Source organism: Lonchura striata, chromosome 2, assembly GCF_050655825.1.
Source record: "Lonchura striata isolate lonStrDom1 chromosome 2, ASM5065582v1, whole genome shotgun sequence".
Classification (NCBI taxonomy): domain Eukaryota; kingdom Metazoa; phylum Chordata; class Aves; order Passeriformes; family Estrildidae; genus Lonchura; species Lonchura striata.
Window position 1 is genome coordinate 98,014,021 of NC_140704.1, and position 288,358 is coordinate 98,302,378.

General features: G+C 38.0%; 2 protein-coding genes across 12 annotated transcripts; one reads left to right on the forward strand and one right to left on the reverse strand.

Annotated features, from left to right (window-relative positions):
• Positions 1–7,734: 7,734 nt before the first annotated feature.
• On the forward strand, positions 7,735–118,652 carry MBP (myelin basic protein). 7 transcript variants are annotated; one of them, XM_021530848.3, is made up of 11 exons: positions 7,735–7,875; positions 32,867–32,940; positions 63,197–63,287; positions 97,165–97,595; positions 100,859–100,882; positions 109,695–109,721; positions 112,062–112,169; positions 112,641–112,676; positions 113,256–113,288; positions 114,241–114,363; positions 116,852–118,652. In XM_021530848.3, the coding sequence occupies exons 2-11, from the start codon at positions 32,890–32,892 to the stop codon at positions 116,906–116,908; spliced, it is 981 nt and encodes a 326-aa protein (XP_021386523.1). In that variant the 5' UTR covers positions 7,735–7,875; positions 32,867–32,889; the 3' UTR covers positions 116,909–118,652. The 7 variants fall into 7 exon arrangements, with proteins under 7 accessions (XP_021386523.1, XP_077640760.2, XP_021386524.1 ...); XM_085571847.1 differs by lacking the exon at positions 7,735–7,875 and adding an exon at positions 8,134–8,256; XM_077784634.2 differs by lacking the exon at positions 113,256–113,288.
• On the reverse strand, positions 117,407–193,720 carry ZNF236 (zinc finger protein 236). 5 transcript variants are annotated; one of them, XM_077784620.2, is made up of 33 exons: positions 193,642–193,720; positions 182,870–183,012; positions 181,249–181,413; positions 177,044–177,222; positions 175,410–175,534; positions 172,085–172,257; positions 169,283–169,429; positions 167,406–167,477; positions 162,446–162,649; positions 161,163–161,391; positions 159,257–159,529; positions 158,420–158,623; positions 156,561–156,705; positions 154,015–154,275; positions 153,531–153,781; positions 152,779–152,880; positions 147,823–147,974; positions 146,606–146,712; positions 146,341–146,492; positions 146,012–146,224; positions 145,205–145,484; positions 144,635–144,738; positions 140,630–140,995; positions 138,518–138,633; positions 137,061–137,304; positions 136,199–136,378; positions 135,530–135,682; positions 134,710–134,900; positions 132,969–133,100; positions 131,577–131,774; positions 125,528–125,657; positions 122,516–122,692; positions 117,407–122,073 (listed from the first exon to the last, which is right to left on the reverse strand). In XM_077784620.2, exons 1-33 carry the CDS (start codon positions 193,703–193,705, stop codon positions 121,946–121,948), a joined length of 5,760 nt encoding a protein of 1,919 aa, XP_077640746.1. In that variant the 5' UTR covers positions 193,706–193,720; the 3' UTR covers positions 117,407–121,945. The 5 variants fall into 5 exon arrangements, with proteins under 5 accessions (XP_077640746.1, XP_077640736.1, XP_021386520.1 ...); XM_077784610.2 differs by having other exon boundaries at positions 138,518–138,663; XM_021530845.3 differs by lacking the exon at positions 193,642–193,720 and adding an exon at positions 193,384–193,537 and having other exon boundaries at positions 138,518–138,663.
• Positions 193,721–288,358: the final 94,638 nt, after the last annotated feature.

Below are 288,358 nucleotides of genomic sequence, written 5' to 3' on the forward strand. Positions count from 1 at the left end.
TAAGCCCCGGCCATTTCCTAGAGTACTGTGGCCTCCTCTCATTAGTATTAATACTTTTTTTTTTTTCCCCTTTTATAAAGGCACTTGCTAGGAAGGGTTTAAAGTTTCATTTCTTCAATATTTTAATTTTCATTTTGCCCTACCAAATTACTTGAATCCTTTCTCAGCTGGCTCCTTCCACCCACTTTATGGCCATTCTATTTCTTTAGTTCATATCAAAGAGGAAGGAATCTGCACACCTGTAGGGTGTGTCTCTGTTGAAATGCATCAGAGGCCCAAATTTTCCTTTCCTGTACCTCTTCTTACTGCAACCTTCTTTAACACTGCCTAGCTTTTTAAAAAGATCTCATTTATTGATTTTTTTCTCTGTTAATGAAAATAAAGCTCTATACTAGTAACTAGAGCTTATCAGAAATAGAAAAAACAGGAATATGGTAGACTACTGCTATCTCTAATCTGCCTATTCTTTTACCTTTAAGAAAAATCTTTAAGATTTTAAACGAGTAAACACAAAGAAGTGGCATCATTTTCATTATGACAGAGATCAGAGAACCTTTTAAAATATATTCAGAAGTGTATTTTGGGAAGTGGATATATTTACCCATTTCATAACTGCATATAGTTTTTTACAATACATTTATATCAAATACATTATGAAATAACAAATAATTACCAAAAAAACCGCACCATAAATCCACCTGGAATTATTGATAGGTGGTTACCACCATCCATTGGAAGACTCAGCTTTGGACACTTAAAATTTTGTCAAATTTAAATGATTTGGGAAAACAGTTTATTTGGGCTATGTCCCTCCCTAAAACCTCAAAAACATTGCTTAATCTATTTCATATACTAGGGTTATACAGAAAGTTTCTTTCTTCATGTAAAAACAAGCAAGCAAACTTAGATTTTGCAATGTATGCCTAAAAATCCACGTGGCTTGTTAATATTTAGAGTTTAGATCTACCATGCAGGTTAAAATGAATATTAGGTCCTATCATACCTTACATTTGTGTTGGCGAAGAAATAGAAAGCTTGGCATAGTCAATTCCAGAGTTATTCAGGTGAAGTCTTTAGTATTGACTGTGGAGGCATAAGATAAAAATTACTTGGCTCAAGCCCATTTGAAACTTCCAGGATAGTCATGTATTTTCTGAAAGTTTGAGGGGTTGTGGATTTTCAGAGTAAAGAATTGTTGCATTACAACTGTAAAGAAGAAGGAAATTGAAAACAATACTATTCAATTGTTCAGGAACACAAGATCAGAACTTTATTGACAGTGATTACTGAATATTGTGTCTGTTTTGATAGATTTAGATTTCTCCATCATTCCAGCTTTTATAGGTCTTTGCACAGCCAGTCCAAAGAACAATCGTTTATTATGGTTAACCTTATTTGGTGCATAAATCTGAAGCACTTTTCTGATTAAAGTTTGATTCCTCCTCCTATCCACCATGTCTGAATCCAGGGTAAACTCTAGTATTAAGCAATACACCACACACAGTAAAGGAATGAAGTGCTACTGAAAGCCTCTCTCTTTCTAATTGCTTACCCCATAGCACAAGTCAGTCCATACCTGCCAGTCAGAAGAGATCACCAAGAATAGGTATTCTCTGGCCCAAATTGGGATACTACTGCTGTAATCATTAAAAATGCTACTGACATCCATTTTTCTAGACCTCTTCCATTGTAGTGACAAAACACCCTGCAAGGATACTGTATCCTCCTTTCTAAAAACAAACTTCACCGGTGCAAATAATATCCTTTTGTTGTTCGTCTTCAGTTGGCTAACTTGCCCACTTTGCAAATGTAGAATTAGGGGGAGGGAATGTTATACATTGACAACTTGAGCTAAAGTCAGTAGCAGAAAAAAGTTATGTGCAGTCCATTAACAGGCACTGCAAGCATAGTTGATAAAATTCTTTCTTATGTATACTGCAGTAGATATTTAATCTGCTAAACTGAAAGAAAAGATAAGAGAATGGCTAGCACAGTGCCATGTATGAAAAAGTATTTCCCAGTGGGGAAAGCAGAAAGCACTACAAGCAACTACATGCCCTGTAACTGTACACTTTGAATAGATTTGAAATGAAAAATTGTTTTCAGATCCCTCTAGATTATGCAACAGCAAACCTAAAAAATAGCATGATTTCCTATCCTACAAAGCTAACCCCCAGCTGGAAAATGTGATTGTTTTTTGTAGTAGGTGATTTCATTTTGTAGTGTGAAGGGGAAGGCCCAGTTAAGTTATCAAAAATGTTTTCTGCTCTTTCTCTGCTGATACTGCTGCAGCTGTGCTGAGGCATTCTGGAGTAAGTTTTATGTGTGAGGCTGGTTGACTTCCTCTTGTTGGAAAGGCATTGAATAGCAATAAAGCAGAGCTTTGTAGATGTCTGCCCACACAGCGACTACAGCTTCTCTCTTTTGCAGCAGGAGAAACTATAATGATGGCTGTCATGTTTGAGTTTTAAGGAGTATGTTTTACTTAGAGTAAAACTTATCTGAGCACACATTAGATTCTCCTGTAGAGACATTCTGTGATTTACTCTCAAATTGCACTGAACTCGAGAGCTAGGTGGTCACAACTTTTATGTAATACAAATCTTAGCCTTTTACAGATTTTCTCTTCAAGCATTACACTATAGTAGACAAAATCATATTAGGTTTTATCAGATATTTTAATACCCCTTTTATTACAAAAATTAACTTGAAAGATCAAACCTTATGATTTTTTAAAGAATAATAAAAAAGTTATTTCATTTTAGGTGCCAGGCGATCATTCTTATTAGTAAGTAAACTAAATCTGTCTTTATGCTATAAGCCTGGTTTCTTTTCCAATTACCCAGTTTTGAAATTTTCACTTGGGGACTTGTAAATCTTTGTTTTCAAATCTGAACAAAAGCATTATTCCTCTTTTTTTTTCTTTCATGACAAAACGTAAAAGCCCTGCTGGTTACATTTGTTTCCAAGTTCAGTATGACAGGAAGTTAGATATTTCACATCTCTGGAATAAAGATGATTTCTCTAACTGGCATCAGAAACAAACCATTACTTCAACACATTGTAGATAATGGATTGAGAAAACGGATGGAAACACAGACGGGCAGAACTTCCTCTGGCACTGAGCTGAGTGAGGACTGTTATTTTAAAACCATCTATACTGAAATAGAGGAAGCGTGCTGGTCATCCCAGAGAGAAGTCCCAGTTCTGAAGCACATGCAGAGTAAGAGCCAAGGTGTAAGAAGCAAAAAAGGGAAGGTGGGAAGGACAGAGGTTCATAGTAATCCTGTACATACTAATTTCTGTCTTGAAGTTAACTTTCCATCTACCCACAGAAACCTCTAAAACACTCTTATCATGTGTTGTAAAAACAGGATAGAAATGGATCAAATTTATGTATATCTGTGCGTGTGCATGCATCTGTAAGTAATTACTGAGAATACATACACTTTCATTTGTATAAGTGAAGAGGTATTTATACCCAGACTTGTTTTCTACTCATTCATTTGTAAATTAACTGTACACAGCAGGCATGTTTTCTCTACTGATTAAGTGAAAAGCAGAAACATGGTAATGTTCTTAACAGCATTTGAACACATCAAAAATTTTTGATTAACTTTTTCCATTAGCTGGAATGTTCAAGTTAGAAGAAAAAGAAGGGTAAAAACTTCTTTTATCATAGGACTTCCTTGACCTCTATTGCAGCAGTACATTACATAGATGTGTTTGAAATAACTTGCAAGATGATCAGTTTCACAGAAAACTGGGTTGTCAGAGGCAAAGATTACACAGAGACAAAAAATAGACAATGGAGAAAATTAGTTTAATAGCCTGCTGCAGTCAACTTCATGATCCTATGCTACTACAACTGCTTTTCAGTGTTTTCCTGCAAACATTGATGGTATTGATGGTGTCATAAAAATAATGCTCACCTCTTGAACAATGCTTTAGAATCTGAAGACAAATATTAGGTCAACAATTTGGAACAAAAATTCTTGTTTGATCATAGATAGGCTATTTTTGCTCTAAAATGCAATCACTCCGCTCTTTAAATGCCAATGTTTTTGTAAACAATTGCTTTTCTTTCTAATTCAGGCAAGGGTATATCGTATATGCATGGGCTTTCAATATCTATTATATTGTCATTCATCCGCTACTGACTCATCCAGTAGGTAACTATAATTTACCAGTAGAAAGATTTTCATTAGAATGCCTTAATAGCCACAACTAGTAGGAAACTGTGAGTTCTAACAAGATTTCTGAAGAGGGTCTGTCCCCTTGTGGCTGCAGAACACCACCCCAATTCTCAATGTTCATTGAGAAAGCAAAACTGCAATTTTTTTAAGACTCAGAAATGGTGGCTTTTTAACTGCCCCTTTCACAGATATTTGCTGAAAGACACATTGAGCCATTTTTCTAAATATTTGGCAGAGATCTTCTAAAGTTCATCCACTTCAACCACACAGAAAATTCCTTACTAGGAATTCTAGTCTAACTTTGAAATACATTGACTGCTAACACATAGCTCCCAGTCTGTGAAAATTCTCAGCATCTGCAGGTAATGGTGCTCTGTTTGCCTATATAAACAGTCTGACATTACTCAAATACTTGCTGAAACAATGCTGTTGAATCAGAGTCTCCTTAGGGAAAAAAGTATCAAGAACTCATGTGATTCTGCTCATAAAAATAGGGTAAGCATTGTGTTGTTATTTTTAAGGACTTACACATAATAAAAGGTTTTGTGAAAATACTCCAACCTCCTAAGTCTTTATTATCAAGACTTGGTTCTCAGACTTAAATGAAACTATTATCATCTGGAATCCACTGATGGTCCATTCATGAAAAATTTCAAATGAGTTCTTAATTAGGTCTAGATTATGTTTCCTCTGCATGTAGGGCTTGATATCGTTATCTTGCACCGGCAATCTCCACTGTCTCCGTGATGGCTCCTCATTACAACATTTGCCATTTTCAATTCTTGAAAGCACATAGCTGTTCTTTCATCTTAATTCAATAGGGTTCCATGAATTTTAATTAAATCCTTCTCTGAGTTCATATCATGTTGGTCTTTATGAGGCTATTGCACACAAACTATAGTTTTCCTACCAAGTGTAATCCATTGGCCAAAAAGGTCAATTGCTTCTCATTAAGAATAATCAATGGCAATTCTAGTATAAAAGTACATATGAAAGATTGTGCAAATTCTGTTCTCCTTCCATTGCCTTTCTATGATTTGCAAAAAGGAACATTTCATATTTGAAATGTATGAAATTTCAACCAATTTTTTTCATGGATATTAACGTTTTAAAAAAAATTCAATATTAATTTTCCTGTGGCATTTGTTTTCATACTGTCTTTTATTCAGGTAGAATTCTTTACAGTGGCCCAAAGACCAGCAGTGAAATAGCATGTGGAGTATTTAAAAAGAGGACATTTTTCTTTTCTCCCTGCAAAAGGAAGAAAACAAAAGACAAATGATACAGGCTTTGTAGATGTGGGCACATTGCTGCTGAACGTATACACTTGCTTTCATCATTGTTTCCAGGAGCTGGCATGCATTAGTAGCAGAGTTAAAAAGAACAAATGAGAATGTCTACATTTCTAGCTACCAGTGCTGTCCACTGATTCTAGTGTTTTTTCAGAAGTTTAATTTGCCTGTGTAATTGAGCATATTGACATATGCTTGCATACAAAAATCCTGGAACAATAGGGGAAACTACAAACTGAACAACAGGGAGATGTTCAGCACACTAAGAGAGAGATGTTGCAGCTATGCCAGGTAACAGAGCTGTACAAGGGCAGTAATATCTTCAAAGTTTTTTCCCATATACTGTATGACAATCCACACTATACAATTGTGAGTCTTTTTATACCTTCGTAGACATTTAGGCCTCAACAGAGTAAGCCTAACATGCATGACTGAATGTAGAAACATGCACAAATACATATAAAAAGGTATATTTTTGCATGCACATCTGTATGCAAAGATGTTCACATGTGTAAATATATGACCCACTGCCTGAAGAGTAATTATTCTAGCTCAAATCTACATATAATAATGAAAGATTGCAAGGTTTGGGCTCTAATCTGATTACCATAATTTTAGTCATGTGCCTTCTGAAGGTGTGATCAGATGAGATATTTGGATCTAGTTTTCCTCTGAGATTTTTATGCAAGAAAAGACAGAGATGAATTCTGAAATTGAGTGTTGTCTCTTAAAGTTTTTAAACAATGGTTTCTTTTTTCATGCTTTTTACAAAAGTTATCATTTAAAAGTATGCAAAAGCTAAAGTATCAAACTCATTAGTATCTTCCTCAAATTTCCAAGAAGTGATACATTTTTGCCAGTGAAGAAGTGTGAGGGAAGAGATGATTCAAAGCAATATTTTCTGTATCCCTAACATAAAATTAACAGACTTTGAACTGCTCATAATGGTAATACACCACCTCTTCATTTCCTCTGCAAACCATCCTTCCGTGACATTTTCTAACTCACTCTACAGCACTTTATCTGCAAAGTAGTCTTACCACATTCAATAGAGCCTAATGTAAACTTCTCTCTTTGCACTGTAAGGAATTAGGAAGATAGCATGTACATTTCGTAAAATGGAAATATTTATACAAATAACTGTTTATTCATGAGAACATAAAGGTTCTAATCTGGCCCAAAATATTTTTCTATGACCTCCTGCATCTTTGGACATGAATATCAAGACAAGGAGAAAAAAAATAAAAAAAGGTTTACATAATGAGAAATTAGTGTATAGTAATAAACATCTATTTATACAGGTTTAAACATGGTGCAGGTGCAATAGATAAACTAATCACTAATGAACTTTTCAAATAATAAAAATATACAAATTTACTTTGTACTTCTGTATTTTTGAACTGAATGGAAACACTGCCTAAGGTATTCAACCAAGAGAACTGCCCCCAAATGCTGGATGAAACGCATAAGGCAGAATTTCTCGTTCCTCTCAACAGCCCGACCCTCGGGGGTTGTGCTCTGGAGCTTCATCCCACGAAGGTGGCTGAAGTTTGCTTGTGCTTAGCGCTAAGGTCACACAGGGTCCCGGGCTCCAGGAAGCCTCCGGACAGCGTGGGATTGCCTTTGGAGCAGCGAGATGTGCCGGGGGCCTCGGACCAGGCAGAGCACGGCCATACCCAGTCCGTGTTGCGGGTGCGTGACTTGGAGCCTAAAACCTGCAGGTCCCTTTGCCTACCCCTCCCGCCACGCCGCGGGAATCAGATTTACCAGGATCCCAGTAAGCCCAGTAAGCTATAGGAGGAAGTTCCCGGCCCACGGCAGCCGGGCCCGAGAGGGCAGCCAGCCCCGGGCGGCCAGGTTGCCACCGCTGGCAGCTCCCAGCGGCCCAGAGCCGCTCGCGTCCGTTTCTCAGCTGGAGCCCCGCGGGGGTGACGGGCCCGTCCTCCCCCGGCCCCGGGGTCCCTGCCCGCCCCGCCGGCGGCAGCTCTCGCCGCTGCTCCTTCCCGGCTGCCGGCGGCGGCCAGGGGCGCGGCTGCGGGCGCACCTCCCGCGCAGGTGCCGGGGACAGCCGCCGGGCTTCCAGGGGGAGGGCTGGGGCCAGGAGGGAGCAAAGCAACAAGCCGCACAGCCCGACACCGAGCGGGGGCAGCTCCCGGCTCGCCCGCCGGAGGAGGCGCGGCTGTGTGGCGGCGGAGGGAACAGCGCGCTCCCGAGCGCAGCGCGGAGCGGAGGTTCCCTGCTTCCTGCTCCATCCCTGCCTCTCCCCTCACCTGGCCGCCGCTCCCGGTGGGCGGCGGGTGCGTGTGCGCGCTTCCCCCTCGCACCTTGGCTGCCCGCGCCCGCTGCATGCAGCCCCTGGAGCGCCGCAGCCCAGGAGGATACGCTGGGTGCGTTGTGATTAACTCTTTATTATTATTATTATTATATATTTGGAGGTTTGTTTTTTTTTTCTTCTCTCCGTGTGGCTTCGCGGAGGGGAGGGGAGAGGGGCAGCCGGGGCCTCCCCACCACCGGCGGCTCCAGGGCTGTGCCCGCCCCGCACGCTGCGCTCCGCTCCGCCGTTTGTTGTTGTTGTGCTCCGGGGAGGGAGGCGGCAGAGCGAGCAGCTCCCCCAGGGCGGCGGAGGGCGGGCAGCCTCTCGGCTTGTTTCTCTTCCTCTTCGCCGTGCGAGCCCGCGTCCCGTCCTGCTCGGCGGGGCAGCCGCGGGGGCTCGGCGGAGGACGCGCGGCGCTGCGGGACACCTGGGGCAGGTGGCAGCGCGGGCAGCGGTAGGTGGCCCCGGGCTCCCTCCGGGGAGGGATCCCGCCCGCGGGACAGGTGCCTGAGGAGCGGGGAGCGGTGCTGGGCAGGCGCTGCTGCCCGGCCCCGCAGTGTCTGCGAGGGGCGCGGGGCTCCCCCTCCGTCGGGGCGGCCGTGCCTTACATAACCGGGCGGGAGGCCGGGGAGTCCGTGCCGTGCCGTGCCGTGCCTTCCGGTTTCACATCGCGGCCGTGCCCGGAGCCTTACACAGAAACGGACAACTTCTCTTTTTTTCTTGTTTTGTTGATTTCCCCCCCCCGCTTCACGGGGCCACGGCGCAGGACAGGCGCTGGCGGAGAGCTGAGGAGCGGGCCAGTGCTGTCCCCGCCGCGGTCCCACCGCTGCCCCTGTGCGGCTGGGCACTCACCGGCTCTCGCAGGGATTTCCTTAAGTTTCCGTGGGGAAGGTGTGCACGGGGCTGCGGTGACTCGGAGGTGTCGCTGGGATGCTCCTGTCAAGCGCCCGGGACCCGGCACCTTCTCCGCCCTCACCGGCTGGGCTCGGCTCGAAGTTGCCGGGCTTCGGCTTCTGATGCGTGCCACCGGCTGTGCGAGGGCTGGGGAGGGTTGGAGGTGTTCGAGGTAACCGTGTCTCCGTCTGTGACGAGCTGTGGCGATAGCAAAGGCTGTACTTCTAGTGCCTTTGTACGCTTGTGGGGACTTTTTAAAAATCGCTGCACGATTTGCCTTGGGAAGAATGTAAACATGCACTTTTGTAATTTTAAGTAGGTTAATCGTGATAGTATTCCCTGTGTGTATTGCCCTTCAGTATATCAGATGCTGTGTTTGAAGTAAAGTTGATTGAAATAATATGAAGACACTGGGAAAATAATGAATTCTTGTGGAGAAACTGAAGCTTTCCCCCTCTTTAGTGAAACCAGAACTGAGTCTCAGATGATCAGAAGTGATAACATGTATGTTGCACTGGTTTGTTTCTGTTATATCCACTAATCATTTTTAAAGAGACTAATATGATTTTGTTGGTGTGGAGTCCTGCCAGTTCATAGATACAAACCAGTTAACCTGTAGATTGTGGGTGATTGTGTATAAAGGCTTGAAACACCTGGCTGGAAGGATGATGAAGTGCTCCCTGTCAGTCAAGGTAAATAATAACAGAGTAAGAGAACAGTCTTGGTTTGTGTTAATGATTTGATTGCTCTTGGCAGTCAACTAAGAAACAGCTCTCTAAAATCTTTAAATAGTCTTAGAGCAGTTAGTAATTACTGGTATGGGTCCATCAAAGCTCTTGAGCATTATGGATGGTGGGTAACATCGGCTCTGTCTGTCGCGGATTGCGTTCTGAACCATTCTAAAGAACACCAATGAGAGCATTACCAATGCCATACCTGGCTATACCCAAGTTTCTGCTGGTAAAAGCCTAGAGAGGACCAGGAAAGGAAGAGCTTGCATTGATGCTTCCCTAGAATATTTTCTACAGGCAGCTGTGGCTATAGCACTCCCATGGGTAGAAGTGTTGCCTTTGTTCTTGACCAACACAAAGTTTGTTGTTCTTTCTTTGGTCCTATACAGTAGTTTTTTCAGTCTCTGAGGAAATAGGTAACCAGATAAAGCATTCTACAAACATTATTAATCACTGATAAGATGGTCAGAGGGCAAGTTCTTATTTGCAAAGGCCCATGCTCAGGAGTTATATTGAGGGATATTAATTTTCCAAGTTGGTGTTCATGCATTAAGTTCTGAGATAATACATTTAAATAAAGTTTGATATCTGTAATGAAAAGAAAAAGGCAAAGAGTGGTGTCTTAGTGAAATGGATTCAAATTAATTTTCACTGAGTTGAGAGAAAGCCATCAATACAACATATAGTTAGCTTCACTGAATTTGTAAGTAGAGAATTAAGAACAGAAATTGAATTTATGCCATTCTGTATAGCTGGATAATGTTCACAGGCTTTCAAAGCCCCTGTTTTGTCATAATAGTTAATATAAATAAACTAGTGATTGTTACAGTCACTATTGGGGTGATAAATTTAGCTCAACACAGACCTTTAATGATAGAAATTGGAGCATGTTAATTAAAAATAATTTCATATATATATAATTCCTTAATTTTGTGCATTTTTTAAAAATTTCATTACAGACTTATTCTTACATTAGAATTTGTTTCTCATGATGCCAGCTCCCACATGACACCTAGAGCCATACATCCTTGTTAAAGACAAGCTTGTCAGAATTCTGGAAATAATCAACTCAGCATATCCTGCACATTACATCTGTTTTCAAGTCTTGAGAACAACCAAGATGACATTGGTCACTGCACGAATCAATAGCATAAGTGGGACATGCATCCAGTGCCTTTCAGTTCTGAAAGTTTGAGAGGATGAGTGTTCAGGGTATGTTAGATTACACATGAAGCTACATGGAGTGATATTGGTGGGATGAGGCAAGAGAGCAACCCGAGTGAGTGTCCCTGCTGTTGTGTATCCAAAAATTTTTTGTTTTTTCTTTTTGTGATGGTTTATCCATTACTTGATATAAATTACCCATGTGGTTGAAACAGCCACCTTGGTTATTTATTCCATCAAATAGAACATTTAGGCTCTAATTGCTCTGCTGCATGATCTTTTGTGACGGAAGAAACTCATTATACACTGTTGAGAGAAGGTCGAATAAGCTGAAATATTTGTCTCAGTCTTACTTGAAGCACAAGTTCCAGAAGTTGTTCACTGTTCAGATGCTACTCTTTTGTGTCAGGTTCTTATGTGTCAAAAGGGAGAGTTGTGAAAATACATTGGTGCTTATATGTTAGAACCTGGGCTATTTGGCTCAAACTTTTACTTACCAGAACTACATTAATTTAATTTACTTACATAACAATTTTTGACAGTCAGCATTGTTATTGGACTAATATGGATGAAATCTAGTATTTTTTTGGCTAAAACACTTAAAGCATAACCAGTGTTTAATGAGGAGAAGGTTGGAAGGTTTGCAGTCTAAGACTCTGATCTTGCATACAGGTTTAAAGTATAAACTCTGTCACAGAATAAAGGACAGCAGAGTCTTCTGGATCATTGCTAAAGTGTTCTGTCCTGTGTAATTTAATTACCTGAATAATTTTTCCTTCAGGCAAGATGTCAGGTTGGAACTCTATCTGTGTTTCTTGAGGTGAGGCTCTTAAATAAGGGACAGCAATGACAAGGAGCAGCAGGTCAGGAACTGCTGTTTTAAATATAGACAGCTGATAATATTTTATAAAACAGGAATTTTTTTCTGGATTCTTTAAAATACCCTCTTGAAGACAGGAAGGTGATCAGAATTGTTAGATGCTTCCATGAAAAAAAAAAATCAGTGGGACATTGTAATTTCTGAAGAAGCCTGGATTTATATGTATTTAAAAAAAATTTTAGGAATGGAAGAAGATTCAGAAAAAGGATATATGCTTTAGAGCTTGACTGCTCAAATCACTTGTACAACTGGAATTTCAGACAACTCTAGGTTCTGGTACTTTATTTACATATATCCTGTGATAATATACATTTTCCAGGATGTGCAGCCTTCTGCACAGAAGTGCTTGATTTGGACCTAATGAAATAATTGATATAAAATGAACAAGTTTGTCTCTGAGAGACCAGTCCAGTTGCCCAAGGCAGTGGCTGGCTGCAGTGGAGATGACCTTGGAGCTGTGTTACTGTAGCCTTCAGTCCTGGTTCTGGCTGTGTGGATCGTTCTGCAGGAAGGTTGTTCTCAGCCCAAGGACAGAACCTGTGAGTGCTGCGTTCGAGCTGGAGGAGCACAGTGTGCTGGTGCTGGCTAAGCCCTAAGTTGAGATGCCGCAGCTGAAACACAGTTCTCTAAGGATTTTGCCAACGTGAGAATTAGACCAAATATTCTTAGTTGTACTAAGCTGTGGTTGGAAAGAGTTTCACATAACATCATTGATGACTTTCCCTTATGGAGACAGTGATATTGCCTAATCCTATGTGTTCAGTGGCAGTAAATGAAGGCAATGTCACAATCACTTTCAGATTTTCTTTACTTAATAATTTCATTCAGATGACTATGGATTTTCTATGTTCATTTCTCTGGTTGTTTTCTTATATCAGTAGCACATAAAGAAATGTCTTCTCCAGTCTAATCACCACATATATCAAATGTTTTCCTATTTGAATCCTTGTGTCGCGTGAACTTTCAGATATAGAATTAAATATTTTTTGATGTTATGTTTATGATTAACAATCTTATTAACTTCTTTAAAGACGAAATTGTACTCATGTTTTCTTGCTTTGCCAGCTGTTTTCAGAGTTTGGCTTTTAGGTTTTTTAAAACACTTTTTCTGAATGAGGCAACATACTTTTTCTGGATGTGGCTTTTTAAAACTTGCTTTCTAGATGTTTGGGAAATGTATCAGTCACTTTCATAAATTTTCTACACTTCATCTTCTTACTTGAGACATTTCCAGATTCGGGATCTATTATGAACATTTATTAGTAACTAAAGGATTTCTAAATAGCAGATACTTAAACAGTTCCTGACAATAGGATTCAGATTTTAATGTTTTTGGGTTTTCATATTCTGTAAGAAGCTTTATACATCTCAAAATGCTCTGTTAAAAATAAGTAGAGAACTCTGGTTAATATAGAGTGAGATCATTCCTATAAGGCTTCTTGCATCAGTTGCAGAAACTGTGAAATCCCAGTTCTGTTGCTTGGAATAGCTGTAAATCTTGGACATAACCCAGGAAAACCCACACAAAAGGCACGTGAGAGAAAAACAAAAAATAACATGGACATTTTCAGGAAGATTTTTTTGTTTTGCTTCTGTCTTGAAGTGATGTGAAATAACTCAGTAAGAAAATTAGTTTTCTAAATATTTACTTAAATATTGCTTTTTATTTTACTTTTTTTTTTTTCCCTGGAGCTTTTGGAAGCCCTTTCAAAAGGGAGAAACAAGGAAATAAATCTGAAAAGATTGATCAAGTCAGAGGGGTATTTTAATATACAATGACTGAAAGTAAAATAGGAGGTTTTATATTATTTTTTCTAAAATTTCAGCAGTTTTTGATCAATGTATCAGCTGTACTAGATTTGTTCTGCATGCTGGAAGGAAAGATTTTTTTTTAAATCTGACCTTTTTTTGTATTTTCTTCCAACACTTGTAAAATTTATTAGTGTGTAATTGAGATTATCAGTATTTATTTTTTTAAACAATTGAGAAAGTTTAAACATTTGGAAATGTTTAAATTCAGACCTTTCCAGGTTGGTGAAGTTAACAACTGAGAGGATCTATTGTCTAGCTGTTCTGAGTGGAAAGTGAGAGGGAAAGCAAAATCAAATACAAACCAAGTTGTATTTCTAAAGTAATTCAGGCATGTAGTGTGTTTTTTTGGTCTATTTTTCACTGGTGCATTATCTTTGGCTTCTGCTAAAGAGTTGCAATTGCTGGATCACAAGTGAAAATCTGTTCTTAGCTTACTTCTTACTTGGAAGTTGCAAAATTCAGGTAAAACAATGCAGTTGGACAATTCATAGCTATTCTTGGATTTCAGAAACTTTTAAAACAGACTTTTCAGTGTGAGAGATCAGTACTACCAGACACATATAAAGCCATTCTGGTTGCATTTTTGAACCAGTTTTTCTGATTGCTCTTGGGTTAAGTTAGATCAAGGACTCTTGTAGTGCAGTAACAGCCTGTCATCTCCATGGGCATATATTTTTTCTCCAAAGATTGGAAAAGTCCTGAAATACAGCTGTTGTGTTGTCAGTGCCCTGCCAGGTTTTTTTTCGGGGTTTTGTTTCTTTTCAGTTATAAATTGGGCTGTGATACTTTCCAGATTAGAAGGCAGTTGTATTCTTGTTGTTCAAGAGCCTTCTGTCCTGGGCAAGATCTTGCTCAAGTGTGGTATGGTGGTAAAAGGCCAGTCATGAGGTTTGCTCATCTTTGGACTTAAGGTGTTACAATTGCCACAGTAATCAGAGTTTCCAATATAGCAATAGCCTTGGAGCTCTCAGGACACTTGTCCTGTAGTTTTTGTTTATCATCGACTTTCCTAGATTCCCTTGATAAATTTCAGATGGATAAACTGAAGTGAAGAGGGTAGAGGGTAGAGTGGCTTCAGGCTGGTTGGATTAAGTGGTAGAGCTGTTTTTTTCTGTCTCCTCAGATCTTCATCCTCACCAAGCTAACAGTATCACTGTGTATCAGTTGTCCACCCAGCTGGCCAAATCTCTCATTCCTCAGGCTGGGTTGGCACCTTGAAGCTAAAGCTTAGACTTTTTTTTTTCTTTTTTTTTCTTTTCCTTTTTGTGCAGCATTTCTGCAGATCCCAGTGACACTTGTTATTCAAATCTGTACCTACACCTGTGTCTCATCAACATATCCCCTAGCTTGTTGCCATTTTCTCCTGACTAATATATATAATAATATATGTATATATTTAGAATTTATATTGGCTTCCTACAGTACCCACTCCCAGGGAGAATTCCTGCAGTTTGTGACAAATTCCTGAATTACCTAGACTTTCAGTTCATCTTGGAAAAAACTCATTAGCTTCTGGGGGTGGCAGTTCCATATCATCCACAATACCAAACAGTTAATAGCAAAACATTGCTTTATGATGTTGTCTAATGTACTGTAATGCTTTTCAGTTATCCTTCTCCAACACTGTTGTTTCCTGGATGTCAGCATTGCTCTCCTCTTCTAATTCTAAAAACAGGAGTCCTTAGTTAAACTCTCTGGTTCTCTTGTTTGATCTTTTTAGTTCTCTGGACAAAAAATAATATTGGAATATTATCTGAAAACTTACAGTGATTAAAATAAAATACTATACTTGTCCTTTAGAGTGTTAAGAAGGTACAGAAGAAATTATGGCAGCTTTGTGCATATGCTGGTGGTTTTTTTTTTTTTTTTTTTTTTTTTTTTTTGTGTGGAGGATGTCTATACAAGTTTGTGTCCAGAAAGGACCTGTTTTACTGAAAATCATGACAGCAAAGTCTGAAATCAAATGCCGGAAAGTAACTGGTCTGTGTTTCTAGTCATTCTGTGGTATGGGATAAAATACTGATTAAGAATACAGAACATAACTTTGGGGATTGGTGTGTGCCTTAGAGCCTTATCTATAAAGGATGATATAATCATTGTAATAGGAAACTTTTGGACCCCTACTGGGTTGCAATTGGAATGTTTTGATAGCTCACACCATTCTAGAGAGCTAAAAGTGGAGTAAAACTCATAATCCCATGAATTACTAAAATCCACTGTCAAGTTACCCAGTGATCCCATTTTAATATTTTAATTTGTCTCTTACAGTGAAATGGTCACTGAAAAATAGTCAACAGTTTGATTCCAGGCATTTTCATCTCCACATTGCTCAGTTTAAAAGAAACAAACACAGTGCCTGGAAGGCCGTCTGAAGAACAGTGGCAAACTGTTTTGAAAGTTGTTGCCTGTTGTGCTTCATATATTAACAAAATTGGTGATAGGAGTAGAACCTTTCCACATTTCTTAACTCAACCTTGGTGTTAAGTCTCCTTTTCTTTTTCTGAAAGTAGGAAGAAGACAGTTTTTTTTCATAGCTCTTTTTAGCTTAATATACACGCTGAAATAATAGACTGACTTAAAGGAGAACAATTGCAACTATCTTGTGCTTTGGCTCTTATTGAGGCTTTTACTATTAAATTCTTTCCTCAAATGTTGTAAGTTACTGGGAGACTTCTCACTGAAGTGTGGAGCTTCTACAAATAGAAACTCCCTGACTTGTATTTCGTGTTATCTTTTATCTGTACTATTACTTTGCCCTGACTTGTTCCTGGAAAAGAGATGCACGTTAAGTTTCTGCACAGCTTTCACAGTTTCAGCATAGTCTGACTCAGTGCTGTTCACCTGGAAGATAGGCAGTCATTTGGCTTTGGTTTTGTTCTTCAGAAAGATACTCTTGTCAAATGGGAAAAAACCTATAATAGGCTCACATGGAAAAATTATTGCTCTAATGGAAATTTTAGTAGGTGCTTTTCAACTGAGTGCAGTGGTAAAATACTTTGTATGTGGTTTGGTTATTGGGTTTGGGGTGTTTTTTTGGTTGGTTGTTTTTTTTTTTTTTCCCTTCTTAATTCTATCTTCTGAATGCCACAAACCTCTTTTTTAATTAAAGCACCATAAGAAGATATTTGGTTCCAACTGAAGGCTGAAATTATAGCCATGAGTAATATTTTTTGTGCCCCTGGAAAGAGTGAGAAAGAAGTAATAAAAACTACTTTGCAACATAATTGGCCATTTATTATAAATGGCTTGCATGTTTTATCCCTGTGAGTAATATTTTGTCCATTCGGCCTTAGCAGGGCCACAAACAGCATAGAAAAACCAAAAGTATGCTCCTTGTCTTAATGGAGTTGCATGGTAAAGCACCGAGTAGCAGCATATTCAGAATTCTTAGCTGCAGTTTATATTCTCCCATTTTGGACTGTGTTTCTTTAACCCTTACCTAATACATATTAACAACTTCCCAGATCACAGTTGATGTTGTTCTGCACCTTGGTGAAAAGCCTGCCTCATAATTTTTATAATTTATTTTAGGTATTGAAAATTTGCTACTACATGCTCCAAAGCTTTCTCCAGGCTGAACAATCCCAGTGTCTTCAGCCTCTCCTCACAGGACATGTGTTCCAGCTGACAGCTGTCCCTGTGGCCTTCCACTGAACTTGCTCCTGTTGACATTTCATAATGTGGATCCAAAAGCAGACCTGGTAGTGCAGATACTAGTGAAGTGGATTGTGCATGAAGCAGAACAATTGCTTCCCTCAGCCCACTGGCTGTGCTTCCATTTCCAAAGCCTGGGAAGCTGTTAGCTCTCCTTGCTGCCAGCTGCAGGGCTGATTCATGGCTTGCCAGGACCTCCAGCTTGTTTTCAGGGGAGCTGCCTCCCAGTCAGGGTGGTCTTCAGGCTATGCTCTCATGACATTTTTGTTGGCCATATATAGGTTATTCTGAATGGCAATCCTGCCCTCCAATGTATCTTCTACACCCGTAAATGTGTGCTCTGACAGGTCACTGTAAAAAAAATTTAAACAGGATTGGGTCCCTAACCTATTCACTTTTGGTGGATTGTGAGCCTCAGTCAAGAACTGCTGTTTGAGCCCTGTGATAGAGATATTTGGGCTTTTTTATCAGCTAGTAGTTTATACATCTGTGCTGTAACTTAAATGGAGTTAGGCACAAAGATGCTGCAGGAGAGATTTCTAAAATCAGGGTGGGTGACACCAGTGATGTCTCATCCACAAATCTTGTCATTTTATGACAGAAGGCAATCATATTGGTCAGGCATGATTTAACCTCTGTAAATTCATCCTGATGATTCCCAATGACCACCTTCTCCTTAACATGCCCAGAAATGACATGCGGGCAGGCATATGTCAGAACACACTGTGGAAGTAGATTAACAAACAATTAAAGTAGGTTTGAACCATGATGTTTTCTTTCCTAGTGATCCCTCAGACTTGGTAACTGGTAACTTGTGCATAATCCCTCTCCTGCTCTTCTTTTCTGGTTGCCCAATTTCTGTCCATCTGTAGGTGATGAGTGCATGCTGGTCACAGGCTCGAGCACCTACACCTACATCTTTGGGAACGTGGTGATGAATAAGCTGGGACTTCGTGTGACCTGGGGGAACAAGTTTGTCAGGAACAGGATGCCTCTTCTAGAGTGATTCTTGCTCCCTCTGTGTGTGTGTGTGTGTGTAAGAGGAATTTACCACATAAGAAGGTGACAGCAAAAGTGACAGTAAGTTTAATAATTATTTTAGCTTGATCTAATGCATGTTAAATGATTATGTAGATTATCTGCTTAAAGTCAGTGGGCTTTGCCTTGGGTTTTCTTTTGTATTGATTTACTTCCATTGTCTTTCCATTGGCTTGACAGTAAAAGTATTGCATATGAAAAAAATCTGTATCTGCCCTCTGATATGCATTTAAAGCTTTTTTTTGGTGGTTGTCTTTTTTGGTTTTGTTGCTACTGTTAATCTGCTTTTACAACTTCTCTAATTATGTCATGGCTTTTTTTTCTGCTAATCACTTTTTTGATATTCCCTTATTACTCATAATTTGAGGTGGTCTTTAGAAAACACCAGCACCTGCAAATGCAGTAAGATCCACACTAAAACTGAGACTTCCTTGATTTTTACATAGTAAGAAGCAAAGAAATGTAACCTGTTTGTATGATGCTGAATACTGAGTTCACAATGACTTATTGGGGAATTCAGTGTTTCTCAGATCTTATCCTTAGCACCACTTGCCTTACTGGCACAGCTGCTTAATTTTCCAACTTCTGTTACTGATGAACAGTTATTACTCTGTACAGTTCATCAGATATCAAAATAATTTTGTCACATGATGATAGTTGTCTTGGTTTTGTCCTGATTAGAACTATATATTTAGATAGTCATTTTTATTAACTGCATTGTTTTTTAGGACCTGAAAAGCCCCTTCAGAGTAAGGTTACAAATATATTTAATAAAACATTTCTAAAGGAGCAGTAGCTGAACTAATTTTAAGATTTCAATTCTACAATTTAGAAATGTTCTAGAAACCATCTAATTGGCAGTGAATTAATCATAAATACAGTAGTCACAAAATGTTTTGAATGGCAGGTGTAATTAGTTCGCTATTTTAATGCTTCCAATAGTCTTTAATTGCAGTAAGACTTTAGTACTTTAGGAAAAAGATCATAACAGTTGGCAAATCATTGTCAATATCTTAACTCAATCTTACATGTATTTCAAAATCATACTGGCATTTTCTAAACAGAGATTGAAAAATTGATGTAGGGGAAAAAATCAAATGTTAAATAATAAACAGTAAATGGTACCTCAACAGTAAATTTTAGGTATCTAAGTTCTTACTTCTGTGTATAATGCCTGTCTCTCTGATATTTTAAGAACTGGTTTTATGCTTTACTTGTGAAGTGTAAAATCACATTTTCCTCATGTTCAGTTTAGTAAATATTTTATTTTTGTAAATAAAAGATTAACATGCAAATACAGTATTTGTAGAATATTACATTTGGAAATGGACAAATGATTAAATGTATTTCACAATCAGCTAGCTCTGTACTTTAACCTGAGAGGAATAACCAGAGCTTTGGAAAGAAGGCAATTAAGTAATTTCATAATCATTCATGCATTACAGCAATAATATTGGCACACACAAGCATAAAAACTGGTTTTGCAGTTTCTTCCTGATACAAAAAAATACAACAATCCTTGTATAAGAAAAGACCACCTAAATAAGTAAGATCAAATGAAGGCAAGAATTTAAGACATTAAGGTTTGTTACCACACTGATTTTAAATAGATAATAGATAAAAGTTATTCTGTATATATCCTTTCATAGTACTGATTGAGGGAAGCATTGATTTAGAGTATGTTGGCTCAATTCCAGCTTACTCTGTTTGTATAAAAACTCCTGTACTGTCAGTTAAATAAGTTGCTTGTCATATAACTTCTTAACTATTTTAAGTTTTCTCCATTTAAAAATTGCTGCAATTCAGAAATGTTTGAAGTTATTCTTATATGTATTTTATTGGGAGGCAAGAAATTATGGTTTAGACTGAAGAGAATGCTGAGTAGCATTGTAATGGGACATACATAGTGAGTTTCTGACCAAGAGAGGATCTCCTTCTGCTTGCAAATTCTGTATTTACAATATAAGAGCAGCAGGTTGTGGGGGTGGAGCATGACAAGAACTCATTTGTGAAAAAAATTGTATATTCTGGATTATGTTTGGGAATAGACAATTTTCAATGTGCAGATAGTAAACAAGTGATGGGCAAGATAATTGTATTGTCTGAGTGTTATGATGTGAAAAGAGCAAAATAGTAACAGGTACCAAAATTATCTTATGCCTTTGTTTCTGCAATGTTGTGACACCTCTTGTTCATCAACTTGTGCATGTTCCAGTCCCACTGGACCTGGCATCCCTGTGCATCTGATTCTGTTATTGTCTGCTTACACCTTTTCCCCATGTGGCATTTGAGAGAGCATTTGAGGTATAATCTGCAATCCTCCTCCATTTAGCAGACCACCAATATCTGATGACATTTTAAGTGCTTGAGGACTGGCTGTTTGTGTTATGTAATTGGCAAGATAAGGGAAACTTCTGTGCATGACTAATTGAATATAAGATTGAAAAAAGTGCACTCTGATTTATCCAAACTGATGAAATGTTTACATGCAACTATGTTAAAAAAATCCCAGAACAGTTCTGGTGCTAATTGCTTTCCACTTTGCTTAGCTCCAAACATACAGAATCTGGAATGCCTTTAGCTTGTGTTTTTAAACATTTTTGCTAGATGCTATGAAGCCTGTGGTTTTGGGGGTGGAGCTGTGTTCTTTTCTGTGTGAATATTGTGTGCTTCAAGATAGTAAATGGGGAAAACAATTGTGGTTTTTTAAATTTTTTTTTTTTTTTTTTTTTTTGTCCTTCGAATTGCTGTATTTTTGGTTTGGAAATTGACATTAATTTTGGCAGATGCTCAAGTATCAAATTGAGAATGGATTTACTAATAGATACTTACCTATAAGCAGTAATATGTTAGTGTTACTGGATGAACCAAAAGAAGGTTGTGATGAAAGCAGTAGCATTAGCTTTGTAAAGGCAGGTTTGGTCATTCAGAATTATTTTAAGGTCTTAAAATGCCACAGACTAAATATTAGGGACCACAGTGGAGCAATAAGTTGAAACAAAGAAGGAGCAAGGATGGAATAAAGAAGGGATTATTCATTTGGGAGTGAGACTCTTAGCTGTAACAACTCAAACTTATCATAGCTGTTAACTTAAATAGCTGAATTTCCACTTAGAAATATATTATAAATCAGCTAAATCCTATTAGTATAACTTAATTGCTTGCAATTCAATAAAAGCTGGTTTAAGTATGATGCTACATTTAATAAAAGACCCATTGCTTTCACTTGTAGCTAACTCATGTGAATGTTAAATGACAGGTTTTGATTCAGGTATAGTAACTTGTATTGATGACTGTATTTATGTCATGAGTAGTTCTTGTTTGAAAAGGCTTTAGATGAGTTAGGAGTTGCATGGTAGTAGGTTGAGTGGAGATACTATTTGAGGTAAAAAATATAGAATTTGGCCAAATCAGCAGCTAAGTATTTCTTTTCTGAAAGGTTTTAACTCTCTTAAGGTGTGGAATGAGAAGCACTTCTATGGATTCAGTCAATGATGACAAGATGCACAAACAAATTGCTGGAAGAGTTTGTTATATAGTTTGTTCTATGCATATGTGCTATAAAGTTTCAGTCACAGACTGTGGAAATATTACTCATTATTGCATTTCTATGGAGAAGTGTTTACTGCAGAGATTTTGAGAAGGGGATTTTAAGGACTCTTTTGGAATATAGCCTTAGAGCAATGTTATAAAAAGAGCAGTCAGTTTGTAAATGGTTTGGGAAATAGGGGTGAAAGAGACTAGGAGAGCCTTGTACAAAGCCCCTAGTCTATCTAGTGATCAGAACTGGATGTCTCAGAGTATTACTCGATGCAGTCAATGAGCAGAGGCTCCTGCAAGTCAGTATCCATACAAACAGTGTGTTTCACTGGTGTTTCAGTTCCCCAGTGCTGCTGCAGGCAGAGGTGGACTTCGTGTGTATTTCACAAATGTTTCCTGAGGGCCACTGCTCACAAACCTGCAGAAGAGCTGGTTAGCCAAGACTCTGCTGTGCTGTGGTTGGGATGGAGATCAGCTCCAGCTCTTTCCCCAAGGGTTCAGACCTGTGTTTCCTGCTGCGTGGACCAGGCTGCCAAGGTAGAGGCTGTTGAGCAGGAGTTGTGTTCCCTTTCTTCAGTAAATGCATGTCTTGGTGCAGAAGGAGTTACAGCTCTCCCATACTTACACTGATCCCTTACAGGATAAAGTGGATGAACTCAGAGTGGAATAAAGTCTGCTTGTCTAGTATCCTACATGCCAGTGAAATCCAGCTAGCTAAAAGCTATCCTATTTCACCTGTTTAATTTCTGTTTACCCTTTCCAGAATAGTGCTGGTTTTGTGAATTTGTTTTATTTGGGGCTTTGATTATTTTATCCTTGTTTACAGTCAGTTGTCACTGTATAAACAGATTCAGAAAAAAGTAGCCCCTATCTGCCCCCCCACCCCCCACCCTGCTTCCCACCCCAATTCTCCAGGTACACTGTTCAGAAATATGGACTGAAATATTCCCAGGCCAGAGGAGTGCCCTGTGTCATTTGTGGCTGTCCTGCCATGGTAAGAGCCATACCATTCATGCAGTCCCTGAAATACAGTGGTCAGACTCTTGCTTTCTATCTTCAACCCAGCTAGGTGTTATACCCTCCTCTGGTTCTCCCAGAGCCCTGCTCTCCTGATGTTTAGAAATATTCTGACTTTCAGTTTAGACCTATATGTGGGCAGTGTGTATTTTCTCCTCCTCCATTTAGCTTTGCTTTACTTAGGCTTGACATGTTCTGAGCTTTTAGCCTTATCTCTGTCTAAAAGGTTCCTATTGCTCCCCTCATCTCCACATCTGTTCTAGTAAAAAATTCATGTTGTTAGATATGGCTGACCAGAATTTTACCTTGTATTCAGCTGATATTATGCTAGTGGCTTGTTTGATGACTTTAATTCTTCCCTGTTTAAGCTGGAAATATTCTTTCATGATACAATGTAGGTCTGTTTGTCTTTTTTTAAATCTGTTTTCCCTTTGCCAGATCACACTGGTGACTCACAGTTATCCTGTGATCAAGCCAGACTGATCTTTCCCTTCAGTATCGTCTAACACGATCCCTGGTTTCCCACATCCTGTGTGAGTGTGCTAATCACAAGCTTATTATCTCATGGTATAGGTGACCTTCTGCTATAGCTGGTTAGAAAAAAAGAAAGGCAGGGAGTGGGTTGTTGGAAACCACTCTGTCTTGTGATAATCTTGAGCTTGATAGTTCACATTTTCTGTGTTTGAGACAAAGTTGGCTGAATGAAGACTGAGGATGTCAAGAAATAACCTCATTGTGTATTGATGGGGTTCTGGTGTAAAATCATGTGAAGCTGCTTGGCTGTGTCATCATAGCTGGAGTGATATTTTGTATGACTGATGGCAGAACTAGAAAGCCACGCAGCTTATTGTAAAATAAGAAAGGAGGTGTGTGTTGTGAGTACAAACCCTGGCATTGTGTAGTAGCTGAGAACGGGTTTTCAGAATTGCAACTCTGGATTTAGTTTTCTAATGTCTGCCAAAGCTTCTCAAGTGGGCTGTAAGTATTTTTTTATGTATTGTCCTTAACTTATCTCTGCCTTTGCTCTATATCTGTAATATGGGATAAAGGTTTACCTTCTGGTCATGTGTTTTGTCTGCTTATGTTGCAAGACCTTTAGGGAAGGAACTTCTTCACCACCTTTGTGTACTGTGTGGAAAACCCCTCTTGATTGAAGGCTGTGGACTCTGACACAGATGATGGAATTTGCAACATTTTCTTTTTAAAAAAAATATTTAGTTTACAATAAAATAGTTTACAAGTGCAACTTGTTCAAGAACAAGATATTCTTGTGATGGGTGCTGCAAATATATACAAGCTTACTTTTAATCATATAGTGGATTTGAGATATATTTTGGTAGTCATGATTGAAAGTGAATACACTGCTAGTCTCCTTATTGAAACATGTATTTTCTCACTCCATTATTTTGATATATTGCCAGATTTTGTTATCTTTTTCTTTTGTACACTGATGAATGGTGAACTGCATTTGAAAACCATGCTGAAAAAATGAGTGTTTGGCCTGTCACATGCTTTTGTCTTCCTTTTAATGTGGAAGAAACAATCTGATTTTTTTTTTAATGAAAGAAGGGGGTGATAATGGTCTTGTGTACATTTAGAATATTCTCATGTTCAAATGGAATTTTTCCCCTGGGTCTATCATTAGTCTCTTCAGTAGTTATTCAGTAATGACTGTTTTTATATTGGCTTTGAATGTACCTCTAATAAAGATTGGGAAAACAACATTAACACATGAGATTTATGAGTTACATAAAATGAGACAATATTCCAGTATGAGCCACGAGTTCTTGAAAGCATATTTAAAGAAGCACACAAGTACAATAATTATGTCAGGGTGATGTTCCTCGTGCAGATTTCAGTTGCTTTACTCATTAATTATTTAAAATTCCAAGTGCAACAACTCACAGCTTAGTGACTGTAACCTGCCGAGCCTCTGATCTAAACAATTAAAGCCAAAACATCTGGATTAAAATTCCATTTGAAAAGAAGATAAATTTATTATTTATTTCTCAGCTATGCAATTATCCTTTGCAAAAAAAGTAATTTTGCTTTCTCTTCTCAGAAGGGAAAGTAGATCAGTGTGTCATCACCAGAGAAAGTCTCAGACTGGGGTCAGAGTATTTGTGTTTCCACATAATAATTTATGACCCCAGAAAAATTTGCTTCTCTACAGCTTTCTGAGTTACTTTGTTCTTAAATTTATTTACTGATTTCAGAGAAGAGGAGTTTATAAATCTTTACTTAAGCTTCATAAGGTGTCACTTGCAACTTGTATGCCAAACCATTTCTGGCTGGAAAACTATCTTGTTTGTGTTAATGGACTCTAGATAATGGTAAGCTTTTAGGAGGCTGCCACATGAATTTTGAATGGTCTTTCATGTCTTCAACATGCTTACAAATTAAAACACTGAGGATTGAGTCTTCATCAAATTAGTTTAAAAACACTTTAGGATCATACACGATCATGATTTCATGTATGAACGCTCATACAATACAGCCAGGCAAAAGAAGGCAAAAAGAAGTGAGAAAAACAGTGCACAAGAAGAGAGAAATACAAGCATAGAGTTAAGGATGCATTTTCTGTGTATCAGAGAATAAACATGGGGTTTTGTGCCTCTTGGCACAGTGTGTTTATGGGAAGGAAGGGAGGGACATGACTGTAGAGAAGTAGATTGGGCCAAAGGGAGTCAACTCGGAGTATGGTGAAAGTCAGACCCTTTTGCAATATCAGTATTCATGCCAAATGTTACAGAGGAGAATCTGCAGGAAATCCATCTGTTGGTTGATATGTTTACAGTATAGATAACATTTATGAAGTCAGAAGAGAGACTTTTTTTTCTCCTTTAATTGAGAAGGATCTAGTGATTCAGTGTTATCTCACAGCACAGTTAATGCTGTCTGAAGGGGGTGAATCATCTCCTTGTCCCATCTGTCAGTCTGTTGAATATGAGAAGAGCAGGCATACAGTGCCTTTAATTCATGTGAGTTTAGAACTTCAGGTGTGCATTTTGTTGTCAGTCTCTTCAAAGTGTTAATGAAATACTGATCATCAAAGTGCCTGTGTTCTCTGGGAAGTTTAGGTAACCTACCTCACTTTGAAAGGGAGAATATACCGCTCAGCATTTGGAGAGGGCTGATTTTTCTAAGCAGAGAACAGGAACTAAAAAAAGTGAGTTATTGAATATATCTTGGTTTTAGTCTCTTGGCATTTTTATTTTTTTATCTGAAAAGAGGTGCTAGGTCTTGACTGTTTTTAGAGTACCTTAATCTCAGACACTGAAACTCTTCAAGTAACAAACAATTATAATTTTCTGTATAATTTCTTTATTGCTTTTATTTTTGCCCTCTGGTACTGTTAAGATTATTACTTTGGCTTGAAATTCTCCATTAACTGAATATGAATTTTGTTCTTTTTTTCATTCTCCTGGTTAATACTGCACTTGGGTTATATATTCTTTTGTGATGTTTCCTATTTTTCAAAACTACTTAAGAATTTAGGACAAATGTCTAACTTTTAGTTGTTGACTCACTCGGGCCTAATGTTGAAGTTCACAGGAGTCTACTGCATATCTTACAAATACATACAATGAGACTATGCTATGTCTCTGTTATTAAATGTATATCTTTATCTGTCCCTTTTTTCTTTTTTTTTTCATTAGATAATTTATTTTACTGTAGTATCAAATTATTTTGTCTCTGGAGCGCATAGGTGCTGAAAAAAAAAATTGATGTATATGTTACTGATCCTTTCCAGAGAGCTTGGAAAAATTGCTCCTAGCTCTTGCAACCTAAGCCCATATGAAAAAGAAACTAACAGCACCCAGCCTATTTTGCTGTGGTGCTGTGCATAAAAGACAGCATGTAGCAAGTGAACTTGTTCATATTAGTGGCCGAGATAAAAACCAGACAAACCAGTCTTGCTTTTGTAGGAGGGCACCATTTTCCTTTTGATACATACATTCAAGGGAGATGTATGTGTGGCCCTTTCTGTTCCCTAGACTGGGAATAGCTGAGAGGCACAAGTATCTCAGCAAAGTCACAAAGTACTTACAAGGAAATCCATGTTTAGTCAAGGCCTAGCTGTAGGTACAGTGGTAGAAGTGCAGCAGGCAGAAGGGACGGAGCTCAAAGGTGCTGGGAGCATCTCCACCTTGCCCCAGGCCTTTGGGGTCCTATCTGGCTCCCTCCTCAGGTGCACTGGAGGTGATTAAGGAAATTTCCTTATGACCCTGCAGGTGGATTGGCACAGAGTTCACAGGGCTTTGCTAATCTTAGTGTTTTAAAGACAAACAGTAAACATGTGGCTGATGCCAAATGATTGTGGTCATCGATGATTTCTGTTTGCGTAAAGGAATGTAGGCACCAGTGTGTGCTACATGACCTTAGGGGAGCATTTTTCCATTTGGGAAGTAGAAAAACCCTGCTGAGAAATTTTGTTTTTCTTAATGAACAGGGTGGGTGGTACTCTAGCAAGGCAAGTGGAGTGGGTTGAAGGAAGAAAGGAAAGAAAAGCAAGAAAAACTTGTGTTAGAGAAAATAAAGGTGACTTAGCAATTTCATTGTTATCGCACTGTTGTCTAGAATCAAATTTGGACTATGCTTGGTGTACTGAGGTGAGATTCCTGGAAATCTCATGCTTTTGGCAAAAAATAATGTGGAATATCCTTCTTGTTGGCAATAGAAGAAAATGATAATCAAAACAGTCAGGAAACATCTTAAACCTTGGGTCCTGCTTACCCTATGGCAATTTTAGGAAATAGTTTGCAACAACATTTTTTCAAAGAATATGTTCTCTCTTGCTGTTGTAGCCTTTCTTATGTGCCACAGCACCGCAGAAAATTCGAGAGAAAATCAAATAATTTTGGTGTCCTTTGCAATGAAACATGAAGTTTGTATAAATTACTGAGCAAGTGTGCTAGCACTGGGGAGTACTTTTTCAGGTAAAAGCATTTCAGAGCTTGGCTAGTCTCTCAGAGGAGTGGTTTTCTAGGCCCAGTGTCCTTGCTAAGGTACATGCAGTTATCTGTAAACACCGAAATTCCTGTAATATCTAGATAGGTCAGGACTGTGATATGCAAGACACTGTACAAGCATGATTAAATACATCTGTATGTACTCCTGTTGACTTCTCTGATTTATAGGCTATGGTCACCACTGAGATCTTGGTTTTGATAATTCATTATGGAAATGTCTGGAATAATTTTTTTTCTTTCAGAAAAATATAACTTAGAAGTCAAAGGTGAAATGAAGTTTAATTTAGGAAGTATTGTGCTCTTTCACAATAATGAAAAATTATATCTGCGTTAAATAACAATGAAACTTGTAAGGGATTTAAAACACTATAGTTTAAGAAATGATTTAACAGTTGAATTGAGAGGGTGGGATTCCTGTGGAGCAGTTTGTCCATGAGGCAGGTTACTTTAGTTACATGGTTCCTCACATCTGTCTATGCAGCATCTGACTGTGGCTGCTGATGGATTTAGCTGCAGGTCATTCATTTCTGCCTGCTGGAGGTTTTCTTTCTTGGTGAGCTGGTATATTAGGTTACCACGATGAGGGAATTCTGAAGAAACAGATGAGGCATGCCCAGTGCCTCAGTCTTGTTTTGAAAGATGATGAAGTGAAAGGCTTCCTTGCAAAGATGTGTATCACACTGAGAGCCTAAACAAACCACTCAAAGATTTCCATCTAGCTGGCAGCCACTGCTCTGCAATGTGTCAGCTTGCTTCCCAGGAAGCTATGTAGCCACGACCCAGCACTACCACAAACAAACACAAAACCAAACAGACACAAAAAAAATCCCACAAAAAACAAAACAAACCCCAACAACTAAAAAATACCACAAAACCTTGGGTAAGTTTGTAATTAAGAGTTTACATTAGGAGTCTACCAGAATGAGAGAGAACTTGCACACTTTTTAAAAGAAATTGCCCTTTTTTTGTTTTTCTGATAAGATCTGTATATAGTACTAAAGTGTCATATATACTTGTGTAAGAATAGTTATGAATTTAGCAGGAAGTTTTAAGTAAATTCCTCAAATATTTTTATATTCTTTGTCTACCCTTCCCATGTGTGAGTAAGGCTAGGAGCACTTGTAGCTCTGCACTATTACCCAACATCAGTGTATGATGAATACATATTCCTAGACAAGGTAGTAATTATGTTCTGATACCTGTAAATATGTAAGTCCTTGCATACCTTTATTATTACATGTAGTTCTGTTGAGTCATAATTAATGTGTGGGAAGAGGTAAGATCATATTTAAAAATCCATTTTCAGCATCAGGTGGTACACTTTCAGTAGTTTATGCTTTTTAATTTGAAGTAACCATTAATGTTCAATAGAAGTGCTCCATGTGGATTGGCTTACAGACTGTTTTGACTCCTCAATTACAAAATCACTTATTTAAAGTCTGATGACTACATGGGTGAACATTTTTCAGGCTCCTGTGAGTAAGAAAATGCTATTTTGCAGTTAAATCTGCATAACCTGCAGAAAGGACTGCCATTGCATTTATTTTGTATTCAGAAAGTTTGAAGGAGTGTTTTTCTGCCTTTTAGTGAAAATTCTAAATCATAAACTTCTTTATAGGACATATTGTGTATGGGAAGACTCCTATGGCTGAAAAGTAGTTTTATTGCTATGTGAAGAATTAATAGCAGTTACCTGTAACTAACTTCTGCTCAGTTCAAGCATGTGTATTCATTCATGCATGAAAAAGATAAAGTAAAATCTGGTTGTGAGTGTTTTATGGATACAGGGTGGTTGTTCCTGGAGCATTACTTGTTTAGCTGCAAATAGCCACAGGCAGACTAGAATGGACTAAAAGAACACTACAATGATATATGTTTTTAAACCCCTATCTTTAATCAACTGCTCAGTTGAAGATAAATTATGTGATGCCAACATAAGTGTATTTTTATAGATATGTGTTGTGTAGAACAGAGTTTTTTCATTTCTTTTTTTGAGTTTTGGAAATACAGGTTTTTCTCCTTGGGTAAGACACTGGCATTTCTGTAGTAGTTCCTAGTTGGAATATGGGTTCCTGCTGTGAAGAAAGTGGAAAAGCTGCTTGGTCTAGGTTTCCATTGGGTTATCTGTTAGACTAACTTTGTAAGAAGGTGAATTAATGGGAGGAGACACTTAATTTCATTTCCCCAGGCAAAATCCCTCTGCTGTTTTTGGAATTACTCAAAGCAGCTGGCATAGGTGGAGTTACTGCTGTACCAGCCATGGATTGAGAAGTGCCAGGTCATGACAGCAGAGCTGATTCAGCTCAGTACGTGGTTGTGCCATAGTGCTGAGGCAGCCGGATGGCTCTGCTGGTGGCACCCGCAGTGGTGGTTCACAACTTCCTCCCCCAGTTCACTCACTTCATCCTAAAGAGTTTTTAGGTAGCTGAAGTGTTTTCAAGCTTTTAGTCCTGCTAAATCAGTTTATTCATGTGGCCTTTAATTTTCTGAGCCGCTCAGATGGTTTTAATGTGGAACAAGTAATTCCTGATGCGGAGTTCTATAGGGGAGCTGGCAATGTAAATCTGTCCACTGCAGGCATGCAGTGTCCCCTCTCATTTGTGACTCAAGCTCATGTGCAAAATTTGTCATCTCATAGGATTTACAAAACTTGCAGGGTTTCACTAGGAAGGGTTTTGGCAAATGTTGTTGTGGTCATAGGCTTGATCTCATGTGCGGGCCTGTTTTGGCATCTTATTGTTAGTTGTGATTCATGTGAGATTCAAAGAAGGTATTTCATTTCCTCAGTACTTCTGTTTCTTCATTGCTTGGAGCACCGTGACTGTTCTTGTGGCTGTTCGTCAGTGCTGAATCATTCATAGATTCTGTGCAAAGAGTGTTGTTCAGTTGATGGACATTGTTAGGAAGTGTAAAAAGCTGTTTCTTCACTTCATACAGAGCTGCTCAGTCTGGCAACTTGTACATTATGAAGGTGACTAAAAAGAAAGTATTCATCTTTTTCCAGCTGAGATGTTTGGAATAGTTGGCTGCAAGTTCCTACAGAGATTGTAAAAGTGAGTAATCCCACTGAAGTCAGCGACTCAACTCGTTGCATAAAGATTGGCGCAGGTAGAAACTGTGCAGTGTGGTCTCCCTCCCGACAGTAAGAACTAAAGTCAGTGTTTAAGTCTTAGTGTTTCATCCTAAACTGAAATCTGTGTGCTCAGTTTTCAGTCAAGTAAGGTGGATTTCTGCTTGAGGCTGAAGTGAAAAATTAAGTCTTTGTTGGTATAAATGCTTGCAAGTATATGTATAGTTTTGCTTCCTAATCAGATAGCTACAGGGCAGTTTGCACTATACAATTTCTTTCACAGTTCATGTCAGATTCTTGGAATCCTTTCTTTGCCAAAGGATTATTTAGATTTCACTGTTTAATAGGTAGCATGAAGAAATCTGTAACACTTATGATATCCTTGCTAGTGGCTGGTTGCTTTTGTCCCTTTGGCTGAAAAGTAGTTTTATTGCTAATAAATTGAGGAATTAATAGCAGTTACCTGTAGCTAACTTCTCTTCAGTTCAAGCACCTGCATTCATTTATGCATGAAATTAAAAAATAAAGTAAAATCTGTCTGTGACTGTTTTATGGGTACAGGGTGGTTGTTTCTGGAGCATTACTCCAAAGACATGAGGGAAGCTAAGGGGAGGCAGGAGGACAGGATCACAGATCTGATCTGCAAGTGTTATGTTGGCTTCACCATCTTTGTTCTTAGACATATATGTGTTATCAACCAAATTTTATAGTAATTTTTTTTATAAATGATTGGAAGAATAACACTTAGAATATTTGCCTTTATATTGTGCTGTAGACATGTCTTACAATTTTGTATTCCACTCTGCTTTCCTTATGTTGGGAGGTAGATGATGAGGAATGAGCTGTTGCTCATAATTTGTAGAGCAAAGGACAGTTTGAGGAAGTTTAGGTCCAAAACCCAGTGTATAAGAATTTATTTTTATTTTTACTTTATTTTTACTTGATAAATTTTAGAATATCAAAAATGGGTGAATTGATTGTATTGATGTCACAGTTGGAATGTACAGGGTTTTTTTATTTTTTTTTTTAATCTTGTATGCAATAGTTAGTGCTGGTTTAAAAAAATCTATTTCCAGTTTAGCAATAAATTTTATTATGAGCGCATTTACTGAGTTTGGATGGTTTTTAATTTTGATTTTGTGAGACTTTGGAAGCGGGTTTTTGTGACAACTTATTTAATTTGATACAGTGATAACATGGAACTTAGAGAAAACTGATTTCAGTGAATTGCCAAATGAGCACTGTAGACTCTCAAAATGTGAAATTTCTCACTGGGGTTTGGGTGGGGTGGTAAAGTGTGTGCGTAAATAAATTTACCAGTCTCTCCAAAAGCTGAAGTAGAAATACAAGACTAGATTACTTATGATGGTCCATCACAGATGTGTGCTTTGTCAAAAGCAAAGTTTCTGTCTTTAGAACCCTTTTGTACACAAAGCAGTGCGTGGAGCTGGGGTTATAACAATAGATGAGTTTGTGTAGCTTATTGCTTTATTTCATGCATGTAATTTTAAGTTTCATTACTTCAAATGCTGTGATGCACTGCATTCAAATCATCTCTAGGCAGCAGCTGCAAAATCCTATACAGACATCTGCTTCTATGACAAGAAATATGTGGCGCAACCACAAGCGTGCTCTAAAAGCTGAAATTTGAGTGTTGTGGTTTAACCTACATAAGCTCTGTTATGTTGAGATAGAACAGGATGAGCCAGAAAATACGAAGAAAGAGTTGGCATTACTTTCTTATGTGTCCATCATGAAAGTGGGAGCTGTAAACAACTCACATGTTTACAGCAAATTACCTCCACAGCAAATTGTTAGCAGTTAGTGTGGTGCTTTTTTCACTAATTGCTGTTTATATAGTGGTAAATTTGAATTCAAAAGAACTTACTTGAACTTTTATGGAAGTTTATAGTTACAAATTCTTTAATATGTACTGCACTGTTTGTTATTAAAAACATAATATTGAAAGACAGGTCCTCTACCTAATTTCTAATCTAGTTTTCTTTATGTGCCCATTTCAAAAAGAATATTTTAATTTCTTCCTTCTCTTAAATGTCTTTTTTTTCTTTTTTAATATAACTAGGAAAGCTTTCTGATATTGCTTAAATGTGCAAAATAGACCAAATAAACACTTTTTTTTTTTCCATAGGACCTTTCACAGATCTTACCTTGGATTGTAAAAATTCTCATTGAATGTAAAAAATTTCTTTGTTATGTGTCAGGTTAAAAATTTATTTGTATTTCTTTACAAATGTATTGGTTTCAAAAATATTTTGTTTTTATCTTTTCAGAATTTAAAGTTTGGTGATCCATCATGGGGAACCATGTAGGAAAAAGAGATCATAGCACCGAGAAGTCAACCAAGGTGAGTGTGGAAAATGGAAAAGACAGAGCCATTTGGGAAATATGTATTCTGTGAACTACAGGGGATTTTTAGGACAGTAGCTGTTTGCCGGATAACTTACTGTTACTATTTTGTAGTTGACACTATAAAATGACCATGTTTTTGAAAGAATGTCAGGCCAAATGAAGATTTTGTTGTGCTGGATTTAGTGAGAGATGTGATGTTTGATCCGTAGCTGATAATAATCTTCTCAGTCATGGTGGAGACGAATTAAAGGGACTTGGAATCAAGATACTCTAGAGTTTTTTAAGAGTTGGTGAGCAGAGTTATGTTCTGTGTGTTTACAGTGTTTCATTTGAGCAATAAAATTGGCTTCGTCTGTAAGACACTATGAAGAAATAGGTAAAATAAGAGGATTTTAAAGGACAAGATTGTCAATCCAAATAGATACAGATTTAAAAATCTCCTTCCTAGGGAAAAAAAATACAAGATCTGTAAAAATGTTCATTAAAAATTAGTATTGGATTCCTAAGCACCTGCTGACACTGTTGTGTATTCTGCACATAATGTGGTTTTCTGTTTGCCTTGTGATAATATCTTGTTTATTTGTTTTTCTGTGTTGTACCGGAAGAGATTTCACACATCTTAAAACAGAACATCTTTCTACATATATTTAAAAGTAGAAAAAACAAAACCCACTGCTTGTTGCTAGCTATTGCTATCTTCCCTCCACACATCCTTATCCAAAAATAACAGTTTACAGTCTAAGCCCACACTCTATAAAGCTATTGCCCTTTGCATTGGACATAAAATGTAAACAGATAGTTCTGGGCTTTATCTGGAGCAGTGTGGGTATTTTGCTTTGCTGTGGCAGATTATCAGCTATCCCCAAAAGGAATACAAACCAGGACTCATACATTTATTAGTTCCTTGCCATCTCCTTTAGGAGAATGCATAGTCACACTGGAAGGGACAGGGACAAAGCATCAGGAACAATTTTGTTTTGTATTGGTGCAGTGTTTTGCAAAATGATTCTGTGGCCCAAGGTTTTGGTTTGAGTACAAACAATAGTATGAATCTCAAATTGCTGTCTTGTGGTGGCTGGTCTTGCAGACTTGCCCTTTAGAAAACTCAGTTGTGCAGAAAAGTGAAATGCACCAAACAGAAACATTTAGCCAGATATTTTGATCCTTTCTGAGTAAGCATGTGAGATCCTGCAGGTATGATACATTGAGTTTACAGAGCTTGATAGGCTGCAGTGCACCAAATACGCCTGCTTTGGTCTTTGAGGATAAAATTTGGTAAAAAAAAATTGTGTGTGTATATATATATACATATATATATATATATATACATATATATATATATATATGCATGAAAACCCACATTGTATCTTGTCTCCTGCTGTGGGATCACATGTGTTTGAGGCATCTGGATGGCAAGTGGCTGAGCTGTGCAGCACATCTGGCTTCAAAATCTAAAAATTCTTCAAATTGTAACAGCCTATGCAAGAAGTGCAAATTCTGTGGTGAGCGAGAGTCAGGTGACCATGAGTCTGCACTTGGGATGTAGGACAGAACTACAAGGAAATAGATTGTTGCAATTCTTTAAAATTCCTTCTTTCTCCCATCAGTTCATAGAGAATACTTGATTTTGCAATCAAAATAAAATTAATTTGCCAAAATTATTTTGCAAAGCAGGAACTTTCTACTGTGATAATATCTTCTGTCCTTCATTCAACCACCTAGAGGGTAAAAAACCAAAACACCAAACCCCTAAACTTTCAAGTTGTCAGTACTTGATCAAAATTTCCCTTTATGCACAGGGATGTGCATGATCTCCCTTTATCTAAAACAGTAATCTTGCCACAAGAAATTATAGGGTCATATATTTAAGGTCAGGAAATATATAGTTAAGGCACTACTATGGATTTAAATTTCATTACTTGGACTCTCCAGGCTATTTACTGTTTACCTCTCCCAAAACTGTAGGTCCAAAGGAAAAACATGATTTTAGGCAACTTCTTTGAACCTTTGAGGTCAGATTTACAGCCACTGTACTGCTCCTTGTCTGGTAGACCATTTCTCCACAGAGCTATTTTACATGAAGCGACATTAAAGAGACTGTTGCCAATTGCAGCAATCCCAGTGCTTGATTGTCCAGTAAATGTCCTTTAATCCAGCAATTACTATTAGATTGGTTTGGTGGTTTCTGGAGTTGACATCTAGCTTAACTTTACTTTTACTTAATTTGTGTATTTGTATTACAAAATTAGAAATGGACTTCTGGAAAGCAATTACTTAATGAAGTGTCTAAGCTGACACTAACATGCTTTCAAATTAGGAAATTTACAGCAGACATTAAGATGGCTTCCCATGCTCTGACACTTCCTTCAAAATATTGTTCGCCTCTTGAGATATCAATATGGCAAGCTACAGCGATTATTTAATAAATAATGAGATACTGTGAAATTAAGTGAATACTTTGAAAAATACTTGACCTAATGTGGAGGAGTATTTACAAAACCCTTTTCTTTTACTCACAGAAATAGCATACACCACCTCATTCCTTTGGAATTTCTTCCTCATATGTTTAATGGATATGCATTTTTTAGAGTTGAAATGCTGCAATGAACCCAGCATATTATCTTTTCTTTTTACTTTGAATGATACTAGACTTTGCATCTGCTTAATGTGTTAGTAAATGTTTAAGTATTTATTTTGTTTGCTTTCTTCTTAGTGTTAATATTTGAGTTTGAACTTAACATAAATATATCTAAGAACAACAATAACAAAAAGAATAGGCTGTCCTGATTTTCTTTAACTTCTCAAAGAGCTACATGTAGAAGAGTGAAAATAGACATTGGAATTTTACTGGTTCAGCGTTCTAGTTGGTGTGTGCTAATTTGTCATCATTATACTACAAAGTGGCACAATCTTTTTTTACAATGACTAAAGCTGCCTATGTTACAACAGCACAGTTCTCTGCTACTCCTCATTAAAGAATTCTGCATGGCACATTACTGCCATCCCAATATCTTTGAACTGTCTTGCTATCTGTCAAAACTGGCCCTTAATGTCATTAATTGTTCAGGAAGAGGGGTTTGGAAGGAAGGTTTCTGGCATTGTCCCACTTACTCCAGAGCAACTTCCAAATGCACTTGGTCCACATAGTCTGGTTTCCATGGTTACATAGTGCTGTGGGGAGCTGGAAATCAAGGTTGTGACCTATAGTGAAGGATCAAAACCCGCTGCCCTGCCGTGTCAAGGGATTGCTCAAGAAATTTATACAGGCCTGGGACATGTTAGATTATGGGAAATGCTGGATTATCTGCCTGGTTCATGTCCTTTATGTAGTTGGCGTGTGCTGTAAGAAAACAGCAAGGAACCAAACCAAATTGCCACTTCTGGTACCCAGCTCTGAAAAGCCGTGGAAATGTAATTGCAGGCCAAAACTGAAAACAGACATAATGATGAATAGGCATTCAGTCTGCAATTTAATGTTTTCTTTGAACTAAAAATAATCTGTTAATAATGATGAAGTCTTGCTGGGTAATCAACTTGTGAAAAATCTTGCCTTTAATTGCCCTGTGTTATGTACCTAGATTCTACAATGTGTTTTGCAGTGGTTGATTTGATGTAACTTTAATAAACTGACTGGTTCTCAGTGTTTAAGGAGAGTTCAGCATAGTTAGTTCAAGCTAAACTGCTTCAGTGAACATGTATCAGTAAATCAGATAGTTTCTATGCTGCTTTAGAGGAGATTCTATTTCCTCTCCTCTTTTTTTCCCCTGTTACCTTGTTAATGTTGTGAAATTAGGACCCTGTCTTAAGACTGTAGTGGGGTAACACTGATTGAAAATTTTCTGTCTATTCCTGGTGAAAGGGAGTTGAAATTCTTAAGATGACTGGAACACAGTGGTAGTTGAACTGTTCATCTCGTACATGCTCAGCGATTTGCAAGCATGAAGCTTTCACTACCTCTCATGGCTTAGGCTGCTTACAGGTCTGAGCTGTATGTGTGGTTTCTGCCAGGTGCTTCCTCTTGGTATGCATCATGAATTATCAAAAAAGGAAAAAAACAACAGATGAAGTACTTTTTACTTGCTTAGTTAGTTGCTCTGAAGTATTATTTTTGTAAGATAAAAGTTTATTATTTTTTAGTGCAGACAGTTTGTGACATAGAGATTGTATGGATCTATATTGTATGGATCTGCCTGTGACATAGAGATTGTATGGATTTTGAAGTCTGGGGTACACTTTTCTGTAAAAAATAAACATAAAGAAATAATCTTATTACCATACAAAATTAATCACGGAGCCTTTTCACTTTTTTCCCCCTAGCAAAGTAGTATAACACTATTTTTATTTTCCAGTGTAGCTATATGTTTTCTCAGAGTTTTACTCTTTCCTGTAAAGCAGTAAAGAGCACTGGAACTATTATGGTGCATTCTTTGCTATTTCATGGATTGATTAAAACACTCCCCCTTGAGCCAGTGTGTTTTCCGAAGGCAAGTGAAAAGGAGAAAAAAACTTTAAAATGTGTGAGAGATTTGGTGAGCATTTTCACAAGTTAGATATGCTCTGTAGAATCCCTATGACCAATCTGTGTCTGGTTATGCTGGTGCCTGGTACAGGGAACCGCTGCTTTTGGAAGAGGCAAATCTTCAGGGGTGTGAGGAGAAGCTCTGGGCAGTCAGGTTCAGCAATACCAGTTGAATTTGATAGATGTCCGTTTTCCTCGTGTTCTACCATCAACCTAGCTTTGCCCTTGAGAAAATCCTCATGTGCTCGCTCTGTCATCCTATTTCATCTCTTAACCTTTGTGCTGTCTAACTGGATGGTTTGTTGGGGTAGATGCAATATCATTCTGCATTAATAGTAATGTTTGGAGACCTTGAGTGGACCCTTCAGGCACTAATGTGCTTCTGCTGGTGAGATGATATTATAGGGATACAGAAATGACTGTACTGTTTGAAACCTCTGGGAATGAAAAGTGTGAAGTAGCTGTGACATCTGTCCTCAAAAATTAACCTTAACACCTGCATTAAGTATGGTATCAGAAATCTGTGTTAATGTTTCAATGGGCAAATAGTTCTACTATGAAGTTTAAAGGAACAACTTGTGTCTAGATCCAAGTAAGGTGTTTCAGTACTTGCCTATTCATTAAACTCTTAGGGTGCTGAATTTAGTATAGTTAGTTGTAGCTGCAGCAATTAATCTTTCTCATGTCTAAAACACAGGAAGCTCATTAAAATTTTGTGAGAACAATAAATTGTCCCTGAATTGAAGCTAATACTCCTACACTTCCAGGTTTCCCTTTGTTGCATGTGAAGGCTACTGAAAGTGCAGTGGTCTGCTGTGCAAGGAATGGATGGAAAAGATAAAAAGTGAGAAGCAAGGCAGGTACAAATGAGGAGCAAGTTGTGGCCCTGCCACAGTGCCCACTGCTAATGTTTAAGGAGTTGCCTGAATTGCATAACCATGGCAGTATATCACTAGATCTGTGTTTCAGTGAAAAAAACGAGTAAATGTGTGGACAATGGTTGCATAAAATAAGTTATAAGTGTGTTTTTCTGTTTTGCATGCAATGGCTAAGTCCTATTGCTCCTTGGCTGGGTCTTGAGCTGGTTAAGCCTGCATGGGTGTAAAAGGAAGAGGTGCAGTCTCTGTGGTTTTGGCTGGGGAGGAAGTAAGGTGTTAGGCTTTGTTCTCCCACCCTCAGCCTGCAGAACTGACTGAAAGAGGGAAGTGCACTCTGTGCTTTTTTAAGGTCTTGTGCTTCAGATGCCATGTTTTTGTGGTAGTTTTCTACAGTTTCCTCCTTGTTAGCTTTGATGCAGAACTAGATAAATGTCCTGTCAAATGAGTTTAATGCCAGTGCCACTTAAATTAGCAAGGAGCTGGAGAACAGGGGTGTAATGCAGTAGGCATTCTTTGTGAACTCTCTGTGAACTGTTCTAGCTGCTGAGATGACTTTTCTAGTAAATCACCCCATACTTCAGCCTGAGAACATGTTGTTCAGTGTTTTGGCACCTTCACACCATAAAAATGAAGGGAAAGTTGCTGGTTGTTGATATTTTTAATCTTGAGGAAGCAGTAAATGATATGGCGATCCTGAAAGGGAGCAGTGACTTCCTTCCTCGTTTAATCTTTTGTGCTTTTACTGTTGTGACAGTTGTGGATCATCATGTGGCATAATGTTGTATCACCTGCTCTGAAATAGGGTCAGATGAAAATTCTGGTTTGTTACTTTGACCCTGGTTATATTTGAAAAGATCTTAAAAAATCTTTTGGCAGTGATGTGTTACCTTAAGATGCAGTTATATCTGTAAAATAAGTTGTGGTGAGGTGACATGTAATCACACTTTTAAAGAAATGGCCAAGCTTTACCTCTGGGTGTCTGGTGTCAAACCATAGCAGAACCTCCAGTGTCTAAGACAGTGAGTGGCAAACCTGTCCTGTAGCACTTACTGAAGTGTTAAAACCTGTTAAAAGTGCATTTTAAGGTTTGTTCCCATCTTTTTCATCCTAATGGTAATTCAGTGCTGTTTGATGCTCCTGGGCAGCAGCTGTGAGGAAGATGAGTTCTGGAGCCATATTTTATTTTAATTCTCAGTTTCTCACAAGTGTATTTCTCACAACTGACTGTGCATATAGGGTAGCTGTAAAATATAGTTTTACTCTGTGCATCAGTATAAAGTCAAAGCACTCCCATATCTAAATATTACTAAATATTTTGCCATGAGAAAAGATTCCACATTAAGCTGAGTCGAATTTTGCATTAATTTGTAACTTCAGCAAGTGTGCAATGGACATGAGAAGGTTGTAGGGCTGTCCAATGCAAAGCATTGCTGACAGTAACTTTTTTTTGCACATCAGAAGTTGAATTTCTTGAGTAAGTTGAGCTATTTGTACAGTGAATAAATTTAACTTGTCTGCAGCTACAGTTCAGAAATTGATTTTTCCACTTTGAGGAGAAATGCTGTGGAATGCTTTTCTTTTTTATTTAACTTTTTCAGGCTGTTTGCTTTAAGTCAATGGAAATACTTTGGTAGCATTTTCTGGTAGAAGAAAAAAAAAGGTTTTATTAAAAGGAAATTGAATAACATTTAAGCAGAATAATATGATGTTACTCTTGATTGCTGAGATAAGATTCACTCTTAAAAATATCTGATGTTTCAGTGCAGTATCCAGTGGATGCGGCCATAAAGATATCAACATTTGCATAGAGCTAAAAGCCACAAGATACATACCAGTTACCTTGGATGATAAGGGGACTTTGGAGCATCAGTTGCAATCAATAAGAGGCAATAATGGAAACCTTGCATTTTTGTCACAGTGCCTCAGAGTGATATTCAGGCTGGTGTGGCTGGACTTGGAATTGAAAGCTGAATTTAGGGAGGCCTGAAGGCACTCAGCTTGCTTGGAACTCTAAGCAGCTCAAAAAACATTGAAAAGACCCAAGAGACAGGCACTTATCAGAATAACAGTCACCATTTTTTGGGTCCCCAGATTTTCCTGTTCAGTATAAGAGCTTCAGGAATGGATTCACTGTTTGGTGCTGCAGATGTTTTGAGAAGAATTATGGAACTAACAATATACTGGAGATGTTTTGATGAAAAAAATTGAGACTGTGATGTTGAAATCTGAGTCATTTGGGGTTTTTCTTGTTTTGGTTTTGTAGTCATAGCTAACTTATCTGTCTAGCTCCTTCCTTTATCTTCCTTCTGCTTCTTTCACCCAGTCTCTTCCTGCATGCTATTTTCTGCCAGTACCTCTGATGCAGTCAAAATGCCTTGCTTTGATTTTTCTGAGGTATTAGAAATACTATTTAGTTGCTAACATTGCTCATAAACAGTGAAGAGATGGCCAGTTAACAGGCAGTCTCATCAGGAAGGTGTGAACACCATAGAAGAAAACAGAAAATTTGCACTTTTCTGACAAGACATACCCACCAGAATAATAACTTCCAAAAGTACTTTCTTCAAGCCAGGTCTCTCCATGTTATAATATGACTTTCTCCAACCTTCCCTGCCTACCACAGTACAAGGCAATCCAGTAGTGCCAATGCTTGAAAGATGAAAATCAAAGCAGCATTCTGTTATTTTTATGACCAACTATCATTGTTACTTATATACTGTTTGGTCATGAAGTTGTTTTGGATTTTTGCATTTTTACCTTGTGCCTGTTAAAGGATTTGTTATATGCAGCAAATGCAAGAATTTCTGTGTAGTTCTTTTGGGGAATTTGTTAGTGTGAAGTGGAACTGTGCAAAGATTTTAAATCCCTTCTGTTTATTTTGTGCACATATATGTAGGTATGCACATGTTCAGACTGAAAAAAGTGCAAGTGCATATTTAAAAAATGTTGGTATATAAATGTGAGTGCATATTCAAGTATTGATACTGTGCTTCTATCCCTGTATTAATTTCAGAAGGCAAGACCAGTAGCCTTTCACCTTGGAGAGTCTATTCGCTCTAATCTTCCCTGTGAGCTACAGACTAAAGGATTTCTTAGTGTTAAGCCAGAGGTTTCTGCTGCAGGTGAAACTTGCCTTATGGTACACAGTGATAAAGCCAGAATAATCAGTACTTTTGTTCTTTTAGACTCTTGTCTGACATTCCAGACAATTCTGGGTTTTTGAGACTTGGAAGATGAAAGATGTGAGAAGAAGAAGAGAGAGTATGTGAGACTCAGAATCTCAAGTCAGTGCCTGTAACAGTTGAGAAATATTTATAGATCATAAAATATATCTCAATACTTAATATGTATTGATTTAAAATTAAATATCTTTAATATAGTCAACATATCTATAGTACTAGTATAAATATATATCTTCATGTCCTAGGAGAGGCTTTGGAGCTCACAGCAGGTGAAACCCACTGCATAAAGTAATGACTGTTTTGTCTGTGGTGCATTACTGCACAGAAAACTCAGCATGTTTGGGATGATTGGCATTATTTCTGGAGCTTGTGAGATGACATTCTAGGTCAAGACTGCGCACAATGTTATACTTTTGTGCTGAAATAAGTAACTTGGCATGTGCTGCAGGATACTTGCTAACAAACTTGCTGAGAGGTGGTCTTCTCCTGTGGTGGAGTGCTAATCTCCAGTTTCCTTCAGAGTGAAATCTGTGTTTGGAGAAAGCCTATGTTATGTATTTTATTTGAGATGGATCTGAACCACTGTAATCCATTATATTCAGATTGGCTTAAGTGAAGCATTTTTGTTTGTAGGTGCTGACAATGCGCCCTGAACATTCAGCTTTAGGATAGTTTTACTTGACAAATTAATTTTAATGTTGGTATTTTGTTTCTGCAATACAATATTTTAAAAAAATATTCAAAATAAAAGTTTTTTCTTTATATGTACTTCAGCTAATTTCTTGCCATATAATTAAGGGTATTGCAAGAAGAAAAAAAATAGATGAAATAGCCATTTAAAAATTAAGCTTTGACACTTTTCCCTCTTGTTTTGACCTCAGTATTATGTGTTCTACTTTCCTGCAGTCTTCTCAGGAAGGGAGGGAACAGAACTACATTCAGGAGTCTCTTCAACATACTTTTCCTGTCTGTTGTCTTCTTTTCCTTTCCACTGGCACTTTGTCTATAGTTTTTAAATTTTTTATGATTATTATATTATGCTGTGCTATGTAGTCCTTATAAGGATTGATAAAACCATACAAAAATGAAAGTTTTATGGAGCCTGGGGGAAAGAAGGCCACAAGATCCCTGTTATTGGATGTGTTCAGTTGGGATGGGGAGCTCTGGGGGCTAATACCCTCTCAGCAGATTGTATGGCTATCCTGGCTGGTGGCTTTAACTCCGAGTACAAGAACAACCAGGGGAGCAAGGGATATGTCTGCCTCTGGCAAGGGATGCTTCCAGGCATCAGATTCTGCTCTGGGATTTTGCAGAGTTCATAATGCCATAGCATAATGCAGTTAATACTGTAATAATGTAATACTCTATTGGAGCTGTTGAGTCACCTGATTATGGAAGAATAAAGCTTTTATAGCATTTTGGAAGCCTGTAGAGCTTGACACAGACTTTGTATCAACTAAATTACATGTCTGATAATTTCTGGTGACATCTCTTGCTGCTGTATGTAAGGAACAGGAGGGAGCCTCTGAACACGTCTTGCATGTAGCCCCCAAGGGAGATGGCTCAACTAGGAGCTGGGGCCCTTGGCTCTGATCCCAGCTTTGAGCTCTGGTCTCAGCAGATGACAAGTTGCTCAGGGTTTTGCCCCATGGGTTTGCTTTAATCAAGTAGGCTGCAAGCCGTGGAGCAGGTGCAGAGCTGCTGTCTTTGTGCTGGAGCCAGATGGCCATTTAATTGTCCCAGTCACTGACTAAGGCTTGGCCAAGTCTCTGGCTCAGTTCTCAATTCTGCTGCTGCTGCACTGCCAAGTTAGGTCTTGTGGCCTTAAGAAAATGAGGACTTCAGAGTCAACTCTGAGCATCTGGACTTCTCTTAGTCATGATATAATGTGGTTAGTTTCAAACCTCAGCATGGTTCATAACATAATGTTGTTTTCTTAAAAGATATTGCTTGATGCTTTCCTGGAGTAAAATTTCTGATCTGAGCTGGCATATCTTGCTTGTTACAGTGTTATTAATATCGAGATGACAGGAAAAAAGCTTTAAGTAGGAACCGGTATTTCAAAGGATTGATTCCCTGGGATTTAGCAAGGGGAAGAATTTTGAGGGTTAAGAATATTTTGGTTTGCTAAAGCTTTCAAAATCCTGTTTAGAATAACAATTTTTCATTGTTCAGAAGAAGTAAGAAATTATTATTTGAATGCTGCACTTAAGGGGAAGTGCTAAACTTTAGGGCTTGTAAACTTGCTAAATAGAATTGCAAATGAAGTGTGTTTGCTTATCTATATGCTTAAACTTATTTACTTGGTTTAATAACTGGAAACATATTTTGCCTGTAACCTCTTCAAATGAAAATATCTGTTGCTTATATGTAACTCAATCAGTTGGGTTTTTTGTGGGTTTTTGGTTTTTTTTTTTGGTCAAGATAATCCACTTTTATTATAGTAAATCATTTAAGAAGCTACAGCTGTGGAGTGTTAGAGGCAAAGGATGAGACTAAGCAGAATAGTAATAGTATTTGCAGTGCTAGGGAATTGAATTAAAAAGATGTCTAGGTATTTCCAGCAGGCCACCTCTTTTGTTCAGTGCTAAAAAGGCAGTCTCTGGGTCTAAAGTGATTATGAAGTACCATATTGATTCAAGCTGCTTGAGATAGACTGTCAGTCAAATAACAAGTAGCCTATATATGGAAAGGATCAAATGTATATGTTAATAAAATACAGCTATTTAAGCTTCTAATCTGCATTTATTTTAAGATTTTTTTCTTTACTTATCCTTCATACCTGTTTTGTTCAGTCCTGGATCTGATTCACACAGCTTTTTTTAGTATAGTTTCGACCGTGGCTCTGGCAGTACCAGTTCTACCCAGAAGTTGCATAGCCTCTGGATTATACTACCTCTAGGGGAGAAGGTGGAGAGCTCTGCATGGTCTGTTGTGCTTATGTCTGCAGACTCCACTGCACAGCACATGAATAATACCAGAAACTCTGTCCAAGGTCTACCTGCTCCTTTTTTATGATGAAATACCACCAAAAGAAGGGGCAGTGAAATATTGGAAATAGCTTCTTGTTTACCCACAGGTTTCTCTCCAGTTAAATTCTCTGCCTAGAGAAGCAGTTGAAAATAGTTGGTGCTCCTTAGTTTTACAGTTGCGCACATGACTCCTTTCCTCCCTGCCGGCCTATAGAATCAAGGCATGGATTTTAGCCTTCACAACACATATGCAGTGATGTAAAATTCTATTTGTGGGCAGAGGGTTACTAAGTAACAGTTGCTGAGGGAAATGCAGTCTTTAACTGTGTGACGTCTGTGCATTTAAAATTACCAGCCAAGTAGTGCATTAACATAGATTTTGCACATTAATGTAATGGGATTTGCTGTGGGCAGTGTGAGCAAAACCTTGGGAAAACAAAAACAGTGTAGTTTAAGGAATTGTACTCTCTGCAGCCTGACCCTGTGGACAGGAGATGAAACCAGTTTTTGCCCTTTTGCTCTCCAAACCACACTGTAATTAAGGACCCTGATATATTTCATAGAATCATAGAATATCCTGAGTTGAAAGGGACCCACCAAGTCCAACTCTTGGCCCTGTACAGGACATCCCCAAGAATATCACACCATGCACCTGAAAGTGTTGTCCAGACATTTCTTGAACTCTCTCAGGCTCGGCTCTGTCCAGTGTCTAGCCACCTGCCTGTGTGCAGAACCTTCTCCTAATACCCAGCCTAAACCTCCCCTGACACAGCATCAGGTAATTCCCTTCAGTCATGTCACTGATCATCGGAGAGGAGAGATCAATGTCTGCTCCATTTGGCAGCTTTCAGTCAACTGGGACCTTTCTAGAATCCCAAGACATCACTGAAAACATCCCAAGACCATTGAAAAATCGTTAAGGGAGGTCTCCTGGCAACATCGGGCAGCTCCTTGAGTATCCTGGGATGAATCCCATTAGGCACCATAAACTTGAAGGGATCCAGCTGAAGAAGCAAGGTTCAGGTTGGCTGGGAGTTTATAATTCTTGCATTTGCAGTCCTCCAGTTCATGGCTCTGGAGGTTCTGTTTTAAATATTTGTCTGTATTTTTGTGCATTTTAATATTTGTTTGATATTGGTATGTGTGTTTCTATTTTTATCTAGATCTGTTTATATCTGTATCTATAGATATCTATTTTTTTCTATAGATAAAAAGGATTACACATGTAATCAGTTTGTTTTGCATGTGTACCTTCCTTCAGGGGGAGGAAAGTTGAATGGCAAAAAACCAAAAAGAGTTGGGGGTAGATTGGGTGTTGATAGTACAAGGGGAAATTTCCCTTGAGCTCTTCTGTTAACTCTGCTTCTAATTTTTCCTGGTCTGTTAGAGGATTTGTTCTTCCTAAGGATTGTTTTTTCCAGTAAATGTTACTTGGGAATGGTCATGTGTCTAGCCTTGAAAATGAGCTTTTGTATTGGAAAAGATTCTACTTAAATGATCAACCTTTCCTTTAAATCACACCTGATATGATTTACAGTAGGGCTTTGAACTAAAGACCTTTATATGCTGAAAAAGATGATTTGTTGAACTTTCATAAATTCTTACAGGTTTTAACTAATTTCTCTATTACCTGGCTCCTATTTGTCTGAAAATACTTGGACAGGGAGAAGTGTGCATGTATGTAAATAATTATTGCAGTGGGAAGGTAACATGACCTTATCAGGCTGTGTGATTTGCTCACTGTAGCTTAAGGAGATCTTAATTTCAGTAAGGTTCTTACATTAATGATGTCATTATATCAGAGTACATAAAAGATGGGCAAAAATAAATTTTTATTATGAAGTACTATCACAGTCCTTTAATTAAGTGTCATAAATATCTATCAGGCATATCTAGTAATTATTGTATTGGATTTTAATGACATTGTTTTAACTGAATCTAAGGATGTTATTTGTTGATCACTGAGAAATGCATTATGGCCAGGAGTTGATCTTATGTTATTTACCTGGGCTCTTCATTAACCAGCATTGTCACTGTCATGGGAATAGTATCGTAATTTGTCAGCTGTACAAAATTTACTTTGTTTTACTTAAGGCAATTGGTTTTTAGTTTATTTTCTTGTTATTAATATGCAAGTAAGAAAAAACCAAAACACAGAAACATCAAACCAAGTAAAAACCAAACCTAGTGATACAATCTCTGTAAAAGTTGGTGTGTTTTCTTTTCCTGGCATTGTAAAGTCTCTTAACATTTTTGATGGAGTATAATTTTCAAGTACTGTCTGACTGCACTATTTGCCTATGTTTGAGAGAGTGTAGTATCTGAGGGTTTTTGTAGTCTTTGATGCAGTTCACTCATTTTGGTTTTGAGGCCAGAAACTCTTCTCTCTGGAGAGAAATAGATCCTGAATTCTTCATTGTTCAGTCAAGCTCCTGTTTTTCTGTAACTCTTTGTGATCAGCCGTGGCTGCTCAAGTGGCTTTTCCCTCAGGAAGCTGTCATCTCTGGTGGGAGTACCGACTCTGAGCAAAATATCTTTTGAGTCTACAGAAGAAGCAGAACAAGGGGAAAAAATACTCACACAATTGTCACATCTATTCTTCCAAAGCCTTTTCTTGTTGCTCCATAGGGAGCATATTTATTTTCTCTCAAATGCCCAAGTTCAGGAGAGCTGGAGTTAAACCTATTTGCCAATAGCACCCGCTTTTCCCATGTACTTCAGGAGCTGCTCATCAGTTCCAAACACCTGTAATGCAACCATTTGTAGTTACTTAACTAAAATGGATGCAAAAACAAAACAACAAAGGAACCTTTTCTGCAAAGCTGCTTTCAGGCCATTCACCCAGATGGGATCTTCTTTGGCTCTTGATCCTTGTGAATGGAGTTAACCCATTTCAGCTGCAGAGTTTTGCATGTGCCTTTATTGGACTTCATGAGATTCTTGTCTGTTTACTTCTGTAGCCTGTCAAGGTACCTGTCTGAAAGTACATCTGCCTTTGTGTACTGATCAGTCCCCCAGTTTATTCTTGTTACCTGGGTTTTTAATAGACATTAAATGATATTGGCCTTAGTGTTGATACCTGAGGGCTGCTGCTGCTGACTGACAGACAGATGGACTCTGTGCCATTGATTGACATCCTCTGAGCTTGGTGGTCCTACCAGTTACCCACCCCTTGTATTCCACTTACCCAGACATTATCTTCTTGCTTTGACTGGAAGGGTAGAGTGGCAGACTGTGGGAGGCTGTGTCATAGGCCATGCTAATGTCAGGGGTTATCATGTCATGCTTTTCCCCTCCTCCACAAAACCTCCTGTCATTTTATCACAGGAGGCTATTCAGGGGGTTAGTCAGACACCATTTGCCCTTGATAAATCCAAGCAGGGTGTTCCCACACACCTTCTATCCATGGGGAAAAATTACTGTTAAAACTGTTATGTCATCTAAAAAAAGAAAAACAGCTAAGCATTTGAAAAGCTGTGTATAAAGCATGTCTCTCATTTTACCAATGCATTATCACTCCTTCAATGTTAATGCAGAGGTTTCTGTTGAGTACAAAATGTACCTACCTTTGACAGTCTTTTATCCTTCAGTAAAGTATTACACTTTTGAATTATTGACAAAAAAAAAAAGACATACTGAAGCTTTCTTTCAGGACAAGTCCACAGAAAGGAGGTGTGAAGTGCACTTTCTAGTTCTATGATGATCCTTGATTTCTTGAAACCTTTCTAGAAAGATGGGCAGTTGCCACAGTTACCAAGTCTTGAGAGATTGATAGCAGCCTGTATAGTGTAAGAGTACAAAGTAAATGTTGATTGGTCACAGAACAAAAAAGGCAATGCTGTCTGGCTGAGCTGCCAGTTGGGTTTTTGTGTGGTTGTTTTTGGTTTTTTGGGTTAGGTTTTTTGGTTGTTTGGTGATCGTTGGTGTTTTTTTTGTCTGTTTTTGGGGTTTTTTGTTTGGGTTTTTTTTTTTGTTTTTTTTTTTTTGTTTTTTTGGTTTTTTTTTGTTAAATAGCTATAAAGTAGGTAATATCTAAAAATTAGGTACTGGAGGAAAAGGTGGAACTTGAAGAAAAGAACAAGTGTTCCTGCCTGGAGTTGGAGATGTTCCCAGGCAGTGAATAGGTATGCTTGCTGGTAGAGCTTCATGCTCCCCCCCAGAACCTGGGGCTTCAACAGATGATGACTATAAATAGTGCAAAGTAGCCCTTATTTAAATCACCTCTTTTTCTTTTCAACACATAGCTCTTGAATTTCAATGCAATATTTCTCCTGAAGAAGTGGAGTTCTTACTAGAACCACACTAATGAATCAAAATGTGGTAAATTGAATCATCTCTGTAGTGATTAGTGACAGGACCTAAGGTAATAGTGTGAAGTTGTGTCAGGGGAGGTTTAGGTTGGATTTCAGAAAAATTTTCCTCACCCAGAGGGTGCTTGGGCACTGGAACAGGCTCCCCAGGGAAGTGGTCATGGCACCAAGCCTGAGAGTTCAAGGAGCATTTGGACAGTGGTCTCAGGCACACGGTGTGATTCTGGGCCAGGAGTTGGATGTGATGATCGTTGTGGGTCCCTTCCAACTCAGCATATTCAATAATTCTGTGATCTTTTTAAATGATAGTTTCTATTTGGTTTTTGGCTCACGAAGTGGTAAGCTGGTTGCTCACAAATTTCTGGTCTTAACCATTTCTCCTATCTTTACATGCACATGAGGGTTTCAATGTCATCACTTCTGATACTTATTTACATTGGTATTAGAGAAAATGGACATTTATCTCACAGTCAGTATGAGATATATATTGCTTGATTTTTCTTGGGTTTAGTTTCTCTGTTTGACTATGTATTTGGAAAATGGTAACTAAAGCCATTTAAAACAATATCTCTGCAACAAAACAAAAAATGTTCCTGGAGAACAGGATTATGTATTGTGCAGATAGGGTCTTTTTTATTCAGGTATTAGATTAGCTGCTTATGCTTTGCAAAAGGTATGAGAACAGGCTTATGAACCATTTATGTAATGGAGCATGTATCTTATCATATTTGCCATCTGGAGACACTTTGGATAGATGCTTACTGACCACAGTCTTTTTTATGTGGTGTACAGAAATGGCAGCAATTAACTCCACAGGAAAACCTTCCCTAGTTCCAGGTGAGTAATAGCAGGTATTTTCTGATGAATCAGGTGTCACCTGGGACTGAAGAAGCACTGAGTGTGAGATCTGAGTGAGTCATTTCCTTGGGCTCTCAAGGTTTGTCTTACCACTACTTCAGTGTGTTAAGTAACAATAGTTAACTTGAGATCGTTATTTCTGAGAGTCGGGAACATATTAAATTATTGATATGTGGGGGGAAATGTAACATTTTAGCTGTACTCCTTGCATATGAAATAACCAATATTTGCTCACCACATCATTTCATGGAATTTTGGAAAAGCATTGATCAGATTGTATAGCTGACATATCCGCATCTGGATGTTACAGTCTGGGCTGCATTAGACTGTAAGTGTGCTCCAGAGGAGGGCTCCAAAATCTGGAGGTGTTAGTGCCACTGCTATAATAAACCAGATGGTGGCCTGGTAGCCAGAACCCAATGAGGTCAGGCTCTGAGTGACAGCCCTTAAAATGTCTGGAAGCCCCAGTGTGATCAGATGCTCTGACTGAGTTTTCAATATACCAATTGAAGCGAAAATAATGAAATTGGCTTCTGCCATTCATTAACATCCAGATCTTCAGGATTTGTTGTTGTTGTTTTCCCCCTCATGGTGGTCCATACAATTTGAATGCTAATTTAGACATTTTAAACAGGCTGAAAATAAACAATTAAAATATCATCTCTCTGGGCATGTTTGGGTAAGCACTTGGGTTTGTTGTACTTTTTTCCAAAATATTTTGCCTCTTAGACTTCATTATTCCCTTCTGAAATGGGAAAGTTCACCTCTTGAGTATGTAGGTTGGTATTTCAGCATGCAGCTTCATACATACATGTTACAATGGTCAATTTTTCTTCTAATATTGGTGCAGTTGTAACTCTGCACAGTAGTTTTTGTGAGAGCGCTTCTGTGTTGGCTTAAAACATGTAGGGAAGCATTGTTCTCTTGTTTGTTTTCAGAAAATGTGGTGGGTTGACCCTGGCTGGACTCCCGGTGCCCACCAAAGCTGCTCTATCACATGTTTAGTGCATATGAACATTGTGAAAGGGAAAAAATCATGCCAGCAAGGGTTGTGCTCCTCTGTTCCTGATAAAGGATGCAGAAGTCAAAGCAAGCAGTGAATGGGAGCAATTTCTATTTGTGTTGAGAGAATTTGAGGGTTTTGTGTTCTGTTGCTGTGAAATTTCTTCCTTCTTGTTGGAGTGGATTGGATTTGGTTGGATTTTTTGACATTTTCCTAAATGGTTTACATTCTGATTTTTTTTACATTCTCCTTGGGTTCTACTGCTTTAGTGCTAATTAGGTGCATTGTTTTGAGTTATTTACTTTATGGCACTTTTTCTGGTTCAGTTTAGACAGTTTCTTGAAAAATGGCTGACAGCGAGAATGTTTCTGAAATCAGTTAATCTCCTCTTCAGATTTTGCGTTTTGAGGTTGTTTAGGTAACTAGGAAAAAAGAGGAAGGGATCCTCATTGTGCTTTCTTCAAGTATCTTGAGCAAAGCTATAAATTAATTTTAATAGGTTTTTTGAAGTTGCTCTTTAAAAAATATTCAGGTAAGTATTGCATACATTTCAGTGTATATTCTTCATCTCTCAGGAAATATCTCTTAGATTATTTCTCTGTGTTCTCGTAAGTACTTTTATTTATGTATCATTGACAGCTATCTGTGAGTTAGAAGTTAATTTATACTTCAAAGGCTTACAGTGGGCTGCTGAAAGAAAGGTCAGCCCTATTTGGGCCTGTAGTTGGACAGCAGATGAACAAATCTCTGGGATTGTATTGTGAAGAAGAGGTAGAAGATGGTATTTCTGAAGAGGTAGCTTTCCTGAGAGATTATTTTAAAATCAAAAATTAGCATTTATAATTTTGTTGCTTCCTGCTGGTTGACTTGTGTGAGAATTGAAGTTGCTGAGAGTTTATGGGCAAGATCTATCTGTTAAAATGATCTATAAAAAATATTTCCAGAGGTGACTCATACTGCTGAGAAACTTCTTGTAATGTCTTTGGTGAGGTGTGGAAAGGGGAGGTAACTTCTGGTCCTTAAGCATGTTGAGAAACAGACTCCTTGAGGGGTTTAGAATGGTTCTAAAAACTAATGGTCCCTCTTTCCTGTCTTTTTATCAATATCATCAATATCAATATCCAGGGTCATTACAAAAGGTGCAGCTACCTTTCTGTGCACGCTGTTTTTCCATCTCATGTATTTTCTCTTCTAGGGGAGAGTTTTGGCTCCATGGTGTTGTGATGCTGGTGGGGGCTTGTGAAATCCTTGGGCTATTACCCCCTACTGCTTATCTTCCTTGATATGGGGGCAGTCTTGATACTGGTATGGGGGTCCTGAGACTGGTTACATGGCTCTGGGTCTGAGGAGGAAGGGCACAGGAGCCAAGGTTTTCTCCAGGTGCCCCCAGTGAGGGTATAGGGCTTACAGAAGTGAATGGATCCTGGAGGTCAATAACTGGTTGCACAGCTGATGCTGACAACAGGCATTTGACTTTTACAGCCATGGAGTCCCTCTCTGAGGGTCAAGGACTGCTCAGATGGAATCTACCTGACCAAATCAGGCAAAAGCCTCATTGCCAACAGGCTGGTCAAGCTGGTGAGGAGAGCTTTAAACTAGGAAATAAAAGGGAGAGAGAGATGACAACCCACAGTCAAGTGAGGAAGTGAGGGAATGTGTTGGCAAACAAAGGGCACAGGGTGATGCAGACAAGAAGAACCTTGGGAAAAATGTAACAGGGCCAAAGGTAGAGGTTGATTCCGTGACCTGTCAAGCAAATACTCAGTTTTTTCTAGTGTCTTAACTTTCCTGGTGAATCTGCATTAGACTCATACTTTTGACAAAACTTTCTAACCATTTTTTTTATAGAATATTTTTTTATGTAGCTTTATAGTGGGGAACTATTTTTGAGTTGCATATTAAAAAGTGATCCTCGATAACATGATCAATGTCTTTCCTTATCTTCACATATTGTATGCTTGATGTATTCTACAATTTACTTACATGGGGGTTAATGGGTGTCATACCACTGTTTTGCAAGTATACAAACTGTTTTGTGCCGTTAGCAGTTTCCCTTATCTTAAAAAATCCCCCCTTAAAAATCCCCCCCTTGCATCCATGACAACTGCATTTCAAAACTCTTATCTGAAAAGAAATCTTTGTTTATATTTTGAAAAAGGCAATTGTGTTGATTATTTTGTAAATATTGACTCTGTAAGTCTTGACATTTTCTTCTAAGTGGTATTTGTGTGTTTATTTACACTATACAGAGGACCTATGCGCATTCTGGGAGCACAGAGCAATAAAACTAATTTTTTTCAAGATTATACATTTAACATTGACCTATTTAAATCAAACAGAGAAATGGAAAAGTAATTTTCTGTCTTGGGTGGATAGACAAGTATGTGCCCAGCAAGGCCTTGTTTTCTATGGTGGCAGGGTCATGGCAGCTTCCTCCTTAACCAAGTGTTACACAGCAAACCTTCTTTTCCTATACAGACTGGAGGGAGGGACAGGCTCTCTGGCAGATTGGACCCAAGAGCTGGTTTGGTTCCATTTTCTTCCCTTCTCCCCTCTCATGTTACTAAGATGGATCGGTTTTCAGCCCCTCTTTCACCCCTTGTCCATTTCCTTGAGGGACCAAAAAGTTTTGGGAGCAGTCCAGCTTGTAGGTGTGGTCAGGAGGGAGATTCCTTGGAGATGGGACAAGGTTGGGATCTTGGCAGGAGTGCATGCTAATGATGAGCTGAAATGTCTGTGTCAAAATACCTTGCCATTATGGAAAGGCAAGTGTCTTCTTCTTATCAACCAACCAGCCCCCCAAAAAACTTTTTGTACTAAATTTAAGAAATGTCTGGTAATTTGGTTTTATCACAGTTCAGAAACATTGATGAGTACTGTGGTCAGAATTTTCTTTGAACCTGCAAATCTTGCAGGGAAATGTAATGTATTTTAGCATTGAGCAACTTGTATATACAATTTCTTAGCTTTTGCCTAGAAATGTACTTCATGAGGGCTACAGACTGCCAGGTGACCTAAAGCACTTTCAGTGTGCTGAAAAATCTCCCTTCTAAAATTAACTACTTGATGTTAAGTTGAATTCTTTTAATTCTTGACAAATAAAAGTAAGTTTTGCTTTTAAATGCTGAAAATGTCTTAGTAGTTTTTAGGGAGTTGAAGTGAGGTAATTTTGAATGTTTTTCAATGCATTCCACATAGTTGTTTTTGAGCTTTCTTTCCTCATGAGCTAGCAACTTGAAAGTGAAAATTAAATTCAAGAAGTTGAAAGTTCATGTTTGGTGTTCACTGGAAATTGTTTCAGAGTGTGCTTCATACTCATTAAGCTCTAAGGGGATTTGAATTAGTCTCTTGTATCTCTTGCCCACTGTGAGTAGAACAGTGAGAAAGTATTCTAAAGTTGTCTACTGTTTTCTTCTTCTTTCTGTAATCTTAGAGAAAGCATTACAAAGGTATTTTTATTGTTCAAGAAAGCCAGTCTGCATCCGTGTTGAGGAAATGACCCAGACATATATTCTGTGTAATTATTTTGTACACTGAAGGACTGGTTCATGCACGCAATAGTATTGGGAATAAAATACCAGAAGTGAAATTCTGGCTTCCCTGCAGCCTGGTTTGCTGCTGGGGAACTGGGCAGAGCTAACCTCTTGTGTGAGGTGCTGAGTTCCTGCTGTGCATGTTTATTTGGCACAGTTGTGCTTCAGCTCTTTGTGGTCCCCACAGTCAAATGTTCCACTTCGCTCTTGCAGGCTGGTGGATTCAACAATTTACACTGACAAGGGAACCTCATGTGTTTTATCTTAACAATGTTAACGCTGGCTCCAGAGTCAGGATGTCAGCTGTGTTGGGTTTTTGTCAAAAATACCTGTGCACTGTCAGTTGGAGTACTGCAAAAGCCAGAACATTTTCACACCTAGGGGCCGAGAAAAGATGTTTTGCTGGTAATGCAGCAGAAAGGTTCATCTCTAACAGTTGTTTACTGTTCTTAGGTTTTACAATTTTTCAGCAAATATTTCTGAGATGCTCTGTAATAGCTTTCATTTTATAATGCATTTCACTCAAAATACCTTCGAGTTAATGGAAGAAGGTAAATAGGTTTAACTGATTTTTTTTTTAACTTATCTAAGACTCTCTGAGTATCTTCTTGTTCTTGTGTTTGATGAACCAGGTTTTGACACTGCCTCAGGCCTAATTTCTTATTTTTATTTTTTTTTAAACAACCATAAGCATCATGCAAATGCAGCAATGCAGGTTTACACAGCCATGGTTGTTGGGACTCTGCAAAAGGAATGGAGTCTTTCCTCTGTGTATAGGACAGCAGGTAACTTCTGCACTGAATGATGGTTTGGAACCATGCAGTCTCCCAGATGTGCTCCACACAGACAGCTGCCACCCTTTCTGCATCTCTTCCTGTGAATAAAAGGTGCAAATCACTAGGCCTACTGCCATGCTCAGTCCTCTCTAGGCCCCGAGGAGGATTCAAGACTGAGGATTTCTAATTATGCAGCAGTCATTTTTATCTTTATTCATTGCAAACTGCCAAACTGAGACCTCTGATATGAGAAGTTCAATGTATGAGGTTGAAAGGCATTTTTTACCTGAAAAAAAGCCCAAATTATTTCTTATCTTTTCTCCCTGACTAGTAAATTGTTATTTTGCACCTTTTTTTAAATGGCTTTGGTTTGGTTTTTTTTCCACCTGTTAATTATTGGACATCATTCTGTACCTATCTGCTAGTTTTTGCATCTCTGTTGTGCTTTTACAGGAGATAATCAGATGCTTATTATCTTTTTCTAGTATATTGGTACCCTGATATATGAGCTCAGATTTTAATAATATGCTAGACTATACAAGTGTACTTGTTAGCTGGGAAGAAAACAGGATTGCTGTTGTACACTTTTGTTATAACCCTTCAGAAAGACCTCGTGTGGTGGCATTTGAAATTACCAGTCTGCTGGGGCTAGACACTGACGTTGTTCAATGGATTTATGAAGCTTTTAAAGAGGAACACTGAGGGTTGAGGCTGCAGCATCAACACTGCTTATGACTTAAACCACATCCTTTTCTTGAAAAAAAAAACCAGTGAAATATTTGCACTTGTTCAGCATGTGGCTAAAATACGTGCTTAAAGGAGAGTAAATTCGCACTCAGTTTAGATGAGATAAAGAGGATGAATGGGCTGTGAAGGCATTGATATTGACAGCTGCCACTTTTCAGACTACTCTAGAAATCAGCTTGGACACCTGTAAAAGAGACATGCTCTTGTGTTTGGTGTCCAAAGTACCTGTTTTTGATTTTGTCCTTTGAGTGTTGTTATGGCTCCTCTGATTCATGAGATCAGGAGCTGCTTACATCCATGTGCCTGCCAGATGCTGTATGCAGTGGAGCTGTAGAAAACCTGCCTGGGTTCAAAGCAGGTACCACATGTTCTTTAATACTGTTAGTTCCAGGTGTTCTGAAGGCTGTTGAATTCCCAAGTGTGGGTGTAGGTCCTTGTACTGGTCTTCACAGCTGATGGTTGTTCTGCTCTGTAGGACCAGGGTGGGATTGGCAGAGGAAGTAACAAGTCATAGCCCTGCCCGTACTTGCCTGACTTTAATGTGATTCACATCCGGGTTTCCTATGTATGGTTTCAGGGTTAATGTGCACAGAGTGAAAGACAGTTGCTTGAAATTGAAAATATTGACCCAGAACATATTTTTGTGTCTTGTCTTTACTTGTTTTGCAAATTCCTTGTGCTTCTAGCACGATTCCTGATCATGGCAGTATCTTAGAGTACCTACAAAGTAAAAGGTCATTCACAAAGCTTTTCCTGTCCCTCTGCCCCTATGCACCTGAGATTAATTTTTTTTTCAGTTCACAGTATTAATGCAAGCCTCTTGAATCTTGCAAGGTGCTGCCTGACTTGTTTTTTATTTAGTTTTGTTTCCCAAATGAATGCTGTTATTTTAACAGCTTATTCCCAAATGCCTTTAGCCTCTGTGCCTTGTATGGGCACAATAATGTAATCACTCCTTTTCTTCCTATTACATGCTTGAAATTCCATCCTCAGCATAGGGGAGGACTGTATGGACTAGGGAAAGCTGACTAGTAGCACACTGTAAGTCCATAAATTATCTTTATCTGTAACATTCTGAGGTGGAGATATTTCAGTTATAAACTATGAGAACCCCAGTGTGGTCAGGAGCATTTAAAGGTGAGATATTTGGTGTATTAACCCATTTGTAATAACATAGAGCAGGGTGCTGGTAACACCAAAGTCATGGGCTCAGTCCCAGTATGGCCATTGGCTTGAGTTGGACTCAGTGGTCCTTGTGGGTCCCTTTCAGCTTAGATGTTCTGTAAAATCTGTGAAGCTTCTCCATAAACAGAAATAGTTTTAAAACTCCTTTCATAAAAGAATGGATGCACATTAAAAAATAGCGTGGAACCATAATGCAGAATGTAGCAAATTTTTAAGTTGGAATTCATTGGTTTTTACTTCAGCCCCTTGGTATTTTAAAGTTTGAAAATAGACTGAATTAGTTTCTTCAAAGAACCTGATAATGTGTTTGAGGCATCTCAGACCTTTTTCTAAGTGCCTTGGTCTGCCTTGGGGGTTAGTGGTGAGAATCCTTTTGTTTGCAACTTTTGAAGTTCTCCTTTGGTGACAGCAGCAGTAGCACTGTGCTGTTGAAGTTGAGAGGAACAGAAAACTGTCCTTGGAAATTCTAGCCTTCTCTTTTTCCATCACCCTGTCTTTTTCTTTTTTTTTTTTTTTTCTTATACCTTAAATAAGATTTTGACACAAGCATGGGAATTTTGTCAAAACTATGAAGCAGAGGATATTGTGAATGTTGCATTTTAGAAACTGCATGTAAAAAATCTGTAGGAATGAAAATTAAACTGAGAAAACAAGACGTAATAGAAAGCTGGAGATAATGATTGTGACTTGCTTAATGTTTAAAGGAGTTATTTTATTTAACTGAAAATTAATTATAAAATTTTCATCCTTTTCTTGGTTGATGGGGACTGAAGAATGAACTGGTGTAGGAGTTCCTGAGATGTTTTCAAGATGTGTATAGATAGCACAAGCCCAACTTCAGTCTGGCATTACCTCATTCCGGATGATGGCTGTAGTCTTGTTTGAGGAGTACAAATATGCCAGTATGACATTGTTAAAACTGACTATTCACCCTCAGTACAAGAGGCCTGGTGCTTGCTAGTGTGTGTTTGAGTTTCTGTATCAACAGAAAGGCATTTGGGAAATTTGGGAAATTTGCACATTTCAGAAGAATTAATGATCGAGTTCAACAGTATGTTTGAACATACTTGTTAGTGCAGGTCCAGGAGATACCAGCTCACCTGGAGAGGGCCAGCTGCCATTCCATGAATTCCTGGGGTCCACAGCATCTCATCTATTTGCCTGTGTTAAGCAGTATGTGTAGAAATTCTTCTCAATGAACAGGAGCTAAAAATTCTGATACTGATTGAGGTGCTTGATGAGAAGCAGCAAGGAATTTCTCCAGAATTTAGGACAGCAACATTGCTAATCTGGAATACATAATACAAAAATTACTGGAAAAATATGACTCTTATGACTGACTTACATCCTGCCCTGCTGATTGCAGCAGTATTTGGTATTTAGAGAAAAATCCCTGCCTTTGAGAGACTTACGGTTACTTGTCTCAGTCCTATTAGTGTCACAATTTTGAAAGAGCACATAGTAATGTCTTAAAGAATTTTCTTACTTTTTCTCCATGGAACTCTGTGGAAAATCAATTATCTCTGAGAAGAGACAGTGTATAGATTGTCCTGAAGGTATACTATAGTCTGAACATCATTGATACATTTTATGAATATTAAATGAAAAGCCTTGTGTGGTAGAGTTCAAGGAAATATCATTGCAGAAGTGGAAAGTCAGGAATGTTTTGCTGAGTTCTTCATCTGAGTCTGGAGCAGTATGATCTACTGCTATGGATATAGTTTAGATATCCAGATTGTTACTGCCTTCAACAACTTACTCGTTCTGTTATTTCAAAATGAAGATTTATTGCCAGTCAAATCTAGTTTTATGCACTAGATATTCTTGTCTGTCTTTTGAGGTGGTGCCTGTTGTTTATCTTAGTTTTGTAGATGTAGCATGGGGGAAGAATCAAGAATTTAACCATGGCCCCAGTGCTGCTGGGTTTTGTGGAGGGAAAGTAATGTGCTGTGGACAGGAATGAATGGCAGAAGGAACTGGAGAAATGTCTGCGCTGCCAGAGCAGCCACTCTTGCACTCAGTGTTCTCTTCCTGCAGCTTTTGATGCCTGAGTGGCACTTTTCTGAAAAGAAAGGGAATTTTAGCTGTTTTTACTTGTGCCATTGGAAAGGAGCTAAACATAACTAGCTAAACATATATAATAAGAAAAAGGAGTAGATTGTAAAAGGCAGGAATGAAAGTACAGACAATATGAATCTGTGCTTCATTCTGCATTTCTTTAATTCTCATTGAGACATAACACTTCTTGAATAATAATTTCATCTCTGATGAAAAGTTTTAACTTTTCTTTGTGGTTTTATCACTTAGAAAATGAAGTCATTGAGTAACAGCATTGTGGTTAAAGGAAAATAAACAAGCCCTTCCTAACTAGTACGAAAAAATGGCAATGTAGTTAAAAAGCTGGCTTGAATACTTTGGAATACAACTTTCCATTTCCAAGGCCATGATTCCTCGAGGACTTAGCTGTTTCTCTAAATGTAATATGCCTCACTGCACTTTTTAACCTGGCCTGACACTGTAGTACCTGCAGAGTACAGCTCACTGTAACTCAGGATTTCTTAATATCTCCCATGTAAATAAAGATCGTCTAAGTAGGCACTGATAGCAACAAAATACGAGCAGCCTCATCTTGCACTAATGGATGTATGTATAACATTTTTGATATTGCTGTTTGTTTTCTGCAAATGTTTTGATAGCCACTGGTTATTTGTACAGTTGCCTGTGGGAACCCAGGACATCCCTCTGGCTGCCCTGGCTGTCTCGAGACCCTGGCAGGGGACTCAGAGACCTTGGCATGAAGTCAAAAACACTTGTGGCTTCAATTTTAGCCTGTGGAAAAAACTACCAACTTTGTATGAGGAATTCCAAGCCACAAGGGTTTGAGTAGTGTGGTAGTTGAATTAACACAGGGTGAATAAGTAGAATTTTGGGGCTTTTTAGAATGGGGTTCAAGGGGACAAGATGGCATGTCCTAACCCTCTTCTTGTTGTTCTCCATGTCTTGGTGTGATGGTGACACTTTTCTATTGTAAACATAGTTCACTTAGTTTTTGGTATAAAATGTAAACACCGCTCTGTGGTGTGCACATGGTGGATAATGGGAAAACAAGTGAACTGAGTCATAAGGTACCAGGGGACAGCTGCAGTGGAACATTGGGCCAAAAATATCAAGAATCAAGAGCAGCTGTATATGTACATATTCACATATACAGAGCTATAGTGTATATGCACATCTCATTTTGAAACTGCTTTATGAAATAATAAAGTGGCTCTAGTCTGTCACCAGCTGTTACGATGCAGTAGCTGCTTGTTTGCTCCTTAGGTACTCTGTGGTATTTTGGAACATGAGTGATCAAGGAGATGCTTTTTGGGGGAGACAGTTTTTTGTGATTTTAGGCCTATATAATATTTATTTCATGCTAAAATCAAGCATTATCTACTCTCCTGGGAACTGATACTGTAAAATAAATCTATTTTCCTCATCACTTCTGAAATTGCATTGAGTACTCAGCCTGAAAGAGCTAGGTAGAATTATGTTTACTCTGTTATGTACAAAGGGCCTTTATTTTATAACCAGCCTAAAGCACACTATAACTGTTGGTAAAGAATCTCTTCTGGCACAGCTCAGGCAGTGTAAGGGAATGTGTTTTTGCTTCTTCTCTTCATTGATTGCAAGGATGGAGGCACTTAAAATTTTTTAGGACCCTAGAAAAAGGAGTCAAGTAACTGACCAAGTCTTGACTTTTTTTCAATACAGCTTGGTTTGAAGCATCTGGATCATTAATTGTTCTTTTGTAGTGATATGTCTTATAGTGATTTTGGTAATACAAGTATTATATATGCCAGAAATATATATGTTGAATAGATTTTTCCAAAATATAAAGCAAAAGAAGTGTTTTGAAAGTTTGCATTTTGGTTAAGAAGGCATGCCAAGCAGAATTATATCCAACCATACACTGTCATGTTTTAGGCTGATACATCACAGAACATTGCTGTCAACACCAACATTGTGCCTTATGCAGGGAGCAGACAGCACAGCTGCTGTGTAGTTCTTTCCAGTGATTTAAATCAAACCAAAATGTCTCAGGGTTCAGTCTTCCTAACTTCCCTGAGTCTGCCAAAACCCTGTTTTCAAAGTAAGGGTTGCAAACATCACCCTGGTAAGAGCTTGGAGTGACAACGCATTTCACAGACACAGCTGAGTGTCTGCTGGATAGTGTTTTGCTGCTGCTCTTGATGCCTTGCAGCAGGTTACAGACTCTCAGGAGCAAGAGCATAAAGAGCAGCAATCCCTCCCCTCCTGTACCACCAGCTTTACCATACACAAAATATGATGCAATACAATTAAAGATGGAGCTAACAAGCACCTCCTTTACCAAGCCTAGAGCAATAGCTCTGATCAGGAGTTCAGCTGTCCCCTTCATCTGGGAAAGCCCTGAATTTTTGATAATCTAAACGTACTAATTTTGTCTCATCCATGATGACACAGTTTTCAGTGTTTTTCTTGGCCTCTGGGATTGACTTACCCTGCTGTAGCAGATGTCCTCTTCTCCTTTTTATCAGAGTTGACTGCTGTTCTCCATCTCTCTGTACAACAAAGATGTAGTTGATTTGCTGCTCACTATAGAGCAACTAAAACAGGATGGAGAACCCGAGTCCAATATGCAGCTTACAGAATCAGTGGCCTCTAAATGCTAGGTGATCCTGTCAACTAGCACAGACCTTAATGTATGTCCCTTGTCCGAGTGGACAGCACTGCACAGCTGACAGATTACATCTCTGGGGACAGGACTTAAGTGTGCTGATCATGAAGTTGTTTACCCAAAGCAAGTTGTCTCTTGGTGTAGCCGCTACTGATTTCTGACTGGGTCCCTCCATCTTGCCAAGGGACACTAGTTAAGCCAGAATGAGGTGAGCATCTGCTAAAACTGACTTTGCACCTCAGCTCTGAGAGGTACTGAGCTGATGGGTTTTCTGCATGCGACAGAGGTTGGTGCTTTGAGGGAATGCAGAATCCTTTCACTTTTGCATGTCCTTCCTGGTTCAGGAAACACCTGCACTGTTCCTCTGAGGCAGTTTCTCTGTCTCTGCTTCTCCCAATTCTTGTCCGCTGCCACGTGACACCAGTAGACTTGCTAGGTCTATCTTTCATTTCTTTCTGAAAGTTCTTGCTGTCCTGCTTCAACATCTCTTTGAGTTTATGTGCCATAAGTTTGTACTCCTCTGTTCTACAGGGAGGTTAACAGACTTAATCTACCTATTTCTTCCTTATTGTTATTAATAAGGGGAAATAAGAGAAATTTAAAAGTGTGCTATGTTTCTGAGAGCAGAGATGGTAATTTTTCATGAACAGATTGTATAGCAGCCTTTCCAAATATATGTCAGAGTTTAAAAATTCTATTTCTCAAAACATCCCACAAAGTCTTCCAAATGAGCATGTACTTGAATAGAGCAATATGTATCCTTTAAAAAGCATAGGCATAAAACATTTCTCTTTTATGCCTTCCTCAACTCTTAGTCAACTCTTTGCAGTAATATTTAATATTGTATCAGTCATTTCATATCCATCATTCAACAGCTGACTGCTTATGCAGTTTATTGGCTGCATGGCTGTAAGCTTGTTTCTCTTGAGTACTAAAGTAAAACATTTTTAAAACATGAGTTATTTTTTCTTAGTATAAATATAAATATTTAAAACTCAATGTTTCACAGCTTATATTTTCCTCAGACTTTTCTAGCTAGGGAATTAAATGTTTTAACTTCCTGGCAAGTTAAGTGCTGAAGCTGTTGATTTATCTCTAGTTACACCAGGTAGTTAACTGGCAAATTTCTTTCAGAAATAGGTAAGTCTTTGTGGTTTAAACAGTCTAATACATTAATTGGTTAATGATTTGAAGCTCTAGCTCACTTGCCTTTCCTGTATAAGGAGAAATATTTGTGTACTATCTTCTGATCTCTTGGTTTACTAAGTCAACATGGAATGTCAGTAGAAATAAAACTAAATATGAGGAGGAAAGGTGGAAACTTACAAGTCTGTTATGGTTTAAGATCTCTCTTGTTTAAATGTCTTTTCTAACTCTCCAATTTACGTAGTCAGATTACAACAGACTCAAAAAAAAATCGGGGTTTTCTGAGAGTATTTTTCCTTAATATTTTCAAAACCACCTATGTGTAGCAAAGATAACAAAACCACATGTGTTTATTAAGAATGTAATTAAGAAGTTTGAAGAGTGTTTCTATTTGAGAGCTGTAAAAGAAGGACTAATCTCAGTAAATGTTTGTTTTACAGAATGCTGAAACCAAGGTGGAGGAAGCAGCTAAAGAGAGTCCAAAAACAGCCAGACTAACACAACAGTCATCAGAGGATAATGAAGTATTTGGTGAGTTACTGCAAAAAGTTGAAAATGTTATTTGATCTGTTAGTAAAAAGGGAATTCCCACAAAGACGTAGTGATCTACTTGATGTTGTACTGCATTTGAGTGCAAGCTGTACAGTCCCACAAAGACCTGGAAAGATGGAAGAAAGTAGAAAACAAAGAGGGATCAGCAGTCTAAAACAATCTCTGAGAAGAAAGATTGAATCCAAGTGTCCAACAAAATTAAAGGTTTATGTAGTAAGGGAAAATAAACTTTTCTCCATCCATAATGGAGAGGAAAAGCAATGAATTCTTAAAACTGCAGAAAGAAAGATGTGATCAAATGTCAGGAAGGGAAATACAGAAACAAACACTAAAGCCTTGTGATACATCATCTGGAAAGTGTGCAGATTCATCACTGCGGGCCTTGAAAAACAGGTTAGACAAGTAACTGTCTAAACTGATGTAATCATCCTGTGCCAGAAGGATAGACTGGATGACCTTTGAGAATTCTTGGAAGCCTCAATTTTAAATGAGCTTCTCTTGGTGTTTTTCTATGAATCCTTTCCCTGCTCTCCATATACGTCTTGCTGATATTTTTATTATTTGATCTGAAAGCCACATTTGACCTTTTCTTCTGCATTGAGTTTTGGTAAAGAGACAGGAGATCATAGAATATGCTGAGTTGGAAGGAACCCAATCAGGGTCGTTGAGTCCACTCCTGGGCCTGCACAGAACACCCCAAAAATCACAGCATGTGCCTAAGATTGTTGTCCAGACACTTCTTGAACTCTGATGGCCTTGGTGCTGTGAGCACTTCCTTTCAGAGCCTGTTCCAGTGCCCAACCACCTGCTATGTGAAGAACCTCTTCCTGATAAGAGAAACCTTATTATTACAACTTAAGGTTGATTTTATGCTAATAGAACTCCAATGAAGAAGCAGTAGTCTAACATTAATGCAGGAGAGGTTAAGGCAAGGCTGATCATGTGGATGTTAGTAAGGCTGACTAGGTTGAAAACTTTTGGATGAGTGAAATATTTTTGAATACAGTAAGGATTTTTTTATTTCAAGGTACAAAAGGAATGGAGCATGAAGAATTAATAATTACTCTTTCTTACTAATAATGGAAACCATTTAAAATTGTCTTTTCTCAGTGAGATAATACAGTGTGATTGGCACATGAACCTGAATTCCCGGTACAAATATTTCCAATACTGATCATGTAGTGCCAGTGACTGATGAATCCACAAGTGGACTTTAGAACTAGCTTTCAACTTTATTAAGTGCGTGTTGAGGCTATTACCTCATTTCTTTGCCATTTGCTCTGCCAGGTGTTTGCAGTAGATCCAGTAATACTGGTTGTAAAGCCCCATGGCATGGTGTAATATGCATCTCAAACTGTGTCCTTTCTCAGTGCAGATCTCTCCTTTTCCTTCTGTAAGAAGGGTGGAGACAGCAAAGCAAAGCAGTCTCCATCTGCCTCTTTCTACTAGCAAAATCTTGGGCATTTAACCTTCTGTATATTTTGATCACTACTCCCATGTACCAGTGGGCTAACCCAGTAGTTAGTTACGCCTGTGGTCCACGTGGGAACTGTGAGTTTAAAGATGAGAATTAAGCATGAAGTTTGCTGTTAGGTTTAAACTCACTGTCCAGTGATCCATACCCTGGATCAACAAATTCTTTAACTAATTGAAGAAAGTCAACATGCAGTGTTCTATGTGGTCTTTAAAGCTAATGATTTACTAACGAACTGCTAAATATTTCCATGTTCCAAATCTGTGAACTGAGCTAGTTATCTAACATAAGACACTGATTAGCCTTTGATAACACAACAAGGAGGAAAATTTCTTTCCAACTCCAAAACCAGTCAGACTACAGTATCCCATATAAACTCTCCTACCACTTTGCGAATGACAGTGTGGGTTTTTTTTGACTTTAAGATTAGGTCAAAATGGGGGTAAAAAAGGAGGAAGTATGGTGCAAATGGACTCTATAATCTTTTCTTACCCATGTCAATTGAGTAAACCAAAGTGGACTGAAGATGCAAATGAAACCACTTGTAAGAAGAATCAGGGAGAATATTTTGATAGATACAAGTTTCATATTGTCTTGAGAATGACTGCTGTATATGCCTTTCCCTGCAGTTCTCAACAATTTCTTAAAATACTCTTACATCTTATAGGGATAAAGCATAAGCTTGAAGCAGTTTTCCCTAGGTGAGTTATTTGTTGTTCTGTAACTTAAATTATTACAGACCCTGCTCAGTTATTCTCCCTCTGGCTTGATCTATTTCAAGCTATCCCTCATTTCCTTCTTTTTCCCCAGTGATGCTAATTATGCCAAGCATCAAGTATTCACCAATAGTTGGTTAATTTATAGCTCCAGCTTTGACTAGAATCCCTCTTCTGAAGAATTGTTAATAGCCTCCCATCACTCTGAGCAGCTGCAGCTCAGCCTTCCCTTTTCACGGAGATCACTGTCTCGTGTGACTTATTTCACCCAGACATCATTGCCCTGGCTTTCTCTGGGCAATGCCACCCCCTACAGAAAGGCTGGCAGGGGCAGCCCTGAGCCCAGCTGAGGCGGGGCAGCCCGCGGTGCGGGGAGCGGAGCGGAGCCGCGCCCGGCACTGTCCCTCGTCCCGGAGCCGCCCGGTGGCAGCAGCCGCCAGCCCCTGCCAGCCTCCGGCTACCCGGGCTGCCAGCTCCAAGGCTCTTCCTGGCAGAAACCGCTTTGAGCTGTGCTTCTCTCCTCACTCTCCAGGGCTAGCGTTGGCGTGGGCCAGGTGACGATAATGGCTTTTCAGGATAAGGGAACTTTCTCTGCTGTGGACAGCATGGGGTAGATGAAGTTGGTAAGGATTGTTATACAGAATATTCCTGATGAACTGCACTATTTGAACAGAGGTTTCTTGTTTTTTTTTTTTTTTTTTAAATACTTCCTTTCAGAGTAAATGTGGTTTCTGCTGTCCCTATCAGCTGTGTCCAGTTTTGGAAGCAAACACATCTTATTGATTGGAAATATCAGAATGGTAATGAATCAAGTGTGGGGCTCTTTCAAGCCTGCTAGACCTCGTAGCATTCTTTGTAGATTCAAGCAAGGTTTCATCACAAGTAAAGGGATACTTGTGAACACAGATAAATGCCTTAGTTTTCCTGTCATTCTTCTCTGTATGTGTTAAATTTGGGAATTACCATTCCAGAAGGCTTTTTTGGATTTCTCTTTAATATTTATTTTTAGACTGGGGCACAGATGCAAAGACCTTGCCAATGATGAAGCCACATTGTACCAGCTGCTTTATGAAACAAACAAGTCAGGTGTGTCTTATGTTTCACAGAGCTAATTCTCGAAGGCTATGAACTTTTTATACAGGAGGTTGGAGGGGAGAAATGGAGCAGAAGGGTAAGGCTATTGGGAGAGAAAAGACATCACAGTGATGGCATTTGCAACTATGCAATTCTGAATTGACAAGAGTTAGTTTTGTTTGCCCTTTGAAAGGATTTTCTTGTGGCACCCAACAGAGTTCTGTTGTCTGATATATACTGAATATGCATCTGTGATGTGGAGCTAGAACGTCTTGCTCACTGCAAACTTCTGTTGAACTTGCACGTAGTCAACATGGTCTCTGTTGCAACTAGTGTGTAGTCAGAAAAGGATTTTGACTTACATCTCAGTCCAAGGAAGAGAAGAAATTTGCTGGCTATGGTGCTGTGCATTTAAAGAAATGGGTCAGGAGGGGACTCTTAGCCTTACTTAGAGAGAATATTTTCAGTTTATTTGCTCCAATGCTACCCTACAAGAGTCAGGCTGGAGAAGGGGGGAAAACTGGCTGTCATTCTGACCACTGGAAGGACTGGAGCTTCCTTTCTTTGGTGCAACCCCTATTACATTAACCTGGAAAATTAAAAAGTGCAGATATTTATTTATACTTTTTTTCCCCATTGTCTTAATTAGCATAAGGTTACAAGCAAGATTTTTGTTGTAGAGGGAACTTGTATATTTTGTATTCCCCTTTCTAATGACAATGAAAGTCAAAGTGTGCTAATCTTTTGTGATAGAATATTTTGAGTTGGAAGGGAGCTTTGAAGGCCATCTAGTCCTAACCCCCTGCCATGGGCAGAGACACCTTGAACTAAACTGGGTTGCTCAGAACCCTGTCCAGTGTTACCTTCACTGTTCCTAGGAATGGGCATCCACCACCTCTGTGGGTAACTTGCTCCAGTGTTTTACTACCCTCATGGTAAAAAACAACTTTCTTGGGAAGACAGAGTAAGACTTTATCTTTTCAAACCCAAAGTTTTCCTTTTTTATATGGTAGATCAGGTGTAAAATTCTATCTGGATGTGGCCATTTTCCTTCTGGTTTAGAGCTTTCCAGGGATCCATGTCTGGAGTTGTACTGTGAGGTGTTGGGTTGTGGTGGGGTTCTGTGCTTTGGTTATTTGTTGTTGGTGAGGGATTTTTGTTTGCTTGGGTTTGGTTTTTGGTTTGTTTGTTCTTTGGGTTTTTTAACTAAAGAGAGATGAAAGGAACACTTTTTCTCCCCCTCTAAAAGGAAAGATCCTATTGTAGAGCTTTTTCAGCACCATCTGCCATGCTGCTGTTTCAAATTGCAGAGTTGGGTACATCCTGAAGTATCTTTTTGTGTGCAGAGCTCGGGGACTCAGCAAGAAAAGTACATTCAGCACAATTCTATGCTGACCCTGACTCACCCCGATTCTTGCTTATGCTGATGCCTGCTGCTGTGTCCCACGCAGAATGTCCTGTGGGGAGTTGTGTAAACCCACGCAGGATAAAAAACCTCTCTCCATGAGACTTCCATCTACAGTGGTTTGACAGACACAGTCGCGCTCACTGTGGGTCTTGTCACCATGGTCCCACTGCATCCAAATATAGGAATTTTTAGATGCTGTGTATTGAATGCTAGTTTGGGTTTTCTGGTTGGGTTGGGTTTTTTTTGGTTGTTGTTGTTGTTTGGGTTTTTTTCTCAGTTTGGCGGTTTTTAAAGTTTGTCTTAGAAAATGAGAGAATTTGTATTACAGAATATACTGACAAAGCTGGGAATATAAATTATTATATGTTACATCTGTATGGATGTCACTCTTTTCCTGTACCCATTTTTGCTTTTTGAGTCTTGCTTAAAATAGGGAGGGGGTAGAATGTGAAGGGAGGAGCTGGAAGGCAGAAGGCCCTTATCAGGAGGTGATGCAGTCCTGTCAGGAGCTGGATAAAAGCTGAGGGTTACTGCAGTTCAGTGACCTTACTGGGAAACTTCTTTCACTGTAAACACAATCAATTGTGGAACACAAGCTATGACTTTAATGCAAAATAATGGCAAGCTTACAGCAAAAAAAATCAATCTGGTGTGACAGCAAATGGTTCTAAAATAGGTGTTATTACCATGGTGCAGTTATTTCCTCTTGCCTGAGAGGCAAATGGGAGAATTTAGTGTCCTGCCTGTTTTCATTATAAGCTAAGTAATGATTCTCATTTTCCAGCTACCCACATATTTCCACTTTCCTTAACCTTCTTTCCTTTTCCCAGTTTCTTGCAAGACTTGGTCTGTCTGCTTTCATCCAGAGACCACTGGTTTATCAAAATTACCACAGCAACCCTGGATTAGCTTTCTGAGGTGGAAAGAATAGAGTTACATTTTAATAAAAAACCCATTTGCTATTTTTTGTACAAGTTGTTTGGTCTCAGAAGTACAGCTCACAGCTTTCCCTTTTTTGGCATGGTATTTCATGCTTATCTGCAGTGTTCTTTTTTTTTAGGGAAAGGGCTGAATCTTGTGTATCTTGCATATCATAAAGTGGGTTTTGCAAACTGCGTGTAATTTTTATGTGTAGACAAGTGAAGCTGAATGCTGGAGAAGTGCTGTGGTGGAAAGAGACCTGTAGGAGTCCAGAGGAAGCAGCTGGGCAGCTGGTAGGATTTTTTGTTATTTTAAAGTTTTAAGGTTTTTATAAAGTATAGATATTTGCAACTTCTATGTTAGTTCTGTGGTTGGTTTGATTATGGTTAATTTTTATGGTTTTTCTTTACTTAAATGTAGCATTCAAACATTATTTATTTCCTGGCAGCAATCTGATGCTTTAAACAGTAATGGTAGGTCTTGGATATCTAATTAGTTAATATGCCATTAATTAATTGATATAGTGTTTTATGGCAGCATCATCTAAATCTTCAAGATTACTTTTAGCATGCCATTGACGTTTGCTGCAAAGTTGGTGCACAAGCACTTTAGGGCATTTTAGCAACTCTGATTTGGTATGATTTTTCTGTTTTTTCTTGTGTGCACCACATGCAAGCAACATACATAACAGGGGTTTGAGGTTTTTCTAATATCATAGGGGCTGGATTTGTTACTTGGGTCATTAACATAGGTGTGGAGCTGTGGCAGTGATGGCTGCTGTATTTTTAGCAGTGGTGGGCTGTGCTTGCTGTAATTAATCAGCACATTAACAATAAATTACTTATGCATTATTTTAGTGCCTGCTATACAGTGTACAGGAGCTGGTGATTTCTCTTCCCCTTGTTTATTCAGTGAGTCTGTATGCAAGATGGGGGGGAGCACAATAGGCATTTTCCATCCTATTGTTATCCAGAATAGCATTATATCCAAATGTAAAAGTGAGGATCGCCAAGGGTGCTCCAATATCACATGCTGCTGGGTGCTGATGCGAGGCTTTTGGCTTATCAGCTAGCCATGAAACAAATTACTCCTGTCCCAGTGTATTTTGTCATCTTTGTCATGTTACCAGGCTGCAGCCCAAGAGGGTATTCTGTGTGCACAGAAGTCCACAGTGTTCTCTGTCACTGATTCTTATGTACCATCCAGTTGGGTTAAGGCAGGATTTCATCTGTAAATGAATTAAAAGTGCTTTTGAAAGATCCTTATTTTGGGAAAAGGAGTTGAAATGTTGCTGTTGTCCTATTTCCAAATGTTTTGAGGCTGAATAACCACTCAGTTCTGGTTTGAGTGAAAGAAGAAGCAGAATAGTTCTTTGCGGGCCAACCACTCTTCTGTCGGGTTAGCTGAAACAGATGTTGTCATTAAACTTAAATTACAACATGACTCACTTTTTAATGCAGTGTCTAGAAGAGAATTAGGAGGAGTTTTTGTACCATACATTAGGAGAACATCAAAACAGCAGCTAAGATTGATAATACTACTGTGTCTTAAAAAAAAAAAAAACTAAAGCCATCAACTTGTGCTTCCTGAATAATACAAACTATGGAATTTCATTATGTAATTTCTAGACAAAATCCTTAATAGGTGATTTGAGCCAGAATAATGTCCTATTGCAAAAACTGTACTAAAATGGTGGATTCTCCTCAGACTTTAAGCAGTCAGTTACCCTGGTTAGAAGCGTTTTATTGATGGTCTGGACCCCATCATTACCTCTGATTGTGTGTCTGACCTCCATTAGGCTTCCCATAGCACACATCATCAAACACATATCCAAACCCAGATTTTTTCTTTTCTGAATGCAGAAAACAGGAACCAGGGGGGAAAAAAGGGGATGCAGAGGTAAACATCTTGCCCTCATAAATACAGTGGGTCAGTGCTAAGTTGATGCTTCCCATCCTGTGTGCTGTTAAATGGGTGAAATTCAAATTCCTTGCCAGAACCTGTTGGGCCTAAGAAATTCTGGGTTGTAATTTCTTAATTCATGCCCCCCTTTAAGTAATGTTCATTCATGATAGGGTAATTAGCTCTATTGACTTTGCCAAAATTAAAAAGAATGTGAATTGAGCTTAAAAAATCAAAAATCCATTGACTCGTCTTTCCAACATTAAAGGGTTGGTCTGGAGTGTAGAAAAACTTTCTTATTTTCTTATGTTCAGGTTGATGCCCAAAGAGTATGGAAGGGTAGGGAGAGAGCCACTGTAGCTGCATCCTCTTGTCCAGCAGCAGTTCTGCAAAAATAGCAGCTTGGATGTGTAATGGGTATAGCTCTGGAAGGAGAGCCAAGCAGCAAAAAGCCCACTGTGAAAGGATTATGAAAGTAGAGAACAACAGCAATTGTAAACACCCCATGCAAGCTGTTTTTGGTAGTGACCCTGAGAACATATTTTTATTCCTATGCTGGATTAATCTAAATTGTGCTTCAGCCTCATGTATGGCATTTGCAACTGTGTCCACAAGACTGAAAATGAATCTGATGGTGATGGAGAATGAAAGCAAGAAGAAATGCACAGCATTCGAATGAGTGAATGAAAATTTGCAGGACTTGGCATCTGTCAGTCTCCCCTTGGCACTCCCATCACTGTACCCTGGAGCTCTGTGAAACTCCAGGGCTCCGGTACCATGTCAGGCAGGAAATCCAATCCATACTTGAAGCTGTGGGTTTCTATTACGCATTTGTTTGAGGAGGCTGACTGTGGTTTGGCTTAACTCCTTCAAACACATGGCTCAGCAGCACTCGTGCAGTAGTTCAGTTTTAGGGGTGGGACAGTGGCCCTTTAAGTGCTGACAAGGAGGAACAGAGCAGAAATTCACATCTGAGATAATCCATTTTTGATGAGGAAAATAGAAGTGAAAAGGACCAGTATTTACTGGTGTGCACACACTGGTACTTGTACAGAAACATCCTGGTGGCGACAAGACTGCAGTCGCTCACAAGCCTTGCAGGGAGCAGAGAACAGCCATGATAATGCTGCTCTTTATTTCCAGTGCTGTTCAGAGCAGGCTCCCTCTCTAGAGCCTTCCCTATGCTTCCCTTCCCTGTTGCCAGTGAAAAGCTTGGCCTTCTCTAGTCCTTTTAATAGTCCCACTTCATTAGAAGGAACCATTTTTATACCGGATACAAATATTACCATCAAAACAGAAACTTTAAATTACTTTGAGTGATTTCTAGTAGCTGCCATCTATTGTGATTTTTTTTTTTTCCTTTTTGGTGGTTCTTACTGTAGCATCTTAAAATTTCTGCTGTGCATCATATTAATCTGCTGCAGGAGGACTGCAGTAAAAATCAGCATTCTAAAGACTAAGCTCAGTTGTTTAAATACATGCATGGACTGCAGAAAATAATTTTAAATATGTTTATCTCAAATTACTTAAACAGAAACAACCTACAGATAAAAGAAATTCAGGGGAGTTCTCATTTCTGTTCTAAAATACCTGTAATAGGAATTTCTTTTAACTTTGCTTATGGAAAAGTGAATGAATGGGCTCAGAAACAAAAGTGATAGGTTTTGGAACGCTTAAGCCACCATGTTATGTTACAGTGAAGAGATTTAATTTCATTGGACTCAGTGGAGACAAAATGAAAATATTGCTTCTAAAAGAAATACTTGACATTTGACAATATTTATTTCTTTGAAATAAGTCTGCTTCCCTGAATGTTTTTAAGGATGTGGTGACTCTGTTTACCTTGATGGGACCTGCTGCTTTTTCAGCACAGCAACTGTACTGATTTTAACAGAGCCATGCAATGGTTGTGCCTGAGTTCCTACCAAGGTTATGGTTATGCCCAAGTTCCTACCAGGGAAAATGCTGATCTGTGGTGCCTGAAGTCATCAGCTCAGCCAGCAGGTTTGAGGTACCTGTCTTTCACATCAGGCATTGAGAATGCCACTGGGGCAGCTTCAGGCAGGCAGGTATTTGCATTTTCTGGTCTTCTGATGTCTTGCAGCCCAAAGTCAAACAGGAGTAGTAGATAATTTTATTCCAAAATGGATACGCTGAGGTTTAATTGCAGTTTTGACATTCATTGCCATGAGTGAACTAAATTTTTTTGAAAGCTTTTTTGGGCAGGATTAGGTATAGACATGATAAATTTTTGCCACCTTTTGCTTCACCTGTTCATCAGGTCTAAAATATGCAGTATGTAATTATTTTAAGGTAAGGCTATGTCAGGAGCAGGCAGTAATGTTATTCTGTTCTCTTTTACTTACTTTCAGTCTGTCTTGGTTTTTGTACCCTGTTCAGTCTTTTGTGTAAACAAAACATCCTTAAAGTGGCCACAAGACCCTCTTGTTTGGTCTTCAGATTTTATTTCTGTAGTATCTTCATTCCTCCTGCATTTGTCAACACAGAAAATCTATTACAAAATGGGCAATAGATGTGTGGATACCAATTGTACAACAAGCCTGAGTGCCCTATTATTATTAAATTAAATAAAAATTAAATGAAATGTCTGCATTTTTATTCAGCATTAAATAAAAATTCTGAATGTTTATTCATTTTGATTTTTATATGCCAAAATTTCTTGAAATTCTTTTACTGCTCTATTTCAGAATACATCATTCCCATATTAAGATCTGAAGGCAAACTTGTTTCAAGATTCGTGCTTGAAATAAAACTCAAAACAAAAAACTGTTAAGACCCCTGAAAAATGAGAGCATCCCTCTTCATTTTCCACCAAATTTTTCCACCTTTGCTTTGAGGGATCAGTGGCTGGCCAACATCAACATGAGCTGCACAGCCTACAGAGGGACAATAATAAATGAAAATTAATAGAGGAACTTCACTACATTTCAGTAGTAGGAAGATGCATTAACACTTCAAAATACTATCCAGATTTTGACCAAGATATTTTGGTGGATCTGGGCTTAAAGTGAAAATCAGAAGATTGGGTGAAATAACTCTCTGTCACTTTTCCCTCTGTGATAAGTTCCCCTAGGCTCCAGCAGAAAGATGTGACTTCTGTTTATAAATGCCACCAACAATAAATCTGGCATCTATTTTAAAATCAGTGATCATCTGATTATAGTAATTTGTATTTAGTGGCCTGTTTTCATTATGTGGGCTGGAATGATTAGTGAGATTAAATTGAGGAATTTTCTGAACGTGAGAAGTCTGGGAGTTAAGACTTCTAAATGCATTCATGCTTGGGATTTTTCTTTGTCCTTTTCAGCTGCTCTAATTATTTCCATGATGCCCAGGTTTTGTTTTTTTTCCCTATGCTACTAAAGTACTATAATCCAAATGCAGAGTCACGTCCAGCATTATTTCAGTCTATATTCATACTGCAGGAGCATCTAGTCAAGGACTGGACCTCACTGAGCCTTTTGGTCTGTAATCATTAGACCATAACAAGGTTGCTCTTCACCTGTTACTGCTGATTCCCATTTCTGAGAGTAGGTATTTCCCTGACAGTCAGACTGCTTTTACACCAAGCAGTATTTTGCTCTTAACTGTAAGACAAGGACCAAATTGCTCTAGATTTTGCGGAAATTGCTCTAGACTAACTATAGTTTCCTGATAAAGGCTGTTCCATTTGGGTGAACTCAGTAGCAGATTCTCAACAGCGCAATTATTTTCTGTGGATGTGTACTTGATTAACAGCCTCTCTAAAGGCTGTTGCTGCTCTTGACAGGGTTGCAGCTGCAATGTCACACCTGTGGCAATACAGCTCTGCTGGTGACTGCTCCTGAAGGCAAGTGTTTAAATTATCCTCTCTTCAGCCCAATAATCTTCTTATATTGACTTGTAATTTGTTGTTCAATTTTGACTAATTATGAGGAAGGGCAAATGTCTTTCTAGTTTCCGAGTTAAACGCTTGCCACCCATGGGTTATTTTTGTTTCATGTATGTGCTGATTGAAAATGTCTCATGCAATGAAAATATTTTCTTAGTTCTCATGTAGAAAGACCCCTTTTAGCTCTGCTTAAAGGTACCTATTAGGAGATTTCTGAGACTGAAATGTTTTTGCAAATTAATGCCAAGATTCCATTTAAAAAGAAAATAAGGAAAAAGAAGCAGTGGAGCTGGCCCCTCAAGAAAAGAGGAGTTAATGTCTTGAAATCAGCATGCTATTTAAAATCACACATTGCTTTGGCTAGTGACATTCAAGCACTACTTGGCATGTCCAAATAACTGGCTTTTCTAGTCAATTCCCTGTCTATTTTCAGAGTATTATAATCATGTTCCTTATCAGGAATGAATTGTGGGAGAAGTCAGAATATAAGATTGTTTGACAAAGGGAGCTATTTAGAATTTAGAGCATTTTCTCTTCCATCTCTATTAGTTTGCTTGTGCTGACATAATTGTGATACAACTCTGCAGTGTAAAGACATGTATTTTTTAAAGGCAATATTCATAGTTCAAATATCCTGATTTAAATAAAAATATAACCCCTCTAATTTAGCAGATTCATTTTCATTGAGGGAGTATATAAATACTTGGTACTTCTGGTATTTTAGTTGTTTTATTTAGTTGTTTTATTTGCTATTTTAATTAGAGAATGAAAAGGGACCTCGATGATCTCAGGATGTCGGAAAGCTGTTTTTTATCTGTAATGGTAAATAAAAAAATCTTTGCAAATAGTGACATTTTCATCTGAGTGAAATATCCTAACATTTCTTCTTTGTAGAATTGCTAATGAGGTCATGTCTTTCTGAAAATTGCAGTTGATTTGCATTAAGTGTAGGGTTTTATAACATTTCAGATCTTCTTAAAAGGTTGTGGTTGCAATAGTGCATTTGTTTTAAGGATATTATTTATATACAAAAATAAGGAACCATGCTAGTAAGCTGTGTCTTCCACAGGGGAGAAGATAAAATTACAACTTGGAATAGGGAAGGAATTTGATAAACCATATTTATGTCCTTTCATGCTCTGTACATTCATCTGTTCAGTTCCTAGGCAGGTTTGTGTTTTAATTCAGAGAACAGTAATGTGCACACAATGGAGATGCACAGGCAATTTCCTCATCTTTCTGATATGTGTAAGTTGGAAAGTTTATAATTTTCTGTGGACTTTAGCACATAGTACAAGTTGGAGATCTTGCCCATATGCTGCTTATGCTAAAATCGTGTGAATCAGAGGTGGTTTGTTTTGTGGTTTGGGGTGTTGTTTTTTTTTAATTAACACATCTGTGGCTGAGCATCTCATTTTTGAGAATACTGGTAAACAACTTAATGTTTTGAACAAAATTCACGAATCATTAAAATCCATCACAAGGATGTGACTTGAATGAAATATTATAAAACAAAATTTAAGAGGTGAGAAATACATCTTGTATGGGAGACTGTAGAAAAGGACAGAGTGGAATAACCTTCTTCTTTCCTAATTACAGCCTCTTAGCCTAGTGTTTGGGTTTTGAGTGGAGGGATTTTCCTTGTGTTTTGGAGTGTAGTTTATTGGGAGGTTTGTTTAGCGATTTTGGGGGTTTTGGGGGGCTTTTTGTTTTGGTGGGGATTTTTTGTTTTGTTTTGTTGGGGATTTTTTTTTTGTGTGGATTTTTGTTGTTTTTGTTTGGCTTATTTGGGTTGGGTTTTTTTGTTTTGTTTCGTTTTTCCTCATGTGTTAGTATCTAGTTGTGCTAAAAATGTTGGATCAAATGAACTTTTAGGTTTCTGCCTAAGGCTTTGGGGAGAGACAGATGGATCTGGGATTAGAAACACATCTGTATCTGTTTTGTCATTCTTAAAACTACTTCACCATTCAGAACACAGGGTCTCAAGGCTGGAACTCTTAACTAAAGGATTACTTGTAGATTACTTGTATCCTAACACCTTTTAAATTATCCCGGTGGTCGCGGATTTCATCTGAGAAGGCAGAAGAGAAATTCCAGGTCTGTGAAAACACTTAACTTAAAATGTCCTGCCAACAGTTCTACCTCGGCCTTTATATGTGATAGCCAACATATCTCAGATGACCTCAGCTCTCAGGGGAACATAAGAATAGAGGCATTCTCTGCGTGCATGAGTGGCTGGAATAACACTGTGCTTGGTGATCAAATGAACAATCCCTTTGAGCTTTCGAGATAGTACCCCCTCTCACAGGGCATCGGAAAGCATTTCTTTAACAATTATGCAACAACAAAGCACAATAGGGTCACTGGTTGCCATGATTTCTTTCCGAGGAGGAAAGTCAGAGTTTGTTACCTTGTTAGTATCTCAAACTGAACCGGTTTGGCAGTTGAGAAGTGCAGCCTGATCTGTTGCCAGATCCCTGGTTTTAGTGGAATAGGGTGCTGCAGAAATAAATGTTTGAGATTTTTTGTGTTTTAGCCTGCCTGGTGCTTTTTCTTTTTTTTAATACCTCCCCCTATGCTCCCCCAGTCTCTTATCTGGGTTCCTGGTCTTTCTCAAAGCAGTTTAAAGATCTTCCTGTTGTAAACAGAACCTGTACTACGGACTGTGCTTTTCTTATGCTCCGGGTCATTTCTCCAGCCCAGTGGTTGTCCTTTTTACTGTGACTGATTCCTTCTATGTGACTACACTATTTTACTGCTGTTGTCTGCTTTTGCTTGCCACCAGGCTTTTTTTCCCTGTGTTTTTCTCACCATATTTTCTTCTCACCTGCTGATCCATTCATTTCTGCCAGACCTTCTTTAGCTGCCTTTGTATCCTTCCATCTGGCTGGTTCCTTCCTTTTCTTCCTTATCCTCTTCTCCTCTTTGTGGTCTTCCTTTACTGCCAGGGGTCACTACTTCAGATGCTTTCTAGCATCTTCTCTACCAACAAACACACAGAGTTCTCCTGGTAAGCTTCTTGATTATTGACCTGGTTATTCCCACAAATATTCTAAACGATATTAGCCCATCTGTCTCTCTTCTCTTATCCCTGATCATCAGAAAAAGAAAAAATGTCCATATGCTGAGTCAATCTGAAGTAATTTAGATGCTACCTTTTTTGATTTTCAAATGTTGAATGTGGGACACTACAAACCAGTGAATATTCCAGCCTTGCACAAATGAATGCTGATGAGATGACCTGGGATAATAGCATTGCTCAGTGCTGTTGGAGCCATTCTACTGAAATAACAAATTATAGTAAAGACTGAGACATATTCCACAACAGGATGTCTTGTCTTTTCTTTGAATTTGAAAACTAGTAACAAAACTGAGGTTTTCTTACGTTGTGCATGTGTGTGTGCAAACAAGTATTTGTATGACACACAAGTGTTGCAGAGTCAACAGCAGAATTAATACAAATACATATATTCTGTGTTCTCTGCGATGTTTGTATCACCTCACCTTTTCATTCTAGATGAAGAAGAATAAAAGTTGAAGATCATTTTAAATCAATGCAATTTATAAAGATCTGGAGTTTACATTTTTTGCTGGTGCAGTGCCCATGCCTTAATAAAATCTCAGGGGAAAAAATATATGCTCTTTAGCAAAATTGCTAGTTCTCACCTACCGAAATAAACCTCAATATAATATTTATATTCTCATTATAGAGTTCTACTGGCTTGTTGTGTTTTTCTTTTTCTCCTTTTCTCCCTGCTAATTAATTTGATGCTGCCAGCATAAGAAACATATTTTTACTTTTGTGTTTGTACTATTTATCTAGAACTTCAGGTTTGTCTGTACCTTTTAGAAAAGGGAATGAATTTCAGTCTTAGCCTTAGATCTCAGATATGACCAATTACTGTGCCTAGAATTTCACTAGCACTTCCTACTGCTTCCAGCCCATGCCAGTAGAATAGGCTGTGATGGTTGGCTTTGAGCTGCTTATAATCGGGAAGCACACACAGTTTGTTAGATTTTGCATTGTTGGAGGGCCAAAGGCTGGAAATGGGAACGTATAAATTTGGCACTTGATTTGCTATTCCTGCTGAGTAAAAGACATACACATTTCTCCCTTTGCACTCTTACTTTCTCCTGGTGGAGCAGAAAACATGATATTTAGTCCAAAAGCAAGTGGTTAGGTAGATGGCAACAAATTGCTGCATAACTGTGGTCTGTCCCAAGGAAGAACAGGAAGGTGGGGGAGTTGCACTGGTTTTATTTTATTCTGCAGAGGGTATTTAGTACAGCCAGGTTTCTCAGGTTCCCAATGAGATTTTGTTTATGGAGAGAAGGGTTTTGAATGGCCAAATCTATTGCTTAATGTTTTTCCTTTCTCTGAATTATTTTAAGTACTGTGGATTAGTATCTTGCTTCAGATTTGAAAACCAACCTCCAAAACAAAAGCCAGATGAATGTGCATGATAGATATGTTGACAGCAGGTTACTCTTTCTGTTAAGAGGGCGAAACTGGTGGAAAACAAAAGTGACCTAAAATTCTTGAGCAGGCAATTTGCATGTTGAGGGTGGATTTTCTGGAATACCTGAAGGGAATTTTAAAGACTCTGGAAAAAATATCTTAGAAAAAAATCACAACCTGATTGTGTTGTAAATAATTAAGCACAATGGTAAACTCTGCAGAATATCCTAAAGTATTTTCACATTTACAGCTCAGTCTCAGAGGAAAAACTGTAAATAGAAGGGAAGGACTAGAAAAATCTGGTCTGTGCAACTTTTAGTAATGAACACTGTCAATACTATGTTCTGAGAACTCCAAGATGTAAAACAACTGTTGGCATTTGGAAGTTGGGACAGGGTTTGGGTTTTTTTTTTTTTTGGAAGTGTTGAAGGTCAAAATATCTGGTGCCAGACTGCATATGAGATTTAACCTGGCAGGCAAAATACTGACACCACTAAACGTTTCCAGTCTGGCTGGCAGTACTGCCCCTAGCTGTATGTGTTTTGTAAGAACACACTGGGGACAGCCAAGCAAGACCGATAGATCGACACATATTTTTAAAGAGCAGCCATCTGTAGCATCCAGTTCCACTTGGCTAAGCACTGATTTGATTTTTGCTACTACTTTTTGTTTTGAGCTCATTGTAATCTGTTTGGATTGGTTTGTTAAATTTGAAGTAAATAGTCTAAAAGTGGAATTTGACAGCCGCTGCTTTATTGCCACCTCCTCTCTCCACACCATTTCAAACAAAGCCTAATCCCAAGATAGAATGGCTACAAATTTGGCTTATTTGTTTTTGATTTCCATTAGAGTTTCCTGCCAAAACAACCTGATCATACCAGTCAAAAGCCTGAAATTTGTCTTCTTAGTAACTTGTCCATGTTTGCCCAAAAAAGCAATTTGATGCAAAAACTTTTTATCAAAAATGGGGGTATTTTGGGTCAGTAACTACACAATGAAAACACTCAATTTCACTTCTGGAGATCCTTCATTTTTAAATTGCTCTGGGTGAACACATTCCATTGTATGCTGAAAGAAGAGGAATTAACGATTGGTTTCTTACATCTTCATGGGGCAGCAGGACAAGGAAAGCAAGAGAAATGTGCAGTTTGGAGAGTACATTTCTGCTGGTAGGGGAATAGGATGTTTCCTTCTTCCTTACCTGGATCTTGATCTGAAGGTCATGGCATGTGTCTCACACTGGCCATAGTCATGGGTTGAAAGCTTTTATTATTTGGCTTGTTGGTTTGTTTTGTACATACAGTACTAGAGTGTTCACATCCTAAGTGGGATTGAAAATTCGGCTGATTAAGCACATAAGTCATCCTGGAATCTAAAGATTTATTTCTTTACTTTAGAATTCTTTCTCCATGAGTGATTTATTTTCACATGTGCGTCTTTTAAAACAATTGTTTCTCCCTTCTTTTAAAGTTGAGGAATAATGAGATACAAAGAAGCCCTCTAAATTGCAGGACCCCAGCAACATTTTCAATCTCTCCTAGGGCTAGGTTCTGGTTTTTTGCTGTGTTCACATGCTTACAGTCCCTTTACTTTCCCCTTCCACATCTTTGTATCTATGTTCCCATGTAAAAAAACAAACAAACAAAAAACACACCTTCATGAGCAGACTGGATAACTGAGGATGTTGGAATTCACATCCTGACACATAGCATGGGCACAGCTATACCACAAGAATATATCTGATATGAACAGACAGAAAGAACAGACTTTTTTTCAGGTCATTTGGAGTACAACTAAGGCTGCCTCTTAGTTCTTCAGAGATTTTGTTTTATACAAATTTCCAATTTGTGTAAAATAGACGCAGGAAGGACTAATGATGCAGGAATGCTTTGACAGTATGATGGACATTTCCCAGGGATTGATCAGTTTAGTTCTGAACCATGATATTGTGTAATTCCTGTAAGGGGGATGAAGCATATAGTCCCCAATATGTATGTTTAGTCAGAGATAAAAGAGTTTCAGTCAGCCATTTTTTAAAGACTTTTTAGCTATTGTGTAGGGCAAAAAGTGTTACGGTAGAGGAGAAAAAAAACATTGCTTCTCTGGTATCACTAGCATCTCTCCAGTCAGCATTCAAGTGCCATGGTATTCATCGAATGTTGGGTTTTTCAGAAGCAGAGCCTTGTTTGATCTATTTTGTGCTGCAAAACATGAAAAGACAGTCTCTAAATAATTTTCTCTTCATAGAATCACTGACCCTTTAAAATGTGTTTCATTTTCATGTCCATTCCTTTTCTGGCTACCATTTAAAGCATATTTGATCTAGTTAGCAAGCCCTTCTGCAGGCTTAATGCTGCTGTTTCCTCTGAGTTATTAATGCTCATGTTTGAGTAAATGCTGCTGGAGAAACTGTGTATGGCCACATGAGAAATATCACCTTCAGAAGGTAGCCTGGTGCATACCCCAGGGATGTGGTGTCTCTGCACTGCAGTACATCCACCTTTGCCTTTTGCTGACATTTATTCATTTGTTAAGAGTTTATTAAGGGAATTGCCTTTGTTCTGTTACCAGGTAAGCCACCTTTTGCTTATTACATCAGCTAAACTATGCTAAAGTTCCTGTGAACTGGGCTGGGTGTCCTGCCACTCACATAAGTGCAAGTGTCTCCTACTGACTTGAATACCAGTCAAAATAATCTTTAAAAAGTAGCAAATCTCTACTGCAGTGCAAGCAGAAGAATGATAGCTGCAGATGATGCAGTTTTATCTGCTGTTAGTTGTGATGATGATGATGGTAGTTATTTAGCTAGCCCCATGCAGCTTCTAAGGAGCATACAAAGTGTGCAGTAATTAAGTAATTAACTACTCTGTAAGTTAACTGTTACTGTATTCAGAAAGCCTGACACCTTTCATTATGTGTGACAGACCTGGCAATGAGAGAAAGATGTAAGCAGCATGACTTCAGCTTGCAATCATCTAGTCAAACTGTATCAAATGATAAATTAGATTCATATGAAAAGGAATAGACGCTCAGATAATGTCATGGTATAGCTCCACATCAAGTTATCCTCTATCTCTTTTCTCTTTTTTTTTTTTAATATGGATTGCAACATGCTGCTTGTGCCATCAGAAGTGTAGGATAATTTGACAATTGTTGATTTCAACTAAGTTGTATCAGCCACCTGCAAAGAATATGGGCCTTAATTTTATTCCTTTCAGTTATGTGAGAAATATTTTCCTTCCCAGAATAGAAAATTGGGGAATCAAAAATGGGGTGAGTGAAAGACCTGTCTTATTTATTGTCACAGATAGAATTGTCAGGAGATGTGGATGGGAAGAAGGGGATTTGTTTCAGTAAATGCCTCTTTGTGATACTTTCTGAAAGGTAAGCAGTCAGAGCGGGAGACTTTTGCAAATGCAAGGTTTTGTCCTGATTATGAACTATTTATTTTGGTACTTTTATGAAATGTATCTTGGTCTGTTAATCTGCATGCATTTGAATTTTTTTCCCCACTTTTTTTCTCAGGCAATAATATCTGCAGTGGGCTTTTATTACTACTAAGAGGGAAACAGCTTTGAGGCATACCTAAGAGGGATACTTTTGAGGTTGAATCCCTCCTGCAATAAGCCAAAGATAGTAAATGAGAGCTCAAAATTAAATGAGTTTGCTTTTCCCAGCTTGCTGCTCTCACACTGTTGGGAGCTTTGGGAGGGCCTGGCCAGCGTGGGGATGAGCTGGGAGACAGCGAGGCAGGCAGGACCAGGCACCTCAGGGAGCAGGAGCAGCAAGGGCTGCCAGACCCTGGTGTGCCACCGTGGGCAGGCACAGGGCTGGGCACGGGCAGCGGGTCTGGGCTGGCCGGGAGCCACGGCCGAAGCTCCAGCCCAGCCACCCGGGAGGCTCCGCAGAGCCCTTTGTCTCATCCCAGCTGTGTCCTGGCAGCCAGAACCTGGGCTGGAGCTGACATGGAACAGGGAACTCCCAGATGAGTGAGTGGGAAGAGGCTGCAGAGCCTGCTGGTGCACTTGGGACCTGGAAGTGTATCCTTGAGCCATGTGTTTTTCCAGCTATTCTTCACAGTTACTATAAATGGAATTAGATGTTTTTTCCTGTGTATTTTTTTTATCCTTCAGGCTTTCAGTGAGGAGAAAAAAAAAAGTCTTAGTAGGCCAGGAACACAAATCTGGAAGTACATGGCAATTTTCCTGCTACTTCTGCACATTTGACTTCAACAGTCTGTGGCACCCCTTTGTCAGACTGTCCTGGTTATCCTGTTTTCTCAGGATAAGCAAAGCCTATGATTCTCTACAATGGACTGCATCCTAAATTGAGAACTGAACCAAGGTGCAAGGGGGCCTTATAAACAGATTGCATTATTTACTTATTTCAAAGGGACGCTAGATAACTTTCTGGGAAACCAGAGACTGTGAATATGAAAGAATTCCTATTTTGCCAGTCACAATCTGTGGCTGCAGAAATGCTCTTACAGCACTTACCTGGGAAATAAATTACTTCTTATTTTCAGAGATAATATTAACACAGCTATTTTTCTGTCTGTGGAGCACTTTGTACCTCCCGTGAGTTGTTTGCACAACTTCCTAGGAGGCAGAAAACTGAAAACTTCCTGCTGAGAAAACCAAGGTGGAGTTGTTTTTGTTTATTGCCGAAATGGCTTGTGGATAGTGATCCTGAAAACACAGGCCCAGAACCATCAATGCTGAGCCTTTTCCCACGGGCACAGGGCTGCAGCACCCAGGAAAGTGCCAGGGAGGAGGCTGCCAGCCCCAGGTCAGTGCAGCAGCCAGGCATTAGCCAGGTTTGCTGGCTGGGATGAGCGTGGTGCTGAGGGCTCCAGCATGACTTCTACTGCCCTTGGGCAACCTCTGCCTGCAAAAAGCAGGCATGGTATCACCTGCCTCCCCAGGGCTGCATCCCGAGTTTGGGTGACCAGGACTGTGTGCTGTGTGCATCCTCTGTATACAGTTGCTGCCCTGTGATAGTCCTTCTGGTGTAACCCATTGGGTTGCTGTCAGGCTCTTCGTGAACTTTGCTAGAAATGTGGTTTTACTCATTCTCATGCTTGCTGGGTGGATTGAGAGAAACATACCCGAAGTACACTTGGGAAAAAAACATGTTATTAGCCTTTCTTGCTTGTTAAAATATTGTGTAGCTCAATCACGCTGCCATTTTAGTCTTCAGAGTTAACAGCTCTTTTTGCTGAGCATGCTTTCTTTATCACATGAAAAGTGACTTTATATGTACTCAAATAGCAAAATAAAGTTTGTGAATTCTTTTATTTTCTTTCTTCCCTTTTTTAATAGCAGTAACTCCCACGAGCTGGTACAAGGCTTGGTACTGTGCAAGCAGTTTTTCACTTCAGAATGCTGCTACTGAAAAGCAGATATTGTGTGAAGTACCATCGATCACTGCCACGGTTTTATACAGTTTGTCACCATTGTTCTTCATATAGCATTGAGTCACATTTAGCACTATGGTACAGCTCACAAGTGTTCAGCATGGGGGAAAAAGTGTTGGGTTTTCATAATGTAAAAAAACCCTTCATTATTTATAATCTGATATCATTGATTTGTTAGTGTATAGCAAATATGTCTGATGTGGCCTAGTATAGATGAGAACAGATTTTTAAATATTTTTAGAAGTGTAAGTTGTTGTTTATAATGATGGAGAGTGGAATGGAGTTTCTAAAGACCCAGAATAGCTGAGGTTAGAGATATTAGAGCAGATATTTATAAGGCTGTTCTGACAGATGCTTAGCTCAGAGGTGAAATGGACTTTTATATCTGGCTTTACATTAATAGATTTGGGATTCCCTAATAATTTCCTTGGGCTTCTTTTTTCTGACTAAGAGCATATTGTATCTCAGGTAAAATCCCACTGAAACAATAGATGATTTTAAATTGATGTATGAGCAGACCACAATTTCTCTCAGTCTATCAAACACCATGTAAATTCATTTTTTAGAAAGGTGGGATTTCGTGTTGTACAAATCCTACCTATGGCCTAGGTAGGTAACTCACACTAGGCTACTTTGGAAATCTTGCAATTTTGCTCTCTTCTTCAGCCAATATAGAAATGTTTTGTTTTCCTTTCACGCACTACCTGTATAGATGAGCTTGTAGAACGAAACAGGGAGAACCCTGTTTGTAACTGGGGCATAGAAGAGGCAGCAGTGTATGATCTTTGTGTTAGCACAGCCATTTAAATTTCACTGGGAAGGATGAGAAATTAAATATTTATTCTTTCAGTGCAGAAAAAGCAAACTCCCCAAAGCAAATACCAATAATCTGTGGCACCAACCACGTGACACATAATGCTGGTTTAAGACAGCTGTGGGCAGATGCTGATCCAACAGTGCTCCATTAACAGAGCTGTAGAGGGTTGCTGCTGGAATGGTGTTTGTGAAGTGTGTCCTGACATGACTTTGAAAGATCGTAGCTAATGCAGACAAATGTCAGTAATCCAGAGCAGCAGAAGCAAGTGAGGAAGGGCAAAAGGCCATGCAGTATTTATTTTCCAAGTGGGGACCCTTTGGAGTTAGAGGTTTTGTGTTAACACTGTTAGAACACGTATGGGTTATAAGCATTTGACAGAGTAGGTGAGGAGAGGTAGCACTATAATCTTGTGACTCTTGTAGTTGGTTTAGAGGTGAGTATTTGTTGTCTGCTTGTACTAGCTTCTGACAGCTCTGACTGGTATTGGGTAGGCAGGCCTTACAACAAGGAGAGATTCCAGAGGTGAATTCCTGTGCAGAGGTAATTTGGAATTTGCTCCACAAGAAGCCTGCCAAAGCATGCAGCAGCATGACAATGGATTGTGATCTTTGTGGAGCTGGAGCTTGTGGGAGTCAGGCAGCACAGCAGAGTGGTTTGGACAGCAGCTTTGGTCCAGGAGCCTTGGGAAGGGAAAGTGGGAGGAAGGACTGGAAACTGCTGGGGGCCAGAGGGGCAGAAAGTGCTTGACAAGAGAATACAACAGAATGGTGTGACCAGTGCAAATATTGTCCTTTCCTTCAGGATTGGAAGTCTTTCATCTAGACACATGAGGCTGTGGATTCTGTGGCTCACCTTGGAGTGTAAAGTCTTTCCATATGATTGCTAGTAACATTGCTTTATTCACTCACTGGTAAATGCCAGCCATTTCTTGCAGGATAGAGAGACAAGAAGATTTGTATCCAGCTTTCAATGTCTTCAGTTCATCATAAAAAAACCTCACTCATCTCTTTTTTTGCCCTCCTGGTATCATTCTTCTGAACATCTTTTTCTCAGCTTTCTGCCAGTATTTCTGTGGAATAATATCTCTGCTGTTAGGCCCTGTGCCAATTCAGTCAGTGCAGACTGTTTTAGTCCTTTGGATTCATTGTTTGATTTGTTTGGTTCCAAGTGTTCTTCTTTTCTGGTTTTAGGGCTGCACTTGAGGTAATTATGAAGCAGGTAAACCTGTAAACCCTATGACAAGTTCTGGAATAAGGTTTTCTTTCTACCTGTCTGCCAGGCAGACAGATATTTTAATCAAATCTCTTATAAATTGTTCAGGCAAACATTTGAGTTCCCTTCTGAAAAATATTTATTTGGTTATAAAATTTCTTCACTGAGGAAATCACTTCACTCAGAAGTCTCTGAACAGTTTATTTTTGCTGTTTAATCCAAACTATCTGTAAAACTCTTGGGAGTTTTATTGTGTTGATTGTAAAAGTGTAAAGACCTTGAAATAATTTTTGCTTGCATTTTAAAAAACTACCTGCCTTTCATTGCATGTATTGCCATAATTTTATACATCCTGTCATTCTGCCACAGCAATTCCATGGCTCTGCTCCTAGGTGTGTGCTGACATTCTCCATTGTGCAGCTTCCAAACAAAGCTGTTCTGACAAGCAGGACAGAGCATGGTAGCAAAAATCCCATTCCCTCTGTTCAAGGCAGTGATGGGGGTGCAACATCCTCGAGTGCTGTGCTCCTGTGCCAGGGTCTGCAGAGAGGCTTTCAGCTGTGAGAGCAGCCAAACACATCCTCGAGCGGCTGTGCCCCGGCAGCATCCCTGCCATAAATGTGCTCAGCTGAGATTTCTCTGCTGACTTTGGATATGGCATGTGGAATTTGTCCTTTGAGTAACCTGGCTTTTAGGTTTCACCTCAGAGTTCAGAGTTACCAGCTTGATTGTCACCTTCTAAAATCACATATTATTACACAAAAACATTTTAAAATCTGATTAGAGTTAGCATTGCCAGGCAGACAAAAACTAACATCTGGAGTGCTGAACATCCCTGAAGTGACACATTTGTGAAGCATTTACTGTGTTTTTAAAATTAGCAATCAGCTGCTGATCTTTTAGGCAGAATAACTTTCTCACCATCCATACCAAAGGCAGAGCTGGAACTGCATGTGGCTGCTACAGTGTCCTTGAGAGAAAGGGACTTCTCTTAATGCCAGCTCTTGAACTGGAGGTGAAGCTGAAGATCTGGTCCTCTGCTTCCCCAGAGGGTTACAGAGGTCTTCCACCTCAGGGATGCAGCTGGTGGTGTGGCTCTTGTCCCCACCGCAGTGGGAGCTTCTTCCACTTCGGATGTCCTGGTCAAGCTGGAGGTGTGAGTCACTGCATTTCCCCAGGACACAGAGGGCTCAACTTCCACCTCCTGTGCGTGATACTCAGAATGTGTCATTTATACCATTGTGGTGTACTACAGAATTTTCTAGGGAAAAAAATCTTCTAAAAATTACCAGCATAATTCCCATCACTGTAAATTCTGTAACTCTTTGGGATCATTTGTGCTATTAAAATCTTCAGTTCAGAATATACTAGGGCAAAATAGAGAAATCCAGAGATATGGCAATGTACACCTGAAGAATACATGAAAATGTCAAGCTTATTGATCATCCTGCAGGTGATTGACAGCTTCTAGAAACCTGGTTTCTGTTGTGCACTCTTCTCTGTAGGACTGCCATACTCCTGTAATTTGCTTTTTACCTGGACCTGTCGTATACAAGGCTGTATTGGAAAACAAACTTTGAAGTTAAATCCTCAAACCAGCAAATCAGTGTGTTATTTTGGGGGGAGTTAAAACATTCATATTCTCTCTGTGTTTTAACATATGAAAATCTCCTCTAGAGTACTTTGTGCTCTGTTTGGGTTTAGCTGAGTTAGTTGGTCCCAGAAGTTACCACACATGAACAGTGTTATTCTGTAGAACTAAAATGCAGATTATAGAGATTGGACTTTATAGCCTTTTGCTGCAAGTAGTTTTCCTGTGGTCACAATCAAACCGTGGTTTTTAAAGGTAGCTTTTTTGGTTAACTTATTACAAGTGTATTGTATTCAGCAGTTTATACTTTCTAAACAATAAACTACCACTTGGACACTTAAATCCTGGTAAAGAAAAAACACAACTGTTATCAGGCCCTCTTTGGAGGTGCTACTTGATGGGTTTTAACAGGAAATATTCTACAGATAGGGTTTTTTTTTGTCCTGCTTATTATGCTCTGAGCAACTTCTTTAAACCAGCTGGTTCAGTCACTGTCTTTACTTCACTCATTTCACCAACATTTTTTTTTTCTGCTGCTTTTTGGGCCCTGTTCCTTTATGGTATTATGAAAAAAATTTTACTGTAATGTTGGGTACCCAGTTACGCTGATGGAAATAAGTTATTTTCCAGTAAAACATAACTGATGTGGAAAATACAAAAGACAGTAGAAGTTGTGAGGTCTGATGGAAGCACTAGTCATTTTGCCATACTTTGGTTGGGGGGATATATCCAAGTTTTACAACCTAACAATTACTCAGACTCAGTGCAACTGAAGCAGAAAAGATGAATAATCAAGCAGTCTGTCTTATACTAGTCAGTTGCACAATTTTTAAAGAATACAAATGCTGATGGGTCAGCAGGTGATTTAATTTCTCCTCCTTAAGCACAAGAAATTGTTTGTTACAAATGATGCTCCAGCTCGCTTTGCTGTGGGAGGTCCTTTTGTGAGATATTTGAGATTAAAACAAACCTATATGTTCTAGTAACACAAAGGAACGCTTTTCTTTGAAATGGGTGGGTGGATAAAATTCTTTGCTGAAGTTTTTAAAAACCTCTCTGCAGGCCGTGTGGAGAATTGCCACATGCTTCTCATATATTCCAAATTTCTGCCATAGCAAGTCCCACTGGTTTCAACCACAGGCTCTTTTGTTTTCTGTACTCGCCTTTGTAACCCTCAGCAAGTGGAGGCAATGCCAGAAGTTCTGGAAAACAAGAGCGAGAGGGTGCGAGCCAGTCCTACACTGCTGCATTCCTCTGCAATGGCAGGCCACCGTGTGGGCTTGGTTTCAGCTCTTCATTGTCAGCCAGAGGCACGGATAACCAAGTGCCCGGCTCTGAGAAAGCATGCAGGGTGCAAGACAGTTTCTGCAATCAAGTAGATTGCTGTTAATTACAATCTGAAGATCAAAAAATTGTTCTCACTCAGGGGATGCTTTTAGCTTTTTTGAAAGCCTCTTTTTACGTGTTTCTTTTTTTTACCTGTCCTCACAAGCAAATACTACCTTCACAAACCCACAAAGCTCATAACAGTCCTGAGCCACTTTCTCTTTCATACTCAGAATCATTAAAGTTGGAAAAGACCTCAAAGATTGAGTCCCACCTTTGACTGAACACCACCACATCAACTAAACCACAGCAATAAGTGCCACATTCAGCCATTCCTTGAACACTTCCAGGAGCAGTGACTCCATCGCTTCCCTGGGCAGTCCAATGCTTAATCTCTGGTAATTTCTTATGAAGGTGTTCCACTGAATTGCTGAAATACATACATAGCCCATTAAAAACAACAATGAAGAGGAAATTAAGCACCATGCAGTGACAGATGATGTGTAACTTAGGCCTCCCAGCTAGTTCCTTGCATGTTGAATCTGATATGACTTACACAGTAGGTTTAAGAAAAAAATCTGCTATTCCAATTCCAAGGTTTGAAACGCTTTGCTGACTGCTTAGCTTTCATCTCTTTCTTTGCCATGGGCAGAATGAACTGGCTGAATTTCTTCAGTAAGAGTACAGAGGAGAGAGAATTCTTAAAGGCATAAATAATACAGGGTGTACAGGTCTGGGGGAGGGTATGATGTTCTTTTTCCTCCATCAAGTCTGAAACCTGGCTCCTGGAGTTCAGCTCTTCACAGTGGGTAACGGGATGTTAACGCATTTCAGCCTACAGTAACCACACATGCTTCCCATTAATATCCAGACTTTGGGCATGGACTGTAGGTTATTACTGCACACACTTGGAAGTGTTTTCACATCCCTGACATGCAGATGCTAGGAACTGTGTGTGCCTTGGTGAAAATACAGAAAAGCTTTCCAGCAAGAAGACTCCAGATATATCAAAAATCTCTGACTTGGACAGTATTGCTACTTTTTACACACTCATACCGTAAAACATAATTGCCTTCAGCAGAATGATAATGCTCAACGTAAGCTGTAATGAATATACAGATTATTTATAATTTCTAATTTTTATTTTGTAGTCATTTCCCAGAACCAACCCTCTCAAATCATGAAGTTGTTAGCAGAACCAAAGATTGTGTGCTGTTTACTGATTCACAAAATAAGATTTAGGCATGTTTATCAGAGAGCCACCATTGTCATGTTGGCCACCTAGATGTCATATTGCTGTGTGTTTCCATTTAGTCACAGATTGGTTGCATTATGGTTTTACTGGGTAGTCAAAAAAGTCAGTATAGTTACCTACCAGAAAAGAGACCACAGCAACAATTCCCCACAGTGCCAGTACCACCTTCCAGGGATCCTTCTCCAAAAAATGTTGGCTTTATTGCAGAGCAATGCTTAAGGGTTGTATTTATGATGAAGCTGGTACTCTTCTAACAAGCAGTGATTCACAGTTACATACGAAACACTTTGGGATGATGACGTCTAGCAGAATTAAGAGGAAAGAAAAGAAAATAAGGCTATTGATTAACCTACTAAGCTTGCAAAATTAAAATTACTTATTAATACTTCTACAGCAAGTTATTAGTTTTCTGCCTTTTGGGAAGAAGGTTGCTAGTCATTTCAGGAGAGATTTTACTCTCTTAGATAGTAAAATAGGTAATATTTGTGAATGGATGCCAAAGTATGTCAAATGCTTGAGAGTATGGGTTTTTTTTAATGTTTTGGATAGTATCCGAAATAAAGTGAGAGGAATTACATTTTCATACTGTAGTAGTTAGTGTCTGAAAGAATTTACATTCTCCTATGCAATTTGCAGTTTCTCTCTTACAGCATATTTTTATGCTAAAAAGTACATATTCCTATTCTACCTGAGTGAATGCAGTACTTTTCTTTGAAATAGGAGCATAAATAATACAGGTGAAGTGTCAGATGCAAAGACAGGTGATCCCATAACAGGATGCAAACTACGTTTTTCCCCTCTCCATCAAATGTTACTGTGTTTTCATGTGAGCTCTGCTGTAAGGCCAAACTCTGCTGCCTCAGAAGCTGCTCTTCAGCAGAGGAGGACCAGGGAGGGCATGGAGAAATAAGATCTTTTATGAGTCTGAAAGAAACTGTGCCAAGACTTGGGTATTTGCAAAGGTCTAGCAATAAATAGATCCTAACTGACCTATTAAATTTTGGTCTGGCATCAGCTTGCAGGGGGCATAAGGCTTTCTACAGAGAACAGCTAAGAACTGGTATTCCATGAGGTACCAGGAATCCAGGAAAAGCAGCATTTGTCAGGCACATCTTGTAAAATGTTAAGTGGAACTTTTCATTCACCCAGCCACAACAATGTAGTCTAAATGTCTAGATCTATGTTGTGCCTTTACCAACAGCAGTGCAATAACTTTCAGCTTTCATAACTTCTTAAAAGATTTAGTGCAATATAAGTAAATACTGGACCAGGTGAGGTTTTTTCACCTTTTACTGTATTTTTAGTACTAAGTTTTATTGTAAGGAAAGTTATGCCACAGCAGACCCCTTATTCACTGCTTCAGCAGATCAGTGTAGAAATGTGCTCAACTTGTCAGTGCAATGGAAAGACCCCCCCACAACTTTCATTCTAGTCAGTTAAGAGCTTTATATGCTGTAAAATATCTAATGAAAGAAGTGAGGGAGGGAAGTTAAAGGAGTGTATGTTATGTTTAGCAGGTGGCTTCTCATTTTTGTGGTGGTTTAGTCTGCAGCTTGGTTAGCCCATAGAAAAAGCTGAAGCTCTTTTGCAGAAAAATATTCCTTCAGTTATGCTGAAGCTATAGAGAAAATTTGCCTTTGGGTGGAATTTCTTTTCCTGAAAGTGAACAGCTTTGGCAAGGCGGGAGGGAGGAGAGCAAGCTGTAATGGAAGTGATCTCTTGGCTAAGTGCAAATAAGAGTGTTAAACTCATGTGAATCTGCATCATGAGATACATGGACACTTCTCTTGAATCCACTCTGCTAGAAAATGGGGGGAGTGTTTGTGTAAAGGCTAAATGCACCAGCACATCCGTTCTGGTTGTGTTCTATGAGCTATGACCAAGTGTTTGTTTCACAATTATACTACATGACATCCATTTCAAACATAAATATTTGTCCAAAATTGATTCCCAACTATTTGACAAGCATCCGACAAACCCAGTAGTTAGGTCTGTGAATTGAAATGTCTGATGGCATATTGCCTTCTAACCATATTAGAGAAGTTCGGCTAAGAGCCATTTTTTGTCTGCAGTGTCTTAGCATAATGAGGATGAATCAAGCTTTTGAAGTTCAGATTTAACAATGCAGACATAATTCTTTCCTCTGTCTCCCCACATAGTTTTGTAGTGAAGCCTAATGGCTGTGGACATGCTATTCTGCTGTGGGCTGTGCTGCAGTAAAAGTCCAGACCAGGAGCTGGATTGTTGTGAAATTATCTCAGCACAGAGTTGGAACCCAGATATCCTCAGCTGCAGCATGTATGTAGTGATGGTGGTTGTTTTTCCTCTGGCTTTTTATTCTTTAAAGTGCCTGATATTACCACAAGTGTTATTAGAAGCTACATGTTCCAAAACAGTGGTCTCAGCCTCTTAAATAATGCAAGACAACCTTTTACTAATACATTTGTCTTATTTCTATAGCTTACCAGAGATCTGGAAATCTCAGCTGTGACAACGTTGATTAATTTCTAGGTGTTACCTTTTGCTGTTAAAATGACTAAACATAGATGAATCAATAAAAAAGTCAGATGTTTTAACAAATATTTTATTGTCAGCATTTCAATAAAATTACTGAAATAAACAACTCAGAATTAAGGACTATATTGTCACTATCCAGTTGACATTTATAGAAAAGAGAGGACCTGGAAAATAGAAAAGGACAAATACAGATTATATTTCATTTACTAAAAAACAGTGCTTTATATATAGAAATGACTTAAGTTAAAACAAAAAGTTGATTTAGCAAGTTTGGTAATTTCCATCTTCATCACCAGAGAAAAGGAAGCCAAGAAAAAGGAAGTAAGTATAATTGATCACAGCAGCCTGTTTTTATGATAAAGTGTATTAAATATTCAGTGTTAAAAATTGATTAATGTACTTTCTGGCATTTGTAATGAGTAAATAATACTTAATCCTTAAGATTTCTTACAAATATTTAAGCTGCTGTCATGTGTAATCAATATTTGCAACATGCTGTGACTGATCTAATCCTCTAAGCCTGAGAACGCAAAGTAAGGTAATGTACTTCAGCTTTTATCAGCTTCATCTTCCTCATTTGTTTTACAGCATTTGTAGAGGGAGCAGCAGTAGTAATGTGAGAGGAATTACAAGTATCTGCAAGAAAGCAAAACTGGAAAGGAGTAGGAGATTAAAAACTTGTAATCTTTTTTAAAACTTAGCTTAACAACGTCTTTCCAGACTGTCCTCTGTATGGAAGAAGACTGCAGACTGCTGTGCACTCAAGGAGGGACTGGGATAGAGCAGCCCCTTCCAAGTGACCCATGAGAAGGATATTTGTGTCTGAGGTGTCTCCATTGGAAATTGTCCTTTGCATATAACAAATTTCTGTGGTTGTTGAGAGGAGTTGGTTGAAGCATTGGGCTGAGAGGTCCCAGCTAATCAGCAGCTTCAGGAAAAGAGTTGTTTTCATTCTCAAGAAATGGGATAAACTATCAATGTCTAATCAAGCACCAAGGCCACAGCAGTTTTGAAAATACTTATATGGGACATAACTCCTATTAAGGACAATGAAGGATTGGATTTATTATTATCTCATTGAAGGCACCTTTGGACTTTCTCTTTGGTTTCATTAACAGAGTTCTAAGAATTTTTTGTCCATCTGTATTCATGTTTTTGGAAGTCACTTGGAGTCTCACTCCTTCCAGCTGTTTTTGGGCTAATGTGAGGAGGTGCTTTTCTTGTGCTCTCATTTGTGCAGCTCTCAAGGACCATATGCACTTACATATAAATAGAAGATATTTTCATAGCCTTCTAGTTAATGCCTATGGCAATACATCCTGAAATATACATCATGCTATACTTCATTTTACAAGGATTAGGAAAAAAGTGCCTAAGATCCCTTCCTCCCTAGGCAACTTCCTCTTGTACAACTGTTATGGTACAGGTCATGTGCTCTAATTTAAGAAAGCACTTCATCTTCCAAAGAAGAACAACTTAAAAAAATAGTAGCTAGACACAGCATTTATAATAGGCTTTAATAAAAGTCTAAATATTTGGTTTTAAATGAACAAATAAGCATACATTTATATAGTCCATTAATTCTGGATGTCCTTAGGACATTATTAAAGTGATCTGTCTCTCCAAATGCACTGAAGACTTTGATTAGTTAGCAACAATATTAACAGTATCTCTCCTATGTGTTTTTATATATTAGAGAAGACATAAGCATGAAGAAAATTTAGAGCCGTCTTAAATGTATGCTTTCTGTGATAAATGTGTGCTTCTGAGATAAAGCCTTCAGAAAGATTTATACTTTATAGCTCACTGTGTATGCATTGGGAGAAGCTACTTTTGTGGCACAAATACCCTTCTTTGTTGCTTACCAATACCCGTATTCAGTGGCACAAAGAACAACTGTTGTAAAAAATATTAGTATGCAGATGCTCTGGTGTTTTGTTAATGCATTTAATTAAATACAATAACTCTTTTGTTTGCTTTTCTTTTTCTGTCCTTGAATGGTTTCATATTATGGTATAGAACCTAGGTTTAGAGTCGCTGTTTAAAATGTTTTGCAGTTTCAGAATGTGTCACACATCCAAGTTAGTTACTTTTCTTTTGTTCTATTAAGAAAATCATTTGGGTATGTTAGTAGTTTTTAATAAGTTTGAGAGCATCTTTTCAGGAAAACTCAAATTCCAAAGTTGCCAGAAAATATTGTCGCTACTAATGAGGTCTTCAGTGACCAGTTAGGGACTGGTTAAATAATTGTATTCCTGAGAGACCTTCAGATGTTTTAACCTAAGAAATTTTCTTGAACACCTTCTAGCTAGTTTTCACAAAAGAAATTTTAAAAATGCACAGCAAAACTGCACTTTAGGTTTTTATATTAAAACCTGTAGCAGTAACATGATTGAGCAATTGTAATCTATACAGAGGTTTTGCAAAAGCCATCATTACTGTCTTGTGTTGTTACCCATAAAATTATTTCAAAATTATTCTCAGCCTGAGAATAATCTTTAGTGCCCTGTGGATGGGTGAGACCATATGAAGTGACTGTGTCAAGTCTAAAATTCCTCTGCTGAATCAGCAAAGTACTTGAGCCCAGAGTGCTTTGAAAACGCAGCAGTATTTGCCAGATCCTATCCCCCCCATGGCAACAAGGACCAAATCAAATGAAGATGTAAAAAGGTAATCAGGAGACCTTGAAGGTAACACATAACTAACTTGTTTCTGAATTTCTGAGCCCCCTTAACTCCAAAAGACATTTCTGACACAGAGTGTGTGGGAGGTGTGTGTGCTGAAGGTTGCTTCTCAAGCGATGACCTATTAATAATCTTTTTGGTGTTCCTTGGAGATAAGTCATATTCTTCAGTGGGTGCAGTTTCCTTTACAACAGGAGTCATGGTAGGCCATAAAAACCTCCGTAAATCTTTCTCTCACTGATAGAAGGAGCTGCTACAAGGGCTAAGTGTGTTGCAGCTGATGCTTCTCTGGTACTCTACTGGGTGCATCAGAACACAACTGTGGCAAAGGCAGCAGGCATTTCTCTTACCACAGGGGTCTGTCTTGGAACATTTCTTGGCTAAAAAAATTGTCAGTTGCTGGCAAATTTTCTTGTCAATTCTCACAAGCACTAAGTACAAATCGGACAGTTTTGCTTTAGGTCTTCAGCATCAGTGCTAGGACATTGTACCCGGAGTGCCAGGAGCATCACACATGGGCAAAAACTGTCATGAGAGGCCAAGCAGAAATGACAGCTTAGTGCTCTCTTTTTTGAAATGAGGAAAATTTCAATAGTGGGGCGAAAAACCCTTCCCCTCGCTGTGCTTGTTTGATCCACATTGTAGTTACAGCGAGGGATTCCAAATGAGGCCATAAGCCCTGACATTGTGGAGCGGGAACGTGCACTTGTGAAAGCACAGATCTGCAATGCCACTGTAATTTTTTTTTTCCCTTTTTGGAGAAAGATGACATAATTAGAGTTGCAGTCCTCAAGGGAAAGTACAGGAATTCTGATTAATCACTGAAAGTCTTCTCATCCACAAGCCTTCCATGTAAATAAAGTTAGTTTCAGCTATGCTTCAAGTAATCTATCAGTGTATTTATAAATGTGTTATTAAAAAAACCAAAAGAAAACCAAAACCTACACACACACACACAAAAAAAAAAAATCACCTAAAACTACTGCAAATTTGTGTGAGAACATCATTCTGGTTTCAGTTCCAAGATAACTTAATGTTCTTTAAGGCTGGAAGAGAACATAGTTTCATTACAACTGCACATATTAAGGGTTTTGTATGAAATGAGCATCTCAAGGCAAGGGGAAGAAAGCAGCATTGTTCCAGGGCTGTTTTTCACAGGCCTGTATTCATATCTCATCCTTGTTGTTTGCAGGAGAGGCAGATGTGAACCAGAACAATGGGACCTCCACGAAGAGCCCAGCGGTGACAGACTCCAAAGGCACAGCAGACCCGAAGAATGCCTGGCCTGAGGCCAACCCAGCTGACAGGACTGGTCGCCCCCACTTGATCCGCCTCTTTTCCCGAGATGCCCCAGGAAGAGAAGACAACACCTTCAAAGATCGGCCCTCGGAGTCAGACGAGCTACAGACCATCCAAGAGGACAGTGCAGCAGCTTCAGAGAATTCGGATTTGATGGCTTCACAAAAACGCTCCTCTTTCCGGCACGGATCAAAACTGGCATCTGCGAGCACTATAGACCATGCCAGACATGGATCTCCACGGCACAGAGACTCGGGTCTGCTTGACTCGCTGGGAAGATTCTTTGGAGGTGAAAGGCACGTTCCCCGGCGGGGCTCGGGCAAGGTGAGCTCTGAGGAATAGAGAACTGCAAGGCTGCAGCAAAACACAGTACAATTAAAGAGGAAGGGTGGGTCTGAAAGAAAGGTCTCACTGCTATAAGGCAAGAGTTGACCTAGCCAGCAGGATGGTACTTGTAATATAATGCTTGGCTTTAAACTGAAAATTGAAAAAAAACAAAGATCTGGGAAACAAGAGGAGCTACTCTGGGTAGTAACATGGAGTATTAGCAATCCAGGGGGCTCTAGAAACATTGCTGGGAGGAATTTTTGTGGGCATTTAATGTGGTGTGTTGTATGCATTTCTAAGCTGTGCCATTTAGAGAAACTTCAGTCTACTTTTGCGTCTTGTTCTTAAATATTGGGAAAAGGGAGCTGGGTAAGAGCACTAAATGCAAGATGATCTCTACAAATCTTGGCACTAACTGAGGGATAAACTTGGAAATAGACGTTAGAAAAGGAATTGTGACCAAATTCTCAGCCTGCTTGTGCAATAGTATGTTTAAGATCAGTTGACAGCATTGCCAGGGAGATGGCTTGACAGATATTATCCTGAATCCCAAGTGCACAAAATGATCCAGCTGCTTTATTCTGACAAGAAGTAGAGATTTATTCCAAATATTTCATATTAGAAATTGCATAATGAGCCATTTCTACACTATCAATTCAAAAACAAGGCATTGTTAATTACATTCTTCCCTTTTCCAGGATACCTGGAAAATTATACAGCTGGCATATTAGCTCATTCTTATTCAAGTGGCAAAGTTAAATATGTTTTCACTGTACCTTTTGTCATGTAAATGATACGTGGAGTCTTATGTTTGTGTGTCCACACACTACATAAGCATTCAAGTGGAACTGCTGTAGGGCTGTAAAACTTTTCTTTTAGCTGAATTTGTTGTAGTTACTTAAGCTGTGTGTCACAGAAAGCAGCATTCATAGTTGCTGGCTGAGCCCAAACTTTTGAAAATCTTTTGACAATCTTTGAGGTCTATTCAGTGTTCCAACCTGTGATCTGTGCTGTCTCTTAGTGCTGCACTGGGACTGGACACAAACTGTCCTGTGGTGTAAAACTGATCTGTGGTGGTCCCACAGCTGCGGCTGTCAGTGTCCTTCACAGCTCCACACCTGGAAGCACAATGTGTAATATCCCTTCCCTGAAGAGTTGTTGTAATGTAGAGACCACTGGATGAAAAATACTCAAGAAACTTAAAACCAGAAGCTTCTCACACTTAGTGGGTGGTACTAAGCAAGCTGAGTGTTTTGTTCTTTTTATTTCTCACCTTTACCAACTGGGGCCTGTATTGCTATTGGCAAAGATTTAGCAGCCAGGGAATTCTTTCTGTAGTAGCATTTCTGTGTGTAATGTTCCTATGTGTAATGTTCATAAATGCAACAAGCAGTTGCTGTGAGCATGAAGAAAACCTTTTTTCTTATTGTTACTGTAAATAACAGAGACTGTTCCCAGCTGCTATTTTCTGGAACCTGGTTGGCCAGCTCAACTCTTGCTGTTTTGTTCATGTACTGTGTTACTCAATGAAAAATAGTGTATGAAATGTTCTTTGTACAACAAGGTGACAATACCAAAAAGTTAGATTCTGCATACAGAATATACAGAGGTATGTGCATTCCTGCTTGGCAATAAATCAAACCAATCAACTCAGTTTTTAGGAGTAATGACTAAAAAATGTCTGCAAGCTGTACAAAGTCTGTATTTTATTCTTTGGTGTGAACACGATTGTAATGATTCTCTACAGATTTTCATGTAATTATATATGAGAGGACAGAAGATCATGTCTTTTATCTCTGCTGTAAAATGCTATTTTGAAGAACTTAAATGTCTGTAAAACAGAACAGAATTATGGACAATTCTGATTTTTTTTTTTTAACAAGAAGAAGTAGTTGTTTTGGATTTTTTTCCCCTTAAGAATGATTACTCGTAGTGTTACAGAGTTCTGATTTGCAGATCTGAGCTGGAAGCACAGAGATGTTGAATTATTTTGGCAAAATTCCATCACATTAGGACTTCCAGTGCCAAAGCATCTCTAGCACTCTTCCAGACAATGATAATATTGATGTACGTCCTAGGAAACATTCCTAGGAAGCTCTCTTGTGCGGGGGCTTCAGTGTGGAAAGTACTGAGCAAGTGGCACAGACAGTAATTTCAACAATTATTTATTTAGCCTCTGAAACAATGCCTTTTGGTTTCTTGTATCAAGATAGGCTTGTGGTGTCATTTATTTATACAAGAGTAGACAGAGGAAATCTAGATGGCTCATTTGTGCTTAAACTCTAAATAGATGTTCCCATTTGCCAAATTTTTTAGAGGATCACTGATAGATGATGAAGGTGTTCATGATCAGCCGTAATAGAATGAAGTCCCTTGGCAGTATTCCAGACTTCACTAAATAAACAGGTCTTTGGTAAATAAGATACCACTAAAAGCACCTTAAAGGATGACTTTCAAAGGCTTGAAAAGTTCCTAGAGCTGCACTGTTTATTTGCTTGCACTTTTTTCTTTCTTCATTTTGAAGCATTTCAAAACAATTTTGCAGCTGCCTCTCTTGCAGTCTTCCTTTTTCAGCCAGCCCATGCCTCAGTGGGAGCATCTCAACTACCCACACCAGCAAGCACTGGAATGCAAAGACAACACTTGCTCTTTGTACAGATTTAGGGCTGACATTCAAGCAAAACACATTATAAATTCTTTGTGGAGGCATTTTCTTCTTGCATCCATAGCTAAGAAGTACATAAATGAATAATATTCACTATTGTGTCCAGAAAGGTGGGGTAGGAACAATGCTGAGACTGTTTCATGGCCTCCTTTTCTCATGTGGAGCAGGTTCTCCCCTGCTCTGCAATTCCAAAGTTAAATTGCATGGGAGTTCCTTGGGAGTTGTTAAAAATATAAATACTGGAATGTACAAAAATATTCCTTTTCCTCTAAGGGGCAGTAAGTGCATTGGTCATTTTTCCCCCAATCCCATGGAGATTTTGGGTAGCTGAATCTCAATTACAACCAGGTTGAATTTTGTACTTTCAAGAAAAACTTTTAAGGTAGAATATTTGAAATAAAAGTGTTGTTGTGCACAGCTCAAATTTAATTGTATTCAAAAAATTAAAATTATGATGGAAAGAATTGTGGTGCAGACATTTTAAATAGCATGTAAGAAAGAGTAGCATAACCATAAATTATTTCCTTTCTAATCTTATAGAATATTTGTCTAAGCAAGTTTGTTAAAACAATCAAATGTTCTTTGTGCTTCCTAGATTCTGAGCCGGTATTCAACTTCAGTATGTAACTGCTGTTTTGTTTCTTTGATGCAGTTGTTTATGCTTTTGTAATCCTTTTGTTTATGATTTTATTTTTTTTTTCTACTAAAGTTTGGATTGTGAAATAAGAATTTTTCTGTCCTGGTTTAACATTTTGTATTAACGTACTAAACTTAAACTACACTTGTGACACAGATCAAACAAAATATGTGAGTGACAGTAAATAGTAGGTGAGGCAAGACTTAGTGAAAGAATAAATCCATTTCTCTTTTACATTTTGCTTCAGTTTTGTATGCAATCTTTTAACAGTCTCTGTTACTTGAATGAAGCCATGCTATTGTATTTCCTTCCCAATTTCTATGTGTTTGGGTGCAAGAAATATGGAATATAGAGATGGAGCTTCTCCATGCTACAGACAGATACAAGGCAGGAGCAGCACTGGGATGAAGTTCTTGTCAATTTGAGCAGAGGTTTGGGATCAGCATTTCTGAATCAGCAGTTCCAAAACCACTCCTGAGCTAAGCAGTTGTTAGAGTGGGGAGGCAAAGCATTTAAGAACCACAGTTTTAAATAATGCTGTGGAAAGATAAATTAATCGGAATATTTTTTTCTTTTTTTTGCACTTGAACTCTATTCACATTTCTTGTGGAAGCTTTAATGTATACTACAGCACCATGAAGAATTTGAAAAGCAGTTAAATCAGTGCTAGTCTGACTAGTATATGATGTGATTTAAATAAATACTTACTGTGATTTTAATTTCCAAGTCTTAGTTTTCAGGGAGTGATATTGCTTGTGATACACTGTTTTGTAAAACCTGCTGTGCAAGCAGTATGTTTGCAAAAAAAAAAAATTTACAGAGTTTATAGTGGTTGTAACAATAATCTTGTTTTAATCTTTTGCTTTTTATGTGCTTTATGTATTCATTAAACTGTTTACATCACAGAAACCAGTGTACTAATGATTTAATTTGTTTTAAATACTTTAATCCATTAACAGAAGTTGCAACAAACTACTACTTGTACGTGATAGGTTTTTAGTTCACTAAGAGGCTGCGTGCCCTGCAAAATTCAGTTAGAACAGTGCATTGGACAGAAGGGAATAGAGATGCTTCCTTCTGGAAGGAAAGGGTAGGCTTTGAATAACCAAAGCTCCTGAAGCTGATGTTCTCACTTAATGGGAACTGAATCTGGCCTCTCGTTTGTAACAGGTAGTAATGAATAATGAATACCTAAAAATGAATTAGTGTAACAGGACTGCCAGTCTGAAGCTCATTTAGCTTGTGCAGTGGTAGAACCTCAGACTACTTTAGATCTGCTTGGTTTAAAAAAAAAAAAATCACCTGTACAAAACAAGGAAATACCAACCGGTGAGTACACACACCATGTGAGAAGTGAACGGCCTAGGAGCCAACATCATGGGATTGACTTTGACCTGTTCATTTAACACCTGTATGACCATTCACATGTTCACATATGTGCCTAATAATTAACACATTATTTAATGCACTGGAAGTTGCATATTCAAGGAAGTTACTGCTTGATGGAATTATTACAGGTACCAGAGGATTTTGGGAATTGGACTAGGTTAAATGCTCTTTAAGTGTACTTCAAAGTGCAAGCACTAAATTTTGGTAAAGTATTACTGATGCTTTGTGCTCACCTGACATCAGCTGCATGGCAAGGTTTGTTTAGAAATGGGACAAAGTTATTTGGGGCTTGCTGATTTGTTTTACAAGTTAAAGAGGAAATCATGACTGGGGAGAATGTCTGTGTGCTTTGCTGCTTTTACTGTTTTTTTGTATGATCACAGAATCACAGAGTCACAAGGTTGGAAGAGACCTTCAAGATCATCGAGTCCAACCCATGCCCTAACACCTTAACTAAACCATGGCACTGAGTGCCACATCCAGTCTTTTTTTAAACACATCCAGGGATGTTGACTCCACTACCTCCCTGGGCAGACAATTCTCGTACTTTATCACCCTTTGCATGAAAAACTTTTTCCTAATATCCAACCTATATTTCCCTAATATCCAACCTATATTTCCCTTGACATAGCTTGAGACTGGGACCTCTGGTTCTGTCAGTTGCTGCCTGGAGAAAGAGACCAATCCCCACCTGACCACAACGACCCCTCAGGGAGTTGTAGAGAGTGATGAGGTCGCCTCTGAGTCTCCTTTCTCCAGGCTAAACACCCCCAGCTCCCTCAGCTGTTCCTCACAGGGTTTGTGCTCCAAGCCCCTCACCAGCCTCATTGCCCCCTCTGGATGTACTCAAGCGTCTCAGTGTCCTTCCCAAACTGAGGGGCCAGAACTGGACACAGCACTCAAGGTGGGGCCTCACCAGTGCTGAGTACAGGGGAAGGATGACCTCCCTGCTCCTGCTGGCCACACCATTCCTGATCCAGGCCAGGATGCCACTGGCCTTCTTGGCCACCAGGGCACACTGCTGGCTCATGTTCAGCTGCTGTCACCAGCACCCCCAGGTCATTTCTGCCTGGCCACTGTCCAGCCACACCATCCCCAGCCTAAAATGCTGCAGGGGGTTGTTGTGGCCAAAATGCAGGACTCAGCACTTGGACTTATTAAACTTCATCTTGTTAGACTCTGCCCATCCATCCAACGGTTCCAGGTCTCTCTGCAGAGCCATCCTACCTTCCAACAGATCGACACACACTCCAAGCTTAGTGTTACCTGCAAATTTACTAATGAAAGACTCAATACCTTCATCCACACCATCAGTAAAAATACTGAACAGAACTGACCCCAGCACAGACCCCTGAGGGACACCACTGGTGACTGTCCCCAGCTGGATGCAGCACCATTCATCACCCCTCTCTGGCTCGGCCATCCAGCCAGTTCCTAACCCAGCAAAGAGTGTTCGTGTCCAAGCCATGGGCTGCCAGCTTCTCCAGGAGAAGCTGGAGCTGTGGGAGACAGTGTCAAAGACCTTGCTGAAGTCCAAATAGACAACATCCACTGCCTTTCCTGCATCCACCAGATGGGTCACCTGGTCATAAAAGGAGACCAGGTTGGTCAGACATGACCTACCCCTCCTAAACCCATGCTGACTAGCCGGATACCCTGGCCATCCTGTAAGTGCTGCATGATGACACTCAGTATAAATTGCTCCATTATCTTGCCAGGTACTGAGGTCAGGCTGACCGGTCTATAATTACCAGGATCCTCCTTCCCACCCTTTTTGTGAATGGGTATCATCACACTGGCCAGCTTCCAGTCATCTGGAACCTCAGCAGTGAGCCAGGACTGTTGGTAAATGATGGAGAGTGGCTTCACAAGCTCATCTGCCAGCTCCCTCATCATCATGGGATGGATCCCATCTGGTCCCATAGATTTATGAATATCCAAGCATCTCAGCAGTTCTCTGACTGCCTCCTCTTGGATAATGGGGGGACCATTCTGTTCCCTGGCACCATCAACCAAGCCAGGAGGACAGTTGTCCTGGGGCCAATCTGTCTTCCCACTAAAGGCTGAGGCAAAGAAGGCATTAAGTACTCTGCCTTCTCCTCATCTGCAGTTACTCAGTTCCCTCCCTCATCCAGTAAAGAGCAAATGCTAGTCTTACCCTTCCTTTTACCATTAATATATTTGTAAAAGCATTTTTTATTATCCTTAACAGAAGTCACCATTTTAAGTTCAAACTGAGCTTTGGCCTCTAATTTTTTTTCCTACATGCTCTACCAGCCCTCTTGAATATTTCCTGAGAAACCTGACCCTCCTTCCAAAGACTATACATCCTCCTTTTATTCTTAAGTTCCTTCAAAACCTCCTTGCCCATCCAAGCTGGGCATTTACCTTCTCATCTTTTGGCACACAGGGACAGTCTGTTCCTGTGCCCTCAAGATCTCTGTTTTGAAGCTCGCCCACCTTTCCTGAACTCTTGTTTTTAAGGGCAGCTTCCCAAGGAACTCTCTGAATAAATCTCCTAAGTAGACCAAAGTCTGCCCTCCGGAAGTCCAGTGTAAGATTCTTCTTGGTGTTCCTCCTCATCTCACAGATATCGAGAACTCTGTAATTTCATGATCACTCTGTCCTAGGTGGCCTCCAACCACTACATCTCCCACCAGCCCATCTCTATTTGAAAACAGCATAGTCCCTCCCCTGGTGGGCTCACCCACTAGCTGCAACAAAAAGTTGTCCTCCATATGCTCTAAAAATTTCCTGGACTGCCTCTTTTTTGCTGTATTAAGTTCCCAGCAGATGTCTGGTAGGTTAAAGTAATCTACAAGAACAAGGGGTGATCTTGTGCCTCTTACATTCAGAAATGTATTAGTAACATGCTCAGACTAAAATACAAATTAATCAACTAAAGCATTTGAAAGATCTCCGTTTCTAATCACTCCACAGCAAAAGGTCTCCCCCTTTCATGAAACTTCTAACACAATCTTTCAGTTCAGTCTTTGCTTGACTATTTCTAGAGTCTTCTATCCACTAATATGATACAATAGTAACAGTAGTACCTGTAAGTTGCATGCAGAAGAGCATGAAAGTTCTGTAGAAGAGCTCCAAGGATTCTCTTGAGCACTTGGTGAAGTTCAAAGCTCATGGTGCTCTTTGCCTGGGCCTGAGCCTGATGGCAGAGCTGGTGGAGAGGCAGTGATGGCAGCTTTGGGATCTTTTGGTGGGAATTTGCCTCAGCTGCTCAGCCATTCCTCTCTTGTTCACCTGCATGGCCCCTCAGCCCAGATGAGAGTAAGGTCTGGAGTTAATTTTAAAACTATATATCAGAGGGGGGTGTCTGTTTAAAGAAGTGCAAGGCAAGGCAGCGATGTGCATACAGATGGTCAAATAGATCTGTTAAGATTTAGCACAAGGATTTTCTCTGCCTAAGAAGGTTTACTTCTCTGCAGATGAAGCAGTTTGATAAGTAAGAAATTGCTTTATATTAAAATCTGCTATATTGGTTTTTTCTATCACGTTCCTTGCAAATAAAGAACTGCATTTTCCTTAGCACATTCCATCCTAGAATGCCAAAATAAATTACTGTAATTCAGCTGTTTTCAGATTACACAATAGTAAATGCTGCCAGATAGAAAACCAGAGCAAAAGTTACTACCTTTTTTGTCCCTGACCTTGTTTTGTACCTCTGTCATTACATACCATTAGTGACAATTGCTGGCTTTCACCTTTTTTACTGATGCAAAATATCTCGCCATGTTCCTGAAATGGTCTCCATTTAAGACACGTTACACTCCAAAGTTACTTGGTTTCATTTCTGAGCTGCACAAAAAATTGTCCACTGCCATTTTCAGGTGATTTTACTGATTTTTTTACAAATCAACTTAAAAATATTGGTAAGGAACAAATATTACCCCTTTTGCTTATGATGCATCTCTTTCTTCATTTCTGGTACCTCAAACAATTAATGTACTTTGGAAACTGTATGAGCCTCAGGTTTGGAGCTGTCCATCTTCCCCACTTCATACTAACCATATTATTGGAAATTTTACCACAGTATTTGTTTCAAAGAAATATTTTATTAACCATGCCATGTCTTAAGTATTTCATAATAGTAAACCCTGCTCTCTCTACAAGTTATGCTGAGACAGGCAATAGTGCTTTTAACAACCTGTATGATGAGAGTTTAGCCTGTCACTTGCTTACCTATTAAAGGCAGAAAAGACATAGAATTGGGCCAATCTCTCAAAGATGAGAACTAATCAAATATTTTCTGGGTGGGTGGGTGAGTGTGATTTCCAGAAAACAAGGTTGTAGTAACATTTTTCTGGCCAGCAGCTGTAAAGTGATAGTGTACACCTGGTATTTATAGCTTTGTTTTCTAAATAATTCCCATCTTGCTTATTGTATTGCCTTCATGACTATATGAAAATACTAGGGAACAGGACATCTAAAAATTGTATCAATTACTGCTTTCTTACCAATGGCCATACCCATACCCCATAATGTTACATTATTTTGCTGTAGCAACACCAGCAAACAGATGCATCTCCACCAAATATGCAGGCGATCAGTAGAAACTGATCATGGTGAAACTAGTGCAGGATGCCTTCCATATCTTGCCCATGTACAGTAAAGTCCTAAAAGCTGTGAAGTTTGATGGTAGCAGAAGCTACTTAGAGAATAACTACTAGCCAAAGTATTTTTTTTCCTGGAATAATGATTCTCAAACAAAATCCAAAACAAATCCAGCCAAGAAAACCCTGGCCCAAACCATGGATCATTTCAACAAAGTTTAATCTATGTCATTGAAACCAACTTGAACTATAATAGAACAATACTGAGTATGCATCAGAGACTATATCCAAGCAGATAAAGAATTTCTATCATAAAGAATATTTGAATAAAAGCATTCATGATAGGCAAAAAAAAAAAAAAAAAGCTTTAAAAAAGCCAAGTCAAATTAAAGCACTGGGTTTTGCCTCTGAAACCATTTATCAGGTGTCACAACAATGGAATAAACTGAACACAGGATAAAAACCCAGAAGGTATGATGGCACTGGTCACCCATTTGAGACCCATCATAAACCAGAACTCTCCTGAAAAATCACCCCCATTATTCTTCTGTTATCCCCAGTAATTCTTTTACTTGCTAATTTATGAATACTAATCATCAAGGCACTAAGGGCTAACAGGATTATGGAGAAAGTGGTTCTGGATTATTGATTGGCACCTCTCTTGATCGGGGAGTGTTCTCCATTGTTTCCTTCTTCTTCCTTTTGTTTCTTATTCTTCAGTCATCTCTAGTCACTGCTATGTTTGTTATTCCTGTCATTCTGCTAAGAATTCTTCCTCTTTTTCTTCATTGCGTACTTCTAGACAAAGATTGATCTCAGCACAACCCTGAAAGGCAGAATCTCCTACATTCTACATCCCTCTTCCTGCCAATTCTCCTCTATACCTTTGAGCAAATAATTTAATTTCTGTGTTAACTTCCACATTAGTAAAAATTAAGAGTACCATTACAAGGATATGTGGCTCATCCTTCCTAAAGCGATTTTAAAAGCCTGCTAGATTAGGTAATTAACAGTAATGTCATCACCAGATCAGCCAGTGGGGAAGACGTCAACATTCCCATTGCTTTTGATAACTGATCAGCAAGTTGTTAACAGCCTGGGACAAACACTGCCACCAAGAGCTAACTGCTCTCTGGGTTGTATGTGAACAAAGGTGGAACCAACACCACCACAGCTCTGACTGAGCAGTGCATGCTCACAGAAGTTACATTCTTCCTAGAATAAGCATGGAAAAATACATCCCACATGGGCTGTGTATTCTGTTACTCCCTGGTGAGAGCTCGGGTAGCAGCACTGGAAGGTTCTCATGAAGTGTCAGTCATGCCCAGGAACACAAAGCCCCTCCAAATCCCAAGATGAAGTAATTTCTGTATTCAAGTGCCTGTGAAGATTTCTCATTAAACTATATAATAGATTTCCATATTAAAATAAGAAAGGAAAAAAGCATATATATTTACTGAAAGGATGCATCTCAATTCCAGTTTGGCATACACAGTTAGAAGCCGTACTGACTACCTCAGTTTGAACCTGGATAGGAATTTCATTAGAGTTTGGATTCAGAGCCCATTTCAAGGACTAACACAAAATCAGCTGAGTGATTGCCTGCAACAAATTGCCTGATAACTTTCATTTTTTTCTTCCCACAGAACAGCACGGTGTTCATCACATAATGCTTAAAGGATAATTTTAGTCTACCACTACAGTTCCAAATGTCTTAGTGGGGGTGGTTAAGCATAATGGACAACGTACAGGTTGTGGAACAGTTTGGTTTTCTAAGACAATCTAAATGCAATTTTCATGTCTATGTGAATTTGAAATGCGTGGATTTTGAATGATATCTTTTAAATTCATGCACAGCAACTTGTTAGGTATTTTGTGAAGAAAAGCTTTTGGAAGCCATGAAGCCCATTGAACCCCTGAAAAAGCCCTTTGTTTTCCATCTTTACCTGGTTTGACTGCATTTTAAATCAGCTATTTGCATATTTTATACACATGGATTTTGTCAGTAGAAAAACAACATGGGATGTTGTTAGATTTTCATCTCACATTCTAAAGTATGCAACAAAAGCACACAATACTGATACCAAAAGGAACTGTAAAAAGCTGTAAATTCAAGTACTCAAAAAATATCTTAATATTGTTATTGGCAAAAATGCATATCACGGACTGATGAGGCGTTAGATTCATATGGAATCTTCAGCTATAAGCAATCCTCTTGTGGAGGATAAAGAGTCCTCAGAGAGATTATAATATGCATTTAAAAGTGTCCCCTAATGCAGCTGAGTTGCAAGATCTGACATATCCCATTTATAGCAAGCAAAGTCAGGGGTGGATTTCTTGGGATTTCATGACTGAAAAAAAAAGCTTGTACCTGCTTAACTGTATCCATTTTATACCCAGAGCCAGTTGTTGCACAATACTGAATAGCATGCATATATACATATACATAAATATATACACACCCGCACACAAACACACATTTGGGTATTTTCAGGTCAACTGGAAATGTAATAACCTTGCACAAAACCCCAAATGGAGCCCATATTGTTAGTTAATTAATGTCAACTAGCTAACAATACTTTACTAATTTTAATTTATTAATTTTTAAGATTTTAATTTATTAAAAATTAATTTTAATTAATTTTTAACTTAACAGCTCTTACAAGGTACTAATAGAGGTAGTGCCAGTAAATGTAATTAGTCTGATGTGAAAATACATGGCTAACACAGGGAATGCAATTCCAATGTATAGCTAATTTTGAAACTTAAAATACCTGCATGTTTTCTTTGCACTGCATTCACAGTTAATCTTTTTTTTTTTTTTTTTTTTGTCTTAGTGGCCAACATACCACCATACTACCAAGGTAGGTAGTAAAACAATGATACTTTCCTGTGCATCACTAGAAAAAAACCACAAAATGTTAAAAAAAAAAATCACTCCCCTTACAGGATAACTGCGGGTATTTTATGTATATTTTTAAGAATTCTTATTTAGATTATTAATCCTTAAAACTATTGGTTTCACAGTGAAGTTGAAAACTATGTTTTTGTTATCAGATCTCCCAGCTACTGATTAAATTTCTAGTCCTGGTAAATCTTTTACTAAGATCATTCAGCTTTAGGGTTCCTTTTGGCTTTTTTGAAGGTGCAGCAGAGTTGACTTAGTTGAGATCTTTAACTGAGGTCAAATGTTTCATTAATGCTTACTGGGAACAGGAAAAGCTGAATGTTCTGTTCAGTTACTGTTCAGAATTATTGTATGCTTAGACTTTTTTAAGGGCACAAACAGAGGCACCTCAATTTTAAACTTCCCCACGAATACGCCAGGGCTCTGAAGGGCTCTGAATTCACACTCATACTTGGCAAGTACATTTCAAAATACATCAATATGGAAGCCAAGGATGCCTTTTATTGGCAATGCTCTCAAGAAATTCTTAAACAACATTGCAAGAGGTGTGGGGAGAACTCAGCTGCAGCCCCGGGTAAAAGAGACCAGTAGCAAAAAAGAAAAGAAGCAAATTACATCCCTTTCTAAAACACAGTTGCTCTTCTCTACTCCTATAAGGTTTTAACAAGAATATTATTTAAAGCCAGGCACTTAAAACATATTGAAAGGTTAGCAGTGATGATCTGAATGCATTAATGAAACACATGGTAACTGTTAAATTGAATTCATTCAAAAAGGTCCACTTACATCACACCATCTCAGTAGCCCATTATAGCAGTATAAATCAGATTTCTCTTTTAATTTCAAACCCATTAGAATTTATCTTTTAACACCTACAGATATCAGTTATGACATAAACATAAGCAGTCTCTGAAAAACACCACTGGATTTTGTTTCTTTTCCCTAGGAGATAAAAAATTGAAAAAAAATCTAGAGGTGAAAAAGTAATTTCAACAATGAATTGAGCGGAAACATGCAAATTACTTGTCACAAATAAATAATAATATCAAAGGTTCTGAAGATAGATGAAGTTTGCTGATGACAAAATGAATTAAAGCACTTTATTTTAAACACCAGGAAACTCACCTGGAACAGTCATTGAAAATTACTTCAGATTTGCTACTGTTCATACACATTAAAACAGGAGATAGTTGAAGCCTGTGATGACATTTGGCAGAAGAAACCTGGTATTTATAGCACAATAACCTTTCACTAAGCCAAGTTATTAGAACCTAATAATTAGTACGAATGCCAAAATCAAGAAACTCAACCCTTTCTAGATTCTAAAACCTTACTATTGCAATTTCTCTCCATTCCTGTGGCAATTCATAGCCCATCAGATCTGCAACACCATGGTATTTATCCTAAAGACAAGGCAGTCAGCAGCTTTCAAAGGGTGATTTGAATATAGATTAAGAAGACAAAACTATGGCTGATGTAACTGACTCTCTTCCTAATCCCAGCGGCAGAGGCTATTTTGGCAACAGTGGAACTAGCGATCAAGTAGAAACTGCTGCAGAATATAAGCAGCACTGACATTATGGAGATCTTACAGATCCAAAATTCATATTTTCCTGCTTTTAAAACAATTAAGTACCCACGTATCATCAGCATGCAAAAAAAACTAACCCTGATAAAAATCAGCCAAACTTCTTTGCATTGGTTAGTTTTTTCCAACAGAAATCAATTTCATAAACCACATATCTGACATCATTTGGACTACTGCTCAGGAAGCCCTACTGAAAATAGAAACCCTACTAAAATAGAAATTGTCAGCCTCACTTGGTTCCCTCATTCTGAAAATAACATTGCTCTTGCAGCTCATGAGTGTTACAAAGTCTTTGGGAACTAAAAATGATACACGATCTATTCCTGCTTTCCCATGTAGAATGATCCAACATAATTTTAAGATTTTTTCCATTTTGGTTTATTTTCTAAAATCACAGTCTATGACCCTACTTAAGAAAAATTTCATATTTAAGGAAAATTACAAAGTTTCTGTTACCTGAACTTTCCAATAAGAGGCTTAATTCTGCACTGGGCTGTAACATCAAGAACACGTGCATCCATATATATGCACAACATATGTCCCCTGTACATACTGTATATTTGCCATTCCACTGGCAACTGTAGGGGGCAATCTCTGTAGATTCCCAAATATTCCTCATCTCTTCTCTCCTGAAAATGATTCTTCATGCCATGGCTGCTAAGCTGTCCTTCCCAACTGACTGGGCGACGTGCCTGTTCTGCTTTTCAGGACATACATGCAGCCAGGGTCAGCCACCACGTCGGGTCCATCCCCCCAAGATCTCAGCATGGCCGGCCTGTTGACGACAACCCTGTAGTCCACTTCTTCAAGAACATTGTAAGTCTCCCCTCCTCTTATGCACCCAAATTAAATATTTTCTTTACAATCCATCAGTAAACAAACACTCCCCTATCATTACCCTTTATTTCAAGCCTCAAATTGTACTGTACCTTTTGAGCTCATTATGCCATTCAAATGCAGAAATAATTTTTACCTAGAAGACAATACTGAAATGCTACCAAAAAAGCATGTGAACCCCCATTAGCATAGTCAAATGGTAACCATGTCAGTTATACAGCTTCACCGTAGACAGGTTTTGTCCTTGTGTCTTTAACACTGGCAGTATTCAGGAATTATTACTGTTTCATGATGGACATAAATCCAGTGGATTCCAGGCAAGCCTAAGATAGCAGAGGAGCTTCTCAATGCAATTACCATTTTTAGCTCATGGATAATGTGCAAAAAGCTTGATGATTTCTGGCATTTATTTTTGCCTTCGTTTGACAACTCTTTTGTGTTGGTTTTTAGGTCTCACCCCGTACACCACCCCCAATGCAAGCAAAGGTAAGCAGTTTCAGGGACTCAAGGCATTTATGGGCTACTTCCCACTACTTCAACTCCAAGCCTGATTCACTGTCCCTAATGGCACTATGTGAATGTCTACAGGTATCACAGGGAACAATTGAAAGCAAGAGCATAAGGCATAGAAACCATGGTTCCCTTCCTCACACACTTCCTGACTTTGTGCATGACTAATTGAAGCCATTTGCAGGGATTTTTATATTCAATTTATGGTGTGATTACTTTATGTAATGAACTAACAATAGGTAATGCTTTCAAACAAGCCTCACCAACCAGGAGCTGTCCTTCCATTTACTGAACTCAGCTAGTTTTCGAAGTATGTAATACTTACAAACCATGGCTAGTAAAGTCAGTTCCAGTAATTACAATGAACAACTTTGCCTTTTTTTGCTTCATGAAATGATGGTACAGGACTGTTGTTCTCAACTCCTGCCTGCCTTGTTATCTGGCTATTATTTCATAATCTTGGCTATCTTTTTATCTTCTTCTGTGTATGGCAGACCCAGATGCTGTGTTCCATAGTGATCACCATGTCATTATTTCTATTTCTTGCATGTACAGGGAAGAGGATTATCCCTCACCAGATTTAGCTGGGTAGGTGATGAACGTGCTTTCGGTAACAGCCCTTTTATTTACCAGGCCAAAGCATCTTTTACTCCATTGCCTCAAGCTGCTGCAGCAATGTGATAATTTTGTTTTGTCTCAAGTTTGCCATTTTACTTTTCCTGTTCCACTTTCCTTCCTCCTTCCACAGCACTTTTAAGATGAAAATTGTGTTGCTTGCTCTTATCCTGCAATTTGACAGCCCTTGCAGCAATAATTTCTTTTGCTTCAGCACAAAGGGAGCAAAACCCACTGCATGGCAAAGCTCTCTTCCTTTAAAGGTTTCTGGAAGACCCATCTGGTGCATTTTTCTTCTCCTGGGATGGACAAAATGGGAGGGAAGGCTGGGATGAGATAGGTGCTTATTCCACTTTTGCAACTGCTTTTACACAGTCTGCAAAACTAATGCTGTCACTAACCTCAGTATTTTGTTCCACCTTTCCTGTCAGATATGCCTAAGCAATTCCTAGACAAGTTCTTCCCACAGTTCTCTCACAACTAATTAAATTGTACTTCTCTACCACAGGTTTGATTTTTTATGAGATGGCATGTAAATTACTGGCATTTTAAGACAAAATATCAAAGCCTTCAAGCCATTAAGCATTTCTTTCACTATCAGAACACCACATATTAGTTGATGTGTTTGACATCTTAGAACTCATGAAATTTAAACATTTAAAGCTTTTTCACACAGGTTAACCTTCTGAGTATTTAATTCTTGAATATAAATTCATTTTTTACAGATTGATGCTTCTCTCAGATTTGAATTTATTCAGATAATTTCCTAACATCTTCCTTCGTCTTTGTTTATTACATAAAAGATTGCTTTATTGCAACAACCTCCAAATTCCTCATTTGAGTATTACATTTCAGTGATCACAAATAAAAACTACAATGTACATGATAATGATAATTTGCAATATACATCAATCTTTCTTTGCAGGGTGGTGAAACACACAAGCCAGGATATGGAAGCGGAAAATTCTATGAGCATAAATCTGCTCATAAGGGACACAAGGGATCCTATCATGAGGGCCAGGGCACTCTTTCCAGAATCTTTAAACTGGTAAAGTACAATTGAACTTAAGTACAAAAAAAAATGACCTGGGAAACAGAGAAGCCAAACCTCTCCAGAACCTGCCATGTTTGAAACAACCATATTTCCTTAATGCTTCTGACAGAATTAGACTTGCATGGATAAACCAGAAGGTTATTTTGTGGCTTAGTGACTACTTATATGATAGGAAAAAAAAGATAAAAATACACAGTTAGTGGCCATGAGGAATGAAGGTAAGTCAACAATGTCCCACAAAGACCTGGACCAGGACTAGTGTTGTTACTGAATGCAAAAATTATCTGAAATACTGAATGAAAATGAGACGACACAGCTCACTGCTACTGAATTATTTAGGAGAGTGAAAATGAAAGAGAACTGAAACTGCAGAAAGGTAATGCTGGACACATATTTAGATGCAGTAACAACTCCAGCAATCCCTTCTTGTTCCCACCCCAGGTGGACGAACTCCTATAATATGCCAGTATTGAAGGTTATGAAACCACAATGTGGGGCAAATTACAACACTGTCATATTAGAAACAAATATTTGGTCAGATTATCTTTAGTCTGGTTCAATTCCCCATTTCAAGGCACAGCACAGCCATATAAACACAGGCAATAAATGAAAACAGAACAGGAAAAAAGGTCAGTTGTGCGGATTTTCCACATCCTGTGTCAGGAAACAGACAGAGGAAAAGCAGACTATATCCACTGGCAGATACTTTATTGAAGACTATATCTTCCCTCAAAGGCAATGTTGGCAGGGAATTCACTCATAACAAATCACCCAGTGCACTATTAGAACATGAAGATGCCATCAGCAGTCAACTTCAAGTCAGAAGGTCTGAGATCCCTAGCAGAGCTGTTAATTTCAGACTCTTACTACTCCTCTCTTCAACAGATGGTAACAGTGCCTTCATTTGCAGCAAAAAACACATTTTTGTCTCTTAAACAGTTTAGGTTTTATACCTCCCATTACATAGTTGTTTTCCAAATATATGCAGCACGAAGTGACAGCACAAAAACTTAAAGGAAGTAGTAGGAATTCTTATGTTGCAATTTAAGAAAAGGAATGCTCTCTTTAGAGTAAAAATCAAACACATTTTAAGTCTTCTTTTCATGTTGTGCACTTGGTAGTTTTAGTGAGGTTCAGGTACATGAACTATTCCATGGCTATATACTCTCATTATTTGCAAAATTTCATCATTTCAACATCTGAAAATACACTTAATGATCTCTCATGAAATTTAATATTCCCTTTTTTTTTTTTTTTGCATATTCATCACAGCTATTATAGCTTAGAATTTATATACATAGCTGAGAGATACATACACCACTATGTATTTTTTAGATAACCTTCTCCGAGCCATTATAATTTCTGGAACTTTGATATGAGTTTTATTCATGCCTATTTGATTTAAACCTATTGTTTATAGCAGGAGGTATGTAAACTGTTTCTTTATATAGGTCAACAGTTTTGTAATATAAAAAAGTTATCCATTCTTTAAGATATCTTTGAAAGAAAAAAACCCAATTACCTAATGAATTAGACTGAATTTTCCTGTAACAGTTCTGTAAAACTAAGGAGGCAGCATTAAATTATGAGAAAAACATAAACTAAGAAAATGAAGTCTCAAAGTATACACGTGGGGTTTTTTTAAAGAAAACAGTTCAGTCATCACCTGACTATAGTAAAAATTACCATGCCATCACACATTTGTGGTCTTAAGTGCATTTTTCAAGATTTGCCTATAGAAAAGTTACTAAATCGAAGGAACAGGATACCAAGTTAGTCCAATCTCAAATTACAAAAAATTAAATGTCAGAATTTCAGCTTGAATCATCTTTGCTATAAAACTGCTTATTTTCTCAAGTGCAGATTTATGAATTGTCACCTTAGAATTTGACACTTCCTTATTATTTCTAAGAATTAGGCAGATTTTAGCCTTTTATGTTTTCTTAGCTTTCTCCCGTATCTGCATCTGAGCTTTCCATATAAGCCTCATATTGATATAACACTAAGAATTTACTGCAGAATGAAACTATTACATTTCAGTTCTTTCAGATGTGAAACTATTACATCTCATATGCAATGTTTGGAGATTTTGTCTTGTGCCTTGTTTTAAAGTATACACACAGTACAGGGTTCATAAAAATGAAATTTTCTATGATGTCCAAGGAAATAAGTTCTTTTTGTTAGGAAGGCCTGAATAAGAACATGCACTTGAAAGTTATTAATGAGAGACTGTCTACTCCTCTGTAGAAGAAGATTAAATGGCAGTAAATTAATCCTACGCGAAAATCAATGAAAATAAATCTTCTTTCTGAAGTGAAAAATCCCAGGAATATTTAGTGACATACTAGAGGGAAACTACAGGCTATTTTCATTAGATAGTATTTAAAATTTTGTCATACTTACAACAGGTTGATGTTCTTCAATGAAGAGCCACAAATATATATTGATTTCTAATGAATGCAACTCTGTTCTCCCTCCACAGGGAGGCTCTGGGTCCCGACCTGGATCGCGGTCTGGTTCCCCCATTGCTAGGCGTTGAAGCTCCAAGATGCCATCCAAGGATCATGTACTCTGCTTCATAATATAACTGCCTTAAAATTAGTAACAGCTGCCACAATTACCTAGATAGATGCAATCCATTACTTAATGTCAATTAGGTTCTGCATGCAGTAGATGATACAAACTTCTATTGGCAATCCCTGAGCAACAGTTGAATGAAAGGAACACAAAAAGTAGCTTTACTAGATGTTTTCCTTATTTTATGTGAAGTAACAAGATCTCTGACTTTACCCATTCTTCTTCAGGATGCCCTAACTGTATGCTGGACTCCTTTATTTCTCCCAAGCACCTAATTTAAGCTCAACCCTTCTGGTTTACTTTTAGTGAACATCAGAATTACAAATAAAGAGCTATAATGTCTTCGATACTGAGCACTGCTGTTAATGAATTTTTGAGACACTGCTGTTAAAAAAAAAAAAAAAATCCAACATGTGCAGAAGTTGTAAGGACTGTTTATCCAAATTTTCTTTTTGGTTTGTTTTTTTTTTTTCTTTTGTTTTGTTTTAATCTTCCTTCTCTCACTCACAGAATAATTTATTTTCATAACAGGATTAGGCAGTCATGGAAAGGTTTATCAAAAATCGGGAGTTCAAGGCATGTGAAGTGTGGGAGGGGGCAGATGTTGAAGAATCAATATGATATGGAGCAATAGCAATAAGGAAATTCTTTCCATACTATGATTTGCTCATTGCATCCAAACCATTAGAATAAAGAGTAGATGAGGGAGAGAAAGAGGATTTCAAATTTGAGTTAGACTAAAGTTACAAAACAAGGGATATTCCCCGAGAAACATCTAAGACTGCACCCATGACCACTGGACGTCACTGGTGCTTCACATAAACTCTGCTGCAATGGCATTAATTTTGCAGTAAAATAAGTAAATAAGCATATAAACAAAAAAAGTCTAATTTCTGAAAGAAAGCCCATCGGTACTGGTATCTCAGATAGTCCTGCACATCTCACATTAGAATTTCAAATCTTTCTCTTGGTATTGCAGCAGTGTTGTATTTGATTGGCTCATCTTTTGCCTGAGTAAGACCTGAATGCCTACTAAGGGCAGTGCACCAAAGTAAACTCATAGTAAACTACTGTGAACATTTAACTGTTGTATTGTAGTTGCCTCGTAGAAATAAGTTATAGTTCAGTTAGATTTAGATATGAATTGTTCACAAATTACTAAAATGAATGTGTGGAGATGGTATTTTCAACCACACTTAGGGAAATAAAAGGCTCTTCTGAATTGCACTGTTTTATTGCTTAAACTTAGAATTTCTTCAAACTGTCATCTAAATGTCTGATTAATTATTTTATTTTTTTTAGTTTTAGCCTATGCACTGTAGATTACAGTTAGTGCTTCCTAAGTTGAAACAGCATTCCTACTAAGTGCCCAGTAAAAGTTACCTATAAATATATGTTATTTACATTTCACATCTAAATCTATTGTAGGTTTAAATCAGTGTCCATTAATATGAAGCAATGGAAGACGAGATGATAGAAAATACATAGAGACTAAAGAAAACAAAATGCCAAAATTATTACGTATACACACACTATTACATCTATTATCTTTGTTGGTTGCTATGTGCATTTTTCTATTGTAGCTTCATTCAGATGTATACTCTGCAACGTAATAGTTGATTTAATTTGAACACATATTGTTCTTATAGGAACACAGCTTTTAAAAATAGTCACTATTGAAATAAAGTAATCAACTTGAAATGAAACTTGGGCCAGTTTTGTTTTTTACAAAGGAAAAGGATATATATATATTTAAATATACTTATATATATTTAAGTCTGATTTGTTCCCCTCCCACCATCCCCTAGAGTTTATGAATAATGTTCAGATACTAGAAAATAACACAATGACACCTTGGGACCCTGCACACAGGCTTCCAGTGGCATTGCATGGCCCGGAAGGTTGACAATAGGACACAAGAATTATGGAATCCCAGTGTCTATGGAGTGACAGCTACAGGCCAGAGGGATATTACAAGGCATAAAATGTCTATGAATAGGAAATAAAAACCAGCCCCCTTCATCAACAATTGTGGCACAAACAGCCCTCAAAAATGTGAAAAAATATTATTTAAAGTAAAAAGCCCTAGAGAAATACATCTTTCAAAAAACTGCATTGTAGAGTAACAGAATTTAACCAAAACCTCTTCCTTGCCTTCATCACTCTTCTTTCCCCTCAGTCATCTTTGCCAGAGGGTCAAAGTGGCTTTTTTGATTTGCTTCCTCTAGAGGAATTGGTACAGTACTTGAAAACATTGTTTTACTAATACAAAAAGAGATCAAAACTTAGCCTGAAATGTATTCTTTTAGTTACACACTAGTAGCTTTGATGAAAACCAGCAGTTTAAATGGCCATTTGATTTGTAAGCAAAGGATTTTTCTCGAAACAAGAATGCACAGCCAATACCAGGAGTGTGTAATTTAATGTTCTCAAGGAATGGACACAAACCAAAAGAAACTGTGAGCAGAGACAATCCAAAAACCCCAAGGTGAGCACAAGTCTACTACTGCCTTAAACCAGAAAGAACAGGATCTGTCCACTTACCCACTATACAATGTGACACATCAAGCACTCCTCAGAAGAGTTCTTCTGCTTCCTTACATAATGCATCTGCTTTAACACTGCTTTTGAAAATATCAACATACTGGTTACCATGTCTGTATTTGTTCTGAACATGAATACATAACTGCTCTGAAAAGCTCCAACTCAATATTACCAAGGCTATAAAAACCTCTGTCAAGACACTTGAAGTTCACAGGTGAAGAGGATGCAGGGAAGCAAATCAAATACAATATTAAAAATAAATTTTTTAAAAGTCTATTATTGTAGCTGACAGGACTTCCAAGTGCTGTAGGAGTAGCAAACTGAATTCAGGAAAAATGCCAGTCAACTCTATAACTCACACTGTTTATTTAACACTTCCAAGGCTTGCTGAACAGATTCATTGCCTCTAACCAACGTATAACACTTTGAGAAGTGACCCTTTAAAAATACCATCTTTTTACTAATGAGATCAGCTTTTAGGCTGTGTGTACCAAGTATGACAGAATCATTAAGTGGTCTGGGTTGCAAGATCACCTAGCTCCAAGTCCTCTGTGCATTTATACAATATTCCCTGAAATAACAGGGAGAATATTTCATACATGGTACACGCATCACAGTATATTTTCTATATTATTACAGATAAACAGTGTGCTATCCATGAGGTCAGACAGCTGTAAAATATGATGTCTGTCTTTAACAGCTGAAACATTCACAGGCTGCCTGGAAGGGAAGGCACTGCTGGGAGAACTTTATTCTTCACATCTAATAGTCAAACATGCATTTCTGTAAACAGTTTTTCCAATCTCCTAAAATCCAGAATCATATGCTTAAAAAATACACGAAACAGAACTTGGAAAAAAGTAATATTATTTAGCATGTTTTTCAATTAAATATTCCACATAACAAAAGTGTTATTTCCATGTCACCAACTATATTACTTATATACATATGCTGAACAGTTAACAAAAGAATTAAGAGATGTCCTATCAAAACCAACAGCGATTTCTCGCTTCAGCAATCTGAAATAACTAATTTGTTCACAGACAGAATATAGACAATATTTACAGAAAAGGGCTTTTTGGATCTGAGAACAATTATCTTTTAGAAAGAAAATTAAAGTCCAGGTCTGTATTATAGTACAACATATCCACCACTGATCTAGAAGTACTTGTGGCAACCAAACAGATTAACTCCTTGCTACTGGGATTAGTATTTACAAAATATACTGATTGGCCACACAGAGGCTCGTAAACTTTAAATATATATATATACATATATAAGCACACATATATATATATCTATATATATGTAACATATAAATAAAATTCAAAAGAACAAGGCAAACATAAGAAAACAGCTTCTGTCTTTGGAATGTCTACAAGACAACTATGCTTTTACTCCAGTGTTTCTTTGTTATGAATATACTTAACAAGTGGCACCTTTGAAAGCAATACTCAGTCAGCTAGGTAGTTTTGCTGAAACAATGACTTAAACAACAAATAAATGTAACATGTTTCTAAAATCCACAAAGAAAATAATAAGGAATTTACAGATTCAAAATGATAACTGTTTACAGCACTGGGGAACATTGTATGCTATAGATGACTTAGTGCGCATCTAACTTTCTCACAGCTACCACAAAGTGGTACTTGTTTACCTCACAGATTTAGTATATGGCTGTTTTCCACAGATACTGATACACAGTACCTGCTGACCCAGTACAGCAAACAACAACAGAGGCTTTTACTGGAACCTTCTCTCATTTGGATCTTTATTAATTATTGCCAAGTCCAAAACCTCAAGACTTTTACTGTAAAAACTAACATCTATCTGCCTCTGTGGTAGGAATGAAAATGAACATGCTCCCTCTCAAGAGTTTAACTCAAGAAAAGCTTGCAGTATTTTATTTTTTTTCAACAAATTCTCAAAATGCACTAAAAAAGAAAGCTTTCAAAAGAAATACAGCCTTTTCCTGTGCCTTGTAAGAAAAAAAGGGCAAAACTCCACTGTTTTATACTGCATGCATCATTAACTGCAACACCTTGTTTCCAATCTCAATTATTTTTTTAAACACATTAAAAAAAAAGTTGACTGACAGTTTCATGATTTTCCTGTGAAGTTATTCTTCATCTCCATTAAAAATGGGAATAATTCTATTCTGATATAAAGTTCCAGTTTATTTTTAAATAGATATACTGGCTGTGAATTCAAAGATGAAACTGTATACATCATTACCTGAGTTCATTGATTCACAGACAACTTAGCACAGATTAAATTGAAGTTTTCCCAATATTCTTCTACAAGCTTAAAAAAAAGAATTAATCTTTTAGGTATCTTTTGTAAATAATTAAAAAAACTATAATATATTATTCTATTGTTAATATCTTCAATGCTTGAAGCTTTAACTGTAAAGTTTAAGTGCCAGAAATATTTTTAACTTTCAAATTTCAAGGTGTTATCGAAAAACATTGCCTATACTTTGCCATTCATTTGAAGATTCTTGTACCACTTCTTCTAATTTTAGAGCACGACTAATGTCTTCCCCTTCTTGTTCTTGGTGACTCGCAGGCTCTTGTACAGGACCTACCAAAGTACATGGGAAAAAGGCAATTGAGTATGATTTGACATATGGTATAAGAAAAAGGCAGATATAGCACTTGGGAATAAAGAAATCATGATGGGAACAGTATTATACAATTACTTCAGACCCTGTAAATTCATTAGATGGTTTTGGATTTTTTTTTTTTTTAATCTAATACAATAAACTGGTCTCCTGGAATAGTTTTTCAACTCTGTATTTCTGTACACAGAACTCCAAATTAAAAAAAAAAACAAGGAACCATAAAAAGCAACAAATTGCTGTTTCAACCTGATTTTTGGGTTGCATGTGCAACTATTATCTCACCAACTGTGGTCTTTGGCTATCAGTGCTTGATTCCTCAGTAACTTAAGGGAAATGCTCTGTGCTCTCCTAACAAAATATATGGATTCCTGACCTCAGCAGTACTACCACCATGCTACATACCAGTGTAACCATGAGCCCGTTTCATATGCAGTTTCATATTGCTCTTCTGTGTAAATCCCATTGCACAGTAATCACATTTATAAGGTCTCTCTCCTGTGTGCCTTTTCATGTGGACTTTAAGAGCACTCTTCTGGTTAAATGCCTTTTCACACAGTGTACACTGAAATGGCCGTTCCCCTTTATAAGAAAGAAAAACATACTTCTTAATTTTTCCTTTTTAGATAGAAATACAGTTTGGAATTCAGTAAAAATTATCAAGATGATCTAGAAATTAAATACACATCATCATCTTCCTTGAGAGTTTCTCCAAGCAGCGCTATAGCTCCACATTGTCAGCAAAAATCTCAAATTAAATGTCAGAATAGTTACATAAGTACTAAATCACTGCTATTATCTTTCCTATCCAATTTATAACCTAGGTAAGTTATTTAACAAAGGTACAAAAAAAAATCAATTTACCAATTTGACTTTTCTGTACTCAAGGAAAGCATCACTTTTTTGCACCATGAAGAGTAATGCCGATAAAGCAATGTATAGAATTAACAAAGCTGATGCCTTTAAGAAACTGAAAAGTCAAATATGTCAACAAAAAAGTGTCCTGGTAATTCTAACTGGATCTTGTGGCTTCCTATGCCAACTAGTGATTCCATATCTCATCAAAAGAGACTTATTGTTCCAATTCTGCAAGAATACCACTGATTTCTAACTATAAACACAAGAATGTATTAACTTAAAAGGTATTTTAAAATTTAAAAATACCTACTTTGCAAAACCAGACTTTTGCTTCAACACTCAACACCACAACCTCTGACAAACACATTGTATATAATTAAGGACTTCTAAAAGCACTTTCTAAGATACTCCTTGTTATTAGTTAGAACAATAAAGCACAAGCCGGAGTAAAAACATTTTTCCAAATTCTTGCTTACAGGACCAATATATCTCTCCCTTCATTGTGTTACACCTGCATGCAAAATCCAACTTTCCAGATAATCAACAGAAGGTCCTTTAAAACACAGATATTTTCTATTTTTGTTAACAACTTTTTTTTCCTTTTTTTTGAAAAGGAATCCAGGCTTCCTGAAATTCTTTTGATTACATTTTTTTAATTCAGTGAAGGTGAATAGCCTTTTTGGTGTAATGGATTACTACACAGTTTTCGGTAGAACTGGAAGCAACTGTTTCCCCCTTATTTCAACATTTCAGCAAACCACTCTTCACTGATAAGTCCTAAATAACAAGATATTTAGAGCTATTCAGTGAAATAATGTGTTTTTCTTCTGGCCATTGATTCAGTAGCTATTACCCATTAGAAATGGTTAAAAATGTATCGTCAAGATAGAAATCATAAACACTTTCTCACAGACAAGGACAGTATCTTTATGGAAAGAAGCCAGTTTAGGTTTAGATTAACCTTTCCTAGCATAGTTTATGTAAATGCATCCATCTAAACACTTCTGTGCAGCACATTTCCACTCTTTTGGTCTCAAGTGATCTCTAAAAGAACATTCTCTTCTGAAAGAATTACAACCATATAGATTGACCTACTGTTGCCTGACATTGCTGAAACACAAAAATAAATATGAATTTAGTAAGGTCTGTTACAGTCTAGCATATGAGCGTCCTAGTACAAGAAACCCAAAAATATCTATGGATTTACTGAGTAAATTACAAGTCATTCCAAAACAGAAAGAACTCCTCCTATGATAGTGAAGATTTATGAGAAACAGATCAATAAAGGGACTCTGCTCTGTTCTCAGCCTTCCTGAACTGCTCTGTGCCTATTACAATGGGGCAGCAGCATGAAATGAAACTAAGCACAGAAAATGACAACTGGTCATCTTTCCTGCTTCCTGCATATTCTATGGAACCCTTAAAATAGGAGACAATAACATTTTCAAGAGTCTGTGTTATTTAAGTCAGTTTTGCAAAAAGCAAATTATTGAGGGTATTCTAATTTCCTTGGATTTTAACTCCTGCTTCTCTTTTCCTACCTACAGTAGAACCAGGATGTTCTTTCTAATGCAGTAACCACAAACCAGCTTGATGCTGGGGCAAGAGAAAACTCTGATTGACTCACTCTGAGTTACCATTTTGAGGGAATCTTCTTATTCTACAGCACATCCAGCCAAATTCACTGGTCCCCTCCAGTTTAGTAGCAACAGTAGACAACTTTCCACTGTCTTATTTATGTTTAGCAGCCATGACAACTCTTTCTTGGTAGCAGTGGTAGGGAAAACAAAGAACTTGTTTCAGAGAACTGACTGCTGTATTTAGAACTCATGTTCTTAAAAAGAATGTTTGTCAGGCACAGAAGGTGACAGGGAGGACAGCTGGGCTATCATCCTATGTACAGCCTTCAATTTACAGCAGGGCAGAAGCTGCAACCTGAAAAGCAAACTTACATCACAGAAAATGAGTGCTCCCTAGGAGAAGTCAGTATGGACTTTTTATAGATTAATTGCTGAAGAAAATAATACAAGTGGAATACGTGGAAAAGAACACAACAAATCAAAAGCACAGGCATTAGAAACAGATGACCTGTGCAAGTAGCTCAGTGACAATGAAGCACTGCATACAGCAGTCAACATCAGCAGTCAAACCCATCCCTTGTTTAATGCTACTGAGCACACATTTGCACATTCTTCTATATGATTGAGGATGATCATAACCAGTGTTTTTAAATCATTTCAAACAATACTTTAAAATATGCTTTTATTAATCTGTTTCAAAGGCTGACAAACTTTTAGACACAAGCTCATGCACTCACATTACCACTGCAGTACTGCCAGTCCCACAATACAGATTAGCTTAGCGAAGCACATGAATTTTCAAGTTTGCTGTTCCTCCTTTTAATTTCCAAATATTTGAAGTAAGAAATGTATTTGGTTTTTTTAAGCTTAAGTTCATATTTAAATGCAGTTAGCTGAAAAGCATAAGCAAGGGCTCCAAACATAACACCCAGATATTCATAAGAAAACCTCTCATGATAAAAACAATTTCTGGTGTCACCTGTGTGGATGCGACTGTGTCTCTCCAGCTGACTTGGCTTAGCAAAAGCTTTTTCACAAGTATCACACTTAAACACTCTGGGCTTCTGGGAACTCAGTGAAGGTCCACCCTGATGGGTTTGCATGTGTTCCTAAGACAGCATAGAAAATAATTAATTTCAGACCATTTAAAACTATTTCAGTAGTTAAAATAAAAATACATTCACACCTTGAAGACAAAAGCAGAGGATCTTAGTCATCAGCAGACAAGCTGGAAGAAAATGGAAGCCTGCATTGTTTTGGTTTTTTTTTTTCCCTTTTAAATGAGACATTATTTTTGTGTATTTCCAAGATTAAAAAAAAAAATGTTTTCCAATTACCATTTGAGTAAGAGTTGCCTTGGGGCAGTTTTCCTTATCTGCTGTTAATGGCCCCATCAATGCCTGGCCACATGACTCAGAGATAACACTGTCCAGGAGGAGGAGGTGATTAAGGACACACCTTGTGACTCATAATAACACATTGTGAGATGCTCTGCCCAAAGGGGAGGAGCTAGGCATTCCCACCTGGATAAAAGTGGAGATTTCTACACAGAGGGGAGCCTTTTCACAGGTTCTCCGAGAAGACACAGCAACTACATCTGCCATCCCAAGAGGACTGCAGCTACTCCAATTCGGACTGCTACCAGCACGCTGGCCAGGTTGTATTCTGACTTTGTTAGGAGCCTTTCCCTTTGTATTATTGCATGTATTTTTTTCCTTTTCCCCTTTTCCCAATAAATTGTATTTCTGACTTGGAGTCTCTCACTGGTTTTGCTTTCAAACCAGAACAGTGTATCAACTCTCTAACCATCCATCTTCACACTTCTGAAAAACTCTATCAATAACTGTGCGTCTTTCTTTTTTGGAATACATTAGTCCCTTTAGTAATTATCTGAAGCAAAACAAAATACAGAAAACCAAACCAGAGTTCCTTAAATGTTCTGTTCATCTACAAAGAGGTATTTTGACAACTGTGCATTGTCAACTAACAAAGGATTTTTCCACCCTCTCCTCCACAGTATCCATCGCCCTTCTTGTCTGATATGTGGGCATTCCTCAGCACCTGAATTGGTAACACTGTCAAACTGCACAGGCCTCAAAGAGGCAACTATCACAACATACACACACACAGCTGCATGATGGCAAGATGCAAATAGAACCACTTCACAATGGACTCATAATTGAAAAAAAAAACACCAGAAAATTAAATCACTAATGTTCTTAATGGTAAGATAGCAGGATGTTTTATCTTCATGAAGAAGCATCAATAACAGTTCTAATTTCAGTGTTTTTAATACACTGATGCAGGGCCCAGATGTTTTTCAAACTTAGAAGAATATTTCTTTTATCTATTAATTTTTTTTCATTTTAAATGTATTTGTTAATACCAAGATAAAAATCAAATTAAAAAAGAAAATAAATAAAAAAATATATAACTTTAAAAATCTAATCAAGAACTGTCTGTGAAACAGTACTACAAATACTTGACCACTTTCTAAAATGTATGTGGATATTCTTTTCTAGTCTATTTGATTAAAGACTAAACTATTAATTAGTCTTTACTATACCTAAACAATAAGCCTTCTTGATGTCTATGAAGTTCTATTCCTCACTCCACGAACTGAAGCAAACTGTGTCTGCAGTTTGTTTACACTGGAAAATCAGCGAGACAGTTACATGGAAGAATATTATTATCACAGTACTTATAATAATAGACTATTATAGGGACATAATATAAGGTCTTCTGAGAAAAATTAGGTATCTTAAAACCCCTGCTTAGGTGGAAATAAACAAAATCTTTAGATTTTATCTTGTTCATTACCACCTCAAGCATTGAAATGGTGGAAGCATACTATGACCTACTTCATAAAAATGATCTGAAATTAGTTGCTTCCTTCTTTCACCATAAAACCCAAATAAAAAACCCAAACCTCCAAATCCCAACAACTCCCACCCCATCTTCTACTTGAATGTAAACAACATTTCATCCTTAGATAACCCTGTAAAACTTTGCCAACTTTCTTTGAAGAAACGGTTTGTGATGCAATTCTGTTCCACTGATCTGTGTACCTCTTATATTTTTCCTGTAAAATAAATATACTTTTGAAAATAGTTCATGGAAATGCAACATTCTGAAGTGCAATCATCTCTTTACTGACCTAGTTAGTATTTCACTGATTGTTCCTGTGATGTTTTACAACTTTATTTATTCAATTCTTATATCCTTCAGAGATTAATTATCTTGGGGTAGCAAACAAGCATTATCTAATTAAAAAATAAGATCAGGAAACCTTCTTTGAAATGGTTCAGGCATTAGTATGCCACTCTTATACCCCATCACTCCTAAAACTAATTGTAACCACCTCTGAATGTGTGTCAATAAAAAGTTTTTTTCATTCCATTGTTTTAATAAGATGATAAGGTCTTTTCCTTTCATCTTGGAATCATGTCTATGCCTTATTTACTGTCAACAATCAACTTCCAGATACTTCCACTACATATTCATATGAAACTGGACAGTTTAGTCACTGTGCATGTCTTAAGGTTCTCCTCTCTGAAGCTGTAAAACAGGACAGTAACCCACATCAGAAGGGGAACTGAGTCACTAGACTAAAAAGCCTTAACATGGGGGGTGGAGTGAGTGGTGGAGGTGTACTCTTCCCAAAATCCTAAGCCAAACCCCAACATTTATCTTTGAATTTGCTGTTAAAGACTGCTCACAGCTGAAGCTGCTATTAACACCTTGATAAAGAAAAGATTCTGATAAAGGGTGGAATTTGTATTAGTACTTGATGGTCCAGTGGTAAATTAAACTGTCCTTTAAGACCTTTAAGATCAAAGCAAATTCTTAACCAGCCCTGACAAGCCTATCACTAAACTATGTCTATGGACTATGTCTATCACTACGGACTAAACTGTCCAGAGTGCCTGCCACATCTACACATTTTCTAAACAGCTTCACAGTTGGTGACTTGACAACTTCCCTTGACAGGCTATGCCAGTGCCTGACAAGACTTTCAGTGAAGAAATTTTCCCAGATATCCTATCTAAATCTCCTCTAACATAACTGAGGTAATTATCTCTTGTCCTATTGTTCATTACCCAGGAGAAAAGGCCAACCCCCACCTGGCCACAATCTGCTTTCAGGTAGTTGTACAGAGTATTAAGTGACCCCCCCACCCCAGCTCCTTTTCTCCAGGCTAAAACAACCCAAACTTCCCTCAACTGCTCCTCCTAAGAGTTGTGCTCTTCATCTTTCACCAGCTCTGTCACCCTTCTCTGGACACACTCCAGAGCCTCAGTGTCCTTCTTGAACTGAGGGCCCAAAACTGAACACGGGATTTGAGGTGCAGCCTTGCCAGCACAACGTAAAGAGGGACAGTCACTGCCCTGCTCCTACTGGCCACACCACTGCTAATACAGGCCAGGAAGCCATCGGCCTCCTTGGCCACCTGGGCACACCCTGGCTCTTGTTCAGCCACTGTCGATCAGCACTCCCAGCACTCCTGCTTTTCCACCAGCAGCGTTCCAGCCACTCTGTCCCCAGCCTGTGGCACTGCCTGGGGTTTTTCATGACCCAAAAGCAGGACCCGACACTTGGCCTTGTTAAACCTCCCAAAATGGCCCCAACCCATTGATCCAGCCTGTCCAGATCCCTCTGCAGAGCCTTCCTGCCCTCCTGCACACCAACATTCCATCCAACTTGGTCATCTGCAAAAAGACTCAGATTGCACTCAATCCTCTTGTCCAGATCATTGATAAAGATATTAAATAGAACTGGCCCCAGCACTGAGCCCTGGAGAACACGATTTGTGACCAGCCATCAGCTGGATGTGATTCCATTCACCACTATTCTTTGGTCCTGGACATACAGCCAATTTTTTCCCAGAAAACAGTAAACCTATCAGTTTCTCCAGAAGAATGCTGTGGGAGGCAGTGTCAAAGGCTTTGCTACAGACCAGGTAGACAACATCCACAACCTTTCTCTCCTCCACTGAGAAAGTCACTTTGTCACGGGAAATCATGTCACTCAAGCAGGACCTCCATTTCATAAACACATACTAACTAAGCCTGATCTCCTGGCTGTCCTGCATGTGCCACATGATGGCACTCGAGCTGCTCCATAACCTTTCCTAGCACTGAGATCAGGCTGAAAGGGCCATAGTTTCCCAGATCCTACTTCCAGCCCTTGTAGGTGTAGCATCACAGGTGCTAAGATCCAGTCAACTAGGACCTCCCTGGTTAGCCAGCACTGCTCACCATAAATGATTGAAAATGGCTTGGGAAGCTCTTCTAACAGGTCCCTTGGTACCCTTGGGTGGGCTCATCCAGTCCTATAGACAACTTGTGCATGTCTAAGTGGTGTAGCAGGTCACTGACCATTTCCCCTCCCTCCACGGAGATGGCTACGGTGCTGCATGCATCAGCACAGGGACATTTCAAATGCGCTCCAGTGAACTCAGCACACTGGGGTGGAGCTTGAAGGGCCTCACTGGCACACAAACCCTAAAACACTGGCATGCTGCCCTTAAGCTTATCTCCAACAAGTCTGGTTTTATCCCTTCCTCCCTACAAATGTAGGTTAGATGATATCTCTCAACATGCCCTGGTAACTCCTCAGCAGAGATCTTTTTGCCCCTTTGAGATAAGTGTAGCCCATCTGCAGCAGGCCTGCTGTTGTGTAGACCAATCCATGATCAAAAACCCCTAAATTCTGCTGGTGATGCCAGTCTCAGAGACAGTTACTGATCTGCCAGCTCTTCCTACACAACTCCCTGCAACTGGAAGGACAGAGGAAGAGATTACTTGTGTTTCTGATCCCTTTACAATTGTCCCAAGGGCCTGAAGTGTCTTGTGAATTAATGCCTTTGAACTTCTTACTGCAATTTTGATTGCTGCCTTCCTGAAAAATTACTTATGGATAATAATCTGAGGGACATACTAGGGTAAGATGTTATCTTGTCATATCTTTAACCTGGGCCCAGTTTTAAGAAAACAAACTGAAGAGACTGATTTTTGGAGTTTGTTATCATTACTCAAGGAAAACAAGTATCAAGACTCCTTTGGGTTTTTTCCTGGAAAATTTCTTCTAACTCAGAGGTTAAGAGTTTCACAACAACACATTTTATGATAGCTTCCTATAGTCTAGTTGACAGACATGATCATTCCAAGAGGATGAACTTCACAAAGAGAGTATATTTCATTAAAATATTATATCAAAGTGAAAGAAAAGCTATTGAAGAGCGCTCCTAAAAGCTAATATAAATATGAAGATAATATAAATAATATAAATACATTGCATTTGGCTCCAGAAATTTCTTACTATAAATTCTGGGCAGCTGGCAAAATTCTGGGCAACTTATATGTTTACTCTTTTCTTAAAGCTCTTCTTCAAATTACTTCCTTTAAATATCTCTCAGAGGTAAGATACTGGCCTGAACAACGCACTTGTCTGGTACAGCCCAATATTCCTAACATGAACATTCTATAATCCAATTAAGAACTTAGATACACCACTAATTTTTTCAAAAGACTTGTAAGTATTAGGTTGTTCATAATCTAGAGAAAACATCACTAGACAACAGCAATAATACAAAGCCATTTTAAAACAAATACTTCCTCTATCACTTGTACTCACATGAAAGAGTGTCTACAAATGAAACTATAAGATTGCAAAGCAGGTAACTTCCTAGATACCAAAAGATTATCTGGAGATGAGGATTAGCACTGATGATATTCATATGCAAATAAAGTGAGTGAAATCCTTTCCTGACACTACTACTTGCATGACAGGCATTAACATTTTTCATTCTGTAGTCAATATATGCATTAAAATCCTCTCCATGCTCCAGAAGAGAGTTCTCTATCTGTGCATACGTTATCACTTAGACTGCCTCTCTTTCAGATGTACACCTCTCACACTGTAAAGGGAAAGCAAAAACAAAGGGCTAATAGGTACCTTTTGTTAATATCACAGAAAGTCCAAAACAAAAGGAGTTAAGAGAACAATCAACTGTTATTACCAAATACCTTGAGATGTGTTGCCCTCTTAAAGGCCTTATTGCAGATGTGGCAAACGTGTATTCGCTCCTTGCCATGAACCTCTTTGCAGTGGTGCGTCAGCATGGTGATGGAATAAAAGGTTTGGCTACACTCAAAACACTGGTGCCCACGAGTTTCTTTTTCTGCTTGACTGCTTTTAGTCACATTAGGGGAAACTTCTGTCACCTGCAACAATTTACAAATATACAAATACACTATAAGGTAATTTCATAAACACATCCACATTGGTTTATTTTTTAAAATCTACCTCAACATGACAAATTTTTGGAGAGCATCTGCAAGTAACTTACAGACACAAAAGAAGTCAGTTATATGTAAATATGAACTTCTATTTCATTGCTCTAAAGAATGACACATGTATGTATTTTAAGAAAACAACATTAGTAGCTATGATCAAATTAACTTAACACATCATAAATAGAGTATGTGTGTATCCGTATTTTTCTACATTCAGTTTTATACTCCTAAAAAACTCCAATGATCCTCAATATGCCACCAAAAAAATTCAAAACCAAAAGCATTCCAGACAGAAACAAAGTTATCTCTGATTTTGTAGAGAAGAAGAATATTTTCTATTTGTTTAACTTCTTTACTGGGGATTCTATTTTCGTAAGGAAGTAAAGGTCTACATCCAGAAGTACTGAAACACAACGAAAAATTGATAGAATTGGATGGTGGTGTGCTGCATTATTGTTTTAATTAGTGAGAACTGCCTGGAAAAACTACTTTCTTCAGATAATTTAATACCAAATTCCTGTCTAATACAAATTCCACTTTATAGATACAGAGGAATCCTATTTTAGGGCTTACCCTACCAGGCTGGTTGACAACATTCACTCTGCCTTCAAGAAAACAATTCTGAACCACATTTTCTAATACCAAAACTGTATTACTTATGTAGGAGTTTCTATTGTGATTCAAAGGCGTAAGAAGTTGCAAAGACTTCATGTTGCACCATCTCTGAAACAACTTGGATACACAAAGAGAATGGAAACAACAGGTGCTATTTTTGCCCCACAGCTCCAAAATTTATCTATTTTTATTATCTAAATACCAACTTACTTGGAAATCTTTGGAGAAGTCTGCATTGAGCACACGATTATGTGATTTGTAGAAAGAAACACATTATTAATTACATTTCTTTCTTGTGTGCATGTATATATATATATGAAAGTGGTTTTTAATTCAAAACTTAAAACAGAATCTGCATGACTAGGAAGTCACAGATAACCTATGACCAAAACTCGTGTTTGGGAATGACATCAGCCTTCATGATTCAAGATAAAAATACATTGTTCCAGTATTCTGATTAAATAAAAGTCCTTTACCACAAAAGATACAAAAATACGGAGTATCTACCTGGTATGTTATTTCATCAGAGTTTGCAGGTGCTGAATGGGGTGTATGGCTCACCAGTATTACTTGCTGTGATCCTGATGCACTTTGGCTAGCAAGACTGGAATCTGTGAGTATAGCAGGGAACTGCTGACCCTGTCAGAGGAGGGAGCACATAAAAAGAGTACCTATATTTAAAAAGCTGTATTTAAATAGCTGACTGGAATAATGTAAGTTTTCACACCAAAACACTACTTTTCTTTTTCCTTTAGAAAGAAACATTTCAGAACCCTATCTGAACAAATGCAACAGCTTTCCTTCCTTTTCTCCTTTAAATTTATATGTAACCATTTAAGGGTAACAACAGCTGGAAGTTTGCAAGACTAGATTCAGTTCCGATTAATTTTTTCCAGCCTTGCATGAAATGCTAAATGTTTTAGCCTTCCATTGCCTTTCTTTATCTCCTGTATTCTGCTCTCCTGCATGGCCTTCCCATGGTATCTTCTTTTATTTAAATCTCTTGATTAAACATACTTCCAAATCCCATGAAATCATGATACAAAATCACTACTTAGGATATATGATTACTAATATCTTACTGCTTCTATTTTTACACTACTCTTAATGACTTTTCAATTTCCCAGGGAAACACAGCTCTTTTACATACTACCTGTCTATTCACCATAATTTCTTGCAATATAAACTGTGTTTGCACAGCTATTATTATTCTTCAGTATTTCAATTTTATTTACGCTTGTCTTAATAGGAGGCACAGGTTCTTATCCATAAAGAGCAACATTGCCAAATGTTATCACTGAAATTATTACAAAGCCTGAAATGAAACAATGTTCTGCTTTGTTACTCTGTGATATCAGAAATCACAAACACATCATAATAATTATTTAAGAAAGCTTTTCTTTCTTCCCCACAGCAAAACTGCAGAGGAAAGCATATAATTTTGCTTCACCAGTTTTAATCACAGCACATGCAAGATAAATAGTATTTAATTTGTATACACTTACATACTAATTGAAGTAAAAAAATAAATAAAAATCAATTTAAACCTTGTTAAGCCAGGAAAATAGAAGAAACAGCCCAAGTTTTTAGATGTAAAATATACATTGAAATCTCAACCAAACAACCGTTCCACTTTGTATTCTTTTAATATTATTTTTTATCTCCCCACTCTGTAGATTCTAGTTTTCTTGATGACAACACAATTTTTAAGTTATGCTATAAATGAAACTAATAGTAATGTTACTGGAGAGATTATAGTCCATACAGCACCATGTTTATAAAATTTCTTACAATGGCACCTGTTATTAAAGATAGTCAATTAAATCTGTCCTGCTACTTGATGTGAAAAGAACTGTCACAACTGCTGCTCAACTCCCCCATTCACAAGTAGGAAAAGAAATATTTACCAAATGAAATAATATATTTAGGAGTACTAAGCTGTATTACTGAATAATGACAATGAAGTACATAGCCTAACACCAAAAACTTATCTCAAACCATGTTTGAAATAATAGAATCCATCTGTTAATTTAAAAAAACAAACAACCTTGCAAAATTTATCAGCACTTCTGTTCCAACAGTTTGCTTTTCTAGATGCCAAACTCATATGGTTGGCAGAGAGAAGGAAAATTAACTAAAATATCAAATATTATGTATTTGCAGGACAAAATTATATTCTAAGCAAAAGAAATTATGTTCTGTAAGACAGCAAGATAAATTTATCTGTCAGTTCAGAAAAGCCTCTTACCTGCGAAGTGATATTAAGTGTAACTGCATCAAGACCACCTGACAACATTCCCTGAGTGTCAGCAAGAGTCAAAGTGACACTACCATCTCCTCCAACTCCTGATGAAGACATCACCAAATTCTGTGCAGAAACTGCAGCGTGAGATATGGGTGTTGCTGGAGGAAGGTTTGCTCCCCCTGTTGTATTAAGTTCTGGAACATATGCAAAATGGTAAAAAAAAAAAAAAAATGGTTACATACATAAACACTAAACTACAAATCAAATTTATTTTAAGTGAATTTAGTAATTTCTGCTTCCCTTTGCTAGGATTTTCTATTGTGGAATCAACAAAATCAGTTAAAACTGCTAATCAAGAACCTAAAGTTATCAGTCAGATAAAATTAGAAAAATTACATTTAAGTGTAGCTTCATGAACACAGTATTGCACTCACAGGTGGTCATGTGCATATACAAACATTTATAGGTAGAAATTCATAAACATACTTAAAATCACAAAATTTGAGTACTAGAACAAATTTGGTATTTTATCACTTCTGCAGTGAAGGCATCAGATTTTGTTGTCCTCCAGTTTATAGATATAATCTTTCAATACTCCTTTAACTGCCTCAAAGTACTAATTTAAGACATGTCTTATTTTCATTTTTTTCCTACAGTGTGGAATAAAGTTCATTTAAGCTGACATAACAATTTAAAGCTTGTGAGACAACACACAAAACACTCAAAGTTCCTGAATCATGACATGCAAGATTGTGTCATTTAATTCTAGTATTTACTTTTTAAACAAAATATTATTTGTTTAGAAAAAACATTGTATGCATACCTGGAGCATTTAGTGAAGGGCCCTGAGAAAGAAGCTGGTCATTGCTTATAGTTAGTGTAGCACCTGTGGTCTGACTGCTGATGGTTGGTGCTGTCAGCCTTAAACCAGTGTTCAGATCAGTGCTTCCAGAATTATGCTGAATAAGATCTTGGCCTGAATAGAAATAAGTCCTACTGTAACTGGAATTGTCTCAACATTATTCTGCTACTGTTCTTACAGTAGATCATAAAATAAGTAGAAAATAAAACCAAAACATAAAGTTAATTTCTACACATGCAGATTTTTATGCAGCAGTTTGACACATTTTTAATACAGATGTGATTATAAAAATCCAGATACTAACATGTACAGAGATACTTGAGATTAGTAGTAATATTTAGACAAATATGGATCTTTCTTCTTTAGATTCAAAGCACCAACTTGACCAATATGTAAAAATCCAGCTGTTAACCGAGGCTATGAATAAAACAGTGAACCGATCTAACGTGTTCTCAAAGCAAACATGTTTGGGTTTCAGATGTGGATTTGGGGAGTATCTTTTAAAGCTGATGAATATAAGAAAAATATGCCATGGGAAAACTGTGGCCTGTGAAAATCTTCATATGCTAGTGTATAGGTACTTTATGAAATAGACATCTGGCATAATTAAAGATTTTTAAAAACACAAACCAGATATTGTAAGAGTGATTTCTTGAGGACTTCCTGATGAGGTCGCAGTAGTAGATCCTGAAGCATGAGCTAGAACTTGACTCAAACTGGAATTATTTATGGTCAACATTATCTCATGTTGTCCATTTGTAGATGACACAATACCCTGTGAAGTCATGACTTGAGTAATGTCTTGTGCACCTAAATGAAAGTGGTAGAAAAAAAATTCCAAGAATATCCTTTGGTGGAATTTTTGACACAACTTTTTAAAGCACTAAGCTACCATAATCAATGCAGCCAAGGGGAGATGTTAGAACTTGCAGGAGAAAGTATAACATCTTTTTCACATCCAAATTTATTTCTCTTTAGTTGAGATTTTCTGAATGAAGATTTTGTATTTTGCTCAAAACTATGGCAGATCTTAAGTATTTTCATTATATAGAATCATAGAATGGCCTGGGTTAGAAAGGACTCTAAAGATTACATGGTTCCAACTACCCTGTCATGGGCAGGGATGACTTCCACTACACCAAGTTGCTCAAAACCCCATTCAACCTGGCCTTGAACATTTCCAGGGATGGGGCATCCACAGCTTCTATGGGCAACCTGCTCCAGTGCCTCACCACCTTCACAGTAAAGAACTTCTTCCTAATATCTAATCTAAACCTACTCTCTAATTCACCTTCTGAAAAAAAAAATGTATTAAGAAAGGGTAACACAAAGCTGTAAAATTTGCTGAAAATGCTCAAGCAAGAACTGTATGTTATTAAAATTAGATGTTTGGTGGGGGTGGGGGAGGCAGGGGGTGACTTTCTCACTGTGAATAATACTCTGAGTAAAATTAAGAAATTGAATGCACAATAAAACTACTGACAGTGCTTACCATTAGAGCTGGTAGTCAGCATGGACTCCTGCTCAGACAGGGACCCTATTGTCATGTTAGCAGATGATGTTACTGTGGGCTGCAAAGACAAGCCTGATATAGGCTGAATAACCACATTAGCTGGCACTGCATTTTCTGTTGCCTGGAGGGAAGAATTCTGTGGAGCCATGGTGGGATCTCCAGTCAGCTGCTGAGTAAGTAAACTACTCTGCTGTAATGTCTGCTGTAGGATACTTGGATCGATCTGAAAAACAAGTTTTCAGCAATCAATCTGAAGTTAACAAACTGGGTAAAATGAATATTCTTAACATGAGTCCAGAGTACATATTTAATGGATAGAGAGTATATACAGTACTGAAAGTTTATAATTAACAATTTAAAATTTAAATTTAGTTTTTATGTGTCTGCAAATAGCCAGTCTCTAAAGTGACTTTGTAATCAGTCTATTCAGATTCACTTTCCTTCTCTTCCTTCAGCAAAATGTTTGGGAAATCATGATCAGTTACATATCAGCATGCTTGGCCCTAAGTAAACACACTGCTGGTGTTCTGGATACTGCCCTATGAGTGTATGTAATGCTTATCACAGTCTCCAAGCCTTTGAAAGTGAAAAGGCATGGAGCAGAGAGAAGATTGATAGCAGAAATTATTTATCAGCTCCTAGGTGTCATTAAGGTCTCATTTCACAAGCCAACAACTGTTCTCTATACTTAAAGATAAGACATTTTCCTCTTCAAATATATTTAGCAGTTGAGAAAAACAAAATGAAAATGTCTCCATTTTATGCTAGAAACTCCTTGAAAAGAGGGACTATGAGCAACTCAGTGCAACTCTGCAGATGTCCCTTCCCTGACCCTGGGGCTGTACCTGGTAACCTCCAGAGGGCTCCTGCAACAAAAATAATTATGTGCAACTGATCAAACACAACCATGTTCAAGAAAATCATCATCTCACACATCTCAAGAACTTTTAAATGCAATAATCTCACCTCTTTCTCTCATTCTTTTTACAAGCTCAGTGGGAATTTAAATTGTGAATTCAACCATTAAAAGCTTGCCAAGTAACAATGTTTAGAAAAGAACACTCCATGCAATAATTTGGGTTTGTTTTGGGGGGTGGGTGGGTGCCTTTTGGAGGTTGGGTGGGAACCTAAAATACTTTTGAAGTGTAAAGACAAAATGCAATTAAAAGAAAAAAAAATACACATTTTAAAGCAGTCTGTCAAAATCCCTGAGAGGTAAAAAATAATGAAAAAAATGAAAAGTAAAGAAATCAAACCAGAAATATACCCCACTGTGCAGCTATTTTTTAAGTCTTCTAACATTGTACAAGTTATATAGTATGTTACTAGCTCACTCAACTCAATAACTCCTCCAGAATTATGTAGGCTCCTTAAACTTTCTTCAGCCCTCAAAGCAACTCTACAGAATCAGAAGCAAGGAACAGTGAACAACTTACCTGTAATGTTATGTTGTTAATACCAGTGGCATCTATTCCAGAAATCTGAACATTTTGACCAACCAGATTAGCAGCAAGTTGTAACTGTATTCCTTCAAGAGTGGCCAAGCTACCATCTGTCAAGGACACAGTTAAGTCACCTCCAGCTACCAAAGAAAATAGTTATATTGTAATGTTTTTATTTACCATTTACTGACTACCTCTTTCACTGTACTTATTTTTACAAATTAAGTCAATATAAAAGCTACTTACACACACATTTATTTATGACAAGGAAGATAATTTGAAGTGCAGAATTTGATTATAAAGTAATTTGACTGCCTGTTTTAAAGCTTCATAAATTCAATGTGATTTAAGGATTGCTATTTAGGCACTACCAAGTGGCTTACAAAACAAGAATCCCTCCAGAGTAGCACTAGAAACCTGGAGAAATTTGGTTTAAATTTTCTTGGAGAGTGTGCTACAACTAAACAAAGCAGCACACACACACAGGGTATTTACATTCTGTTCATTTACTCTGAACAATGCTCATTTACTCTGGACATACACATAGAAGTTCCTGTCACATTTTGCATAGCACAGACATGGTTCAGTATCAAACTGTCAAAGTTCATCCTCTGTACTTACATGGATGAAAATAAAGGTGCATTAGCAATTGAAATCCAAAAGTCTTTAGAACTTGAAAAGGTTCTAATTTCAAAAGTTGAATAGGCCATCTCTACAAAAGGTCTTGACAGCACATATGTAAAAAGTCATCTTGTGTTCTTCTCCAAACACCTTGAATGTGATCAACCAGTTTCCTTTGGTTGATGCTTCAAAAACACCTATCCTTCTTCTTCAGAATTCTTTAGTATAATAAATCTGGTTTACAATGTACCTAAAAAATACCTGCTCTGGCCAAAATCCACATTACTAGTTTCAAATTAAAAAGGTCTTTTTTTAGGACATTTGAACAAGCTAAACACTCCACCTTACTATGTTCAAAAATCCAAGCAAACAAATCAATCGATTTCTCATCACAAGTTTATCACTAACTGTGCCTGTCAAGTAACATCAGTATCTTCTGAACATCAACAATTTGTTCATTTTGGACAACAGTTTAGACCAAATCAGATAAGCTGCAATGGCTACAGTTAAGTATGAGACTGATATAATACTCTGAATTTGAGGGCATACCTGCAACATCATAGGCATGTACTGAAAAAAATGCCAAAACACATAAAATCAAAGTCTCAGAAATGACAGACAGTCCAAGACCCAGAATTTAAGTAGTACATTTAAGAGTACTAAGACATGTCTCCAGACACCTTAACACTACTCTGCTTTTAAAATCGTCCCTGTCCCAAGTTTACCTGAGCACTTACACAAACATTGGGTCAGTGAGCACTTACACAAAAAATACCTGAAAAAAAATTAGAAATAAGCAAGGATCATTCTCAAAAGGTCACTTTCTTGCAACATGAAGCATGTTGGGTATTCCATGCCAGTTGGTCTCAAAGAATAATGTGCTAATGCAGCTGTAGTCAATGTCAATTAGTGAGACTTCGTATCTTAGGCACTTAATCATCTAACATACAGACGTACACTATTTTTTGTTGTATTGTTAAAGAGTTTTCTTGCTTTGTTTTGAGGTTGGGAGTATTTTGGTTGATTTTATTTTGGTGTGGATGTTTTTTTTTATTTTGGAGAAATAACTACACATGTACCGCAGAGCATATGCACTTAAAAGACCCTCTCCATTATTCACATAAACAACCAGTGTAGACAAACAGAGTAACTGGCTTCTTTTCTTTTTAAATAAAACCAAGAAAGTATTACCACAAAGAATACAAGTACTCCAGCTATTTGTTATCTGCATTTTCTTCCTCTCTGCAGTGCAATACCACAACAGAACTGAAGAGACTTTTAGGTGAACTGCATATATTTTTCTTTCATTCTTAAATAAGTAAATTTCTATTCATCTCACCAGTGTGCATCAAACCATGAATTCAGTAAAACTCTTACCTGCTGTTTGACAAACAGCATTTAGCAAAACTTTCCAAACTCTAATAGAAAGCAAATTTCATAACTTGATCACCACACCACCACCACCACCACTACATCCATTTTTACCTGACACTGAAGCAGGCAGGATAGCCTGGCCCACAAGTCCTTGTTGAAGCAAATTTTGATCAAACTGACTCGTCAAAACAGAGTTATTCATGATGAAAACATTAGGGTCTGTTGAGGATGAATTAAGAAGACTGACTGGTTGTAATCCCTCAGTTGAAGTCCGGGCAGCAGGTTTCCTAACTTTCTTTGCATCTGGTTTATAATGACACTGTATGTGGGTTTTTCTGCGCCCTGAAGTACGAAACCGCAAATCACAGTGGGGGCATTTGAAGGGCTTTGCTCCTGTATGCAGACGCATATGGACTTTTAAACTGCCTTTTGTAGAAAAAGAATTACTGCACACGTGACAACAGAAGAGCTTCTGGCCTAGAAAAGTTTCAAAACCAGAAAGATAAGTGATTTAAAAAAGATTGAGAGGACTAAATCATCCATTTAACAAACCCCATAACAGATTCTAAACTAATTTGAACAGCATAAATTAGAAATAATTGGACTTTATAATTTGGCTGCTTTTCAGATGAATAAAGGTTCTCAATGAAGAGTGTATTAACTTTTTCCTTTTACTAAAACTCCATATGCTTTTAAAGCTTTCATGCAGAATCTTATTTGACTGGAGAATTAAAAGTTTCATCTTGTTCTCTTCAGCATTTGGCTCCTACTAAATTAGCCACTCATTTTCTTTTCAATTCCAGCAGCTTTATTATTCTGTTTCAATGATGCCTTAAGTAACCAGTATTAATGGATTACAATTAAATAATAATTAAAACTAAGTGAGATAACATTCTAAAACAAAATATCAACTAATATCAACAAACTAATCCAGAAGTACAGAAATCTGGTCCATACATATACAGACCTCTTTATCTCTCCTTTCAGAGTGCACAACATCTGAAAAATATCCTTGGTATCAAATAGAATTTTTAATGTACTACAGGTAACAGCAAACTACAGAGTTTATTCTTTGAACGATATGCACAGCTATACAACTCACAAAAAGCATAATGCAACTATCTGGCAGAAAACATGCCACTGCAGCTGAAAACCCACTATTACTCCTGATATTCCCAGGCTTTCCAGTACAATATTGATTCCTAGCTAAACGAGGGAGAGAAACCAATGCATTTGGTAAAGAAATCACAAGACCAACTGTGCCTATGAGTGCTGCTACGGAGTTCTAGCTTCCATTTACACAGAAGAGTCTCTCATCAATTTCCTGAACTACAATTCAACTATTTCAAAATACAAAACCCTGACATACTGTTGTCACTTTCTGTTAAACAAAACTACGTAAACCTCTGACAATGTTCTGTTTCAAAAAATGGAGAAGAAAGAGCCCAATAACATGAACCAGTGAAACAATGGGAATCTGGGCTGCAGCAAAGTCATCTACCATATTCACAGTGCCACAAAGGAAGCCATCCAGCAGTCTTCCCTAGTAAATAAAAAATCCCCACTCATTGGGAGAAAGTGGGGTGGAAAAATAAGAGAGAGAGAGAAGAAAACCAACAAAAAAAAGCAGGAAGGAACAAACAGAACATCTGAAGTCCTGTTATTTAAATATGCAATGAGATTATGAGCTGATTCCTGGGCCTTTTGTGTAAATACTAAGAATCTGAAAAGAAAAAAAGAAAGATGGTTCAACTGTTTTCAGTAGTTTAGTAGTTTTAAGTTAGCATCCACAAGGGAAACTTGGAGGGAAAATGATCACTGATTTGGATGAGAAGTCATCAAGGAATGGCAAACACTAAATTGGCATTGCTTCCAAATATAGCAAAAATTAAATGTATTTTATGCCACTGACATGCCACACTACTGGCTACACAACTAACATGTTAACAAGAACTGTTATCTGAAACAATATATCTGAAAGAGCTGTAAGCAGGAAACTGGAAAAGCAATGAAGGCAGAAATGCAATAGCGTATGACTTCAGTTATCCCACTCCATGCTACCTCAGGAAGCAGGAGGTAAGTGTGCAGACAAATAACCATATACCTCACTGAGAAACTTCCAATCTTTCAGTAAAGCTCCAAACTAATTCTCTGGATCAATGTTGATTACAGGTGATATCGGGTAAGTTCTTATGTAGGCAACTTTCTTTTACAGGTGAGGAACAGTGTAGCTTTTTAAACAGAACTATTTTTAAGGGAGTTACAGATATTAATACTGTAAAAACTTTTTTATTGTGCATTTAAATAAATTATGTATCTCTCAGTATAAAACAAATGAACTATCAGGTGTAGGTAATACCCACAGATTAAGACAGCATTCCAGGAAACAATCCAGGCTCAAATGCAAAAAACTGCACATTAGCTGAACTTCATCCACTACACACTGGCCCAAGTATAAAAGAATATGGGAAAAAACTCCCATAAGATAAAATTAATTACAACAGGGAAAAGGTGATGTGGCTTTTGCAGTGAAAATTACACCTCATGAATCTGCAAGCGCTCTTTGAAGATCAGATTTCCACTGTATCTGGATTTTTGGAATTTGACATTGGTTTTATACAAAAAGACCTTAATAAAAATGCTGTCACAGGCTGAAAGAGTCTTTTCATGAACTAAAGAAAAACAGTTCTAAGACTGAAAACAAATGGCTTATATGGACAATTTTCACAAGGCTGTAAGTTAGCAGAAGAGCTCTTAAACTACCCTGAGCAAGGACTCAAACCATCAAAATTGTACTATATGTAATGTGAAAGAGAGAATGAATAGCAGGTTGGGAAAGTCTATTTAAGGATATTAAAACAGTAATTTACAATGTTCCATTATATATTATCAAAAACTCTGTACAACCATAAAGAGCTTAAAAATTAGGAAGGGGAAACAATTTCTCTTTATTTCTCAAATAAAAATCTAGTGGGTTTAGGAACAAAATTATCAAGACAACAAACAGAAAATCAAACTTGAATCCAGGAACTTACTACTACTGACTGTACTGAAGGCCATTCCTTTTTACCCAGTTTTTCTGCATTCAGAAAACAACTGGATAAAACTAATGTAAAATATTCCATGAAAGCTAGCAAGCAAAGAGATGGAATCACTTATTCAGAGTCCCACAATTTATAAAGTGCTTGAACCTGGAGGTAACATGACACAATCCCTGCTTTGTTCCTTTAATTGTCCTTACTATCTGCTACTGTCTGTCCTGATCTACACTACAATTCCATGTAATGAGTACTATTTCTTACTAAACAACAGTAGAAAGTAAAAATACATTAAAATGAAGAAGGAGCTTCCATGAGCAAGATAAAAATGCATTACAGCATTAACAGCTTTCTGCCTTTTTTTTTATTATTTTTGAAAAGAGATCATAATGAAACTTAACAGAACTGTAGACAGTTTTAGAAATTAATTAGTTCAGGACTGGGTTTATTACAGAAATTCTGTGGTAAGAAGAAAACAAGAATATTTAGAAAGTTTTTTTTTTAATTAGAGCAAAATTGTAGTTGAAAAATACTACTATTAAAACGAGATCTTTCTCAGGAATACAAAAACTTACCCTAAAAATTTAAATACTGCAGACACTATGTTCACATTCAACTTGCAAGATTCAAACAGCTGAATGCTAAAAATTTTTGAACTCTTACTTTCCAGTTTACATAGCAGCACAAACATTAATGTTTATAGGGTTTTTTTCCCTCTAACTTAGTTATAAAAGATTCCCTCAACTCCACCTCCTTACTCAGGAAAATCATTTATCATTGAAATACTACAGAAGATCTGACATAAACATATTCAGGACACTTACATACACAGTTCTTGCATGAGTTAAGACCATGCTTTAGAATTCTAGAGAAGGCTGTAATAACATGGTTAGTTCAGACTATTCAGATGTGATTCATTTGATAGTGTCACAAGTACCAAATTTCCCCTAGCACAGCCATCCGCAGTTCCAAATACTAGATCCCAATGAAACATAGCATTCCTTGCAAAATCTGTACTTAAACAGCTAGTCAAGAAAGCAAACAGCTTCTAAACAAAGACATGCAAAACTTTACTGACCTGTGTGTGTTTTAACATGGCAATCCAGAGTGGATTTTACAGTGAAACTCTTTCCACATTCATCGCACTTGTACGGCTTCTCTCCAGTATGGATGCGAACATGCCTAATAATTCCAGGGTACAAGTGAAATTATACTTTTATGTCAGTTTGTACAAATATCTATTTTTATTGTGCAAATATTTATTTTCTATCTTATTAATCTTAGAACTAATTAAATAATTACACTAGCATTACACTAGGCAGAACAAGAAGATTTAAGTATTTGCATCTTTTCAACAGATTTTTACATGCTTTTATATGCAAGTATTAGAGCAAGAAAAAACTATTCTAAAACTTCATAATATTAACTTTAATACCGCAGAAAAATAAATATGAAAAAGCTGGATTAGTCATATTTAGAATATGTAACATTTTGACATATTTTTAAACCACTGCGAAAAAGAAAAAATTATGTGAATATTAGCCAAAATTCAACTTGGACATAAAGAGTTATATGAAACTGTTATTGCTAAAGTTTCTGGTGAACTATTCAGCAAATTAAAAACAGATGAACATTTTCCATTCCTCACCTGACTAAATCACTGGGTTTTTTAAAGCTTTTGGGACAATAACTGCAACAGTTGGCATATTTGGGCTCTGCTTCCAGTTCTGCTTGCTTATCTTTGATCTCACTAATTCTGTCTTTCTCTGCAGCTGACTGGACAAGAACTTTTTCTGAAACTGTGGCACTTTCTTGAGGCCTAATCTTTGCCAGTTCTGCTGTTTCTTCTTCTGTAAAAGTTATGACACCAGGACGAGATTTTCTGGAAGTTCTTTCAGAGCTCTCATCATCATCTTCAACACATGCAACTATTAAGTAAAAAAACAAAACAAAACAAAACAAAAAAAAAACACAAACAAAACACATTTCTGTTTAGTTTAATCTGTCAGCTGAAATTACAAAAATAGAAGAATTTATTAATAAACACACAGCCACTACATTTTGTGCTTGGACTTGCACTACTATGGACTTTAATCTCTTTCAGAGGTCTAACTACTCATTTCTGTACTTAATTTTTTAAAAAGCTGGATTTATGATTCTTATCTTTATAATAACTAACACAGGTTAAGTAAAACAGGACAAAAGATCTACTTTACTGACATACTAAAATAACTATGTCACATACAATACCTTTAATGGTCTGGATAGATCCTGGAAAACTAGTTTATTTAAACAATTCAGATAACAGAGTGATTTCAGCAGCTCTAAACAGCAGACATTATCCATGCTGGAAGCTTATTTTGTACCATTACTGTTATAGCATTCATGTAATCCACCAAAACATCTGTATTTCTTATGTAGTAAGGACTGTAAAAGTAAAAATGAAATCATTTACCTCCCCCTCCTGTATCTGTAGCTGCTGCTACAGCTGAGGAGACTGCCTGATGTTTTTTCATATGTTTTTTGCAGTGAACAGTTGTTCGAAAGCTTTCATCACAGAATGGGCACTTGTAAGGCTTCATGCTCATGTGAGTTGCCATGTGCCTGGTAAGGCTGCCATTAGTTGTGAAGGAGGTATTGCAAATGCTACAGCTGAATGCTTTAACTCCTTAAAGTAACAGAAACAAATAAGTAGCATGCTATTTGTTTAAGTTTACTCACACAGGACATTTACAAAACCCAAACACAGGTTAAGCTAATATAGAGCTGCTATACTCTGTTTACCTGTATGTGTCTTCTCATGTGACTTAAGAACTCCTGAGGAAACAAAACCACGGCCACAGAGCTGGCATTTATAAGGTTTCTCACCAGTATGTGATCGTACATGTTGTTTCAAATGGCTGGATTTCTTAAAACCCTTGTTGCAATATTCACATCTATTAGAAGAAAATAGCTTTCATTAGTTTTGTGTAATTATTAGGCATAATAATTACATGTAATAATTAACCATTCAGGAAATTCTGTGACAAAAGCTAGAAGTGTAACATACCTATATGAACGCCTACTTTGATCTTCATTATCCTCAAGAAAATGAGGCCTTTGGGTGTGCAATTCAAGTTCTTCCTGTGGTGACTGGTCTTGCATCAAGCGTGTGGTCTAAAAGTCAAAGCCTTAAGTGAATTTCAGTAACACAATATTTAAATATAGTCTCACAAACAGGCAAGAAAAAAATTACAGCATTTACAGTCAGCACAGTTAATTAAATTTATGCTTTCATACATTTTGACAGGAAATTAAGAGTGCAAAACCTCACTCTTCCATAGTGAGAAGGAACGCATAAAAATGTTCAGCTACTGAACTGGAATAAACACACAACATAGTGCACTTACACTTCCCTGAATCTCCACAAAAATGTATCTAAATTGTTTTGATTTTTTAGTGTTTGAGGAGTTAAAACTAGATCAGTCATTTTAAACACTGAGTAAGCAGAAGAACATAGTGCTGCTGACAAACTTCACTACTTTCTGAACATTCCTGTAAGTAAAAGCCACAACAGGATAATCCTTGAGAGCAAGAAATTTCAAAATTGAGGACAAGGAAACCAAGGCCTGTAGGCTGAAATAACTCAAACTCTTCCAGATCCTAAAACCCACAAGTTCTCTGACAACATTTGCACTTTGTAAACAAGCTTCAAGGGACAACAGCTCATTGAGATTGTCATGGTAAATACATTACAACAGATTGTCTTCATGGTAGGTACTTCTAATATCATAAAAAGTTAGATTTAAACTTTATTTTTTAGCAATTGAGCCCTTCTACAAATTTAACTGAGAAACATGTAAAAACATCATACACTGCAATATGCAAGTTCCATGAATAATCACTAAAGATTTGTAATGCTTTTTTTTATTGCTTGACCATATATGCCTATACACATATAGATTTAATAATTAGGAGAGAATATAATGAAATAATGTTAATTATTTCATAGCATTATATCCTCTCCTTAGTTTTAAATTCACAATCCAACATTATAGTATTTTTCAAGTCTAGAGCACCAAAAGATCCACTTCCTTTTCGGAAAGTGTAGTCAAAGCACTTATCCTCTCCTTACCTTTCTATTTTCCAGTTGTTAAACATAAGCAATCTAGATAAGAAAACCTGAAACTTTTCTGACTTCTTGTTTTACCTAATCACCAATGAAGCTATGCAAGGAAGTCACGACTGAACACAGAAAAATTAATCCTGACTTCAGGTAGTACTTACTACATTAATAGTGTCTGTACTTGGAACCTGAAGAAGGGCTGGTGGAGGATAACTCGTTGAAAGAGCCTGAGATTCAAGTGTGCTTGAATCCTGCAGCTGTTGTACAGCTGGAAATTGAGTCTGTTGATTGTAGCTGTCATTCACAGTAAAACCTGCCAGAAATTAAACCAGTCATAAACCTGTAAAATACACTGATTTGGACTTTGAATAACACCACACTTTTCTGAAGACTACCTTCAAAAGAGAATAAATAGCATTACCATAATAATTGCACTCTTCACTGTTGAGCATCAAAACACACATGAGTTTCTGGCATCTACATAATAGGCATAACAGGGTTACTTACCATTAGCTGGAATTCTATTGGAAAATCTCCTCCACAGAAAAACACTGTTTGAAGTTCCTTCAGGGTGCCACAATTACCTTAGAGCCATTGAAATTTTGAATTTCTTGTATGTAAGCATGCATGTGTCAAACAGGTTGACCCATCTCCCTTTATCTTGGTGGGTACCAAGCTCCCTTAACTACACTGGAAGCCAATCACAAGGATGCAAAGCTCAGTGGGGAGGATGGCGGGTGAGTGGAGGAGGTGACCCAATAGGAGAACTCCAGTTTCTGATAAAGTAACCCCATTTTCTCCTACTTTGGATCTCCTCCACATATCCCCACTCTTTAGATAATAGTAAAGTAGAGCCTCTCAAAGGCAAACTGCAAAGTAAAAAATAAACACACTTTTATTCACATTTCTGGTATAAAACCCTGAAATTTTTATTTGGTTTTGTTCTTCTGAAATAGCCGATCTTAAACACCTTTTCTATATGAATGAATGAAATGATAGCACCAATGATTGAGAGCCAGGGAACTACAGCTCAGATTGTAGTGTTTTTTGATGCTATTAGAGTTGTCCTTTTATCAACCCTTTTAAATCTTAATACTTCCAATATAAAAAAAACCCCACAATGTCACGTAGAAAAAAATTAAACCACAAGTATCAATGATTAACATATGGGCAAAAATTTCAGTACTTCTGTGCAGTTTGCCTTTAGTGGACAAAAAGGGTGAAGATTATGAACACAGGGTAGAAACAAACCCACATCAGATGATCACAGCATCAAAGGCCAAAAAGCAACGCTTAAAGAATGTTTTTGAGCAACAGTAAAACAAAAACCTGGATCTGTTGAGTTTAAGCAGAAATGTTCCCAAAAGACACTTTCCACAGCAGAATATTATACCAGTAGAGAGAAAAACTCCTATTTGTAAGCTACTGCTTCCACCACAGAACAAAAACTCACAAATGTAAATAAACCTTGAAAGCATTATTAATCAGGTCATAACTAGTCACCAAACCTAATGCTGACACTTGCATATTGTTTTCTCTCCTAGATGTATCACAAGAGTACAAGAAAAAAAGATCCTAAAAGCTGGACCTTGTACCTCAATTGGCCTTTGTGAAATGACAAAAAAGTAGCCTGAAGGAAGCAATGAAAACTTCTGCACTGACAAGAGGGTTGCTAATTTCTACTTCTCAAACTAATTTTTGAAGTATCTTTATAGAAAAATTATGTTCTCACCACATGGGATGAGAATACAAAAAAAAGACTCAAGAAACTGAACCAAAGTGATGTTACTTGTATGCCCTACATTAAAAAAAACAGCTACTTAATATACTATGTAAAAACCTGGAATGTTTTTAATCAGTAGGTATATTTTACTAGCTAAGAAGGAAAAAATAAATTACTGCACTATGACCTATTTCATTTCACAATGTTTGAATAAATTACTGAAATCCTGAAAAATTTCCCAGGATCATGCAACAAAATGCCCAGGAAGAGCATTGAATGTAGAGGTATTTGAGGACAAACTGAAGAAAAAAATGCTACTTCTGAAAGCAGTTTTGGAATAAATACAAATCAAAGCTATAACAAGAATATACATGATGCATAAGGGTCAATTTCCTCTTAAAATTTAATAAAGATCTCACAGTTTTGAGCATTCTGAAGGGATCTCTTACTACCATACTACTGCTACAGAACAGCACTCAAAAAAAACACCATACCACCAAACAACAGAACCCAGACATTCAGTCTAAGAAAGAAATTTCACAACCTTCATTTTCTGCTCTTGTTTTCATCACTGTTGTTTCCCAGCTTTTGATCAATCTTAAAAGAACAGAGAGTATTGTAAGCTCTGTATAATAGGAGAACCTCTTACTAAAAAGTCCTCTAAACTTGGAATTTGATTTGGTGTTTTTCAGTACAAGTAATCATTTGTGTAGTTTGGGATTTTTTTGGCTTGAGGACATCATCCAACCTTTTATTTTCTTTATTAACAGAACACAGTGAAAACAAAATACTCTGGAAATTCTTTTACTTGTAGAAAGATGTGTCTTACATGCGAGACTAAGAAAACAAGAGTATAATAGTTTGTAGTTAATACAATATTTAATTCAGGAGAAATTTCACACCTTTACTGACAGATCTTTTGAATTCTAGCACTATAAACATCAACATGAACATGTGCATCTCAGCAAATTACAAGTTCTGCAGGTTTGCTTCTTAGGCAAAGGCAAGCAGCTGGACAGTACTGACTGCAAATATGTGTATGATCTCTCAGTAACTGCAGTTACTGAGAGATCAGAATTCTAAGTCCTGAGATTGCAGATCAGCTTCTTAGGAAAGCAAATAGCATTCTGGTGGCAAGGGTATGTTTGTACAGGCTATAGAACTAGCAGCATTTGGACTTCTGGGTTTTCAAGATTATTTGCCTATCACCACTATTTGAATTATCATTCAACCATGCTTATAGGGACACTTTAAAGGAAGTAAAGGTGATATAATTTATATGAAAACACATTTGGTGACAGACAATAATCAGTAACCCAAAGACAGTTTCAGATAAAAGACACATTCTTTGTTCTGACTTCACTTAAAAGTCTTCAAATGAAGATAAACACACTACAAAGAACTTAAGTCCTTTTCCTCAGTGTCCAAACCTAGCTCAAATGAATCATTTGATACTGTAGCACCCTCATAGGATCTGCACTTCTTTACAAGTCTGAATATATGAAGAAAATAAATCTATCTGAATAAACAAGAAATTCAACAAAGTATTATGAACAAACCTCTGCCAGGTCTATGCAGACCTAGAGATTACCCTCATCTGTCTAAAACACAAAGCTGGGGTTTTTCCCTCAAAAAAAGGAAAAAGAAAAATCAAACAAACCTTTCAAAGAATTTTTTTTTAAACTCCTGCATCATTTTTTTAATAAACACTGAAGCAAAGTATTTAATCAAGATTACAGCCTATAAATATAAAGAATACAAAAGACAGCGTTTAAAGCTTGAATGTTCTGCCTGGCTGATAGGAAAAAGGAATTAGGAGCATGAAGCACAGATGCAGACATAGGGAGAGGGTCGACCAATTTAACGCATGCATCCGCGCAAATGCTTACCTACCTGAAATTCAAAAATTTTGAAGGGCTCCAGGATCTTCAAGGAAACTTCAAAGAGTTGGGAATCTGTGGATGAGATTCCAAGTAGAATAGGAGACATCTTATACAAATGAGACTTTAAAATGCCCACACCACATATGTTCTGTTTCTCTGAACCAATTTTACAAAATATTGATGATCAATCTAGACTTCTGATGATGAAAGAATTGTTTTGTGGGTTCTAGGAGTCTTTCCCCTCCCCAAGAAATCATTTGATATTTATATAATACGGAAGACGCGCATAAACAGAAACTGAAGTTTAAACAAGATGACAGAACAAGAGTTACTATTAGGTTTATAAATGCTAAGGAGCTGTTAAAAAATATCAAACAAAAACCACCACCACTCTTCAGAATAATGTAGAACAAAAGGCTGCTTTTTTTTTCATAGCATCTTCTCATTCATTTGAAAAACTGTAAAAGTCAACCAATGACAATAATCATAATATTTTAAGAGCATCTGGATCAGTCTTGTTAACTAAAGGCAGAGACTTTAATTTTTTTTTCTTTACACACAAAACAGCACAACCTAGAGAATTAAAATTGGCAAATTATACTATTTCTTCACAGCGTGATGCAACTTACCATAGTCAATTAAGTTTTTACAAATGATACTATACAATTAAAAGGGAATGAAACTAAGAACATAGAAGTTTGTGCACGCAGAATACCAATTACTGGTTATCAACTACATGAAGTTACTTCCTGGAGTCAGAAACAAGGAGATCAAGGGACAAGCCAGTGATGTTTCCAAATCAAAACAAATGAAAACCCCTTGAACATTCTCCATCTCAGCAACACCCCCAGGCAGAAAACCCAAAACAATCACCAATAAAATCCCAAAACAAAATTAGTAGCTTCATATTATGTAACAATTCAAGAAATCCAGCTGTGAAAAGCAAAGACAGACAGTCATTTCTTCACTATTTTGCAGGCTACACACACCTATACATATTTGTCTGTATTTTAGGGGAAAAAAAACTGTTTCCAAGCACTTACAATCTAGTTTCATTGCTCTATAAAATACAAAAAGAAACTGCTGTGGATAGGTGAAAATATGGTTTTTATATTACTATATTTTGCATTGTCTTTTTCCAAAATGAATCCCAGTAGCTACTCACTCAAATCTTAAGACTGTGTTTCTGATAATCTCAGGTTATGAGCATGTATACCAAGACAGAAACTTGTGCAAAATGCCTACTGCCACATAATCAAGGAAAGAATATTATATGCTTGACTATAAAACCCATACTGTAATGACTAGACATCGGCACATAAAAGTAAAAAAGAAAAATTAAGTATTCATAATATTCTACCAAGTATAGCTTCAGAATGGTAATTTTTTTCAAGTTCCCTGCATTGCAGTTACTTTGAATGCAGATGCCCACTTGAAAATGTTTTATCATAGCTATGCTGTAAAGCCAGATTTATAAAAACTACCTTTTACCTCCTTTATTTATTACTAACCTTGTGATAAGCTCTGTTGATCAAAGGGCTGCTGTGTTATAGTCTGTTGCTCAAATTGAGTGATGTTTTCCTGTAAAGCATGCTGGGATGTCACAAATCTATCTGAAATGGGGAAAGGAAGGAGAGGGGAAAGGAGGAAAGATAAGGGAAAAATATATTAAAAAAGATGTAATTAAATGTATACTTCAGTTGTCTCAAAATCCGCATATTTTAATGTCATCCAAATTTTCTCATTAAAAATAAACTAAACAATTATTAGCTGAACAGGTATTTAATCTTCGTTTATAGTACATTTAATTTATGTAGTGTTGTATCAAGTACTATTGTACTTGATAACTCACTGCACCATGAAAAAGAGCAGAGAAGCAAAACCAAAATACTTTTGTTCCACTATTAGGAATAAAATAATAATATGGAACATTCACCTCAAACCACAGGTATTATTTTAAGTAGACTATAAAGCAGTGCTTTTTAATAATCAGAGAACTGACATGGTAAAGTTTTGTGGACAGATCATTTTTCTGTACATTTGTTTAGTAGCTTTGCTTGCTACAACTAAAGGATACAAATCCTAATCTTTTTATACTTTAATAGTAATCATAAACACCAATGAATGAAACTGTACTATATACCTTAAATATATGGTAAGTAGTCTTTACTCCATGTATTTTTCTAGTTCCTGTCAAGAAACAATTATTTGAGAAATTGTAAACTTACCTCATTATAAACCTTATCATATGTCAAATACTCACCCTCATCTTGCTCTAAAGGTTGATCAGCCAGTTCTTGTTCTAGTGCTGTTTCTTCTGTGCCTACTACTGGCTGCTGATCTAACTCTAAAATAGCCTGCTGATCTGTTGCAACAGATTCTGATTGCTGTAGCTCATCACTTTGAATCTCCACCTGCATTTGTGTAGGAACATGAATACTCTGCTGATGTACTGTAGAATCATCTATTGAAGAAGACTGCTGATTCTGCTGAAGTTGCTGTGCAAGTTCATACCTACAAAGCAAGGTGAGAAAGTCTTTATGGATTCAGTTACACACTGATCCTATTTATATGAACAATTTTTTATTTTTACTATACACCACAATCTACTAAGGTTTGCTACCCATAAATAAAAATCCTTATTCAAACATATGTAGCTGCTACAAAGCAAAGCTGCCTTTCCAAGTATCTTTAAGGAATGGTTGCTGAACTACATTGGAAGACTTATACAAAAATTGCAAGCATACCTATGAGTCTTCATGTGCTTTTTACAGTTGAGTGATGTTTTGAATGTTTTTTGACAGTAGGGACACATATATGGTCGAAGGTCATTATGGATCCCCATGTGTCGCCTGAGGCTACCACCAGTAGTGAAGGCCCCGTTGCACACAACGCACTTGAAAGCTTTCAATCCAGTGTGTGTTCTAATATGTGCTTTCAGAACTCCAGCTGACACAAAGCCTCTTCCACACTGAGAGCACTTAAATGGCTTTTCACCTGTATGAGACCTTTTTAAGAGAAAGCAGAAGTTAAAATACATTTGAACATTTGATTTACAAAATTATTGAAGGACTCAATTTTAAAATGAGAAAAATAAACCAAACTAAGGTGACAGCTGTATGGATGGAAAAGGCCCCAATTAAGAAAAACCAGATATTAAGTTACAAACAACCTGGCAGGGCTAAAACCAATACTATATGATTAGTTTTAGCTATGTTGCACAATCCAATCTCCTTTTCTGATCATACTTTGTCTCCATCACAATACTTGGGTTTAATTTTTCCATTCCAGATGGTGCAGTAGTTCTTCAGACTAGTATATTATCACTCACATGTATTTTCATCAATTCAGCTAAAAAACTGTCCACAAAAGTTTGGTGAAAAAGACATGGTTCTCTTTATATATACTACCACTATAGTTAACAACAAAACTCTCGGGAAAAGAACTGTGTCCACCCTGAATACCTCCCAAAGAAACCAAAACCTGTCTCTCATAATGCAACATGAAAAGCATACTCAAGTGGGGAAAGCCTCACTTATCAAAGTACAAAGCACTCAGTATAGCCTTCCTTCCAAAGGTTCTAGAGGAGTTTCCCTTTAGGAGTACACTGAGATACAAAACAGATGGAAGGAAACGTTAGGAAATGAAATGGAATGCAACAAGAATATTAGGGGTTGCAACTGTAGAGAGAGTCAGAAAGAAGGCAATGGGAATGCTAGGAAATGGAAGACAAAAGAAGCAAGATTTAATAAAATCAGGAAAATTTAGGGACAGCTTATGATTACAGTTACCTTGGAAGTCTATGACCACTACATCAGAGGCCATAACAAAGTATATGACAGATATTAAGATTACTGTTTTGCTACCAATACACACCACAAAAAAAAAGCAGTAGGGTATCCTGACCTTCCTTGGTGTGCCTAGGGGATTATTTGACACTCTATCCACAGTCACTGCTCTACTGAAAATACCCCTACTATAAATTTCCCTTTTTTTCAGAGGGAAACAAGCTTTGCAAGCAATGATCAGCACTACTCCATGAGGACACACTGCCCAAAAAAATTATAAAGCAAAGCAATTTAATTATAGCAATGCCAATTTACAAAGAGCAAATATGTAAAAAGAAAAAAGTTTCTAATTCTATCACAAAACCTTAAACAAAGCCAGACTTCACTCAGAACTCTGTTGAAAGATCAAAGAAACACAGTAGCAGGTGATTGGTACCCACATCCTATTTTTGCATTTTCAATATAATCCAAAATTATTTTCATTTAAATCAATCCACCTGGAATGCGTCTACAGAAGACAATGAAAAATCTAGGTAGGCTATCACAAAAAAAAAGATAGGATATTTTAAAGCTTCCCTTCCTTCTGGTAAAACAGCATATCAAACACAAGAACTGTTTCAAGGCAATCTGAGAACTTAAAAAACAAAGAATTTGAGTTTTTAAGAGAGTAGGAGGAACTCGCCATGATCTGAGCTCAAAAGAGTGAGAAAGCAGCACAGAGCTTCCACTGCAGAAACAAGCAGATTGCCACCTGCTTGTACAGACTCTATCTTTAAATTCCAGTAATCATCTTTGATGGGGCTTTTTCATATTCCTTCTTCTAGCCGTTTATAGTTTGTAAGTCAGAGAGCACTGTTTCCTACTTTGACTAAACATTAAATCTCATTGCCTGTAAAACCGCAACCCGATCTAACTTTGAAGCTGCTCCTCTTCTCAAAACAAGACTGGATTAGTTACCCCCACTGGTTTTTCTACAACCTAAATTTTTCTATGACTCCATGACTGTGGTTCTAACAAGCACTGACTACACAGAACTTGAACTGAGCTTCAAGCAACAAAATGATCCCCAGCAACATTTACTCAATTACAATGTAGGCTCCAAATCTTTTAGGTTTTCTATACAGAACAAAAGGCTAATTTTCATCTCAAAAAATAGGAGTTACATACAAAGCAGGCAATCTGGAGTATACAATTACAAAATTACCATAAGAATTCACGAACAATGCTTGTTATTTTCTATACACAGTTTTGGAAGAAAGAATCCAGGTGTCAGTAAACTAAACTGCACATTGAACACAACCACTTATACTGCTAGAATTGCACACAGCCATGAGTTAGTCCAAAGCTTTCTCCAACTCTATAAGGAAAAAAAAAATCAATTATCACTGATTCAGTGTTAAAGAGATGGTAAACAAAAGTCTTTTCAGTGAATGCTATATAAATTCCATATCTTTCCACAAATTTGTTATGGCATACATTTCCTTTCTTGATTGTATTTATTTTACCTGATATGTTGCTTAAGATGACAGGATTTTTTATAGGCTCGATGGCAATAGTAGCATTTGTATGGTCTCTCTGCATTATTCACAAAATTACTGTTAAAATAGTTTTGGAAGACCTGGCTATTCCTTGGAATTGGCTGGATAAGACCTGCATACATAAACACACACAGAAATAGGAAAAACTGATTGGTAAAGTTATTCCAAAGACGCAGTAGTCTGAAGAGCTAGTATTTGAAAAGAAACATGACTAAACTTGCAGTATCCAAAAATAAAAAAGAAAATGTGCATGTTTGCAGCATATACTTAAAATTATGCATACAGCATTATAGATATTATACTGTACATGGTATTTTAATGGTAAGTTTTTCTTTTATCCACAGGTCCACCTCAGTACAGTAGCAGCCTTGTCCAAAAGAAGCATTAACTTTTTCTGAAGTTAACAGTTATGAATTCATTGCTGATCCAATAGTATCTTCTTTCAACCTCGACCTTAGTAAATGATATTTAATCAATGCATATCAAGTATACAACTTGACAAATATTTAATACACCTTTTGTGAAAAGCATTGAAACATATAGAGAACAATATACAGAGTTTTTTCCTAGGCTTTTAGAAAAATTAAGATTGTTATAGAAAGTAAAATATGTATCAACAAAAGTTTTTTTGGGGGGAAGGAGTAAAAATGTGGAAATATTGTCAGGGGGTTGAAAAAACATTACATATCTTCTAGATAAACAGTAGAATTTATTTTTACATTGAACATTCTAATATCAGCGGAGTTCATGTGTTATCAGCATCCATAGGAAACAACTTCTATAGTATTTCTTATCAATATTAATCTTTTTCCAAAAATCAGACTTTCACGGAGCAGATCTTAATTGTATTGAAGTGGAGCTTCTCTTCAAAATCAAGAAATGGAATTATACTTGTTTCTGGGGTTCACTCAAGAAAGAAATACTGTGTGATCTGTCTGAAGCTGTCAGCTAAGTTTTGTTTGCACCCCAAAAACTTAAGTTTCTCCTATATGATAACAAAATAATCCCTGCTCTTGCTTTCAGTAACTCCTGGATGCAGTGAAATCAAAAGGATATTTAAAGAGTGATAAGACTTTTATCGAAATAAGATAAAGGTATTACCAATGTAAGATTCCACCATAAAAATAACTGCACAATAGACAAATCAGGGGTTAGCAGACTATTCATTCAAAAACAAAGAGTAAACACCTCGCCCACTACTTTTACCTCTACTGGACAATAACATAATGTTTTGTACAACTTCTTCCAAAAAGTCGTTTAACATAATCTTCTGACAATATTTATACAAGAGAATTTAAACAACTGGATGAATTCTTCAAAGCATGTTCCAGAATTAAGCTGCCCTTTTTTTGAAATATGGCCACGAATTATTACTACTACTTTAGCCGAGGTCATAATTAAAACAAATACTTGAAAATAATGTGACTCACTAATATCTGTATTAATAATATCTGTTAATATCTGCATTAATAATTAATATCTATGTTGATTGAAACATTATCATCTTGAGAAGACTCTTGGTCACGAACTGTCATCTCTATACCAACAGTCTAATAATATTCAAATTAAACTCCTAATATAAAAATGCACATGGCTTCTTACTGGTAAGGATGACAATTTTACTTTAAATAAAAAATACTGTTCTTATTAATTCTGGAGCAAGCAAACTATAAAATATAGCACTTTGCTGAAGTTTGTTTTTGATGACTTATTTCTATGTGCATCTTTAGAAGTGAGCTCTGAATGCTTTTGCTTGATTAAAATGTGACCTTTATATTCCATTGAAGTCCAAATTTCAAGAGAGTATGGATTTATTCACTCTTTACCTAAATCAGTTATGAGTATGGGCTCTTGCAAAGGGATATCTGGTACTGGACCACTTGACTTTCCTACTCGAACTTTTGTGGGTTTACGTTGGTGTCGCAGCTTTCTTAGCTCCGTATGTTTAAAATGTGAAGTGATATGAGTTTTCCGATGGCCCGATGTTCTAAACTTCTTGTCACAGTGAGGACAAGCAAAAGGCCTAACACCTGCAAAAGATGAAAAAGAAAAAGCGTAAAATTTTATTTCTATCAACCTAGAAATGCAGCTTTAGAATGCTGATTCTTTTTCCTGATTTTATTTTTTGCTTTCTCTCATGGTATTTATTGTAACACAGGTTTTCAAAACATAAAACTTCAATAAAAATTTCAATCCATAAAACTCAATCAAAGTAACAACTAATCTGCTGAATGGCTAATTGACTGAAACACGACTTGAAGCCAGTTTGCTACCAAGAAACTGGATGATGCAAATGTTACAGCAATTTTCAAGTGTTTCAGAAGCTGTCCTAAGAAATGCACATCAGAACTCAAATTGCAGGAGTATGGCTCTTCAGAAAGCACAATTAAATACATTCAGAATAGTGATATTAGCAAGAAACAACAGCTGACTCATAATCAGAAAATTAGATGTCAATGTTTTTTAGAAGAACCCAAAGTTTCAAAGCTATGAAACACAACAAAGTTATGACAAAAAATGACACTCATCATGACACAATCTCTGATAGATATTAACAATGATATGGCATACATGTTTACAACTTACACATTTCACAGTCTTTACTCATTCAAGGTCCCACCCACATCATAGAATATACAAAGCCATCTCAAGGCCTTCCTTACCTGTATGCAGGCGAATGTGAACTTTTAAACTCCCTGAGGTGGAAAAGCTTTTCATACAAAATTGGCACTTGAAAGCTTTAATGCCAGTGTGTGTTTTTATATGTGCTGTTAGAGTGCTCTTCACGGCAAAGGCACGGAAGCACTGGGGACACTTGTATGGCTTCTCGTGGGTGTGAATGCGAATGTGGCGCACTAAGTCGCTTGGTTTTTTAAATTCTTTAGAGCAATATGGACAAACATGCCACCTGATTCCATTTTCTTCACGTATAGAACCTGAAACAAGGAATATCAAAATGAATGCGTTTTAAACCTTCTAACAATTCTCGAAAAATCCCACTACGTTGATGCTATTCTACAAAGCAATCAGACCACAAAAACACTTTTTGACCACAATCAGACCACAACACACTTCATAAAATCAACTTCTGTATCAGATATATTCTACTTTATGAAAATGGTGATAGGCTGGATGACAGGAAAAACCCCAAGAGAATCCTGTTGAAATTCAAATACCACAATTTCTATGCCACTTAGAAATGTAGAATGCAGCTGTAAATGCCATACCAGTTAACTTATAAATAACATATCAAACACAAAATTATCCAACAATGACTGTAAATCCACAACCACATCAGATTATTTTACATATTTAACATTTATCTAACTTTGCCTGACCCTCTCTTTTACAAATTCAGACTTAAATTACATTTTGTAAACTTGTCAAGGAAGAAAAACTGTGCAAGTCCTTAATTTAAGGCTACTTTTTTGTAAAAATTTTTGTATGATCCAAGAAGCCTACAGTCTATTCCTAAGGCAACAGGACATTTTTTCCTCAACAAAAAATGAAAGAAACCCCTTCTAAAACCTATCCAAGCTTTTTATCTATATATGTTGTTCAATGACTGTTTGCTCATTTAAATCAGTAAACCTAGTGGTTTTTTTTTCCGTCAAAACACTGAAGTCATGTTACCTTATCAAAAACAAAAGTAATTGTGTCTGACTGTACAGCAGTGGCCTTTTATTTGCAGTCACAGCTAGAGAGTTGTTATTGTTAAACGCAAGTAACAAAATAATTGTATTCCAGAAGAAAAATTTAATGTTAATTTTTATCACAGCCATACTGAAAACAAGTTTTTACTTTAGATCAATTCCTCATCCCTTGCAAAAGAAAAAGCAACATCAGTGTACCTATGAAGATACTAGAGATCAAAGGCTGCATTATAGCCCTGTATATGCCAGGCTGGCTGCTAAAGTATGAAGGCTTTACATGGAACAACTTCTAGCAGCCATAAAACTCAAGCAACCTTGAAACTCAAGTTGCATTTAAGCACACAGACACAAAATGCAGGCTTGCATACAGTACAGAGGCAGAATAACAGCACGTATTTATGGTGACAATGTCATATCAGTACTGTGATTCCAAGAGAAAGGTGACATGAAGAATTATTCATAATGCCAGCCTTTGTCTTTCCCTACATGGATCAGTCAAGCTCTGTAGTCCTGCCCTTATGTCTCTGTAAGGCCTGGCTTCCAAAGGGGAAGAATAGTCCTTGCAAGAACTCTTTACTCTGGGACACACAATGAAAACCGAGTCCTTGCCAGAGAAGGATGATGGGAGAGAGTAACAGATTCACATACTTTGTCCTTTTCCTGTAACTCCACTGATTTAATCCAAAATATTTAGAAGTATAATTTCACTTTATGCCATCCTGACATAGATTTTTTATGAAAATATATTTTATAATGCAAATTATAAATTTTATTACTCATACCTTACACTGTATTTTAGATAAGGAAAAATACTGTTCATAAGTAATCCACAAAACATTTTGGGAAATCCCTTTATAAAGCCATATATTACTACACTCTTTACAGCACAAGAAGCAGAAAGCAGTGGCACTATTACCAGGCAAAAAAGGTGATTTTTTCTTAATTAACTTTTTTTCTTTTTTATCTAGTTTGTCCACACTGTCTTGCTCCTTGTCTTGTTCGGCACTATTAGCATCAGCCTGATGATTTGAGAGGCTCGGGACATCTGGGTTCTGATCCTGGGCCCCAGCAGCCTTAGCCTGGCTGCAGTCAGTAGAATGTGCAGAGACAGGAATTGATGACAACCCGCTGTTCTCTAATGCTTGCTAAAAAAAGAAAAAAAATTCTAGATTAAGGAAGAAACATTCCACAGTTATCCCCAACTTTTCTCAAACAAGTACTTGGAAGACACAATGAAAATATAATTAAAGAAATTAAATGTCTCGTTCTCACAACATTTCAGCTATATTTCAAATCTGCAAACATTATTACACAACATTAATTTCTGATTGTCTGTGAAATTTTAGGTTGGATTTTCTGCACTTATAGCTGCCTTTTAGGAAACAACTTTTATTTTTTTTAATACCTATCAGGATAACAGTTATGTATCGCGTTGTGACTCTGCAATTTCTCATCACATTCCAGACAGCAGAGAACTCAGCACAGGATGAACCTGCCCATAGCTGCATAAAATATTTGGGTCTTCCAACCCCAAATTTATATGGTATTTAAAGGTCTAGAGAAGAAAAGGTACCTTACAGGTTAGCAGGCTACCAATAACAATAAAGAATATTATTCTCTGCCCTGACCCATCCTGTTTGTGCCCTTCTGGGGTGCAGGCTGCAGAACAAGCACAGATAGTAATTCACCAGCCTACATCTCTCCTGTTACACCATGTCTCCTTCTGCCATTATCAAGGACAAAATATAGGAAGTTTTCTAGGAAAAACACTAGCTGACCTCAGAAAAAAATTCTTGTGCAAACAGAAAATATTCAGATAGCCCTTCTTAATTAGAACAAAGTAAAGGCCAGGTATACATTCTCATTTTTTAACCAGATAAAATATTTTTCCCCTCTTGAATGATATCACATTTTAAGGACACACCACAAGCTGCTTCTAGGCAACAGAAAAAAAGAAGGCTTAAGATACCAGTAAAAATATTCATGTACAGGGCGCACACTTAAAGCCATATGAAGTTATATTGGTGCAGTCCACACCCATTCAATAAATCTTTACAATTCTTTCTTAACTAATGGATTGTTTAGAAATCCATAAGGAATTCTCTAATTGAAAATACTAAGAACGAATTTCATTAAAATATAAGAGAGAATGAGAAAGGAACCACTGAAATGTAAAGCTGTCTCACACAGAGCTCTTACCTGCAAAATATCTCTACTGATCCCCACTGCAATGTTGAGCTGTTGACCAGGTTGTTGAGGCTGGTTATTTTCTACAGGACCTGGTTCTGATAACTCAAGGAGCTGCTGAATGACATCAGTGACAGTCTGTTGACCCTGATGAGCAGCAGCTGGAGACACCTGGTTTTCTGACTGTTGAAGAAGTGGAGACCGAAAATGTGTGGCCTGAAATATAAGTGGTACATTTGTCAAGGGAGAGCAAAAGCATGTTATGAACTCACCTGTGCAGCTCCCTTACCTGAAATGTCTGGTAACTGTGCACTACAAGGATGGCTACTTATATACAACATATTGATTATATAGAGCCTCATTCAAAGCTTGCTTACTTCATTATAGAATTGCTTTTGTATGCCCCTTTTTTTTTCAGTTCTTCCCAAGCTTGAAATTGTAAGCTTACAGCTTGAATTTAATTTACTGTTAACTACTGAACCTTCGACCAATTTAGAAAACCCAGGGAGGGATCAACTACAAAACTCCATCTGTAAAGGCCACATGAAAAGTAATTCCCACAATAAATAAACTGACATGGCTATCTTTTTAAATTTTACATCTATTTCAATTAGATCCTTTGTAAAAAACAACTTTACATTAAAGATTTTTTTTTTACTAAATTATCCGTGTTGTTGTATCAAAACCTTTCAGATCAAATGACTAACTTTTCCCCTTCAATTTGGAGCCTTTGAAACCACTTAGCTTTAGAGGAATCTCTTCATATTCTAAAAAATGAAATTCACATCAGGCTCTGTCAAAATATTAAAAAAATTTGAAGTATAAAAATCTATTTTCCTAATCCTTAGTTTGAAACTGTATATCTTAGACTACCTCAGTAACAAATATGAAGGAAAAAAGTGATAGAGCCTTGGTATTTTTTTCAAAATCAGAAATAAAGACTCCTGTTTGCCTACATTTACAAACTTCTCTTGTTATGACAAATAGACTGCATAAGTATACCATTACTGAAACAACAGCTTTTAATAATTTGTTTTATTGCAGAAAACAGAAATATGTACTTATACAATGGCTAGCCCCACAGCTGGGTATTCTAGAACATACTGGTTATTTGCTTCTAATATTCACTTCTGTTCCCTAAAAAGAACCACTTCAAGGTGCATGTGCAACCACATACAGATCTTAGGCTTCACATTTGTACTATTTCCTTCTAATCTGAAAACTTCCCTGAGATTTTTTTTATACTGACACTTTACACTAGGACAGTAAAGATGACAGTCACTGTAGTAAAGAAAGGATGGTTACAAAGAATTATATTAAGAAATATTAGCTTGACTTGGATTTTGTCCTATGCATTTGATGAAGTATTCTTAATGCCTCCTCATGAGATAATAAATACCAAATCCTTATCTTGCTTCTCTTGCATGCATGTGAGAATGTCACTTGTTACTTTGCTGATTTAACCATTAGTTCTTCCTTTTTTCACCTCACTAGTGAGACACAAAAAAACTCCTTATCTCTTCAGATTCAAATTTAGCAAAAGTGCTAAAAACATTCAAATACAGGTGACACGCTATATTGCAATGAGAATGGCATAAACAGGAAGCAAACTTATACAGAAACAAAGCAGATTGCTGAAGAGTGTAACAGCTCTTTATAAACATAATTTCTTTTCTGGAAAGAGAATGTAAGGAGGCTTTTATGTAGAGCAGGATGCCAACACTAAAAGTGTACAAAATTCTCCCAGGCTTTAGCAAGAGAAAAATTGATGTCATTGTTAATTAATTATTGTTAATTAAAATTAATGTTATTGTTAATGAAGGAACTTCTCAATGTCATCTTTGATATGAAAATTACGGCATTGCATGCATTTAGCCAGTGTGTCCTGCGTATTATACAGCAGTTAATATCCAGTCTCATGGAGGTTATCTTTTTGTACAATAATGTACACACATGCACATATACTAAGTTTGTTACTATTACCCTTAAGATACGTTGTTAATTATAAAAAGTTTCAGAGGTCTTTTCCTAGGTCTTATTTGAACAACCAGTTTTAAAGATAACATGGAGAATGAAGTGTTTTATTACTGATTCATAATTCCACTGTTGTTCAACTGGAACAGTGGACCTTGTGATGACCCTTGGTTTGTCTGATCTGCTGTCTAACACAGACAGTGTGCCTGCTCAGAGTGAATTACTCCTCCAAGTCACAGTAACTGTAAAAAATTAGAGCACAGTTATTTAAATCAAGTAGTTTATTGTGGTTAACTTTTTCTGTTGTCATCCAACTGCAATATGTGGCTCCAAGAGTAAATTATCTTCACTAAAATTTCATACTTTATTTCCAAGTGACATTTTACCTAGCCATGGCCCTCAAACTTTTTTTCCTCTCCTCTATTAAGATGACAGACTTCTTCCTCTTCTTCAAAACAGAAGATGAAATCATGTCTAAGTATTTCATCAGATGGACAAGCCAGCTAATGCACCTTGAATCTCCTCACTAATAAACACACCATAACATATTTTAAGGATTCTGATGGCTCTGATTCCTCCTGTATCATTGAATATAGTTCATGAATAGTGAACAACATAAACAGATAACAGGAAAAAACCCTAAAAATTGCCAGAATGAAATACGTATCTGGACAGACTTGGTCAATAGTTCAATTGTATGATGTTCAACAAGGCCAAGTGCTGGGTCCTGCACTTAGATCAAAAAAACCACAGGCAATGCTACAGGCTGGGGACAGAGTGGCTGGAAAGCTGCCAGGCAGTTTCACACAATTCTGGGAGGAAAAGTCATTTGATCCATTGCTCCCAACTCATATCTCTCTAAAGGAACAACCTGGCACTCTTCACTTTATCACAGAATATTCTGTAAGGGACCCATCAGGATCACTGAGACCAACTCCTGGCCCTGCGCAAGACACTCCAAGAGTCACACCACATGTCTGAGACTATTGTCCAAATGCTTCTTGAACTCTTGGTGCTGTGATTACTCCCTGGGGAGCTCATTCAGTGCACAACCACGCTCTGGGTGAAGAATCTTTTCCTAATATCTAAGCTAAATCTCCCCTGCCAAAGCTTCAGGGCATTCCCTCAAGTCCTGTCCCTGGTCACCACAGAGAAGAGATGGTCTGATCTGGTCTGTCCCTTTCCTTCCCCTTTTTAAGAAGTTGAAACTGCAATGAGGTCTAAGTCTTCTCCAGGCTGAACAGACCACATCCCAATCTCTATTTGTGAGGTGACCATCCTCATCCTGTAATGGGCCAATATTATTTTTACACTGCCTATTGCCATTAATACATTTGAAAAAAACTCTTATTCTTGTCCCCCACAGTTCTGGCCAGTTTCAACTGCAGCTGAGCCTTGGCCACATGGATTTTCTTCCCACAGCAACAAGCAGTACCTTTGTACTCTTGCTGTGTCACTCGACTTTGCTACAACAGGGCATACACCTTTGTTTTCTTATTTCCAAAAAGAAGATCTCTGTTCAGCCAACATGGCCTTCTGCCTTGCCTGCTTCTTGACTTGCAATATTTGTGAATTGCCTGCTCCTGTGCCCTCATATTTAAAAAGTGACCAGCAGTGATATTCCCCAGCACCTGCAAAAACATTTTCCCAGGGGTCTTTATTTACTAGTTCCCTGAGCAACCTAAAGTCTGCTCTCCTCACATCCAGAGCTGAGGTTTTGCTGGCACTTTTTCCTCCTGTCAACAAAACTCTATTTTAAACTCTATTGCTTCATGGTCACTGTGGCCAAGATGGTTGCCAATCTCCATTTTGCCTATCAGATCCTCTCTGCTGACAAGCAGCAGGTCAAGGAGTGCATCTTTCTGAGTCTGCTCCCTTAGGACCTATTCCATAAAGTTGTCATCTGGGTTTTTAGCAATCTTCTGGCCCAGGTTGTATGAGCTGTGTGATTCTCCCAGGTAATTTCTGGCAAATTGAAGCTTCCCATAAAAACAAGGGCAGTTGACTTGGAGGTGTCCCTTTGTTCCTCAAATAATAATTCCTCAATGTCACCGTCCTGCCTGGAAGGTCTACAGCAGACTCCCACAATGATAGCTGCATTATTTGTTTTCCCCTTGATTCTTATCCAGGCACTCAACTATTCCATTGCCAATTTTGAGTTCCAAACATTCTAACCCTTCTATTACATGCATCAGTGCCACCCCTCCACTTCTTCTGCCCTGCCTACAGTGGATGAGCTGTTTATGGTGACTTTAAAGCAATACTGCCATATTTCCCAGTTCTTGGTTAGGTGAATTTGAGTCCAAGAGAAAATAATCAATTCCCAAATGAAGCTGGGAAGGGGAGACTAAGTCAGATGGTTTGTCCCTAAGATACCATACTGCAATCTATAGCTGATAAACAAGAGGCTGTATAGCTGCAACAAAACCTAGCAGAACTCTCAGGGGGACTGGCATATACAGACCTTCCTGTACACCACAACTGTTTGCTATGGAGTTCCAGAAAGTCAGCCCTGCATCATCCTTCCCCAGCTCCACAGCTCTTTCTGAGCCCCACGATTCCTCTGCTACCAAAAAATTCCAATCAACTCAACCCATATGAATACAGCTCCTTCCCTCTCCAACAAAGCCAAGGTAATCTCTGCAAAATAAAGGTAGAGGGGTAGGGCAATGCAGGATTTTTAAGAATCCTTACTCTCTGGTCTTTTTATACAGAAAAGTATTTACCTCCATTTTGGAGAGCTGTTGAAGAGACTTACACGCAAAACCATGAGTGTATAAACAAATGAGGCAACATAATCCATTCAAGATGTGTTCCACCTCTAAATAACCAGCTGCATTCACCAAGGAGCTTCTCTTCACATATTAGCTGATCTAACATCACAAAGTATCACAGCATACCCTTTTTCACCCGCTAAATGAAAATTTATACAAAATTATGTAAAGTTTCTCCTATTTATAGTCTTGACACAAAAATATGACCAAAACTTCACACTTACATTCTTCCATTTGTTATCAACAGGTTGCAAAAGATTAGTAGGGGATGTCGTTAAAGGCTGGGTGACAGAGTCCTACAAAGAAATCAAAATACTTTAAATCTTAATCAAAAAGAAGAAAAACATAGCTGATACAACACAGAAAAGTAGCATAGAAAAATCAGACTATGGAGAGAAACAGAAGTACAAAAATCATCTTAGCTATAAATATCAATACAAATGACAGCCTTACAGTCAGTATAATTTAGTAAATATTCTCATGTGCAACACAAGAGTACATTCTTTGGTAGCACAACACTTCAGGAAACTTCAGCTTTAGGAATGGGTACTTAATAAGGACATAATCCTTGCTTATCCCCAGATATGTACCAAGAGATGACAGAGACTGATGGCAAACTTCAGAATAGAATTATTATACTGGAGATTTGTTGTTAAAGCAGCTCTGCAAGTTTTCAGCAGAATGAAGAAAAGTTCTAATCTAAGAATGCTAGTGCTAATCTAATAATGTACCAAGTTTCTAAAGCAATACCAAAAATTAGGAATAATTAAATAAATGCAGATTCAGATATGAAATTACAAATAAAAAGCATAATTCCCTCTAATATGCAACTGACATGCCATTTTTTATCTCTGCCCCTCCCTGCTAAGCTTCTTGACATTTCCTTTTAGAAAGAATCTCTTTCTCCCTTCTCTTTGCTTATACTATTGTATGGCATTTTTTGCTAGGTCCCTCTTGCATGCAAGCAGCGAACTATTCATGCAAGCAGAGATAATACCACACTGCTGTAATATCAGTATGCTAACCAAATCCAAAATATTTAAGCAAACCAAAAAGAAGAAAAAAAAAAAAAAAAAAAAAAAAACCACCAAAAAACCAGAGCTGGTGGAATTCTTTTCCATCCTGCTTTCTTTTAAGATCAGGCCTGAGAATGTAGAAATGTAAAAAAAGACATAGAGAATATATGCACTTGCAAACAAATAAAATTCATTATTCTTTCTTTTTATGAATTATCATGGAGAAACAAATAGCATCTGCCCTATAAAACTGCACAAAATGTAAAAAAAAAGCTTTTCCAAACACCGTTACTAGACAGGTTATGTCAAGAAGACACAGCTGCAAAATGAAGTTCAGACTTCAAATTTTAACCTTCCTCTTTCAAAGCCTGGTATTACCCATCACCCATTGAATATTAAAGCATGAGTTGGAGATGAAGCAAAACAGAGGGGACTAAAGGTCCCCTTTAGGCTTAAAAAAAAAGATTGTTCTAATAAAGAAAATAAGAAGAGAACTATGATAAATTAAATATGCACTGGGTGAAAAAATACTGTAGTCTTATGAAACCAGAAACATTTTCTGAATTTTAGCTCTTTTTTGTATCTTTGTAAAGAAAAAAAAAATTCACTGCTTCTAATAAAGCTGTTTTTTCCTTTATAATCTGCCTAATAAGAAGCTAACATTTAAAAAAAGTTATCAGATATACATAGAAGAATCCACTATGTGCTTATATAGACTAGAATTATACAAACATTTTCTGAAAATAAGTTGAAACCAATACATTATTTCAATAGTTCTAAAACTTCTCCATAATTTTAACATAATCTGTAAGAACAAGACTTGTATTTTACTTAGTTGCAAAATTAAAATTAAAACTGCTACATTTTCAACCAAGGCATCAAATCGTAAATACTTTTTTGCATATAGTTGGCCAATTTACATTTTCCCAATATTTAATCCTGCAAATTAATACAAAAATCACACTTGAAAAAGACAGAAGATAGCTACAAGTCTAGAAGTTCTAACCTGAAGAATTACTGGAATTAAGAGATAGACCTAATTAAAGTCTCAAAGGCATTTTCACTATCTATCAAGCAAACCTTACCGCTGTAACATGAGACACATCTGTTGAAGCACTTGCAGAATTCTGTGGACCACCCATGTGCATCTTGCTGATATGTGTATTTAAACTACCCAAGCTTTTGAAGACACAGCTACATTCTGTACAGTTGTATGTAGGGCCATTCTTCACCTTATAAAAAAAAAGGAAAAAAAGTAAATTTTTCCCTACACCTACCAAATATTATGTTTTTCATTATTTTTCTATATAACAAGTATACTATGGGATTATGAGAGCTAAAATGGTTTATTTTTTCAAGTTACCAATATGCAGTTATGGAATCAGGCTAGTACCTCTTGGATATAATGGACCATAATCTATGTACACGACTACAATTGCTTATTACCACTTGACAACACTGTGAAGCAGCAGACAGAAAACAAATGTCTCGCGGCAAATGAGGCCTCAGACTTTTCTCTCCTTACCATCTCCTACCATTTCACGCTTAAAAGCAAAACTGAAATGCAACTTTACAATTAAGATGTGATTGAAGATGAAGCACCATACATAATACAAACAGAAGTTTGGAAGTATGAGATGAAAAAATGCAGACAAAACCAACACCATGAAGGGCCTGGAAGTTTAATGTCTAGTTTGAACTGAATTTGAACACACAGAACTAGAAAGCAATCAGCAGCCACTTGTTTGAGACTTTCAGACCAATGGGTTAAGGTAAATAAAGCAGATTAAATTTGCAGATTCCAACCATCCTCACCTTCCCTCCTCAGTCCATCATGCATCAATAACATCCAGTGTGGTACTTGCAATGTGAAGGTATTCAAAAGAAAACACACTGCAGTACTTGCAATATATTATTGACATTGATACAGCAATATATATTGCAATATGTTACTGATATATTATTAAACTACCAACAAGACTTTCAAAAAGAGGTATTAAGTAATAAAATATGCTACAACTAAACAGTGCTTTAGGAAGTGAGAATTATCCTGTATTTCATTATCAGCTGCAATGTTATTTTGTAATTGTCTCAGAATAAAACAAAGAATTCAAAGAGTTCCACTCAGGCTTGAAGAAAACACAGCAACAGCAAGAAAGAAAAAATAAAATAAATCAATAAATTAACGAAAGCAGTAACTCAAATGCAGGCTCAGAACTAGAAAACACAGCTTCGGGTGTGATTGAGAGGCAGCATTTATTTAAAATATCTTATCCCATAGCTTGTTTATTTCTTACAGAAAAAGAGTAACAGAGAAAAAAGTAAAGTATTTTTTACTTCACCCCTAAGTAATATTGAAAAAAGTCAATTTAAATTATGAAATAAGTGTTGGCTCATTTTTCTATGTATTATAAGCTGTTAGATATAGAGAGCTGTTAACCTTGAGGATGACTAGTCACACCAGAGAATCACAGAATCAATTAGGTTGGAAAACACCTCTGAGGTTCTCAAGTCCAACCTATGACCAAACACTACCTTGTCAACTAGACCATGGCACTGAGTGCCAAGTTCAATCTTAAATATGTGGATGGTGACTCCACCACTTCCTGGGCAGCCCATTCTAATGTCTAATCACCTGTTCATGAAGCAATTCCTCCTGATTTCCAACCTAAACCTCCCCTGGAGCAGCTAAAGATTGTGTCCTCTTGTCCTGTCGCTGACTGCTTGGGAGAAGAGGCCGACCCCCACCTGGCCACAGCCTCCCTCCAGGGAGCTGTAGAGAGTGACATGGTTGCCCCCAAGCCTCCTCTTCACCAGGCTAAACATCCCCAGCTCCCTCAGCCACTCCTCACAGAACTTGTGCTCCAGACCTTTCACCAGCTCTCTTGCCCTTCTCTGGACACACTCCAAGGAGCTCAAAGTCCTTCCTGAACTGAGTGTCCCAAACTGAACACAGAACTCCAAGTTATATGACTTAACATAATTAAGTGTATCACAAACTATTAAGACATCCATATATTAAGGCATATACTAAGAGTAAGAAAATAACATGCTAAAAGGTTCCTTACTAGTGTCTACCATTGTAACACAAAAATGGAAAATGAGACTGCAGATTTCAGTCAGGGGAAGAATGAGAACAAAGATGATATTGTGCGCATAGGAAATAAAAGAAGCCGAAGGTGCTACCTCTATCACCTCATAATTTCAAACCAAAACTAGGTCTCTTTCTATAGGTATTTCCAACTACAACTCACTAAAGTCTGCAAGGAAATTACTGAACAAGGTAGTTGCATAGCTCACATTGCTAAGAATATTATATTGCTTTATCACAGCAGCATCTTTTGAGTCTTAAAAACTGTCAAAAATAGAAAAAAAACAGACATAAAGAGGTCTGAATAATTTTTTTAAAACTTATTCTGGAATTTTCTTCTACTTGTAACAAAAAAAAAAAACCTCTGTAAAAGGCTGCAAGACATACTTCAAGACAAATGGCAAATATGTTCTACAATAGAAGTAGAGGTGTTTCTACAATACATTAGAGGTGCTGTTTGGCCTTGAAATTTTTCACCATTTTCTGCTGGGCTGCTTTTGGTTTGCTTTCATCTGATTCCAGCCCTTGTTCTCCCGAGACTGATATAGATACATTTTTGTGCATCTAACCCCACTATTTATTGATCTACCCATGTACTGAAAAGACACTGGCAAATGAAGATTTTGCTACTTCTCCTAAGTATACATTTATTCAGACCAAGCTAAGGAAAGCTATTAGGTAAGAACAGCAGTCTACACAAGAGCAGTAAATGGACACTGGTTGGAGCACACAGGAATAGCAAAACTGAGTTAAGATGCATGTTAGCACCCAGGACTCGATGAATAACGGCGTTTACCTCAGAGTGAACTCGCTGTATGTGTGACTGCAGGTTGCCTTTCTGGGAGAAGGCGGCGGGACAAAAGGCACAGGCATGGGGCTTCTCCCCCGTGTGCTTGATCATGTGGGTCTGCAGAGCCCCCTTCTGGTTAAAGGCCTTCCCACACTCGCTGCACTTGAAAGGCCTTTCACCTGCAGGGAACAGCGGCAGCGAGAGGAAGGGTGAGGAGATTTAAGTAAATGTTTTCTGTATCTAAATGAAAACTTGTATCCATTAAAATAAAATACACATGTTATTATATACATTACCAGGAGGTTTTGACAACAAAATTATTTATCTTGTTCACCAACCTCCACACCTACTCTGATGAAAACGTAGCCTTGTTAAAAAGGTTTTGTGACTTAGCTGATGATTATCAGTTGAAATGGGTAAAATAAAGGAAATCTAAATGAAGCAATTATTTAAAACACCTTCCCTCAACTTGTGGTTTGAAAGATCTCAGAAGCTGCTATGCAAAATCATTGGAGCAAAAAAAAAAAAAAAGTGAAAAAGAAAAAAGAAACCCACATATGTTTTATACCAAATCCTATAAAATGCATATATCTTCACAGAAAGAAGCAGGCCAAGAGGGTAAATGGACAGTCAAAAATTAAACCTTTTATCTAATTTAAAATCAGAAAGTCTTACAGCAACTCTGCAAAAGATGGTACAGGGTTCCCACTCCCCAATAAATATTAAGAACCATTCACTCTTTGCAACCACATACTGAAAATATGCAATGAAGTATTGTTTTGGACAGTTCTGCTCAGAAAATACTTTTAAAAACTGATCATATTGCATATTTAAAGAAAACCTAGCCAACATTTTTACAGAAATGCTCTGTCACAATTTCACAGTTTTGTGCTGTGCATAATTACACCTTTTCTATGTTACCAGATAAGCATGAAGCACCCCACAGTTACAGAACATAAGAGGACTGCATAAACAGATTACAAAACTACATAAACTTACTAAGAATAAATTTCAGTTTCTTAAAACCATGTGTCCTACTCAACTACTGGAAATCTCCAATGTGAGCTTAGTGAAACACTTCACCTGTGGTAACTCTAGGACCTTGAAAATATTTAACACCTTTCCTTTGCACTTTTCCATGCCAAGACCAGTATAAGCAACCAGTATGTTATCTCTGCCACACCAGTAAGTACTATCATGTTCTAATATATCAGTTCTAATAAATAAATAATCAGTTCTAATAAATATTTTTATATGTTTCCTAATTTTATAGCTGTAATTACATCTACTTGTAAACTTATTAATTCTTAATTGAATTCACATTGTCAGAAACAAAAGCAGCTTTTTTTTCTCAATTGATTTCAAGCATATAACTAACTGAAGGAATGTATATTGTCTGTTCTGCTGCTTAGAGGCTCTGAATATTCTTTAAGGATTGCAGGTTTTAATTTTAATCTCTTTAAAAAAAATATACAGTTAAGAACACTGATTCTCATCTGGAAATACAAAATTCTTATTAGGCTTTCATAGGCAAAAAGCTTAGCTTCCAGTAAGAGTTGCTGGTGGAGACATGGAATATTGCTTCAGGTAAAGTTTGCCTATTTAAGTAAATCTCATTACAAAAACGAAATCTTAGCTCTGTTGTGGAAATGTGAAATTTCTGTATTTCTCAAGTGTAACTTAATAAAATACAGATTTGAGAGGGCGGATGAGGGGTTCCTTACTCAATTATTAATGTGGGAATTGCAGCCCCTGAAACTTCATTTTTTTTCCCAGAAGGGTGTAAGTGCTTGAAATGTCTAGCTAGAACAAAAAAAGTACTGCAATTAAGAGACTAACGTAATGCCTACCAATAGATCTGCTATTTTAACAACAAAAGACTTGGGCATTCTAAATCCTTTAAAACAGAGTTGCTCTTTTCTACATATCTACAGTACCTCAAGCAGCCGAATGGCAGCTAGACTGTCTGCAGATTTAGAGTACTAACATACGCCAGAAATTAAATGAGTATTTGCAAGCTAATTGGAAGTTAAAATGACCTCCCATCATGTGCAGATTGGGACTGCACTTTCTGTTTCTGGTTTCCCAACAGACAAATGTCTTTCAGTCTTAAAAAAAAAAAAAAAAGCCCATGAACTTTTTGAAGCTTTAAAAAGGCATCCATAGCCAACTATAATCTTGTTTCTTTATTCTGACTAGACAAAGCTAATTAATTAAATAGAGTCAAGAATCTAAAATACTGAAGTTAATTTTCACTGACTGTTTTTTGATATTACTTTCAAGGAATTGTTTTAAAGCAGGTACAAGGGTGACCTCTTGTGTTACTTTTCTATAACTAGATCTGTAAAACTTCAAAAGATTCTTAAGAAAGTGTCACACAATGATCTTTCTATTTCTTTGTAAAAAAGGCCATTCTTGTAAATGGCAACTCATCACATCACTGTCTGAACAGTGATATTACACTGACTGATATTACAAACAGAATTACACACTTACACAAATGAAAACCTGAATTAGCTAAAAAATAGACAAATGGCAATTTATTCAGTATGTATGAAAAATACATATTGAACATCACCAGAATATATTCGATGAAGACTTTGTTTAAAGCTAAACTCCTGCTATAATAATGTATACCTGGCTAAAGTATAAGAACTATTACAGTAATTTGTACACTTTGGAACTTTATATTATTTTATGCTTGGCATTTTTCAATCATTTCAATTACAGTTTAAACATGCAAATATTTATGACAGAAATGTAGCAAAAAAAATTTCCTATTCATTCTGCAAATTTGAACAATCACTTGCACTTCTTCAATTATTACTAGGCTTATCACCTCAGAAGATCACTCCTTAAGTTTAAAGAAATCCATTTTAAAAAATGCAAGACTACTACTTTATTAATATAATTAATTCTCATGTACTTGTGCTCTTTTTGTAACTGTAGATTTTAGAACCTGCTCTCTAGAGTACATAAGATCTAATTGAAAGCAGATGATTGGCCCTTATCAAGGGATTCTGATTTTTGGGCCTATTGAAACTCTAAGTACCAAAACTGATACTTGGTACCAAATGAAATGTATACATTTTTTTCTCATTTTTTAACTGCTTCTAATCATGTAAATCTGGAAATTTTAAAAGCATAAAATTTTCTAAGCAAATTAATTACATTAAGTTTATTTTAAACATATAGGTAACTGTAGCTAATAAGCAAAATGCATTAATAATATTTCAGGTCCCAACAGGGAGAAAAAATACACAGCATTTCGGAGGCTAACTGATTTTTGTACAATGAAAACAAATTAAAGTAAGTACTTCCACAGCCTTACCCGTGTGTATTCTAACATGTCGTGTTAATTGACTCGGTTTCTGGAACGTCTTCCCACAGTGAGGACAGGAATAGGTAAACCCACTTCTATCAATGTTTCTGTTGTAAGATCTGGTATTTGATACCCTGTGATTGAAAAAAAAAGAAAGAAAGAAAGAAAAGAAATAATTTTAATATGAATTGAAGAAGCTTCTTTTACCCCATCATTTTAACATAGTGTTAACTTGATGGCAACATAGTATCAGGTGCAACAGTGAAACTCTGTAATGACGCTGAAAGAACATCACCAACAGCTCTTTTCTCAGTACCTCCATGCACCAAGACTTTTGGTTATTTCTGCAGTAAAGATCTGATATATCTTAGAGACTCTCTTCAGACATTTTCAGGGGAAATTCTGCCTACAGTGACCTCACAAACATTTTGGTGGGAACCTTAAACTTTGTGCAACTCTCTTTTGCCTGAACATAGCCAAGTCCTTCATTCTGAAGTAGAATAGGCAAATCTCATACACTGGAGTACAAATGCACTTGCTGAAGTCTAGTAAGAGCAAGTTAAGAATTTAACAACCCGAATATTCACCATTGGCAATCAGACTCTCCAAAGAACCACAGAAACAGAAAATATAAATTCCCAAAATTCATTTCACTAGAAATCAAACTAACTAGTTTACTCATCCTAATACCTCTAAACAGTTGGACACAAGAACAATGGTTTTAGTAGGTAATATATTTAATAACTCAATACAAACCTACCTTGATACTTTAAACCTTTACATTTCTGTTTCCAGATTGAAATTTAGAACACTTGTTTAAACCTTCTGCAATACAACTATTAAGATCTTAGAATATGAATCAACTTCTAATAAGAAGAACTGGGAATAGACAGAATTTTGGTTTTGAATATGTATTTTTCCTCATCTGTTTTCTATAGAAACAGTGAAAATTAAACGAGAGACCAGCTGTCAAGATTTTAGGCTTTTTTAATATATAAAGTAAACCAAGAGAAGTTTTTCTTCATTCCAACCTTAAGTATTTTTCACCTTCCTAAAAGTAAAGTTAAACTAGACAGCTGAAAGAAAAGACAGAACAAATATTCACCAAAAATAAGAACAGCATTTACCAGGCCTCTTTTTCTCCCCCTTCATTTTGTGCTTTTTCAGATTTACAAGAAACTTATGGGAGGCTGTAATGGGGAAAGATGATCAAACTGCAAAGAACATGTAGCATCTTTGCAGAATGAAAGCATTAAAAGTTTTGTCATTATAATAAATACTATGTAAAATTAATATATGTTTGCTTCAATATACTGCTATTAGTGTTTAAAATCATAAACACACTTGAAAAATCACTTTGCATCAGAGAAACTTAACACATGTTTACAAATAGCTGGCAGATGAACTATGCTTAGTATGTGTGCCTAAATACAAAAACAGGGCTAAAAAAGGCCTCCAAAAATAACCACCCACTTAAGAAATGTTTTATAAAGAAAGTGTCATTTTAGAACAGCATACCAAAGAAAAGAAATGATCTGCATAAATCATGGTACTTTGCTGACTGGAAATATTACTCCTGCTTTTCCCAGCTATCACCATAAAAGTAACATCTGCTCATTTTGTTATAATCCCATGATTGTCACCTTATTTTATAGTGAGTTTTCATATGCTCCTTTAGCTGTGAGGAAGTTTCAAATTCTTTTTTGCAAGACTTGCAGCTGTGAGTCCTACTGCCTGCCAGTTCTTGACGATGTTCTTCCATGTGTATGGACAGCTGACTCTGTAAAGTGAATTCATCTCCACACTCCGAACAGATAAGATTCTGAAAGAGATAATAGAGACTGATTTTTCAAACCAGCAGTGCACAAGCTTTGTTCAAGTAGATTAACTTACCCTTCCATGGACATTGGCAGCTGGAAGCAAGCAGCAAGAAGACTTTATGAGCCCTGTGGTATAAATCATGTACAATAATCACTGCAAGATTATATTAATATTTATATTTTAAGAAACTCCACTAGAACTGAGTTCTAAGAAACTTCGTATGGCAGCAGAAACAGGTAGTTCAGTACCATCCTCACCACTCCTTATTTCCTTGGTGGGCTGGTTCAAGACACACAGAGGCTCACCATGGTCTACAGAAACATCTGTAACAAATAATTACTTTCTAACCAAAATGCTTATAACTGAGGATTCAGGGATTTCACACTTTGACAGGCCAAAATTATATTGAATGTCACTTTTAAACAGCATTCCCACCACAGTTACCACTGACTTTTCTTAAGCTTTCTTGACAGTGAAGATGACAGAAATAAAGAGGGACACAATGTTTCTAACAGATACCTCTTCAAGCCATGAATTTCAGACAGGTTTTTTATCAGCTCAGTTATCAATAATTGTGATTATGACTGCAAGTTGAAATGTTTCTTATCTCCCCCCCCCAGCTTTCCTCTCTCATAATGATCAACAAGAAAAGTAAAAACAAGCAAAAGAAAACAACTATGTTCATTTCAAGCAGGATATTGACAAGAATTTTTTAATCAAGAGGAACACAGGTACGCAATGTTATTTCTGGACTGTTTTGACAATAAATTTGTTCTTTAAGTCTGAAAAAAAAACTCTGCAGAATCAAGTTTCCAGACAAAAGCTTAAAAAGCTGAAGTCCTTTAATGAAATTGATTACCAACTCAAAAATTGTCTGTTTAATCTAACCTAGATGACATTCTTACTGCATTCAAGTTACAGAGTAAACAATAAATAACTAATACTTTTTTTTTTTTCCTAGGACATACATTCAAATCTGAATACTTCTTATGAACATCTACTGTTCTTACACAACAAATTTAGTTTATGATTTTAGATTTCTAAAAGTGGGGGGAAATTTTATGAAGGGAAACCTACAATTACTATGCCAAGCTCATGAACCTCAAAACAGAGGGATTTTGAATTGCTTCTCAGCATTTTTCAGACATGCATATGTATCATGTTAAGTTGCAAATACACATATTCTACTAAGCAACTTCTACAAACAAAAGAACAGCCTAAGATGAAGTTGTTTGAGACAAAGTCTTCATTATTCTATTCAGTACTGTTAAATTTGCTATAGGAAAGCAAGATCACAGTAAAGCAGAAACACTACAAAAAACGCACCTATATATCACACCAAACAGACTCTGCAACAGTCAATACCAGATGTATTTTCTTGCTCCTCAAGCAAACAAAGAAATCACCACCATGCACAGAACAAGTAATTGAGCACTGCAACCTCACTATGGTTAAACCCATGATTTAACACTAAACACAAGAAGCTGATCATACACAAAATTCCCAAACTCAGAAAAAAATTTTAAAGCTCTACTCATTGGATTCTGCCTGTTTTAGCTCTCCCTATCCTACTACATGCAACAGCTGAAGAACACTTTGGAACTCATGATCCTCACCTGTTTTGTATCTATGACTCCCTGCATCTGTAAAGGATTTTAATCTGCACTTTTTCAAAAGATCATTGCTCACAAATTATTAGACAGTACAAATCAAATACAGTGAATACTTCTAAAAAAAACAAACAAAAAACAAAACGCCAACATCACATAAAGTAAAACAAAGATCTTCTTAAAAGATCTTTTAATGAAGGAATTTTCATTTTATATCCACCAAATATCCCTTTTAACTTTTTCAACATATTAAGGTGTTACTAAAGCCCAAAAGCCACTCATGTTCATGAAAAAAGAAGATATAGCAGGAGTTCTAATGCAATAAATAAATTGTGTTTCAGTTTTTTATTCACCATTTCTATCTTGCCAGGGCAAAATGTAACAATGAAAACTGTCATGCATTTCCACTGAGGAAATGGACAAGATCAACAAACATCAAGAAGATGGGTCATATTTAAACACGATATATTCTTTATGACTTCTCAAGAGAAAGCTATCCCATATTAGTGAGGAATTTCAAATATGAAGGCTTTTCCCTCACACCAGTTTAGCACATATAAATCACCAAAGAATGCAAGGAGAAAATAGTCTCTTGCAAGCTCATTATCAACAGCCCAGAAAATTCCTTCCAGAACCTCTCACATGGAGCAATCAATCACAAAAATCTAAGTTTCATAGACAGACCCACTCTCTCAAATCTCACTGGAGCTCTTCTGTTCTTTCCCATCTGCATTTGTCTGTAGATAAAGCTGCCTGATGCAGCACAACACAAGGGTAAAGTTCCCCAAATTTCATTTTGTGAAGCAATCTTTTTCACCTCTATGCATGTCCCTTAATGTACATCTCCCCATATGCACCTTTGCTCTGATTTCCAATTTTAACCCTTCTAACAGCAAAAGGACAAAGAGCGGACAGGAGAGAGAACCTATTCCACCGATACTTGTTAACCTGCACATTGTAGAAAACCCCTCAATGACAGCTACTGTCATCACCAATACCCTCTGTTTCAAGTTCAAATTCCAGCTCCTTCCAGGTCCTGTGCATAATTACTGTGAAAGTTATTCCTGCAGTTTTATGTGACTTAATTATTACATTCATGTCTGTTTTATCACAAAACTATTGGGTATTATATTAAACACATTCATTAGCAATTGAAATATGTTCATATTTTTATAAATTTAATTTTCAAGCTACAGGTGGAATTTTATACTGGAAGGCAGCACACAGCCTATTCTTCTGACATCTGCACTGAAGCAACAAAATCAGGACTGCTGAAGTGCATGAAAAATCACTTAGTGGAAGAAATAACTACCAAATAGAACCCTCAGGTGTCTTTCTTGATACTTAGTTTCCTCATTCTGATGTTTCAAGCAATTCATAAATCAAGTTTCTTTAATAATACCAATTAAGCCATTTAACATTATAGATACTTTAACATACAGCAAAATTGGACTATAGTCCACTTAACTTGGCTGCCTACTTGACTGTGCATATGACAAAACACAAACTAGAATGATTAAAGAAGGAATACAATTTCTACAGATGGCATGCCCTGCATCTGATTGAGGGAGAAGTGCACACAGCTCTACTATCCCCAACTTACAGATCAAAACTGCTCTAAGCTGTCAGTAACTGGCATGGAGAAACATACCACTGTCACATTTGTGATCAGAAGTCAGACAATAAAAGTGCATTCCTGATTCAGCACCAATTATCCAATACAAAGTGCAATTTTAGAAAAGCCTTAACAGGAGGTAGAGGCAATTACATCATCAAAAACTTAGTATTTTGGGCAGTGCACTCAACTCTGGCAATTGTAATGCAGTAAAGACTATAAAGTGTGCAAAATACATCACTATATATTAAATACTAAGAATTTAACCAACACTATCAAACTGAAAAATGAAATTTTGATAGGGGAAGGAACAAGTACTCTCAAGCAAAACAACCAACCACACAAAAACAGAGGTGGGATCTGTAGATAAGGGAACAGCTTAATCTATTTCTGTTTCTAATGGTAAGAGTGCCTCATCATGACATCTGCCATCAAACATGATCACACATTATTTCTTATGTGTGGGCTTATCAATGCGGATGAAGTCACAGAAATATCTTCAAAATAAAAGTATGTGCAAATAACCAATCAGTTAATCTTTATATATAGTATGATATGGTATCTATCAAATATGCTCAAGTTTCTTTTGTTCATAAAGACACTTTATGGCAACACTTACTAATTTCTGTAACTAATATTAAAACAGACTCCCTAAGTAAAGTTTTATATTTCTTCAGAACAAAATCATTTATTCAAAATCTAAATTTACAAAAAATCTAAAGCATACAGGTAAAGGATTAAATACAACCACTATGACATGACATGTCTTTTCAAAATTAAGTTAGAAAGTTTAATGAATTACCTCCTCTTTCTCATGTAGCATTATATGTGCTTTGAGACTGGCTACTCTGGAGAACTTCTTGTTGCACACAGGACACGTAGGATCTTCACCATTGTGAGTACATTTGTGAAGTGTCAAGTTGAATTCAACGTTAAATGACATCGGACACTGGTCACACCGGTGAGGCTGTTTGTTAAAATCACAAAAATAAAGACAAAATTCATAAAAAAATAAAGACAAAATTCAGTCTTCCCATAAGCTACATATACCCTGAGCAACACATATAAGCATACAAATCAAAATGTTAAATCAAAAAAAGACCAATTCAAGTACCTACATATGATAATGATGCTTAATAATACCAATATTAATTATTTTATCTTCTTTGCATCTCACTGCAGAAAATACAAATACAGCATTACAAGAGCACAAAGGGAAAGAAAGCAGTGGAACTAAGGAAACCAGAGACTCAAAACTCAGACTGTCTGGAAAGACTGAAGTTTCATAGGAGAGAGGAATGAGCAGAGACAGAAATACGTTTTCCTATTTTAACTGTGATCATGATTCACCCAGAATGGTTGGGCACTGGAACAGGCTCCCCAGGGAAGTGGTCACAGCACCAGGCCTGACAAGAGTTCAAGCAGGACAATACTCTCAGGCACATGGTGTGACTCTTGGGGTGTCCTGCACAGGGCCAGGGGTTGGTCTTGATGATCCTTGTGGGTCCTTTCAACTCAGCATATCCTGAGGTCCCATGAAATCTGCTGAAGTAAAACTAATAATCAAAACAGCAAAACACTTAGTTTATACTAGGCCTGACTACTCTTCACTTGGTATCTACAAAACCAGTTTTCATTCTTTGAGAGCACTTTCACTTTTGGATCAAAGGCTCTTACGTAAGTGTACAACAGTATGGGTTAAACTTTGTCAACTTTGAAACTTGTGTAAGTTGTTCTTTGTACATGTCAACCATCTCCAAGTGCTACGTTTAGGGCACGTTAATCTGTATTTAGGGCTACCTCAAAAAGTGGTAAAATTATTTTCATATCACATGGAAGCAGTTTTAGCTTTGTGAACTAGAAAACGAGGGAAATAAATTAAATGGTTGATATTATGCAACTTGTAGCAAAAGCTTAATTTAAAGAGCCAGTCCAGTCTTAATCTATATTGGTATTCTTCTCATTCTTTCCCAAATTTGATTTGTAAGCAGCTAAAGTGATGACATTAATCCACCGACTAATACATACATACTAAATTAGTATATTAGTAGGGCCCTGTTAATAAATACAAGCATTATTTTCTTTTTATTGCTAATGCGTAGAATCACTTTGTAAACTCTACTGAGAAAAAACTCATACATTTTGTCATCCACCTGGGTATTTTATAAATCAAAGAAAATGGCTAAAATTAAAAATTACTGATCTGGAAACAACAATCTAATTAAAGGACATCAAAGGAAGATCCTATCTCAAAGGAAACAAGAAAAAACATGAAAGTGATATGTCACAAAACTCTGAGGTCCCCAAGTAATAATTATTAGTGGTGGGACTGAGAAGAAATCAAAAAGATGTCTTGTGTTAGCTTCACTTGACAGTACATGAAAATATCAATGTACGCTGGTTATATTGAGCATAATTCATACCTTGTCATTTTGCTCATGATCCCTCATATGGCGATGGAACTGGGTCTCTCTTGGAAAAGACAGCAAACAAATCTCACACTTATGGAAGTTGGGTACTTGGTAGGGAAAATTACCGTTCTCTGTATTTGGTGTCAGAACACCATCTACAAAACAAGCAACAAAACATTTGTATGAAGTCACATTTTATCTACTTATAATTTATTGTAAAAAAATTTGAAGCAGCAACTATTCCAATTCCCCTAAGATTTTTGATGTATCCAACAGTGTAACTTCAAGAGATCTTGAAGATTTCAGGCATAAATATTACTGCTTCTATTGACACTGGATCAATCAAATATATCCATACCTCAAACTGCCAGTCACTACAGACATAAATAATCACCTTTTCCCAGTAATTTGAAATAAATTCTTTCTGTACTCATAAACACCCATCAAGTTTCAAACAAAATGAAACACTGTGAAAACCACTACATATGAGTAAGATACTGCCAGCGGTTACTTTTAGTAATATTACATCACATGTTTCTAAAAATGTTTTTTTGAAACTACATAGTCAGCAATTCTGACTACACAGGTTTTCTGCCCTCCCTCCCTTCCCTTTCTCTCTTTCCCTAAGAAAAATTTAGATGTATTTTCTTTTTCCTCCTTCTGGCATTATAAAAACCTTATTAAAACCTATTTTAAAACCTTTAGAGCTGTAAAACCAGCACCAATGTTTCAAAAAGTCAAGAGAGATGCAATAAACTGCAAGTCTAAGTGCGTACATATTCAATCAATGGAAAGATATATATTTCCTTTAAACAGACACCGTCTGAGCCCATACAGTTTTCTTTTGAACTCCTATAGTCATGTAACTTTTGAAACACCACATCACAAGCTTCTAAATCCTTCTGCTCAAATGAGTGAAGTCAATCCTGTAAATACTTTATGACATAAGGGAAATATTAATCTGAGGAAGTTAAACACATTTTACATTTGAGAAGACACTGCATTACTAAGGAAGTTATCTGTATTTAAGAAAAACTTTAAGAAAAGACACTGACAGGAGGGGTCAGCTTGTGCTGCAGGTTAGGATCATGAAAGACAAAAAAATCTATAGAATTCAGTTTCAAACTGCCACAAATAAAACTGAATCAACAACAGAAGACAAAAAGAAGGGAACATTGATTTTGTTATCTAGATATGCAGTGTTTCTGATGTTTCTCTTTAAGCCAGTACTTTTCTCCATGTATGTAAGAACTAGGCATAGAAAGTAACAACAACACAAGTAGAAGTTTACAGCATCCTGTTTACATTTCCTCAGAGGAAATTGAAGATTATATAGTCCATAGAGTATTTCCACTCTACTGCACCACTTCAAAGTCGTCTCTCATTCACCACACCATTTACAAGGGGAAAGAATCAGTACCTTATGTCCTGATCATTTTTTTTCCCTGTTAAAATTTTCATAAACAAACTTTAAAAACTCGTAGTTGAGGAAACTACAGGAAACATTTCAGTATGAAATCACAAAAAAAGCAAGAAATCACAACAAAAAACAATGCCCTAGGGACTTGCACTTCCCATTCCTGGACTCAATGACCCAATTAAATTTTGCTTTGTAAAGTTTAGTTATCAAAAATTTCTCTGTAGCAGAAAGATGTAAATATCACTAATCATTATCAAGTGTAAACGTACACTTACTGCATCCTTTAATTAATTCATAGTATGCAGACACTATCAATAAAAACCTTGAAATGGCCATATTTCTCCAAAAGCTAAAAACAACAGCTTTAATTACAAGATCAATCCTTTAAGCAAACTTGTGATAAATATGCCGGAGTAGAAAAAAGGACACAAAATCAGTTTCTGTAAATAACAGCATCACAAGAAAAGTGAAAGAAAAATCTACTCCTATACTTGGGCTATATGAAAACATTAAAGCACAAGGCTTTCCTTTCCCCTGGAAAAAGGAGTAATTTTTCAACCCCAAGTAGGCCTGACCTCTCACTTTAAACTGACATCTGAAAAATGATCCAATCCATGACTTTCCAAAGGCCTTCGAACCTCCTCCTTGAGCCAAAGAGATTATTATCTTTAAACATTCACTCTTGAGATCAAAGGCACTGAGCAATATGCAAAAACAATGTGGAAGCAATTGAAGTAGCAAAAATGTAGCAGTGACATCATCAAAAGTGCTAAGTTCTCCACACTTTGAAACAAAAACCCAACGTTTGCTAGTTTCTAAATAATACAGCCAAGTGGCATCGGTCTTTGGTCAATAATCTATGTATCATTTTTATGATATCTATGTATCATTTTTATTAAAATGTGTATCATATCTGTTTTGACCAATACTGATTAATCCACAGGCTGTGAATTTTCTTCCTCAATTTAAAAAGGAGTTTAACTATAGAACAAAAAATTAAGTACCTTGTCATATTTCAGCAAAATTTGATTACTATCATTCTATGAAATCAGACTACCTGATGCAGTACCTCAAAATAGTTCAGCTTTTCTGTAAAAAGACAGGAATGACCACTGCTAAAATAAACAGAAAGAGTCAATAAATTTATAATCTTAAAATATTTCATGGAAAAGAACAGAAGAACAGCCAGAACTTCAAAAAGTGAGGAGCTGAATAAATCACATCCGATGTTGAAGTATCACAAAGTTTTCAAGATCAGTTCATGGATGACCATAAACCCTGAGCTCCCTCCAAGCTGTTCCACTTTCCCAAAGGCATACAGATCCCATGGAAGAAGAAACAGAAGGCACCCATATAGAAAATGGACTGCTTACATTTGTAACATTTTAAGCATGAATCTTTCAAAGAAAATTTTTGTAACTCTTTCCAAAGCCAAATCTTACAGGGCTTTTTTGGTACTTTGTTTTTTTTGTCTTTCATATTGCTAAAATGCAGAGGAAAGACATTGGGGAATCAGGACTGGACTCTAGAATCACCAACTGGACTGTAAAGTCCAGCTTCTCTTGGCAGAAGACTCTTAGTGCAGAAATCCTTAAGGACAAGGCACAGCAATTCTGAAAGTTCAATTGCTTCACTTTTACTCAAAGGGCAGGACTGCTATCTAATACAGGTTTAAATTAAAACACAAACTCATTTATTCATTAACACTATGTCTGAAGTAGCCTGTGAGAGAGATGAGACTATAATGTCTTTTTTTCCTTTGTATTGTCACTGAAACAGTCTGGTCCTCTATCACCTACTAAAAACTGGATATTTCAGAGAGTTGTACAACTCCTTTTTATTAAAGAAGTCGGAAGTGACTTTATAGCTTACTCTTCTATTAACAAGGAGAGCATTAAGAAAAATACCCCTCCTGAAATCAAACAACTGGGTAACACAAAGGCCTAAACTGTTACACTGCATTTAGAATTAGGAGGACAGTAAAAAAATGAAAGACACTGTCAGTTAAAGAAGTAACAAGAGAGTGAGCCACATTTTGACTTTTCGGGCAGGTGTCACAGCCTCATGAAGTACAACTCATGTCTGTTTTCATTTCAGTGTTATAAAAAAAAACAGTTTCAAAAATGAAATAACCGTTTGACACAATTTGTTTGTTAGAAGAATCAGTATCACAATGAAAACTTTATTTACACTGATACCTCTATCATAACAAGTCAAAGTAATAACCTATACTACTGTATTTCAGATAAATCAGCAATAAAATAATCTTTCCTATATCAGAGGGAGAAAATGCTTTTGGTGCATCAGCTTGGATCATCAAACAAGCCCAAATGCTGCAAAATACTGAACCTATCTTAAAGACCAATGCTTTTGAATGCCAAAAAAACATGCAGACAAAAGCAAGTTCAAGAAGCTGGCAGTGGGGCATGAACCTGTATTTTTAAATGCACTGAGAAATTTGTCAATTTTAAAAAAATACAAAAATTCTAAACATTCCCTGGGTACCCAAGTAAAAAAAAATCAAAAAAACCAACATAATGACACAACATTTGATGGACACATTCATCACTTATCATATTAGCAAGAATCTCATTATTAGCCAATATGATACTTATGCTCTCAGAAAAATATAAGTATTAGAAACACAAATTAAGCAATCTATTTATTGTCAGGTATACTCTGGCGGATGAAAACACAAGTCTGCTTTTTAAATTAATTCAAAATTCAAAATGCCATTCAAGCCAAAAACACTGAATTAAAAGTCTGAGGTTCCAGTTCAAGAAGACATTAACTGATGTAGTATATAACATCAACACAATCGCAATCACCAAGAAAAATTGACATGCTCTTATTAGAGAGCAACCTCTTACTAATATCCATAAACAAACACAGAGAGAAAACAGAAAATGACTATCTAAGTAACAAACCTCATGAAAAAGAAGTAATTCTTTCAGGTCTGCACACTACAACAAACTATAAAGCTTGCTGAACAGAAGGAAAGTTCCAAACATTTGCATTTATTAGTATTAGCTGCATAGAAACAGTGCAGAAGCTACTGTCACTTTCTATTTTCTTTTTCAATTTGCATCTTAGTCTAGCTGCAACATAAATCAACCTTATTCCTTCACAGCTTGGGAGAGACAGTCAAGTATCAATACAATTAACCTAAACAGGGAGCACTTTGCTCATTATGCACCATCAAACACATCTTTGTCAACATGCACTTTCAAACATATTTTTGTCTATATTCTTACAGTTTGTCCAAAGTGCCAAAAATAGAATAATCAGATTTGCGAAATACCTATCAATGATAACAAACTTTCAGTTTAAAGATGGTCTTACTTGAATACTTCTAATGTTACAACCTGTAATGTCTTTTCCTGAATTTATTGTCTCTCACAGAGCAGCAACAATCACTTTGGCTGAACTTAGCTGTGATACAGCCTTCACCAACACTTGACCTCAGAAGTTGAGTCAGCAAGAAGGTGCTCTCTGCTAGAAGCCACAGATGACAACTCAATGTGGAAGGAGGAAGACAGAATTAGAGCACTCCCAGCCATTCCCTCCTTATGTAAGCAGCACTGTGCCTCATGGCAGCCCACAGCCCTCTCTGCAAGGCGCAGATGGACTCATTCAGCTGTGAATGCAGCACAGCCTTATTAGATCTCTAACAACCTCCTCGAATCTGACTGAAAGGACATTGCAAATAAACACTCAAGCTTGTAAAATTCATGGGTGAAAACTTGTCACTTATGTTAAATGGCAGCTAGCAAGCCTAGGGACAAAAGGGTATGACCCTATCAAAACCTATTTACTAATTTATGAGTGGAAAGAAAAGTGGTAGGACAAGAGAACAAAACAGGGATGGCAATACTGACATTTCCTCATACTACACTTGAACTCATAGAACACAAATGATAACGAATCATTATAAGATTTTGCTTAGTTCTGCATTCATAAAAGCAACAGGTAAGTTTAAATCTAGCTTAGCAGCCTAAACAAATACAGCAATTCCTTCTGACTCGTAATGGGAAGAGAAGGAGAAAGACTCAACTCTCAAAAAAATCCAGAAATCAATCAAGATTTGCTCATATAAGACAAGGTATTTTTATTATGCTTTGGTCAACATTTAATCTGGAACACACTGCTGGGATGGACATCCAGGGGCCAGTCACTTGGCATGTGCCAGCACAAAGTAGATGCACTCCTTTCAGGGGCAGAGTCCTGACAGAGCACAGCCACACTGCTGCACTTCTGCTCCAGAGAAGCCTGAATTAATTGTCTGAGGACACAGAGTTCACAGCTCCATCACAGCCAGTTGGATGCTACTTAGGTTGCACTGCATCTGGCTGGGATAGAGTTAACTTCCTTCCTAAAAGCCCATATGGTGCTGTGTTTCAAATTTGTGACTAAAACAATGCTGCTAACATCACTGCTTAAGCTATTGCTGAACAGCACTGCACAGTATGAAGGCCTTCTCTGTTTCTCACTTTGCCCCCACAGTGGGTAGGCTGAGGGTGGGAGGAAGGCTGGAGCTAACACAAAGGGATATTCCAAGTCATAAACCATCATGCTCAGCAATATAAAACTGGGGGTAGGTCTTCCAAGGCAGTGGTCTTGAGACAGAGACTGAGCACCAGACTGCACCTCCGTGAGTGACGGCAAACATGTACCTTGCATCGCTTAGTTGGGCTTTGTGTTGGTTGGCAATTTGGTTGTTTTGGGTTTGTTTTGTTTTGGTTTTTTTTTAATTTGGTTTTGGGGGTTTTTTTATCTTTTTTTTAACTTCCCCCTTTATTTCCTCAACTGCTTTCATCTTAATCTACAAGCTTTTTCTTGCTCTTGTTATTCCCATTCTTTCTCTCACCCTACTGCAGGAGAAAGTGAGCGAGTGGTTGAAGGATGCTAAATTGCTGGCCAAGGCCAACCCACCACATAGATACATCACCTTAATCTACACAGACAACTGAAAATTGGCATTTCCTTCACCAACTCTGAGCGCTTTGTTTGACATTTAGGTAAATATTGCCATATTTATTGCTAAATACTCCAAAACAGGAGTTACACCTTTTTTGACTGCTGCATATGAATATACCAACCTACCATTTTTCAGCTGTTTGTTTTCACATGATTCGGATTTCTCATGTGTGAAACCATGACCTTTACCTGTGCCCACCGCTACACTGCTAACAGAAGCTTCTGAATGAACTAAATTATTTACTACATGGTCTTCCCTCTTCCAGAGAATGAACATAATCCAACTGCAGCAATAAAACTCGAAACAGGGACGTGAGAGATCTCAAATAGAAATTTTAATTATATTTGGAAGCACTTAACGCATGGGAATAAACGAGGTATGAAGGTATGAGCACAGATGCAATTGGAAATAAAATTTCTGCAACTGGTAGAAGCTATGAACAAGGGACAGAACAAGAACTGAAGCTATCACACAGAACACAAGTTATTCAACTGCACAGATTGCTTGGGAAAAAGCATGGACATTATTTCAAGTATAGTAAGGAACTAGTGTGGAATTAAAGCACACCACTGTAATCCAAGTTTATCATCTTTATCACCCAACACACCCCTTTGTATGTAAATGTGGATTTTTTTTTTTTACTGCAGAACAGTGAGATACCAGAGTATCACCATTAAAGCTTAAATATAAACATTTTCTAAGGCAAAAGCTTGAGCAGTTGTTCCTCCTGCATGTTTTCTAAAGGAATTACCTATACCTATTGTATTTGAGAGATTTAGTTCATACCACACAAGATGTACCATAACCTCTTCATTCTTGCCTAAATGACATCACTCACCTATTCTTCTCTAGTCAGAGGTCACCACACAAAACCTTAGTGCACAACTACTAAAATAATCTACATTAAAAAATGTGATAAGATTTAACCAGTGCATTCAAATTTCAATCTTCTTCAGTAATATAAAATTGACATGTAAAGCCTCTAACCTGATTTTCCCCTAATTCAATGTATTCACACCCTAAATGCTGCTAGAGGACTGACAGCAGTAAACAAAATACAGCCAGCTCTGCAGAGGCAGACTTAAAAGTTACGTCATCTCTGTGTTTCCTTATTTTGTCTATTTAATATTTATCACTCTTCATGTGCGAGTTCTGTTAACAATTCAGGCCCTCTGAAGACATGAAATAATCAAGTTTTAACTGCACTCATAAAGAAACAGTTCAAACTTGTTTCAAACTAGCCCTTGGGTTTAACAAAGGACATACACTCCAGGCTTAAAAACTGCTTCATTACACACTGAAATATTTCATTTTGCTGTTCAAAGCATTCCTTTCCTGCCATTTGAAAATTATCAGATAGCAAAAGTCAAAACTGCTCATTTCATGTTGATGCTAGTCAGTGACAAACATCACAGGTAAAAACAGAAAGGCCCTCTCTATGGCAGGAGACTCCACAACTCCCATGCATAACCACTGCCTGTGCTCAGTCACCCTCACAGTAAAGAAGTGCTTCCTTATGCTCAGACAGAACCTAACATGTTTCAGTTTTGACCAGAGAGGTTAATTTGAGCAGTTCAACTGAGTTTCAAAAAAAAAAAAAATGCAAGATGGTTTTGGGAAAACAATACAATACCAAAAAAAGGGAAACAATCTTTTAAAATATCAGCTATTAAGGTCAAGATATTATTTTAACTACTGCTGCCTAGAGTTCAGTTTTCTTATCCAACATATTTAATTTTCCTAGAACAAAACACTTGCTCTAGTCTTTGACATGCATGGTGGTTAAAGTAGTCTAAGGAATCTACATATAACATTATTGATTTACCTTTATTTTCTCCCAAAACACATTTGCCATAAACATACAGACTGTACAACTACAGAGAGCAACACTTCCATGAAAGACATCAGCACAGCATGGCTGTAAGAACTCCAAGGACCACACTTCAAAAAAGTCTAAACCCATGCAATCTACTAAGTAAAAGATGTGAAACTTATTTTTGTAAACACCTATTTTCTAAATAAAATTTCTTCTGGTAAAAGTGAAACCCATGAAATGCACAACCAGTTTTCAAAGCCTGTATCTGAACAGGACAAGCAGCCAAATGTCCTGAGAACATAAATTTCCCAGATTCAAGCTGTCCTGTTTAGCCAGAGCTTCTTCAATCATGACCATTATTTGTCACAGAGAAGTGCAGAAAAAAATGTGCTGCTTGCCAACATTGACTTCACTGCTTTCCCAAACTGCTGAAATATCAAGGACCAAACCCACCAGAATCCACAAAACTTGCCTATTTAGGGCAATCCTTGCAATTGTCTCTCAATCCCTGTGATAACCCTGGACCCTGTAATTCTCAACTGCATTCAAACCACCTCTATGAAAAAACGTAATTAATAATTTGGCAAACTTCTTTTAAAAGAAATGAAAGTGTGAAAAACAGAGAATGTGATGAAACTCACAGTAAGTTTTGTCAGCCATATGCACATCTTACCATAGCAATAGTCCAAGATCAACGTCCAACTACAAGCAAAATGAATACAGCTAGTAGGCTGTAGTTGCCTGGACAGCTTGTCTCAATTATCATCCTTTTCTCATTTGTACATCACGCCATTACTCTAGGACTTCACACATGTATGACACATACCCTTCCAAAAACCACTACAGTACTAAGTAGATCTTTGAGTAGATTTTGAGTTTAAATAATAAAGGAAACAAGCAGATAAACAAAAACACCTCAACCTCCAAAGCTAGTAACATTGAAAGTTCTTTGGAACTTTCTTTATATCCTTATTACTTAGTGATCAAAGGGTGACATCAATAGCTACAACAGAATTAACAAAAAAAGAAAAAAAAAAAAGAAAAAAAACCCGCCAAAAGAACCCCACCACGTCTGATAGGAACCTGTGGCCCATCTGGCTTTCCATACTGTAGAAAAAATCTTGTCCAACTTTCCAACCCTCACGTAACAGTACAGCTTTTTCTTTGCCTGTCAGTACATTTCAATTCTACAAAATAGTATTCCACAGAAGCCTCACCTACACATTCCTATTGCAGGGCCAGACTTCACCTGAAAACATTAAGAAAGCAAAATATTCTACATACATACTGAAAATATTAATTGGCTGATATTTCGTTACTGAAATAGGCATTGTATTAAAATGCTTTATGAAATCTTTCCATTCTACCAGTTAAAAAATACATATTTCAATTAAATGCCTACTGCTACGTGTTTGTGCTGAAGGAGAAGTCACTTAGGAGGGTTTCAGGCCTACCTGAATCACAGCATTTTTTGTTTGTGGACCTTATTTCGATATTGCTCACGGAACCACAGTAACATCAGCAGGAACGAACTACACAAAAGAGCCATAAAACTCACCAGCTACCAACTGCTGTCAAAAAAAAAAAAAACCTCCCCAGTCCTTCAAACCAATCCTGCCCTCAAAGTGCTCCCCAGATATCAACGGCAATAAAATACAATCAAAAATGTTAAAACCTAGGCGTGAGACTAATACATGTTGGGAGAGAAAACCAGCTTGTTTTGGGGTTTTTTACACATATATTCACAAAGAAAACGACTGCAAAGGTGTTTTTAAAGGAAAACAACAAGAAACTTAAAAATAACATCGTCCTTGTACAGCACCGAGATGGACGAGCTAAACCTCATTTTGTATTTGTTTATCATGCTTTATTCGAAGGTCTCGTTAATGTGGCCGGGACAAGAGGGAGAGGGGCAGCGGAAGGAGCCGGAGCCTTCCCGTCCTGCCCGCCGCAAACCGGCCCGAGCTCTTCCTCTGGCTCCGGGTTCCGCGCCGCGGCAGCAGCAGGAGGAGGAGGAGGAGGAGGGCCAGGCCCAGGCACCTTCCTCCGCCGGCCATCACCGCCGCGGCCCCGGCGGGAGGCGGCGGTCAGGCCGCCCCGTCCGCGCCGCTCGGCCGCTGCCCGCCCGGTATCATTCCGCAGGGCCGGGCCCGGCTCCCTCCGCTCTCCTCCCCTCCGCCCTCTCGCCTGTACCCTCGCACAATAGACCCGGCCTTCCTCCCCCATATCCGGGGACTATATGCGGAGCCCGCGGAGGCTTCTCGCCTCCCAGCCCCGGGCGCGGATCGCGCCAGCCCGGCCGCGCTCGTTACCTGCCTCGGCGCCGGCCTCGCCACTCTCCCCGCCGGGCTCGGGGGGCCGCCCCCTCGGCATGGCCGCCCCCAGCCCGTCCCTCCCGCCCCCCCCCGGCGCACGCACACACGGACACACCACACACACACACTCTTGGCAACGGGCGGAGGGGGGACGGCGGGGCGGGGACGAGCGGGCGGGCCCGGCTCTACACGCGGGCCGCGGGGGGCGGGTGCCGGCGCTCCGGGGGAGGCGGGCGGGGGCAGCGGCGAACTCACGGCAGGGCCGGGCGGGCGGGGGGCGCACGGCGGGTGAGGGGCGGCGGCCGCCCCCGGTGCGCATGCGCCGGCCCGTGCCGGCTGGGGGGGGTCGGCACATCCGGGTGCGGCAGCGGGCGGGGCCGCGGGCGCCCTTGTGGAGCGGGCCTGGGAGTGGGAACGGGAGCGGAGCAGATCGGGTTTGGCGCGGTGATGTGCCTGCCTGTGGCTCCCATCTGGACCTGTGTCCCCTGCACTACCTGAGCCTGCCTACCTGTGCCCCTGCAGTAGCTGACCCTGCCTTGGCGGAGGGGTTGGACCAGAGGTCCGTTCCAACTCTTAAAGAGTTCTGTGATTTTGTGAGGGTGAGAGCCTTAAAGTTGGCAGGACTGGCCAGAGCCGCGTGGTTAATGGCCTGAAGTTGTGTCAGGGCAAATTTAGGTGGGATATTAGGTATTAGGAAATGGTTCTTCGCCCGGAGGGCATCTGGGTGCTGGGACAGGCTCCCCAGGGAATGGTCACAGCACCAGCCTGGCAGAGTGCAAGGAGTGTTTGGGTCATGCTCACAGGCACAGTGCAGAACAGGGAGTTGGACTCTATGGTCCTTCCAGCTGTGGGTAGTCTGTGATTCTGTGGTTGTTGCCTGCCTTCCCCTTGCACACCCTCCATGAATTCTGGTTTTAGGCTGAGGGACGCAAAACATGAGCACATGGGACTCACCTGGTGCCCAGGAAGGTTGCAGCCTCCAACCCAACAGCTGCCAGGGCAGGCGGAGTTTGCTGCTGAAACCGACTGAACTTGCTGGAATTGTTTGCCTGGGTTGTGCCCTTGCCAAGCTTTGCTACCTGAACCAAATTGCTGCGTAAGGAGAACTTAGAATCACAGGGTGGTTGGGGTTGGAAGGGACCCTAAGGATCATCTTGTTTCAATGTCCCTGCCCATGAGTGGTGACACCTTTGACTAGGCCAGGTTGTTCAAGCCCCAGCCAACCTGGCCTTGAATGCTTCCAGGAATGGAGCATCTACAGCTTCTCTGGGCAGCTTGTGCACTGGTCTCACTACCCTCACAGTAAATTCCTTTCCAGTATCTAAGCTACCCTCCTTCAGTTTAAAATCATTCCCTCTTGTCCTGTCACTCCTTGTGAGGGAGCCTTGTCAGAAGTCCCTCTCCAGATCTTTATTTGAGTTATCATAAAAGATAACTGGGTCATTTAATAGCAATATTTTGGTATCACAGGCCATAGTGTTTGATTCTGTCCCCTGTAACTTGTGTGCAGTAGAACTGTGCTATCTGGAAAGATACCAATAAAGTTGTGTATGCTTTTCTTGTTTTTCATGTTAAGCACTTCATAGATTTCATTGCTTCCAAAGACACTGCTATATGTCATCGTTTAATACACAAATGTTGAGCTTCTAAAATAAGGTGTTTATTACACTTCTTTCTTGCTAAATAAAATTTAATACAAAATACTTACTTTTGATTAATGACTTGCTTCTTCTTTCATTATCTCTTTAGTTCAACCTATTTAAGACTCTAAAGCTTGTGTGTTACAGGGATTCCTGCAACTTTTGATTTTTAAATACCTTTTTAAAAGGAGTATATTTCTGTACAGAGGGAACTGGTATGAGAATACTGCCTGCAGTGATCAAACTACCTTTTTAAAAATTTTTTTGACAACTGAAGTCTTACAGCCAAAAATGGATCCAAAGTCCATTGCCACTGAACTGGCTTGCTGCTGCTTATTTGCTAAACTCTTAAAATGCTTAAGTTCTTTTCATTGCCTTCCAGGATGTCCCTTTTTCATCCCCCCATCCCAAATGCCAGCATATGTCCAGTTTCTTTAGTACAAACTACACAGTGTTTCAATAGCCTGTATTAAAACATGTTTAATATGCATTAACCAGGCTGGATGATCCTGTCCTCATTTGTTACATTGATTATTTTAATGTCACTTTCTGTAGTCTCTGCAAGTAGTATTAGTCAGGTAGTTCAGATCACTGATCAAAAACCAGGGTGGGTTGTGTACTGATGTCTGTAAACTATAGTAGCAAAGCATTACTTAATAGTTTTCTTATCATTAAATGTTAATTATCACTTTGTTAATTCATCTCTCTTGTTCTGTTTCAAATGGATGTTGGGGTTTTTTCCTTGAGTTAAAGCCTTTCTGATATGTAATTAAATTACATCTAAAAATTTGCCTTAAGCAACCCAATTTAATAATATCAAAGAATGAATTCAGGTTTTTGGAATGCAAAGTTCAGTTTCTTCCTGAAGGCTAAGGTTGGGTAAGCAGCATTTAGATATTTTCACATTCGGTCCGCCAATAAAGTGTCCTGTTTTTAATTTTCTCTGTAGAAGTGAAGCATTGGCTGTATAAAAATGGAAAGGAGGACTGAAACTGGTGTGACCATTGCCTGGGGCTTCTGTGAGCTCACGACTCGCTGCAGCCGAGCTGCAGGCAGGAAAAGAGCGAAGAACAGCAGTGGCCTCTGGTGGCTGTCGGATAGTTCTGTGCTAAAATACTAAGATCGCAGCCGTTTTAGCACTGAAATGCAATCTGCAAGTACATGAGACAAAGTGACGGCTTTTTACGTGATTTCAGAGAGAACTCAGGGACAGGAATCAAAACCAAAGAAATCGAGCTGGATCAGTATCGGGAAAAACTTTGCACAACTTCATTGTCTTACATACTTCGCCTGATTTTATTCTAACTTCATTATCAAGCATGTCTATATTTTTTGTTGAGGTCATCTGCTTTAGGATTAAGAACCTTCAGTTTTGAGTTTATTTTCAGTTTTGAGCCGATGCACACTTTACAGGAATGTGAGATTTTATGTGCAGGCAACTTCTGTCTGTACAGATAGTAATGAAAACTGTTTAATGCAAAAGCCAACTTTCATTTCTATTTTAGCTTTCCAACGCTATTGTTCCCTGCATGTCTTTCAGTGTTCAGCAGTAGTACATACAATTGTGTTTAATTTTGTACTGCAAAAGTCTGTTCATTATCTGTTCCAAATTTATGTTGTCATTGCCTATCAGTCTTCTAACACTTCTGCATCAATCTCATTCTGTATAAAACTAGCTCTGCATAAAAGCATAAAAGCAGAATAGACATAATTTTTTTCTTCAGAGCCTTAAGAAGCTTGTGGTACTGGGAGACAAGTAGTTTATGAAGAGTGTATGGAACACGTATTGAAGAGGATATGAAAATTTGTATTAGTAAGGAAATTCAGTGGTATATCATATGCCTAACTTTACAGACATTTTCAAGCTGTCTAATATCTGTGTAATTTTCCTTCTTTGTCTGTGTGATTGACACGATATTTTTCTCCTGCACTTTCACAGCTCCTGGAAGAAATGTACTGCATGCATTGCTATAACTTCTGTGCTGCTTTTCAGTGATTCTGTTGTCTGCATTTGCAGAACTGCTGATATTTCAAAATATTTCAAAATTATTCTATTTTGTAAATAATAATATCACCAATTACAGTATCTCTCTAAAGTCTCTGGCATTACTCCAGAAGTGCTACACAGGATACTCTTGGTTTTGGGGTGTGCCTAGCATTATAACCCAGTGCCTTCTCAGGTGAGAGCCTAGGAGACCATTATTTGTGCTCTGCTGTCCATCCAAAGAAAACATGGGTCTGTTTCCCAGATGGAATCTGTAATGTGATACAAAGTGTGAGATGGTTAGCCTTCAACTCTTTCTATGAATAATTTTATCAGGTATCACTAATTTCTAGTCAGAAAAGCTTCTGTAGTGTCATCCCTTAAAGTATGCCACAATAAACCTTATGCTTATTTCATACCTACAGATGAACTATAGTAACAGAGAGTAAGGTTAACACAAGACCACAGAACAAACTGAGTTCTAGGTTTTACTACCAACCAGTAGTACTATATGTGCTGCTGATTTTTAAGGCAAACTATTGAAATTCAGTGAACCATTTCAGTAAGGCTAATTACTAAGTAGGGTACTATTTGCAGTTTTCAGACACTGCTTTATTATTGTAAAATATTTTTTCAGTTGCTTATGGCTTTGCCATACTTGAAATCTTTGGGCTAAATTTTCCATGCCAGCTGTCTCACTGCTGTTGATTTGAACAGTCTGCTTCTGCTTGTCAGCTTATGTATCAATCTTAAGTTTGTTTTTTTCTTATTTAAGAAGGCACATGAAATTCTTTACAAATGATTTTTGCTGCATTCATCAGTGAAACTAGTGGGTGAAAATTTTGATGTTAGCTTTAATTTTAATTCAGGCAGAGTCCATTCCAATAATACTTCAAATTTATTATTTTTCTATATGTTTCAAACAAATTACTAGAATGTGCTCAATTTTCTTTTTTAAGTTTTATTTTTTATTTTAGTGGTCACGTGACATCTCTTTTCATCTCCATGTTTTCCAAGGTGGGGAAGGCAGCACCGTACTTTCCCTGAGTTAAGGCTGTAGATGTGTAGTATTCCAGATTGGAAAATCCCTCTACAATTTGCTATAAATAATGACATTTAGGTAAGTAAAACACCTTTTGAACTCTTATGTTTTGGCTTTTGCATGTCTGAATGCTTGTGAAGTAGAAACAAACATACTTCTAGTATTGTGTCTTGGTTTGGCTTCAGGCAATGGCATTTTAAGAAAAAAACATTGCAGTTTTCCCAGTGTGATGAAAATGCTGATACACCAAAGTAGTTCTGTGGTTCTGTGTTAAGCCAGAAGAGAGAAAGAGGAGCAATCTCAATATCCTAAATTACACAGTTGAGCCAAGCCCCCATAGAAAGGTGTTTCAAGAGCTATGCCATCAATTTTTGTACAATGCTTTGGGTTGGAAGGGTCTTACAGGTCAGGTTGAGTTCCAACCCCTTTGCCATGGGTGGGGAACTTTCCACTAAACCAGGTTTGCTCCCAGCCCCGTCCAGCCTGTCCTGAACGCTGTATTTGCCAACTGTTGGCACAAAACAGTAAATAAACTTAAGACTGTCTTAGTGCTGTTGCCAAAATTAAATAAGCTGTCCTGGTAGGAACTTTATGGTTATAGTGCATAACCTGGACTGGTACCTGCAGTAATGTGGAAATGTCAATAAAATCAACAATCTTCTGTCTTATTGCTATAATAGAAGGAGCTAGAATAGGCCTGTTTTTTTTGTTCAGAATGTATGAAATTGTTAAAATTATACAGTGTGAGAACTGCAGTATGTATTGCTTATGATGGATTTCACTAAAGAGGTAGTTTTCCAACACTGACATATTAATTTCCAAGGAAAGGAAATTTTTTCCTGCTTTTCTGGGTTGGTTTGTTCATTTATCAAAGAAATGCTGCCTCCTACACTTTCTTGATATCCTTTTGTGTGACTAAAGGACTTAGGTTTCCAGCACGGACAACCATCTTGCTTCTAAAGGTGCTATTCCAGTAGAAAATAGTATTTTGATGCAAAACTAATTCCCTGTGAAAATCTAGTGTTTACACTCATTACAAACCCCCCCATTTAATGACGATTGAAAAATGAAAATGCCTCTTGTATAATATCCATAAAAATCTCATTGGCAGCCATGAGGATGCATGTACAATTCAGTATTTTAAGAGGAAATTCAGTACAGTAAGGCAGGGTTGTACTGTAGTATATTGTAGTAGTAGAGCTGTACTAGAGGTGAAATCTATTTTGAGACCAGGATGACTAATCAAATAAGAACAGCACTGAGTCTAGCAGCTTCTTTTAACATAAGCTACTGAACTTACATATCTCACATCTGTGTGACTTTCACCTTCTGCCAGCTGGGCACTAAGTCAAACTGATCATCTAAACGACAGACATTACATTTGTTGTCAGTGTCAGAGTTCTAATTGGATTCTTATGAACTTCGACACAGCCATGTTATTTAGGTTGGCTCCTACGCTGGGATTTAAAGTCTCCTTCCATGTTTAAAACCAAACACAGATATCACCATTTTTTTGTGCGGCTTTCCTCAGGGTGCAGTTTTTACTGATCAGTCTGAGGCTCTGTGACCAGAGCTGTCTCTTTTCTATTGCATTTGATTCTCCTGTTTTTCTTCTGTTTATGTAATCTATATCCTGTGATGCAGGTTCTCCACCAGCTGAGCTTTATTTTCTGTTGTGGGTGTAACATGCCTGGAAGATGGTCCAATCCTTCACATACAACCTGCTAATCTTTCAGCAGCTTTGCTACAGGGATATCAGTGTATCACATGCTCTAGATAGTATGGGGTGTTGATTTTTTAAAATTTTTTAATCTATTTTAAATCATTTGTCAGAAACCTCTAATAAGTTTCATTATTTCTTTCAGTGACACCAGTTTTCATGTTGTCTGCACTACCTGAAATCTCAGCCTGTAAGCCTTCTCTGTATATTTTCTTTGTGTGTCTTTTTTGGGGGGTTTATTGCATGTTCCTTGTGGTTTTATGGTCATGTATTTTATAATTTTAATCTATCTTGTTACAGTTTCAATTTTGTTTTCTATTCACAAGCAATAATGTAGGAGTCTTCATAACCTAGTAGGTTCACTGATGCCTTACTATGAACTTGGCATTTAATTTCCTGTTTGTAGGCTGCCTTGTCTTGATGTCTTACGATAGGCTAGGTTTGTTTTCTGTTTTATGTTGCCTTTTTGTTCCCTTGCCCTTCTTCCTCTCCTCTTCCCTCTCCTATTTCCCTTTCCCTTGACTACAAGGGTTGGCACAATAATTTCTTCTGCTGCCAAGTGTATGACCCCAAACAGAAGGTCTATCCATCACCTAATTTTTTCTTCATAGTACATCATGAGCAATTTTATGTGATCTTGTAATTTGCTTGTCTTTTCTGCTCTGTATTGCTTTCTCGTGGTTTTGGTAATGGGAGTGGGTTCTTGGGCAGGCTTTTAGCTGTCTTTTTGTTCTTTTCCTCTTTAAATGCCAAATTGTCCCTGAGACTGCTCTGTTGGAGAGTTGCTGTTCATATTGTGTTGGTTTATATCTCCCCATAATGTTGACATGAAATATTTGCACATTTTTGTTCAATCTTCTGCAGCTTCATTCCAATTTCTAAATGATGAAAATTTTAATCTGACAATTCTATAATTCAGCTTTCTTATATGATTCAGTATTGGTCTTTCCCCGATTCTTGACCACAGTTAAACAACTGTGTTTAACTGTTTTTAAAAAAAACTCTTTCATTATTCTTGAGATAATGTAAAATCCTAAAAATCCTCTAAAAGTATGTACTGCCCTGGTCTTGTCTTCATATGCCATGGAATATGTAGTCACCTTTACAAGCAACAAGTACAGTCTCAGGACATCATTCTGTCCTCTACAGATAAAGACCCCACCTGCAAAGCAGTTTCAGAAATAAGGCTTTCCATTCACAGAAATTACAAATTACATATCCTTTTCACTATGAAGACTATGTTTGAACCATTGGTCTTTTCATGTGAAGAATTTTTTTAATAAGAAAAAAATTTTTGTACTTGGACACTACTTGTATTTCCTTAAATCTGTTGTATTTCTCCATCTTTGGACATGCTACAGAGCCCTGGTATCTGGATGCTGCATAGACCACAGAAGCTTGAACAACTCAAGTGCATAGGAGATGTTTTTCTCCCAAAATTTTCAGTGGAACCAACTTACAGGCTTCAGAGTTAGACTATGCATAGGACTTATCCTGAAGTAGCAATGTAGGCTAAGTACTTTGATCCTGAGGAAGAAAAAATTAAGTTTCCCAGCTTCATTCTTGAAAGTCTTACCTGCTGCAGCCAGTGCTAATCCATTCTTTAGACAAATGAATAAGGAATTTTTATAATTTCACAAGCCTGTATTTTTCCTGCTTGTTGATGGGAACCTCTCACTCCGTATCACACAGAGAGATATTAATATAAATGAGCTCACAGTGAGAAAACACAAAGTAAGAATGTGCTTGCAGGGAAGGTGAGGGTAAGAAGGTAAGCATTTATACTTCCTTGAACAACAGAAATATTATTCTAATTAAAAAATTGTCTTATAAACATTTATTAGAAAAATCTGATAGAAATGTTTCTGTCTTAAACTTAATCCTGAACTTTTCTAGATCAATGTAAGTATCTGAACATTCATGTTCATACTCTTGTAATTTTGAAAACTTGTGCAATAGCGAACAATACAATATAATTAATTGTTTTATGTTTTCACAGTGTTAATTCATATGAAGAAGCGTTGCTTAGACGAAGCCCTTCTGGGGATATAGCTGCACATTGTGAAATGGTGGCTGTTCTCACTTAGAAATTCCCTCCCTACCATTCTCACACTGATTTTTCTTCTCTCCACAGCTTGTCACCCTGGGCTGTGCTAGCATGATGGTCCAAGAGGGTACACCATACTTGAAAGAGATTATGGAACTGACCCCATTTATGAGGATTTGTATTTTAAGTTTTTGGCAAGCACAATATACGGGTGCCAAGCACAAATACTATCCCCTCAGCCAGATATCAAAGCTGCAAAAATCTTGTTGCCAGATTTACTAGTATTTAGAAACATTGCTTTGTACAAGGAAGATATACGAGAGGGGTCATTAGAGAACTGGGCTTCTGGCACTTAAAATTAGGAGTATCATGAGCTTGTAAACAACGAAGTGTTGAGAAAGCCAGTATGCTCAGAAGAACATGTGGTCTAAAGTGGAAATTGTGGTACTGGTAATGTTATGGGATTTCAGATACATCAGTCAAGGCAGCGAAAAATCAAATTAGAAAATGTGGCAGAAACAACTGTTTAAAAACGAAGATAAGCAATGAGGGAAGCAAGTCCAGCCCTTAGTGGAAGAAGTGGCAGAGTACACTTACCAGAAGCTTGACAGAAGAAAGTTAGTCTACAAATTATAACACCAAAACAAAAAAATTTTTGATGAAGGTAAAAATTAAGTAGGCCTTCATGGTGGTGATATGGTGTTACTTCTTAAAAGTTAGAATATAATGAAGAAATTCCCCGCTTCATCAAACAACCTTATGCATCCACAATTCATAAGGAAATTCAAAGCCTAAATCAAATGCATCATTTGGTTGGTAACTGCCCAGCAAAGATGGTAACACTGGTTTCAGTATTGTAAGACCACCAAGGAAGCAGCCAAATCAGGCAGGAGAATAATCACGGGCTGCCGTATTTGCCTGCAGCAACAGGTCAAACACCATGAGACTGTACCACGGAGGTTGCTCAGTAGATGGGTCTGGGGCAGGTGGTTGGGCAGAGCCCGGGAGGGTCTGCAGCCTCCGAGCTGGGTCAGAGCAGCTTCCAGGGGCTGCCCCACAGCCTTACAGCTCGGGGATTGCTCTGCAGCGGCTGCTGCTGCATGCTTGCTTAGGAGTTCTAGGAGTAACCACAGCTGGGCTCCTCAAAAAGGGGAACTGTGGGAAAGAAGTACCTTGTAAAGTTAAAAAGGTCAGCTAAGAAAACGGAATCCTCTTACTTCACTTGAATTTTTTTTTGGTTACCACCACACTGGAAGCATTGGGCCAACACCCCCACTTTACTTATGTGTGGGAAATGGCAAAAGAAAACCCACATACTAGGGAGGCAGTGACAAGTGTAACAAAAGCAAGCAGATGCTCTGCAAAAAAAATATGTCCATATTAAAAGAATAGGAAGAATTGTATATTCTGGCAAGCAGCATGTAAAATCACAAGAAGACAAGAAGAATTTTGAGGAGCACCTGGCAGAGGAATTCACAAGCAGCAACAAATATTTCTTCCAATATATCAAAAGCAGGAATTAAGCCAAAATTTGAAGGGCAAGGGTAGTAATCATGATATGAAGAGAGCACTCAGGTCAGGCCATCGCAGAGGAGTTACATTAATTATTTTCATCAGCAGTCACTGCACAAGAAACAAGGCAGATTCTGATCTAAAGTTGTCTTTATAAGAGACTCCTCAGAGGACCCACATGGAAAAGAAGTGGCTACAGAAGACCACTCACAGAGGAAACAGAGCACACGAACTCATCTTCCATATGAATTATCTCCTGGGCTACCTAGGTCATTGGAACTGAACTTCATCATTAGTTTAGTATCAAAGAAGCAACAAAAATGTGTTACCTTTTTTGTGGACACATAAATAAAAGGAAATGGAAAATTATGGCAGGTTTTAAAGATCAGATAAGTGTCAAGCACACAAAAAGCAGCATGTTTCCAGGACAAGGTGGTGTTCATGATAGAGTTCAGGAGGAATTCAAGCCTGAAAGAATTTAATTACTCATAAAACATGACAGTGGTAACTTTCTTAAAGATGCCTTGGGACCCAAGGACAACTGAAAATCTGAAGGCAACTTTTGAAAAACTTTTTATTAAAAGCATGATAGCTCTACCATGCAGAATAGCTATCAAGAGCAAGAGTTACTTAATATCTTGATAAAATTACGAGTTTTTTTGCCTTTCTGAAGTCTTATCAACACTTACTTGCTATTTCCAAAAGAAATGAGAAATGTCTTACTAAAGGCTTTTAGGGAAACTTTGCACCATGCCATGAGAGGGAAGACCCTTGTATGGTTAAATGCTTAGAAGACAGGAGTAAATGGTCAATTTTCACAGTAGAAGGTAGTGACAGATGAGGTTCTGTATGATCTATGCTAGAGCCTTTGCTGTTTACATGGTTACTTTAAAAAGCATGTTAGAACTGAGGTAATCAAGTTTGATTATACTAATTTATTCAGGGTAGTAAAGCTTGGTGACTGAGCAATAAAATGGCAACTGAAATTCAGTGTAGATAAATGTTTAGTGATGTACATAAAGAGAAGAAATACTGATTTCACTTCCATGATCTGCCTGGTTGGCAGAGAGTTGGGAATTATGATCGATAGTCACCCAGAAACATCAGTACTCAGTAGTGTTCAAAAAAGCAAATCAAATATCAGGAGCCATGAGGAGAGGAAGGAAGAAGAGAAGAGAGACTGGTGGTCTGCCACTATGTAAATCTGTGGTTTTGCCCTATCTGTAATATGTTGTGCAGTTCTGGTCTTGTCCTTCCCTACCACCTCAAAAAGGTACATGGGACCAAAGAATGTTTAGTCAAATTCAGCAAGGATGGTCAGAGACATAGATTAACATCCATATTAGAAATTACTTAAGTTACTTAAGCTCCCATTGAAAGGAGATATTCTCAGTGACAAGGGGGAAACTGTGGAAAAAAGGAACCAGAAAGAAACTAAATTATTAGGGGCAACAAATAATTATAATCACAATTTCTAAAAAAAGAGACTTGAGGGAAAAGCCAGAGGGCAAAAACAATAAAAACAGGGAAATAGAGATACTAAAGCAGTAAGCAAAATACTTCTTGATAGCACATTGAGGGCATCCAAAGACATGCTGAATGTTGCTCAGCCGTTCTGTGCACAGAGGCTTTGCAAGGTGTATGACCACAACTCAACACTAAATACTGAATATTTTATTTTTTAATGAAATACAGTTAGTTTGATACTCATTTACTTTCACAAATTTTCAGGTATTGTATGTTTTAACTCATTTAACTGTTTTGTTGAAATGCCAATGATAAGCATATATCTTTTAATGTACTTCAGAATCCAGCTCCACATGAAGCTTTCAGATGACCTTCTGGGACTCTAAACTAAACAAACCCCAAAGTCTCCAATTTAAGGACAACTATTTGAATTATTTTTTCTCTAAAATTTTATCCGCATTTGAAGAATATACCAGCTCAAAAATTCATTAGTCAGTTCAGCATCATAACAAATATTTATTTTAATATTCTTCATGGTTTAAATAATAAAAAGGAACCAATTTAACTGTTTTCTATCTTAAAACCCCATAAGGCTGAGACAACCAGGTAATTTCCAGCCAGCTCATGAATACTGGTCTAATATAGACCAGTAGTGGCTCAATTATAGTGAGATGTGGTTAAAATCACTGCAGGTGTTCTAGTTAATGAAGTGTTAGTTAGGTGGCAGATGACCATGATATGTTGGAGTCATGTGAGTCACCAGTACCGGAGAAGGAAGGCGTAAATGCTGAGCTGTGTGACATGAAATAAGGACATCAAGGATTGCCCTTGTAAATTGTAGTCTTTGTTACATTCAGCATCTGCTGACCTGGGCCAAAATGTAGTTGCCAATGTACAGGTGGAAAGCTCTGTGTGTTGCTCGTAGGTCGCTCATATTTATTTTATACACATTGTAACAGCAAAGGCTGCTAGGTTTACTGAATTTAGAAAACTTGGGGAATATTCAGTAAAACCCCTAAGTTTTCTGATTCCAAATTCTCTTCAGAGGTGATAAAGAGAAGATGTAAAATCAACCCAAATCAAACAAAAATTTCATATGTAAGTCTTAGCAGATGAGCAGTCAGCAATTGCAATCTTAGGGATGCCAGTAATTTCAAACAACATTTATTTTCTGGAGAATATTTCCTATGTTACATGAATGGAGTAAAATCACTTCTATGAGAAGAACAAATGATTTTATAATAGCATATGTCTGGACTCAGCTTCCAGGTATGCAGTCACCTTCACAGAAGCCTGATGCTGACTTTCTGTGGGGAAGGTTAGAACAACTACTCATCTTCCATATATATGAGTTATCTCCTGGGCTACCTAGGTCATTGGCACTGAACTTCATCATTATTTTAGTGCCAAAGAAGCAATGAAGATATGTTATCTTTTTTGTGGACACATAAATAAAAGGAAATGGAAAATTATGGCAGATTTTAAAGATCAGAGAAGTGTCAAGATATTTAAGTTGTGATTTAATGCTTCATCATTTAAATGCTTGTTGCCTTCTATATTTTTTCCTCTTTTTCCCTTCCCTTCTCTTTTGTCTTGCTAATATTTGTTCTTTTCACTGGCATTGCATGTCCTACCAAACTTGTCTATTCTTCTGTTTTATACATCCCATTGCAACACCTCTGTCCTCATCATCCTACATACTTTGTCAGTATTTGAGTTCCCTAGCTGTCTTTTTTGTCAGAGGTAAAAGAAAGTAGAATCTTCAAAGAAATGGGATACAGAATTGTAATACTTTTTCACTTAAGTCAGTGCATATTGTCTGATTTTTCTGGGGCTTGTAGCTTGGCAAAGTATGAATGACTCTCTAGGGAACTTCAGTGAGTGAAAGTGCTGATTTTCAAGTTCTTTTTTCAAAGAATGTAGATAACTGATTTTTAAAAATGAAATAACTGAGAGTCCGTGTGAAGTAAACAAGCTTTTATCCCCCATGTAATTCTTAAAAATCACAAGTTCATCTGAAACACCGACTCTCCCTTTTTATCCTTTGATTCAATTCTGAAGATGACACTTAGTCTAGAAAATATCAGCCCACACAATCAAGCTGAAAATGATCTTATGATGGAAAAAGTTAGGCAATCTTAACAGCAGGTGTCAGTGTGAATTCTGCCTTTCTAATTAAGGGTGAAACCAATCTGATTAAGAAATTTCAGCACTGTCACATAATACTCTCGGCTGTGGATCTTAAAAGCTCTTTTATTATTCAAAAGTGCTTTCCAAATATTGTCCTTTCACATAGTCAAATAGTTACCATATCATAATCAGGCTATTTTTCTCTCTTTTCAGCAATTTTCACTAGCAGCAGCACCATAATAAAAACCTTGAAATCACAACTCTGAAAGCAGCAACCATAATAGTAAATATTTGCTGTTCTATAATATCTATTGAATTTATTTTATAAAAGAATGTGATAAATAAGTGATAAGGTTGATTGAAAAGACAGACTAGACTATGAAAAGACAAACAAAATATAATTTTGAAGAGATTTCAAGAACGGTATAGCCAGTAAAGGAAAAAAACCCTAGAGCAGAAAGTCACTGAGGCATGTAGTAATAAAAATCAATTGTCTGCAGAGCTGACTGAACAAGCTGTAAGACATTAATGAAAGGAATTAAATTAGAATTACCTGGAAACTAGTAGAGTGGGGGGGTTAAGGTGGAAGAAATGAACACTTTTATCCTGAAATCCATTTAGGTATTCCTTCTTCCCTTCTGCCTTTAGCCAATAGCTTTGCTCACCCATATCTGTGCTAGGTGTGAAAAGCTTTTGTGCATATTTGAAGATCTTTGAAGTGCCTACCTATATTTTTCCTCCAGTACAAATATTCCAACTAGTGCACTGTGGGGATATTTAGGCCTATTTTTTTTTTTTTTTCCTGAGAAGAGAGGCATAGAAACTTCTACCAACATGATTGTTTAACAGCGTGGTATATGTGAAAGCTGAGGATAATCACAGATGAGATATCTGTAGATCTATTCTGTTCTAGATATGAAACAAAAAACTCAGCCAATGCAGAAGACATATTTAAGACAATGATTCTTTCAAAAGTTTCAATATACATATATATGTGTGTGTGTGTTTTTTTATATATACATTCATACATACATATATATATACATGTACATATGTACATACATACATACATATACATACATACATACACACACACATATATATATGTGTATATATATATATGTATATATATATGTATATATATGTATATATGTATATATATATGTATATATGTATATATATATATGCAGATGAGCAAGGCTGGAAGGCAGCCAGCTGAGAATTCCCCTGGCTGCCTGCTTTGGCTGGCACCTACCACACTGCTCCTGTGTCACAGAGCTGCAAGTCCCTTGTCCTTCAGCTGTACCCAGTCAGTGCATGTAGAGAAGCTTTCACTAGGATATAGAGCAGTGTGAGTCTGTCTTGAGAATCAGTGATCCATAACTACCTCCATCATTCGGCCTCCTCTACACCCCCAAAAACGTTCTGTCTTTTTGGCTGTGTGTTTTGGCTGGCTATCATGGTGTACTGCCTGAGTGACTCCAGAATGGAAATGTATTATCTTCCTGGTTACTGTAAGGTAGAAAAACTCTGCTACTACTCATATTACACATGGGGAGTTAAGGCCACACTGTTTCTGCTGACTCTGAAATTTGTGTTTGAATTCAAAGAACCAAATCAGCTGAAGCTTTGTCTGCACAGCCTGGAGGAGCTCAGGTATGAGCCAGTCCTGCTCTCTACCTCAGATTTTTTTTTTTTTTGGAGAGGCATCTTGATTTTCCAGATGAGAAGCAAAGAGATAGTCAACTTGCAGGCAGTCTCCAGGGAATTTTGCCTCTGGCCCCAAATGACAAGGCAGTGTAAATACAGCAGCAATTTAAAAGCCAGAGTTATTACTGTAATTAGGTGTCCCTAATTTCACCACAGCACAACTAAATTTTATGAGATTTGGACTCAAGAGTGGAACCCAAAGCCCAAGTTTTGGGGACTAGACAAAGTCTGGGTAACCCAGAAACATCATGATCTGAGAAGACATTTGGAATTATCTCAAAGGTATCAGTAAAAGGTTTGTCTGAAAACTCATTCTGTTTGAGACTTGCATGTCTATACTCAGACTACAAGGTAAGAATCTAGATTTCCTCTGAAAGTAGGTACTTACAAGTAGGAAGGGAATGAAGGTAAACTTTAGTTGTGCTGTACCATCTATCACAATGGCTAAAGCATTCAACCTGCAAATGGGAACCTCTGGCCCTTGCAATTTGTCTTCCTGCAGCTGGAAATATTTAAAATCAGCATCTCTTTGGGGTTACCTTTACCATCAGGGTAGCTGGTGGTCTGCTTAAACAGATTGTACTGGAGGCAGAGAGGAGGCATAATCCTGTAGCCTAACAGGTTAGTTAGTTATGGACTGAGCTGTCAATAATTTGTCCAAAACAAGAGAGGCACTCTGTCGAAGCACAAAATACTGCTTTGCTCTCTTGACTTCCAGGACTTGAGGTGGTGGACACTCATCTCTGGTTACTGGTAGCATTCTACCTACATTGCATATACTACCTTTAAATGTAACTCCAGCCTGACATACTGCATGGGATTAATCAATTTACAGAAAAAACAAGCTGCACGTCAACCAGTTTCTGAATTTAGTTGAGTTTTGTGTTGCATCTGTTGCAGTGGGATTAAAATAAAAAGTGGAAGGTGGTAAAAAAAAAAACAAAAAACCTCATCCATATGGATTTGCTTATCAAAAGTTATTCTGAATAAAACTTCATTGACTTGGTCTTTACCTTCCTTAAGCATCGTACTTGCCCTGAGCACTACAGAGAAAGGGTGAGAAGTGTGTCTATACCAGGAAATAACACCATTCCCAAGAAAATTCCCAGGCCCAGAATCCAACCAGTGTGGACTGACTCACAAGTACACCAGTAAACAAACACAGCCAGCCTCCAGAATAGGCTGACTAGATGCAAATCCTTTGGTGATAATGGTCTGTGGGATGTTGAAATTCCATGCCTGGGAATTGCTTGGGAGGTAGCCAGTTGGTACAGGCCAAAAGCATGTCAGGGACTGCTCTAGTAATTTCAGACCAGTCATATTCCAGTGTCTGGGAAGAGTCACAGGTATGGTTTAATTCACTGGCATAGACATAGCCTTAGGTTCACTGGTGTATTCCACAAATTCTTTCCAACTACTCAGAGATGATAAAGATTGGTGATTATTAGTGGGGAAATATTAAAAAATTAAATCTTGACTCAATGCCTGCTTTGTTGTGGACCTTTTTACATCTGAGAAATACAAATTTATAGTTTGGTTCTGGATTTTTGGTCTTGTAGTATTTATCTTGATATTGTAGCAAAACTTTGAATGTCTCATAGTAATACAAATTAGCTTGAAGATATCTATAGGTTTTAGAATTAATTTTTTGGCCTTTAGGGCAAATTTAGGAGTAAACTACTAGATTTGGAATGCTTTATGTGATTCTGGATATATAAAAGCAGTCTTCTGTGCAACACCTATTAGTCTTCTCTATCCAACACCTGTTGTTTTCTTTGATAACAGTTATTTATTTAGAAGATATTATAATTTTAAAGCTATCATTCCAGAAAACAGATACCTTTAAAAGACTTTCAGGTTTTTCAAAACACCACTTCATTTTATTGTGCAATTAACTGTGCTTATTATGTAGGAATTGAGTAAAATTATAACTATGTTCCATATTAACTTGATACAAAAAAGTAAAGCAATGGTTAGGTGTGAACAGATTGTCTATTTGAATTATTTTAATCTGTTCATTATCATATTTTAAGTCTTCTAATTCCTACTTACTATGATGCCTTAAGTTTTAGCTTTCTTCTTATCCAGATTCTGTATTGCATTAGTATATAACTCTGAATTTCATATGAAGTGTTAGCAAGTTCTCTTCACAATTTAGTTAGACAAAACAATCCTTTTCCAGCCTGAGAACCAAGGACAACATTGCAGCTTCAGGCCCAAAAGGTATAAACAACAGCAAATTGATGAGAGCAATCTGGGAGGATGGGACTTCATAACCTGAAGCTGTAATTGGACAATTAATCTCAATATGTAAATGGACCAAAACTTAGAAAAGTGTGAAAATGTGTGATCCGTCATCCGTCTTGGGTGGAGCCATGGCCGGGCTCTTGTACTGCCCAAGGTGTATCCTTTGAAGGCCTTTTAATAAATACCTACTTTATTTCTTTTACTCTGTCTAGCCTCTGTTCCAGGTAGCCTCTCAAGGCACGACCTACAGCCCACTAAACATCTTGTGCATCAGCTAAGAAGGAATAAATAAACCACCCTGAATTTAAAAACATAGTAGTAAGCACACAGCACATGAAAAATCACTGTTTAGCCTTTACATTGAATTTAACTAATTTTGCCAATTCTTTCAGTTGTTTGATTGCAAATCTTGTATGAGAGAAAAAAAATAGGTTTTTACCCCATCATATATTCTTTTTTCTTGGAAAAGAAAATCAACTCAGCAAAAAGAGCACATAAAGAATTCAGCTTTAACCTGAACAAAATGGTTCCTTTTTTCTACAAGTTATTTATTCATTGAAGTATCTTTATCTGGGTTGCTCATTATTTACAGAACTAATTTAAATCCCCTGATTCCACAAAAGGTCAGACAAAAGCTTCTGTCACAGTCCTAGTGCCCTTCATGCCTTTGTACTTTATGGGAGATTTTTCAAATCATGATGGTAAAGGAGCAAGGCCCTTAGAGGATCACTCTGAGAACCCCATGGTCAGTATGTTATCTCACTTTTCTGTGATGAAGTTATGTTTGCATATTTCAAAGACAAAGATTTGCAGAAAATTTGCACATAAAACTGTGGTGAGGCAACATAAAGAAATCAGAACACAAAGAAGATGGCAGCTTATACTACAGCATACTCTTAAAAGGCTTTCTGGTATCCAGCTAATAGAACAGATCTGTAGTATTAGATGGTGTCATTGTTTATACAGGGTTGCATATACTCAGAGAAAGGATGTAGTAAATTTGAATTAATACAAGCATTTTCATTATAAAAGAAAATATAAAGCTAAATAAGGAAGCAGTAAAATCATTATTCTTCCACTGTACTATATCTTACCATCAACTGAAAAAAGTGTGATCTTAAAACTTTTTCCTTTTTCTTTGCTTCAGCATCACTAATTCATTTAAATCCTTCCTTCTGTTACAAACAGCATAGTCTCTGTGCTGTGACAGTATATTCTAGTCCTATTCCAAAATATTAGAACTTTAGATAGACTTTTGATATAAGAGTAGCAAAAAGGACATAAAAGTATGTACAAAAAAAAAAAAATCAACAGGAATGATGGTTAGAAGAGTCAAGTTTTAGATGTTTTATCTAGATCTGAATTGTCATTGAAGCACCTATTCTAAAATAAATGTCCATAAGTGTGGGTTGTGACTATGTGCTGCATGAACTTTTCCTGTGTTATTTTATTGCAGTAAATAAATAAAATACTGTGCATAAATAAAATACTGTGATTTCCAGTTTTCATGAGCAAAGCAGTTTTCAATAAATAGATCTTAAGGACTTGGAGTGACTAAAGGTAAATAGATTTGTTTAAAGTACACTGTGAGCAGAAGACTGCATTGATGTCCACAATGTGTAAAACTTGTGAAGTTTGGTGTTTCCTTGTAGTCTTCTGGCTCTAGGAACTGGTATGTTAAAGAACATCACCAAATGTATGGAAATCATGACACAGAGGGAAATTTACAGCTTTAGAAATACGTGTCACTGTGTGTTGCCACACCTCAAACCAGCTAAATCCACTGTAGCTACTTGGTCCTGTTACATCTCCTCAACCTAGGGAACTTCAACAAATTCCAAAAAGTTGTGGAGTGTTCTCTCAGATTCCCACTTAATTTCAAATGCACGAGAAGGTTGCAGCGGTTGGTGCTAGCTGGCTGGGTTGGAGTGTGTGGAATCTGTGGCTTGCTGCAGTTTGCAGTTTACAGTCTTCTCCAGGGGAACTGAGTGACACAGACAGTGTGCATCTGAGCCAGCTGCAGCTTTCTGCTTTTAATCACAGCTGATGGACAGTTAACTGCAGAGATTTAAAGTGGAAGTAGCCAATTTGAGGAAAGTCCAGGGACTATAAAAGCAAAGACATAAAGAGCATTTAAAAAATCTTTTTATAGGGTGAGATGATGGAAGTACAATTTTCTCATTAAATTTAGAGAAATTTGATCTGAATTGATCTCTTACTCACAGGACTAATTTGTATGCCACATGTCTCTAAAAGGCCAGGCAAAATCATCTTTCACAAATTTGATAGCTCTCATAAGTTACTATGTATTTTCATGCCCACACAGATTGTTGTTGACTCAATATGACACATCCAAAAAAACCCCAACAGTCTATTAAAACCAGGCAAGGGACAGAGAAATGGAGTTTCTTTAATGCATAAAATCTGACTCAAATGGAACAGGCATGAAAAGGACTTGATGCAAAAGCTGTAGGATAATTTCTAATCTTGAAAAGGTACCTGATGGAAATTACCCAATGATGAAGGGTTGCCAGACAGAAGAAAAGATCTGAGTATTAGCACTGCAGTTGGAGGATTGGTGAAAGAGTGAAATGAGAATAGAGCACAGAGGAAGGGAGAGAGGAGGCTGTGCAGGCATTTGAAATTTACAGATACCTATTAAATGAGATGACATAGAGGAGAGATGCATGAATGGGTTGTATGACCCAAAACCCCATATGTCATTGGTCAAAAGAAAGGAAGAGGTCACTATTGGAGGAGAAGATGAGTCAAAAAACAGATAAATCACTGAAAATTGTGGGCAAGGAAACAGAAGGCTTATTTTCTGGAAAGAACAGGAGTTACCTCTAGGAAAGTGGGAAAATGGAGATAGCCAGGAAACAGAGCAGGAGAGGTAACAATGTTATATAGGAGACTGTGAATTACAGAAATATAAACTTAAATATAAACTTCTAAAATTCATCCAGTCCACCTGCATAGTTAGTTGAATGAAGATTTTTCAACAGATGAACAGGTCAGCAATGGCTTTGTCTACCTCAGTCTTGAAAACCTCCAAAGATGAAGTCAGTGTCTCTGTCCTGGTGCTGTACCACAACTTAGCAGAGACATTTTTCTGTAATGTCCTGTTGGAACTTCTCTCATTGCACATTGCTGCTATCACATCTTGCAAAACTGTCTGCAACTACCATGAAAAATTTGTCACTGTAGTGTTGCCCTGTGACATTCACATTCTCTGGATAGAGAAACATAATTCTGTCTCTCAGGATTTTTTGGAGAAGCACAGAGAGAAGAAGAGAAAACAATCTATCTCTGCTCCTTTGTTTTCCCCGTGTGGAATGTGGTATGAAGATTGTTTACCTGAAGTGATTGCTTGATTGGATTCTGGTGAAGGTTGTTTGGGTTCAGTGACCAATTGGATCCAGCTGTGTCTCAGACTCTCAGCAGAGAGTCACAAGTTTGTTAGATAGGTAAGTAAGAAGTAAGTAACTAGAATAGTATAGTATCTCTTTAAATAGTATATTAATGTAATGTAGTATAGTTTTAATGCAGCTGTCTTTCAGCCTTCTGATCTGGAGCCAGACATCATCATTTCTTTTCCTCATCCAGGGTTTGCTGCATATTTACTATATTGTCCCTTGCAATAGTTGCAGGCCACTGTTAACTCGCACTGTATTTTCTTCTTCACTAAACCAAACAAATTTCTCCTCACCTATGTAAGGAGCTATGCCTTTATCTTGTCCAGTCACATTTGGCATGGCTTCCAAGGCGGAGATTCCACAACTTGAATGGGCAGCTTGGTTCAGTGTTTGACCACTCTCCCAGTGAAAATATTTTTTATAAGTTTCAATATAAATTTCTCTTGTTGCCATTCAGGACCATTGCCTTGTATTTTTTTTATGGCATGTCAAGAAGAAACCTCCTGGTGGGGCAGAATAGCCCCCATTAAACTTCCTTTGTGCAGGCTGAACAAACGTCCCTCCTTGGTGGGATGTGTTCCAGCCTCCTAGTCATCTTGGTGTCCCTCCAGTGGGTTCATTCAGGTATGTCCATATCCTTGTTTTATTGAAAAGGCCTAAACTGAACATCAGTCGTGGCCTCTTTATTACAACATAAAGGAGAAAAGCCCACTTCATTTGGAAAACCCACTCACTGGCTACACTTTTCCCAGTACAACTGTCATGGTTTAATCTCAGCTGGTAGTGAAGTCCTATGCAGCCACTCACTCTACTCCCCGGTGGAAGAGAATGGGGAGAGAATTGGAAAGGTATATGTGGGGAAAGCTTGTGGGTTGAGATAAAGGTTTAACGGATAAAGTGAAAGCCATGTGTGCAAGCAAAGCAACACAAAGGATTCCTTCACCACTTCCCATGGGCAGGCAGTAGTTCAGCCACTCCCAGGAATGCAGGACTCCATCACAAGTAATGGAGAAAGCATCACTCTGAAAGTGTCCCTCCTTTCTTCTTATCCCCACTTTACATGCTGAGTATGACATGGTATGGTGTGGCGTGGTGTTCCCACCACAAACAACAAAAATAAAACCAATTCTAAGGGCTGGTTTTGGAGGAAGTTTTTGCTTACAAGGGTTCTGAGACACTGAGAATTTTTTATGAGGAATTTGAAAATGGACTCCACTTAAGTGTTGGAGTGGTGTTCTTCTGCCCAGCTAAGAGGAGCTTTAAAATACAAGCTTTAAGCTGTTCTCATATTTACAGCATTATTTAAAATGCACTGCAGCTGTACATAAATTACTTTACATTTTAGAAGCAGCCTGGATGCAGCACAAGGTTGCTTTGCTTATGCCGTTCAACCTGATGTTTAGAAATTGCTTGCACAGCAGGGGAAGACTGACATGGAGATTCATGTTAATTTCCACACTTGGCAAAGGTACAGAGGAAGAAGAAAAATTAGTAAAATAAAAGCACTTAGTGGTGAGAAGAGCTAAATTTAAATGACAACATCTCATCTAATCTTCCATTTTTTTCAGCAGATTTAAAGTATTTAATACCTTGATGCAGGACTGTAATTGCATGGGGAATTACAAAATAAACAGAGACTGAGGTTAACAAATAAATGCCTCACAAGATGGGTGCTTTGTTATGTCCCGGTCCTTCTCTGTACTCCATCAGATTTGAAGCACTCCATCCATTATGGAATACAGTGACACTCAGTATTTCTGCAGTGCCTTTCCTGATGTGTTGTGGGCTCCCTTTGCCTACTGGTTCATGTATGGTAAATATGTGCAAAATCTGGTTTTCAGCCATAAGTACAAAGAGCAAAAGTTCTCAGAGCAAAAAAATTCTGCTGTTGGATTTTAAGCAGAGCACCTTCATTTTAGGCTGTTGCATTTCATTGATGGGTATTTTTCCACTGCAATGGAGTTAGAATTACGTGATCTTTAAGGTCCTTTCCAACCCAATCTATTCTATGATTCTATGATTCAATGACATTCTAGTCCTGGTTTGCATTCTTGATCCTCCCAAATCTGTGACATCAACATATTTCATGCTGCTGGTGTCATGATCATTAAAGAAAAGTAGCAACTAGAACCAACAGGAAGCACAGGCACTAATGGAGTCTACCCCAGTAGTGATGGTTTACCTCCTGAACCAGACATCTGAAAGGGGGAGAAAAATGAGGGAAGAAAATGGCTGTTCAGCTAAGGGACAATGCTGGCAGAATAACAAATACCTGGGAAATGACCATCATTAAATTTAATATGGGAATTTAGAGCCAGGATTCTGACTGTTGGAGGGGTGTTATTTTGGGCCTACATTTCAGCTGAAGTAATGGACTGTGGAAAATAGACAACTGCATTTCAAATTATACACTTCTGTTCATGTGGTAGAACTCTGGACTTAGTGTAACACAAAAGGCATTGAAGAAAGCTTTTTGGCATTTTCACATCAGTTTTAATTGGTATGAATACAAATATAACACTCCTTCCTTGAAACTGGCTGGTTTTCATCTTAAAAAAATAAACTTAGTTTCATTCGTAGAAGGAGCTAGGCAAGGTGGGCTTACAATAATCTCTATTTTCTCTTGGAAAAGGGTGAGTGCTTTTCCCGCATCTCAGAATCAGCATGGTTGTTCCTTTCCAAAGAAAATTGTGTATGGGGAAAAAGCTAATCAGATTATCATTCATTTTTTGGAGCAAGCCACTTGGGTAAAATGCCCAAAGGTATCCAGACTGGGGCCAATTTTTCCTGAGAGTAGTTACTATGACACTTTCTTAAAAGGCATATAATTAAATGACTACAAAAGGAAACTACTGTGTCAGTTGAAAATGTTAATATATAGTCATAATATCATGATCTTTTATCACTTTGCACATGTAGTTGTGTCATTGATTTTTAAACAGTGCCCTGGGAAAACTGAATCATGGTTCTCTTTTTAATAAAACTCAGTGAACCTTCAGGGTTTAACATCACCATATAAATAAATCTTATGTGTTACATCACACTTTGGAACCTCATGACAAAAAGACCAGTTATATTGTGCTGTAAAACATGCAAATATTGCTGAGATTGCTGTTCTATAAGTGCTTGGAAGGTAAGTTTCTCAGTTTTGAATTTAAAGAAGAAATTCACTGCCTTTGGTAGCAGTGGTTAGCCAATATTAAGAGCCTTTCCTCATGAGCGAGAGAAATGGAGAATAGCCCAATGGTGACAATTCTGCAGCATCCTGTTTTCTAGGAAAGAGTCAAAATAAGCTCTGTGAGACAGCATCTTAGTTCAAAAATCAAAATCTGCCTGGCTTTCAAGAAATGTTTTCCCAAACAGTCTTGCTCACAGAGGTATGCCCTTGATATCTCTTGCTTTCTTCTGGGTTTCTACTTGCCTCATATGTATGCATTGGTAATCAGCCTCACAGCACTCAAGGGACCTCCTCCATCTCTCTCATCTTCTTGAATTGCAACCTCTTTAGTTAGTTACTTAGTTACCACTCCCCAAAGGGGCCCTTACTTGCTCCTTCCAGTTAGGCTGCTGAAAAGCCAATTTCTACTGCCCATTTGATTTTACTTGTCCCTACGTTACAGAAAGCATCTCTTCTCAGCAACCAAAGTATCAAAATTTTGCATTTTTAAAAACTATTATGTGACCTATTATGTCATATTTGCTTTGGAGTAAGTGTTAGCCCAGTCCTAACTAAACACTGGAGCAGGATGGTGGTAGAGCACCCACTCTTTCTTTCCCTGTTTGTGTCAGTGCTGTCCTGCTGACCTGCTGGACTGTATGGTGAGTATGCCAGCTCCACAGCTGTGGAGATTTCTTTATCACACACAGCAGGAACTGAGCATTTGCCAGGAAAAATGAGGAAGTTAAAGAAAAGGGACTGGACACACCTGGGGAGGATGAGTCCATTGAGGTCTCCACTGAAGCAGCCCACAGAAGGCTCTGATGCAGGACATACCTGGAAATATGGATAATATTCCTATGAAACATTGCCCTGTCCTTGGTCAGTTTGTGATAGTATGTCCCAAAACAACCATGCTGACCTTCTGTCATGGGGCTCAATGGAGTCTTGATCTGTCTAGTTATGTCAATCCCAGTATTCTTTTAGGAACAGGAAAATAAGGTGGAATGCACCTGGAAGACACTACCAGCTGTACTCAAAGTAGAAAGCAAGTGAACTAATCTTTGAAATCACTTATGAGAAAATGTTTTTAGTCTTTATACTGTGCAGTTTGGATATCCAGTTTAGCAAAAATACTCAAGTTTTTAATGTCAAGTCAATGACATGTTAGGAGAGGATTCAAATTAATTGTCTTTAAGTGATATACTTGATGGTGTCATGTTTTTCTAGATATGTAATCTAGATTACAAAAAATGGTTGAGATTACTCTGGAAATTGCTGTCTTTGAAAATGAATGAAATTTGCAGTCAAATGCTCTGCAGGATATTAATTAGGTAATCCTAGTAGCACCTATCTTTGCATTTGTAACTCTGTTATAGATACACAGGGAACATGAACAAATTATTGGGACATAGGAAATTGCCATGTTGAATTCTCTGTGTGCATTCTCTTACTTCAAGTGAAAAGTGAAGCAGCCTGCCCTTTAATTGAGAGAAAAACCACGAAAGATTATAGCAGGAGAGGAGGGATGTGTATATGGTTACCTCACAAGAGCTGACACACAACAATTCATTATCCCATTCTCGGTATGTCAAAGCCTTATGGCTTCAAACTGATATTTTCTTATATTTTGCTCATTAATTCTCTGCATTGAACAGAACATATATTTATTTCTTGAAGTCACTGAGAGAGACAAATAAAATGATGGCATCTTGAAATTTTAACTGCTGGAAGAGTAATTACAAGTGTAGCTATTTGGTTTATGATGAAAGTTGTAGCAAAACTGGCCTATGGCTACTTTGACAAGGCATAATTTCTGCAAAGCTTGTGTCCACCAACGCTAGCATGTATTTAGTTCTCTACTCAGCTGCATTCTATTTCTATCCAGCATTTTTTTGCCTGAAGTTTTTTCTTCAGCACCCTGCAAATATAATGCACTAAATTAGTCATGGTCACAGTAAGTCCATGTTTTGAAACATTTTGAAATAAAAGTTGATGCTGCTGAATATAAATTCTTGTAATAAAAGCTTCCAGGCAGAAGGCACTGTAGTGACACTGTCATGCCAATGCAATGATTATTTTATAGGTGATCAAAGTACCACTCATATCTAAAAAGTCCCTGATTAAACAGAAAGTTGACACATCCTCAGCCCCTATATCCTACCATATTGTCAAGTTAACATTGCCATAAATAACACTCCTGGCACACAATTTCATATTAATATTGCTTTATGCTTATATCAAGTGCAGGAATGAAGGCAATGAATTAAGGGCACCTTTATTAATTAGTGTCAGGAGGAGTGACTAACCACTTAGTGGTAAAGAACTTGATATCGAATAGTAAACTTTTGTTTTTTACTGTAGTTCATGTTTCTAACAAAATATTCAAGAGAGCAGAAAAAATAATCTACAAACTCAGATAGAAGCTGCAAAGACCTCAGCAGGGGAAAACAAGCAGCAAACACAGAATTATGTTGTATGGATGGATCAGCAAGCAGCAGGCCAGAAAAAGGGCTGCCCAACAGGCTCGACACAAGGACTCATCGACTCCATGTCATTGCAAGGCCACTTCTCAGTATTTGATAATTCAATGTTGTTGAATCTTGAAAAGGTCATGAGGGACAAAGCATCAGGGGGACCTCAACAATCTGGAGAGCTGGGCCACCAGGAACATAATGAAGTTCAAGAGAAGAAAATGCCAAATCCTAACCTGTGGGAGGAACAACCATTGGTGCACCCTGGGAGCAGACTGCCTGGGAAGCAAATTCTCAGAGAAGGGTCTGGGAATGCTGGTGGACAAAACAAACATGAGCCAGAAAAGTTCTTCTGCAGCAGAGAAGGCCAGCAGCATCCTGGGATGCACTGAGAGCACTGCCAGCAGGTCAGCAGAGCTGATCATTTGGCTCTGCTGAGCACCAGTGAGAACACATCTGGAGGGCTGTGTCCAGTCCCTGATTCCCCAGTAGTGAGGGACATGGATGCACAAGAGTTAATGCAGTGAAGGCCTGCGAAAATGGTTAAGGAATTCAGTGAAATGCTGCAAAAAATAGTTAAGGAATTGGAGCATCTGATACAGAAAGAGAAGGGACTGTTTAGCCTGGAGAAAAGAAGGCTCAGGGATATCATATCAATGTGCATAAATAGCTGATGATTGGGAGTAAACAATATGGAGCCAGAGTCTTCTCAGTGATGCCTAATGAAATGACAAGAGGCAATGGAACAAGATGAAATAAAGGAAACATCCTTAACATAAGGAAATCTTTTTTTACTGTGAGAGCAGTGGAACCTCAGAAGTGATTTCCTAGAAAGATTGAAGAGTTGTTATATTTTAAGATACCCAGAAGCCAATGGGGCACTGTCCTGAGTAACTTGTTGTAGTCGCCCCTGCTTTGGGGGAAGGAGGGTAGGAGGTTGGAGGAGGTGAGGTTTCTTCCCTCCACAAAGAACCAATGAATAATAGTGTAAATGAAGGCATAAAAGTTGCTTAAGAAAAATAGTCTGAAAGACATTATAAACTTTGAAAATATTCTGATGCCACACTGAAGATACCAACCAAATTGTAGTCTGAATCATACAGTTTAGAAAGGGCTTTGCTGAGCAGGAATTTAATAAGAAGACAGATTTAAGCAGCACAGGGTTAACTCTATTCCCCTGCTAAAGGATTCCGACATGTTGAATAATTACGAGGACCACCATTGTATCCAGTTCTGTGAAATGCAACCTACTTTATGTATTTTGGTTTTGTATGCCTATTTAGAATTCTAGGGAAATAAATAACTGTGAATGTGAAGCCTGTGCTAAACATGAATGAGGAACATACAAAGTGGGTGTTTATTGAAAATTTGATGTAAATATAAGTGTTTAGTCAAAATATGTTAAAACTTGAGACAATGTCTTCATTGAGTAGGTGATTCTTAATTGCTCTTCACTCTAAGGATCATACAAGGACAGTTGAAGACTCTTATTTTATAAAAGAGATATAAATGGGAGTTAAATCAAATGAAGATGCTATTGGCATGTTTCATGCAATTACAGAGTAAAACATGATTAATAGCAATGAAATTTATAGTTGATTGAAAGTAAAATATAATGCCTAGAGAGAGGCCAGAGATAAAGCTAAATTAATTAATATCAAAATAGGCATCTGCAAGTAAAAATCTGTAGCAGTGGTGAGCCTAAATATAGTTGCTTTTAATTGTGGGGAATAAATATTACCTCTAAAGTTGTGGGAAAAGAGAATCTTGCTTAAAGAGAAAGCACACTTGTTCAATGCACAAAAAGGCTAATTGCTGCTAGAAATCTGTTCATTTTACTGCTCACACACTAATGATTCTAGCATATACAAAAGGAGCATTTCAGGCAAATTGAGACAGACGTCGAGTATGGGCTCGAGGTGACTTGGCACTGTGTTCCTTGTATTACCACCCAGCAGTCAGTCACTAGAGCTGACTTTATGGACATCATGATTTTATAGGGCCAGGAGAGTGAGGTGCTACAGACTGCCCCGCATCCTAAAGAACGCTGTTGTCATTTTCATTTTCTACATGCAAAAAGAGCTTAGGGACTGAAGCCCTCCACTATCTTTAGACACTGGTGGAGGGAGAGCAAGAGATTTACACTATTTGCAAATTAGGTGCATCTGCTTACAGAAATTATGGGAATTCTTTACAGTGTTCAGGAAAGAAAGGGTATGAAGTATATCTTTTTAAGTTGCTGTAATGAAACACATAAGAGTCTTCTTCTGGCAACCTCTGATCTTGAAGTGTGTGAGACAGACTTGATGATGAAGATAGTGTGTAAATGTGGGTTGAATATAGGCATTGGACTAAAACAATGCTCATAAATTATGTATCCAATTTAGTATGCCATAAATGTACATACTCAACATCTGAAACTGGCCAAACTGAGTAAAATAAAGGGAAATCAGAAACGTAGCCTGAGGCAAGTTGCTTTCTTTCATCTGCTTCAGGAACCTCCCACTAAAGGAGAAAAAGAGCTAAAGCAACCAGGCACCCTAACATTTTTACAACTCTTCATATTGCTTTTACCTAAGCAGTTGAGGCAAACTGTATCAAGAATAAAATTAAACATTGCATACGTATTGCTGTAATGAAGGAAAGAGTAGAGGGCAAAGAGGAAAATTCAGGGAAGTTTAGAAGGGTATCACATGGTCAGACCTCATATAATAGATGTAACTCTTTTGAAAAGACTGAAATTGTATTAGAGCTGAGTTCAATCCAGTGATGTTACATGAAGACAAACATCCCAGTAGATTATTGGTGGATGGACAAAATATTGTATTCCCTGTTCAGGAAGCTTGTAGTAAATACAGACACAGATGGGAATCCACAAATACTTAATTTATAACTACCACACCAGCTTGTACAAATGAATAGTTAATTACTTGCTTATATATTTTGCATTTCACTGTTGAATAATATTTTGTGTTCTTTTTCTAAACTAGACACAGGTAGAATATAAACAAGGGGGGTGTTTGTCATTCCGATAGGTAATATATGTGTCACATAGATATCTAAATCCTACTGCATTGTAATAAAATTTTGAAAGAAATCAAAATATGCTTTTTTCCTTGTCATTTGTTCTTTTCGGTCTCTGTCATTGCAGCTTTTTTAAAGCACAGTCCAAACCTTCCCGTATGGCATCTTTGGTACTTTCCTACACATACATTTCAGTAAATGGGCTTCAGTCCAAATTTTGATTCCTTTCTCTTTTGTTGTTCAAAACAATTGACAGCAAACTGCAACATGAAAGAGAGAAGAAAAGGTTGTTTTCTCTACACTAATAACCACAGCAGTGTTTTACATTTTCCATATGAATACAATTATTTTTCGTCTCTTGCTTGCACGCTGCATCCTACATTTGGATTTTGGCAGGTAAAGTTATGCTTGCTGAGCTCACTGATGCTTTGTCCAATTCCAAGCAGCACCGTAGGCTTTGTTATTGTCCACTAGACACTTCCCCTCCCCCAAAATTACTTAAATCCTTTTTAAGATCAGTTTCCTGGAGTCCATCTGGCCTTTTCAGACCCCCGTTACAAGGCCACTGCACTGCTGGGGTGTGCTGTGAGCTGAGAGAGGCCATCGTGCTCTTACACACACACAGCAACAGAAGTGCTTCTGTTTATACTCCTCCGCATGTTATCTACGATCTAATTTCAAACACATTTATGCTAAAATAAGACTTCCAACTACTACTTCTATTTATACACTTTAAGCTTTCTCAGTCCTAGCTTTATTGGCTAAAAAAAAAGTTTATGGATAACATACCCCAGGCAAAGTTCTCTAATACTTCACTTAAGAAACATTAGTAACTGTGATCTGTGGCAATTAACCGAGATAAATTGTTGCTTTGTTAACACAGCTTCTTTCTATCCAATTTAAGTATCAAAGACTCAAACACTGGTAACATATCTAAAGCATTTGAAGATGAAATAAGAAACAGCTATTGATAAAGAGGTTGAGTTTACACTGTTTAAAGCCTGATCTGTCCAGAATAACAATTTAAACCAAAGTTTTAGTAAATAAGGATGGGGGGACCAGTGCTGTTGATCTCTGTAACCAACTCAGTTCTCCTATTTATAAGCAGATGAACATTACTTGGTTTAGATCTTCTGACTCCTCTTGCACCACCTGCCTAAGCATCACTTCTGGGGCTACTTGAGCCTGAGTCTCCCTCTACCTCTCCCTCTACCACCCTGTTTTCCCTGCTTCACCTTGTGTAACCTATTCAAGTGCTCTCTCACATCACAATGTCTCTCTCTTGCTGCTTGAAGCATGTGGCTCCAAACACAGCAGCACATTTTGGGTGAGGACGGAGCTAGTTAAAAGTGGAGAGCTTCTGCTCTGACAGCTTGAAAAACCTGGCAATAAATTTTGATGGTGAACTGGAAAATCAGTTCTCAAAAAATCCCACTGGCAGGCAAAATATACAATGGAACAACAGTCATTATAATTGTCTTCAATGAAAGACAGTAGTACAATCATGGAACCCATGGCATTTAAAGAAAAGTAAAGTATTAGGTTTAGTGTATCCTACCTTGGAAATTACCTTTGTAAATTTGGACATGTTTTTCATATACAGTTTGAAAGTAATAATCTGCATCTTTTCTGATCCAGAGAATATAGCATTCAGGACAGTTTGTCCACTATCAATTTACAAGTTTTCCATGAGACCTAGGGCAAATGAAATTGTTCAGTCTAATCCTTGGTTTTCTAGTAATGAAAACTGAGTGTTTGAGGACATTTTGCTTCAGTGATGATGATGAAGTATTCTAAATCTGTGGCAAGAATCTAAAGTAGTCTCCTTTTGCTAAGTAGTAGCAAAATCCAGAGCTTTGAAGTTGAGTTTTTGATATGAAACAGAAATTAGCAACAAGTCAGTTATTCATGTAATATAATTTGTGCCTTGAAAAATTATGCAGAAGTTTCTTTTCTGTAAATAGTATTAGGAACAAAGAGCATAAGAGTAATTGCATCAGACATTCCTGTCCTGCAACCAACCATCACCCAAATAACAGTAAGTTGTCCTCAGTCTCTTTCTCTGTCCTTGAGAGAAAGATGAGTGAAGCCAGGCAAAATTCAAAAATAACTATCATGACTGGAAATGTTTGAGTTTCACCATCTTTTCACTCATTACTACTCCCTTTCAGCTGAGACAGATGAATAAAGTCTGTTAAATCACTGCCTTGAACATTTCAGGAAAAAACAGCTGGACTGTGCTAACTCCTAGCCGTAATTGGACAATTAACCCCGGCATGTAAATGGACTAAAATTTATAAATGCGTGAAAACTCATGACCTATTGTCCATCTTAGGTATAGCCTTGGACAGGTCCTTGTACTGCCCAAGGTGTATCCTTTGAAGGTCTTTTTAATAAATACCTGCTTTATTCCTTTAACTCTGGCTTGCCTCTGTCCTAGGCAGCCTCTCAAGGCATCAGTGACAGCTCATGACATCCAGGTGACTTGACATGACAAGAATGAGGGGCATACCCAAATCGTTTCATTAAATCAGCTCCATGGCCAATAATCTTCTACTGAAGGCTTATTAAAATATCTGTGAACAGAGGCAGAGGAATGGGTGCTACAGTGATTTCTACAATAATTGCTTTTTTCACAACTGGGAAACTCCTAGCCAAAGGCTGTATACTGCTTGTTTAGAAAAAGCAGATGAGACTGAGCTTCCCTCTTCTTTTCTATTATTCCTTTCTCTTCATTATGCTTTCTGTTGGGGTTGTGTGATATAAGGGGACTTCAAGGATCCAGATGCCAACCAGAATGGAAAAAAAAAATTATCTGGTCATAGTTAATTACTTTTTGGCAAAATATTCCCCAAAATGTTATCCTGTTTGCTTACACATCTTTAACTTCTAGTGTACCTTAAATTCTTCTATAATAGTTTTAACTTCAGATGCAGTGTACCAATTAACATTCCAATTTTTAAAGTTCAGAATAATTATTTTCATATAATATTTTTATGATTATGACAATGTAGTGCCCTTCATAGATAGTACTAAAATGTTAATTATAAACATAGCATCTATTTTGCCCTATAAATTCTCTCTTAGAATCAAATTAATGACCTTTTTCTCATGTAATCCTATTTTCAGAGCCGCCTTAGAACATTTGACAGTGGAAATTAGAAACTGTTTGAGAGCCAGCTCGATTGTTTTCTTGGTTTTTATCACCTTAAATTCTTACCTGGAGGAAACAAAATCAAATTAAATCAAAATTAACTGAAACAAAAATCAAAAGTGACTGGTTTTATAGGCCCATTTTCCCACATTACTTCAGATGTTGTCTGTTATGTTCATACCACAAATAAGCAGGAGGAAAACACTTGGAGGGTCACATAGGTCAATAAACATCTGGTTTATGAAGTGTTGCCCTACTGCCTGTATTATGTTGATAAAATTACTTTAGTCAGGAGTAAGAAATATCAAGTACAAAATATAAGTGGTAAATTTCCCCATCTTGACATATGGAAGATTTTTCTGTGTAATTTACATCGGCATAAATCTCAGTTTATCAAAATGAAATTCTATCCAAAATTCCAAGAGCAAAAGAAACACAGGTTGTCTGTTTTGAGGGTCTGTCTCCATCTGAGTGTGGGCATAGGGTCCTCTGTCCATCAGGATGAGACCATTCCAGAGTGCTTTCTACTTCTCCAAGCAAGCTGTTTGAAGGCACTGTTTCTTTCTGCTATGGAAGCAATTTTAACTGCTCTAAATGCAGATCAGCAGCAAAACCCCCCCAGCTATACAAATTCTTACAGTCATGCTCTTCCACATATTCTTCTGTTTATCTCTCAAGCTTTTGCAAATATTTGAAATTCCTGGAGAAATCCGTCCTCACCTGAACCCACTAGCAGATTCACTAAAAGAATATTAAATGAGAAGGTACTGTGTTGTCTGTATTATCAGGAGCAGCATGCTTAGTTTGCTTTAATTCATGTGGCAGATAACTGCCTTTGTGATAAGTCAGTTTTCTTATTTTTATTGCTGTTCTTTGCCTGGCTTTTATGTTCTCTTCTGATGTTAGTAAACATTTTGCTTGAATAAAAATTGGGCTGCTTGTTGGATTTTTGAAAACTTTCTGTGTTAAGAAACAAAATTGCTTTGGGCAAATTTTCTTTTATTTTTTTCTGAGGAAAATTCCTGTTGACTTCAAATAAGGGCTTCTGGGGTCAGCTGTCCAAGAAAAATAAATGTATTATCACAGGAAGAGATTTCTGACACTTTCCTTGGCTAGGGGCATTCATCACATGTTTAGAGGGAGTGCTGTCTAGAATGGATCCAGGAAAATAGATATTAGTTTATGAACTCCAGTTATTGTGCAACCAAAGTGCAATAACATTACCCGACATGTTTAGGTGACAATATTTTGTCCAGAGGAGAGAAAGCAAAAATTAGTAGATGTGATACCAAGGAAAAAATAGTCCTGCATTAACTGAAGTAATTTTTTTACAGTGACAAAATTAAGCACAAGGCATCTGCCATAGACACCTAATTCTAATGCTTACTCCAATAATCTTTTTTTTTACTTGAGGGAGATTGGATCATTTTTCAAACAACTTTCCCTGTCAACCTGAAATGAAAATTAACAGAGACTTGGTACTCACACTATAGGTAATGGAATGTCCCTAGCAAGGCATTGTATCTGTGATCATCGTATGCATCTTCCCAAACAGGAATAACAAAGCCCCAACACTAATCTTTTAGTTTTTGTTTTGGGAAATTAGATGGTAGATAGTTACCAAGAGATGTGATAACATCCTCAAGAAGTAATCATCTGGTGTTTGTTAGGTAGGTCAGCTTCCATTGTAGCCAGTTGATGTCTGATCTAGCCACTTCTCATCCTACATTCCAAGTAAGTCACCTCATCTGTACTTATCTGGCCACTTTCTCAGTTTTCACACAGTCAGACATGCTCATAAAACTGTCCTAAACATCTTTTCCACATCCTTCAACTATTCCAAACAGGTGTGGTGATATATCAGAATTTCATCACTGTTGGACGTAGTGGATTTGCTGCATACTTCCTACATTTCTTTAACCTTTCCCTGGAACACTGCAGGTGTGTGCTGTGTGCCAGCAGCCAGCAGGGACTCTATCTGTGGAGAAGAAAGGCCAAAAGAACCTTTGCTCTTCAGTGCTCTGAACTGTCAGAACTGCAGGGAGTTAGACGGGCGCTGCCTCTGCTCCACAGAAGGAGTTTGTGAGATTCGTGTTTTTATGCTGCCCTTCAGGACACAATCAGGGCTGTGTGTTATGGCTGAATCAGTAGAATTGCTCTCTCCAAATTGTTCTCAGTGCCATTATTTGCACTCTGCAAGTGACTGGTCTTGGTGATGGCTTCCATGTGGTACATTTGGTAAACATCTCTTGCCTTCTTCAGCATGCTCGGCTCTTTTGTTAATATTTGCCACAACAAAATCTCAGCTTTGTGGGTTTTTTCTTTCACTTGTGTTAAAAGCTGTGACAGCCTCAAAAGAAGGAAGCTTTGGGTTCAAGTAGAGAGACTCACAATGTTTGGAGGCCTCTTTATTCTCCTTTGTGGTCATTGCAGTCATGTTTGCAGCTCTTGGCAGGTTTGGCAAAGCCTGTAAGCCCTGAGGGTGATTCTGCACACTGTCCACAGCATGTATGTCAATGACCCCAGCATCACTGGCCTGCTGATAAACCAGATCTTCTGGAAACAGTCTCATTTCTGAATACAAGTCTCATTTCTGACCCCTGTGTTCCTGCCTTAATGCTTCCAAATAAGTTTTTTGGGAAGAATGGATGGCATGAGCAGAATTACTGTAGGACATATGTAGACACAGTCGTCCTGACTCATGTTATGACCCCTGGTCTGCTTTAGAGTAATTGTTTATGATTGCTATGGAGATCAGCGTGCCTTGAGTTTATTTCTAAGCTTGCACGACATGTCTATTTTTTGCTATTTAAATTTAAAATTAAAATATTGGAATATACATCACTACTCCAAGTTCCACTCTTAAGTCTGCCTTCAGGCACTTAAATAAATGGCCAGGTTTTTAAATAATTAACTACTTGCAGTTGCCATCAAAGTCAATAGAAGTGTTGCAGCAAGGAACAGGCAGCAAACTTCAAGACAAAAAATATAAAGAAAAGACAATTTTAACCAGTATTATACCAACCTGAGGTATGTGCAGAAAGAAAATAGAGAAAATGTACCCTTAACATGGATTCTGCTAAATGAGGGGCTCACTGTTGATTTGTCCACTAGTTGGCAGGCATAGCAACACAGTCAGCTATCCTGTGAATGCATCCCTGGCTGCTCCCAAATCTCTGCTGAGGCATCCTAGCAACTCTGTGCCAGCACTACACTGTGCAAATGCATAAGCATTAGCAGGATCAATCGAACCTGCAGGGGAGTTTTCCAGTGGCTGGTGCTTAAAGCATTTCACTGGAACAGAGTGAAACACCTGGCAAGCAGGGATACCAAGGTTAAGTGTATTTCCAGGACCACATTAATCTTTTTGTTTCTTAAAAAAATCTAACAACTGGATATCACAGTTCTCAATGCATAGATTGGAGATTTTTTCCTTCCCTTCAAGATCCTGTTCCTGAGGATTATGCAACCGTGTAAGTGCCTGCAGCAGATGCTCAGAATACTCTCACAGATGGATTATACGGGTCACTTCAATTTAGGGACAATAGGACCTTACAGATCAGATTTACAGTATATTTAACTTTCCTGTTTCAACAGTGGCCAGTGCAAAAGGTCAACAAGGATTGAACTATCTGTCATGTAGTAGTGTACACTATTTTTTCCCCCCTCAATACTATGTTTCAGAAAAATGCCATTATGTGTCAGCAATTTTAGTTTACTTACAAGAGAAGGTGAATTTTACAGTTTTTCATTTTGCTTTCCACCTTTGCATCCCACATCTAACAACCCTGTAACATTTATTTTGGAGCAAACTTGTTGTTCATTCAGGAAACCAAGAAATGAGCCACTCAGCTCCCATTTCACATGAACATTTCATTCCATGTATATACAGATTCACAATTTCATTTTCTGCCTTCTGTGCATTATCTGATGTATTAACATGCTTTCCTAGGCTCCTTCTACTCTTTCACTTTTCTGTAGCTGCTGGAGAGACTTTTGTCAAAGCTTTTTTTTTTTTTGTACTGAGGCAAAATCCTGTCAACAGAGTGCAAAAGCATGTTTAATGGCCTCTAGCTGGCTGCAGATGCCCACATTTCTGAATAGTACTCAACATCAGAAAACTGAACATACTATTAATTAAAGCTTTCTTTTCAAATGATGCCAAAATAGAATATTTTCTAAAAAGACCTCACTTTTCCTCCAACATGAAGTAAGATGAAAGACATTTACTCTGTGATTTCATTTGCATTCTCTGAAGTGACTCTCTGAAATGTGCTTTGGCAATAAAGAAAGCACTTGTTGCTGAAAAGCAAAACAAAGTATTACTTGTCAGTCTTTTTACAGTGTATCTGCAAATGTGAGTCTTGCATGCAAAAAATTACTGGTGGTGTAAAGTTGGGCATGTAAGGCCACACACTTACTGCTTAGAAGATCCTAAAAGGATTTTTTTCCCAACCACATCACATTTTCCACACCAAATATCTATTTTAAGGTTATTATTCAATAATATGCTAAACAAATTATTTGGCATGTGAAACATGTATAGATAGTACTGAAGAGAGATAATGCAACTGATTTTTTGCAATTAAAAAAACCCTTTGTTTAACAGTGTAGCAGTAAGTTTTACAGTATTTCAGTTTTTCTCCCTGCATCCCTGTAATCCTGCATAAATACCCTCTCTACATTTTAAGTTCATTTTATTTGTACAGATATATGTATTTCAATGTAAAAAGGAAAACAGAATTTAAATAAAGTGATAATGATTGGTGAAGTGTATAGGCGTTGTTCATTGTCTGAGCAAGCAAGTATATGCTCAGGGTTACTCGAGTGACATCCAAGCTGTGTGGAAGCTGTGCTTGTCCCAGTTCACCAAATTGGAAAACAAGCTGGTAATTGCCTTCCCCCACAACTTCCAGGCCACATACTGTGCTTTCATTTCCACAAAGACAAAGCTGAAAGGACAAAATGCAACAGATTGTCCAGAGGGGTGGTAGATTCTCCTTCACTGGAGATATTCAAGAGCTGCCTGGACACAATCCTGCACCATGTGCTCTGGGATGACCCTGCCTGAGCAGGGAGGTTGGGTCAGAGGAGCCACTGTGGTCTTTCCAACCTGACCCATTCTGTGACTCAGTGATTTTGTGAATAGGAATTGTGGTCTCAGGCTACACAGTGAGGATGTGACTGCAGCATAAGTTTGGCCCTTCCAGCTGGAGAGACAACACAATATGCATGCAGCACTTTGGGCTTCAGAAAGCACCCAGGGCAAGAAGAAACATCTTGCTATGTTCCACTTGGAAAATCCCTTCCAGCTCCCGTGCAGTTCAGGAAAAGGGTAAACAACTCTGTGCAAAAACCCAGCAGTGTGCTGGCATTCTGGCAAAGCTTTCTTCAGCCTAAATCTCTATCTGCGTGCTCTTGCCTGCCTGCATGAGGAGAATACATAATGTGTCAGCAGGATCTGCATCTCCTCTTTTACTGTGTGCTGAGGAGCATGTGGATACCTGGTACACTCTGTCCTCATTAGCAGGGTAGTAGGGGTATACTTCCTTCCCAGCATTCTCTATGTCTTATTTTAAATTATTAAGTCCTGTTGTTCTTGCTCAAGGACTTCTATAATGTAGACAAATACTTCTTCTAAATTTTAAAACTCCTTAAAAAAAAAGTTTTATTGTAAGAAGTCAAATTAATGTTGCTTAATTTATGAAGACTTGTGCAACTGTATCTTCAGGGACCGAACAGACTCAAAGTTTTTTTCCATACTAGAGTTATTCATAATAGGGATTTTCCATTTCTACTGTAGACTTTTTAATATTTGAAAAGTTCATAACCATCCTTTGCCTTACCAGAGAAATATTTCCACAGAGACAATAGTGCAAGATGGGAACAGGCTGTCCAGAGAAGCTGGGAAGTATCAGTTCACAGAGATGTTGTGCTCTGCACTGGAACAGTTCCTGAGCAAACCTAGATAGCCCATTTTGAGAAGGGCTTTGTCCAAGTGGTCTCCAGGGGTCATTTCCAACATAAATTACTCCATGTTTCTACATAAGCAATGGAGTCTTGTTTATATGTCCCCATCTATTTTTGTGGCGCTGCTATACTGCACGTATGTGCCACTGAACTGGGTTGAATTTGGCAAAAGGGACTCAAAGGTTAAAAGAAGACAACATACATCATGACCACATCATTCTTACTGCCTTGCAGGTAGGCTGCACGTGAAAAGAAAAGCAGTTTTGTCTGAATAACAGGTTCAAAAATTGCTGATGTACAAAATGTATCTTAATATATGGTTTTTAAAAATGTATTACCTAATATTGGGCTTTGAATGGAATTAATTTGCAATATAGATTTTTAATTACTATGTTAGTGAATTTAGCATCTATATTAATATGTTAACCTGTATTTTTTCTTAGAGCGGCAAAATATCAAATTCTCAGGCAAATTCTGACCTCTGCAACACTGAATTACATTGATGAATTAATATAAAACTAAACAAGAGTAGAATTTATTCCAGTGATTCAGATTAGTTATTCTGGCTATTTCAGTACAGATTTATAAGAAAATTATATCTTAAGAAGTAAAAGTATATGCAGTGGAGGATACTTATGCCTAAGACAGAAGATAAACCACAGCAGGCCTTTTTTTTAATGTATTCAAATAATTATTTGTGTTATTTTACAAAGACTACAACTGTATTTTGTTACTTCCTATTTTTTATCATTTCTTTCATGAGATACAGTATATACAATATTAGAGAAGGCTCTGGGCACACAAAGGCTAATTCATTTGAGGAACATCATTGATGTCATGACCCACAGGAGTGAAGGCTGAGTAAACATGGGACACTAAATGTGTTAAGCCTGCAGAGAACAAAAATATTGCAGGAACATTTCAAGTGTTACTTGTTTGTAAATCTAAACCCCCCACAAAATTGCATGACAGTTCAGGTTTTCTAAACCAGTGATATTTGTGATAATGCAGAAAGTGAGAACATATATCTTTAATGTAACTTGAGAAATTAATTTAGTTATAAAATAATGATTCTTTTGGAAATATCTCAATTCTTTCTACAGTAGAAACAAACCAGAGTCTGCTAGCATGGTGAATGCTGCATTGGTGTAATCTGGTGGATGTCTGAAATAGTATCCATGCTAAATAAAGCCCAAACCAGTCAAAAATTATATTTTGGGAAGCATTGCACCCTTTTCTTTATTGTTTTATTCATCCTTGCAAAGGAAACACTAGAAATAAAATGTTTCTAAATCAAGACCTTAAAATCCCTTTCCATGCTATTCTAAAGATCCTAGATTTGTCGAGACTTGCTGAAATGTCTCTGTGTCCAGAAGGATAAAGCAAAAGCAATAATTGTTTTATAACTTTATGCATAATTTAAATAAAAGCAAAAATTTCTGAAAAAGGTGTTTACACCACTTTTCTTCAACTAGCGTAAATTGGTCTGCATCTCTTAATTTCTGAATTCATACCTGGTAAAATTGCACACGTGTTTAGTGTTTAGTGCTATCAAATAGTTCCACAGGAAACTGCAAGATGACTACCTAATTTAGCACCACAGTACACTCCAAAGGTTTCTTGTCTGAGTATCCAATGTAATATTATAATCCAGAATTATGACTATACAAAGCTGTCTTCTAGGCCTGAAGCACAGCCCTAGCTTGCCTGTGCTTATTGCAGATCCCTATGTATAGGAGTGGATTTCCTTTCTTTGCAGAACCCACTTTTGGGGAGAGCTGCTGCACTTGGTGCTGTTGATTGCCCCACCTTGAGCTGTTACCAGCACCCAATAAGATTCTTGTCTCCCTGCCAGCAATTGCAAGGTGGATGGTAAGGATGCAGAGAAAACATCATTTGGCGAGTTATGCGCCTTTAATGTCACTTTTGCTGCTCTTGTGGCACGGAGTTTCTGCATTGATGGCCAGGATCCAAGTCCTTCTCAAACTTCTAGTATGTACAAAGTGCACTGCAAACAGAAATATTTGTACAGTGGCTTCAAGTGTTGTTCGAGGTAACTGAGATTACCATAAAAAAGAGAGCAGTGGTGCTCATTTTTTGCAGTGTTTCTATGATCTAGTGTACTAGATGACAGCTCTCCCTGTACTCTGGCAGTCCATGTGATTTTCATGCTCAGATGACAGGCTTATATACATAATATATAGTAGTTCTGTTTGCACAAAAACAAGCAATATTTGTCCTTCATGTGTGGTGATAGGTAAGTATTGGGCTTTATATCTGCCTCTGCTCTGTGTTTGGGAAAATCAAGTCACTGTAATGCAGGAGGATGTATGTCTAAATATGAAAAAATATGTCTAAATTTCTGGAGTGGCTTCTGATTACCAAAAACTATGGAGAAAGAATGGGAAAGAAATTATTCTGTCTAAGTTGGTTGGGGAAAATGGTAAATTTTTAAAAGAAGAGACTCATTGGCATGAGGATGAAGGATGTGCCCTTTAAAAGGGATCCAAAATTGCTAAGAAATTTGCACCTTGGTCACTATGCCACATATCCTTGTAAGTGTCCTTCAGCTCCAGTTGCAGCTAGTTAGAAGAACACTGGCTTTTGATAAATGAAATCCCAGAGTGGATGTGTGAGAGGAAGGGAATAGTGAACAAGTCTCATACTCAAAGCATAAATATTCTTTTTTCCAAAGGCAAAATTGTAGTGTTGCAAAGAAATTTCCTTGGATAATTGTAGAGGTTCCACCCATAAGGATGAGGAATTCAACTCTGTCTTCTGTTTCTAGTCAGGGAGGGAATTTTGTAGCTCTGTGAAAAATCCCTGTTGTTGTAGCTAAGCTGACTGCCTGCAGCTGCCTTGGGTGGTTAGCAAAAGAAAAAGTAGGTTAACTCTACTTTGTACTGTACAGAGTAGGCTACACTGAATCTTACCTTTTGTAGAGAATAAATAATAAAATCCCCATTTCTTCTCAGCATGTTTAAAATCTATAGAAAAAAAAAAAGTTCCTGCTTTGGTGTTTGTATAATGCCTTGTTGGTGACTAAGGCACTCTATGATGACACAGTTAAGGTAATTTTTCTTTCTTCTTTGCTTAAGGAATTACTCATATATACTAGGATTCATCAAAATCTATGATGGGTATTAAAGGAAATGTGTTGTCTGCTGTATTTAGAGTAAATTCAGTAGCAAATAAACATACTATTAGAAAACATGTAACTGTAAGGGAAAATTCTTCTCTGGTTATTTCCCTCTGTACTGGAAAACCTTATCCTTGATCTACTGCTCCATCGTGGATCAAAAATACCCCACAAAACAAACCTAGAAACGGTGTCACAGGATGAAAATACCCCAACTATTAGTTAAAGAAATTGAAAATGTAAGTCCAAAGTAGGTCAGCTTTAACCAACTGACACGACTTCTAAGGTCAGGAAAAGCTTCAGTCATAGTTTGTGTTCCTTTGCTAGGGAAATTATTACACAGTAATGTCTTGGGGCTGTGTGCTTGCTGGTGCTGCCAAGACAAGACATTTCTGTGTGTGCTGTGAGGAGCATTCCTTCTCTATCATATGACTACGAGATGGACATAATGCTTCACAGTAACAGCACTAACTCACCCTGTGGTTTACGCCAACACTTAATGTCATTCATGCTTAATAAAAAAGCAGGGTTCTGCTTTTCCACCCACTTTTTGTTATTTTTCTTGAAACCTACCACAGCACAAGAAAAGTTATGGCAGCTTGATAGAAAATGCTTATTTTATATTCTCCATTCAAATATATTTGACAGTATTCCTGAGAAAATGTTCTCTGAACTGCCACACAGATGGCCAGCAGGCAGCTGAATGGCTGCAGCATTCTTTTCAGAGAAATAGGTGTATCTGGTAATCTGATTGTCTGGTCTTTCTGTTAGATTTGCAAAGTTAATTTGGAAATCACAAATTCATGCAAGCCAAAATCCCCCCCAAAACCCCTCCAGCTCAGATCAGCAAACTGACCCACTTCTGGTCTCCTCAGCTCCAAGCCACCTTTACACCAGCTGCCATGCTCCCTTTGAATGACTGATGTGAAGAGAGTCTGTTAAATATTGCAGGTAAAAACCTTATTAAAAAAATATTAAATCAAACATGTTTCCCTGCAACGCTGTGAGCCCAAACACAACAGCAGCAGTGTGGTAACTAATGAGAAATTCCATGCTGATGCACCTCAGTCCCCAGCTCCAAGATGTACTGGAGGAAGGCAAATGCCAGCTCTTAATGCCACTTCTTAATGCCACATTATGCCTTGCCCTACACACATGTCCAGAAGGATTTCACTCCATCTGAGCAGTGAGCAGCTGCAATTCCAGCTCTCTCCCCTCTAAGTAGAAGCAATGAAGAAATGAAATGGGCCTGAGGATTGCTTGGCTCACACAACAGCAAGGATGGGTGGGCTGTGGTGGCTTTCTTCATGCTATGCTGCCAGCACACCTGAACAGACACAGGAAATCCAGTGGAAAAATCCTGAAAATTGTAGTAGAGCATGCAATTTTCATGGACTGTGTTACTATAATATCTAGTGAAATTAGAGGTGTTTTGCGTTTGGTTTTTATTGTAGTAAAAGAGAGTGGAGTAAAAAAAAAAATCGTATTTTGCCCCTGTGTTCAGCTCCTGAAGTGTTATGCCCCAGCAGGGATATTGGAAATACACAAGATTTGATGCACTCTGATTTCTCTCAAATGGAACAAAATTATCATTCAGAAATATCTGTAGCAGTTCCAGGAATAAATTGTCTCTCTTATTGATTTAGCAATACCAAGACAGTAGAAAATTCTCAGTTCTATATAGAGGCAATTGTCCCAGTTTTCATTGTAGCAACAGAACTGAAATAGCCAGTTCCAGTAAAATGTTTTTTTTTTTTTTTTTATTAAAACCACTATAATTGCACTTTAACTGTTTGTGTGTTTTAGTTCTTCTCCTCTTTCCAGCTCAAAAAGAAGAAAAAAAAAAAGCCACATCTTTCAATAATATTGTTTTTCCAGTAAAATTAGTAAACTGGCTTCTGTGTGTAGTAGCAGCTTAATTAACAGCTACCATACTCAAATGCATGACCTCCTTGCTCAGGGAGCCTTTTAGGGAGAGTGTGGAGTGTGAATTTAGATGTGATAATGAGTGGGTGAGTCACACATTTGTGCCTGTTTTTACCTCAACAATAGTATTTCCCCCTCCCTTTTTTTCCCCAATTAAAAACAAACAAACAGAAAACCCGAAAAACTCTAAATAACTACAGATTTTTCATTGCTGGCTTTTAAGATATACAAAGGATACTGCCAGTATATGTGATAATTACAAAATGTTCCCAAAAGAAACAGGACTATGTTGCTTTAAAGCCTTCTATATTTAATATATTTGTTTTGGGCTTTCTTGTGAAAACTGTCAGAAGAAAAAGAAGAGACAGCATGTGTGTAATATATAGTTTGATCATTCAACATGGTAAAAATGATATCTGTTCTCTGTAGATAGAAGCACATTTTCAGCTAAAACAAACCTGTCTTCTGCTTTTTGTTTGATGCAGAGAGGAGTGCTGTTCTGATTAGGATGGAGTACCTGAAATCAGGGAAGTTACTCTCCATGGCTCTGACAGGCACTCTTCTGCCTGAATAGGGCACTAAAACTTTATGTGCTTCAGTTTTATTATTTGTAAAATAATTCTTACTTATTTCAGAAGGATATAGTGAGACTAAATAAAATAGGATTTGAACAAGCATATTTAGATCTTCAGTAAAAATATTGTAAATATGGGGCACATTCTTTGTTTGGAAAAATAAGTTGAAAAGTAAAAGGAAAGCAGGAAAATTTTTAAAGGGAGGTTTTAAATTTTTGTAAGATTCTTCTACTTACTCCTGGCTCATTTTTATCAGTGAAGTGTAGTGATAAAAACCAAAGCTAGGTGTTGCAGTAGGAAGGAATGACACATGCTGTTTCCTCCTCTCTAGCACCCTTACAGTATTTGGTGTTGCTGACAGGTTCCTCAGGGTTTTGGAACAGAAAATATTCAGAGCTCCAAATATTACACCAGGGTCATACTTGGCACTTGCTGTTCAGCTGTTCCCATGCAAAAGGACCCTCTTCCAATCTCATTTGAAGATTTGCAGTCAGAAGCAAGGTGTGCAGCCCAAGGTTGGTTTAGGTGCCATCATTGCTCCTGGCTAGCAAGGACAGAGGGAAAGCAGAAGGGAGAAGGACAGAGCTGTTCCACAAGGAGTTGGATGTCTTGGGCAGAGAGTGCTGCTGCCTCTCTGAGACACTGACTGTTGAAGAGCTCTGAGGCCCAGGGTTTCAGCTCACATGTCCTACAGTGTAGTTGTTTGGCTTTCCTGGCAAAATGATGTCTGAGCTAAATCATTTAGCACTTTGCCTTAGGCCTCATGTCCTGTTGCCACAAGTGTGTTTAAAGGATCCCCATGTCCTTTCCAGCTTACACAGAAGGCAGCAGACCTACACATCTGTTGCATATAAACATCCATATTTATTTTCAGGTTTCTATTTCAAGGCTTTTTTTTTTTTTTTTTTTCTCAAGGTTCTTCAATTTGAATGGTGCTCCATGTGAGTCATCCATGTTGCATTCAGCTCATTACCCTCAGGGCCAAATAAGAGATGGCACCTGCCATACAAAAGAAAGTAAACTGTACAAAGAAGTCACCATACTGGAAAGAAGCACTTGAAACCAAAGAGTTGAATTATGTCCCTGTGGACTGATGTTTTTGATAGATTCACAGAGGAGAAAAAAAACAACCTTGTCCTGCCTCAGCCTTACTGAGACCAGCTAGGATTACTCAGGTGCATAACTGTCCAACAGCACCACAAGCCATTAAAATAATACTAAATTTTTTAAGCCTTGTTTTTTGCTTATACAAACAAGTATTCTCTACCTAGTCCCTTAAAGTAGAAAAAAAAAATGCATCACCACAAGCAGTTTTATATTAGCTTTAGGAATTCTTATTTCTATTTAATATTAGGAGTCCATGTAAGTATTTTTATGACAAGCTACATTAAGGTTGCTGACTGGCAATCTGAACAGTCCATACTATGACTGGTGGGAAATTTCCAAGTGTTCTAACCCAGCTTTTGTAACTATGGTTGACATCATCTATGAGACTGACTGCTAGATGAACTCACCAAGAGGTGAAGCTCTCCTCACTCAGTTAGTGATGGCAACTGCTGCCTGAAGAGCCCCTTTCATTCTTTGTTTGAATGTTAATCTCAGATTATGTTCTCATCTAGTCATCCTGACTGCTCACAACATCAGGGTCTCACACAAATGACCTAGGACAGAAAGAGGAAAAAAAATAGGCAGAACTGAAAACCATGCAAAGCTCTCTCCTGTCATGTCAGAACAACTGATGTTATCACAGATTTGTAGAATCATGGAATCATAAAATCACAGAATGCCCTGGATTGGAAGTGACCTTGAAGATCATCTAGTTCCAACCCTCCTGCCATGGTCAGGAGCACCTTTGGCTAGACCAGGTTCCTCAGGGCCCCATCCAACCTGGTCTTGAATACTTCTAGGGGGCATCTACAACCTGTCTGGGCAATTTGTTGCTGTGTCTTACCACCCTCAGAGTATAGAATTTCTCCCTAATGGCTAGTTTAAATCTACTCTTTTTCTACTCCTCTTATCAGCCAACACCCCAAAGTTCTACTCCTCAGGGCTGCTTTCAACCTATTTTCCATTCTCTCTTTCCATTTTAGCATACATATAGCTGATTCCCATTAGCCACCATAGGATTAGCAGAATATAAAGTTGCAGTATGAGCAACCAATAAATTGCAAATAATCCAAGCCACTTGGTGCTACTGAATATGTCTTACATATTTATATGATGTCTAAAATGTTAGATAAAATAACTTACATTCTTAAGTATGTCTGCATACTTAAAATTATACAGATTATATAGTGTTGTTCCACTGCAAGGTGGGAAGGAGCAGTCCATAATTCCTTCTGGGATCCACTCATCAATTATTAGGTTATGGTAACATATGCTGCATAACAGTGGCCAAAGGAACTCATCCAGCAATTTACTCTGAGTTGGCATTGGTTTTCAAGGAAGACCTAGTTCAGACTTCATCCCTCCCTATACAAGTGATTTTATCAATTAATTAACCTCAACAGTTATAATTTGTGCTGTGCTTAGTGAGCATTTGCCTAATGTGTGTTTACATGCTCTGGAATGCATGCCCTTTGGTTTGCTATTTACTTGGGCTTTTTTCCTAAATAAAATAATACCTTCAGTCAAAAATCCTTTACAGCACAGGAGCTCTAAAACAGATTGAGATTCACCTCACAACCTTCTTAATGGCATTTGCAACAAAAGCATGAAGAATTGCAGTTTGCTTTCTCAGAGCAACCTAAGGGAAAGCAGACACAGCTGGGGTGTGCAGGGGTGCCCTTAGCTGGAGCAATGGGGATGTACTGCCAGAAGAAACTCTAGTGATGCCACTCACCAAACTCCCAGGGCTTCCTCTGGCCCAGAAACATGAATTTTACACCAAAAACCAAGACAGAAGAGTCTGAGGCATGTGTATGTCTCATCCCAGTATGGGCTCCACACCTTGCCAAGAGGAGTACCTGAAACTCAGAAATATTAAAGTTGTTTAGGCATCTTCTTGGCTACTCAATCACATTTTGTTTGAGAAGAGATATTGCCCTACTTTGTGCTGGTTTGACTCAACTAGTGCTCAGGGGAGCACAAGCAGCCATACTACATCTTCTTCCAAAAGTTACACAGCAGGAAAGTTATTTTTTTCCCTTGGGATAAATACGAACAAAACTGTGGGAAGTGTATCCTTTTATATATTCTTAATATTGCTAAATACATTCTCACCCACTATGTATGTGCACCATTTTAATGTAAATAGAATAGTTGTGATAGCATGGTACAACCCAAAGTTTATTTGAGGGCAAGTTTATGAAAGAAATAACCTCTTTATCCTCTGGGTAAGGAGGAGCTCTGTAGTAGCCAAAAATTTCCAGAGATTAAGCATCTTATCTCATTTACCTAGAACGTAATGAATCAATATTTTCAAATCCCAGAACACAAAGCACACTGTATTCTGGGGAAATTTCATAGCTCAGCTAACATATGTGTTCCCAACCTTTTGTACAGCTCAAATGTATTTTTCAAAAGAAAAATGTCTTATAAAAGACTCCTCTTTCTATAATTTTAGGTGATTTGTGTGGAATTCTTTAACCTGATTCCCTTTAGGTAATTTTGACAATGGAAAACTGTATGTCTGTACTATTTACAGAAGTTTGGTCTGTGATGTGAGAACAAAAAGTGCACTCTAATTAGAGAGACACTGAGCCATACTATTTAATAGATGAAGAGTCCTAGAGTTATCCCTAGACCTTTTCTATTCACTGGGAAATAATATGTAAGCATAAAAACCAGATAAGCATAACAGAAACCTATTAGCCAAACCTTGGTATCAGTTGTACCATTACAAGTTCATGGTTCAAAGACTGACTTTGTTTGTAAGTGTTTCTCTTCAATGTAAACCATATTAGTGATCTATTTTCAAATAAAGTGAAACATTCCTCAGCTCACAAGACCTTTTCCTACTTGATAAGAGAATTTAATAATGAAGAAAATGATATTTTTTTGACATTTGGTTTGTTAATTACATTTCTTGGCCTGGATAGGCCAATTAAATAAAAAAAAAAAAAAGAACTGTGGGAACTTAAAGATATCATACAAAAATAATTTAGTACTTCTTTGCATGTTCAGAGTTGCATATGACCACTGATGAGTCATCCATGTTTCGGTATTGTGGCAAATTTGATTTAATCTTTCTAAAGCTATCCCTGATAAAAAGACATCTGCTTCTCTTCACTGCTCTGACATTTTGTCTTGAATATATCCATTCATGGTAGACATTCACAGTTTCATATTCCTGTAATAGTCATTGGGAATTCAAAGGAATGCCCTTGCTTGCCCGAAAGGCAGGATTTAGTGAAAACTATGCGATGGATCAGAATTAGCCATTCACTTTTAGACCTTTGACTTCAGTGGGCTGAATTTGAAGCAAAGACTGATCTTTCCTAACTCCTTTCTATTTATGGCTGTATCAAAGGAAGAATTTTTTAAAGCCATGCAGAAACAAAAGCAGAGGACTTTGCATAAGCTTTGAACAGAGGGGGAAAGTGAGCCTAAATACGGTGAAAGAGCAGCAACCATTAGAAAGGTGAACATCAACAAATCCCTGATCAGAGAGGTGACATCTCTCAGAGGTGAAAGTATGTGTCTAGGAGATAAGAAGACTTAAGAATAACAGCTAGCTTAGCATTAGCACAAAATGAGTTGTCAAAAAAATCATTGTCATTTACAGAAATCTGCATTTACTCCAAACAATTAAAATGGATTAGGTAAATCTTTAAAAAATTGACTGGGAGAAGAGGCCTTGTGGAACAAGAAGATAACCATCACAGCATTGCATGAAACATTCAGTTACTGGCCTTTTTACTGAATTAAGATAAAAAAGGAATCTTCCTGTAATCCTGATTTTATCTCACTCATAGAATAATTTAAAGTATAATTCAGTAACTTGAATGATGCAGTTTAGTATACAAAGAACTTCTCTTCTGTTTAAAAGTTAATATGTGATAATTGATCGTTGTCCACCCTACACAGTGCTGTACAAGATAATGAGAAGCCACAAGCCCCTACCACTGAATCCTGGATGTCAAAACCATAGTAAAAGAAATCATAACCAATAATAAAAATTAGATTGCACTGGGCTACCATTGGTACAGTTCTGAGAAGCAGCTGTATTTGTCACTGCTTTTTACTTTAATGACATCCAAATCTCCTCTTGAAACTCAGTAAAGGGTGTTAAGAAAAGAGGTTTAAATAAGATGTCTCATCCTAACCAAAAATATCAGTAAAACATTTTTGAGGCTCAGGGCTCAAATTGAGGGGGACGCTATTTTCTTTGCTTAAAAAGAAAGAAGCTAGAGTCTAATCTTGCTTCTACTGAAGTAATAGACTTCATCATACAAACAGGGAGAGAGAAATTTACTTTGTTTAATAGCTGTGGTTTCAGTTCTTTATGCTTCTGTTTCCTTAGAGACTTATATGCTTGTAGATAGGCATACATTTTCTGATAAATACATCTCATTGTACTTCCTTTGCTTTCACAGGTTGAGGTTTAAAGTGTTCATGCATTCCTTCATCTTTTGTTTTCCTTCAACTGCTAATGAAAAAAGCAAGGCTGCTGCAATATCATATGCAGGATAAAAACAATAAAACAGTTCATGTTGTAATCATAATCAATAAATAATAATAAATATTGGCTATGATTATAACAGATCAAAACAATTATATTGGGAAATAAACTGTACACTCAAATGCTACCAAATATTGATGTTGTTGTCACAAGCATTATTATACCATACGATTTTTCTGAATTTCTATATCTGTGGCAATTCTTATAAAACAAACATGATATATCTGATGTTTTTCATGTGTTGTTGTAAGATGACAAGGTTGATATACTTGGTCTAGTATATTGTGTCAAGAATCTGCAGGATTTATCTTTCCAGCATGTCTGTATCATCGGATCATCTCAAAATCTCAAATGAATTTAACCTCCCAGAACCTCTGTGAAATAGAAGACTCTTATAATCATCACTTTATGTATTTGGAAGTAAGCATCACAAGCAAGACCAAAAGCAAGAGAAAGCATAAGACCAAGATTATGAAAGCTACTAAAATGTACCTGCACTCAGGACTGCATAAATAAGTTTAGATGCTTAAATCTTCCTCAAGTGACAGACCCCGATAACTACAGCATCCCTCTGACTCAAAGCAGAGGCTGGGCCACCAACAAACCCAGGAGTGATTCATAGTTGTCAAACTATCCTTTTGGGAAATGCTGTGGATCTGATGAAGACAAATCTTGTTTCTTTTTACCTTGTTGCAATTAGTTCTGTCTAACAATTGCCAAATAGCACCTACTCTAGAACATGGCAGTTACCTTACTGCAGGATAGTGGGAATTGGCACCTGCTCAGAGGCTGGAATTGTTCTGAAGGAGACCTTTTCTTTAGGTCTTTCTTTCATTAATAACCCTGAGACAGTCACACTGTGGAAGTTTATTCTGATATCCTGTTCATTGAGTAGCAATCTCAGATTTAGGCAATTGTTTAAAAGGGTGCAGAATAGGAAAATAAATCAACATTGGTGTCAGTTTGTTTTATTTCAATAATGGTCACCATGGAAACAAAGTCACTGACCTATTTCTTTTCATACATATAAGTAAACACCAGGGTTTCCAATTTTCATACACACCATCTTTCATGCCAACAATTTACCTTACAGAATGCCCATAACAGACTATCTTATTGAAACTCGCAGTTTTTCCCTAAAGGGCTTTTTTACTTTTTTGCCAATTTCCTTCACCAGGAAGGCAAGGAAAACCTATTGTCGTGGTAATTCCAGACCTCTTCTAGTTTCACTACACCTACACTTGCACACAGGTGCAGTGACTGTAAACCAGCAATCTAATAGCTGTATGATTAGATGTGCTTCAGCAGTCACATCTGACTCATCAAATTAATTTCAGATTACTTCATTCTGCATCTTTTGAAAATACTGGTCACTGTTACTACACAAGCACATCTTTCTAATGACAAGCTACCTGCCACTGTATGAACATCATCTGTTTCAAGTGGAGGAGGCCTCTCCTCTTACTCCCCATCATGGCACTCTTTAAACATATTATTACTGCTGACCTGGCTTGTGCCATACTGTTCAGAACCCGTGGATTCATTCTTGGCTTGTTGTATTTGCATAATTCACATTGATTTATTTGCACTTAGATAAGCTGTAGGTGTCAAGAACCCACAATATTAACCAGCTGACACCCAAAGTGAGTGTGTGCATGTAAGAACAATGTGTGCCTACTTGCATAAGGAAGAAGATAATGGAGTTTGCAAGGAATACTGCAAAACCATCAGGCTGAAGTGCCACTTCTCCTTTTATTATTGAGCACACAGTAACACCCTCTCCCTAAACTTCTTAAACATTTACTATGTATGTTGTGTGCGTGCAATGCACTGTAGTCTCAAGAATAATCACCCACATGTGTGGGAAAAGAGAGACAAATCATATGGAAATGCTGAAAAGTAAAACAATATGGTACTTGCTACATTATGGACTCTGAAACTATGCCCTGTGCTTGTCTCATCTCAGTAACAGTTAAATAATCTAGCACATTAGCTGCACATTCTAGGCTAAATGCACTGCTAGAGTAACTCCAGAGATGTAATGAATATACTTTCTTCTCCTTTAAGCAATTTAAATCCATGTAACACCACTGAATTTGATGGCATTACTCCAAGACTAAATAGATATAACTATGAACAGAATTATCTGACTGAACCAAGCTGTTCAGAAAGAAATCAAAGACGTGCCAAAGAGCCAGTGCCTTTCATTTTATATTTCTGTGACAAGCCCGTGTATCTTTCACAGGCATTTTAGGTTTAAGTTAAAGGCATGTGAAAATAGTTGTTTTAAGTCAATTTCATCTACATCACTGTTCATAGCAGTCAATACATGCATTTTATCTGACATGGGAGTTGAGTCTAGGTCACTTTATAGTGAGATTTGTTGCATTTGTTTTTTTTTTTTTTTTTTTTGGCTGCTATTATTTCTGCAATCTACTGGGCAAATGTGCTTACAATTTCCTAAGTCCTATTGTCCAAATTCACTTAAACTGCTTCATAAACAGAATTTAAACATGCCTTAGCTAGTGCTTGTGATAGATGAAACTTTTCCTCTACTACACTTCTAAAACTTCTGTTCCAGCTGAGGGCACCGACCTTGCAAATAGATAAAACATGTTTTGCTTCAGTGCTCTGTGTCTATCTCAATGGCCTGCAATCTTTCAAACTTTCCTTCCCCCTTCCTCCTCTTGGGTCCTCTGCCATTTGCCACTGATGAGAGGGACACAGAAGTTTCCTTATTGGGTAACTTTGGGCAAGTCTAAGCGCAGCTGTCCACTGAAGGGAGATTTCTGTAGTCCACGTCGGACAGTTTTTACAACAGCAGCCTGAAGAGCCTGAGCTCAGCAACCAACAGCCTGGGGAAATAAACAGGAAGAGGAAAAACAATAAGAAAAAAACCCAGAAACAACTGCTTGAGTCTTAATACATTCAGATGATTTTTGTTATCTCAAATATAAATATAAAGTCAGGGGACTTTCTCCTAATTTTCCTTTTAATATTGGCAGCAGCTCAGAACACTCAGTGATTTTATTTTTCAAATTGAAAATATTTTTTGAAGGTTATCTGATATTTTTATCTTTCAGGTGGTCAGGGATACAGTATGTTGTGGGGACATAAGGGATGATGTAGCAGAGTTTAGCTATAGTGTGTTGGCTGCCCAGGGTCCCTACACAGACTGAAAATCCATTGAGAATACAAAAACAGTGCCCTTTTACTTCATACCATCAGTTCTTTACATATTTAGAGGTTTTTTGTTTATTGTTTATTCTGTACTTCATTTATTTCAATAACAAAAATTAATTCATACTGCATTAAGATTCCATCGTCCCCTAATACTCCCAGATTCATGGAATCAGTGGTGTTGGTTGCATATGGAGTTTTCCAAAGTAAAAGCACCCTAAAAATTTCATTGTTTTCCAGGAAACTGCATGGGGAACCCAGAGTATTCTACAGCCTGCCTCAGAGCAGAGCAAAATTTTAACTGTAGGAGTTAGCAAGTTTCAGAAAGAGTTTGAATTTCTTTGTCAGATGGAGTTTGCGAATGGATGTTAAAGAAAACTAAATTAAAACAGGATAAAATAGGCTTTCTCTAATCATTATACTAAATTTGATACAGTAACCACCCACATAAACACATAATCAAGATTTAAAAATCCTACATATGGGCATTGTTGAGAGAAGTAATTTCAGAGACAGTGAAAGAAAAGTTCAGGTGAGAGAGAGACTATGCATAGCAATAATATCTCTTTAGAAATATACTCTCCTTCTGGTTTTGGCCACACTCCAAAAGTCTACTTCTGAGACATCCCAAACAATGGAGACCTTATAACGAGAACCTGTGGAACAGTGTCCTGCATCGTGCTGATGATTTATGAAAGAGTGGTTTGTCTCAGCCCTAATCATTCCAAGTACATAAAATTAATGGCTTCAAAAGACGGGCAAATTCTTACTGCACACAGCAAACATTGCAGAAATCCACTTAGATGGCAGGAACTTTCTGCTCATTTTCTCTGCACTTTTCCTGAGGAAGCAAGCAGTCAGCAGGGTGCTTTCTTGTATAAGCCCAGGTCTTGGAAGTGTTGATTCCTACAGGCAGATTCCTCATACCATACTTAAGCTGCTTAAAAGGAAATGGTCAGATTTTCAAAACTGAGAAATGTGCAGTTATCCTGGGCATTGAGGAAATTTGCAGCTTCTAGGCAAGCCAGGTACCTCCTCCTTGGCCATCTAACTACAGCATAGCTCTGGGTGTTCAAACACAAAAATCTTTGTGTCAGTGTGGGGCTAAAGGATTTTGTAGTGCTTGAAGGTTTTTTGACTTGATTAGGGATTTTTATATTAAAATTATCAAGATGATGCATTTCATGCACAGACTTCTAACCCTCTTTCTCCCTAAAAATGCAAGCCATGCTGGTGTGAGGGCCCACATGTGGGCCAAAGGGATTTAGCTGAGCCAAGGGTTAAGTGGCAGAAGCTTGTGTTGCTGGTTTGGGGGTGGCAGAGGGGATTGAGTAGTTGCAACATGACTACCAGGGACACAAATCACTGACAAATCACTGTCACTAGATGATTTAGTGATATTCCACTTCTACTTCCCTGGGTGGAGACTTTCACAAATCCTGTGACATAACTATATTTTATTTGTGCATTTGGAGACCTGGAATTCATTTTATTAATCAATCAGCTGGACATAAATGAAAGAACATGGTCAGATAAAACCTGTGTGTAGGTGGACTGTGATCCACCCTAAGGAAATGCCTGTTTCCTTCTAATAAAGGGTCTCCAGCACCTTGTCTGCAGTCATCCTCCCCCTGCCTTCTCCCACCTTTACACTCACGCCCCCATGCACAGGGGGCACAGCTCAAATTGCTAGAGGCAATCTGCAGATCTTGGGAAAGGGAAAATGAAAACAAACCATGAGGCAAAATTTTCATTCAACTGAGAATTTGGTGGTGAGGACTGGAGAATCCTGACATCAGGGATTTAAGATATGCCCTCTGCTGAAGCTCAGCCACTAGTCAGTGTGCATACCTGACATTGTCATCTCTTGTTCCTGAGTTGTTTACTTACTTTTTGATGCCATTCTATGAAGTTTCTGCTATTATTATATTTTTTGAGAAAAATAAAAATGGTGCCCTTCCAGTTCTTGTTCAAAGACCTTCTGGTCTCTGGAAGAAATGGAAAGGGGTTAAAAAATAGGTTTATTCATTGATAAAAAAGTGATAAATTAAGATGATTAAGTCCACTTAATCATCCACATAAAAGAAAATTGCATATGCATAGATTATGTCATTCCTAATTATTTAAAGTAGATATCGACCTACCTTTATGAAACAAAATATATTTTTATGATATTTTGCAGGTATATTTAATAGACATATCCCAGGAAAACATTTTATATATGAAACCATGCATACAAACATTATTTCAAGGACTGGTCCATATGATATAACTAACTTGTTTTAAAGACCAGTTCAAAGACAAACAGTTCATTTGCCTGTATATTTATTAATTCAATATGCAAAATTGTATTTATTTGTATCCATGGATTTTATTCCCCGTTACATCTCTTTGACAGGGGAAAGCTGAATGATATGTCAGTAGCAAATGAAAAGCATAAGGGTGATGAGGAGATGAGTCTGTTGTTTGACATATGCAAGTTGCAATTTAGGACTTAGGAGAAACATATCTTCTCTTGTCTGCTAAAGAATCGTATGGTGTTTTAAGAAGGGAATCTCTGGTTTTCTTCTGTCTCTTGCACATGTCCTGTGGGACGAGAAAGACATCAGAGCAGTGTCATGGGCTGCATTTCAGGCTCATACCCTTGACGAAAAACATCCCATCAGTGTATGCTAAGCTCCACCACTGCTTTGTAACTGATTAGGATCACGTATTGACGAATCTTATCTTGTCACACTACTTGGCATACGTCCAAATCTTCCGGTGCACAAAGTAAACAATGAAATGTTCGATGTAATTTGAGCTTTTCTGGTGTAAATTGTGGAAATTTCTACAAATTTAGACGTGGAGGGTAGTCCTAGCTACACAGAACTTATCTGGTAGCTTTATAGTGCCCTCCGAGAAGAGGCGAATACAATTTACAGGGAATTTCCATTCAAGGGGCCTGCAGTTTCTACTGTTCCCAGGAGATGGCATACATCTTTTGGAAAAAAATGTCTGCTGGCTTCCTAAAGGAGCAGCGAGGTGTAGGAGGAAATACTTAAATGCACCATTCAGTCCTGCGATTTCCACTTGAAAAATTGAAAGTCAGTTGGCAAACCCTTTGGGATTTAGGAGAGATGGAATGGGGATTGCCATCCACAGAGGAGAGTTTGTATGAATAGCTCAGCAGGAGGAGGGCGAAGAATCCCCACCCAGCAACTGCATTTTCTTTGTGGCATAATATATGTAAGACCATAATACAATGCCCTCCTACTTTCATCTTTCTATATTGCCACTCATCAGCATTACAAAGAATGTAGCTATTAAAAGAACTGCCTCTTGGCACCCAAAAGCCATAGCACTGTATTTGCTACAACAAAAACTTGAGCCTCTATTATTTGTTTTGCTACATTTGCAGCAGTCTCCCCATTAAGCTTGCTTCTCACAGCTCCCTGATCTCATTCCCCGTTGGACCTAGATCAGACACATAAGAGGTCAGGCTGACTTTCAAACTTTCTTGTGGGCTGGAAAGCACAGAAAAGTGTAACTCTAATAAGGATTAAAAAGTTCTCAGATGGGTAAAAAGTCCCTCCATTTCCCAGCTTTGCCACCCTCCAAAACCCTTGGGGTAAACATCACAGCCAGATTTATCAACAGAGCATTTATTAACCTCTGGTTGTTCAAGACAGTCTTTGCAAGCACTGGGGCCTGTCTGGAAGCTTCTACAAAAACATTCTGTGGCACTTTAGTGAGATTTTTAAAAGTCCTGCAACTCCTTGAATGGAAAAGAATTTCTGTCAATATATTGTGGTAATCCCAAATCTTGGAAGTGCAATCTGAGGCAGTGAAGAAGACGCCATCAGACATTGCTCCTTCTGCTGACGCCCCCACGTGTAGGTCTTTGTGGTAAATGGAAACTGGTACGTTGTGATTTGTGACACACTGCCTGCATGTTCAAATTTACATACATAAAACTAAACATGTCCTTGCTGAAAGGAAAGCAACATGACCAGCATCAAGGGCTACAAGAACCAAAATCTAATCTATCAGCAGTCACCAGCTGCTGACAGCCCAGACTCAGGTAGCTGTAGTGGGAAATCAGTGCATGGGCTCAGCCACTGAAGGAAGCTGCAGCCAGAAGGAAAAGTAGAAAAAGTCAAGGTTTGGTTGCCCAGGTACTGCAGCAACCAGCATCTTCACCACACGTCACAGCTGAGGGATTATCTTGACTGCAAGCTGGGTCAGGTCCAGATTGATCCCAGGGGAATGTGTGAGGTTTCAAAGGAAATTCCTGAGCACAGGACACCTGATTCATCAGATCAAGACCATTTTATTGTAGACAACCCACACACTGATTTCTGAGAGTGTAGGGAGGGGGTGCAAATTAAAGGGGCAGTCTCTACTAGGGGTTGCATATGCTCTTCCTTACACCATGGGTTGCATGGCTGCACCTCCCCATCTCTCCTGGGAGCACAGGAGCTGGAGCCATTCCCACAGTGACTCTACGAGTGTCCCTAAAGATGTTTGCTGCTGCTGTCATTTATAGTGACCAACTTTTAGCTAAGGGTTTCAGAGCTAGCTGTTCAGAGCAAGGCACGCTTGCCCACCTCCCACAGGACCTCCTGTGGCAGTGAGCAGCATCTGTGGAGCCTGAACCTAAATGCAGTAAGACTCCACTAGGCACCCAACCTACCCTAATTCCCCTAGGCAGCGAGTACTAAACCCAGAGTCCCCATGCCTGTGCCAGTGAACTCTTGGATCACCCATCCTGTGGCTGGGATACTGGCCCTGCCTGAGCATTACCAGCTGGGCACTCTGATAGTGGCTGGTGTGCTCAGGTGCCTGGCCAGCACTTGTCAGAGATAATGTGGCCCCTCAAAGGCACACTGGGAGATCTTAACTTGACAGCAGGCTCCTCTCAGCTGGCCTTTTCCCACTGCATTTGACACAGTAGAGGTGGAGCCAGTTTCAAATTTTGGGGGTCACAGAAAATTGGGATAAGCCTATGCTAGCTGCACTAAAGTAAAAGTAAGTGAAACAGCTGGCAGCAGGTGAGTGGTGTATTTTTAAAGTTCCTGGGGGATGTTTGAAATGCACTTATCTTGATGCTTGTGGATAATTTTAAAAGAGATCCCTGGATTTGCTGTAGTCAGCTGTTTGCTTATTCTAACAAATAAATATAAGAAACTGCTCTTCAAGAAATTAAAGGTTAAATTTGGATGCCTTCCACAGGAAATGGAAGTGTAAGGGCGAGTATGTGTTTTGAAATACGGATGTTACAATTCCCATTCTAGCTTGCGAAATAAACCCCAAACCCATACTATGTCACTTTAATGATTTATAAGAACATCTTAAAAAAAAAAAAAATCACTTATTCAGTCTCTTGTGATGGCTCTCTGGTACACACATGAGGCTCAGCAGCCTGCTTGTTTCTCATGCTGCAGAGATTATTGCTTTTACTGATGGCCAGACTGTGGCTGCCCAGGAGCAGGTGTGTGAGAGAGGGGGAGGTGAGGAAGCTCAAAGCCATCATCTGCTTGGGCAGGTATTCAACAAGCAGCAATCCCTGTCTTGCCTCTTGCAGACAACATTTCAGGAAGAGCATTTCAGGCAAGCCACACTAGCTGTGGTTCAAGTGGGGTAAACACTTCCCTCTGACACTGCCCACTAGGGCAGTGCTGCATCTTGAAATGTGTTGCTCCAAGCACTGGGGTGGTGTTCAGCAAAGAAAATCAGCTGGCTTCTAGCACTTTCTGACCCTCCCTCTTTAGTTATAGGAAGAGAAATTCTGTATTTCTGTTAATCTGAAAGGGCTGAGTTTCTCAAGACTATCTCGATAGCCTGCTCCACTGCTGAGGCCCTCTGACACCTGGGTCTCGAGTTCAGAAGGGCTGGACACCCAGAGCTGTACAGCGGTTTCCAAGGTGCTTCAGAAAACCAAGAAAGTGCAGCTATAGAAATTTTGCTAGTGAGGACACGAGCAAAAACACAGACAAATACAGACATGCAAGAGCAGAAGTGAAAGAAAAAGTTAAATTGAGATCAAGGTCATGCAGACATGGAATTATTAGAGCAACTCCTAATAATTTAAAATTTCCTCTGAACCACTCAGAAATGGAACAAATCAAAGGGTTTCTCGGTTTTGTTTGACTAATGCCAAATCTAAACCATACTTAATATATCACTGGGTTTCAAAAACTTATCTGATGGCACAGTGTCTACCTCTTCTGTGAGATTTACTGCTCCTCAGAGCTGAAATATGCCAAGGGGGACCTTTAGCTGGTTATGATAAATGGCTTCTCTCCACTGACTTCACTGAGGCTATGCTATATTGGTCTGATTTTTTAATATCTGACCTAAAGAGCTAAAAAACTTTGAGGACACAGGCAGTAAAACCTGTTTCTAAATGCAGATACTGCAATAGTTTTTCTAAGGACTAAGAAATATTAAAGGGTCAAAGTATTAAGTTTGCAAAATGTTGAGAATATTTCCAAAGACAGAAAGAACTTTACACCTCTTCCCCCATCCCCCCAAGACTGAAATTCTTCTCATTGAAATGCAGGTAGATTTTTGATGACTTATACAGATTCCTTTTTACAAGGAAGAAGTTGCTCAGCTTATAAGACTAAATGCTGGTCTTTCCCTTTAACATTCTTTGTGGAATCATGTTACAGAGAATTAGAAACTTTAAGAATCTTTAGAAAATGCCTCAGCCCTCTTAGCATTGAAATGACAATGATTAACATAATTATTTCAATGATTGCTGCTTTACCCAACTGACAGATACCCTCAAGATTTTCTTCCATCATAAAACCACAGCTGAACACCAAAAATGCTTTCCACTGTAGGAGCAACTATCTGAAGATCATTTTCATTTCTCTTTTTCACGTTCAACTGTTTAGTCCATTCTCAGAGGAATGTTTTTTTAAAAATGTTGGTAAAAGCAGAAATGAAAGCAACTTTTAGAAAAGCGCTATTTCAATTTGGTTTTAATTGAGACTTTAAAGGTTAACTCTAGTTATGGAAAGCAGCAACAGGTAGTCTCAGAGGCAGAAGAGTGAGGAAGAAGACACACTACACTTGTCACCAGGAGCGTTACTGCCTTTTGCTCAGAGGAATCATCTGCCAAAATTTGAGCTGATCAGGGTAGAGGTAGCTTGATATGAAACCAATTCTATTCATCAATTGTTAAGGACCAGGCAGGAAAAAGCTACAATCTGATCTTGAAGCAGTTGCTGTGCCATAAAACTTCCTTGAGAATTGTTTTATATTTCTTCTGCAGTCTAAATGTTTTGATTACCAAGGCAGTGTTTTCCCATGAGGCATATCTCAAAGAGATGTGGTGCCAGGACCAAGTGGGATGAGATTATAAAATATAAGAAGCTGGAACATGAGAAGTTTGAAACTCAGCTGTGAAAATGTTTATTGGATAAATGTTTACTCTGCTGCATACTCATATTTATTTTTCTTTCAAACCTTTGAGTTTCCTTACTGCTGCACTGAGACAATTAATTTTCTTTGGAAAACATGGCATGGTTAATTAAACAGGTGAGAGAAAGTAGTTTCTCAACTGTCTGGAGATTCAAAGATTCAATTGCAATTTACAAAGAATATATTACAGTTGTCAACATCATGTGAATCCTAGATTGTGTGAAAATGATAAACACATGAATGCTGTAGGAAATACTCCTTAGAAACCTGAAACCCTTTAGAAACTCATCAATGCCAGTCCTCTGTTGTTCCAGGTGATCACAGCACAGTGTGCTTTTCATGAACAGCTTGTGCTTCATCTTAAAAATACCTAAGGATTTTGCCCCTTTTTTCTTCCTTTAGACTGGCTACTCTGAAACCTCACTATGCTGATGGCTGGGGAATGATTTAAAAATCCCCTGGCTGTTTCTTTTTGTGTCTAAGTTGTTTTTAGCTTTTGTAGCCTGTCTTCATCTCTGATTTTTATCCTTGTGGTATATTTACAAAGATACATTTATGTTCTCTTAAGTCTTTGCCTGCTAGCCAGAGCAGTGCAAATTTGGGGGGCATGTCTTTGTATGGAGGTGTGTGTGTGCTGACTTTGCTCCTGTGAGCCAACCCTAGCTGGCCCACTCGTCATGGCCAGTGCATCTTCCCTCTGGAACTCAGCCCAGCTCTGGTCTCACAGTTCCTACTCACCAGCAGGCAGCATCAGGGCCTGGAAGATGTGCTGAAGAAAGAAGCTAAAAAAGACTGGTCTGGCTGAGCACAGAGCATTGGCTGAAATTCGGGGGGGGGGGGGGGAAACAGAGTTTATGACCTTTGGAAGAAGGGGCAGGCAGCAGGGAGATATTTAGAAAGGCCAAAGCCTAGTGAGAGCCTAATCTGGCTACTACTTTAAAAGAGAAGGAATGTTTCTATAATTACATTGTCAAGAAATGGAGGGCTAAGGAGAATCTCTGTTTTTTACTGGATGCAGGGGGAAACATAGTGACAAAGGATGAGGAAAAGGCTGATGAATTCAAGGCTTTCTTTGCACCCATCTTTCACTAAGACCAGTTGTCATCAAAGTACCCAGATTCCTGAGCTCTCTGGAAAACAGAAAAGTGGAGGCAAAAGAAGCCCTCACAATCCAAGGGGAAATAGTCAGTGATCTGATCCACCACTGAGACATGCACATCCCTATGAGGCCAGCTGGGATCCACCCAAGGGTACTGAAGAATTTGGCAGAAGTGCTCACTGAGACACTTTTCATGACTTACCAGCACTCCTGGCTAACTGGGGAGGTACTAGTTGACTGAGGGTTAGCAAATGCAATGGCCATCTACAAGAAGGTCTGAAAGGAGAATTTGGGGAACTACAGGCCTGTCAGCCTGACCTTGGTGCCAGGGAAGGTCATGAATCAGCTCATCTTAGGTGTCATCCTATGACACATGCAGGACTACCAGGGGATCAGGCCCAGCATGGCGTTATGAAAGGCAGGTTGTGTTGGACAAATCTGATCTCCCTCTATGGCAAATTGACCCTCAATTGCTCCTTCACTCAGTGAAAGAAGGAGAAGCTGTGGGTGTTGTCTACTTGTACTTGTAAAGCCTTTGACCCTGTGTCCCACAGCATTCTCCTGGAGAAACTGCTTTTGTCCTGAACAGTTGCATTCTTTGCTGGATAGAAAACTTTCTGGATGGCTGGGCCAGAGAGCGGTGGGGAATGGAATTACATCCAACTGGCAATCAGTCAAAAGTGATGTTCCCCTGGGCTTAGTATTGGGACCAGTCCTGCTTAATCTCTACCAATGATTTGGACAAGGGGATTGAATGTATGCTCAGTAAGTTTGCAGAGGATACTAAGTTGGATGGAGTGTTGGTGTGCAGGAGGGCAGGAAGGCTCTGCAGAGGGATCTGGACAGGCTGGATCAATGGGTTGGGGCCGTTTTGGGAGGTTCAACAAGGCCAAGTTCTGGGTCTGGCTCTTGGGTCATGAAAAACCCCAGGCAGTGCCACAGGCTGGGGACAGAGTGTCTGGAACGCTGCTGGTGGAAAAGCAGGAGTGCTGGGAGTGCTGATCGACAGTGGCTGAACAAGAGCCAGGGTGTGCCCAGGTGGCCAAGGAGGCCGATGGCTTCCTGGCCTGTATCAGCAGTGGTGTGGCCAGCTCAGGAGCAGAGGAGAGATCATCCCTCTGTACTTGGCACTGCTGAGGCTGCACCTCAAACACTGTGTTCACTTTTGGGTCCCCAGGACAACAAAGACATTGAGGTGTTGGAGCGACTCCAGGGAAGGGCAATGGAGCTGGTGAAGGGTCTGGGGAATAAGTCCTATGAGGAATGGCTGAGAGAGATAGGGTTGCTTAGCCTGGAGAAAAGCAGGCTCAGGGGAGACCTTATCCCTCCTTACAAATACCTGAAAGGAGGTTGTGCCCAGGTGAGGATCAGTCTCTCCTCCCAGGTAACGAGCAATAGGATGAGAGGAAATGGCCTCAAGTTGCACAAGGGAAGGATTAGATTGGATATTAGGAAAAATTTCTTCACTGAAAGGGTTGTCAAACACTGGCACAAGTTGCACAGGAATGATTCTAAGATTCTAAACCCAAGCCCTCATAAAAACAGCTTGCAAAAATAGCACTTTGACAATGAACTTCAGCCTGTATTTTCTAGAATATAAATCTAGAAAATGTCACAGAAATTGCCTCATGGGGTCATATCAATGAGTTTAAGCTCTCTGAGGCAGACTGTTACTTCCTCTGGTTTTGCCTTAAATGTAGAATCATGTGGCCTTGATCAGTGGCCTTTTGGTGCTACTAAGAGTTAAGTATTAATAGCTTCAAGCAGCAGGGAGTTTTCAACCACACTGTACTATCTGTTGCACTAAGAAAGGCCAATGCAGTAAGCGTAATTTATGTCAGGAGGAGCTTTACATGATCGAAAAGGCGCTGATATGGGTGGGGAATGAGCTGAGGATACTCTAGCAGTGAACTGTACTTAGTAGTAAGATGTATTCCACTTTACTTCTCATTAGCGACTCCAGACTTTCTTTCATCATTTTCCACACAGAAAGATCGAGCAACTATGTAAATTCTTTACACTTGACTATTGTTTAATGCATGTTTTATTTTACTGTTTTTAATGTATTATCAGTAAACAAGCACTACTCTTTGGCCAACTGTTATGTTTTGTCTAGGGTTACTTAAGTCTCAGTTATTTGTGGAATGTTCCTATATTCCTTTGGGCAGTCAGTGTATGACTCACAATTATCTAATATCTTTTTGTGAAAAAAATCTGAGATCACTTTTATGCATCTTTTACATAGCTGTTAAATATTATAGGAAATACATACTCACTTCAACACCATCACATCTGCAATTGTGGTTGAAAGTAAAAGATTCTCTCTATAGCAACCAGTGCATGTTCAGTTTTTTCTTTTAAAATACCAAGACCCAGATTTTGTTCTCAGATCCTCAGTAGTTTTGAGTTTTTTTCTGATTTTCTTTTTTCCTGAGAGTGACTAAAGTGCTGATACTTTTCCACTACACGTGTCTCAATCTTATTTTGGCAGCTCTCTGAACCAAATGGTTTTCTGACTTTTCTCTGCATCAAAAATGTATTAACGGATCTTCAGAAGGGGATGTGCTTTGAATGAATCTGGACAGAATTAGTGACGATGAAATGTTTACTGCAGTACATTCTTTCTGCAAAGCCTTTAGAACTAATTCCAAATGCATACATGACTGAGGACTTTTAAAAGGATAATTCTTGCCTGTTGACTTTCTTCCAGTTTCACCCTGTAAGGCGATGTGTGTCAAGATTTCAGAGTCACTTGCATATCTTTGTATCCCTATTTTTCATCCATATGTGTAAACAAGTATTTACCCATGCAAAATGGGGCCTTAGATGTGCAAATACTTGATCTTCTTGCATAAATACTTTTTTGTAAGCAGATCTGTTTACAAGAATGACTACATAAAATACAGATATGTTGGAAATTAAATGAAATACAATTAATTGCAGGTCTATTTACATTAATGACTACATACACAAAAAAAAGAAGGCCTTTAACTCTGAGGTTGGGGACTTCTGTCTCATATCATTGTCTTTCTTTTTGTCTGTGAAACTAACTCACTAATAAGTATTTTAGCAGTGACCCCCAGCAAATAAACTGATAAAACATCTATAAAACACTGATAAAACCTTTAACTTCACTGAAGCTTAATCAAGATGAAGTGCATCAGTCAGTGCTTTTCTGAATTGGACCAGCATTTAGATCCAGAGCTCCACGTTTTTCCATGCTTCCTGATTTCCTACTTTGCAAGAGAACCAAATTGCAATGGCAATAATTTATAAAGGCTGCAGCATTAGGCGTTGTCAGAGAGAATCCCCTTTGTTGATATATTTTATAGGCAGATTCCTTATGTACTCAAAGTTTATCTGAGTAAGGGCTGAGAAATTTAAATATATGCCATGCACTGTATCTAGCGTTTCCATAGTTATTGAGGAAATGGTGATCCTATTGATCTGCACATTAGCTTGCAGTTCTCCAGAAATGAAGTCTGTGACATTTACTTCTCCAGAAAAATTTGTTCATTGGCCTTTGCTTGTTATTTGACAGCACAAATACTAATTTAACTGACCAGCCCATTAAGTAGGAATCACATTATTCATGAATAATGAATGTTCAGCTGGTGGTCCAGGGTCTGAAGAACATTGAATTTGTCCTCATTTCAAACTGGGATAGATAGCTATTGTAGAGCAATATTGCAGACAATTAGTTATGGAGTGTTCTTTTGGTTAAAGCTTTGCCCTGAGCAGGGGGCTGAGAAACCATGTTTCCCTGGTGTTAAGGCATCAAACGGGAACTTGCACTCCTTGAAAAATGATCTTTCCCATAGGTTAGTAGTGCACAAGATGATTGCTCTCTTCTAGAAGTCTTTGGGAAATAGGGGAAGTGTGCAGGGAAGGAGAGTACCTGAGTCCCTGTGACTGCTTCAGCTGGCTTTCAGGTATGGTATCAAAAGGGCAGGACAAACCTCTGTCTTCTGCTCTCCACACTGTGGTTCTCTTCCAAGCTTTTCATTTCTGTGCCTCTGCTTCCCATCCTCCACTATTCTTCATTATTCTTCTTATCATTACAAGATGAATGTGGAAATTCAAGATCTTGGACCTAGAATCCGCAGTTTGTTTGCTGTACTGGACCAGGCAGAGCTGAAGATACTTCACAAAGTTAGAAAGAACCAGGAACGCCTGACTGGTTGTATTATTTGTGATGGTGATTTTAATGGCACTTAAAATAGAAGTAAGTATTGTGACACTATTCCATAAAAAACCACAATACTTCTGGTTAGTAATATTCTGATTTTCCATGTACATGACAAGTTTTTACCTGTTTTTATACCAAATTTTCTCCTTTGCCTCACCTGCCGTATTTTTGCTGATTCCTGTGTGATTACCACTAACTTAATACTAGATAGATTAATTTATTTGCACTTCAGATATAATTTTAATCTCATTTATAAATATGTATAGTATGCTCAAACTTTTAAAAGTATAACTTTTTCTATAACTTTAATTAGATTTGGTTTCTTTTGCAAATATTTTGTTACTATTTTCTTTGAGTTCTGACTTGGCAAAACATTGGTGCTTTTATTCCACTTTTTAAAAAACATGCAAATTTTTCTGTGCTAAATGGTTTAATTCCCTGTATGCTCCCAAAATACCATTTGGTGAAATCCATCCCAAAATCTGCTGTTTAGCAGCAGTGTTTAAGATAGCAAAGATCAGTGTCCATGTGGACAGAGCCTTTGGATCAAACAGGAGGAATGGGCTAAGAGATTGTATGACTGTGAACAGATGAAATCATGTGACGGGCTTTATTGCTGGTGAAATCTGTTTCCACTTGCTGCCACCCACTAATTTGACAATAGATTGCATCATGTGGTTGCAGCAACTGAGATGACTAGCAACCATTTTAAAATGCTTTCCTTAAAGGGGAAAACACTCTACTAAAGCAGTGGAACAGAGAGGCAGTGTTGTGAGCACATTTTAAATTTTAGATAAATGCAGTTATGTTTGCTGCAGTATATTAAATTTAACATTACTCAAGTATTTGGCGAGGAGCTATGTATTATCCAAAATTTGTTTATTTAGAGATTTTTCTTAGTGGACTAAAACAGCTAGGAGGTTTGTTAAAAGTAATTTAGCTGATCCTAGAATTGCAATTACCACCTAAGTGCTGTATGGGAAACATACAACATTTTTCAAAGCAGAAAAATAAATAATAATGAACCCTTAGCTTAAAAATGCAATTCTCTCTGCGTTCTTTTCTTGTAAAGAAAAATCTACATTTCAAAGGAATATTTTCTTACATATGGAAATGCTTATTTTCTAGCTACTGAAGATCTGCCAGGAAATATTAGAGAATATCATGTTCAGAGTTTTAGAAGGCAAATTGCTTCTGCATACGCTGTATCTAGCAGACAGCTTTATGGTGCTCTTTACCTGTCTGTCATAACATCATCAGTTTTTCCAAAGTACCTAAAGCCTTTGAAAGTTAAGGAGTGTAGCAGTATACCTTCACATGACACATGTATTTAGCAATGCTAATCTGATTAGCAAGTAAATACAAACTACAGTTGTACATGCTTTAAACCCAATTATTAAATGTTCCTTGATGGAGGACAAAAACAACTTTGAAAGTAAAAACTGGCTTCAGAGTAAGAAGATTAATTTTAAAGAGCACTAATCAAAGCACACTTTTCATGGCTGTGCACCTTTAAAAATGAGTTTCAGATGGACTTTATTGTCTTAATTTATATCTTAGGGAAGCAAGGAGAGCCACCTTAGCTGTGGAAGATTTGGCTTTTTAGGTATAAACACTGACTTTAAAACATCTCAGCAGCGTTTTCAGATTGTCACAGTGAGCAGAAACATCCATGTTGTCAGCCAGATGGGAAATTTCATATGCGTTTCTTAAACCAGTTAATTTTCTTCTTCAGTGCAGAGAAGCCAAGAGCTAATGCTGAGGTCTGGGACACACTTTCAATTTCTTTTTGTGTCAAATTCCATGCACCAGAAAGCCTTACTCTTTTATTTCTTTGTTTGGTTTTATTTTAGGAAGAAACCAGTGCATTTCTGGCAGTTTATTCTCAATCTGCTTTAAACCATTATAGTATTCTGACAGAAAAAAATTTATTTGAAACTGTCAGAATAATTTGAAAAACTGATTCAGAAATAAAAATGAAATTCTCCTTCTCCTTCTCCTTAGATTCCATTTAACTGCTTGAGTAAGAGCTACAGAAATGCCCTGCAGTGCTTGAGGAAGTTTTCATCATCACATACATGCTTATTTGGTGTACCCCTTCTTTTAACAAATCACACAAGAAAAATGTTCTCCTACCTCTCTCTACTTGGTGTTTGGTTTCTTTCCTTACCAGTACATTTTTTTACTTGCCTTTTCTTCACTGCACATTACAGAGTCAAGATTGGTTTTATTTCTTGGGTCAGCATAATGCAAATAAAGCTCTGCTGTTGGTTACTGCTTAATGCCTGCGAGAGAGCAAGCCCAGCCCCCCTGCCCCTGCATCTGCTAACCAGGGAGGGGCAGCCACCCTGGGGAGATCTCCTGAAGGCAGCTATGGCCCAGGGCAGCTTTTCAGAGAAGGAGGAAAATTAATTCAAACCCAAAGCTTTTTGAGGAGATGGTTCTTGCAGGCAGGGGTGAGAAGTCAAGAGAAGCACCAAGTGGGATTTGAAAATGAAGCACGTCGAAACTGTGTTCCTTGGGAGTGCAACCATTGTAATGCACTTGGTGCTCACATTTAAATTTTAAAAGTGGATTTTAGCAAAGTTCAGAACAACAAAATTTCCTGATACTTCCTGAAAACAATTTTTGAAAAGCAACAATAGAGAAAGACCATCACAGGTTCAGAAATTATGAGAAAACCTTAAAAACATCTAGGTTTTATTTTTTAATCAATACAGCCAAAAATCCTGCCTGGAGCACCAAACAAAAACAAAACCCCCCCTCCCTAACAGCTGTTTCTACATGATGTCATAAATGGGTTTTGAGCAAATGAAATGCAATTGCAAGGGAAAAAAAACCATGGGATTTCCTTCTCCACGTGAAATTGCTTGTGTTCACAAAGAGGAATTGTGGCCATCTTACAAGAATGTCACCACAGCAGATGCATTTAAGAAATGATTGACAGCTTGGTGATACCTTTACCTGCAGTGCACGACATTGTGTGCTTCCACAATGCTACCAGTTTTGATGGTAAATGATTAGTATGCGTATAATTCAAAGCAATACCAGCATTAAACTCACTCAGCTTGGCATCCAGACAATGGAGGAAAATAAGGTGTAGGTTTCAGTCTGGTAAAAGACCCATGGAAAACTAGAGAACAAAACTACATACTAACCCCCTTTTAATGAATATAGTATTCAAATGACTGTTACAGAAATAAAGGTTTTTCATAGTCTATCATGAGATCCCTATGCACCACGTTAAACAGCACAGCTGACCAAGAAATTAGTATGATTCAGTTTTATTATGGGTGGGCTAACCTCAAAAGATGCAGCAGATATCTGCAGTTCACAGAGAAATAAAATTAACTGTATGCTTATCCAACCTCTATTCAAACCTCCTGCAAGCCAACAGAACTTCTGCTCGTGCTTATAAAGCTAGCCATGTGTAGAAGGATCTTTAGGATCTGAACCTAAAGTTTGTCCCAGTTCCTAAGCTGGAAATAATATGAATTCTATCCCAAGTAACTTACAAGGGATGTAAATGGTTTGGGGTTAAAAAGAAGTAAGCATGAAAGAAAGGCTGTTATGTCTTCAAATCACCACAAAATTCTTGCAAGAGAAATTTTGGAGATTCTTTTGCAGTGTAAAAATGTATTGCCTTTATTCACCATCATTTGTTTTTCACAATGAATGAAGCAATGTGAACCTCATGCCTATTCTTTTTGCTAAGTTTTTCATTTTTTATAGGCCCTTACACTCAGCAGTCCTGTGAGATTCAGCACTATTGCTACAGTAGTTCAAGGATGTGTCTAGAGCCTAAAAATGTTAGCTTGGATCTCTACTAGAATTTGTATATAACCTTGCTGATTGTGTCTCTTCTCAAAAGTTTATTCAGTTTTTAACTTTGTAGTTGATTTGCTTGGCTATTGCCTTTTTTGGGGTGTATGTGATCCTTCTGACATGTCAGGTAGGTGCTGCAGCCTTCCCCTCCCACTGCCTCTGCATGGAGCTCCCATGGGGAGCTCTGGCAAATATTCCTTGGCACCATGAGGAAACCTTGTTCTTCTCAAGAACTGCTGGGCCTTTGTGTCAGTTCCCACAAATCCTTTCATTCAGATTCCTAATTCAACCAGATCTGAAACCCTACACAGCATAAACTGTAACCTTACTCAGCAAAGGATTGGCAGAACATTTTGGTTTTGGAGACAGAGACAGGTCCCCTCGCTCTGACAAGGCACAATGTGGCACTGACACAAAGAGGGAGGTCCAGACAGGAACTGGCATCCAGCAGCTGCTCCAGGTATCCAGTGCCCAGCTGCATGGGAGTGAGAGTCACTTCTGAGATGCTGAGAAGAGCCCCATGCAGTCTATGGTGCAGGTATAGGACCATCATCTAAGAGTGGAATTTTGAGCTGTGGAGAGCAGCATTCCCAGCTCTGGGTACTGGACCCAGCCCAAATTCCTTATCTGAAAGCAGCCCAAAAAGGCTCAGGTGCCAGTGTAGAGGCAGTGAGGTGAGGAATGGAGGAAGGTTGCAACTATTTTCAGTCGTTGTCAATATATTTGGTCTGAGGAAAAAGTACAGAAAAAGTTGACATCACTGATATACACAAGACCTTCAAGACACCTTTACTTCAGGGAACTGAAAGGACTGAAAGTCACTGATTAATTTAGTGAACTGTCCTGAGGTTAGAATTTAGAAGATGCTTTGATTTTTTTTTTTTTTTTTTAATTCACCTTTTGAGCAGCTAGACAGAAATGGCACTGATGAATCATTAGGGTATTTCTCTCACTAATCTGGGAAGCTGCATGACTTATTGAAAATTCAAAAAAAAAGATATTTTATCTTTGTCACTGTGTACAGATGTTTAGATGCTGTTGCAATGCTAACCATTGCTCTTAAGGTCTCGGCCTCTGCATAAATGATGCTCACTTCTGACTCATAAGGACCTGGACTGGAACGAAGAATGATTCTCTGTGCTGATAAAAGGCAGTAGAAGCAAATATGATGGCCAGACAAAAAAGATCACGGAAATTACATTATTAGATTAGATGTTAAGAGGGCTCTAAAGATTTAAGGTTATGACTGCTGATTGTTGTTTAACAAAATGGTTATGAGTGTTTATAAGGGACACAAATCCCATCAGGTGGAGGAAGAAGGATTTAGGTAATATAAGCACAAAGGCACTTGCCTGAAATTCCCATCCGGTGTGAATTGTGGCAGTAAGAAGAACTGGACAGAAGGAGGTGCTTTCCTAGTGTGTGGAATGTGACAAATAATAACTGTTAAGAACTTTCATTAATCTTAGTGAGAAGCAGTATTTTCATATAACTGTTCTTTATTTTCTTCTTCTTGTTCATTTTATCTCCTACTTCTTATTTCTCAGTTTTAAAGGGAAAAACCCCATCTTGTCTACATACCAAAGTGAAACTCCATTTTTCAACAAACTAATTTTTAAAAAATGGTAAAATTCTGATTGTTCTGATATGCATCTGAGATCATTGCAATTACTCCTAGTACTCCTTATCATTCACTATTGACACATGAAAAGGATAGTTTTACAGTTTATGCCATCATTCTTAGCAGAATGTATAAGATGCTGAAGCCTGGAAGATACTAAGAAGAAGAAACTGTCCACAAAGTATAATGACTGATGTATATCATCCTTTACAAACTTCTAGTCATAGTATTTTGAAGGAGTTCATCTTGCTTCAGATAAGGTGGATAACATCTTAGTTCATTTACTGATGGTATAATTCACTTTATTTTCATTTTTCCTCTTAAAATCTCTTGAATTTCAAACCCTAAGTACCATGTGGGCATGAAAAGCATAATCAAATAAATTTATAGTGGTAATTCCTCTTCTTCCTTCCATGTTTACTTTGACATTTTTCAATGTATTCTTAAGGGTCTAGATCATGGTTTGCGTTTTTTTTTTTTTTATTTTACTGCTTTGGGCAAATACTCAAGTTCAAATTGCTGTGCATGGATGATTCCTCTAAACTCACAAAGATGGAAACTACTCTGGGGCTTTTAGAGCCAAACTGATCATGACTGTCCCAAACCTTCAAGCTAGAAAGTACAACCAGTGAAATGCTGCAAAAGGAAGAGCGTAATTGTAATGTTTTTAACAAAAAACTGCTTGTAGAGGGGCAGGTAATGTCGACACAGGAGTGTCTACACAAGCGTGCTAGCAGTGGCCTTGTATGGTTGGAAGAACTGGTCTAACCTGACTAACAGAAGTTCAGGATTTTATCTAGCTTCAAAATTAAGTATGCATAAGTAGGCATCTATAAAATTATAAAATGATCTATAAAATTCTGTAGTGGAAGCAAACAAACAAAAAAAAATCTCAATTCTGTGTCTGCAAGATCATGTTCCTATAAAATAACCATGTTTACCTGTAATTGAGGTTATCACACTGAAAGGTATGATTTGTTCAGAGAGCTATAATGAGCCTGGATAGGTACCATGATAAACAGAGACTTACTTTTAAAATTTTTTCTTTTTTTTTACTGAGAAGTAATGGCTGCTCAGTTTACTCTTTCCAGCAGTTCCAAACAGCTGGTATTGCTTCAATTACAGTGAGCAGGACTTCCTTTCTGCTATGAAGCAAAAGAGCTGTCATATTTTTCTATAAAGAAAAAGTAGATGGGTAAGATATAATTATTGCTATTTGCAAGATTGTGAGAAAGGGCAAGTCACCAACCTTGGGATAGTACAGACCTCACTCTTACCATTTATAAGGTTGCCTGCACAAAGCCTTGCTCAAATCAATGGTCTTGAAAAAGGAGCAAAATCACTGCAAGTCTGGTTACATTTTGGGCTCTGTTGATTAAGAGAGCTGTAATGTACATTTGATTAAATGGTACATTACAGCCTCAAAGCTCAGGAAAACCACTAAGTCATCATCCTATCTGTCATTCCTGGGCTGCTTTGAACCCAAGCGTGCCCTGCTTACATGAATTAGGGTTGATAGAAAGGACTGACCCGATTTATGAGGGACAGGCAACCCACAATAGAGAGAATACAGAGTGCTGCAACCACTCCCTCCTCTGTCTCAACATGCCCATTTTCCTACTGATTTTGGGCTGTGGAAACAGGAGTTTCTACAACACTTGTAAAGCTGGTTGAAAATGTGAGATTCTGTGAAAAAAAGATGTGCACATGAACCATTTCTTGGTTTTTCCTCTATCTGGGAGACTCTTTCAAGCTGGGATCTTCCACTATGGAGAACTCCTGTACCCATTTCAGACAGCACACAGAAGCCTTGCTGGTCATATTATTTTGCCTAGGAAATGTCAGGCTTAACTATAAATAATGACAATAGCATGTCATGATGGCTATTAACCTGCCAAAAGTAGGATTTCTTAATGTTAAATGAAAATTTTAAAAAACAACCAGGAATCAAGATGCAGTTTCATTATGTTTGCTTGAACTTTGCTTAATGTTTCAATTCATCAGTGAGTTCTTCTGATGAATGACAAATTAATCACCATGCTACGAAAATAATACCATGAGAATCCCAGAGCAAGCAGAAATCTTTCCTTGCAGAATATTTTTCCTCTGATGCATTGCAGCATTTTTTTTCCGAACAGATACCTGTTAACACACCAGCGAAGTGTTTAACTTCTAAAGAAGGTTGTACAATGTGTTTACAAATTAAATGTGTATTAATTGAAAGCTGCGTCTGACACTGGAAACAAATAAAGCATTGACAATTTCTAAGAGGTTATCTCAACACCTATTTTTCCTTTACTAATGTAAAAGTCTTGTTGTTACCATAGAAACTGGCATATCTCTACCTACACTTCTCAAAGAAACACACCAATATACTAATGTTTGTGTGTGTGTGTGTCTGTGCGTCCCACCAAGTGCTTGAAGGTCATCCTGAATCCTGTTAGAAGCGGGGAAAGAAATGAAACAACATTAAAGTGACAGTTTCTTGACATCAAGCCTGAAAATCAAACTGATAGACAAACCTCACCAGACAAAGTTTTTCTGCAGTTCAGACAGAGGTCCCTATCCTGCCAGCTACCTTGTGTTTCCCAAATCCCCTGCACTCATAAAGTTGCTTTGGGTTGGGATAAATTTATCCTTGCAATGAACATTTCAAAAGACAGTAGTAAAGAAGGTTAGGTTTGGTGGTTTTTTTGGCGCTTTTTTTTTGTTTTGTTTTGTTTTGTTTTGTTTTGTTTTGTTTTGTTTTGTTTTTTTCCCCAGAAATGGTCTTCTGAAAGAAATCTACATTTACTATTAACAGGTCAGATCAATAATTCACATCACTGGTTTTAATTTTATGCATAAACATCAGAGTTGTAAATTTTTCTTTATTTCCTTTTTGATACAGTTTCCACTTTCATTAGAGAAAAGTTAATCCATCACAACCACTCTGTGCTCTGGAAGGAAATTATTTTGGCTGGCAAAAGTGAGACAGTTAAATCAGGTCCCTATCTAATTTTTATTAATTCTATAGTTCTGTTTGTCACCTGGATACCATCTTGACAGAAGAGAGAATTCTCAGGTTGTTGCTATGGAGTGCAAAGGAAAACATTTACACCAGAATCATCAAGTAAATAAATACAGTTACATATTTAAATATATGTTTGTTTCTTTTCTGTCTCTAATTTTTTAAAACATATATAGCCTCTGCCTTTACTGTCTCTCCATGTGCTATTTGTATGATCCCCAGATTCTGTTCTGTAAAGCACTGGGTTGCTTACGTCAATTTAAACATTTTTTGATGAGAGAAAAGGAAGGGAATTTTTATTTTGAGGCTTACTTCTTCATATAATGAACCAATGAAGCACCATTATGGCTAGAGTTTGATTACACTCTGGACTCAGTAAACTTTAAGGATTTTACCAAGCTCTAAGTTCTAAGGGTAACTAAAAATTGCATTACAGCATAAAACCTTCTCAGCAACAAATCTGTCTGAGCATTACAAATGGATTCTTATTTATGAATGTACTTAAGCATATGAAATTCATAAATTTCTCTTCCTCATTAGCTTGCAGAGGGATTGCTAAGAAATGCAATATTGGCAACATATAAACTAGGCTGACAGAGAAGGAAAAATCAGTCAGAAAAGTTTTTCAGTTGGAGTTTTGAGGAGACTGCAGGGATAGAGATCTGAAAGCAACCTTTTTCATCTCTACTTGCAATGCAAGATGGAAAAATATTGTTCTCAAATGCTGCCTGCAGGACCTTGGTGTGTCTGTACATAAAGCCCTCAGGGATACGCAAGTGGTTAAATATCATACAATTTTGCAACTACAAAAATTGATTTATATGAAGTTATCAAGGAAATTCAGTTGAGTTCTGTTGCCCAGAGCTCAATTGAATTTGAGTTTGCTATTTTCTTTGTTTTTCTTGCATAATCTTGTACTTCTTGATAATCGTGGAAAGGAGGGAAGGATGTGAAATGTGTGAGAATAGGGCTGCATGAGACTTACTAATCTCAAAGTGAGGGATTTAAAAGATTTTTTTGCTTAGGTAAAAGCTGAGAACAACCTGACAGACCAACAAAACTAACAAAAAGTCTTGGTCTTGCTATGGTAAGTGTTGGAGAACTTAACAGTGAGTACTTTCCTAGGATATTCCTAGGGTTCACAGCTGAGACTGAATTCCAGCTAGGGATTGGAAATGTTTTCTATATTCTAAAGCTAACTGAAGTCTCAAATGCTGTGTCCTTGTATTTAGGATGCAGTCTGAAGCCTGCAGCATCGTGCTGCTGAATGAGTAGCAGTGAAAACTTAAAGGTCTCCGAGGTTTATGTACCTGAACTCCAGAAGGTGACCATGGCAGCCTTCAGTGTGCTGGAAATCTTAAGGAAAAGGAAACATGGTTTTAGATCAGAAAGTTCTTGAATGCACAACACTTCCTGTAAATAATGTTCTGAACCATCAAGCTGTAGATAACAAGTGAACTAGTTTCCGTGTCACTATAATGCAAGGACTCTGACTTGGATGTTTTTGGATTCCTTTTAGAATTGTCAACCAAAGAAAAGTAGTGTGAATCTAAGTGTTTTGCTGTTGATGAGTTTGTAGCATTTGCAGAAAAAACATTAATTAGATTTCTTTTTCCCCAAGTTCTCATATGAGGTGTAAAACCTGTATAGGTTTTACAATGCAGCAATTTGGCTGAAATTTTGGACTCAAAAACTTTCCCAAACACAAACAGTACATCCAGTGAAAACACTCAGGTTACACCTTATTTCATGCTTCAACCATGCAAAACCATTAAGTCTGCTATAGTGTTTCAGCACAAACCCATAAATCACCTTGAGAGCAGTTGAAAGGCCACAGAATTAGTGACCCTACTCTAAGTTTTGAATTCACAGCAAAATTGCAAACCAATTAACTTTCATCTTAGACTTTTTGTGCAGGTCTCTTTAGACATTACCCACATTCTTTAACTGTATCCCTGCATCTTCCAATATTTAAGAGAAAAAGCTTTCAGTAAACAAATGCCATAAATAGAAAATAGGCATACACTGTCTAAAAAGGGCTTTTTGTGATCTGTAAGAAGGTGATTAAAATAAAGTTAAATTTGTAATCTCAGGCTTGTACTATAATTTAGGATACCTCAATATGAGAAACGAATGAATAAATTTTTTTTAATTGTATATTCTCTTTTAGAGAGTGTCTTGAATGATTGAATAAAGGAGAAATAGAAACACTCTGGAAACACTCCAGTCTGTTCCACCAGCAATGTCAGAAGGCAGTCAGGTCAGAGAATAGCTCACTTGGATATAGAAGAACTGACTTGTATTTTGAGCAGCGGAAGATTGATTTCAGTATGTTTGTCTCTGGGGATTGCATTTTTAGCATGTTAGAATACGTTACTCTGAGTGTACGTGCAATTCCAATATCAGTCACGTTTGTTTCAATACATGTATGCCATCTTCATGTAATGTGAGCACCAGCAAACAGGGAAAAAATGCATTTTTGCATATGTATGTGTTTGAATATTGTTTAGACATCCTCAGAAATGGAGTATAAAAGTCTCCAAAATATTCTGCTCTACCCCACAAGGAACAGATTAGAGTTGTTAACTGAATCTGTTCACAGTGAAAACACACACTGTGGATGCCCAGTTGTAAAGACAGAAAGCCTGATTCATTCCTGTTAAACAGAGCTGTGGAAGAAATCCATGTTGCTGTCCATGTGTGGATAACAACCATTCCCTTATCCTAGCCATCTTGTACATCTTGAGATAATATATTTTAGGCATGTTGTAATGCCAGATTGTTGTGGTGTAATCAAGTCCCTAAAATTATATGCAAATTTTTGAAGCTGAAGGCAAAAGACCCTGTTTTTACAAGGTTGAACTAGGTAGGGAAAGGTTCTCCCAGTCAAACAGTATTTGCCTTAACTAGAAAAAATTACTGTTTGCTTAATTTTTTTTGCATTTAACCAAAGGCAAATTGTTGTTAACAGATGCTGGCTGGCTGCAGGATGGCGGCTTGAGAGCGTGTTAGTAAATATTCTTGACAACAAACTTTTTTAACATAGTCAAGAGAAACCTCTAGTGCAGCCAAAATATCTGCAGAATTCACTCAACATGCTCAGATGTAAGTCATCTTCTGTTTCTTTACAAGCAAAGAAACCACACAGTAAAAAAAGCTAAGCAAAAAAAAAAAAAAAAATACTGCAAAAAAATCCTTTACAATGTGTGTTTGACTAAATAATGCATTTTTTTTCCATAAGGTTAAGTAGTGGGAAACTGTTGCATAATATTTCATAATTTATATGTATTTCATACATTTAATTTAGTTGCACAAGATGAATCAAGCATATCAGCAAATCCTGCTATAGGATAGTTTAAAAAAATAAATTAATCTGGTATGATTTGCATGGAATATACTTGCCTTTTTTGTTGCATTGGTACACCAATTGCTTACCTGCAGAGAGGAATTATTTGCCATCAGGCACATAGTAACAATGTCTGAAACATGCTCTACAGCTAGTATAAAACACTATGACCTTGATTTCTGACATGGACTTTATTTTGGGAATAGTCCCACAGAAACTGAGGAAACCATGAGAAAAGATAGGCAAGACTGTACAGTGCCAATGTAAATTAAATTAATTTTTGGAGATTTATGAGAAACTCTGGGTTTCATAGCTCTTAACATAAGCATTGCCAACACTATATCTGTGTGTCCAGATATGCATTTAAAAGACTTTTTGGTACCATAATATTGTGTGTCTTCAACGTGTGTCCACTGATACCTTAGCTGGAGATTTTAAAAAATACCACTGGTTCTCCTTGGGATTTGCATTCCTAAATTCTAGAGTACAGATTGATTTTTCAGTACAGACTTGAAAATCATCATCATATTTTAACTAATTTTACCTTAGTGCTCCTGAATGTGTGTCAGGAAAGGTGTCTGCACCTTTTCCATATTTAGTTGAGTAATTTAAAGTTTGCAATCAAGGTCTTAAAGAATTATCCATATTGCTAATGCTTTTAGGACATGAGAACAGTGTCTGTAGTATTGTACAGCAGGCTATCTGATCAGTGGAGTGTTGAAAATATGTGCATAACACTAAATTTCTCAGGAAGTCTATCCAAGGTAAAGGGAACAAATAACGCAGTGTGATGAGTCACTAGCAAATGTTTTAGCAGAGGTGAAACTGCTTTATGCCAGCATTTTGTTAGTAAGAGCAGTGCATCTTCATTTTGTGCTTATTCCGCAATGTTAGTGGAAAAATCTTTCCACTACAGGGGCAGTGAGCATATGTAATGCAAACATTTTGACAGTGAATGTAAACAGCTTTCCTGCATTTTAAACCATTAAATCAAGGACACAAATTTCCATGGTTTTTCAGATTGCAATCTTCGCTGACTATAGAGAAGATGGTGTTGCATCTGTTTTGTGTTTATAATTGCATGCTATATTGTCCCACTGTGGCTGAATTTTAATAAACGTGGGGGTTATTAATTGTTATGGATCCTGGGGTCTCACTTCTAACTGTGGTGCAAGATCCAATAATATATTACAGAGAAAATGTTTTAAAAGAAATAAACGCTTATTGGGACGACTCAAATGTTGCTCTTGCTTGCTCATCTGCCAGAAAAGTACGACAGCCTGCCTCCATTTGCTTTCCAGTTTCAGTTGCTTGACTTAAGCTCTAAGTTTTTGGCTTGGTTCATGAACAGGAGCCTCAGGGGAGCACTCTCCATCAGGCTGCTCTATCTAGGTTTCTTTCACTACTTCTGTCGTGAGAGAGTATGTAGGGTCTGTCCAAAAATGCTTTCCCCGGCTTTCTTCTCCATCTCTCCACCCTGTCCCAAAATAGTTCTGCAGGAAAAATGAAAGTCTTATTGAGCCGACACAGAAAGCACGTGTCAGGATGGGCCCTGTGTGCCAGGGACAGTGCCCCAGGGAAAGAAGTAGCCACAGACTTGTGGGTCAGGAGGATTTTTGTGGAGGAGGAAAAACTAAAAAATTGAGTTAGCAACAACAGGGCAAATGATTTGTGAAAGAGGTAATTTGACTCCCTTGGCTTAAAGGAAAAATTTTCTTTTCTAATAAATTATTTCTCCCCTTTTTTAGTAAATCATTTCCCCTTCCTAATACACTTAATTTGCTATTCCCTTTAATTATTGCTTGTCCAGGTGGATCTTAAAGGCTCCAACTTAAAAGGAGTCTAACCTAAGCTTGGCAAAAAGCCACCCCCTGCCACATCATTAACTGAAAGACAATCATACTCTGTCTTGCCTTAAAATAATACAGACAGGGTTCAAAATGCTGCAGTAAGTAAGTGTTTTTCTCAAGGCAATATCTTGCATTAATAGAAAAGACTATGGTGGGGGTTGTGTCAGGCCCATCAGACCCTTCATAATTTAAATGACATTAATATCAGAGTTTGTGTCCCTTGGATAATGCAGTTTCACAGAGATGCAGGGGATGGTATTTCTTAGAGGAAAATTACCTTTGCACTGTCATTACCTGGCTTTAACACTAACCTGTTACAATATAGTATTGTAACTGACTTCCCATGGGAAGAAAAAAAAATTGGAAACACAGTTTTTATGAAAAGAAAGAAGGTTTTTTTTCCATCCTGAGCCTAAAAGTATTGAGCTATGATTATCTTAAAGCCCTATTTCTATCTCAGAATATGGTTAGCAAACTTGTACACTAAGTTTTATTTCTAAATCAGCTGTGCAGCACTGTAGAACATCTACTGAATGCTTTTACTCTCAGCTGTCTTGTCCTGGAGTTTTAAAGTTATTTCCAGTACCATATGATATGTTCCTTGGATCTTTGTATCTTGTGGGAAGGAAGTGAGAGAGAATGGGTGAAAATAAAAAAAACAACCAGAGAGAAGCAACTCTTACCTCTTTTTCAGATATGGTTTACAAGCCAAGACGTCCCAATATTCCAGGTTGCCTGATCCCTCTCAGCACACTTCCCACAAAAAACCAACCAACTCTGTCTGCTGTGAAATAATATGTCTACAGCTTTTATAACATGCTTCTCCTCAAAGCATTTAATCTTCATGGGAAGACAGCCATTGTATTTCCCTTCTCTCCTGAAAATGTGTTTGGGAGCTCAAGTTGGAAAGAGGCTGGCATGCTGATTCCCAGAGAAACGTCAATGGGGCAGCAGTGGGAGCTCCCAGCCCAGGAGATTGTTTGGCACTCTAAGACACAGACTCTGACAGAATGACTCTGCATTTTAAAACACCAAATATCAACTGTCAGAAGAAGAATAAGAAGGATAAGGTGTCTTGCAAGATGGAGTCATTCCCATTATGCCAGTGCCTTGAGAGCCTGCATTCCCAAAGAAAAGCTTTTCAGACAGAGAAAGCAGCTGGTCAGTGTTGTGGAAGACCATTGATCCACCAGTGAAGAAGGGAGCAAGCATCCCAGTGCTGGGGTCTCTGTGCCATGCCAGCCTTGTGGTGGCAGAGGAAGGGTACTGCTGGGTGACATTGGCAAGGGCCAAATTCCTATTTATGCCTTATCAGATTAGGATCAGTCTTACAAACTGCAAGTCTGCACTCTAGCTGCTGTGCTATGTCCAGGGAATCCTTAAATTTTTTTTATTCTTACAGCACTGGAAGAATATTATTAATTACTCAAAATGTGAAAGGAAAGCTGTATGAGCACATGCTAGAGTTAGAAAAAGAAATATGGGAAGTCTTCCTTTTTAAACTTTAGGATGCTCTACTTCTCTTGTATTTAGGTACACAATTTTAGAAGACCAACATTTTGGTCAATTGTTATGGTAAGGGTATAATTTTGTCTGCTAGTCCTTACTAATTCAGACTTATTTGAAATAGCCAGCTAACCAGCCTCATGTAGAAGTTTCTTTGCTCACCAGATTTAGTGACATTAAGCTTGCCTTCTACCCTTATTTTTTATTCTAACTTTCAAATCCTTCATGTGAATGTGACTTAGTGAAAAATTAGCCTCCTGTGTTAACCAAAATTGTCAAAGAAATTAATAAGAAGTGCAATTATGCAATGTTTTTATGAGAAGGGAAGTGAAAATCAATTCCTAAACATGGCCAGGTTAAGTGGCAGTAGCACCACTATAGATATTTGTGTGTGTATATATATATATATATATATATATATGTAGACCTGTTACTATATCCACTTAATGGACTAAGCTGAGATAATAAGACTCTTTCCAGATGGCTTTTGTGTTCCAGCTATTCACAAATGCAGAAGTTGCTTTGGAGTCACATGCAGCCAGCGTGAGTGCATGTATTGATGACCAGCCTGGTGCCACATCAGAGTACCACCCAGAGCCCAGAGTACAGCACAGACCACTGAATCATGGAATGGTTTGGGTAGGAAGGGGATCTTGAAGATCATCTAGTTCGTCACTCACAGAATCATGGAATTTGGGCAAAACACTTAGTTCTGCAATTGCATTTCCAGGAAGCATGAGGGAAGACAGAAAGATAACAGTGAATAATTCATCATTCTTCAAATAAAAATGTCCTCTACAGGTTACTTATATAGGATTTATCTAGGCTCATTGGTGTATGGCTGGCTCAGTTTAGCTTTTGCCTGTCACTGTTCACTGACTCCAAAACGAATTAGATCTCCTCACTGGGACAGTGTTCACTGATCAGGGAGTCATTATAAGGTGCATAAATTTGGCAGAATGCTATCTGTCCCTGGAATCTGCTTGATACTTCTGAAACACAGAAGACCACTGTTATAAAATAGGACTATTACACAAAATTTAACAGATTTATCTTTAAAATATCATTACATATATGACATGAATCTGTGAAAATATATCTTTCATTTTCACATTGGAAGTTGACTTGTATTATAATGGGATTGTTCCACTTGTGGGTCTTGAGGTAGGAATATACCCAGTCCAGCAACACACTGTGGCTTCTTAGAAAGCATCACCGTACTGCTCCTGTTGCATCCACCCTCCTTCTTCAGATCTACCATTAATACCACAGACTCCTCCTGTCAAACTCCTGTCAGGACCCTTCCAGCAATTGCAGCACCACTGTTTCACTTGCCTCTGCAGGGAAATGTTGCACCATTGTCCGTGAGACCACAGAACAAAAGGAGAAGAAGAGAAAGAATGGCGGGTCAGGGATGGGTGTGTGGGCTCTTTTCCTTCTTCACTGCTCCCTCATCAGCTGACTGTGCTTGTATCTGGCAGGGTTGATGGAGCAGGACAGCCAGCCCCTGGTGTTCCAGGCTTGGCTCCCTTGGAAGCAGAAAGCCTGGAAGCCCCTGTGGGTTCTTTTCATTTTCCTGGCAAATTATCTGGAGGCCTGGAAACCCTCTGGATGAGGCCTAGAAGACCAGTAGGGCTCACAGCATCCAGGTGAGAGGAAGAGTCTTTCTGGTTTCACTGGTGCATGAGCAGGTGGCAGAGGGGCACTGAAGCCAGAGCTGAAAGGACAAGACCCTGCCCTCAAGGCACTTTAGTCAGGGTCCCTCAGTCAGGTAGAGGAGCTCAGCATCAAGTGACACAATATTAATCCCTGAGAGAATCAAACTGCATCTGTTCTCTTCTTCGTGTGGGCTGGGAAAAGGGATCATGACCCCAAAGATTAGTGGCTCTTAGCACTCCCAAAATCATCTGGAATTCCCCAGAATCTTACTGGGCTCTTCTCCTGGTCCATCCTGCTGATCTGAAACGACATACCAGGTCATGATCATATTTCATGCACCTCAAGAAAAAGCCAAAAAAAGCCTCTGCCATCATCACCCAAAGCAGAGTAACAGCATTTGGGTTGAAGCGCCAAAGAAATCCTCACCCCTCTTTCTGCTCCCTCTCTCATCTTTGAGGGCCTTGAAGGGACAGTGGGGAGCTTTGAGTGACCCCCAGCAAGCCAGTGGCTGGGTTTAAGGGAGAGAGGCTGAGGAATTGGGGTGGAAGCCTCCTGAGGCACCTCCTGCAGCCCCCTGGGAGCCTGTCTGATCACCCCTGTCCTCCTGTCTGGCTCAGAGAAACCAAAAACCCATGGCACGACAGCCTGGGTAAAGTAACACAGACAAGCTGACCACTAAAATTGTTTTGCTTAATCCAAAGCACAGCTGGGCACTGCCTTGCTTGCAGGGGAGCTGCCACAGCTGCCATTCTAATGCAAAAAATCCCAAATTTCATCCTTTCTGAGCTCTGCCAAAACACAGTTCTTTGCTGCTAGTTCTGTCCTTGTTCCATACCATACCTTTAAAGTACATGTGCACAAGGAAAAAGGAAAAAATGAAAAAATAAGCCAGACTCAGGCTTTTCTGCTCTTAGACTCTTTGAGGTTTTCAAAGTTCACAGTTTCCTTGAGAGAAAAATAGCTAATGTGTCAAAAATACCAGGCCTCCTGGCTTGGAGCAGGACTTACCAAGTTCACATGCTAGCTGTGTCAGGGTTTGTCCACCAATTAAACCTCTCCTAATGAGAAATAAACCGTTCATTAATGAATAAACATCTGTTTAGAATATGGTGTCCTCCTTCCTCCTAAAAAGCAGCATCATAGGAATAGCTATTTTTAATGCTGATGGTTTTTAGCTGCAATTAAAAATCCTCTCTTTTGCAGTATTTAGAAAGAATTGATGTTTGCATAACAAATTAAAGAAACTCAGACTGGGAATGCACACATCTGCAGGATGTCCTCGAGGCACTAACCTTACCCAAGAACATAAAGTCCTTGTTATGATATGCAAACTAATGAATCAGCTGAAGGAAGCATTTATATTTTGACAGTGTTTTAACTTTCTCTGCCTCAAATTAGCTCTGACTGTGGCTGTGACTCTGTAAGATTCTGTGAACTTTCCAGCTAAAATTAGTCTTTCTACTTCTAGTAGTTATCACAGAGGAAATAATTTGCTGGGAAAGCAATAATTGATATGAAGCTACCTCTTGCACATTTTGATATTTGGAGAAAACATGTTGCAGATCATAACTGTGTTTTTGCGCTTTTGCCTGGGATGTGGTAAACTTATACTGATCTCAGCTCATTTAAACAGAAAATTAAATTATGGTCAAGTAGCAGCACTGACTGTGTGCAGATAGGCACTCATGTGGATTTTTTTTTATATTATTCCATGAACAGTTGAAGTAGCTTCATATCTGGAATGTTCCATGTGCTGTGACTTACTACTTTTTATTAAAACAATGTCTTGTTGGTTGACATTGTTCTGTCATAGTGAATTTTTAAGAACCCAGAAAGTCAATTTATTGGTATTTTTGACTAATATTTATTAATGTCTGTATAAGTCATTTTGTGCAGTGCTTCCTTAGAACATCTTTAATTTTCCAAACATCAATGTCCTTCTTCTGCCTGGATCTCTGCTCCAGAATTAGTTTGAATAGCATTTAATTGGTGATAAATAGCTCTTCTAGTTTGTTGGGGTTTTGGTTTGGTTTGGTTTACTGTTTTGTCTTTACAAACTTGGGCTTTGACATTAATTTGGCAAGCTCAAAGCTTTACTCATGACCAGGTTGGAGGAAATAGGTATTATGGGTCCTTCTTTGGCTTGTATCACATGGGAGTTCAGATTTGAGCTTGTGCTGCTGCTGTCCTGGCTGTCTCCAGCATGCAGAAATATCTAAGTTATAGTATGCTTTGTGAAAACATGTCTGCAGCACACTCCCAGGTGTAATTTTATTGCAGCTGCCTGAGACAGAAGTTCTTTGCTGTACAGCCTGTTTTGGTATCTGCACTCTCTGGCACAATGACTCGAGAGCCAAAAGCTGTGCTGCAGTGCCACAGCCCCGCAGAGTCAGAGGGGGCTTGTTTGTACTGCAGCATGGACACAGGGGCTGGTACCCCCTGTGGGAAGGGGAACATGCCCTGGGACATTTATGTGTGTAACACGCATGCAAAACTCTCATCTAGCCATGCTGGAGATATGATTTATAAGAACAGTCTGTATTCTTATTCAAAGTACACAAACATGCTGACAAGGTCAGTGTCTAGAAGGATTAGCTGGCATGTAAAGGCCAATCATGTAAATAAAGCTCCTCAGGAGTCGCATTAACTTGCCTTGTAGCACATAGATTTGTTTAGTACCTTTCTTCATCTCTTTATTTTGCAAGAAAGCCTTTTTATTTGCTTATGCTGTCTCTCACTTCTTATCTTTCTTTCCCCTTCCCTTTCCTCTGTAGTGTGCTGGCAGGTGATATTTCTAAGTGACACTTCTTCCACCTTGTTTGCTATGTGTTTCTCTTACTCATTGCTTGAGCATATGGTGAAAAAAGAAGGTGGCCCTTTTCAAGTTTGCATATCCAATAACTGAAGTGTTGTACATTTGCAAAACACTGCCCTGAGATTAAATGATGAGCACCCACTTGTACAGACATTGTTCTGCCTCTGAAAAGGTACCTTACCTATAAAATTACTTGTATCTTAAATAAACCATGGAATTATTGCTGAGGACTCCAATGCTTCAGAACAGGATATGACTATAGTATGAAGCTACTTGCTGGTCAATTCTTTGCTTAAATAATTCAGGTTGTAAGCCCACAGCTCCAATCACTGCAGTGGAATAAAACACTTTAAAATAAAAATGAATAATAAATAAAAGTCACTTCTCATCCATGATAAAGTTCTTTTTTCTCTGTTTCCCAATGTATTTTTTTCTAAACTTCAAAACTTCAGCAACATGACACCCAGACAGCTCTGGCTGTTCAAGAGATAGGAGCCCTCGTCCATATTTTTTTCTCTGTACACTTTACACTGCTTTTATACCTTTAAAAATCTCTGTTGTTGTAAGTGCCAATACCATCTTCACTCATTCATTTTTCACTTTGTCTAAGTTTCCACTGCACTTAGGAGGCTCTTCACCTGCTGCTGGGACACATCCCCATTCCCAGACCTCCTGTGCCATTACTACAAGCACTGCCTAAAGTTTCTTTCCTCCCTGCTTGGTTGGTTCTGCTTTTCCCTCATTTGTTCCTGGGTAGCAGCCACAACACGCTGGGTTTGTGACACAGAAAAAGTTCTAGCCTCAGAGAACCTCCCACATCACATTATTCCTATTGTAATTGTTACTTTACCACACCAGATAATTTTTGTATTCACCTCTCTTTATCCAACCTCTGTTTCATGGCAGAACACACCTTGTGGCTTCTGTGGCTGTATTTGAAAGAAGAAATATCTAACAAAATAGCCATCTGATTAATAAAAGATATCTATAATTAAAAACTATAAAATTTCCATTCTTTCCCATTCTATTGTGTTATGCTACCTATAGCCAGTCTTTGCAGTTTGGTTGTCTTACATTTGCTCTTTGGTTGTCTTGTTCTTGAAATGTATATTTAAGCATCTAAATGAAAACAGAAAGCTCAATGTCTACAGTTTTGTGGATATCTAGAAGATCCTCAAATCAAACCTAAGTAGTGATCCTTTTTTGTTTTGTTTTGTTTTGTTTTTTAACAAGATTTGGTGCCAGACTAGGCATTTACAACTCCATCTGTCCAAAATCCATGAATCAACAAAATACAGAAATTTGCTTAAGAATTTTGAGATTAAAACCAACAGAATAAGAGCTAGTTCTGTTTTCCATAATATGTTTTGTTTGCTGATGCTGCACTATTTAAAGTTCCGTTTTCAACATTCTTTTTCTTCACAACCAAGATGAATATCAGATGCCTTTACAGCCAAATAAGAGCTTCACAGTGCCCTGTGAATTCTAGAACTGTGCTTTTATTATTTTATCATGCTTGTTTGTAATACTTAAGGCTCCTCCCTGAATTGGTAACAAAGGATTTAACTTTGAAAATTTTAGCATCTGCATCTGGTAACATCTTTTGTAGGATTTCTTATGGACCTGAACTTTGAAATAACTGCATATTACTTAGAACCATGAATCTGCTGAAATAAGGCTCTAGGTCTAATCCTGCTTACACAACACAGGTCTTGTGTTTCACAAAAGCAGTGTCACAGAAATCTGAGCTTTGAGGAGACACTCAGCCCATAAATTAAGTTCTTGGCTATAGGGTTTCATCTTTAGCTTATGAGGTGAGAGTTACTTGGTGTCACTTTCATTAGTGCAGAATTTGGATTTATTCTGTTTCCTGGTGGGATTTTAATTTTTTGCTTTATTCTCTGGTATGTGTGACCCTCTGTAGATGTGGTACACAGCTGCAGCTGTTAAATCTGTGCAAATCAACATGGACTGAAGTTTGTCTTCCTCAGCACTTGATACACTTCAGTGTGTAGTGTCATCTTTAGAGGAAGAAATTGCTGAAACTCTAAGTTGCTTTACATTTATTTTGCTTTAACATATTACCTCACTCCTTGTCATGTAAATTCAGATGCTTCCCGAATAGTAGAAGTAGTTTAGGTGCTTGTATTTCAAAAAGGATATTATCTTTAAAGATAAAACCCAAAGCAATCTCTTAGGAAATTTCAGGTTTCTACTTCCCTCCTCTTCAGCTATTTTAGCTCCCCTACCCCACAACTCTTCCTTCTGCCTCTGTTCCCAGGAATATATTGCAAAGGTTGCAAAATACAGGAATTCAGCCTGTACCATTAAAATCAATATGAATTGTCATCAGTGACTTTTATGAAGACTTATCTTTTACTAGTAATGCTGGCTTAGCCACTCCTCTTTCCCCTTCCCCATCATTTGCTGCATCTGAGAGGAAAAAAATCCAGTGAAAGTAGGTAAAATCTGTATACTTATTTATATTTTACTTGCTATCATTTACTTGCATTTAATTTATTAATTTTTCTTTATTTTGTTTTGTTTATTTATTTATACATATAATATATAATTTCTTTATTTATACATTTGAAACCTGAATTAGCTGGTTGATCTCTGTGACCACACAGCCTGGCAAACTGAAAGAGCAGCAAAGAGACAGTAATTAGAACCTGGGAGGAGGGCCTCTTTAGTACTGCTGCTGGAAGAATAACAATGCAGTTGTGACTTCAGTGTGTGGTTCCATGGTTTACATTTTATTTGACTGGGAAGGAGACTAAAGATGTTGCCAGTCCTAGTTTTCTCATAAGCTCCTGCTCTTGAATTGCTGTTTATCTCTTTCTGATATGTGTCAATTAACTGTGAGACTGTGCTATATAATGGTCAAGGAAATGAGAGAACATGAGGGGTTTAGAGGCTAATTTTTAATAATGAGTTTACAGTGCAGCCTCCCAGAGAGTTGTATCAGCACAATTCAGGGTGACAGTGAACTGTGGCGTGGGGGATACACAAGTGTACAGGAGATGATCTTGGAAGACAATTTACAGCCAAAGAAAATGTATCCACACCCCCATCATATCCCCTGGCCCAGGTGAATTTGAACAGTCGTCATGTACCTTTAATGCATGAAATTCACAGGTATTAAAAAGCATCTGTTTTTCTGTTTCTGTAAAGCAGGTAATTAAACTAGTCTTATTTAACTGGTTATGTAAAATAGCTCACCCATCATTTAAACTTCTGGTTGCACATTAAAGGCACTCCTTTGTAGGAGACACATTAAATACGTTTCAGTGGCACCACTCAGTATTGCTAACTTTTCGCAAGCGACAGGGAATTTGAGATGCAGAATTCCTATTTATTTTCAATGGAATGTAGACCCCTAAGTCATGTAGGCTCTTTCAAAAATTTTTACTCTTTACTATTTTCTTTGAGAAAGTTAAAAAGCCCACATGCCACCAGCAGTTGTTTCAAAAGAATGCTTACTGTGTTGGGTGCTTAGTCATAAGGGTTTAGCATTAGAAGCCTTCCTGTGTCTCCGTGCGTGCGTGTGGCTTTACCACACATAAATTATCCAGCTTTCCTTTTTCCTCCTACGTGAGGAAAAACATACGGATATTCAAAAGACGAGCAAATCATCCGAAACACAAAGCCATGCCTTTTATTCCCACTTCAGATTTAATCTGGAAGATAGTTTCAGAACCAGCCCCAGTAAAAGAACTGCTTTATGCAAAGCGAAAGAAAAGTACAGTTAAAAACTATTGAGTTGTAAAAGCAACGGAGCTACAACTCTTTAACATTCAAGCAACTATCTCTAGAAGGGAAGCAGATTATGCGGTATCATATTGCAAAAAGGCTGTTCGACCCTGTTGCACTTACTCAGAGCTACATATTTACTTTTGTCACTGTATAGCAGCGATTGCATTATATCCTTCCTGCCAGGACACTAGGAGAAACAGAAGGTTAAGTGTAAATGGGGGAGGGGAAAAGAAGGAGGGAGAAGCAGCAGGAAAAAGTCTAAAAAGGGAGAAAAGAGCAGCTGAACAGAAAAGAAAAAAGTTCCTAATCAAGGCAGGAAAGGATCCTAAAGAAACAGAGAGAAACAGATCAAGCACTGCACATATGGGATTACTAATGCAATTGTATTTCATCCCTGATATAACTGAAACCAAGATAGTTTGATCATAAGAAAATAGATCCATTTCATTAAGCACACATAAAAGTGGGAGGCACAGAGTCTGGCACCAGCATAGCCTAAAGGAATTTCCATGATTTGTGCCATGAATGCTGAATGGGAGACTTGTAAAAAGCACCTTTCTTTTAAGGATAGCTTGGTGGAATTTGTAAATATATCCAAAAAAACAACTGACCAACCCTGAAGTAAAATAGTACAAAGCGATGAAAATACCAAGGGCCCTTTCACCAGATATAAAAAGCTGCACGCAAACACCTTTTCTTGAAGGGAGCTCAAGCAATCCAGAGGTCAGTTGGACATATGGGTTTGGGTGGGTGGGGGAGTGTTCTCAAGATGTTGGTGAAGCAGTAGAAATGGCAGAAGATTATGAGGTCTGGTTTCACAGTTCAAAGTTTCCAGAAATCAAGCTTTTATGGGTGGGGGCTGTTGGGGAAATATGTCTGACAGTATCAAAACTGGGTTCCCTATAATCACTGCCACTTTTGCCAAGGCAGGTCATGGCATCTTTATAGTAATTTCAGCAGACATCAGATCAGACACTGCCATCAGGCTTGACAACCAGACCTCTAGTGTTTTATTCATTTTGTGGAGGATCCACCATCCTAATACGCCCAGGCCATTCCTCTCCTCTTGAGGTGCTTCTACAGTGCTGTGCCTCAGCTTCTCCTGGTGTTCCAGAAGAAGGATTGGACTGATCAGAGGGAGAGGTGGTTGCCTTGCAGCCAGCATGGTCCCATGTGTGACAGGTCTCCAGCCAAAGGCCCCTGGCCCCATTTCCATCCTCCTGTGAGGCTCAGCTGCTGTTGCACTCAGCCGTGGCCCAGCATACAGCCCTGCAGGGCAGGGGTGCCCTCCATCTCCTCACACAGTCCCATGGGCCAGTCTTTTTGCCTCTCCTATTGTGTGAGCCCATGCCAGAGGTCTGGACAATGTAAAAACTATTTTGCCTTTGCTGCAGAAAGAGCTAGAAGGAATATTCAACTCATTAACAGAATGTCTTGGCTTGAGTAGAGGTGGCATTTTTCTCAAAAATGTGTTAGCTAACTCATTTTAACTACTATATTATATATTCTGGTGCAGGCTTAGCAAGTAGTGTTTTAATATGCCTTATGAAGTGTACATGAGTCTAGGAGTGAGCCAACTAAATCATATTAAAGTGCAATTTATCCTGCTGATAATAGGAATCTAAAACCTGTTAGCTAACACACCTGAGAAAAGAGAAACAAAACAAAACTTCTTTTATTCCCATCTACCAGCAGCTCTAGCACTAAAGTAGATTTGTGGATCTCAAGATGGTTTCAACATAAGAAACAGTGACAGGCAGCCAAATGGGTACATTAAGTCACAACTGTCTCTAAAAATATTGGTTTATAACAGCACAGAAGCCTTTTGAGTCTGGCTCTTCCAAATTAGCTGTATGAAAGGATTGGGAATCTCCACTAAGTTGATGGGACATGCTTAAAAAAAAAAAACAAAAACTGGGCTCTTGCTAGACTTTGATAGGAAGCATGAGTCCATAATAATCCAGAGCTGATGAAGAGGAGAGAGACAGAGTGGTACTGCTTTGGCAGTGAAAATACAAATAACTCCATTGAACCCAGCCAAATTTATTCCAGGACAATGAAGAATAGCATCCTGGAGCTGTAGTGCTATAATCATTGGATAACCAGATGTTTTATTGTCTCTGCAAGATAAATATTAACTAGAGACTCAGAGAATGATCAAGGTTGCAAAAGGCCTCTAAGATCATTGAGTCCAACTATTAACCCAGCACTGCCAAGTTCACCACTAAGCCATATCCATAAGTGCCCCTCCTGAACACTTTTTAAACACCTCCATGGATGGTAACTCAACCTCTTGACTGGGCAGCCTGTTCCAATGCCTGACCACTGTTTCCACAAAAAAATATTTCCTAGTAACAAACCTAAACCTCCTCCGGTACAACTTGAGGCCATTTTCTCTTGTCCTTGCTCTTGTTACCTGGCAGAAGAACCCAAACCCCACCTGGCTACACCCTCCTTTTATGTAGTTTTAAGGAGCAATAGAGTGTCCTAAGCCTTCTTTTCTCTGGGCTAAAGAGCCCCAGATCCACCACCTGCTTCTCATAACACTTTGCTCCAGGTCTTGATCAGCTTAATTGTCCTCTGGACACACTCCAGGGGCCAAAACTGGATTCAAGGTGTAGCCTCAGCAGTGCTGAGTACAGGGGACTCTCCCAACTCTCCCTGACTAGTGTATTCTCATTTGTTGCAGGGACAACATTCTTGTTGAACATTGCAGAGCTGTGGGTATATCTATCAGAAGTGCTCTAATCCCTGGGAAGATAGGCTTACTGGCTCCAGTCCTCTGAACCTGTGTTCTTCCACATTAAATTACTCTTTTCCATCACACTGGGACAGCACCCACTATTGACTAGTGTAAGTCTTCTCCATATATTTATAGCCACATGAAGCATGCATCTTAAGTAACTAAAATATCTTACAGCATAACCTAGGCTTAGCATAGAAAAGAATCACAAAAAACAATGGTGGGAAAGAGGAAGAATGAAGGGAAGAATGAAAAACCGTGATGAGCATTCTATACATATCAATCTTTACTTCCTCTTATTACAAGTGCTTTATTTAAACAATAGTCACATACCAAAATCTTGAAAATTTATGAATATTCAGTTTGTCCATAGAGTATCAGCAGACTAAGGAATTGTCCTAAGGCTGGACATGCGAAGCAAGATCAGTGTGTTCTCTAAGAAAGCCTATATAGTTTCTGGCTTGTAATTGTCACCTATAAAAAGTCACATCACTTGCCCCTTCTATGCAGCAAGCAAGCAAGGATTAAATTCTTTGGCTATATTCCTCCTTGCTCCACATCTCAGGTGCTTATTTTTATGTGGGTAAAACCCTACCCCCATGTACCATGTTTGTGTTGGCATGAAATGACAGTAAAATATAGTGAGATCCAGTAAGCAGCTGCCTTAACACAGCTCAAAGAAAGGAAATTCCAGCTTCCCTCTTTGTGCTCATGTCTGCAGCTAAAGCACAGCAAGTGGATGGAGAACCTCAGGCACAAGGAGGTGGGAGAAGAGGAACAGGTAGCATTGCTGACCGGAGATGCCAAATGGGATGTCAAGGAGACATGGACAAGATGGGCTTAGCACAGTGTCCAAATCTATGGCTGAGGGTGGGCACAAAAGGGAAAGGTCATCTAGGAAGAAGCTACTGGAAATTGCTTATAAGGTATAGACAAAAAGCTCTGTATGGATGTTCCCAGATCTAGAGCCTTTGACTAGACTGACAAAAGGTAGCCCTTTCAGAACCGTGTTTTCAAGACAATAATCCCAGCTTTGCCAGTGGGGGAAGGTGTGCAGGTCCTTCACTGTTGCTTCTTCCTCCTCTGTCCCTGATCGATCAGAATTAACATGCTCTGTGGTGCATGCCAAGCTGAAAAACTCATGCAGTATTACACCCTCACAATTTTCCAGGAATTTATCTGAAGTGGGAAACTGTTGAGAAACTACTGCAGCAAAGAGCCACAACAAAGCAGAGAGCAGGTGACAGAGAGGGAAGTGGCACGCATGCTGTCCCTGGCCATGAGGGACAGCCATAGGCAGTGATAGGTACTCTGTCCTTGGTTGGATTTCCATCTGCTTTTCCATTTGGCTCAGATATTGGAAAGCACAAATTATTTTGATTTTATTTTTATCTTCACTCAGTATTTAGAATTGAAACCTCATTTTCCCAGGCCATGTATATTTGCTTTGTATCTGCCACAAGGGCAGCAGTTTGACCCTGATAAGTCATATGGGGTATATGAAGCAGTTGGCCCACAAGTGGAGTTAGACTTCTTGTCCAGTCATCCCTGTCATCAATGGAAAGCACTTTTGGCTTCTTCCATTGCCCACTACTTAATTCAGTTTCACCACCTGCATAGTCAATAAATGCACCCATGGATTTTCCCATCTAAAAGGATAACATTAGGTTTATGAATTTACCATTTCCATAGTGACTTGGTAAATCCTGAGTTCCATCAACACTCCCTGCTCTCCCCTACACTCTGGAAAGGAGTAGCCCTGAGGATGATTTATCCTGCAAAAATAAAAACACGGGTTACTATTACTGGTGTACTGATGATTGTACACAATATCATCACAGCAGAAACTTAATGGGTAGCCATGTAGTAGCATCACCCCAGCAGTCAGCAATGTCCACTTTGGCCAGCTGCAAGTTCCCTGTGCCCCTCATGCATTCCCCTCCCATTCAGCCCTCCTGCCACAAGGTCCTGACCTCAGTTATGCCAGAGGAACCCAGAGAAATGCCAGGGTTGGGCTGATGTCTGATGTGGTGCATGCATAGCACGCACAGTGAGTGAGGACAGCTCCATGCCTGAGCTGGCTCTGGGAGAAGGGAAAGGCTTGGGGTTGCTGTGGTGGATGGTACTCCAGCCACAGGCAAAGACAGTGATTCTGTACAGGCTCTATCAGCTTGTCTCCTTCCCTATTCCAGGTTACTACACGCAATAGATCCTTCCAGGGGTAAGCAGATACCTGTGAATTGGCTTGGTTTTGTTTGTTTATCTATTTACCCTCAGCAGCTCATTCAATACAGGGAATAAATGTAGTCTTGTACTAACGGAGTCTTTTCTGGAAAATATAAATTATCTTTCTTAGCCAGGATTTAATGAAAATCTGAAAATAATCATTTTGTATAATTAATTTTAAAAAGTAACCCTTATTGTATTGTGTTAGCAAAACTAGGCCTCTTTGACAATATTTAATGAAGATATTAAAAGAAAGAAAAAACATCTTCTGTTCAAAAATATTTTAAAATAATGTGACGAGAGTGAATGTGTGGGAGGAGCCACCTGGCAATCTATGAAAGAAGGAAGTCAGACTTGGTCGTCTTCCATTACAGAAACTTTTGCCAAGGTATACAATTCTAAGTGTTTTATGAAACATTGTTTTGTCAGCTTGCTTTAGTAAGCAAAATCTCTGTTGATTTAGCATCTGGTACAGCAAAAAAAGTCTAATCCAATAGCACATCAGGTAATGCTGACTTTGGTATCTAGTGCTCCTATCTAATACTGAAGAGAATATACATCCTTAAAATCAGTGCCTGTCACAAGATAATTTGTTCTCATGGCACTTCTGTTATTATCAGCCAATATTACATGACAGTGGCCAAGATAATTGCTAATAGGCACAAACTTACCAGTCACCAAGGTACCCTTAATGGACCTGAAAGGGGCTGAAACAGACACAGCTTAAGCCACCTTCTCTTTTCCTTTGCATTTTTAGGTACTTTTTTAGTCTCTGAA

Coding starts and splice junctions, on each gene's coding strand:
- MBP (XM_021530848.3), top strand. CDS start 32,890: ATGGGGAACCATGTAGGAAAAAGAGATCATAGCACCGAGAAGTCAACC. Junction 112,170..112,640: donor TCCACTTCTTCAAGAACATT/GTAAGTCTCCCC, acceptor GTTGGTTTTTAG/GTCTCACCCCGTACACCACC. Junction 112,677..113,255: donor CACCCCCAATGCAAGCAAAG/GTAAGCAGTTTC, acceptor TTGCATGTACAG/GGAAGAGGATTATCCCTCAC.
- ZNF236 (XM_077784610.2), bottom strand. CDS start 193,705: ATGCGCACCGGGGGCGGCCGCCGCCCCTCACCCGCCGTGCGCCCCCCG. Junction 169,430..172,084: donor TACAGCGAGTTCACTCTGAG/GTAAACGCCGTT, acceptor TTTTTTTATAAG/GTGAAGAATGGCCCTACATA. Junction 162,650..167,405: donor TTGATAACAAATGGAAGAAT/GTAAGTGTGAAG, acceptor CTTATATTTCAG/GCCACACATTTTCGGTCTCC.